This window comes from Ursus americanus, chromosome 13, assembly GCF_024610735.1.
Source record: "Ursus americanus isolate L20-20 chromosome 13, mUrsAme1.1.p, whole genome shotgun sequence".
Classification (NCBI taxonomy): domain Eukaryota; kingdom Metazoa; phylum Chordata; class Mammalia; order Carnivora; family Ursidae; genus Ursus; species Ursus americanus.
Genome location: NC_142139.1, coordinates 4773670 through 5062027, shown reverse-complemented (window position 1 = coordinate 5062027; position 288358 = coordinate 4773670). Strand labels below are relative to the sequence as shown.

The 288358-nt window shown below is 37.2% G+C and overlaps 1 protein-coding gene across 1 annotated transcript; it reads left to right on the top strand.

The window, feature by feature from the left end:
* The first annotated feature begins 47409 nt into the window (after positions 1 to 47409).
* On the top strand, positions 47410 to 287524 carry LOC148109046 (collagen alpha-1(XXV) chain-like). Its single transcript, XM_087866389.1, has 3 exons — positions 47410 to 48409; positions 49497 to 49566; positions 286961 to 287524. Exons 1-3 carry the CDS (start codon positions 48113 to 48115, stop codon positions 287137 to 287139), a joined length of 546 nt encoding a protein of 181 aa, XP_087722515.1. The 5' UTR covers positions 47410 to 48112; the 3' UTR covers positions 287140 to 287524.
* Positions 287525 to 288358: the final 834 nt, after the last annotated feature.

The window sequence follows — 288358 nt, the reverse complement described above, 5'->3', positions numbered from 1 at the left end:
TTTCAGGGTACGAACAGGAAATGGAGCAGGGAGATGAGTGTAGTTTATTCTCCAGAGTCAGTGCCGGCACCACCCATCAATTCTGATTCTACCCATTTAAGCATAAAGCCCGGGACAGAGCCATGATGACACGTTTGCTGAATGAATTCTGCGAGAGCAAACTGAGGATATAGGCTAGAATTTTGTCTATTGGGTAAAGAAAAATTTAGTGTGATTGAAGACTTTAAGTAGCATCTCAGACCATTATTCTTTGATTTTAATGACTTTCGCAAAAGTAACAACAGAAAGAAAACAAATTAAACATGTATATATTTAAAATATATTCTTTAAATAGCTCTTTTTATTACCTACTGCAACAAATCAGGCTATTTAAATACAGGCCATTTTCAACATAGCGCTTTATGGCAATAAAACACTTTGCAAATCAATTTTATTGTTCCTCTCTGCAACCTCAAAAGGTAATAGATATGAGTTGCCTATTTTTACAGATGAAGAAAGTAAGGCACAAGGAGATCTTCAAACTTTCATATAGTGTGTTAATAGAAAAACTGGGATTAGGGCTCGAGCCCTGGAATTTCCCAGCCATAGTTTATTAGGTTATATTCTCTAAAATGTGAATAATTTAAAATGAGACTTTAATTGGCTTTGGTCTGCAGGGGTGGCTATGATTTCTGTTGCTGCAACTTACCAGACCTGAGGTTCATCCTCATGCTTGCCATGCCCCTCCTGCCCATGGTCCCCATCAAGAAGGGCCTTGGAGGGCCAATTTTCCTACCATGTTTCTAAACCCATCCATTCCCTAAAGCTCAGTTGCCTGGATAGACACCAGCCCCAGGGGTGGCTAATCAATAGGTTGGGCTGGAGCTTAAATGAAATGGAACAACTATACTCCTTCTCTCCATAAATTAGAATAATAAAGAACAGGATAATTAGCATGGGAACTGAGAGTTGAAAGTTATGATATAAAGATATTCTGGAAAAGCCGTGGTGGGTTGTGAGTAAACTAAAGTTATAAGAGAGCAAAAATTACTAGTAAGTAGAAGGTTTGGCTTAGAGAACAGATAGGGTGATCAGATAAAAAAGCAAGTAGTTAGAGAAATAAAAATAAAGAAATGTTCAGGAGGAAAAAAATACACCATGAGAAACAGACCATGCAGCAATCAGGAGAGGGGGAAAGGTGGAGAGCGCAGCCAGTTTCCAGGGCTGCCCTGGTGACTGGCAGCTTTCCAGCTTCTCTCTATGTATATATGTATAAGTTCTGCTGCGTGGAACAGGAACTCTGCGTTAGTGACTTAGCCCAAAGGGGGTTTGTAGTCTTCACATAACAGAAGTCTGGAGGCAGGCAGCTTGGGGCTGGAACAGCGGCTCCCCATCAGGGCGTAGGCACCTCCAGCTTTCCTCTTCACCATCCTTGACAGGGAGTTTGCTTCTCAGATTTGCCATCTCAGGGCTTCCAATATCACATCCATTTCCATGGCAGAAGAAGGAATTAATGAAGAGAAATGTGTTTTCCCTATGTAAGTATCAGGAATTTAAAACCTCTTTTGTCTCACTGTCCTGAATAGTAACATGGACTCTTGGCAGCAAAAGGGTAGGAAATATAGCCTTTTTTCTTACTTTATCTTCCTTCCTTGCATTCCTTCCTTCCTTGCATTCCTTCCTTCCTTGCACTCCTTCCTTCTTTCTTTCCTTCCTTCCTTCCTTCCTTCCTTCCTTCCTTCCTTCCTTCCTTCCTCCCTTTTTTCCTATCTTAGTGCATTGCTGCCCAGGACAAAATTGGGAGTCCTGTAAATAAGAAGGTGGTGAGAATTGGGTAAACAACTAGCAGTGTGTGCCTCAGCATCCTTATACTAAGACCCCTACCACTTGGGTAACTTGAGTTAGTCTTGATCAAAATCAAAACCAGCATGGAGGTAAGAGGTGTTTGGTTGGCTCAAGGGAAGGTATTTTGGCCATCAGCCATCACAATTTCTCTGTCTTCCACTTTAAGTGAATATAGCTGGCCTGTCCAGAAGAATGCTATCTTGATTTAAAGCACTTAGAAAAAAACCCAAAACAGGGGTGCCTGGCTGGGTCTGTTGGTAGAGTGTGCAACTCTTGATCTCAGGGTTGTTCGAACCCCAAGTTGTGTGTAGAAATTGCTTAAAAATAAAATCTTAAAAAAAAAAAGAAAAGGAAAAAAACCCCAAACATTAATTGCCAATAACAATACGGATTTGTTAACAAGTCATGCCAAACTAACTCCATGACTTAAATTTTTTAAAAATTAGATTGAAAAAGATAGGAAAATGCTGTACATATAATGTCTTGCTTTTAGCAAGGCTTTTAATAAACTCTCTTGATGTCATTCCAAAAAAGATGGAGAAATTGAACTTGACGGTGGTAGAATATCTGAATTTAAAGCTGGTTAAATATATCTACCTACTATGTTGACAAATGGATTAATGTTAACCTGAGAAGAAGTCTTTTTTTTTTTTTTAAAGATTTTATTTATTTGAGAGAGAGAGAGAGAGCACGAGAAGGGGAGAAGGGTAGAGGGAGAAGCAGGCTTCCTGCTGAGCAGGCAGCCTGATGCAGGACTCGACCCCAGGACCCTGGGATCATGACCTGAGCCAAAGGCAGATTAACCAACTGAGGCACCCAGGCACCCTGACAAGTGTCTTTAGAGAGGAATCAACAGACTCTGCCTTCGACTTTTTCCTGTTCAATATTTCTGGTGGTGGCTGAAGAAAGAGAGACATTCACTGATCCAAAGTTGGAAGGATAGCTGTTGAGACGGGTGATGGAATAACAGAATGAACAGAATGGCCTTAGATTCAAAAGAATCAATCACACAAATATAATGGAGAGAGGATTGGCTTAATAGCAGTGTGTAGGAGAAAAACCAGAAAGGACTACATGTTCAATCCCAGTCAACTGTGATGATGCATGGCTTGCTTGACCCTTTCTCCCTTTATCTAAGTCACTCAGCAAATCCACAATCCAGGTGAAGTCCAACCCCTACCACGCTAAGCTTGTACTTGTGCACCTGAAGGTGGCTGGAAAAAAAAAATACAACTGCCACTGGAGGTCCTCATTTCAAATTCATGACCAAATAGGCCCTTAATGCTGCCAGTCAGAGAACCACATAAATGCTGCTGGGTGCACTGGGATTTTTCCATGTGTCACCCTGCTGAAGGACTATTTCACACATTCTCCTCTCTCCTCCAACCCTCAGCATTTCCTCCCTTGTCCTCCTTTTTGGCTGATGCTTGTGCCTCTTACTTAACTGGGAAAAAGGAAGCAGTCAGAAGAGAGTCTCCGCAGGCTTCCCACCACCACGTCTACCCACCTCTAAGCATCTCCACCAACCTATTTCTGCCAGCAACAGAATTATCGCCAGCATGCGTCTCTATTTGTGCCCTGGATCCCACCTATTCTTGCGTTTAAGGTGGGAAAGTAAGTCCAATCTCTAGTATGTCATCATGGCTGGAAGCAGAGGAAGTGAGACTTTTGTTTCCAGAACATCCTCTGAACCTCTACTGCCTGGGTCATCACTGATCTCCAGGTGGTTACATCTGATTCCTGGTCCTCAGTCTACTTGCCTGTCAGCAGTATTTGGTACGTTTGGTTACTCTCTCCCACTTGAGGCATTCTGTTCCTCTGGCTTTAGGAGCAGCACATTGCCTTACCTTGCTTCCTCTTGGGCTCCTTTTGTGGTTCCCCCTTTCCTCCCTCAATCTCTGAATATTCGAGTACCCCAGGACTCAGTAATTGGATTCATTTTTCACCTAGTCCCCCCTCACTCCTGCCTCATCTCATCCTGCCCCGAGATGTGCCCAAATATATGTCTTCTGCCAAGAATTTCTCCCCAGCTCAAGATACCCACACTCAACTTCCTGCTCTACACTTCCATTCTTAGGTTTAGTTAACAGCTAAAACTCCTCATACTCCAAGTTGATTCTCACTTTTTGTCTCTAAGCTTGCCTAGCCTGCAGCCTTCCTCAGCTCATTGGTAGTGGCTCCACCCTTCTGAGTGTTCAGGCTGAAAAATTGGCAGTATTGACTCCCCTCTTTCTCTCATGCCTCACAACTCATCCATCAGAAAATCGTCTTGACTCTACCCTTAAGGTAGACCCAGAGTCTATCACTTTTCATCTCCTCCACTGCTGCCACCCTGGTCTGAGTCGCCATCCCCTCTCTCTCCCAATACGGCAATAATCTAACATGGTTTCTCCTCAGTATGAGGGGAGGGAATTTAAGTCTTTTCTAGAATTGGGATCCAGAATGATCTATCCAAAATACAACACATCATTGACTCTGTTCCCAATCTTTCAGGGACTCTAGATTTCCCTCAAAGTAAAGCTCTCCCCTGCCACCCAAAGAGTCCAACTGATCTGCCCCTGTTACCTCTAGGATGTCCTCTCTTACTGCCTCCCCTCACTTATTGCACTCCAGCTACGATGACCTCCTTTTGTTCTAGAACCTGCCATGTACATCCCACCTTAGAATCTGTGCACCACAGATCCTGCTGAAACACTCTTTTTCCTGATATATGGACCCAAAGTTAATTCCCTTGCTTCAAGTCTTCACTCAAATATCACCTTCTCAAAGAGGTCTACCCTGATGAAATTAATATAGCATCCTTCCCTCTAAATTACCCTTTCCTCTGAATGTTCACAGTAGGAACATGACAAGTAGTTGTTGAATGAAAGGTAAATAATTGGCTGTTAAGAAACAGAAATTTTTGGCTACTTTAGTAGAATCATAATTTCCAAAGAAGGAAGGTATAGTCTCACTGTGCTCTGGAGTAAAGATAAGAGTTAAAATTCTTGAGGACTTAACTATGTGCTTTATATACGCTATTATACAACATATTCACAGCAGTATTATAAGGTAGTACTCTGCTTTGTCAATGAAGAAAACGGGACACAGAAAGTTTGAATGAATTTTCCCATTTATACAGCTAAGAAATGGCAGAATCAGGATTCAAATTCAGAAGACAATTAATTCCAGAACCCACATTCCTTTTTTTTTTTTAAGATTTTATTTATTTATTTGACAGAGATAGAGACAGCCAGTGAGAGAGGGAACACAAGCAGGAGGAGTGGGAGAGGAAGAAGCAGGCTCCTAGCGGAGGAGCCTGATGTGGGGCTCGATCCCATAACGCCGGGATCACGCCCTGAGCCGAAGGCAGACGCTTAACAACTGTGCCACCCAGGCGCCCCCAGAACCCACATTCTTAACCACTCACTAGTGCTGGAGGGTATCTAGAGCAATGTGCCTGGATTCTAGAAACTATGTCTCATGACAGAAGGCTGAAGGAACTGGCATTTTCCTCAAAAAAGAGAAGACTTGTAGTGACATGACAATTTTCCAGGGTGGGAAGTCATGAGGTAGAAGAAGAACAAAATTTTTATATTGCTACAGAAGAGGAGCTAGAGCTTGCAATCGAGACAATACAGAGAAGCAGGTTTTAGCCGAATACCAAGAAAGAACTTTTTAACTATTAGATTTGTACACAATTAATAGTCCAAGTGATAACTTCTCTATCACAAAAGTTTATGCAGACACTGGATGACCATCTCAGGGATACAATTCTTCAGGTGAAAGTTTAGACTTGTCTTTCCAACTTGCGATTTTGTGATTCACCTGTCCTTTACCTCGTGGTGTCCTTTGATGCCCAGGGCAGTGCAAGGAAGTGACCAATGTAAGGTCAGAACCGCTTCATCAGTGTGGGAAAGAGAAGCAATTTATTCATTCACACCCACCTGCATTCAACAGGCAACTTGGAGATGAGGGAGGGACCATTTCTATTTCCTAAATGTAAAATTTCTTCCTTCCTTCCTTTTTTCTCCTTCCCTTCCTCATTCCCTTCCTTTCTTCCTCCTTCCCTCCCTTTCTTTCTCTTTTTCTCTTTCCCTTCCCCTCTCCTCCTCTCTCTACTCCTCTCTTCCTCGCCTTGCAGTAGATGCCATAAGAACTTTCCTGCTAGCACTAAAGTTGTATTGAGCCCTTGGTGAATTCACTCATCAATGTTAATAATATTTTGGAACTTGGCTTATGGTGGGTTGTGACTTAAAGGACTTGTCCTGAGAAAGAAGATCTCTATATCATTTTTCCAGGGGAGAGAAAGGTTTTGTGGTTTCCCTGAGGGAGGCAGATTTGTTGATCTCTCATCCTTGTTGATTAGGATGGTGATCTCTGTTCTTTTGACACTGCTTATCTGACACCAGTTCTTTTCTATACACATAAAAACCCCCAAGGGCAATTTTTGTGAAGATGGTCCCAAGAATAATTGATGCATTTTCACATTTGTAAAATGCTAATGTAAGAACAAAAAGTTAAACACTTTTGTTAAAAAGTAAGTAAAACAAGAGCCAGTTTAATTCTGCAGGATTTCAGGGCAATCAGAGCACATGGCCATCTGTATCTGTGTATATTTCTCCTAGATATTTCCACCTGCTAATTCTATATTCTCCTACATGGTCAGCTATGAATAATATCCATCTTTGCCTGTTTAGTTAGTTTCTTAGACAATCCTTTTTTATATATATATTGTCTTCTTAGAACATTTCAATTATTTGGCTTGACTTGTTTTTCCTGTGCGTGTGCCCTTTGGATGGCGTTGTGCTAAATTTTAATTTTTTCTTATTTTCATTCAGTAAGTAATTGAAGAGTCAGCATTACACTGTTTGGGGGAATTGTTTGTAGAATAAGAAAACACATTCACAGATTTCCCCATTGCACCTGTATCTTCTCCGTGTCACAGAGGCAGGGATTAGAACTCTACTCTGGGGAGTTTTCACAAACAAGTTGATTCTTATGATGACATCACTAGAATTGACAACAGCCATCACCAAGCCACCTTACCAATGTATATTTGGTATATTTTTAGAGAAGATGGAGTTGTTGATGTGCCAGCTGTCACACGTTTACTTTCTTTTCTCTACTCTCACATTTGATCTATAGGAAATCTACCCACACTCAGATGAAATGGGACTTTATCCTATTAACAAGTGTGCTTTGTGGGGTCTCTTCTAATTTTTCACTTCACTCAAATCTCTTACTGGTCTTGTAGGGCTAATTTTCAAATTTTAGAAGCTGGCAGGAAGTTATTGGAATAGATTTTTGCTGGCTTTTGAAATAGGCTCTGCTGGCTTCTCATCAACCTTAGCTTTTATGATGCTATGAGCATGATCACTGAACAACTACATTTTGTTTAACAGTCTACTTATTGGAGTCTCAAAGTCACATATTTCTATGGTTCCTCGTAATAATTCAAACCAACATTAGAACCCAGATTGCCTGAGAAGGAAAACAAGACAATTTTAATGATGAAATATAATGTTAGGAAAACACACTCATGTGGGAGTTAGGTCTTAATTTCTATTCACGCCCTCACAAAAGGTTCAGATGAGGCTAAGGGTGGAATAATTCTTTTTTAATAAGATATGTTTTTCCATGATGAAATGAAGATTGTTCTTGCCCATTAATTGAAAGGTTCTTCCTCATGGTAGTTTCTCTGGGAGTATCTGTCATCAAAATCGAGAACTCAGATAACTGAGACACAACATTAAAGAAAACACTGGCTGTGTTCTGAGTGGAAGAATCTGGTTTGGCTCTCTACCACAATTGTACCCAGCAGACAATGGATGAGACCCCGATTCCTCTCTCCTACACATCTCCCTTACCCTCCCCGCTCCTCCAGTTTGATCTATTCCCCAAGTCCTACTGATGCCGAATCAATTTCTTGAATGCGTTGCCTTTGCTCCTCTCCACCTCTGCATCCTTGTCCAGGTCATCTTCCCTCCAGCCTGGCTTCCTGCAATGACTTTGAACTGGTCTCTCTGCCTCTAATCCTTGCTCTGCAGTGAGAGAAGAGTAATCTTAGGAAATACAAATCTGACGGTGACACTAGCTTGCTTAAATTCCCTAGATGCTGTCCATTGCTTTCAGGGTACAGTCCAAATTCCTTAATTTGCCTAAAAAAGTCTATTTATATCTGACCACTGTCCATTCTCCAGCGTCACCACTAACCACTCTCCTTCTGCTTGAGTTCTTTACTTCCTAAGACTCACTTCCCATTCTCATAGACCATTTCCTTTGATAGAACCGTTCTGCCTTCACTTTTCATCTGTTGAATTATCCTTCAGGTCTCACCTTAAACGCTGTTTTATCATTATGGCAGGCCCCCTGGTTAGATGCCTTTCTGTATTGTTTTTCTTTAATGTTTGTCCTATCTACTAGACTATAAGCTCCTTGAGGACTAGGGCCATGTTTGTCTTTCTAGCTCTTACTTGCCTACTACCCAACCCAAGTGCCTGATGCGTCAGAGGTGTTCGACAAATATCTGTTAAACCATTGACATAAGTGACTAGCACTCTGCCTGGCATACAGTAAGCATTTGATGATTGGCAGCTATCTGCATCCGTATCTGTACCTATATCTGTATCAATTTGCACATATACACATGTGTGGCCTGGTCGATATTGAAAAACATAGTCCTACTATATATGATAATGTACTTACCATAAACACTGTGATAGGAAGGATACAGTCTATTTATTTATTAAAATTATTGAAAGTGTGTAAATTGGCTCTCCACCCAAACTGGAAAATAATCTTATAAATAAACACATTCCAGTGCTGCTGCGACTTAAATTTGAATGAGCTTTCTGTGCAGTAGAGGTGGTAGAAAAGCACATGTGTAGTGGAATTTTAGTGGCTCGTATTATTTGAACATACACGGAGGTTATGATGGGCAAATGTTTAAGTTATTACTGCTTAACATGGATGTGGGGTACTGAGTGCACCCATTGTAGTTGGGCACAGTGTATAATTTAAAAGCAGATGTGATTTCTTGCCAGGTGGAGTTACATGTTCTGATTTAAGAAGGGATATAATAGGTTTAGGTTTTGTTAAACCTAACCTTTATTACAAAGCTCATCCTGGCTCCCTGGCAGGTTAGAACTTCACGGCATGAAAGGTGAAGGCGGTGGTGAGGTGAGGGGTGATGAGGAGTGGGAAGTGAGGCAGTCACTGAGAGGAACTAACGTTCAGCAGCTGGCTTCCAGTTGCTACTTCCTCTCCAAAGGAAACAGTGGTATGCATGAGGGAAAACAAATTAGGGAGTTAGAAAAATCACAGCCTGTGACATTTGCGTCACTTTCCATGATTGAAATGTTGAGAACTGAAAAGTGACTTTCCTCGCCAATTTCTCATTGATAAGCTCTGTTTCAGGAAGGGCTAAGCTACATGGAGTCAATAAATGTAATTGCTTTCCTTTATTGCTTTCTGATCTCAGTGTCAGCAGAACAGGAAGCACGTGTTCAAGAGGCTCTGTGAGTCTACTGTATATTTTCTCCGAGGCATACCTACCTACTTTGAACCTCTCAGATAGAGAAATATATATTTTCTTCCTTAAAAATTAAAATTAGATAGTTCTCTAAAGATTAATATATATCCAAATTGGATAAATCTCATTATTCAGTCATTCTCTTGCACTCAATCAAAACCTGCTAATTGGGCATCACCTTTAAAGATTTCACTCTGAAGAAGAGTTTAGGGGCTGCACCCTGTTAAGCGTCTGAACCCACAACTCTGCGTCATATTAGTTTTGTGTTAGCAGGTGTGATACGTCTCACTTTAGTCTACCTATTGGCTCTTATTGTTCTCTTTTATTTTAATTATTCCAATGGTATGGAATCCTTATTATATCCTCATAATATGTGGCTTGAGCATCGTTAAGAGATATGAAAAGAATGTCCTTTTGGGAAAGCACTTATGTGTGATCAAAATTAACAAAGTTAGCCTACACAATACCTAACTGGATGACCATTCCCCCTCTCCACTTTTGCTGGCTTCTAAATAAGAGTTATAAATAGCACTAGAAAGTATAGAAATTCTCTTCTGATTTCTCCATTAAGAGGGTTTGGACAGATAACCGTTTACAAAGCTGCTTAAAACACACACAGGGGCGCCTGGGTGGCTCAGTCGGTTAAGCGCTGGCTCTTGATTTGCTCAGGTCATGATCTCAGGGTCAAGCGATCGAGCCCTGTGTGGGGCTCCGTGCTCAGCCCAGAGTCTGCTTAAGATTTTCTCTTCCTCTCCTTCTGCCACGCCACTCCTCCCCCCTGCCCCGCTTGCATGCTTTCTCTCAAAAAAATAAAAATAAAAAATAAAACACATACACATACTTAGCAGCAGCATCTGCTTGCAACAGGGGTAGTCACGGAACAAAGAAAGTATTCCAAAATGTGTGCATGACTTGCTCACTGCACCTCGGCAGCGACCCAGCTGAAACATCAGATCGCCCTGCTCAATGGCATTGCGTGTTGGTTCACACAGGGAGCCAGGTTGATTCTCCAGGCTGATCTGTCATATTTTGATGCTTTACGAATTTTTAGGTAAGCCTACTCTTTATTTTAGACACAAGGTTTGAGATTATGTAAAGTATCTTATATACTACTTCCAAAGAGTTACAGTTTAATTTTTTACATATGTCATAATCATATCCTCCTATCAATGATCTGATGAAAAAGATTTATTTTAAAATGTAATTTAAAAACTGAACCAAAATCCACTAAAGATTTATATATTTTCAAAACATATTAGGTATTAAAATAATGGTATGTTAATATGTACATTCTACAAAAGCACTTTCTTTCCTACTATAGAAAGAAAAAGCCTACACTCATGACATATGTAATTGTACATATTTACCTTTTTACTTATGAGGAATAGACTTAAGTTACTGATACGATGTTTGGATAAATTATAACTGTGAATATCTCTCACCGTTTATCATTTTCTTTTTGGAAAAGTTTCTATTTGAAAAATAAAATCCACACCCAATGATTTGAATAAGAAAATAATTCCTAAGAATACATGTAATGGCTGTTCATAGTTTTGCACAGTTGTTATTTAATTTTATTTAAATATCATAATTTTAAAGGGACCCGTTATCCCGGGACTATGATGCATGCAGGCATGGTGCATAGCTATTCTAGAAAGAGTCAAGGCAAATCCCGTTTTTATGGCTTTAACTTTTAAATCCCAGGAGGACTTTACAGAAAGAGACTGACAAGAGGGACAGGTGGATATTGGCTCCAAGTTGGTGACAAGTTTTCAACCTCAGCTGCATTCTTACAACAGGGGAGTGAAGAGCAGCTGGCAGCCTGGGAGCCACTGTTCTACAGATGGAATTCTTGAGGGAGAGAGAAGAATGTCCTATCTGGCTCCCCATGCTTTGTGAACAAAGAGCACAACGTAGGAGATTGAAGCTACTGTTGGATCTAAACGGGGGAGTTTTCCCTCCCTTACATCTTTTGTGTTACAGTCCCAGCGGTTTATGTTTAGAAAAGAATATAATTTCCCAGTTTATCGTTAGTTATCATTGATTTCTCTGAACTCAGGATGTTCTCGTAAAGGCCCACCCCTCATATTTGTGAAGTCTGGGGCAAGAATATAAAAAAAAGATCCACATATCATATAACTAAATATCTACAAGTTATAAATCAAGTTGACAAACTGTTAAGGAGGAGATGTTCTTTCTCCTAACCTGGACTGTTCTAGCAGAGCCTGGAGGCGTGAAGGGAGCCAGTCCCCTCAGTCCCCTTCTCCTACTATCGCTGCCCCCCACCCCCCACAGCAAGGGGCTTCGTGTGTGTGTGTGTGTGTGTGTACCCCAACTCACATATCCAGGCTCCATCCACACCCCTTTTCTGACAGCTGCCCCTTGGTTACCCTTAGGCCTAGAAACTCTGGAAGCAGGTTGAGGATAATTTGGACAAGGAATTCTGTGGTCCTAGAGGTCAGAAGGGAGTCCAGAAGAAAAAGCTCAGGCTCTGAGGGAGCATACCCCCTTTGCTTGCAACATGGGGACGGGTAGGGCTGGAAGAGGGCCAGAGTGGGGCCCTCCACAGCAAGGGGCTCAGACCCAGACCTTTTACCTGGGTCTAAGGACAATACTTTTCTTTGAAACCTCAAAGTATATAATATCGTTCCTGCTATGGCCAGATAGGGAGGAAGACTTTGTGGTTAACTTCTAAGTTCTCCATTTAATTAAGAATGGTTAAAGCCCATACTTATTACCTGGTGTTTATGACCCATCTGCCCTCAAACTGGGAATAATTTCAGTATGGACAAAGTAAACTCTTTACTGCTGCACATAAAATATAAAACCCAGTGGTTCAACATGGAGACCATTCTTCCCTGCATTTCTATAGGCTTTGGAAGGGTGACTGCAAATGTGGAATGGCCCTTCTGGTTCACTGTATTTGACGGGACTTTGGTCTGAAAGGTAAAAGGCAACCATTATTCTAATTCTATAAATAAGGGGACTTGGAAAAGCCTTTCACTTTATGGTTACTTCACATGCACAATAAACTAGGAAAGGAGCCAGTAGCAGATGTCAGAGTTCACCTGCGCTTAGAACTCAGTGACATACAGGTTGAGATAGACCACAGAGCCAAAAAGATCTGCATGATATCGCCTCTTGGTATATCTAATAGAGATTTAAAAGAAAGAGCAGAGGAAGGAATCCCCATTTGCAATATTCACAGAATCACCCATAAATTAGTGGCATGATGTAGGCAAAAAACCCCACATAGTGTTAGTAGGAAAGCTAATGTTACATAGATTTTTACTTTAAGGCCCAGGGGGACCCAGCCAAGTGGAAAAATAGCTGAGTTATGGTGGAAACCAGTCACCTTGTTAAAACTGAACAACCAGGTGTTTAGGAAAAGAATGGTATGAGAGACTGGTTTCTTTCCTGCCGAACACAACCGTTCACTGTGAACACAGAGAAAAGGAATCTTTGTTACAAGCATAGAGGAAGATAAAAATTTGTGTATTTGGATGTTTTTTAAATACTAACTTCACAAGCCTATTTTGGGTTTCACGACGCAGTCAAGGAGAGCTACGTTTTGAGCTATAATGACGCTCTATTCCCTGTAACTTTGGTTGGAGTATTTGTTTCAGTGTGCAGCCTGCAGCACTTTAAACTGAGATAAATGTGTGTGCAAGTGTAGGATACATTCATTCTTCCTATGTGATTTTTTTTTCCCTAAAGAAAGAAAAAAATGGATACAGATCATTCTCATTCCAAAATAAAAACCTTTGGTGAATGTTATGACAGTGGATGAGAGGTTCAGAGTAAATGATTATAGATTTTGGCTTTTAAAAAATAGTGTAGTGAGGGGCGCCTGGGTGGCTCAGTCAGTTCAGCGTCTGCCTTCGGCTCAGGTCATGATCTCAGGGTCCTGGGATGGAGCCCTGTGTAGGGCTCCCTGCTTAGTGGGGAGTCTGCTTCTCCCTCGCCCTCTGCCTCTCTCCCCTGCTTGTGCATTCACTCTCTCTCTCAAATAAGTAAATAAAAATCTTAAAAAAGCTTAAAAAATAGCGTAGTGACTCTTGAATAAGTGGGTTTGAACTGCACAGGTCCACTTATATGTGGATTTTTTCTGATAAATACAGAACAATCTTGTAAATGTATTTTCCTTAATTTTTAAAAACCTTTTCTCTAACTTACTTTCTTATAGAAGAATAGTGTCTAATACAAATAACGTACAAATGTGTTAATGACTGCCTACGCTATCAGTAAGGCTTCTGGTCAACAGAAGGCTATTAGTAGTTAAATTTTGGGAGAGTCAAAAGTTCTATGGCTTTTCGACTGTGCAGGGGGTTGGTGTCCCTAATTCCCATGTTGTTCAAGGTTCAACTGTTTTACCAAAAATACTACTAATAAAATATGCTCTGAAAAATATAAAGAATATTTACTTAATAAATATAAAATAAATACTCCTGAGTGGCTTACTGTTGCTTTGGGGATAAAAAACCCTGCATGATTTGGCCCTTCTCTGCCTATCCCACCTCTTTCCCCAAATCTCTCCCCTCCCTCTCCCCTAACCACATTGGTTTTCTTTTTGTTTCTTTAACACCATGCTCCTTTCTTTCTCATTCACTATGTCTGATGTTCTTCCTTTTCTTGGCTAACCCCTTCTTCTCAATTTAAATGTTATTTTCCCAGGGACCTTTCTGCACATTACCAGACTGGTTCGGTCTTCTTTTTTTTTTTTTTTTTTTTTTTTTAATGATTTTTTATTATATTATGTTAGTCACCATACAGTACATCCCCGGTTTCCGATGTAAGGCTCGATGATTCATTAGTTGTGTATAACACCCAGTGCACCATGCAATACGTGCCCTCCTTACTACCCATCACCGGTCTATCCCATTCCCCCACCTCCCTCCCCTCTGAAGTCCTCAGTTTGTTTCTCATAGTCCATAGTCTCTCATGTTTCATTCCCCCTTCTGATTACCCCCCCCTTTCTTCATCCCTTTCTTCCCCTACTGATCATCCTAGTTCTTATGTTCCATAGATGAGAGAAATCATATGATAGTTGTCTTTCTCTGCTTGACTTATTTCACTTAGCATTATCTCCTCCAGTGCTGTCCATGTTGTAGCAAATGTTGAGAACTCGTTCTTTCTGATAGCTGAGTAATATTCCATTGTATATATGGACCACAACTTCTTAATCCAGTCATCTGTTGCAGGGCATCTCGGCTCCTTCCACGATTTAGCTATTGTGGACATTGCTGCTATGAACATTGGGGTGCTTATGGCCCTTCTCTTCACTACGTCTGTATCTTTGGGGTAAATACCCAGTAGTGCAATGGCTGGATCATAGGGTAGCTCAATTTTTAACTTTTTAAGGGACCTCCACACTGTTTTCCAGAGTGGCTGTACCAACTTGCATTCCCACCAACAATGTAGGAGGGATCCCCTTTCTCCACATCCTCTCCAACAATTGTTGTTTCTTGCCTTGTCTATTTTTGCCATTCTAACTGGCGTAAGGTGGTATCTCAGTGTGGTTTTGATTTGAATTTCCTTGATGGCTAATGATTTTGAACATTTTTTCATGTGTCTGTTAGCCATTTGTATGTCTTCATTGGAAAAGTGTCTGTTCATATCTTCTGCCCATTTTTTGATTTGTTTATTTGTTTCTCGTGTATTGAGTTTGAGAAGTTCTTTGTAGATCTTGGATACCAGTCCTTTATCTGTAGTGTCATTTGCAAATATATTCTCCCATTCCGTGGGCTGCCTCTTAGTTTTTCTGACTGTTTCCTTGGCTGTGCAGAAACTTTTAATCTTGATGAAGTCCCATAAATTCATTTTATCTTTTGTTTCTCTTGCCTTTGGGGATGTGTCATGAAAAAGGTTGCTTTGTCCGATGTCGTAGAGGTTGTTGCCTATGTTCTCCTCTAGAATTTTGATAGATTCCTGTCTCACATTGAGGTCTTTCATCCATTTGGAGTTTATTTTTGTGTATGGTGTGAGAGAGTGGTCAAGTTTCATTCTTTTGCATGTAGCTGTCCAATTTTCCCAGCACCATTTATTGAAGAGACTGTCTTTTTCCCACCGGATGTTTTTTCCTGCTTTATCAAATACTAGTTGCCCAAAGAGCCGAGGGTCCATTTCTGGGCTCTCTATTCTGTTCCATTGGTCTATGTGTCTGTTTTTGTGCCAGTACCATGCTGTCTTTGTGATCACAGCTTTGTAGTACAGCTCGAAATCCGGCATTGTGATGCCCCCAGCTTTGTTTTTCCTTTTCAACAGTTCCTTGGAGATTCGGGGCCTTTTCTGTTTCCATACAAATTTAAGGACTGTTTGTTCCAGTTCTTTGAAAAATGTCCTTGGTATTTTGATCGGGATAGCATTGAAAGTGTAGATTGCTCTGGGTAGCATGGACATTTTAACTATGTTAATTCTTCCGATCCATGAGCATGGAATATCTTTCCATCTTTTTATGTCTTCCTCAATGTCTTTCAAGAGTGATTTATAGTTTCTAGAATATAGGTCCTTTACGTCTCTGGTTAAGTTAATTCCAAGGTAACGTATGGTTTTTGGTGCTATTGTAAATGGGATGGATTCTCTAATTTCTCTTTCTTCGGTCTCGTTATTCGTGTATAGAAATGCAACTGATTTCTGAGCATTTATTTTGTATCCTGCCACGTTACTGAATTGCTCTATAACTTCTAATAATTTGGGAGTGGCTTCTTTTGGGTTTTCCATATAGAGTATCATATCATCTGCAAAGAGAGACATTTTGACTTCTTCTTTGCCAATTTGAATACCTTTGATCCCTTTTTGTCGTCTGATTGCTGTTGCAAGGACTTCTAGTACTATGTTGAATAATAGTGGCGAGAGTGGGCATCCTTGTCGAGTTCCTGATCTTAAGGGAAAGGCTTCCAGCTTTTCTCCATTGAGAATAATATTTGCAGTAGGCTTTTCATAGATGGCTTTTATGAGATTGAGAAATGTACCTTCTATTCCTACACTCTGAAGGGTTTTAATCAGGAAAGGATGCTGTATTTTGTCAAATGCTTTTTCGGCATCGATTGAGAGGATCATATGGTTCCTGAGTCTTTTCTTGTTGATATGATGTATCACGCTGATTGATTTGCGAATATTGAACCACGCTTGCATCCCAGGTATGAATCCCACTTGATCGTGATGGATAATCCTTTTAATGTACTGTTGGATTCTATTAGCAAGTATCTTGTTGAGGATTTTGGCGTCCATATTCATTAGGGAAATCGGTCTGTAATTCTCCTTTTTGAGGGGGTCTTTGCCTGGTTTGGGGATCAAGGTAATATTGGCCTCACAGAATGAGTTTGGTAGCTTTCCTTCTGTTTCTATTTTTTGAAATAGCTTTAGGAGAATAGGTATTATTTCTTCTTTGAATGTTTGGTAGAATTCCCCAGGAAAACCGTCTGGGCCTGGAGTTTTGTTATTTGGAAGGTTGTTTATCACTGACTCAATTTCTTCATAATTAATTGGCCTGTTTAAGGAATCAATTTCTTCCGGTTTCAATCTTGGTAGTTTATAGGTTTCCAGGAAGGATTCCATCTCTTCCAGATTGCTTAGTTTATTGGCATATAGCTGTTGATAAAAATTTCTAATAATCCTTCCAATTTCAATGGTGCTCGTCGTGACCTCTCCTTTTTCATTCATAATTTTAATAATCTGGGTCCTTTCTCTTTTCTTTTGGATAAGTCTTGCCAGTGTTCTGTCAATTTTATTGATTCTCTCCAAGAACCAGCTTCTAGTCCTGTTGATCTGCTCTACTGTACTTCTGGTTTCTGCTTGATTGATTTCAGCTCTAATTTTGGTCAACTGCTTCCTCGTACGTGGATTAGGCCTGTCCCTCTGTTGCTGTTCCAGCTTCTTGAGGTGGGAATATAAAAACTGCATTTTAGATTTTTCTATTCTTTTGAGTGAGGCTTGGATGGCTATGTATTTCCCCCTTAGGACTGCCTTTGCAGTATCCCATAGGTTTTGGACTGTTGTATTTTCATTCTCATTGGTCTCCATAAATTGTTTAATTTGATTTTTGATTTCCTGGTTTATCGAGTCATTCCTGAGCAGGATGGTTCTTAGTCTCCAAGTGTTTGAGTTTCTTCCAAATTTTTCCTTGTGGTTGAGTTCCAATTTCAGAGCGTTGTGGTCTGAGAATATGCAGGGGATAATTTCAATCTTTTGGTATCGGTTGAGACCTGTTTTGTGTCCCAGAACATGGTCTATTCTTGAGAATGTTCCATGGGCATTAGAATAGAATGAGTATTCTTTGGTTCTGGGGTGTAGTGTTCTATATATATCTATGAGGTCCAACTCGTCGAGTATGGCATTCAAAGCCTTTGATTCTTTGCTTAGTTTTTGCCAGGGTGTTCTGTCTATTTCTGATAGTGGAGTGTTGAGGTCCCCTACTATTAATGTATTTTCATTTATATGTCTCTTTATTCTGGATAAGAGTTGGCTTGTGTATCTTGCTGCTCCCCTGTTGGGGGCATATATATTTATAATTGTCATATCCACTTGTTGAATACTTCCCTTAAGAATAATATAGTGCCCTTCTGCATCTCTAACTATAGTCTGTAGTTTAAAATCCAATTTATCTGATATGAGAATTGCTACCCCAGCTTTCTTTTGAGGACCATTTGCGTGAAAGATGGTACTCCATCCCCTTACTCTCAGTCTGAATGCATCTTTGGGTTTGAAATGAGTCTCTTGTAGACAGCAAATGGATGGGTCATTTCTTTTTATCCAATCTGCAACCCTGTGGCGTTTTATCGGATGGTTCAAACCATTTACATTAAGACTGATTACTGAGAGATATGATTTTAATGTTGCCATGTTGCCAGTAAAGTCTTTTTTTTGTATTGGCTGTGACTTTCTGTTCTGTATCACTCTTGGGGCCTTTTTACTTTTATAGAACCCCCCGTAATATCTCCTGTAGGGCTGGTTTCGTAGTTACAAAATTGGTTAGTGACTGGCGATTCTGAAATGCCTTTATTTCTCCATCAATTCTGAATGACAGCCTTGCTGGATAAAGGATCCTTGGCTGCATGTTTTTCTCTGAAAGAGCTTTAAATATGCTCCCCCAACCCTTTCTCTCATTCCAGGTCTGTGTAGACAGGTCTGACGTAATTCTGATGCTTTTGCCTTGGTACGTGAGAAATTTCTTTGCCCTGGCCGCTTTCAATACTGTATCCTTGCATCTAATATTTGCAAAATGTACTATGACGTGACGTGGCGTAGGTTTGTCGTGGTTGAGCTTGGGAGGGGTCCTCTCTGCCTCTTGGACACGAATGTTTGTTTCCCTTGCTAGATTAGGGAAGTTTTCAGCTACAATTTGTTCAAATATCTCTTCTAGACCTCTGTTTTTCTCCACCCCCTCGGGGATGCCGATGATTCTGACATTGGATCGTTTCATTGAGTCAGTAATCTCCCGTAACCTACATTCGTGGGCGTGGATTTTTTTAAGACCATCTTCTATTTTCATTTTTTCCTCTATTAACCCATCCTCCAATTCACTAACCCTTTCTTCTGCTTCTGCGACCCTGGCTGTCAGAGCCTCTAGTTTTGCCTGCATTTGGCTCATAGAATTTTTAATTTCTGTCAGATTCGCTCTCATTTCTGTCCTTAGGGATTCTATATTCTCAGTAACCTTTTCGTTTATACTTTTTTCAATTCTACTCATCATTTTGACCATCGTTACTCTGAATTCCATTTCTGATAATTTGGTTACATCCATATCCATTATTTCTGTGGCAGAGGCCACAGTCTCACTGTCTTTTCTTTGCTGGGGGGGGCTTCTCCTTCTTGTCATTCTGATGAAGAGAGGTTGCGGGGTTTCCAGAGCCCAAATTATTGACTGGGTCCCAAGCCGTGCCCCTTGTTTTATAGGGATCTTAGGGATGTGGGCTTCTTCTTTAAAGATTTTATTTATTTATTTATGTGGCAGCCAACCAGCGAGAGAGGGAACAGAAGCAGGGGAGTGGGAGAGGAAGAAGCAGGCTCCCAGCGGAGGAGCCCGATGAGGGACTCCTTTCCGGAACGCCGGGATCACGCCCTAAGCCGAAGGCAGGCGCTCAATGACTGCGCCACCCAGGCGCCCGGGTTGTGGGCTTCTTGATTTTTCAGCCTGCCTTCTGGGGGAGGGGCTTGCCGCGCCGATACTCAGGCAGCCATGTTTGGGTAGAGTCTCCGTGTCCCCTGCGAGGGGGGATGGGGATGGGCACTCCCTGAGCCGGTATTTCCAGGCTTTTGTTCTCTGGCGGCTTTCCCTGGCGGTTTGCTGTGCCTCTTCTGAGGGTCAGAGCAGTAGCGGCCGAATCTCAGCCTCTGTCACGGAACAGAAGGATTGCGGCCCGTTCTCTACTAATGTTCTGGCCACTTTAACTCTGTTACTGTTGGTGCTGCTCAACCCTGCAGCGTCCCGGGATGTGCGCCCCACACCCGGCGTCCCAGCCCTCACTTCCAGGGCCGGCGCGTCTCTGTCCTTTGTGTTTCTAATGCCGCCAGCCGCCAGCCGCCCCGCGCGCGCGCGCTCCGGAAGCTCCCGGTCTCAGTCTGGATCCAGTGAGCGCACCGGGATTCCGGGGTTCCGCGAGATGCCTGGTGGCGTGCGTACCCGGCTCACGGTCTCAGTCTGCTGTTTTGCGGGTGCCGACCAGGTCTCAGTCTGCTGATTTGCGGGTGCCGACCACGAGCCACGCCCGCTCTCCCGTGCAAGTGGCTACCGCTTCCCGGCACCCGAACGCGGCAGCTCCCTCCCCCTTCCGTTTATCTTCCGATATCTGTGCACAGTTTCATGGCTCCCCGCTTCGTACCTCAATACTCAGCGCTGGAGATGTTCATTTGTAGAGATCCAGATGCGTCTTCCTGCGTCTCAGGCTGGTTCCGTGGTTGTTTAGGCTGGTCTGGTACCTATCCAGCTCGACTCGGAGGACCGGCTGAAAACGGTGTCTCCTACTCCTCCGCCATCTTAACTCCTCCTTCTGGTTCGGTCTTCTTATCGAACGCTTACATTAAACCCTCTTCCTTTCTTTCTGCGCAGAGATAAAAACTTATATCATGGGAGGATCCTGACCTTTTCTCTGTCAACTGCTAAAGAGTGTGCTAGTCTTTTTATTCCACTTTCCCACCTTCAAGGAAGATACTGGGAGACTGTGGGGGAAAGTGGAAGTGGGGAAGAAATTGGGGAGGTGGGAAACGGAGAATAAATAGGAGGGGACTGATGTGACCTTGGGCTAGGGGATGAGATGTTCTGTGGCTCAGAGGAGTGGGGCAAGTGACAGAGGAGAGGGAATTTGTGGGAGTGTTGCTGAGCGTCCGTATTTCCTTTCCACTGTGACACTAGAATTACCTGTTAGTTCCTAGACTGCTTTCTTTGCAACAATGCAGAGACTGGATCGCATGTGTCTTGGTGTGAACAACACTTCTTAAGGTGTATCATGTTTATATTATACAGTTTGTGTGATTGTTTTTGCTTTTCTTCCCCTGCTCCCAAGACCATGAGGGCAGGGCTCACACCTGTGTTGTTTAGAGCTAATTCCCAGGCTGTAGGACAGGGTCTGGCCCATGACAAACTCTCAGCAAGTGATAACTGAAAGGATGAATGAATAAATGAATTCTGTTCCATTCTGTTTTAGCTTTCTAATCTCTAAATATCACCTGGGTCATTGTGGAAAGCAGTATGGAGTTTCCTCAAAAAGTTAAAAATAGAACTACCCTATGATCCAGCAATTGCACTACTGTGTATTTACCCCCAAAATACAAAAACACTAATTCAAAGGGATACATGCACTCCAATGTTTATAGCAGCATTATCTATAATAGCCAAACAATGGAAGCAGCCCAAGTGTCCACTGACTGATGAATGGATAAAGAAGATATCTATCTATCTATGAGTATTACTCACCAATAAAAAAATGAAACCTTGCCATTTGTAACAACATGGATAGAGCTAGAGAATATAATGCTAAGTGAAATAAGTCACTCAGAGAAAGACAAATATCATATGATTTTACTCATATGTAGAATTTAAGAAACCAAAAAATGAGCAAAGAAAAAAAAAGAGAGCCAGACAAACCAGGAAATGTACTCTTAACTATAGAGAACAAATTGATGGTTATGGGGTGGGGGGGGGGGTGGGGATGGGTGAAATAGGGGACGGGCATGTGAAAACTTGACATGTCTTATTTATAAGAGCTCATTTATAAATAAATAAATAGATAAATATGACCCTTGGCCTCAGTGACAAAATTATGGTCTCCTTAGCCAAAGTTCTCTAGAAGAAGGTATCCTGAGCTGGTTTCCAGATGCCTATAATTAGAAACTTCTAAAATGTTATTTTTGTTTTCCTCACCACATTCCTATGATATTAAGAGGTGCAGGGATTGAACATTCTTGTGATTCTTGTAGTCGAGGTGGAACTCATCAAATACTTATGTTCTTTTTTTTTTTTTTTAAGATTTTATGTATTTATTTGACAGAGAGAGAAAGAGAAAGAGAGCACAAGCAGGCAGAGCAGTAGGCAGGGGAGAGGGACCCCCCCCCATGTAGGGCTCGATCCCAAGATCCCAAGATCCCATGATCCTGAGATCATGACCTGAGCTAAAGGCAGATGCTTAACCGACTGAGCCACCCAAGTGCCCCAACTTATTTATGCTCTTTTCAAAGTGTATTGCAGTATGTCCTGAAATACTCATATCTTAGGATACATATTAGCCAAGAGTACTGAAGAGAAAAATAAAGCCGGGGAGTATATATGATGCTTGCCACTTGCTGAGAACTCACTGCAGGCCTAGTAGTGCATTACTTGTTATACACAGACTACGTCATTTAAACACATAAACGGTATTTTGAGGGAAATAATAGGTCCTGATTTTACCGATAGGGAAATGAAGGCTTTGTAGCTTGTCTAGGACTCCTAAGTTAGGAAATAATGGAGTTGGAGTTCAAACCTAGGTCTGCTAATGCTGGAGCTAATGCCAGGGTGCAACACTTATTTTTTTAATTTTGAGGAATAAGTTACCTAACTTTTTAAGAGTTTATTTAACTTATAATTATAACCATAAGATTGAGTTCACAGTCTTGCTCTACTTTCTTTTTTCCCAGAGGTCACCCCCACTTCTCCTGCCCCCAGTTCACACTGTCAATTCTGGGACTTTTCTACTGTTTACTATATTGCTAGCTAAAGCCAACGTATAATTAACTTCAGAAGATGTCTTAGCGTTAGTTGAGTAACTTGACAGAAGTTTATTTATTTTTTAAAAAATATTTATTTATTTATTTGACAGAGACAGCCAGTGAGAGAGGGAACACAAGCAGGGGGAGTGGGAGAGGAAGAAGCAGGCTCCCAGTGGAGGAGCCCGATGTGGGGCTCGATCCCGGAGCGCTGGGATCACATCCTAACCCAAAGGCAGACGCTTAACAACTGCGCCACCCAGGCGCCCCTGACAGAAGTTTAAAACAACAAAAGACCCCACTTTCATCCAGGTTCTCCCTTCAGTCTATCAGCTACTGCTCTGGATCACGTGTTGATCTTTATTTTCACTAAAATTGCATTTTGTCTTTTGCATTTTCATCTTCTGTTTTATTAGCCTTTTGTGTCTATCTAGACCATCTAGAAAATTTTCTCCCCATGGAAAGGATCACCCCATCTTCCTCCTGAAAACTCATGGAACAAAATATATAAATTGAGGGCAGCCATAAATGGGTCCTAGGGAAAAAATTCCTTATTGTTCTATGCAGACACACAGAGTTAATTCTGTTATTTGTGCTAGTTATGTTCTATAAAGTTACCACAAAAATGGAATTATTGAATACTGAACCTCGGGGAATCATAGGGTTAGGTTCCTGTGACCTCTGGTCACGACATTTTCATCAACCAATCAATACATAACCTTGTTTTGTGCGTGTTTCTGTTTAGACGTGCTTTATTCGATGTGTTGTTGACTCATTAACATTGAACTCATGGCCAACCTCACCGTAGTTCATGCCTGAATAATGCTTTTTTAATACATGCATTTTCTTTTCAAGGCACATAACAGCCTGCTTGCACTTAGGAACTCTAGACAGCATTTCATCCTCATGCTTTGCGGGCATTTTAAACAGTAAAATCACCAACAAAAAGGACAAAAATTGTGAAAATCTAAGTAGACTGAGAAAAGGGACACTTTTGAGAGCCAAAACATGAAAGCAGAGTTTCACTTTGTTTGACTCAGCAGGGAACACGTGTGTCCGGCAACTTAAAATGTTCCCCACTCTGCTTGTCTGTGAATAACTGTGAGAGGCTGTCAGTATTGATTTTGAGATTACAAATGAACTTTGGTGAGCAGGCAAAATTGCAAGTATGGAATCTACAAATGATGAGGATTGATTATATACATACTTACTATTAGTTAATATTTGCTGATCACTTGCCAAAGCCAGTAATTATTTTAAGCTTTTAAAACCAACTCATTTAGTTCTTGTTAAAGCTCTATAAGGTAGGTATTAATATTTTCTCTATTTTATGTGTTACAGAAAGAAATGAACTTTCCTAATCCACAGCTGGTAAGTATCAGAACAGGTAATGGGCCCAGGCAGAGTGGTTCCAGAACCCACAAATTTATCCACAGTGCTACGCTTCCTCCTTCTGGGAAAAGCTACCCAAATAATAATACTTTTTTTTTTCTAAATAATGTTTTTATCATGGATGATTCCTTTATTCATTTAATCAGCAAAATGTTTATTGTGTATTTACTCTCGTCAGTCCTGTGAAAATTTAGCAGGAAAGAACGGCATGGTCTCTGCCCTCACACAATTTATAATTTAGCTTGTAATTAGATCAGGTAATATAAACTGTATAGTTTAGGATTAGTAGCTATATCCTTAGCTAAAAACCAGATTTCAAGTTCTATTTCCAAGGCCAGAGACAATTGCAGTTGGGAAGCTATTAGCAAGCTTCCACATATATAAAAACATTTTCTAAACTGCACAGAGCTTTATAAGAGTAAAGGCATATTATTAAAGAGTTGGATTATAGGTGCTTCTCTTTGATATTGAATCTATTGTCTACTGGTCTTTAGTCTTCTATGACAGTGCTCTTTAAAGTCTAGGGTTTTGCTCTTTAAAGTCTAGGGTTTTTCAGTATGGAGGTTCCTCAAAAAGTTGAAAATAGAACTATCCTACGACCCAGCAATTTCACTACTGGGTATTTACCCCAAAGATACAAAGGTAGTGATCCGAAGGGGCACCTGTACCCCAATGTTTATAGCAGCAATGTCCACAATAGCTTAACTATGGAAAGAACCCAAATGTCCATTGACAGATGAATGGATAAAGATGTGGTATATATACACAACAGAATACTACTCAGCCATGAAAAAATGAAATCTTGCCATTTGCAACGATGTGGATGGAATTAAAGGGTATTATGCTAAGTCCCAACAAGGAATGGTGACTACCCAGAGACTAGCATCCGTGGGAAACTATTACAACCCCAAGGCCTGAGGGGCAAGTGGAGGAAGTGGTTTTACTAGAACTGATGAGTGCTATGGACATGCTGCCAGGACCACTCAACAGGAGCTGTGGCCCTACACAGAGTAATGCAGTCATTGTCAAGCTAGAGCCCGGCCGGGAGGAAGAGGGAAATGGGTATCTCTCTGGAATCCTGGCAATGCTTCCTCTTACAAAATGCATTTGTAAGGTAAAGGAAGAATAGCCAGCACACTGTACAAACGTGATTACTGTCATTTGAATAGACCCATATCTCAGTTACTCTGGCTAATTAATTAATGCTTGTTGACATCAGTATTATGCAGTAACATTCCCAACCTGGTTGCAGCTTAGCTTTCCAAGTGAAAATTTCAGATACATATTTCTAATTTTGGAATATGTTTTATTTTTGTTCTTCTGATTTTGAACTATACTTGTCCCTGGAATTCACCATAGTTTTAGAAAATCTAATGCTAATATATAAACTTTGTTAGAAGTAGAACAAAACTCACCCGATATCCCCAATTTGACTTCTCGGATCTGTCAGTTGGGTGTCTAGCTCTGAACCCTTGTATCACTTCAGGATGTTAACTAGGAGTTGGAATCAGTGATGGATGTCAGTGCCGTTTTAGAAAATTCTTCAAAATCTGCTGTCCTCAGATAGTTCTTTCATCTATTTTTTGCCATCATGTCCTACCTGATGTGATATTCCCATCATTAGATAACCCCTTCTGTACCAGAAAAATGTAGAAGGAAGCCCATGATGCGAACTAGAAGGATACTGAAACCTATTTACCTTCTCTCATTAGCCAAGGATTTGACTTCCTTTCATACTACTGTTTCTTTTGACAATCACAATGAGAAAAAAACCTCTAAGGAATCTCAGACAGGCAACGTTAATGTTTGGGGTAGAGAAAATAAGCATAGGTCTAGGCCAAAATGAGCTGGCAGGGTGAGAGCCCTGGAAGGTTGGAGAAAAGAGGTCTGAGTAAGGATTTTTCACATGAATTATCACATTTTCTTTATTTGATCCTCACCATCATTCAGTCAGTTATCCAGAAATAGATGGTCTTTTTTTAAAAAAGGCTAAAGATTAAAAAAACAAGCAAAACAAAACTGAAGCCCAGATAAGGTTAAGCAACTTACCAAGACAAAATGGCTCAGCAGGCCAGGCCAAGAACACGAAACCCTAGATCTTCCCCATCATTATTGTGTGGCTGAGGGTAGACCACTTTACTATCTGTGGCTCATTTCCTCCTCGTTGTATAAAAGAGTATGAGTAATGCACAGTGAAAAGTTATAGAGATCCCTTTTTAAAAAAGTTTGCATAAAATATCAGTAACCTAGCTTTCTAGTCCTTTGCTTTAAGTCAAGACTCAGCTCAGGCTTACTATCTTTCTCTCACTTACCCTAAGCAAAAACACCGAGGAAGGCAGGAGAAGAATTTGGACAGAGTGACATGGTGGAGGAGAGTTGGAGTTTGGCTTGGAGTGTGCTCACACTCAGCCTCACACTCTTCCAAGAACCTCTGCTCCTTCTGGTGCCTGGACTCTACTAATGGGATGATCCACCATGCCAGTTTGCCTGGGACTAGAGGATTCCCAGGACGTGGGACTTTCAGTGCTATAACCAGCAAAGTCCTGAGCAAACCAGGATGAGCTGATTATTCCCATTCTCCTCTCTCTCTCTCTGTTTTTAAACTAATTTTCAGTTTTCCTTCCATCTTTAGAAAAGATCAATGTTTCTTTATTAAGAACCATGGGTAATAGTTGGCTTAATAATAGACTCATGACCAGTAAGGTGAGATGCTCATAGTTTGAGAAAGTATCAGGAACAGAATATGTCCTAGGAAATAGCAGATCCCACTCCAACCTGAGCTGCCATAGGGTTATAAATTGAAAGGAGGGGCTACAGAAATGCAGGCATTGTTTAAATTATTGTTTATCTTTTTACTGCTCCACAGTCATGTATAATTAAATTCACATAAATTAAATTTCTCTACTGAAAAAGGCATTGGTATGTAGAAGACGATTGATCCAGCAGTCAAAGACCTCAGGGATTATGGAGTGGCTTGGAGGTGAGCAGTTGTTAAAAGCAAGTGTTATATAAGATAGGACCTTTCCAATCACAGTTTTCACTGAGGCTGTAAAGGCTGAGAGTAAAACAGTACATGTCCAGTCATTACCATGTGCCATGGGAGATGCTGGATTGCCCCATCAGGACATGGTACATGATAGAGGTCAAAGAGGCTGCAACAGAAGATTCTTTGGGGGTAGATTTACAGTATGAGTATCTAGTCCTTCCATAGGAGAAGAGAGAGAAGGAAGTGAAGTTAGGAGAGAGAACAAAAGCTGATCATCAAAAGGCTAATGCTAAAAGCCATTGTTTAATTATGCTCCTCCTTCAACTCCAAGACTGAACCTAAAAGCTTTTCTGATTAAGTAAGTACTAAGTACCATACTTCATGCATAATGCTCATCTTTGTATGCAAGGACTCCAGACAGCTTCAGAATGTACCCCAAATTATTTGATTTGATTAATTATTCTAACAAAGCCTTATTTCCATAATAAGTTATACATAATGGAGAATATATTAATAAAAAATGTGTAGATACATTATTGTAGAGTTAAAATTTTCTAACCTTGAAAGTCAGAGAATATAAAGTCATAGTTTTCATGAAATCTATTACCTTCTCACACTTTTTATATCACTACAATATGATGGAAGTCATTTTATTGCATTAATGCAAAATTTAATGTCAAAATAATGAGCTTGCACTGAGTTTTATAGCAGGAAAACTGAGGAAACTGAGTGCTTTATTCTTATTGTATTCATTCTGGCCATACCACCTAAAGTGCCCCAACCTATCCTTCTAGTCAGTTGTGAAAGGAAGGTGGTTGGAAACAGTGAGGAATCAGAGAAAGACAGAGGGGAAGTCAGGTTAAAGTCACCAAGGAGAGGGCCGAATTCTCTTTTCTCACCATAACCATTCACCTTCCAAACTGGAGTTGAGTTTTTAAAAAAGTAAAACTTGGATAGGCTCAATATAAAATTCAACCTTTTCTAAATTAATTTTTATTCTTAACAAATTAATATGTGTACATAGTTAAATGCAAATGATATAATTTATGTAAATGATATAAAATTCCACACAACACTCTCGACTGAGTCCAGAAAAATTCCATTGTGTGATGTAATATGGGGTTGTAGCATTGTTAAGTTAACAAAATGATTAGGGTGATTCTAGCACAGATCACAGGAACCAATCACCAATTCATTCAATTACACTGGAATTCATGTTATTGTGGGGTGTGTCCTCAAGGGGTTTTCCCGTAATCCCAAAATTCACAGTTAAAAGCAGCAATTCTTCTCTCACCCTTTTATATCCTTTAGTCCGGTCCCCAGACATAACCTCTTTCAACGTTTTGAGCTGTTCCTGCTGGTATTGACATTTATATTTTTAGATAATATTCTGGATAAATCAACAGCTTTATATTATTGTGATATCTGAATATTATTCACTAAACCGTTAAGAAATACACTGTGATTTTGATTCCTTTCTCACATAATGTTTTTCATGAACTTTTACTTTTGAAATTTTTATGAAGTTTTTCATATGTTTATTCTCAATCCTTTCCAAATGCACCATCAGAATCTGTCTACATAAATTTGATTTCCCAAATGCTCACATATATCAGGATATTATCTCTTTATAATGTAAAGATTCCACTTACTTCAGCATGGCAAATAATCAACACCGGGTTTATTGTTTACCAAAAAGTGAAAGAGAATAAAACAGAGACCAGTCAGTTTTAGTTTTATTCCACTGAATGTTTGGGGAATGTCTGCTGTTTATGTATACTTTTGCTACTTAGACTAATACCTGTATATTTCTAATTTTTGAAAATAGAATATTTAGTTCTAGACTTGAAAGACCCTTCCTTCCTTCCTTCCTTCCTTCCTTCCTTCCTTCCTTCCTTCCTTCCTTCCATCCTTCCTTCCCTCCTTCCTTCATTCAATTTTTAACAGATATTTTCAACAGATATCATTCAACACTTGATCAACTGTTTTGGATCTACCAAAATGGCAATTTTCTGTGATTCAAATTGTGTTGTACGTCTGGCACTCTGCAGGGCACTTAGTTGTGACAGTCTTATCCAGTCCCTCACTTTACAAATGAGAAAAGAAAACAAAGCTGGCTTGTAAAGACCATCCATAAAGCCATTATAAGAACAATAAAGAACAATACATTTCTACAAGCTAAACAAAAAAGAATTGTTAGCATACGCATTGGAGGTGTAGTTTTACTTCCTACAGATTTATGGTTCCTGGGGCACCATTTATTTTCCTGTTACTTTACTGTTCTAAATTTGAACATGTTGCTGAAGTCCTATGTCATAGGTACTTAAAAAAAACAAACCCTTAAGTGTAAACAAATAAAAACACTGTAAGGTGGGAGAGGCTGAAAACATGCCTATTTATTTTCATGTTAAGGTGGAAAAATCTTTAGCCTCCTGGGTAAAGATTCATTATCTTAATTGACTTCTGGCTAGTCAAGTCTTGAGGAGGATAAAAAAAAAAATCTGTGGGTTAAATGTATTTGCTGGGAACTACGGGACTGGAACGAAAGCAATATGTGAATTTCACTGTGAAACCGGAAAATCTAATACAGTAGTAATGATTTAGTCATGCTGCTTTTTTCCAGGAATGATCAATTAAGGAAATCAGAACTACATTATTTGGAAGCACATTCTGGCAAGAGAAAGTCCAAACTGAGAGTGTGAAGAGAATGGAAAGAAACAAAACTGTTCCATTAAAAAGGTGTTTAAGGGGCTTATTCTCCCTCAGCGTGCATGCATATAAATTCCATTAGTGTTAATAGGACCTAAATGCATGACTCAAGGGGAGAATAGAGTGACTTGTGTGTATGTGGTTAAATGAAGTCTAGGAAAAGTCAATTAAAAGCCACAAATGGTGGTTTAGGAGTCTAATAGACTTACAGATATCTGGAGGAGAGGCATTTAATCTAATCAATGGAATAATGCATTTTTCTTTTGCTACAGACAAAAGTTACTAAAATGGCAAAGAGAAAACGAGCCCAAATTTAGCTCTCGGAATCATTGCTTAAAGTTAAGGGTTGTATTATTGCACTCCAGATGGCAGAACTGACCCTTTCTGAAAGATTTACAATTCACATTCAAATTGGAATATTGAGCTATATAAGGAATTAAAAAACCATTGACCATTTTTTCTAGCTTTCACAATCAGAAAGGAGAGAGAGAGAGAGTCACTTACATAGAGGTAAAATTCTGGCTTTTGGTTATTACAAAAGAGAGAATAATCAAGCCAGATTTTGGAAAAATGCATAATGGTAGGAAACTAGTAGATGGAAATCTCTTAATCAAGAGAGAAATTGTTTCTGGAAGAATAATTTGAGATTACTTTGCTCTAGTCCAATTGAATAATAAAGGTTTTTATCCAGAAGAGATAGAAAACTAAGGACATTTTTCCTTAGAGCAAAAAGTTGGGAGTTACAAATAAAGGTTTTCTTTACGAATATTTATTACTTATGTCTCATAAGCCATAAGTTATTTGAAACCAGGCGTGTCGTAATCCTCTACTTTATTCCTCATAATTCTGTGTATTAAGTAGGTACTCAAACATTTGAGTAAAGGAGAATACATGAGCATGCATGTAGATTTGGAAAAAAAAATAACGTTTTACCTGACGTGTTTTCTTTGAAGTGCTTCATCTGTCCTCTGCTTTTGGAAAAAAATTGAATTTAGCACTGAGAAATGCTTTAGAAGGAAATTGAATACATTAGAATTTATGTGATCTCTTTTCTAGTAAAAGGAACTACATTTAGGAGAAGAATGTGAGTGGATTCTCTTCTGGCTAAGTTTAATAAGAAGCAGATCTTGGAGGGCCTTGATACCATACACTCGCATTTTGCTTTAATCCTTCACTCTGTGATATCTGCAACATTATGGCCCTGAAGTCATGCTTGCTGCAAAGTAGTAAGTCCCAAAGATGGCTATCTCCTTCCCAGTCACTTTATCTTTAGTCATTTTAAAAGGTCCTTTATACTTTAGGATCTAATGCAGCAATATTTTCGAAATAGAAGGTTTGTAAAATTTGCACAGTCACAGGACTAGCACCAGGTGTAAAGACATGTCTATGACTGTTCATGTCAACTAGCTCCAAGTTAGGCAAAATTCAATATGGGAAGTCTAAGAGGACTATATAAGAGTAATGTCACTGCTTTACTGATAGTATATATAAGGTAGTACCTGAAACACAAGGGTGGGTTTAGTTTTAATGTAAATATTAACTAGTGCAGGGATGCTGCTGAGTTGGGGCCGCTGCAAGGGTGCAGGGATAGAGGGTGAGATGGGAAGCTGAAAACTATCTCAATACAACGGAAGGTGGGTGAGCTGTGCAGCATAAATGGAAAAGGAATTAAAAGGGGCTCTGCAACACCGAGTGTTGGGGAGGATATAGAGCCACTCCCTTGCACAACTGCTGAGAGTATACATTGTTGCGACCACTTTGAAAAAGTGTGTGGCCATAGCCATTAAAGCTGAACACTTGCAAATCATATGAACCAGCCTTCTCTTAGGTACATATGCAGCAGAAGTATCTGTTATAGCCAAAAAACTGGATCGAACCCAAATATCCATCAATAGTAAAATGGATAAATAAATTGTGTGATATTCAAGCAAAGAAATACATAAGGTAACAAGAATAAATATGCATACCATATGGAAAAAATATGAATGAATTTCACGAACATAGTATTGAGCAAAGTAGCCAGGGAAAGACAAATCTGTATTGTTTGATTCCATTTATAAAAAGTTAAAAAGAACTGTGTCAATCCAAACTGAGTTTAGATTGTGGTTCTCAAATGGGGAATGGTGAGAGGGAGTTATGACTGTTTCCTGATCTGAGCATGGGACACACAAGAGTGTTCATTTTTTAAAAAGTTATGGAACTGGGATGCCTGGGTGGCTTAGTCAGTTAAGCTTCTGACTTTTGATTTTGGCTCAGGTCATGATCTCAGGGTTGTGAGATCAAGCCCTGCATCAGGCTCTTCACTGGACTAGGAACCTGCTTAAGATTCTCTCTCTCTGGGGTTCCTGGGTGGCTCAGTGGGTTAAGTGGCTGCCTGCAGCTCAGGTCATGATCCCAGTGTCCTGGGATCAAGCCCCATGTCCAGCTCCCTGCTCAGTGGGGTGCCTGATTCTCCCTCTCCCTCTGTCCTTCCCCCTGCTTGTGCGCTGTCAAATAAATAAAATCTTAAAAAAAAAAAAAAAAGATTCTCTCCCTCTCCCTCTGCTTCCCCCCCACTGCTTGCACATACTCGCACACTCTCTCTCTCTCTAAAAAAAAAAGAAAAAAAGAAGAAAAAATCTATGGTTTGTGCAGTATTCTATTTTTGTATTTGTGTTAACCTTCAATAAAAATTCTTCTTTCCTCCTCAAATAAATATAGGTCCTGTGGAAGCTTGGGAACTCAAGCCATAAGGGAAGAACTTTAGGAAGAAAGGGTGATGTAGAGCTTTGAACAGGAAGTAAAGGTGGGAGGGTGGTATGGTCAATGTACCCAGTCTATATCACTTAGGGGAATAGAATTAGTATTTGGGTAAAATCTTAGGTCATGATCAATAACAATATAGACTGACTATTAATATTCAAAAGATAAGGAGACCCAATCTTGAGTCAGAATAGACACAAATATGGATTTCAAATGAATAAGACCAGAGGCTGCGACAAGCTGGAATGCCAGAATTCAGAAAGCAAAACTTTCTGTTGCGGTATGAGCAGTGTGTCTCACAGTGGCTTAGAATGGCCTGCCAAACCCTACTTGGGTTTAAAGTTCTTTTGCCCATGAGTGAGGCCTTGGTAACTTTTTACGGAATATACAGAAAGCTAGAGAAAAAAGTGACGTGACTTACCATTTTACCTATAAATCACTTACTCATATAAGTCATGCCCTATACTTGTAAATTTCCCCCTTTTTTTCTGTGTTCTGACTTCTACATGTAAAACATGGTGTAACGAGTACCCCAGCTTTTATCTGTCCATTTAATTCTAAGTCTCTCATCAATGTAGGAGTATAATTAAGATGGGCAGAGACCCAAAGTAAAATTTGTACTGATTCATGGTCACTACATTGATCCTCCGTAAAGTGAAGCAATAATAAAGCTAATGATTATTGGGTACTTGCTGTACATTAGGCTCTGTCCTTAGCACTTAACATATATCGTCCTATTTAATCCTTACAGCTACCACGAAACTTAGAAAAAAATGTGGCCAGAAATGAGGGGCAGAGTCAGGGTTCAAGGCCAGGTTAGTCTGACTTCAAACTGTATGCTGTTTTGTTCTGTCAACTATATTTAACCATCACACATAAAAATGCTTTGAAATCTCAGTGAATGTACCTGTACGTCTCCCTTAGCTCAGCCCTTACCAAAAAGAGAAGGCCATCCTCACCACCCAGCTAGATCTTTTTTTTCCCCCCAATGATGAAAGTTGAAATATATCCATGGGAAGTACACAGAAGGTGAAAGAGGCAGTGGGAGGTTTTTCTCAGGCAAAGGCTGGGTGATCAGTTGACAAAGATGTCAGCATAACACAGCTCCCACACACCTGAAAGGCGCCCCTTACTGGAACTCCCTCTGCGCTGCCTGTGGCCTTCCTCTCTCCCCACTCCCACATGCAGGGTCCAGTTTCTCTTGCATCCTTCCTCAGTGCAAGCTGTATTCTCTTCTTTTCTTTCCCTCATAGTCTAGGAAAACTAGAGCCCGATGTTTTTCCCTTTTTGAAAGAACCAGGAGTGGTGAATCTTTAAGTGCACCATTACTTCATCTCTGTGGGGACAGGACCAACACACACAGAGGTCATCAACTTAAATACCTCCAGAAAGTCGACAAATCACTGAAAGAGGGTGGTGGCGAGGCCTTGTCATCTCCAGTTTTTACATAGAAAGATAGGGTTAAATGTGTGTGTGGACTAGAAGGCTACTGCTCTCTAACTCCAAGGAGAAGGGCTGGACGCTGCATTTATTCAACGCTTTTCATTAGATGGAGAAAGTGAAACATGCGGAAGGTGAAGGACGGCAGTGGAGGACTGATGGGAAATGCGGTGAGTTGAAGAAATTAAGCTCTCCCTAAGGAAGCTGCTTCTACTTAGCTTCAGTTGATGGCTGCCAGTTGGCAATGAGGACAGTTGCCAGATCTTCTGAGTTTTCAGAGGATGGAAATCCAGATTTTTTAAAATGGGAAATCTCCTATTTTTAAAACACTGTGTGGGCCAAACCAAACACGTTTGTGGGCTGAATTCAGTCTGTGGCCTACCATTTTGAGACCTTTGATTTATAGTCCTCACAAAACATGACATTTCTGTTCCAATTTGTAATCTCCAGGCTTGTTACTTCCAGACTCAGTTCATTTCTGTACTTCACCTTCCTCCTTCACTCCTTTATTATTTACACACATGTCTGATTATACCTTATTCTGATGGTGCCGCTTGCATCTTTTTCAATTTTGTATCTTCTCTAAGGATTACTATAGTGCTTTAAATAGTGTGACACTCAGTAAGGACTGGTTAAACAAATGTTTGTTCAATAATGCATTTTCAAAGCTGGTCAAAGGAAACTTGAAGCTCTACTTGGGGTCCATTTACAGAAACACAATTTGCCAAAAAACAAAGATGTGAAAGCCATCTTGGGATTTCTACCTCCAGCGATATTTGACTACAATTCAGCCCAAATTTCTCATAAAATAAACTAAAATATCTCTACAAAATATAGAAAACATCTTATTAATAGCATCAAAGACTTAACAAGTAAGATAGTGAGGAATTTCTTTGAGAGAACAGGGATAGAATAAGAGCATAAATTGGTGAACTGTGGAGTCTTCTATCCTGGGGGCATTAGCCATGTGTAGGAGGTGACAGGGAAGAGGAGGAAGAGCTCCATAAGCAGGGTAAGACTGGAAAACAAGACGGAGACCTTGGAGACTCACCCGCAGCCCCTTGGCTGGGACTCTCCCCACGTCCTTGCCTCCCCTACATTAGATATGTGGCCTTTCTTGGGAAGTAGCTGAGCAGTGCTTCGGGCTTTGGAGGGACAAGAGTAGAAGCTCAGTAAAAGCTGAGGTCAGAAACCTCATACCAGGGGTGCCTGGGTGGCACAGTGGTTAGGCGTCTGCCTTCGGCTCAGGGCGTGATCCCGGCGTTCTGGGATCGAGCCCCACATCAGGCTCCTCCGCTATGAGCCTGCTTCTTCCTCCCCCACTCCCCCTGCTTGTGTTCCCTCTCTCGCTGGCTGTCTCTATCTCTGTCAAATAAATAAATAAAATCTTTAAAAAAAAAAAAAAAAGAAACCTCATACCATTTGCCCTGGTACAGGCTAGTGATGTGGCTTTCCCCATTCAGCTTCCCTCTTTTGTAACTCACTGATAAGGCTAATCTTAAGTGAAATAATTCTTGAGCCTGTGGTTAATGGAACTGTTAAAGCTCTACAGAGTGTGCTGAACCTTAGCCTGAGGTAGTACCAACCTTAGGATTCGGTCTTCACCTTTTTTTTTTTTTAAAGATTTTATTTATTTATTTGACAGAGAGAGACAGCCGGTGAGAGAGGGAACACAAGCAAGGGGAATAGGAGAGAAGAAGCAGGCTCATAGTGGAGGAGCCTGATGTGGAGCTCGATCCCATAATGCAGGGATCACGCCCTGAGCCGAAGGCAGACGCTTAACCGCTGTGCCACCCAGGCGCCCCCAGTCTTCACCTTTTGAAGGCACCTGTCTGCATCTTTCTCCAGCCAGTTCCTCCCCCCCAGAGTGAGAGGTCTACTGGGCCATATGCCCAACTATGGCTGGTTCTGTACACTCTCCCTTCTTGCAACCATGCTCAGGGTATTGGACGGTGGAATTCCCTACCAAGTTGTGCCAAAGCCCATCTCCCAGGCCCCCAAAGCTTCTTCCTTGGGCACATCCTCCAAAGGGCATAGCTCGTCATTGGGGTGTGCATTTGCATACCTCTCGTCAGAGGTAAGTTGTATGTCTGCATGTGGGGTGGTGGCAGGTGTGGACAGACTTTTGGCGGTGAGGTTAGGTGCCCATAAGACCGCACACAGTGATTATAGTACTCAGAACTGATTATAGTACTCAGAACAGGTAACTAATAAGAAATACTCAGTCATCTAGGAACTTTGTGAAGCTGAAGTTGTGTAAGGTTCCCTGAATTGAACTTGTTACTACGATAACATGAGAGTAGGCAACTCATATTGACAAAACTGTACTTAACATCGGTCTTGTTGTAAGACTTGGATCCCTAAATCAGAGAAAGTTCCTATTCAGGTTCGAGATGTATAATAGTTGTCTGTATAATGGGTGGCCTGGAAAATGGAATAAATGATGTGATTAAAATATATAGCCTGCTTGGATCTTAGCCCACGGCCCATTTCCAGACCCTTCCTGATGTCAAATTCTATCCACTAACTTCCAGGAAGTCATTTAATCATGTTCAGATCCAGACATGTTAGTGACAAGAGTAAGAACATGTACATCATGTTAGCAATGAGCTAACTATCCTCTCTTAATTACAGTAAATGACATCTCAAAAAGTGAGACCTCCAATTTTCTTTGTGATGTCAGCATGCTCCCAGGAAAATTATATGCTTTTCACAAACAAGCACTTTTGCCTTTAATGATCATTATTTAGGGATTTTGGAATTACATGCCAAACATATCATGTTGGGATAACTGAATAAAATTTATTTAAAAAAATTTCCCTCCCAAGATGATAAACTCTAACTACATATTATATTTCAATTTTCATACATGTCTGTGGTAGATATATGAATGAGATGTTAAACTTTGATGATCTTAATGTTCTCATTCTGTTGAATACTTGGTTTAATGGAAAGAGGTTTAATAAAGGCTTTAAAAAACTGAGGTAAAATTCACAGAACACACAACCATTTTGAGCTGTATAGTTCAGTGTCATTTGGGGTATTCACAATGTTGTGCAATCACCACCTCTCTAGTTTCAGAACTTTTTCATCACCCTGGAGAAAACCCCCTATGCCCATGAAATGGTCACTTCTCCTTTTTTCTCATCCCGTCTTCTTAACTACTAATACATGTTTGGTCTCTATGGATTTGCCTATTCTGGATATATTACATTAAGAGTCATATAGTATGAGAACTTTGTGTCTGGCTTCTTTCACTTAACATGATGTTTTTATGGTTCATCTGCTTTGTAGCATGTATCAAGTACTTCATTCCTTTTATGGCTGAATAATATTCCATTGTATGAATATACCATGTTTTATTCATTCATTCATGCATGCATGCATTCATTGATGGGCATTTGGGTTGTTTCCACTTATTGGCTATTAAAAATAATGCTGCTATAAACACACGTGTACAAGTTTTTGTGTAGACACATGTTGGCAATTCTCGTGGGAAGTGCCTAGGAGAATCGCTGGGTCATATGGCAACTCTATGCTGAACTCACTTTTTTTTTTAATGTTTAACTTTTTGAAGAAGTGCCAGAGTCTTCCCAAGTGGATTTACTATTTTGCATTCCCATCAGCAGTGTATGAAGGTTCCAATTTTTCTCTACATCCTTGATGACACTTGTTATTATCTGTAATTTTTATTATAGCCACTCAGTGAGTATGAAGTAGTATCTTGTTGCAGTTTTGATAAATGTTTCCCTAATGGCTAATGATGTTGTGCCATGTATTTATTGGCCATCTGTGTATCTTCATTGGAAAAATGTCTATTCAGATGATCATTTTTAAATTGGGTTATTTATCATTTTATTACTGAGATGTGAGAGTTCTTTGTATTCTCCAAATGCAAACCTCATATCAAATACACAATTTGCAAATACTTTCCCTCATTTTGTGGATTGTCTTTGCATTCTTGATCTTTGAAACACAAAAGTTTTAAATTTTGATGAAGCCAAATTTATCTAGTTTTCTTTTGTTGCTTGTGCTATTGACGTTATATCTAAGAAATCATTGCCCAAATCAAGGTCATGAAGATGTATCCCAATGTTTCTTCTAAAGACTTCATGGATTTAGGGCTTTAATTATTTTGGGTTAATCTTTTTAATACATTATGAAGTAGGGTCCATTTTCATTCTTTTGCATGTAGATATCCAGTTGTTCAAGTCATATTATATCTTTATATTATTTTTGTAAAAATCTGAACTTCTTCTCTAAAATAATTTTTCTGCCAATTTCTTCATTTCTGTCAATGGTACCATCACTCATCCACAAACTGGAAACCTGGAGTTACTCTTCTTTTTTCTTTGAATTGTTTTAGACCTAGGCTCACCAGTCTCTGTCACTGCTCCCTTCAAATTTTAAAAAATGATTTCAATGTCCATGCATATGATTATTCCAATACCCTTGTGTCTCAGTTTTTCATTTAACCTGATGATCTTGTTGTACAGCTTACCTCAGTCATTTGCATCCAAGGTCATATTCTAGATCAGTAGTCCTTGAATAGAATTAGAATTAACTCTCAATTAGACGAGCTAGGGAGATTTTAAGCCATATTAGTGACAGTCCTCCTCCAACCTAATTATATCAAAATCTCCTGGGATATGACCTGAGCATCATTATTTCTAATATGCCACCAGGACTGTGAAACACTGCCCCAGACACTGCCATTACCAATAACTTTGCTACTTACCTTATATCAAGTATTCCACTCTCCACTTGCCACCCCCTAATTTTCCATCTCACTGCTTTAAATGGACTCATTCCAACAAATCTTCTACTGCGATCTACAACCCATTCATTTTAGCATCTTTTCATTGTCCTTCACACCCTTAGTGTCCATACTTCCCTTTGTGGTACTCTGTTGGAGTAATAGACCCCAGTGAATCATGTCTCCAGTATTCATGTCATTGTGAAGTCCCCTCCCCGTGAAATAGTGTTAGCCAGAAGACTTGCTTTAACCACTAACATGTGGTGGAAATGACACTGCTCTTTGAGAAGAAGCCCAGCTATCCTGCTGGAGAGACTACATGAACAGACCACACAAAAAGACTAAGTGCAGGGGGAGAGGCCCTGAGGAAACATGCAGTAGAGCTGAGGAACTCAAGTGACAGTGAGAATCGAGGTTCTAGACAGTTCAAGTGATTTCAGTGTGCAGTCACAATTGAGAACCACTGGTTTACTTGCTGATGGCTCCCAAATATGGATCTCTATTGTACGACAGAATTTTCTGCAAAGCTCTAGAAGGTCCTCTTTGATCTATCTCCCACCCTGTGATCCCTCTAACAATGTTTCTACTTCTCTCCCCTTGCTTACTCTATTCCTGCTACATTGACCTCTTTGCTTTTCCTCAAAGACACTACATATATACCCACTTCAGGGCCTTAGCCGATTCCCCTTTTCTGCAGTACATTTCCTCCAGATGTTCACATTATCCACATGTCTCACTCCATCATCATCTTCTGGTCTTTGGTCAATGCAATGAAATAAGTGCTGTAATTGAGTAAATTTTGCTAGTCTTGCTGAAATGTCAACTAATACAGATTTATTAGAATATGTGAAGATAAGCAAATAATTAAAATGTACAGTGCCTATTGTGGTGAGGATATGAAGCAAGGGAAACTGTTATGTATTGATAGAGGGTATATTAATTGGTACAACAGCTTACCTACCAAAGTTGATATATACATTCTGTGAAGTAGAAATATAGCTCTGGTGGTTTCAAAATATGTCCACAAATTCTTTGATATTCCTCCCTTTAATAGGTGCGGCTTAGTTCTCAGCCATTTGAGGAAGGACTAGACTTAGTGATTCACTTCTAGTGGATAGATATGATGGAAATGACAGTGTGTGACTTCCAAGACTGGTTATAAAAGGCATTGAAGTTTCTTCCTTACCCTCTTTCTTGGATCACTTGCTCTGTGGAGAAGCTCAATGCCATGTCATAGGGCCATCCAAACAACCCTTTGGAGAGACCGAAGTGACAAGGAACTGCAGTCTCCTGAAAAGAGTCAGAAAAAAAATTAAAAGTTCTTGCCATGTGAATGAGCCATGCGAGTGAGCCTTCTTCAAAGAAGATTCTCCAGCCCTAGTCAAGCCTTCAGATGACTACAGCCCCAGCTGACACCCTGACTGCAATTTCATGAGAGACTGAGCAAGAACCACCCAGCTAAGCCATTTCCAAATTCCTCTTATACAGAGACTGTGAAATAATAAAATTATATTGTTTTAAGCTGCTAAATTTGGGGAAAATTTGTTGCACAAGAGAGAACTAATATGATAGCCCAGATTAATTCTTGCACCTGTGTAAAAATAGATGCACAGAAGAATGCTTATAGCAGCGTTACTTGAAATGGAAGGGAAAAAGGAAAAAAAACAGAGACACCCAAAAGTCCACCAACAGAAAAATGGATAAATACGTGTGGTATAATCATACAATGGCATATGTACAGTAGTAAAAATGTTTGAAGAGAGTTACAACTTGAACAGATCCTTCACATACATGTTGAAAAAAATAACACATTTATACAAATACTACATTTATATGAAGTTAAGAAACAGATAAAGCTAAATACTAGATCAATTATGAGTATATATGCATATGATAAAATGAAAGAAATGCAAGGGAAATTAAGCATTATATTCAGGATGTGGTATATTAGTTATCTATCATTTAATAATTATCCCCCAAAGTGGTTTAAAATAATAGACATTTATTATCTCACAGTTTTTGTGGGTTAGGAACTTGGGAGCAGTTTACCTGGGTACTTCTGGTTCTAGATCTTTCATGAAGTTTCATTTAAAACATTGGCTGGCACTTCCATCATCTGAAGGCTTAAAAGGGGCAGAAGGATCCATTTCATCCACATGTTTGGCAAGTTGGCACTAGTTACTGACAAGAAGCTTCAGTTCCTGCCCATATGGGTTATTTCTTAGGCTGTCTGACTATCTTCATGACATGATGACTTACTTTCCTCCGAGGGAGAAAAATACACTCATCCTCTCCTGAGGCCTGCAAATTCACATTGTATAACAGCATCAGCTTGAAGTCAAGGATTTTATTACCTAAATCAGATCCAGGTGTGAATCAGGCTCTTCAGGTGTGGTTCCTTGATGAGGAACCTCAAGTTCCTCTAAGTACAGTTATTTTCCATATAAAGCCCTGTGAACTAAAGAAATATCTACCCAACATATGATAGGGGGACAGGCAGAGAATAACTGCTTTAATCATTCTTATTTACTCAATGTAGGAAAAAAATATCACCAGGAATCACTGGTTCACAGAGTTTCTGTAATTCACCTGGGCACATGTCAGAAGTTCTTTGATTAGGGCTGAGGCTTATTCCTTCCTGGGAATGATTCTCCAAACTTTTGGCTTTGCCTTTTGACACTTTAGTTCTGTGCTCTGAGTTATTTTCTCTTTACCATGAAATATATCCTGTATTTTCAGCTCCACAGTTTTCTTAGCCTGGTTCCTGCCTGTAAAGATTTTAGAGTCCAAAGGCTTCTTCTTCTTTTGTACTGTCTCTCTTCTTTCAGTTCAAGCTGATGTTTTCTCCAGTATCATTTTCTTTAAAGGTTTGTTGGTCACTTATAAATGTTATTGGGATTCATTTCACTGAGATAAGTCATATTCGACTTTGGGTTTATACTGAGACCACTGAGGAATAGCGTCCTCAAACTTTGTATGTGCTGTATTGCTTGATTAAGCAGGTCTCTGAGGTATCACTTTAGATATTTCTGAGATCTTAACAAAAGATAGTATACTCAGCTTTTCTGTTTTTCTGAGAGTTTCTGGATTTGATCTTGTCCAAAAGCTATTTCTTAATATTAGTATCACTTGTCACCTGAAGAGGGTGGAAAATGTCTCAGTCACAACAATTCCTGGCTTCTTTTTAAGAGTCATCCCTTTATTGTATCTATCTCCTTTAAATTTTACTACACACAGTAAGAAGAAACCTGTTGGCATCTTCAGGGTTCTGAATGGAATCTTCTTGGCTAAGCCACACATTTCATTAAGAACATTTTTCTACTTTCCATTTTACCATAGGCAATAGTGTTGCCACGTCCACTACTACATAACGAGAATCTATTTCCTCATTGTTTCCAATGACATTTTTCTCACTCTCCTTTGAGTCCTCATCTGAAGCCTCCTAGAAGGCCATGTGACAACTACTGACAGAGATTTCTAGACTCTCAGACGTTTACTGTTACTCCCTTTAAAATCCTTCCACAAAGGGTTTGCAGATGTTCGGTCTCATGGATCGTGCCAAGCAGTTTTCTAAAGTGCTTGTGCAAATTTCCATTCCAGTTGGCAGTGTGTGAGAGTTCCCGTTGCTCCACATTTGTTATATTTGTTACTGTCTCTTCATTTGGAGATTTACATTATACTTAATATTAGGCATTATAATGCCTTATACATATCATCCCATTTATTCACTGCAAACGAGTAGTGTTATATTTGTTTTATAGATGAGAAAACTGAGGCACAGAAAAGTTTAAGTAATTTGCCCACAGTCACACAGTTGCTCAATAGCAGAGGTGGGTTATGAACCAGGCAATATGGCCTTAGAGTCTGTACTTGCAACCATGATCTGAATCAGTGCTACAAACATGTCCTGTCCACAGAGCATTACAACACAAGGTTGATTTGGGAAATTCAATGAAAAGTTGCTTTGGTTAGAACCAGCAATTAAACTAGCAAATTTTGGGAAAATCTATTATTATCTTGTTTTTTAAGGTTTGAGAAAAAGTTCATCTCCTCCCTCCAAATGAAACAAAACAAAAACAGAACAACAAACAAACATAAAACTGACTCTGCATAGAGGAATGGGATTTTGAAGGGCTTGTATTATCTAGATTATTGGACTCATACAGCTGTAAACCCCTTGCTTAACCAGGCTTGTGTAAATGGGATCAGTTCCTTGATCTGTCTGAAAGGGAATTTTTCAGCCTGTCACTAGAGCCAAATCCCTACTTTTCTGCTCTTCTACTCCTAAAGATATTTATAATTTGTTTGTGATTTATTGAAATTTGCCTGGCTGTGGGAGAACTGCATCTTCTAAATTCACTTCACTGCCTACTCCATTCTATTTGGGAAACGTTGTCTTCTTAAAAGATGTTTCTCTGGGAGCACATTCTCATATGAAGTTTATGAAATAGCATGCTCAATACAACACATAATTTATTCCACCATTTTCTTTATTAAGGTACAAAGCGGGTGGTTGTGGGTGTAGAAGATGGCCACAAATCCCCTCATACGTTTACTTCTGTTAGAGAACTGTGGTGGTGAACTTTGGTTAAAATTGTGGTCTTAGGAACCTAATCAGCCTTAAAAATTAGTGGTGCTAAAAGATATTTTCTAACCAAGTAAAATACTTTTCTGTCATATAATTAATATCTAAAAATAGTATAACATGATTATTCCAGCTATTTTTTTTGGTCAGGGAATCTTTCTAAATACATGATAAGACATTGGAGGGGGCCTGGGTGGTTCAGTTGGTTGAGTGACTGACTCTTGATTTCGGCTCAGGTCATGATCTCGGGGTCATCAGATCAAGTCCTGGGTGGGTCTCCACCCTGGGGGGGGGGAGTCTGCTTGAGATCCTTTCCCTCTGCTACTCCCCACTGCTGGTGGGAACACCTGCCTGCTCTCTCAAATAAATAAATAAATAAATCTTAAAAAAAAATACACATAAGACATCGAAATTTTGAGTACGTGTTAATTCACCTTCATCCTATATATCCTCTACTGATCAGCCTTTTAGAGGCAAATGGGGTGGATGATGCCTCTTCTAAAAAAAAAAAAAAAAATCAACACTTCTACCTACTTAAAAAGCAATTTTCTTCTATCTTCTTCGTTTTTGTTTTCTCCTGGACACCCTCTTTCTCACTTCAACTTCCTGCCATGTTTCTCTGTCAGAAGTCTGTTTGTTTCTTTTTTTCAGGGGCCTGGAGATTGGTAACAGTAGTGCTAGCAGTAATGCTGAGTCCTGGGTCATGATTGTGGCTAGGCTAACACTAGGGAGGAGAGATGAGAACAGCTTTACAACTTGACTGGTTTATTGTTTTTGAGTTGCACCAATGGGAAGCATCAAAGAAATAGAACATATTTTATTCTGTTTAATATGCTTCAATAGAGGGCGTCCTAATTTTATATGTCATGGGAGAAGGCATATATCTCCAATTCTTTCCCAATGGGCATGTCAGTAAAATAGGAATGCATAAACATTTGAGAGACAGGGACTGTTATTATGGGGCCTACTTGGGTTATTGGGCATTATAGAGGTTATAACACTGCTTATGATGCTGTAGCAAATGAAGACTGATTTCTTATGATTGAGATACTATTGGTGTCCTAGTGCTATTGTAACATATTACCACAAACTCAAGGTCTTGAACAACACAAATGTATTAATTATAGTTCTAATGGTCAGAAGTTCTAAAATTGAAGGGTTAGTAAGGCTACATTCCTTGGAGGTTCTAGGGGAGAATTTGTTCCTTGACTTTTTCAGCTTCTAGGGACCATATTCTTTTGCTTCCATCTTTGAAGCTAGTATTCATATCACTCTGACCTCTGCTTCTGTGGTCATATCTCCTCTCTCTATGAGACTCTGTCTCTTTCTTATAAGGACCCTGGTGGTTACGCTGGGTCCTTACACTGGTGGTAGAAGAAAACCTCCCCATCTCAAGATTCTTAACTTAATCACATCTGCAAATCCAAACATTCCCCATTTACAGGTTTTGGAATAGGATGTGGACATTTTTGGGGTCTACTACTCTTCCAATCACATACCTATTCTGCAACAAGCTGCTTGCCTTTTCTTACTACTGATACCAGTCTTAGGCAAATCAGAGTCATCTGGACTGTATCACTTTTAGTGCTATTTTTACTTTTTTGAATCCTTTTCCACATAGGAATCAAAATAACAACTGTGCTCTGATGAATCTATAGAACGATATGGGTTTAGATCCCCAGAACTTTCTTGATCCTTGCTTTCTCTGAGCTTAATGCAGAAAATCTACTGGGTTTTGAAATATTAGTGCTAATGACTGGTACATTTCTGGGGTATTGTGGCCACCAAAGAAATAAAGCAAAACTAATTCTCTAACTAAAGATCCCAAATCCACAAAATTCCAACTCTATCTCTCCGCTAAGATCTGACAGTTCTGAGAGCTTGAATGTACCTTCTAATGGTCAATTTCCATAAAGCATGATATAAGAACACTGCATCATTCAAATTAAATGTGTGACCTACTGTCAACATCAGTCAACACAGAAAATGGCCTTTCCACTGAAATTTCAAAAGGGCAGTGCCTTACCCCAAAGAAAGTTCTTCATTCTCTGTCTCCATACTTTCATTAGAGAAGCTGACATGGAGAGTGTGAGGGGGAAGATGAGCAATGAGGAAGGTGAGATGACAGACACCAGGTGGTGATTTGTAAGACATATTATTTCCATTCTAAGGACAATAGAAAGTATTGAAGGAATTAAGATAGATGAGGAGAGGAGGGCAAGGCAGAAGTCAAGGGTTATTGGTGGTATTTTGGTTTGGGACCACTGGATGGATGGCAACTCCATTTACCGAGATGGGAAACAAAGGAAAAAAGTATGGTTTGCAGGTAAGATGCAGGTTAAATTGAATTGCTTATGAGACATCCAAGTAGAATTAGCAAACAGGCAGCTGGCTATATACGTCTGAGGCTTGGGAGAGAGGTTTGGGCTTGCACTATGGATTTATTACTCATCAGTTTATGGATGGTAATTGAGAGTACCACTGGAGATTGTGTATAAAGTTAGAAGATGGCATAAGATAAAGATGTAAGGAACACCAACATTTAGAGAACAGGCAGAGGAAAACACCTGCAAAGGAGACCAACGAATGGTTAGAGAGATAATTGGAAAATCAGAAAGAGTTGACATATTAAAAATAATTTGTACCCATTCCTTGGGTGCTATTACTTGGAAACATGTTTAATCACAATTTAATGTGACTCGAAATTTTTTTCCTTATGTATAAAATGGGGCCAATGATTCCCTACTGGCTTCACAGGGTTATGAGGTTCAAATGAGAAAATGTATTTGAAAAAAACTTGTAAAGTACGCCAGGGATTCTCAAGCTTAAGTTTGCATCAAAATCATTAGGAGGACTCCCTACAACACAGATCTCTGAGTTTTTGAATCATTAATAGTAGTTTCTGATTTAGTAGGTGTAGGGAGGGGCCCCAGAATTTGAATTTTGCATAAGCTCCCAGTTGATGATGTTGCCAGTCTGGGACAACCCTTTGAGACTACTGTGTAATACAAACTGTAAGGAATTTTGCTTTTGCTTTTATAACACAATTCACTGTTTTCCTTCGATGTTGTGTCTGTTTCATCCCTTACTCCTTTTTCATTTCTGTATTCTCCATCAACAAATGTTGAAACATCTTTACCCTGCTTCATTCCTAGCAATATTCTTTACGTTTGTGAAAGACGAGCTTAGTGCAGTATTTCCTTGATTGTTTACATTAATGAGCATCGACCTGACATTAGCTTGATTAAGAAGGATAAGAAAAATATATGGGGAAGAGGAGATAAGAAGGGACTTTTTTGGAGTAAATGTGAGATACTTTTTTCAAAATCGATTAGATGTTAAAATGCTACTTATTACCTCCTTTCAAAAAATCCCATCAGAAAACTTGCAATATGATCCAGAGGGCGGAGAATCAGGTAAGAGGAAAAATTGACCTCATTCTTCAGTCCTCTCCTAAATCCTGAGACATGCGTGTACCTCCACGGTCCCTTTTTCAATCCCACAAAACAGGGAATCAGGAAAACGCATTAGCACCCTAGTACAGACTAGGAACACCGAGCGGGGAGGAGACTCAGCCCCATCAAGACAGAAGGAAACTGGGGGAGGGGAGAGAAAACTTCCCCTAGTCGGAGACTCTGCAGCGCGGCTGTGGGAAGAGAAGGGAAGTGGGGACATTTACCTCAGGCGTCAGTCAGACACTTCGCCTCAGGGCATGTGGGAAAGTGAGGTTGGAGGGGGAAAGGTTGCACCAGAGCGAGATCGCAATAGCTCCCGCCGCTGCTTTTGAGGGAAGATCTGGAGAGCTAGAGCTTTCTGCTTCACTTCTTCCCTCCTGGAGGCCATTTCTCCACATTTAAGAGGGATAAAGAGGGGGCGCTGGGCCGAGTCAGGATAAACCGGAGTTACCGCCTTCCCCACAGTAGACCCCGCTTCGGCCCCTGGCCCAGGCGGGAGATGTGGCCTTAGGGGACGCTGAAGTTACTGCGTGGAGGGGGAGGGGTCGCCAGGCTCCCCTCCAATCACGGTGGCCGCTTCCGCTATTTGCATATATTATGCTAATATAGACCTCCTGCTCAGCTCCCTCCCGAGCTCTCCGCCCCCTCGGAGGGTCTCCGGCGGAGCCCGCGGGCAGGGCGAAGGTGAATACATTATGCTAATGAGGCGGGCTTCTGCCGGGGCTTTCGAAGGGGGGGACGCAAAGCTGCGGGAGCCCAGGGTTGGAGGCCGGGCGCCGGGAGGGGGTCGGGGGAGGGACGTCGAGCTCCGAGCGCGCGCGCACTCACACACGCTCACACACGAGCATCCCGAAGGGTATTTAAGGCTCGCACACGCGAAGCTGCGGAGATACTTCGGGCAGCCGCGACTTAAGCCTCGCCACTCGAATTTGCTCCTTGGGTTATTTCGTTTTCCTCTCTCTCTTCTCCCTCTTAGCCGTCTCTTTTGCGCTGCGCTCTCGCGGTCTCTCTCAGCCTTTCTGCCTGGAGCTGAATCTAGGTGGCAAACAGGTCGGCGTGCGGAAAAACACTGAATAGGTAGAAATAAGGCAAACTAACAGAGACGCAACAGGTCGGGTGCTCGGTGGCGAGGGCGAGCGGCGGCCCCTCGCTGCGCCTCTCGCTCTGTCCCTTGGACCCTGGGCGGCCGCTCTCGAGGACCCTTTCCGAGGTGTCCGTCCTCTGAGGGTCCAGGAGGGCCAACCGGCAGGGTTTCATTCCGGTTTTTACCTTTTTGCCACCAGTCCGGACTGAGGGTGCTTTTCACTCCCAGCTGGGGGGAGAGAAGAAAGCGGAGAGGATGGTCCACGTCTGCTGGTCTCGGCGCTGAGGAAAGCGGAGCTCCATCTCCGCGCCCCGGCTCGATCTCCGCCAACTAGTTGTGCAGCCACCCAGACTGAACTTTGGAGGAATCGTCCTTTTTCTTTCCTTTCAAGATTCTTGGAAGTGGTAGAGAGTGGGAGGCGAAGCCGAGGCAGCTGATCCCTCCACGATGCTGGTGAAGAAGCATGCAGGGAAAGGTGGGGGTCGGGAGCCAGGCTCCGAGGACCCGAGCCCCGCTGGGCAGCGTTGTGCCTGGACTGTGCCCCCGTGTACGGCCCTGGCGGCCCTTCTGTCAGTGGTGGCCCTGATGTCTTGTCTGTACCTGGGGGTGAAAACCAACGACCTGCAGGCGAGGATCGCTGCTCTCGAATCCGCAAAAGGGGACCCTTCCATCCATCTGCCTCCTGATGGCCTGGATCAGCTCAAAGCAATGGTGCAAGAGAAAGTGGAGCAACTTCTGGCTCAGGTGTGAAAGGCTGGGGTATTTTGCACGTGGATAATATCTTGCACAGGTGTGATTCTGTGTACACGACCAGCCTCTACCCTTACTCTGTGCATACTTGGTGTGGCTGAGTGTGCATATGCTAGGCGACCATCTATGCTCACTGTAGCATATATTTGGATATGCGCATCCTTTGATATCACCCTCTCTGTCTCTATCATCTTCCCTCACTCTTAAGGTTTGCATGCTGAACATAGAGGGAGGACTGGAAGAGGGAAGGGTGGCCAGAATGGCAGGGTGGCATTTTATCTGTTTTTCGTTTTCTAGAGAGACATAAGAATCTTTTCCAACCTTGTGGAGAATATTCCTTCCAGAGGTAACATCTGTTATGTCCTTCATCTGTTATAAGAAGGTTAGGGCCATCGGTGTTATTAATACACAAATGGTAATCACTCTTAGAAGTGAAATAAGCCTATATGTGATTTTAAATTGATCGGTTCACACATTAAATGTTTTCATATTCAATGTTTTAAACAGAAAAAAATTGCAGCTTAATTTTTTATAAAGGATGCAGTGGTAGGGGTGTTTATGAATGCAGAGCCATTGCAGTTGAGAGTTGAAAGGAATCTAGGTTACATTTATCACAACTAGGGGCGGCATTAGACTAGAGTTAGGGGGTTTTCTGGAACTTGCTCTTCCAACAGAGAGGCTGTTTGGCAGTGGTTGCGGCACAACGTGATAAGCAGTTGACCTTCATGTATAAGATAGTGGCTGTTTTAAAATCCCTAGCTTACCTAAAACTACAACGTGTTAAAGTCAGGTTTTTGCATTGACTACATACGCTTGAGCTGAGGGAGAAAGACGAGGGTGGTGGTTGTTGAAGAATGGAGGAAGATATTGTACAAGTCCAGCAGTCTTGATACAGTGTCAGTAGTCATTTCTTTTTTTAGGGCTTGGGTACTGTTACCTTTTGACTAAAGTCCAAGTACATATGTAAATGTTAGTTATGCAGGCTCTCAAATGCTGGTAAATCAAGCATATGGCCAAGAGTTCCTAAAGAACCCATTTCTCTACCATGCTACTGATGATAATACCTCTTCTTTTCCTACAGAAATCCTATGAACATATGGCTAAAATAAGAATCGCGAGAGAAGCACCTTCAGAATGCAACTGCCCAGCAGGTAAAATGGAACTTATTTAACAAGGTTTCCTCCATAGCAGAGCACTTTTAAAACAAAAGTCCTGTATCTGTCAAGTCTACCTGTAATAATAGTAAAGAAAGAATGCAGGCCCAACTTACTTAATAAAATCAACATGTCTCAGTCAAAAGAATGGCAAATAGAGCCCCAAATATTATTTTAAGCAGCATATCAAGGCCTGTTATGGGAAAGCAAAGGAGAGAATCACCAAGGAAAATACAGGCAAGATGGCATACAAAGACAAAGTTCTTAGATTCACAGATTGAAACATATTCTTCATTTTTATTCAGTTTTCATGTCTGTGGTGAAAAGGCCTGCAGAACATGTTAGATTCTGAATTCCCTGGTGACCAATATTGCCTTAGTACAGATTTCCATTTGTTCCCTTTGACATACAGTTATGTTAGTAAATTACCTTAACTTCTACACCTGCTTTTATTCTTTTCTATCAAAAAGGTTCTCTCTCCTATCCTATAGTTAATGATGAGGGCCGAAAGGAAATTAGTTCTTTATCTTGAGCTTCTCGTTACAAGCTATTGCATTCTTGATAACTTCTCAGAAAAGGCTGTTATATTTTTTCATTTTTCTGTGTAGCATTTGGGAACTGTTTTAATGTCAGCATATTAATAGATGGATGGAGAAGAGACACATCAATGAATAAAAACCCCTGTGTAATCATTAAATCTACATTCACAGACCTCTGAGGCTTGGTAGTCAGTCAACTGTAGATCTAACAGTTTAGGAGCCATTGGAATGTGTCCACTGGAAAACATCTAGTAGATTCAACCGATATAAGCCATGAAAATCTCCCCTATGAATCTTGAGATTTTTATTTCAGATAAATGTTGTTAATGCATTTATGAGCATTTTCATTTTTTCCATCAACACTTATAGAAAAATGAATCTGTTACATTTTCTTTAATGTTCAGAAACATGATACCTAAGATACTTATATATGGAAAGGCTAGATCCTGTATTTTTTCATATTCTGAATGTTTTTTTTCTTTTTTTTCATGATAACTTATTTTGACACAGCTAAACCAGGCACTATGTTTAAAAGTTTCAAATGTCAACTCCTGGTTGTATATCATAAAAATTTTATTATTTATGTTCTGCTACATTGTTGACCATAATGGAGCTGTATTTTTTTTTTTTAAAGGAAGCCCTTTAATTGAGAATACATATACATTAGATAACAAGAAAACAAAGAGTTAATGTTTGACATTGTAGGCTTCACTCTTGGTTGTTTTAAGTTGGGAAAGACCTCAGAAGTTAGAAATTCAAGGAAGGCACTTTTCTAGTGCAGGAATTAACTTCCAACAACCTCATCAGCCTGTAGGGATTATTTAAATTCCCAAGACAGTTGGTACAAGACTTCACTGATCATACCACTTAGAGTCCAGAATTTTCTGTATACGGTGTTCTTGTTAGCTATGTGAAAAATACCTAGTGTTAAATTAATAGGATTCTTAGTGAACTTGGTAAAAAGTAGAAAAGTGACAACCACAGCACTGAGTTGTTTTTTGTGTTTAAATCTGCTTTGTGATGTTTGATGTAAGTTAGTTGTTGAGGTCTAATTTGTAATCTGGAGGAAAGCCATTAGAGTTAGAGTTTACCTTATTTTATCTTGGAATATAATTTTGAACCATTTTCTTCTTAACGTATTAGTTTAATAAGACATGGTGATTTTACCACAATAACACATACATAAATGATTAAAGGTGGTTTCCTTGGCTTTTTGTTGGCTCTCACTAATGGCTGCTTTACTTTCTTGCCACCACTAGAGCTCCACATTACATCAGTTTTCACCAGGTTACTTGCAAGGTAAACATTTGAAGGTGCACATTCCAATATGCAGAATCAAACAGGTTTCCTGCTGACAAATCACTGTTATAGGTACACTCATTTCTGCTTGTAGAATAATTAGACATGACCAAAATAAAGGCATTATGTTGAAAATAGTACCCTCAGGGAAAACTAGTTATTTTGAATTATGGTCAGTGAGGTATTGTCTTAGGGAATGAATGGCCTGGCCAAGTGGATTAGAAAGGAGATACGGAGCTTCCCACCTGGTTTGGCTTTAACCCTGGTTTGCAGTGACTAAGAGTTGTCACCCAGACATCTGTTTGTAGGGCAGAGTGAGACAAGTCTGTGACCTCAGCTCAGTTCCTGTGGACAGATGCCCACCCCTTGAAGTTGACACTCTTGTTGACAGTCTCCGTCACAGAGCCAAAGACTGATAGCAAAGGACTAATGCTGTGTTGTTTGTGTTCACTTTAATTGCTTTTGATAGAACTCAGTCCCAGTGAGGTTTACCCAGGTAGGCTACAAGGAAGTCATAGAATTTATAGATTTTTCCTTTTTTTAACACAGGAAGGAACTTTTGTGGGAGAGGGATGAGAAAGACTATTATTGAATGGTTTCTAATTGTAGGGGAAGCACTCTCATTTACTCTTCCCAACAACCTTGAAGTTAAATATTAGTAATCTCATATTTACAGATGAAGAAACTAGACTCAGAGGAGGTGACCGACTTAGCATAGTAAAGGCACGGTCAGGATTCATGCCCACATCTGACAAAATCAAAAGCACAAAGTCCAATGAGCAATAGAGAATGAATACGGATTTTGGACCTGAACAGGATTGGAATCCTGGGACTACTACTAAATAACCGTAGGGCCTTGGTCAAACTTCTCATGTTCAAGGTTCCTCATCTGCAGAAAAGTGGTTCATACTACCTTCCTTAGAGGTTGATAATTTACCAAAATGTGGTTTCTTAGTGGTTATTCATTAGATTATAGCAGTTATTATTCTTTTAAATATATTGTATACTACTTAACTCTAATCTGATCCATGGGGACACATGATATAGGTGGGAAAACTGAGCCCTGAAATGTATATAGCTTGTTCAAAACCCAATAGCTAGTTAATGGCAGGTTTTGGTTGAGAATACTATGCTTAATTAAGCAAATATATCTGTAGCTCATTCATGCAGATAATCAAATGAGTCAATATCTCTTAGTGCCACATCGATGGAGATTCATTCTTTGCACATATCTATATTAGTCTACTAACTTATTTTTACCAAATTTGAAAGAAAAATTTTTGACCTTGTAGGTAAACCATGATTGAGGTAGATAGAATTTGTGCTTAAAAGAGTATGAAGTTATGTCTTTACAGTTTTGATACCAAATGTTTTCTAAAAGAAGTGGTTCAACTGTCTGACTCATTTTCACACTTATTTTTAAACAGCTTTATTGAAATATGATTTATGATATTTACCCATTTTAAGTCTGAATTTAAAAAAATTTAAAATAAATTTATGGAATTGGGCAACCATCACCATAATCTAATTTTAAATTACCTTCGTCGCTCCCTGAAAATTTACATTTCCTTTTTTCATGTGCTCAGGGGAAGCTCTATTTTTTGAATCTTTGCTTTAAAGAAACACTAAAATAAAATTTAAAAAGCCATACAAAGTGAAGCTCTACTTAGCATGATATTTGAGTTAGTAGTAGCTGAACCATAGAAATTCAGCTGGCCTCTGAGGCTTGGCCTCTGTAAAACTTGACACTCATAAGAGAGAATAAATTGGCTGTTTGCTATGGCTGTAGAATCCTGTGTTGGGTTTTGTTCTTGGAGTCCTTCATAAAGTACGTACAAACCAGGCATATTTATAGGAGGGTCTCTATGTTCCAACTGGTAAGGAACACTGGGAGCCAGGCAACCAACCAAAAGATGTTTAGATCAGAAATGTTTCTGTACCCTACTCATCGGTAGTGTTGTTTGCCCAGGATATTAGATACAAGAACCTCTGTGTCGTAATGGACAGAAAATGTGGATGGACAATAAAGAATCGAGTTATAATCTTGGCTTTGTCATTAACACGTTATACAATCTTGGGCAAGTGATTTCCAAGAATGACTTTTATAGACTATTTTCATAGCCCCAAAATAGGAGTGTTGCACTAGAACGATTTTCAAGTGCATATGTTGCCCCCCTAGGTATAAAGAGCCTGCTGTGTGCCAAGTGTTACAGTAGATACTGGGAATATGCTGACAAACCAGACACGTTGTCTGCCCTCATGGAGCTTACATTTCAATGAGGGTAATAGACAGGGATTTATTTGTAAATGACATGAATTTATGGTCATGACAAGTGCAACCTAGAAAAAGAACTGTGTGCTTTGGGGCACATGCCCACAATTTTTTCAGGTTGTAAATCCTAAGGACTTTTTTGTTCTGTTCTTTTTTGGGGTGAGGGATAGGTGGGTGGAGAAATTCACAGGAGAAATCATAATATAAGAAAATATGGCTTTTGATTACAAATAAAAGCTCTAGCAATGGATAAAAAGCTGCTCTGCAGCTTTTGGCTTTCCAAGAACTTATGGTCAGATGAAGGTACACTGATACCTGATTTACCTATACTGATACCCAACTGAAGCAAAAAAGTGACTTGAATATATAAAATCTTGTGGTAAATAGGATGGTGATTTATTCTACCTTTTTTTCTGAAAACAGTGAGATTTGGGTTGAATAAGAGTCAAAACTTCCTGCTTGGTGGTATTGAACAGTGCCCCTGGACCTGGCTCCTCTCCATTCACTGATGATGATGAAATGGAGCACAGCTAGTCATCTGCTTGGGGAATTTAGCTAGAGATAATAAAGATAGACTGTATGACTTTTGAGGTCCCTATACACCCTGCAAGTCTATGAAAATGATTGTATACAAAAGAAGAATAAATGTAGGCAAATAAAAGTACCTCTGATTCATATATGTAAGTGATACAGCCTCCGGTGGCCTTGAGGCATCTTCTCAATTTTTGGTAGAAATAAATGTTAAGTGTAGCTTTAAGGTTGTACACCCTTTCCCATCATATGAGAAGACCTTTATATTACCTTGCTAACAGAAATTTACTTTATCATATAAAACTTGTATATCCTACTAACATGGTTTTTCACTTATGCTGTACATTTTTCCTAACCAGCTGCACAATGAATGGAAAGAGTGCATCAAGTAAGGGTATAATAATGTGTAGATTTTCAATTATGTAAGGCAAAGAATAGTCAGAAATGATTTGCAGAAAGAAAACAAATTAAAATGCTATAAATGCTATTTAAATGAGAATAGCAGGCTCTCCTCTTCTCTGGTAAGGCCAGACAATACAACGTGAAATCCAAGCACCTCAAAGCATTCATGTTAAATGGCTTTAGTCCTAATGGGGACAACAGTTTGGGTGTAACACTTTTAGTTGGTCCAGTAATGACAGCTGGCAAAATGCCCTGTCACCCAAAGGACCAGGGACAAATTGCCTCTTGAAGTAGTGTTCTTGGTTCTTAGCTTCTCTTCTGTTTTCTCTTGTCTAAAAGTTACTAAAAAGCGAGTTCTTCAGATCTTCTTTTCTCTGACTTAGCTGGATAATTCTGTTTTCCCATGAGCTGGGAATTACTTAAGGAAAGGGCATACATTCTGCATAGGGGTTAATTCTTTCTAGCTCATCTGATGAATGTATAGATAGAACGAGCCTTGCTGGGCCATTATAACCTTTTGCACTTCTGATTGGTTTCTAACTGCAAAATCAATTACATGGCATTTAAAAAAACACTATTTGAATGTCAAAATAAGGTCTAGGAATGAAGAAGGAAGGCATCTTCTCAGACAAAATTAGGTAAATGGAGAGCTGGTGGGGAAACATGCCAGAATGAGGACTGTTTTTCCTTTCGGGGAGGGGGCATTTCCTGCTTCAGGGGGTACCTCACTAGACACTCATCAAAATAACATCAATCTTTGTTATCTTGAGAGGAAACCATCCAAAACCTATTAAGAAAAAGTGTTTTTATTTCATCCTACCACTTTATATACACCGCTTGGTGATTTGATGGAAGCTGAGAATGTGAAAACAATGCATGAGTTGGTCTGGGCTGCAGGCTGGAGCCCTGTATGTGATGGCTAAACCCAGAAGCATCCCCACTCTCCCTGATTTGCCAATATGGGTGAAGTTCCATGCCGTGGTTTAGTGAATCATAATTGTTAACACATTTACCCCCAATGTGTGTTAACAATGATGGTGGCATACACGCATATTGAATTCTTAGGTATGTGTTGTTTCATTTAGATGTGTTCAGCACTGTTGCAGTTAAAAAATATTTTAAATTGACTTTTGAAAAGGAGGAATGCAGGAGAGTGGGAAGCAGAAGTAAGTGGAATCACTTACAAATTAAAATTGAGCACTTTTCATTGATATCATACATTCTTTCAAAGGACTATTCTGTAAGTCATTTAAATATAGGATTCCTTTAAGAAATGCCACCAGATGGCAGGCACCTTCCCTTTGTGACCACAAGGAGGAGGAACTGAGCTGAATAGTGGGACTTCTGTCAGTTCCTTCCCGGTTAAATTCCTAGCTGATTTCTTGACTTCTGTTTGCAATGGAAAAGATTAATGGAGGAAGCAAGCAATTTCTTCTATCTCTGTTTGAAGACTAGATTATCCTACGAGCTTTAAGATATTTAAAACAATCTAGTAAATTTCACACTTGTATTAGTCGAAAGTTTGGTTATTTAGTAGTTAAATTCACAGGTATGAACTTGAGGCCAGTATTCCAATAGCTAGAATAAATGAACTCAATATAATTGAATTTACCAGTTGGGGACTTTGTGCTCATCTTTCGTAATTTTTCAGAATCAAGAATCATTTGGAATCACTATCATGATTTTTTTTTTTTTAAAGATTTTATTTATTTATTCGACAGATATAGAGACAGCCAGCGAGAGAGGGAACACAAGCAGGGGGAGTGGGAGAGGAAGAAGCAAGCTCATAGTGGAGGAGCCTGATGTGGGGCTTGATCCCATAATGCCGGGATCACGCCCTGAGCCGAAGGCAGACGCCTAACCGCTGTGCCACCCAGGCGCCCCCACTATCATGATTTTGACATCATTTCATCTGTAGTGTCCATTTCAACTTCAGTTACCATATGATAGTTGAAATGTGTTCCTTATTTTTCTCATACTGTATTCCTTAGCCTGATTGCTTAGTCTGATTGTCAGGAATGCCAAAAACTGTGTCTGTTCATTTGGATATTAATAATTCAGATTTGAGAAACTCTGGGCTTCTGGCTTATATACGCAAAGTTTTTATTCTTATATTTGAAATGTGGTCAGCACATATTTAAATACAATTTTCACATTTAGGCTAAGTGGCAGAGTAAAGCGGATGAATTGTAGCCAGCTCTAGTTTGCGCATTATGGTAATATTGAGAATTTTACTGGTTGGTTGTGGCAGGGGTAGAGTCTATTTTTTCTTTCTTTACCAAAGAGTTCACATGTAAGAGGAGGAAAAGGGGAGGAGGAAAACGCCACCTATATCCCGTAATCTCTTGGAATCATATAGCTTTACTTTCATTTTTAGCAAGCCTGGTATTTTAGAGTTCTTATTATAATGTAAAGGGAGTCAGAAGAATTCTCCATTATAGTTCTTTCTCCAGCATTCTGTTCGGCTTCTTGTAACAGTGAAAGGGAGAGAAAGATCTCTTAGGAGTCCCTCCTTCAAGTCTGTTACAGGGCCAGAACTGTGTTCTTATTTTTGATCCTTAAGATGCTAGAATGAAATATCTAGCCTGGAAAATTCATGCAGTTCTTTCCCAGCATTCCTGTATCTTAGGTCAGTTCTGGCAGCTGTCAAAGGTAAGTTGTTTGTATAACCCTTCTAGGAATTATGAAACTCCAAATTTTGTCTCAGGGGCTCTCGAATCCAGCCGGCGTTATTTAGAGGTACATGATATGATCGTAAGGTAAACATTTCCACAAAGCACGCAAAAAACCAACCTTTTGACTTTAAAGTCATGCTAGAAATTCTGGCAAACTCTAGGGCTAAGTGAACTTTGAAATACGAAAAATCTTTTTTTACTGAAAGAATTAGGGCTCAAGGTTCGAGCAGATGAAGCTAGAATGGAAACACGCTTCTTAAATAACTGCCTTTCTGGGGATGGTTATCAATCTGGCTGGGGGGTCAGATGAGTGAAGTGGGTCAAAGATCAGGTGACTCCTGTGGGCAGATCCTGACCCGGACTGCTAAGTGGTCTCACGGTATAATTATATTCTACTTCCTGAGGGAGTGGGTTGGGAGTCCATAACTACGAATGTCATTTTTGAGCTCCATGGTCAGGCTTCTGGTTTGTATCTGTGTATCTCTAGGGCTTATTGCAGAGTTCTCTACAGAAGATTCTCTATAAAAGTTCATAATGGTTATAATGGAGATTTGTCAAATTGACCTGGTTGAGGACTTTTATTGTGCTTTATCTCGTTACATACACTAATATTCTTATCCCCATGGCTTTTTAACATTTTCTCTGAGGACTTTGTAAGCCACAATGTATTAAAGCTAATATAAATCCTGGAAATCAAGTAGTTCAGGTGTTTTCCAATGTTTCTTAAAGAGGCTGAACTGTTTAATCTTATGAAGAAACTCAGTAAATGAAATCAGGTACAATGTTAGCTACACTGATTGACCTCAGAGGTCTGAGGGGACAGTGGCCAGCACCCTACGTGCTCTTTCTTTCTGCTTCCCAGCCCCCTCCCCCATGGTAGTATCTAAAGAACCTCAGGACTCCATAGGATACTGAGAGAAAATCACCGGAAATCCAATCGCCAGTGTGATCTCAGCTCCCGTGTCTAAGGATACCATATACTTGTTAACACAGAACTCACCTCCAAAATTCTGTAACTGGAAACATTACTAGGAATGATAGAGGCAAAGTTATCTGTTAAAAATGAATAGAATCGAGAAATGACTATTAATGTAATATTATCTCTTTCATGGGTTGTAGCTGTCCAGCAAAGGGGGTGTAATACTGGTAGGAGCACTGGGAAGCTGGGGAGGTGCACAGTATGACTGAGCGTGACATTGTTCATCAGAAAATCAGTATCCCACCTCATCCATTTTCTTGAAGTTACTCATTTTTTTAAGCCTTCAAGTCACAATATTATTCTTGTTTATAAGTTTTCTGTGCTTTTCCAAATTTCTTTCTTTGTATTTTTATTCTTTAATTCTAGATATTAATATGGGGCCTTATCACCAAGTTAAGGCACTCCATTACCTTTTAAATATATATATATTTAAAGCAGTTGATTTTTTTTTTTTAAGATTTTATTTATTTGACAGAGAGAGACAGCCAGAGAGAGAGGGAATACAAGCAGGGGGAGTGGGAGAGGAAGAAGCAGGCTTCCAGCAGAGGACCCTGATGTGGGGCTTGATCCCGGAACGCTGGATCTGTCAAAGGCAGATGCTTAACGACTGCACCACCCAGGCGCCCCTAAAGCAGTTGATTTTTTAACTAATGGTTAATACTTAGTTTATAAAGTAGTAAATGAAAAATAACTATTCCGCAAGTAGTATATTTTGAGAGAGTTGTTAAAGATGCTTCTAAGATCTTTGAGGTTTTTTTACTTGATTGGATTTTTGTGTGTTAAACTGATAATGTTTACATATTAAAATTGAAATTTACAGTATAATGAGAATATGTGAATTGGACGTTTATGTTTAAATAATAAAAGGGAAAAACTTTAGGAATTAACAACAATATTTTATCCAATAGTGAATGATATGTACAGTACATTTCACAGAGAAAGTGTAAATCTGGCTGCAATCATATTGTAACAAGTATTGCAAAAGGCAATTTGAAAAGCAATACTCTACCTCCCATTGAAATGAATGTCCACTGTCATCAGCAATGCTATTTACCATTTGAATAGCTAGTTGTGGACAGTAGTTTGGCCAAATGCAACACTTTCCTCAATTGTCTTATTGGACAGATAATAGAATGACACAGCAACTGTACAAGTGATTGAGCTTTGGTGAGCAATTTATTTTCTCTTTAATATATAGTCTCAACCTATAGACTTTGGGGAAGTCCTTGAAGAGATAAATGACTTTTCTTTTTTTAACTTAACTTTAGTTACTTTACCTTCTAAGAGAGGACAATTAGCAGTAAAGCAGCAAAGATAGGAAGGCTGACCAGGTACTAAAAGCTGGAGAGATCATGTATACCAACCCAAACTCTCATAAGCTAGAAAAAAGAGGTTTAACTGAACAAATTGTATGGCCTACATTTACTTCCCAAGTCCTACCGTTATGCTGACAACTTCCCAGGAGTTTAAGAAGCAAGACGGACAGTGGTGGCTTAGTACCACCATACATGTTATGCATCTGGAAGTGTTTAATAAAGGAAAAACTCGAGCATTGAAAAAGTACATCCATAAAGAAACCAGGGCTTTTATATTCTTATATATAGTTTCCTTCTGTGCAAAGTTATTTAATGCTCTAAATTTCAGCTTCTTCTGAGGTTACTTTCCTGATATTGGCTTGGTTCTACAATCAAGTTCTATATGAGGAATGCTATGACTTGGTGGTAAAATTTATGTTACCATTTTTATAATATAAAAAAGAAATCAATTTATTTTTATGTCAAAACCATCCTTGAATTGAGAGGTCTGAAGTATACTTCCTGTTTTCTGTGTGTGAGCCCATAACACATGAGACTCAAAATGTGTTTTATTCTTTTAAGCCTTTCATGTGTTTGAGCAGAAAACCTTTTCTTCCAGTATCAGTCCTCAAGAAGGAAACCCAGGTAGAGGGATTTTCTAATCAGTCACACTTTATCCCTTGTATTATGCATCATTCATCATTTTTCTCCTCATTTTCAATTTGTTACAAGTTTCCACTTTTAACTGTGCCAGTAGCATTCACGTAGCTTTCACAGTTATAGGTTGTGATGAGATGAATAATGTTCATTGAACTCCTGAAAACCAAAAGCAAACACAGCAAACACACCTGTAGAGACATGATGCTCTGTCAGGTTCTCAATGAACAAGCATTGGCCTGATGGGATCTGTGGTTGACAAACAGAGTAGACAGGATTGTCGTTGGGATACAGCTATGTTTCTATGAAACTACAAACAATGAGTATCTTCCATGTTCCTAAACGAGAACTCCCGTTCGAGTCAAGTATTGCTCTATAGCGGGGTGCCTAAGAGATTTCTCTGCTTTCTCTGCTTTCAGTACTCTGCTTTCTATCTTCCTTCCCTCCCTTACCTTCTCTAGCACGAATAAAAACTCTATTTTGCCCCCATTCTGTTGGTGACACTCTACTAGGCTTACAGACCCCCTCTAATCTGTTCTGTCAGGGGCATTATCACCCTTGGGTCTCAAAACCTCTTTGCCTTTCCTGGGCAAGAGCTATTCTTATGATGAAATCCAGCAGCGTAACTGAGGAAATAATCAATGGTAAAGGTCAATATTTCTCCCAAAATTCCAAAAGGAACTGTTTTCTCAAAAATTACTGTTAAGATAATTTTCAAAAAAGGTAAAATCATGCCTTTCATACAGGTATAAAACAAACGGGTTAAAGATTTGACTTAAATCATGCGGTGCCTGGGTGGCTCGGTCGTTAAGAAACTGCCTTCGGCTCAGGGCATGATCCCGGCGTTCTGGGATCGAGCCCCACATCAGGCTCCTCAGCTGGGAGCCTGCTTCTTCCTCTCCCACTCCCCCTGCTTGTGTTCCATCTCTTGCTGCCTGTCTCTCTCTCTCTGTCAAATAAATAAATAAAATCTTTAAAAAGAAAGATTTGACTTAAATCATTAAAGAAGTAACTGATAAGATGTTTTAACTAGTTCAAAGGAGAATTTAAAACCAGACACATTTATAGTTCTAGAATACTGGAATTGTTGTATAAATGGAGGCAAAACTGGACTTTTTCCACAGTAAGGGAGGGATGTCAATGGCACTTAGAAAGAATATGCATGCCTATGACAAGAGTTATTTTGCTTTGCAATTAGATATCTACAACTTACAGTTTTAAATAGCTCTGAAAGAATCAGAATTAGATAAGTGGGAAAGGCATGCTCTAGGTAATGCACAGTTTTCCACTGAAGCACATATTTCCCCCTGCATTACTAAAGCAACTTCGTAGGAAAAAAAATTCTTTAAGTAAGTAAATTTTTTCTTTTTCTTTTTTGATTACTCTTCAGTGTAGTAATGGTTGTTTATTAACCTGTCTCTGTCCTTGTTGTTATCTTATGGGTTATGCAGTAGTTAATTTTCTTAGTGTTGCTAAGATTCGTTATTTAAAGGACAGATCCTTTCACTGTAGCTTTATATACTGTATGCACTAGCCCCATGAGGGTTGTGCTGATGGCTAGGCCTACAGGACTGGCGCGAGTTGCATGAGTGGACTTTAAATTCATAACACTGAATATTTGTTTAAGGTAATAGACCACTTTGGAAGACTCAGCTTCTTGTATTTCACTATCAGGGAGTACTTTCATTAATGTTAAAGAAAGTTGCCGACCTTACCTTTGTGTTTTGGGATACTGTATCCAGGCAATTATATTACTTATATAGGCTTATCCGCTGTGAGCACGTGGTTGCCTCGGGGATTATGTGCTGCTATTCTGGCCATTTTGGCTTTGTCTTCAAATATGTGCTAGTTTGGCTTTTCCTTGGGTACGCCCATCATATTCATGTATTACTGCTTCAAACGACTCGTCTTTAGTCCACACTCTAAGCTATTTTTGTTTATTCCTCTCCGGTTGCCTGTCCCATTGGCCCCTGCCTCTTTGATCTCCCACGACCTCTACTGCTACCAACTCACAGGTTTACTTTATTCACTAGCATCCAAAACAGGTCAGCCTCAGCGGCCCAAGGATATGCATGCTTTTCTGTGCTCCCACCTGTTTCAGCTGCTAACACCTTTTGGCTCAGCCCACTGAGATTTTGTCAGAAGAATATCTGAAGCTAGATAATGGCCATTCCTATACATTCTAGAAAGAATATTTTAGAATGGCAGCCGGAAATGGGAGGGGATACATTGAAACCACATGGTTATTGGTGGTTTTTGTAGAGTGATATTTACCTTCATTCAGAAGCCGCTTATGTTCTGGCAGTCTCATATTATCAGGTAGGGGAGAGAGTTAATTATAAATATTAAATTTTTAGATATTAGTATCTAAAAATTATATATCATGGGTGGTAACTGATTTCTGGTATTACCTAACTTCAGTCAGCTCTGGCAAAGGTGAAAGGATCATGTATAGTAGTCTTTTGAAAGTCTTTTTGTTCACTTAACTGATAAAGTATTTACGATTAAGTTTACATGATAAAGTGATTTACTATGGGCAAGACCCTGTGCGGTGAACCTTACTATTTAAAGAAATAGTAGGCTGCAAAGCTCTGGTGGAGGAGTAATGGTGTCAGTTATGCAGACTGAAGACCGAAAGAGAAGCTACAAAAGTAGAGCTTGTAGCCAACTGTATCTAATTTTAATGGATTTAAATTACAATGATAATTGTTATTTGAACTCATAATTCCAGTTCATTTACTTTCACAATTTCAAAAATAGCAACATGTTATTAGAGAAGATGGTGTTTGAATTTATTTTACTTTCTTCTAAGAAAATTGAGAAGTTCTCCAATAAATATTACGATACTTTGCAGAAATGCTAACGCCACTTCAATTAGATGGTTTTTCTGAAGAAAAATGATCTCTGTCAGTTGTTAGGTCAAGTGCAACATTTTTAACCTCTCCCCAGGCTACCTTTCATGGCAGTTGTTTTTAAGAAGGCTTGTAGGCTCTCTTGAACATCAGTTCAGATTTGATGACCATGTTTTCTAGCAAAGACAGAATCTCTGGGTCTTGGGTAGATTCCCTTGGGTTATAAAGAATAGAGATCCATTCAGGTGGCCTTAAGCAATAGTGGTGCAGGGATTGTCAATTTTGTCACTGTTGACATTTTAGGCTGGATAATCCTTTTTTTTTTTTAAAAGATTTTATGTATTTATTTATTAGGGAGAGGGCAAAAGAACGAGAGAGCACGTGTGCATGAGCAGGGGGGAGGGGAAAGGGAGCGGAAGAAGCAGACTCCCTGCTGATCAGGGCTCAATCCCAGGACCCTGAGATCATGACCTGAGCCAAAGGTAGATGCTTAACCGACTGAGCCACCCAGGAGCCCCTGGGCTGGATAATTCTTTATTGTGTGAGGATCTTCTGTGCATTGTCAGATGTTAACCAGCATTCTTGGCCTTTTCACATTAGATGCCAGTTGCACCCCTCTGTTTCTACAACCAGAGCCATCTCTAACATTACCAAATGTCCCCTAGGGGTCACCCCAGTTGAGAACCTTTCTTTTAAAGATATCCCATGAATAAGGAAGGCAAGAATAGCAAGATCTCTGCCGGCTCCCCTAGAAGAACAGGAAATGCAGTGTGATCCGAACTTTCAGGATATGTTATTTCCCCTCAGCAGGAGGCATTCAGTGCTGTGCTCTCTGGGTTTAAGAATATCTCTCTGCTTCTGCTACGTTTGTCAAGGCTGCTTTCCTCTGTTGTCTTTGTGCTGCTGCTTGTTTGTTGCCTTCTGGTCAAGGTATTGCTCAAGATTGACCCCTTTCTTTGTGTTTGATTACACCATTGTTGTTATTATCAAAATAATACATATGCCAAGAAATGCAAACATTTGAATTAAAAGTGGTACACAGTATCTCATCTCTCTCCAGATGAGTCTAGTGTTATTTGTTGCTTATCTTTCCTACACAGATTGATTCACATCGTTGTTTTTAAAGTCAGTAGAGTAACTCTTTTGTATTAATGCACCACAATTTATTATTCAATGAGAAAGCAGATCACTTTTCCTGTTCAGATGCTGCTTCTTATTTCTGGTTCTCCTGTTTCATGAGGAAGATTTCTTCGATTTCTACTTCTATTCGACACATCTTCAAATGGTATTTGTGAGAGCGTTATAAATAATTCTTAACTAAATGTATTATTGATGTAGTGTGCTGATGACAAATCTTTAACAACTGCTCTCAAAAAAAGTCCTGATTTGTAGCAATTGCAGATTTTTGTGTGTAAATATCCTACCAAGGTTGATTTCAAGTTAAACAAAGTGACCTTAGGAAGTGATAGGTTTGAGTGTTTATTAACTTTGTTTTAATACAATTTATTTTGTTGTAAGTTCATAAAATTAAAATTATACTAATGACTGCATTGAACAATGGGCTTGCAAAATCCTGAAAATTGAACAATTAGCTCTCCTGACTCAGCTTCTAGCACCCACTGACTTTGATAGTTGCGTTTCCATAGAGAGTATATTGCATTGTTTTTAGTAATGTTGTCTCCAAATGGTAATGTTGTCTCTGATGGTATTCAGTTTTGGGAGGGTCTTTAAAGGTTAGCTAGACCTACGTTGCATCTGATGCTTGAATTCCCTCAGTGCCATTCTGGCTAATTATTTATTCAATTTGTAATTATCTCTTGAATAAACCATTCAGTCTTCATACTGGCTTGTTAAAAAGCATCATCTTTTCGTTAGGTTGAAATTTATCTCCTTATGAGCACCCATCATGTGATTTTGTACACCATCAGCATCCTCGTGCCACATCATAAAAAATAAATTGAATACCTCTGTACTATGACAAGTCTTCAAATGCTGGAAATCATTTACTATATTTCCTATTGATGCTTTTATTTTGTGGAATCAATGTCTTATCTCATTCAGGTGTTTCAGTTTGTCAACTTCATTCTTAAAGTGTTGAATATTGATTTGAATAAAAGCTCTGATAGGTCCTGACTGGCAAATAAAAGAGAGGGTGAGGGATGAAAATTTCCCTACTTCTAGATACTATACTGCTAACTCAGGCAGCCTGAAAATTACAGGAATTTTCTTGCTGGTCCCATAATCGTATTTACCAACACTGAGTTTAACGTTGATGAAAACCCGAAGTATTTTTTATGTTTGCTGCTGTTAAGTCCTGTCTTCCTTTTATTGTACAGGTCCTTTTTGTTTGTTTTTGGAAGAAGAAGGCAAATCAAGACTTTATATTTATTTTCACTAAATTTTCATAAAACCTAGCTCCAGTCTTATCAGGATTTGTTAGGATAATGATTTTCAAAAATAAATTTCCAACTCCTCTTGGCTTAATATGACTTAGGAATTTGATGAGCTGACTAGCAGTGTTTTTCTTGATTCTGTGCTGAAATGTCTGAACATGAAAAAGTTCATAAAGAGCCCAGTGACTTTCTAGTAGTCTTTCACTTTTGGTTGCCGTCAATCTATTTCTGAGCACCTTTGAATTGTCTTTCTACCAGTGATCCATCCACTCAGGGGTCTTTACTGTATTGCAGTTTGTCCAGCTGTATTCCTGAGAACACCATTTCTTTTTCATGTTAACACATTTTCTGAGGAAGAACGTTTTCAAGACAAATTAGAGACACACTGGGTTAAACAAATAAAAGCAGATTTCTTCACTGTAGGGTTTTTATATTGTGACTCTCTAAAATGGGGAATATGATGTGTCATGTTTTCTAAACTTGTTTGGTCATGGAACACTTTTTTCCTTTTAGAAAAAATAACATGGCTAAGAGCAAATTGTTCTATGGGTTGACGTAGAAGGGTTAAAATACAGAGAAGCTGTTTGGAGGTTTTTAGAACTTCAGCTAAGATTGTCCAATGTTAATTAGGAAAGTGGTTTCCAACTTGCAGGAGTCGAGTTTGAGGAGTAAGTAGAAAGGAGATGGAGGAGAGGAAGGAGAAACAAAACCTGGTGTAATTGGGGAGACTCCAAGTAGGACTTAAGTCTAAAGCTGGAAGGCGAACTCAAATGCCAGGCAAGTAATCCTTATGTGAGGTTTGTTAGACTCAGATATTCTATCGTCAGCCTGGGGTGTTAAGACCCAGCTAAAAGCATTTAAATATGTTATTAAAAAGCACTTTGCCAAACAAAGCAAATCACTGTGTGTCATTTAGTCTGGTCTAAGGGCTGAACTTCATGGTAGCCGCGACCTGGCTCAGCCACACACAGAGATGCTCTTTTCATTTTTGGAGAAAAATTGAAGAACTTTTATTTTATTAAACTTCCTCCTTTTCAATACAATTACCCTGTCTCATTAATTCTGTTTAGTTTTCTTTGTGATACATTTCAGGCTATGCAGACTACTATTATTATGATATTTTTCCTTCCTTAAAAAAATAATCTTTATCCCCCCCCAAAAATTGTGATCTTTATCCTTTGTTTCTTTGATGATCCACTATGGATAGAGCAGTAATAATAGAACTTAAATAGTAACTGGACATGAGTAGTAACAAAATATTTAAGGTATATCAAAGCCTTTTATGTAAAGTCTGTATCAAGTAACTTAATAATACACAACTCAGATGAATATTCTCAAGACTGTAAAGGTAAATTTAGAACACAGCAAACTTAAAAAAGCTTTTCTTTTAGAAGTAGAAAAAATAGTTTCTGATAAAGGTAGTATACATTCATTGTGAACCATGTTAAATCTCTGTATGATATTCATGTGGATTTCCCATAATTTAATACTTTCTCTCTTTTTATGTCTCAAGATTACTTTCAGGGCTTTTATAAATAACTTTGCAGTGAATAATCTAATATAGGTCTTTGTGTGCATTGCTGTAATAACCTATAAGTAGAATTAGTGAGTCAAAGGTTATGAACATTTGCGCAGCCCATAATGCATATAGTCAAACTGCACATTAGAAAGTGGATCCAGGGGCGCCTGGGTGGCACAGCAGTTAAGCGTCTGCCTTTGGCTCAGGGCGTGATCCCGGCGTCCTGGGATCGAGCCCCACATCAGGTTCCTCTGCTCTGAGCCTGCTTCTTCCTCTCCCACTCCCCCTGCTTGTGTTCCCTCTCTCGCTGGCTGTCTCTATCTCTGTCAAATAAATAAATAAAATCTTAAAAAAAAAAAAAAAAAGAAAGTGGATCCTAGTGCTGATTTGCTCGTACCCTCACTGATGTTATAGAGAGCTCTTGATGGGGGTGTGACAGAAGGACAGTATAAGAAATTAGCAAATGATATTTAAGAATATTTTAAACTGCTCTTCATTCTATAAATAGTTAAGTGAAATCTTTTCAGAATTCCTTCTAAAGTCTGTTCATTTTTTCACTCTTTAGCTCAAATCAGTAATGTTTTGGTGGGTACGGTCTTAACAATCTTTTTTTTTTTTTTTTTCCTTTTTCCTTTCATTGAATGAACCAACTTTTGGGTTTTTTTTTTTCCCCACTTTTTGCTCCTGGTTCAATTTTTGTGCTGTAGAGGGAAAAAATATGGTAGTCTTCTAAGTACAAAAGCGTATTCTAATTATAATAATCATTCTTGAAACACTTTTTCTCTTCTTGAAGTTTTGTTCTGAAGGCTTTGCAGAAACTTTGGTTTCTGTTGCTCTTATTCTTTGGGGAGCTGGATTTAAAACCCAGTCAGAAATCCATCAACATCCTACTGTATTTTTTGGAGTAGCTGAAGAATTGCTTAGCTTGAACTTTAGTGTTCATATAACAGCACAATTTCAATGAGAGATGAACTAGTTTTAAAAACATGAAGCAAAATTGATTTAACTATGTACGACTTGTTAGTTTCCCTATTAGGTTGGTTTTCCGCTGCCTGCAGGATGACATATTGACATAACCCATAAGCTCAGCGAGGTGAATCTATGATTATGTTAATGACAGTGGATTTGGCTGTAACTTAGAAAGAACAGTTCCTGTTCTAAGGGTTTTCAAGGAGGTGAAGTGTTTCCAAGGAGGGAAGTTTAGTAGCGTGATTAGCAAATTGCTAATATTGCTGTAAAATAAAGCTATCGTCTTAAAAACAAAACACCCTCTGGAGCTCTCTTTACTTTAGTGGTGCTCCTTATTAAGTAGCTGGATATAATCTTTTAAAGCAGTTTCTTTTTTGGGGGAAAGAACCAGATTATAACCATTTTATAACCATTTATGAACTTGGAAGTGCCTTTTCCTGTTCTTGAATGCTATTGAGGTTCCTGCTTGTAAAATACGGTTTTGAGCAGCTTACTAGTGGTAAACCACCATTAACTTGTCCCTTTAGGTCACAACCAGCTCATAACCACATGCCTTCTAGAATGGACCACCTGTCCACCTCTACATTCTAAAATCCACTCGAGAGGTAGAGTGTTAGTCATTCCTTGCAAAATTAGAGTTTCTACTGTTTGATTCAAAAGAGACCTACAGTGTCAAAATAACTGCTCTTCCCATCCCTCCAACTTTTTAAAGTATCTTATTTATTTGGAATCTAGATGTCTTATCATTTTTGGAAAAGAGAAAAATTTTAAAAATATAATAAGTCGATGTCAGGAATTTGTTCAAGATACCAATTTTCAGAGCATGACAAAGTCAATTCATAGCAACCTCTGATACCAGATAAAGTTTGGGTTCTTTGAGTTCTTGTGACTAGTATTTTTCCAGTCTTTCTTATTGTTGAACATAGCTGTTGCTTTCACATCATACCAATCTTTCTTAGAAAATGTATCAACTACTTTCTTCTTGGAGTGGAGCCAAGGCAAATGCTGCCTTTTTTGTAAGGTGCTTGTTCTTGGTAACAACCACGGTGCTGCTCAGAGAGCCAAAAGAGTGTGTTTCCTTTAAGATTCAGTTAAAATTTTTGGCATGAATATTTTATAGATGATACCGTCTTATTTTTTGTTGCTTTAAGAGCTGAATAGAATTTCATTGAATGGATGTGTAATTAAAAAAAATACTCTCAGTGGATGGACATCTGGGTTGTTTCTCATCTTAAAACCTCTTTTAAAATATATACTTTGGTGAAGACAGGGGAATACTCAAATCTGCTCATGTTTTCATCTTCTTTGATCAGTCCTATTGAAGTGCTGAATATTTTTATGTTTTCTTTCATCCTATGGCAAAGCCAGAAAGCTAGCATTCACTTGTGTGAAAAAACCAATTTCAGACCAAGGCAAATACTTGAATCTCAGTATGATTTTTGTTAAAGCCGTTAGAAGGATGATGATCAAGTGTTGAAGTGTTTTTGCACTGGCTCTGGTCTGAAGACTTCTGTGAAAATATGCTTGCTCTGAAATCGGGGGTTGGAGATCAGCTTGTGGAAGAACTCTAGGAGCCCTAGCTTCCTCATGAGATGATATAAAGTCTTTATTACCTCCTGGAACCTGCCTCATCTTTCAGGACCCTTAGGATCATTAGTTTGGGATTTCCTTATAAGAGCAGACTGTTCATGTCTGTCCTCATTATTGTAGGATTTTCGGAACTGGTCTGGTCTGAAGAAAACGTGTTTTTGTTTTTTTTTTTTTAAAGATTTTCTTTATTTATTCGACAGAGAGAGAGACAGCCAGCGAGAGAGGGAACACAAGCAGGGGGAGTGGGAGAGGAAGAAGCAGGCTCACAGTGGAGGAGCCTGATGTGGGGCTTGATCCCATAACGCCGGGATCACGCCCTGAGCCGAAGGCAGACGCTTAACCGCTGTGCCACCCAGGCGCCCCAGAAAACGTGTTTTATAAAGTATCTTTGTATGGTTATTTGCTTTTATACGTTTTATGCTTTTTAAGAACTCACCGTTCGTTTCTAGTTATGAGAGAGGTACATTTTTTAAAAAATCAGAAAATTACCTTCTTGATAGCTGATCACGACATCAGTTGGATTCCTTGAACCTTGACTATGAAAATCATATTGCTGTAATTAAGGCAGAACTTGAAATTGAATATTAAGCCAGTTGTAGCAAGTTGGGGAATTAGTTTACTTTCTTAAGAAAATCATTTGTTGAGAGAGTTCTTCAAAAGAAGTGAACATCGTGTCCAAGTCACCAAATTCTTCATGAATAGAATTGAAACTGAAAGGTGTTCCGTGGGAACAATATGCTTATTTTAACTACATCATTAACAGAAGGCAGTTTCTCACAGTTGGGCAGACCTAAGTACTCAGTGTAGCATATTGTAAATTTTCAAGAAATGTGTGTCTCTTGATTTGGTAGCATGTATATTTAGTTCTTCAGAATATTGTAGGAGCTGGCAAATGACCATTCAGCTCTACAAACGTAATTTCATAGGAAAAACATAAAAAATATTTCCCAAGGAATTATAAGCCTAAATTGAACAAAAATTAGTATTTTAAGGCATCCAGCCCTTTTATTTGATGAAACTGCCAAATATTTCTTATTTTAATATACTATTTCAACATGTAAGAGATATGAATAGACAGAGGATATAATCATTGAACATTTATAGAACATTTAAACATGTTTACATGTGGTCTGACCAGGAAGTAAATTATACTGGGTTTGAAATTATATAAGTCAAGTTCTGTTACTGTGCTGCAAAGAGGTGGCCTGAGTTGATGTGCTGATTCAATTCAAGTTCATTACCATAATAGAACAATACTCCAGTTCTAGAAATAAGAAAGTATTCACATGCAAGTCATGGTGTAACATAAGAGTAATAAAATGTTTTACTTGGGCCACAAAGCAGAATCCCATGCATGGTGATGCTGTGTCATCTAAGTTCTCTGAAAGATTTCCAGGTATTTGCTATTGAGTAAAATTTCTCTTTGATCTACACACTAATATTTTCAACAGAGACTCCTATTTGTTGTTTGAAGTGTATGAAAAAACAAACTTTTTTGGGACATTTAAAAAACAATATTTACAGGCAAAAAGAATCCAGATTAGTTGCTAGATACTTTGAGAAGAGAAATTTTTCAAAATTCTGTTTTAAAGCAGAAGAAATCAAGTCAGAATGTTTTGTTTCCCTTTCCCCCCTTGCTTCACTCTTGTCTTTCAATTCAGCTAATTACCGAAGCAACTGCTTATAATCATGGGCCCTTTAAGAAAAGCTCTAAATTAGTACAAATGTGTGGATGGTGAGGAACTTTCTATAGAAGTTTCTGTCTGGTTAAGTACGTTGGTCGTTGAGACAACAGAGGTCCTATCTCACTGAAGTTTCCAGTCATGGCTCTCAGAAGATGGAGGGATACTGGGGGGAAAGCTAAGGGACATCTATGCCACAGAACAGTATTGTGCCTGGGACAAAGTTAGGTGGGAGTCTAATATGTGATGTACAGAACCATGCACGCAGTATTGTATTTAGATTTAAAGAAAATATTGACAAACTAGAGCACTTCTAGAGGATGGCAATGAGGGTAAAAAGCATCTGAAATTTGTCTTGTAGGAATAACAGCAGAGGAAAATGGGAACATTTAGCTTGAAAAGGTAGGAGCTAGAGATGGTGGTAGCGATGTGAATGACAGGGAACAAATTTCTGTCTTCCAGTGCTTCACCCCACCCAACAACATGATTGTTTAAAAATGGCTTTGTTTTGGTGTGGTTGGCTCCTCTTCATTGGGAGAGTTCAAGAATTACAGTAGAAGTAATTATTAAATGCCTGTTATGTGTCAAACACTATGTTAGGTGTACAAAATAATGTGACATAATCTTTATCCTTGAGAGCTTATCATCTGGTACGAGGAAACACATATGTCATAAGCATCATTAAATGTTATCTGTTCTAGGAGAGCAGTATATATGGAGAACAGTGAGCTAGGGAGGACTTTATAGAAGGAATTAACTTTGAGTTTAACATTGAACAATGCATAGGTGTTTGCCAGTGGAGGGAGGTTGAGAGGGAAAAAAAAATGCTCACATATGTCCTGTCAAAGACTTTGTAGGAAGGCTTTTATCTTTGGCATCAGGTTGGTGGGTAGATAACCCTTTGGGCCTGTTATAATTCTCTAACTCTACCCGGTGATTGCCTTCTAAAATAACTTTACAGAGAGAGAAACCTAATATTGCACTCTGTTCTTAATTTCGCCTGGGGTTGAATAGAAATTGTCATTTCTATTAATATTTCTTGTATAAAGAGTGAAGGAGACGGAATCATTAAAACTCTTTGGGAGAATGCCTGTTGGCATTAAAGAGCACTTGTTTCCTAGAGAAGACAGATCCCCTCTCCAGTCCTCTTTTCTTCTCCCTCGGGCGTCCCTGCATATTCTATAGTTGACTACATTCACTGTTCTTTATTCTGTGTGGCAAGATGTTACAAAGAGGGTCACTCATATTTTTGTGTCTTGCTTTGTGCCCGGACACACTAATCTTTTTGTTAAGCCATGGTTGGTCACCTCAGACTAAACCCAATGAAACCTCTCTGGATAAGTGGCTTGAGATGAACTTTTTGTGACAGACAGCCATCAGTTCAAAGCCTGGGCAGTGTCAGGGTTGAAGGAAACTATAATGGTCCATGAGAAGAGGCTCACAGGGGGTCCTTTTTCAGGGCAAAAGGACAGATGGTTTTCTCAACTTGAGATCATACACAATATACAATAGTTCCAGTACTTGCTTTCCAACCATGCTATTGGCGTGCTTTCTTCATGATGGGAACATACACTTTTTATAAACCCAGTGGGGGGACATTTACTCATTGCTACTGTTCTTTTCAGCTGTTTTTTTGGGAGGCTAAAACTGTCCCTTTGTAGAATGACAAAAAGGGGATTTAGTAAAACATTAGCTCCATAGAAAGGGCCATTGTATATATATGTACCTTCTGTGTAAAAACTAATTTTGTATGTTAAACACAATCAAAGGAAAGTTGAACAACCAATAACTCTGGGTCTCAATTATTTGTGGTAGGAGATATCAGTGGCTTTTCCTGTGGTAACACATACTGAAATTTTTCATAGAGAAAGTTAATTGTCTGTGCATTATGTGAAAAGATGAACAGTATAATGTTCCTAGACAATTTGTAAGTATTATAACCATATGTTCTGCACCAAGCTACTTAAATATCCATTAGATTAGTTTTACTTGCTGAGTTTAGTAATTATTTTCTGGTTATATACAGAGTATGATTTTTTTCAATAATATTTTCAAGAACCTCAAGCACTTAATGTAACTCTAAAAAGAAATAGTTTTATATATTTCTCTGAATTCTTAACCTATTTGTTTTAACAAAAATTAATTGGTAAGATAACTTGTAGCATTTTTAATGGATTGCTTCTTTCCACTAGGTCATTTTGGCATATTTCTCACAGATTCAATAATATTAATATAAAATATTAGATGAAAGAATCTTTATATGTATTCATTGTATGGAAGACAATTTTCTGCTTTCCATAGTTGTCAACTAATCTATGGAAATGATTTCTCCTTCTGTAAACCAGACTAAAGCTAAAAAGAGTAGCTGTTAATTTATTAGAATCTTATTAAATAATGTTTTTCTTTTGATCTCTTTTTGTTATATCCAAAATTGGAAATCTGAGATGAAAGTAATGGCTACATAGTGAATTAGGGCATTTTTAATGAGAGATTCAGAAAAACAGATTTTGAATTGAATTTTGATTATTAAGATTTTTTAAAATAGAAAAATAGAACAATTGATTGACAGGAAATAAAAAATGCTTTGAAAAATTTGGAATCATGTAATGTATAGAAGAAACATAATACATGATGATTGATTATTCAGTTGATGGTACTGACTATATGTGCTGTGAATTCAGAGGAAAGAGGATTCAGATCTGTATGTCAGATAATCCTGCTTTTCACTACATATAGAAGAAGTGCTCTTTAAAAATCCTTTAGTTTATTTATTTATGTGTGTGTGTGTGTATAATTATAGTTTTTAAGCTTATAATTGATCTCACATTACTTATGTTAATTGATCTCTATAGCAACCTGGACAGCGGGTATGACAGGCATTACTATCATAATTTGCGTATAAGAATATTGAGACCCTGTGGTAATGCCACTTGCCCAAGATAGAGGTGTTAGCCTTTTCTTTTTTCTGATCCTTAGAATGGGTCTTCTGCTGATGTACGGAGTGATTGTTGATACTCTGAGAAAGGTGGTCTGTAGTACTTTCAATAATGTTGGAAACTATTGGGCAAGCATAATTGCTTGCAACCAACTAATTATATCTATTCAGAAGTAATAGTCATATAAAAACACTATTTTGAAATCTTGGCATCTTATTATCTTCTGGCAAGAAAGAAATACAGAGGTAAACATTAATTTTCTGTGTATTATCGATTATTCAACAGCCTAATTTACTGTTGTAGTTCGGTGCCAGTTGGGTCCACAGGACTATATGTGTGGCTCTTAGCTGAGTTTCTACTTTGTGTCCTTGTCTGGAATGTTCTTTGCTCTTGTTCTCTGCCTGGCAAATGCCCATCTGATCTTCAAGACCCACACAAATGTCAGTCCAGATGATAAACCTCCTCCACATCTTCTAGGCATAGTTAGAAGCTACATGAAGACTTGATATATCATTCTCACAATAATAACCTCTTTGCATCTCAATTATTTATTTCTGGGCCTATCTAGCCTACCCAGCATCTCCCTTATAGTTACATACTCAGTATGCATTTGATGGAAAACCTCTGCTTTCTCATAATTAGCTCTGTTTCTATATCTTTTAACTAATGGAGTTGGATTAAATGATTTCCAAAGTAAGTGGCCTTACACGGTCAAATTTGGCTTTTATATGGCTTTTAAGTTGCTTTAAAATTGGCCATGTAAGGGCCATAACAATTTGGTGCATTTTAATAATGGCATGTAGAAAGTGGTAGTTTATTTGCATACTATTGCACATATTAATGAAAAACTTCATTCCCTCACATAGTTTTATTGTGTTACAGATGAAAAGAGACTTCTTGATTCTTAACTGTTCAAAAATTTACAAAAACACATTACATGACAACTTGATTTGAAATTTTCTGTAAAAAGCATTTACAATGAAAATATTGAATTTTGAAAAGATCTGGGATTCTTTTCCCTGTTAATTCTTTGAAAAAGTTTAGCATGAATGCTATAAAAGTTCTATAATCTCTCCCAAGTTCTCAACCCTATCTTAAAATTTGAAGTAAAAAGGAACTTATCAGCATGAAAAATAACTATGGTGTCCAGGGTCGAAGTTTTTTCTATAAAGAACTCCCTTGAAAGGTGCTGGTCAGATTTCTCTTCTGCATAGTTCATAGCATGTAACTGGTACTCAATAATATTTAATATAATGAATTACAGCGGCTTTGAAAATGTAGGCCTCTGAAGACCAAATCCAAGATGGTAGATAGGATTTTCACATTACTGTGAGAACAAGGTAGAAGTTGACATAGTTGGTCTCCTGGGGGTGCTTCATCACATAAGTGAAAGAACTATATTCACCTAATTTATTTTAGCAAAGGAAAGACTATTCTGTTTAATAGCCACTTTTTAGGGCTGAAGAGAAAAGAAGACCAGGAGAAATAATATCATTTTCAGCTAGGTGAAATAGAATTTAGTATACTGTAAATTTGGCATTTTCTCTCCCAACTTCCTTTAACAGCCAACATTATTTTTTTTGCTTTCATTAAAATTGTTTTAGCTTTGCTTTTCTACATTATTAGGAATTTTGAATTTAAGTGTTTTTGAGTAAAAATAATAGAAAGAAAAATAATACCGTATTCTAAGTGCAAAAAAAAAAAGTTGGTTATTTTTCACTGAGGCAGCAGTGGTGTAGTCAAGTGGGAAGAACTCAGGCTTGGAACCAGAGAGAACTGGTTCTAATTCTGGCTTTGCTGCTTACCAAGTGTTTGGCTTTAGGCAAATTATTTAAATCCTTCTAGCTTCAGTTTTCTCATCCATAAAATAGAAATATTAATATCCATGAAGAATTAGAAACAATGTACAGTAGGCATCTAGCATAATGCTGGCACATCGGAAGATGTTTAGTAAATAGAATATAATAATTGTGCTGCCTAAGTCTTAGATAATTATGGTCTTTAAATTCTAGTTTTTTTTTTTTTTAAGATTTTATTTACTTATTTGTCAGAGAGAGAGAGAGAGAGGGCATGCACCCACAAGCAGGGGGAGCAGCAGGCAGAGGGAGAAGCAGACTCCCTGCTGAGCAAGGAGCCTGATGTGGGATTTGATCCCAGGACCCTGGGATCATGACCTGAGCAGAAGGCAGACACTTAACCAACTGAGCCACCGAGGGGTCCCTAAATTCTGGGTTTTTTTGAAGGAATTTTATGTCATAGATTTTCAGTGCCTAACATAGAGCCTGACACATGGCAGCATCTCAATAAATATTTATTGAGTAAATGAACTAGTATAATTTTGTGCAAAAAGTGCTAGATCACATATACATTAGTGTCATGTAGTATAAATGTGAAATAGGGATGGATATTTAAGGAAAAACTCGATGGGTTTTAGGGTGGAGAAGCACCCTAAAATCCCTGAGCCGTCATGAAGCAGTGCTGGGTTGTATCCTTCAAGGGAGGGCTCCAGGAGAGGGACCTGCCTGCCCCTCAAGGTTTTACATATCTACGTGGATGGGTTGAGAGGCAGCAACAGTGAGGTGACTGTGAAGGAGGGAACCAAGAGAAGCCACCTGGTTGAGGAGGTGATCTCCTTTAGAAGGTGGGAGTCTGCAGGTCTCCAAGGTCAGGTAGCTTGTCCTCCTGTTGACCCCACTCACACCTGTGGGGTCAGATTTTTGCTAAGGCTTGGGACATCTGGATTCGACCCCCTGAGCAGTGGAAGTAGTCCTATTTAGCAAATACCCTTTATGGTTCATACATAATTAGGTTATCATATTGGTCTGTAATCTTTTGCTGTTTCATAAACAATAGGACTAAATCTTTGTATGTCTTTGGTTCCGTATCTTTCAATTTAGAATATTTTGTTATTTTTGAATGGGTTACACAGGTTCAGTGTACAAGAATAAAAAGAGAAAAGAAGTCTTTCCTACCTCTTCCCTAAGCTAAACTGTTCATCTATCACAGTAACCTATTCCTTGTGTATCTTTCCAGAGGTGTTCTATGCCTGAAGTATGCATGTTCCATATGCTTTATAAACTTGGACAGTGGTCACCACTTTCTGACTTCATTAACAGCAGTAATTTACAACATAAAAGTATATAAGCATTGTGATTAAATGTACACGCATACATCGTATTTAACAGTGTAGGAAAAGAAAAAAAGGCATGAAAAGGAAATGCTCAAGTAATTGTAGACATCTTCTGGTCACTCAGATCTCCCATGCATCTAGTATTACCTGTGGTGAGAATAATCATGTTTTGTTAAAATAATGTAATATATTGCAGGTACTCACACTTGTTTAAAAAATGTTCAAATGTGAGTTTTAGTGTGATGACTTACATGCAGTCCAGATTTTATGGTAAATTATAGTTTTAGATTTCTCTCCCTAAATAATCTCTTCCACAATGCACAATTTTTCCATACTGATGAAATGATCCTGATGCGTGGGTGTCATATGTAAGAAAAGATCATGTGGGCTTAATCCAAACTTCAGATAAATCAGATTTGATTAAAGTTTTTAAAAATTGTTTTATACTGTGTTATCCATTAAGGAGATGTACAAAGCCATACTGACTAAAGAAAAACATGAAGTTAAAATCTATTGTTTAATTACTGTGCTCAAAACTTGCAATGGAATTTTGTTTAGTTTGACCAGGGACATTGAACATTTTTTTAAAAAATTGAGTTATTTTATGGTTTCTTTGATTTTTTTTTTTTTTTTAGATCCCTGGATCTTTATAAATACAGTTGAATAGGAAAGAACATTTAATGTTTTGAATGTGAAAATGGTTTTGTTTACTATGAGTTTGGAAAGCTTTTATTCAAAAAACAGGTAAATAGGGGATTTAACCTGAGTGAGAATTTGTTCTCGTATTTGTCACCAGTAGGGCTAGATGAATAGGGTTTTCTGACAGTATATTTGGAAAGGTGACTAAATTGACCATTTTAAACAACAAACCCACCAAAAAACTCTGTAGATTTTTCCCATCTGGTTTTAAGAGCTGTAGCTCAGCATTTGGGTTCATTAGTTTCTCCACTATGTGATTTAGGATGATCTCAGATTCAAGTGATGCAGCTTAATCTAATTAAGACATAATGCAGAATAAGCTTGGAGTACAATAGTGAAGGCTCTCAGAGGACTCCCAAAAGGCTGACAGGACAAAAGTCATGGGTTGACTTTATAATGATAATTGCTACTTGGTTTTTGCTTGGAAGAAAGATGTAATTCAACTGTACAGAAAGAGATTTGTATCCACATTTTTTATGTCTTTTTATCCCCTTTGGTTGGGAGTAATCTTTATCCTCTCTTCCCACAGTGAATACTTTTTCTAAGTTGGTAGACTTGCGTATAAACATTACAAATTTGACAAAGTCATGCTGACTGGTTAGGATGCAACAATTTACTTATGAAAGCCAACCTTAGGTTATTCATAACGTTTTCTCCTGGCCTTCTCATATTGATTAGTTTAGTGTCAATCACATCAACAGTCTATAAAGTACATTTTGGGATCAATGGAGCATTTTTAGGGTACTGGAAGTTGTGCTGAAGACATCACATTGATACTGGCATTCTTTCTTCAAACCACTTCATTGTATGTACAGGTTTCGGAGGTCATTCATCTTCATTTCATTTCCAGAGAATAATTGTAGCTTGTCCCATTTCCTCAGCTGCTCATCCATAGCCTTCCAAGCATATAATAAAAGTAGTAGCTGATATTTATTATACCATGTACCAATCATAGTTTTAACTCTTTTTCATGTATTATATCAGTTAATCTGCATAATGACCCATTATTCCAATTTTATAGATGGGATAAGAGCCCCAAAGAGGTTAAATAACTTTTACATATCACATAACTTTTAAAGTGATGGTTAGTTCTGTCTGATTCTGGAGTCCAAGGTTTTAGCTCTTAACTAGTACACCTACTACTCTTGAAGGGAAGACCCTATTAAAAAAAAGCTTTAGCCAGGGAAATGTTTGGAGGTAGGAGCACCGAGGACAGGTAGGGAATAGAAAAGTACTTGGAAGAAGAGAATAACTGTAGAAAAGCATTATGTTACTATGAAAAGAAAGTGCTATATTCACGGATGGCTGGGTTGTAGTTTCTGTTGTTTTAAACACATGTGACCAGTACAATTTGATACATCACTTAATTGTTTTCTTAATTTTCTTTCTTTCTTTTTTTTTTTTTAAAGATTTTATTTATTTATTTGACAGAGACAACCAGTGAGAGAGGGAACACAAGCAGGGGGAGTGGGAGAGGAAGAAGCAGGCTCCCAGCGTTGGAGCCTGATGTGGGGCTCGATCCCAGAACGCCGAGATCACGCCCTGAGCCGAAGGCAGATGCTTAACGGCTGCGCCACCCAGGCGCCTCTCTTCCTTAATTTTCTTATAGATTGACTTTCTCACTGCTTATCTTCTTAATGTTGCCTCTTTTTTAATAGCCTTTTTGTAGGTAGATAATCAGAAAGAGAAGATGGATTATTCTGAAACTAAAATTTAGGAAGGGCTGGTGGTATGTAACACAGGGCTAAACAGTGGCTATTTTGGAGAAGAATCCCAAAATTGGCATTCTGAAATTGTTTTATCTTCAATTCTTTGTATGGTTCAAACGACATAAAAACACAAACACTTCTTGCTCCTCTTACTATGTTCTGTTATCACATCAAGAAAATACGTGCCAGAATAGGCATTTATTGCCTTAATTATAAGCTCATTTTCATTTGAAAAGTATAAGGAAAATTTCACTATTAATTGAAAAGAAACAGTAAAGAGAAAGCATAGTTACTTTCTTCACAGAAAGCACTGCTGTTTAAATTGTTCCTTGGTTTTCAGCTCAGAGTATTTATTGCAGATATGATCATTAGTCCAAAGTTTTAGTCCATGCTGGATACTTACTAGCGTCTCAGTTCTCTAGCTTCAATAAATAGGTTAATAGATTAGAGTAGGGGAGTTGAACTGATATAGCTCATGGTTTGCTGTGAAAATTTGAGGATTTTCTAATTAAATACTGGATGATCAGTGAGCTTTGTGCAGCTTACTAAATCATGAATTTTTCCATCTTAGTGACATGGTTAAAATTGGAAATGTCAAAAATGTCTGACCAAGATCGTGATTCATGGACTTGAACCTGAACTCACTTTCAATTTTCTTTATTAAAAAAAGACGTTATAGGTAGATTAACTAGAAATTATGGTGTATACCTATTAACCTGTTTTTTTAGCAAGACTGTTTCTAAGTTGGAAAACATTTACTTCCTTCAACATCGGTGCCGTTGGTTTCTATACAATATAATAAACTTAATGAGTTACACAACATCAGAGGCAAAACCTGCATGGTCCAAAATAGCAGAAGTCAGGACTCATTATTGTGAATGGGTGGGATTGCTGAACATGTTTGTGAACCTGGTGGCACCAATAATACCATATGTTGCTGGATTTCATTTGAAATCTCCTTAGAGGGATTTGATCAGTAGGCCTGACGTCTATTTGGACATCTCAAAGTCAAAATGGCTCAGACAGAATTTATCGCTTCCTTTCCCCCATCCAATTTGCTTTTCCCTCTGCACTTCTCTCGATGAATGGTGGTCATGGTCCACATCAGTCACTCAAGAATTATCCTTGACTCCCCCTGCACTCCCTATAATTTTCATTCACCAACTCCTATCTATTCTCCTCCTAAATTTCTCAGGTCTGTCTACTTTTCTCTGCTCCTTCTGCTGCTACCTAGTCCTGCCCATGCGTATCTTTCCTTGGCTGACGGTAACAACCTATTGACTGCTTTCCCCTAATACATTATTGCTCTTCTCTATTCTATTTTGCACACCATAGCCAGAGTGCTCCTTCTAAAGTGAAATCTGGTAAATCCTAAAACAAATCCAAAAATGTGTGCATGGCTAACAGGAACTTTGACGGGGCTTTATCTATTGTAATATTTTCTCTTCTCTCCTGTTGTGTGCTCTTTTCAACCTCTGGGCCTTAATCTTTGCTATCATGGGAGACTCTTCGCCCTTCTCAGCCTTCAGTTACAGCTTAAATTTCTCCCTTTTCCTGAAGCTTAAGTTCTCTGCTTATTTGCTTCTGTCTGAATTCCACAGAACTCAGTACTTAAAAAATTTGCATTTATAATTCCTTTTTGCTATTTCTTGTTAGACGGTTTGTCCTTTCTATTCTATTAGATTCTAAGGTACATGTGGGAAGGGACTCTTTTTTGCCCATCTTTGTACGCCCAGAGTTTTTCATGGTGGTTGGCCCATAGAGAACATGTAGTAAATACTTATTTAATAAATAAATGATTGTTTGTTTTTTTTTTCTTTTTTTTTGGTAGAGCACAGTATCTCTTATGTTACTGTGCAAAATATATTCCCAAGGTAGCATGAAAGAAGAGAATTTAGAAAATGTGAGTAGTAAAGTGCACAAGGCTCAGTGATAGAAAATGAGTTAGTTGTATAGTATAAAATTCCAGTGGCAGAGAGGGCTATTTGTTTATTTATTTATTTTAGAGAGAGGGAGAGGATGCGTGCACACATAAGCGGTGGTGGAGCAGAGGGAGAGAGAGAATCCCAAGCAGACTCCACGCCCAGCATGGAGCATGACCTGGGGCTCAGTCTCATCACCCTGAGATCATGACCTGAGCTGAAACCAAGAGTTGGTCACTTAATTAACTGAGCCACCCAGGCACCCCAGATAGGGCTTTGTTTTAAACAGTGTTTAAATTATCAATCTGTCCATCAACCTCATACCAATTTTCAGTGGAACAGAATCTGTAGTTTTCCACAGTAATGGATTATAGGAGCCAAGAAACTTCAAATTAGACAGTTGTTTCTAACATCTAACCTAAATTTCTCTTTACGATAATATAAACTCGTTTCTGATCTTCCTTAGGTAAAATTAAATCTATACACATACTTAGGCTATTACCAAATTTTTCCTGTTTTTCTCCAATATCTAAGGGGTTTTTCCTTCCTTTCATATCAATCTTATTTTCTTATCTTTTAATTATTTCTATTACTAGTATTTGAACCTTTCTGGCTATGCCACACATTAAGTCATAAATGGGAATATTTAAAACCCAACAAGTACTGAATGCAATGAAAGGATTACTACCCTTGAAAGGTTAATTATTGTGTTCTTTTGAAATTTACCTCCAGCCAATCTCCATATGATACACTGTAAGGGATTTCATAATGTGCAATTAAAATAAATTATTCCCCTCAGCCTGAAAGGTTTTGATGGACAAATTGCCAGAAAAATCCTTCCTTCTAATAAAATATGATTTTGCATAAAGTTTTAGAATCACTTTGATCCATAAGGATGTTAATATATATGCCTATTTCAGTGTTTTGTCCAGATTGGGCCTAATTATGACTCTTTCGTCAAAGAAACTTTACAGAAAGTAATATGTACTTTGCAAATTGTTGGACACTCTTTTTCTTTTTTTTAATTAATAACTTTTGTTAGTGAATGAGAGGAATGTCTCTTTCAGGCTTGCAGTGGTTATAAATAGAGAGTATGATGTAGTTATTATATAGCATAATCTTTTTTAATAGGTAAAGTTGGTTATGGTTAATATGGGAGAGTTTTAGTTAGAGCTTGCATTATATCATACATTTAAGAATATAGTAGGTAAAAACATGGGAGATGAGGAAATGCTCTGAACATACACAGGTCAGAAATCAAGATCAGGCTTACCGTAAGGTATGTTATCTGTCTTACCACTCTTTCGTACACTGACAAACAGTGCCCTACGGGACCAGAAGGCAAATAACATGGGCCAAGGACATTTTAAATTGCTAGATATCAAAATATTAGATGACATACTATTGTTGCCTCATTGACAATTTGCTATGAGAACACCTTGACAGATGCCCAAGTGGGAAAATGCTGCCTGTTAGAAGGGAACATAATTAATTTCTTTATATTTAAAAGCTGATTTCATTTCAAGAAGTATTATTTAGCACTTACAATGTGTATAAGCATTAAGCTGTGTACTATAATGATTGTTATTAAAAATTTTTTTCTGATGAGAACTTTTGAAATCTATTCTCTTAGTGACCTTCAAATATATAATATAGTGTTGTTAACTGTAGTCACCATCTGGTTTTACATTTTTGCTAGTTTGCCCAATGGCTCAACCACAGATGATCCTCAGATCCTACTTTGACATACTCTGCTTTATTTTCCCCATTCCCACCCCCTTAATGAAGCATTCCTGACAGATCCTGCCCTTACTGATTTCTTCCCTCGACTCTAGACTTGTGTATTGACCTCTGATGTGGTCCTGAACAGTTTTTCTTCCTCCAATGTTGTTTATTTCATGAGGTTGTAGCTCGGTTCTGCACTAGATTGAACACTCTTGGGAGGAAACCCATGTCTTAAACAATGGTGTAGTAATATTTATAAAAATTAAATAGTATTAGCATGAAGAATGTTATTTTTGACCTTAAGAATTAAAAATAATTAAATCTCAAAGAAATTTAACTTTGAAATGCTATAATTTGAAATAAGTCTGCTTAAACATTTTTGTGGTTTTTCATTACCTCCTAGTTTTCATAGGAAATTTCCCTTGGTTGCTTTATTTTTAAAATGATTATAGTAATAGCAGTAATTTGTATCATTCTTTATAATTTATAGTTTCAATTTAGATAAAGAAATGAATTGGCTAGTACTTACTGCTTGAACAAAATTTTGAAAATCTTTTTCTTTTAGTTTTGATTTTTTCCTCCCTTGATTATGAAGGTAATATGCTCTTAAATGTAAGAATATATAGAAGAGAAAGTTTCATCTACCCAAAGCAATAACTGTTAATGTTTTAACATGTTTCCTTTTTGAAAAAATGTTCAATGTTTTCATGTAGTTGAGATCATAAGCTGGAGACACTATTTTGTTCTTTCACTTAACATTATTCAGTAAATATTTCCCATGTTATTAAAAATCTTTATAAACATCATTGTCAGTATTTACATGGTAAAGATTTATATAATACTTCTACCTATTTCATATACATTTTTTCCTTAGACATCTAAAAAATAGCATAGTTCAAGGTAAAACTTTTTGGAGGAGATAACTAATGTTCAAAGCCATATTTGTTCTTTGTATATGTAGAAATATTTTTTCCTGTTTAAGTTGCAAAAGCTTTACTCCTTCCCCATTTTACCTCTTATAACTGGATCGACTGTTTTCCTTGTTCACTTAGCTATGTAGCTCTCTCCAAATTAAGGAATCCACTTATTACGAAAATCTCTCTTCTCTTGTCCCCTGTTGCTCAGTATTTGCTGAATAAAGAGATATTTCAAAGAGTTTACAATACAATACCCAGCAGTTCAAAGAAAACGTCTTTTAAAATATTGATGTCAATAATGCAGGCAGCTTTGCATAAGAAACTGGGTTAAAATAAGGAGGATTTTCTTGACAGTTTTCACTTTGTACCTGGTGCAGTTGCATCTTGAATCAGAAATTGAAATTCTAGCTCTCCAAGAACAAAATTCAGAAAGAGTTCATTCATCTCTTCTTAATCACACAGTAGATCTTTATTTATTTTCAAGACTGTCCCTGCAGTGCTTGCAATGCATGAATGATGATAGGGCCACCTCTCACTGTTTTGCTTGTGTCTTTTCCTTTCCGTTTTTCTTTTGTTGTTTTAAACTAGCATTGCTTTAATGGGATTGAATGGAGAAAGATGCCAGAGATAGCTATAAAAAATGGAAATAGATAGTAGCTCCCTGCCTGCGCACACATCAAAGATTATTTACATGAATGTAAATACTCAGTAGTATAAACATGAATATGAGTCTCATATTTTAATCGATGCTTTTGGTAATTCTAACTGCAATCCTTGGGGGTTGTCCAAAACCATGGGGAAGACTCTGCTCTTGTAGTTTAACATGGAATTCTTAGTGCATCAGAATGAGAGCAATGCCTATGTGGCTGAAATTAATCAACAGAACCTTTGGGCTTTCTATATTAAATCAAAATGAAGATGTGGGAAAGGAAAATGCCATTAGTGTCAGGGAGAGAATTGTAGTTCCTGTCTACAGAATTTTCCTTTTAGTCACTATGGCAATGAACCCCATTTTTCTAGTAATTAAGAAGTATCAATGGTATATTTGGAAGAAATAGATGATAGTTTGCAGCAACTGACAGTGTAAATGAAAACGGATTTTTTTGAAATTGGAATTCTTAAAGCGAAATAGGATTTACTCTCTAGACACTTGACCAATTTTTCTCATTGTGAAAATTAGTTTGTTTTCTTTTACGATCATTTTACTGGAACTGCTTATACATGGGTAACCACACAGATATCTGTAGGAATCTACTCTTTCTAAGGAACTGTGTTAGGGAATGCTGAATTTACTTGGAAGGTTTATGTCCCCATCCCTCCCTACAAGGGCTTTAACCAGGGAACTAAAACATAAGCATTAATGTATTTGAAAGTGATTTGTAAGCTTTAAAATAAATGAAAATATAGCAGGTTATATTGTGATTTAGAATTTTGGTAACAATGAATTAGTGTATCAGAGATAAAGATAAAAGTACAAATGGAATTCGAAATTGGTGGAACATGTTTGGTTGGAAAATTCAGAGAAGGTGTCTATAAAAAGGTAGTGATTGGACTGGATTTTTAATATTATATTTAAGTATATGATAATTTGAGAATGGGATGATCCTTCAGATAGAAACAATAGCAAAAACATATGCTCGGAGTTATAGTTTAGAGGCTGTATAGTATAGTGCTTAAAGCATAACTCTAGGGCCGGATTATATACATTCAAGTTTTGATGTTTTTACTGCTATTATATTTAATTAATAAATTTACGTTGGGGTATTGTACAGTATTTGGCTGAAAAGGTAATAAAAACAATTTTATTATTATTAATAATAAAATGACAGTAATGGTGGTTAATATTTAGTGACAAATGTATTGAGCGCTTACTGAGGAGTACAGCCACTATTTCAAGTGTTTTACACTTATTTACTTGGCGCTTAATTCACACTTAATTCAAAATATTCTCAAAATAATTTTATGAGATAAGTACTAGTATTTATCGCAGTTTTACAGACAATGAACTGAGGTACACATACACGAACTTGCCCAAGGCCAAACAGCTAGTGTAATGGTCATAGAGCTCATAAGGTTAATGAGGGCCAAATTGGGAAGCTATTTATTAGTTTTCTCACTCTTTAAAACGTTTTTTATATTTCCAGTTTTTTTGAGATACAGTTGGCATATAATTTTAAGGCGTACAGCATAATGGGAAGCAGTTAAATATAAGAATGCATATGGGTAATGGAAAAGACTATAAGGATGAATATTGTATGGTTAATGGAAAACTGTTTTGATTTCCGCACAGAAGAATCCTATTGTCAGACAGTGTTTTAGGGAGATTAAGCTAGAAAATATAAAGGACACTGATTGGAAACTGTGAGACCAAGGTAACTGCAGCTTTTGAAATTATAAGGGTCTGAAGTTGGGGGAGAGTAGAGGGATGGAAAGGAAGATTCAGTTGGACTCTGTTCCTAATTGGTGAGGGAGAAGAAGGCGTCAATGATGATTTGCAGGTGTTTCACTTAGGGTAATGGTGATATCATTAACAGGTATTCAGTCTGCCCTCATATATAGCCAATTCCGAATGCTTAACATTTCAGCCAACTTTTGAAATTCTCCTTCCTTCTTTATATTGGTGACTTTTGTTAAATCTTCATTCTCCTCTTACCTAATTCCTCCTCAGAGTTTTTTCCGATGGTGCACAGTCTTCAAGTCTCAATCTGGAACTCATTACGTTGTCTTTCACATGCCCACTTCATTATAGAGTGTATATGCTGTCCAGTTACCTTTAATCTGGAGGCAGCATAACCTCATGGAGGGAGACGGGGCTGGGCCCGAATCCCAACAACACATTATTAGCTGTGGAATAACAATGTCTTTGATCCTAGTTTGCTCATTTATAAACGAGAATAATACCTACCTTATGGAGTTATGAGCATGAAATGTGTCTAGGGGAAAGGCTCAAACACAGTAGTCTCTTACCAAGTTATGTTTGCTCCTTTTGTTCTCTTTCCTCCTATTCAAATACTTCCCTTCAGTTCAGGTTGCTTCCCTGAAGGGGGCTCTTCCTACATTAAGAGGAATAGTCATGATTTTCTTTTGCTTACCAGATGTGAAACTGTACATTACCATCTTTCATGGATAAATAACACAGTGATTGTCTTTCTCTTTTAAACATGGAATGAGTTAATACTCTACAAATATAAGATATGAACTACAAAGAGATGTAATAATATATGGGTTTTATGCGAAATTACACTTCAGACTGGGGGTGAAAATTTATCTTCAAATTGGATTCTTAAGTGCAATATGAAGACAAGCTGTGGGAACATGATATATGAAATATAAAATTTTCCAAACCCCTTACATATCTAGAAATTTTATTTGTACAGATGTTATGAATGATACAATGATTGATCTTTTATGTAGCAATTAGAATAGGAATTTCATTTGATTAAACAGATGCTATTGTCAAGAGAATGTATCTCAGCAAAATACTGACTTACACAGAATGATAATAAGCACCTTTTTTATAGATAGATGAGCCTAGATAATAATTGCTATGGGGAAGTGGTCAATGTGGTTAAGTTAGCTAAGTTTAATCGTTAGGGATTTGGATATGACCCACAGGAGTCTTTCCCTTGACTCACCTAACTTTCTTGGACTCCAATATGTCAAGAGTAAAATATTAAAAATAATCTCAGAACAGAGAGTGGGAAGAGGCTTTTGGTTTGATCCAGGATAGCCACTTTATTTTAGAGAGGAAGAAACAAGGCCTAAAGATTGAACAGGAGTTACCCAAAACTCCCAATAATGATAGTGGCAAGTCCAACGTCAAACAGAGCTCTCTCAGTTCCCAGGATTCTCACCACTTTGCCGCAAAAGCCCCTGGCTATTAACACTACTTCATCCAAACACTGGTATAGGAATGAGGCTTCTGTGAAATTGGAAAAAAATAGTTAATAGGACGTGGAACTAAAACTTCTTCAATCATTATCACTGATTGCTCTTTCTACTCCATTTCTCTTTTAAAACAAATTTAAAAATCTTTGAGATCCCAGAAATTCAAGAACATCTCAAGTATTCACAGGAAGTGAGTACTTCCAGAGTTTGCATCACATTGGCACCCTGAGCACCGGTGCTCTGCTGAGGACATGGGCTCCAGTTTGAGAAGGTGCCTCAAAGGTCACTGACGGACAAGCTAGTTGTAGTTGTAAGCATTCACCCAAGGTGAATTTGATCTGAAGAAAATTAATTTAGCTATCAACATATATCCTGAATGAAAAAAACCCTTACCGTTTAACAGTTGATCAGATTTTATTTTATTTCGGAAAATTATTGGAAATCGAGCACCAAAAGGCCACTTTAAAACAATATGGTAAACTCCTTTGCTTTCCTGTCTAGGTTGAATCTATACAAATACCACACACGCGCGCACACACACTAGCGTGTGCACACCTACATGCAGACACAGACACACACACACACATACACACACACAGCAATTCTTAAAATGTTCATATCTGTGTATAGTTTCTCTATGTGGCTCCTTTCCAAAGGCTTCAAGTTCACATGAGGGAAGGTGAGACTAGCACTGATGAACAGACAATGTGGGAACTTGGTGTGCTCCGTTCTAAAGCCCAGTTGTGAATTCTGAACTGTCACTTGAAATCTATACAATAGTCATTTTACTTAACTAAGTAAAGACATAAAAGTAGAATGGAACAGAAAACTTTGTTGTGTCTAAAACTCAAAGCGAGTTTTGTAGGAGTGTGTAATAGGTGTAGTATTCATTGTGAGGTAAATGTGTATGAAATTGTCAGAAAGCATCAATATTTTGAAGTTACGAAGTGTTTTAATGAGACGAATTTACTTGTTGCTATTTTGATTTTTCATTAGCTTCTCACTTGTACTTTCCTGGTTTAGGGGAAAACCAGAAAAAGGGTAAAGAGGTTTTTAAAACAATCTAGTACATAATGATAAAGATTTGAATAAATGAGTGAGCAGTGGTTCTCCTTTGGGAAGGGATGGAGTTGAGGGAAGGGAGAGGGCTACACGGAAGGACTCTACAGTTAGCTCTTCTCAACCACAAATACTCAATCTCTTTCCCATTCTGAGACCCTCTGCCTGGGGGAGAACCAAAGCTTTGGAGCAGTGAGTTAAAATAAATTTGGAAAACACTCAAACCACGAAGCCTGTGAGATTTGCACCAAATTTTCAACTTCATTGGAGTCTGGGTTTGTTTTAGCAATGTGGTACTTTTTTGGTTTGATGATTTAAGTTTTATTTTTAAATTAAACTGTAGTATGAGAGGAATTTACTCTTGAAATATGAGTTTAAATACTGCAAGGATACTATTTTAGAGCAAAATAGTTTTTTTTTTAAATTATGACTAAGCTTAGAATTCTTGAAAAATTACAAAAGTAGTATTCTTATTGCTCCAAGTGACAGAACCCTCCTGTCAAGTAAAAATTTCATTGAGAAGAGGTATCTTCTCACCCAAACAGAATACTTATTTTTTAAATAGTTTGACTGTCAGATTTCACATCATAGAAAAAGACAGCATTTTCTTGGTCCAGTGACTCCATAATTTATCCCTAACAGATTATCTATAACCTATTTTTTTTCCAATTTCACAGAAGCCTATTTTGTAAGCATTTTTATTTACGTCAGTGCTTTTTGAAACTAAGAATTCTGTGAAAGCAGTTAACACCGTGCCTGGTGTATGGTAGATCAAGAAATGCTAATTTTCTTTTTTCCCTTTTCTTTCTTCTCAAGAGATATCCAAAAATATCCAGAATTCATTTTAAGGAATTAATATATTTATTGGTTGGAAAGCCTGTCAAAAAGTTAGAAAAATCTCTCTGCTGGGCATTGCATTTAATTTTCAAGCATATTGATCAAAACATGGTAATGAGCAAGCTTATTAAAGGAATTTCATTCAATTCAGCTCAGTTTAACCAAAATTTATTTACTATCCACTATAAACAAGGTACTTGTATAGACTTTGAATGGGATAAAAAGATGAGTACATTGTTCTTGTGTTCAAGGAGTTTATAATCCAGGGTTGGTGAAAATGAGGGGGGCATATATTTAAAATATTATATATATGCACATGTACACAAATGTATGTACATGTATATACATACAGATTCATATATAGACATATAAACACACACACGTATAGATAGCATCCTGTAGAATCCAGGTTTCCAAACCTGTACGTCATTATTCTTTCCACTATACCACACCACTCTACTACTGGGTGCTTGACTCCTCAAGAAAAAGTGGGTTTAAATTTCCACCTCCCATTTACTTAGTTGGTGTAGCCTGTAAGTCCTTTGGAATAATTCCAAAACTTTAAACTTTCTTTCACAAATTAGAGCATTTGAAGGACATATGCATGAATTAGCAAACTGTATGAATTATAAATTACTTATAACTAAGCATAAATTTAAAAAACTGTTTCACGTACATAATATAACCCAGTTTCCTTGGTAACAGATGTTTTGTTGATGGGGAAAGTAGAAATCTTATTTGGCCTGCTTTAATGATTGTGTAAGCTTCAAGTATAATTAATGTTCTAAAATACTGAAAAATAGTTCACCTAGAAAGTTTAAGTAGGTCATGAATATTTACTTTAGTACTTTTTTCTCTTTAATTAACCTTTTCTTTAATAGATGCAAAGGTGAACCTAAATTTCATTTTGATCAAAGTATGATAGATTCACTATTATTGGCATTGGAGTTATTACTAGATTACACTCAAATATATAATCTTTTTTGTTTATTTTGTTTCTCCATTTAGATTTTAAAATTGTTTTCAGTGTAGGGAATAAGAAAATGTTTTCTCCCAAGCATCTAATCTGTGTTGGACCAAGGTGGACAACAGATAGTTCATTAATATATTCATTATGCCCTGAGGAATATGAAGATGATGGTATATTAAGCTGACATGAATCTTGGCTTCAAGTTACTTATAGCCTATTAGGAGATGACACATGTAAATAATTATAACGGGAGATATCATGTTCCATAAAAGAGGTCCAAATAGAGTGCTGTGAGAATTTAGAGAAAAGAGTTGTTACTTTTACCTGGGAAACTTTAGGAAACTTTTCTAGGGGACCTGGTCTTTGAGCTAGACTCTTAAAGGTCAGGCTAGATTTGAACAAAAGGAAGATATTTCTAGATACTTTCCATCATATATAGGAATTAGTCAAGGTGGCTAAAATATCTAGTTCTTGCTACAAAGTCTGACACCTAGTAGGTGTTCAATAGATGTATGCATAATAAGTGCACGAACCTCGTAGTTAATTGTTTGCCACTAGCCAGCTATCTTCCTGATAGAAGAGTAATCAGAAATTTTTTACCCAGGTGCTGACTTGAGCAGTGCTTCTGCACTTATCAAGGGCTTTAAGTGCTTAGTTTTCCCACATTCACCCTTCATAAACATTAGCCATCATGCTTTGTCCCAGAAAAATGATGCAGCTGCTTGGTGGCTGTTTCACCCAACCCTCACTAATCAGCTGTTCCCCAGAGAGCTGGACTGATATCTGACAAACAGATGACCGTCTGCAGGGAATGAGAGGAGGAGTAGCCCAGCAGCTGGGGGTTTGGGGGGGTGGGACTGGTGCTCTGGCTTGGGCTTATTGCATTGCATGGGTGGAGATTGAGGGCTACTTCTTTTTTTTTTTTCTTAATTTTATTTATTTATTTATTTATTTATTTATTTATTTATTTATTTGACGCAGAGACAGAGATAGCACGCGTGAGTTGGAGGGAGAGAGAGAGAGCACGCGAGCGCAAGCAGGGGGAGTGACAGGCAGAGGCAGAGGGAGAAACAGGCTTCACGCTGAGCAAGGAGCCAGACTCGGGACTTGATCCCAGGACCCTGGGGTCATGATCTGGGCTAAAGGCAGATGCTTAACTGACTGAGCCACCCAGGCGCCCGAGGGATACTTATTTTCAAACCAGTTATGAGGCTAGAGAGATTCTGATAATTTTTTGTGGGACAGCTCTGAAATGCTGCTTTCCTGGAGGCAGGTATAGGGCAGAACCTCATACAGTGCCATTCGAGATTCATGCGCCTTTACTGTTGCTAATTGAAAGAGTAGGTGGCGCGAGGGACTTGTTCGACACAACTGCTCAGATAACCAAGGAAGATTTCAACCTCCATGTAGTATCAAGACATATGCTGGACACACAAGTTGAATAGATACATGTTTAATGATAGAAATGATGAGAGTCTGAGAAAGGGAAATATTAATCATCTTTTTTTTTTTAAGATTTTATTTATTTATTTGACAGAGATAGACAGCCAGCGAGAGAGGGAACACAAGCAGGGGGAGTGGGAGAGGAAGAAGCAGGCTCATAGCGGAAGAGCTTGATGTGGGGCTCGATCCCATAATGCCGGGATCACGCCCTGAGCCGAAGGCAGACGCTTAACGACTGTGCCACCCAGGCACCCCTAATCATCTTTTGATTAATCATAACTTTGATCAAGCTAGATGAAGAATAAAAGGTTTCAGATTACCCTGGCTGAGGACTAGGGAATAATAGTATTTATAATCATAACAGTAAATTTATATAGAGTTGTGTGGCAGGCAAGACATTCTCACATATTACCTTGACCAGGGAACCTTCTCGGTTCTTGTTCTTTTCAACCCTTTTGACACTTGACTCTGTTGACTGTATTGTCTTCTGTCAACGTTCTTTCCCTTGGCTTCTGTGACAATCAACTCTTGGGTCTCTTTTTTCTCTGATCTCTCCCTTCTAGATCCTCTGCTTTCTTATGCTGGGTGAGGGTACCTCATGGTTTGTTACTTGGATCTCATCTCTTAGGTCTTTATATTCTTTCCCTTAGTGTCATATGTTCAGATGAATCCCATATCTTTGCTTTCAGTTCCGATCTTTTGAGTTGAAGCCCACATTTTTACCTACCTGGTGGTTATCCTGCAAAATGCCTTAGTTTCCCCTCATATTTAGTACGTCTAAGATCAACTTCATCTGCCGAATCTGCTCCTCCCTGCTAGCCACCTGCTGGCTTTTTGTGATTGACAATATCCAGGTCTTCCTTTCCTGTGATTTTCCTATTCATTCATTTTGAAGTCCCTGAAATTGTACCTGAACAGCATTACATCTGCCCTTTGATAGTCTTTGAGTTGGTTGTAATTGCTATCTGCTTTGCTACTGGAAAACATTAATTGAATTCACTTCATCTTTCCTTACCTGACTTCCAGAGCCTTCCATGATTGGTCTCCTTACTATCTTTTCAGGCTTATCTCTCTCTCTCTCTTTTAGAGATTTTATTTATTTATTTGAAGAGAAAGAGAGTGTGTGTGCACGTACGAGTGGCGGTAGGGGCAGAGGGAGAGGGAGAAACAGACTCCCCATTGAGCAGGGAGTCCGACGTGGGGCTCAATCCCAGGACCCTGGGATCATGACCTGAGCCGAAGGCAGACACTTAACCAATTGAGCTACCCAGGCACCCTTGGGTTTATCTCTCTTCACTTGCTTTCCCCTGTGGGAAATATTTTCATTTTGTGTATTAGTTATACTTTTTCAGCAAAATATTTTTTGTTATTTAATAGAATATGACTACAGGATCATCTATTAAAAAGCAATAGTAGCTGTCAGGCCCAGCCTCTCCATACCTTCCCTCCCCATGGGCAAAGTTCTTAAGATAAAGCTTCTCTTTTTCTTTGAGACTGAATCCTTATTTTGTGCTGTAGTTTTGGTAAATTATCATGTGTTGTGTCTTTATCTGATACCTTCTGTTGGTAACCATCACTGTGCTCTAGTTTCTCAGTCCCTGTAGTCAGGGTTAACATAGTAGTTGTTCATTTAATATTTGTGCAGTGATTGGATGAATGGGACCAGCTCTTGAACTCTAGTCAGACCTACTGCTTGCTGATTGGCTTCCCTGAAGGTCTGAGTTTTTCCTGCCTTTGCCCATCGCGGTGCTGCACACATATGGTAGGACACCTCTGTTATTTCAGGCTGGGCCTCCATCGTTGCTGGCTTCTCTGGGGTGGCCTTTTGATAGATTCTTTGACCTTCAAAATAAACTTTCTTTGCACTCCTTCATACCAGTTAATTATCTCGTGCATACCAGTTCCGACCTAGAGGGCCAAGTCCCTGGAGACCTTGCAGGCTTCTGTGTTCGGCTATCACAAACTGAATCATGTTGCTCTATGACAGGGTTGTCTATATTTCCTGGTTTGCCTAGGAAAATTCTAGTTTCCACCTGCTCTTATGGTTTAATTATTAATAGAACTCTCTTCATTTTCAACGGTATCTCAGTTGGGATGATAAATTATATAATATGTTCATCTAACCTCTTCCTAAGATATGATAGTAACTGAACTTTTATATTTTGTCTTATCTGTGTCCGTATTAATGTCATATTGAGAAACGGTGAAGTTCAATTTTTTAAATCAGGTAACAAAGTATCTAGTTAATTAAGTGATTTTGAGCTTGTAGCTATTTTGAATAGAGATTATAAAATATAAAAAATGGACAAATCACAATGCAAAAAAAGTTTCTCAAGGCTCACACAATTTCTGTGCATTGTATTATCATAGGCTTAAGAATTTCTGGGAAGCCAGTTTTAGAAGATTTGTTTCATGCCCTTCCTCAAATACTCTGTAAAGCAACACATTGCCTTAGACACTTAATTTTGAGTGCCTATAATTGTATATGTTTAGTTATGTAAGCTCTTTTGGGGACCGTAAAGCAAGTGCTACAGTTATTGAATCACTAAAGTGAGAAATGATAGCAATTCTAAAAATATTGCATCTGTGGTATTTTTTTCAAAAACAGTGATGGCATGTCTTTCATGAGCAGTGTAGCAGAAAATGAGGAGACCCTGGTAATTATTCTCAGGGTTGCTTTCTGTGAATTAAGGTTTAAATGCCTTGAATTGCAGATACTTCAATTCCTTTTCATTCATTTTGTAAAGTCCTCTAAAATTGTTGCAAATTACTGCAATAGAAAGGGAACAGTGTGATCATATGAGTACATTTAAATGAAAAATAATCATAGGAAGGCCTACAAGGTGACACAGCACTTTCTCTGATACATTTGGTGAACTTTACAGATTTTATTATCCCGTTTCTCTTAGTATTTCATTGGGTAGTAAGATACTGGAAAAAGGAAAAAAACATAGTTTACAGTATAGAAACTGCTTTTCCATTGTGCATGTCTTTCTTAGTTTGACCTAGGGAGTTAAATGTCTACATTTGGGCTAGTTTTCACGATGAAGAAAAAAATCTGCTTCTGTTTGTTTTCTTCTTATATCCTTCTGCTTATTCCAAGCCGGGTAAAGTGACTATTGTTTTTGTATGCTTGTAAAACCAACAAAGGGGGATTTACTGTAGTCCAGGGCTGCTTTGTGTAACACTTGAGAATCCTTTATATGGGAAAGAGTGTCTATCTTCCAGACCTGTTTCGATTTTGACTTGTAACTTTGCTGCCCCCAGTACCTTTTTACATATGTAATTGTGTATTAAAATAGATGTAAGAGAATCTGACTCAAAATCCTAGATTTTAAGGGTGCCTGGGGGGCTCAGTCTGTTAAACATCTGACTCTTGATTTCAGCTCAGGTCATGATCTCAGGGTTGTGAGATTGAGCCCTGCATCTGGCTCCAAGATTCTCTCCCTCCCTCTTCCTCTGCCCTTCCCCCCACTCTCTCTCTCAAAAATAAAATAAAAAATAAAATAAAATCCTAGATTTCATAGGTAGAGAAGGGGCATGAGGGGATTTATCCTCATACCTTCCATCAGCACTACAACTACCAACTCTAGGAAGATGACCATCTACATCAGATGGGAGGACTTTTGGAGAGGATAGTCCGTCCCAGTATGAAACAGCCTCATTTTGGGAGAAATCTTTCTTAGGTCTAACCTAAGTCCATCATACTTACTATTTCCTTTGGTTCTGTCTTCATTGTAGGTAGAGAGCAACTGGTCACTGGAATAACTGACCAAATACCTTAAGAATGTTATTAAATCATCCATCAGTTTTCCCTTTACCAGGCTCAATAATCTCAGTTCTTTAATCTTTCCCCTACATATTTCTTTCCAACCCTTTAATCATCTTTGTGGCTCTTCTCCATCTTAGTAGAGTTAAATTTGAACCGTACAAATTTGGTACAGGTTTTAAAAAACTGTTACTTTTAAAATAAAGAGTAACTATCTGATCCTGCAAAGCTATTGGCAGGGTTACAGCTGCACCCAGAGGCCCCTTTCATCCCAGAAGCTGAGTTGGTTCTTAGACATTCCAAGTTTACAGAACGATTTCTTCCACGTGTGTTGATGGCATGGAAACTCATGGGGTCAAAAGGAGATGAAGGCTTAATTTTAAGTCCGTACTCCTTCTAGTTCCTATGTTCTCCTCCTACCTTGAAAAATTTCATTTAGTTTATGAATATAACTATTAGTGGAAAGAATATTTTAAGTAGATTGTTAATATTGAGAAATTAAAGTTTTTAAAGATACTGAAAACTACTTAGAGAAAAATTTTTTCAATTTAATAAAAAAAATACAAGTACATGTGCTAAGTTAATAATGAGTAACTATTTTGCGTAAAGAACTCCTCAGACTTTGGAAATAAAAGCATTAAGAAAGCTTCAGTAAAATAAAAAAGCCAATTACTTCCATTTATTCTTATAAAAGTGTGAGTACCTAAATGCAAAAATGTCAACATCAAGTTTTACATAGAATGTGAGTTTTTTTTTTTTTAAAGATTTTATTTATTTATTTGACAGAGATAGAGACAGCCAGTGAGAGAGGGAACACAAGCAGGGGGAGTGGGAGAGGAAGAAGCAGGCTCATAGCGGAGGAGCCTGATGTGGGGCTCGATCCCATAACGCCGGGATCACGCCCTGAGCCGAAGGCAGACGCTTAACCGCTGTGCCACCCAGGCGCCCCAGAATGTGAGTTTTAAGTAGCAGGGAGGAATCACTGAAACAAAGTATGCAACTTCTGGTCTACTGGGATAATACCATAAGTCCTGTCCAATTCAGGCTTCATTTTATGAACACTAGTATTGGCTAGTCTCCCAGACGATAAAACTACCATTCTTAATTTGACCTTCAACCTCATCCCCTCACCTCTTGACAAACTTTGACAAATTGTGTGTTGGTGTGTGTGTTTATTGCAGGGAGTGAAGTGGAGTGCATATGGGTTAAGGACATTCATTATTCCAATGTTAGGGTTTGCCTTCCAAAAAAAAAAGAGGCTAAGGATTTTCAAGCAGAATAGACTATTAGGAAAATTGTTGGTGGAATTGAGTTCTTGTTACACAAATGATATAAAGCTGAGGAAACGTGTCTGTGAAACACAGCAGCTATCGGACTATTGGTAGGAAAAACTGGGTGACAAGCACACAAGTGTGTGCAAAACAAGCAGTATTGCGCTTTGTAAAGGCTGTGGACACTGGTGTCACAGTTAGAGAATGCAGCCTATATGAAAGATGGAGCCCATCAGCCATTAATATTCTAGACTCATGCTTCCTGGTCTTTGTAGACAGCTCCCATTACAAGCTTGACACAACTCAAGGACACAAAGTGAAAAAAAGATAAGACTTGATATGGTGTCTGTCAACTCTTTTTTTAAAAAAAGTGCAAAGAAGTATATTGTACTTGTAATAAAAGAGACTTATGAACACATCAGGAATCTGTACAAATGAATTAAAGTCACGGAGGTAGTTGTCTGGGGGTGAGATTGGGGTTACTAGGTTCCACTAACTCTACTTCAACAACAAATTCTAAATGTTTCCTGTGTTGTAAATTAGAAACTACTTGTTTTTAATTAAGACCATCTGTAAGCTCAGAAGGACTTGGGAACTAAAGGAGTGCCAAGGTGAAAACTGGTGGTGTTTATATGAGTCATTTCTTCCTCAGGCCAAATATTTTTTGTTAGACAAATATTTCATAGATTTGAGTTAGCACATGACCTGTTTCCTCTAAAGGTCTCCCATTAAGTGGCTAACAGGTGATTTAATGATGGTGTATTCAGAAACCATCTAGAAAACAAGACCACCCTCCCTGTATATATGACTTAAGACAGTTTTTAGCAATAGATCTTGAAGATTATGACAATGTATGTTATTTTAGGGATTGACAAAGGGAAAGTAGAGTAACATGGCACTCCAGAAAATGCAAACCACAGAGATCACATTTTGGAAAGAGGGAATTGAAGCAAGAAGTCAAAGAATGTTGGCAAAACTCAAAAGGAGTAGCTTCAGCATAGAGCAAGACCGATTTAGTTCCAATAGGTGTTACAGGTTTCTTGAATATGAGAATTGAAAGACATCTTAGAGATGGTGTAGCTGAAGCCTTTAAATTTATAGATGAAAAACAAAAAGACTTTTGATCTGCAGGAAAGTCTCCCTTTCTTTTGCTTATTTTTCTTTTTTTTTTTTTAAATTTTATTTATTTATTTGACAGAGATAGAGACAGCCAGCGAGAGAGGGAACACAAGCAGGGGGAGTGGAAGAGGAAGAAGCAGGCTCATAGTGGAGGAGCCTGGTGTGGGGCTCGACCCCATAACGCCGGGATCACGCCCTGAGCCGAAGGCAGACGCTTAACCGCTGTGCCACCCAGGCGCCCCCTCTTTTGCTTATTTTTCTAATGAAAGGCTGGGGGGATGAATACTAAGGTAGTAAACACTTATTCAAAAAGCAAATGTGGGAGGCATTGTGTACTGTTTTGGAAGAATTAATCTCCACTCAGATTAGCAAATAATAGCAAATTGACTTTAAGGAAAGCAAATGAGTACTCAAGGAATTATTTTTTCACACTCTGCTTGTTTCAGAAAGGATTTATAATTTAATATAAGATAAAAACATGTGTAAGTGATCTCAAGGTAGTAGCAGTGGTTGAACTTAATAGACTGCCAAACTACTATGCAGACAACTTACGTATGTTATTTAATTCTTGCTGTGACCTTATAAAGTGCTGTTATTGTTGTCCTCCCTATTTAACAGCTTAGAACACTGAAGCACAGAGAGGTTAAATCACTAGCTCAAGCGACAATGCCAGGTCTGTTTACAGAGTCAGTTCATGGCTATGACATATGTATCCCTCTGATTATACGAGTCAAAATACTAACATATAGTAAGAAAGATGTATAGAGCCTTGTATGTGGAATTCAAAGATTAGAGAAAAATGACTATTGTCAAGGTGGAGGGCAGGGTTGAAGGTAGGTCTGCTACCTACCAGATGGTGGCCCTTGTAATGGCCTTTGAGGGAAGTAAATTTTAGACAGATATTAATGAGAAGTATGTTCGTCAAAAGTTTAAGGGTGCTGTATTTTCATTTGGCAGTGATGGGATGGATTCAAGAATAGTTGGTTCATAAATTGCCATTACACCATTCTCTTACTAGTATACATTCTGTGCATTAATATGAGTGGAAATTTACCTATTTTGACTTTAATGATCCTTTGGGTAACTCCCTTGTTTATTCATATTTTTATTTCTCTTTTTACTGTCCTAATTGGAGGTTTATACCCTTGTAAATTTTGCATTTGAAAAGTTCCATCCGAGTGAACCCTAATTCCCCCCCCAAATATGTTGAATTCTGAGAGAGAATTCTCCAAAATGCCTGAGGCATGAGATATTTTATTCATCTCCACTGATGGGTGAATTTCCCTTGCTTTCTGTTTCCCTGGCTGTGCTGTTTATTTGAGCACTCATGTCTCAGCACTTATTGTTTGTAATGTGTAGATCATTGTAGAAATGTTTTTATATCTCTTTTCTAGTATCCATGAAGGAGAGCAAAGAACTGCTACTGGGTGCTGGGGTAATAGCTAGCATTTTTACAAACAGGGTATATTGTAAATTATATCCCTTGTACATAATTGATTCAGATCACACTCGCTTAGCTTTTTAGCATGCTCAGCTGACCAACTGGTAGTATAGTTGCTAGTTAAAAATTTTTATTTATCAGACTTTATTTTACATGTTTCTAAAATACTTTGAAGCTTTTCCTTCACTTTTAATGATTGTTCTACATAATTTAAAACTATAATGATGTTCCTAGAAAGTTTTCCTTTTACAATAAAAACTTTTTAGAGGAGCAAAAAGAGCCCACTGCAGTCTAGCTATCTTCCATATCAGTTTCTGTTGAGAACTAAATACAATAAAAGAGATAATATCCAATATTTATAGCTTTTTAATATGGTTTATAAATCGATTTTAGAAAATGTAAATATCATTAGAGAGAACTATTAAGTCAAAAAATGTTCTAAAAATCTTTAAAGTGGTGTGGGGCAATAAATAACAAGGGATTTTAAAAAAATAATTATTTGGAGGAGAATCAGAATTAAAATGTTGTTTTTGGATTAAGATAACTTTTTCAATATAAACAGTATTTAGCAATCAACTGTTTTTTTGTGCCAAGCTTATAGACTTAACATGATTTATTCATTTCCTAAAGTATTGAATGGGAAAAGTGGCCATTTATGGTTGTACCCATAAGGTTTATGAGAGTTTTTAAGAATGAACTGGGGAAGTTACAGGTGTTTGGAGAAAGACTTGAATTTTATCCAATTGAGGACTAATATTCTCTGCCAGGCATCTCCGCTTCTGATGTCTGGCAAACCAGAAAATTTAAAATAACTCTTATTTAGAGAAAATTTATCTTAGCTTCTTATTAAACGTATCTTGCTTTATTCAGCAGATACATTTAAAAATTTTATTTGTTTTTTTAATTCCAGTATAATTAATGTGCAGTGTTATATTAGCTTCAGGTATACCCAACAGATGTACTCTTGAAACACTTCGTGTAACATAAAGTTTTATAAATTAGATGTTTTTGATACATATTGCAACTTCTAATTTAAGTGATATAACAAAAGTGAAGAAATATTTGGCAAAATAAATCATTTCTCCAACCATTATCCAAATTTTTGTACCTTGGTGATTTTTTTTTTGAGCTCTTGTTATTTTGCAATAGGATATAGCATTTTATCTTCAAGTAATTTTATGAAAGATACAAATGTAGTAACTACAAAGTGTAAGCAATATACAGAAATCAGTGTTACATTAAGCCAAAACTGCACTCAGCCTTGTGCCTAATCACCATAGGATGTGTCGATTGTGCCGCAGAGAAAGTGTACACCTAGAGCTTACTGCCTAATCTTGCCAAATATGAGGTTATACTTAGACATAACTCTGCCATAAATAAATGATAAACACTTTTCCCACAGAGAAGATTACATCTGAACCTAACTGGAAAATCCGTGCCACACAAGAGGTTACTCAAGACCTCATTGCACAATCTGTGCCATAGATTGGGTTTCACCGCTCCCTTATTGTTTATTTGTTTCATGATTTTACTAAATGACTTCTGTAAGGTCTGTACTTTGTCATAGGCTGCCACTGAAGTGCTCAGCTAGCTTAGCGGTCAGCTAATGATCTGGCAGAGATTTCCCCAAATACCTTGAACCAGTAAGTATCCCTTTATTTTGAGGCAGATTTCTCTCGTGGTCTAAGGTGGCTGCCCTCGGCAAGTGGAACAACATATTTCCTGGTTTTCATCAAAGGACACTGTGGGGTGCAGGGCAGGAGAGAGAGGGAGGGAGAACTATCTTCTCTGAGCAAACCAAATTGAGGTAGACCAGCTCTTCTCTGAACTTAATGTTAATTGCTGGCAAGGGGGAGGAGATTATCATAGTTGGCTTGATTTGAACATTTGGAGGAGGAATGGATGTTGAAGAGTCAACCACACTGTAGGCAGGGTTACTTCCGGAGAATAACTAGATGAGGGGAAGGCACAGTCTTGAAGGAGAAAAACCACTCAGAAAGGGAAGACTGGCGACAATGATTGAGTATTCTTGCTCACACCTTGTCTTCAGCGTTCGCCTTCACCTTTATTCATGTAAAATGCATTTTGGTATAGAAAGAATATTTACTTTAGTCACACTATGGAATAATTAAAAATATTGTCTATATAGGAGGTTTCTACTCACTTCCCCGCCCCCCCCCCCGTAACATAGTAAGGCTTTGAATGAAGTTACTTAGAGAAATTGTGTGGGGCTTATGGATGCATCATTTTTTTCTTAAAGATTTTTATTTATTTATTTGAGAGAGAGAGAGAGAGAACGGGAGAGAGCAGGAGCGGCAGGGGGAGGTCAGAGAGAAGCAGACTCCTTGCTGAGCAGGGAGCCTGATGTGGGGCTCAATCCCAGGACCTCAAGATCGTGACCTGAGCCAAAGGCAGATGCTTAATGAGCTGAGCCACCCAGGTGTCCCTTATGAATGCATCACTGAGAAAAAGTTTGTAAGGGCTAAGTAAGTAGGAAATCAGAATATGTTTGAAAATGAGCAGTATTCTGTTGCATTTCTGTTACTCAGGTTGGGGAGCTTGTTAAGCGTGCATTGTTACGTTTGGAACCAGTAGTATGACCTGCAGAGCATGGGATTGTTCAGTAGCTGGAAAAGGGTGACAGAAGTGTACTTATCAAGTGGCACTAAGTATGGCACATTATGTTCTTTGGCCCCTAGAAGCTTATAATTACCCTCTGCAGAACACTGCAGCATGACTAATGGAGCTTCACGTTCTATGTAGTAATGTCAGTTGGCTCATTTATTCGTCATTCTTCACAATATCTTGGTGAAGTGGATCAGTATTATTATAATCATTGTCTGTCTCCTACTTGATGGATAAATTGAATCTCAACAATATAAACCACATTACTATAGATCACACACATAGTTGATATTCTAAGTTTTTGAATTAGTTCTTCCAGTGTTTGCTCAATGCTCAGTGAGCTTCCTTCAATAAACGGACTTAAATATGATGTCTTCCAATAGTCGGGAAAAGAAAAAAAATTCACATGCTATCTTTTATTTTTCTCTGTTTCCTGATGTTCATAAGGTGAGATAGTTTTGGATTAGTTGAACCAGAATGAATATGGCAGTCAGGGTACTATACAAAGAAACCCAAATGTAATTAATATGCAGGGACAAAGAAAGAACAAGAGAAAGAGAACGTGGATTTAGCAGTCTCAAAATAAAATTATAAGTAATACATTTATTAAGTACTTAATTATGAGAGTGATTATATTTTCATTAGGCAGCACATTCCCCAGTCTTGCTAAGTGAATCGGAACACTATACAGCTGATTAGCCTTCAAAAGCTCTGCCTCCCTTAAAGAAATAAAAACATCCCCAGGTCCTCCAATTCATAATATGTAGGGTAAAGCCATATTTGGTAGGAAGGAAGAAGGCAAAATTCATTAAGTACCCAAAAGATAGTTGTTGCTAATGTTTGGCCTAATTCCAACATTTGGACTTCCTCTTTTCCACTGCACATAGCAATTATCACTTTTTAATGTGGCTTTGAAATTTTAGAACAGAATCCTTGTGAAGGGGATCAAACATTCTTGAACTGTTTTCAGAACATTCTTTTCATGGAGCCGTGGAACCAGCTGCTCTTCTGCCTTACTCAGTTAGCATTTTGTCGTTGATGCTTTTAATAATGTGTGTACAATAAAACAGAATTTTAGACATTGATCCCATTGTAGCTATTTTAAGGAGGCAATTATAGCAAAATGAGACACTGATTTATAATATATTGTTACTCTGGTCTAGACCACATTACCTGATTTTTCACTGAGGCTACCTATGGATATTTCTTAAAAAAAAATTCTATAGATGTGACTGAAGAACAGTTTAAAGGTTTTTGTTTTTGTTTTTTGTTTTTTTTTGGTAGTAAAAGAGAATTCAGTCTTACATAAGGGAATTATCATGGGCAAGGTTCTTGATGTCTTTCCTGATAGCTACTCAAGTGCTTAGAAATGATGACACAGCTATTAGGATAATTTAGTCTGAAAGACTATCTGTTGAAGACAAAGTTTTATTGACTCTCTATGTTCAAAAAGTGAATCAAAATTTCAGCCGGAATTATAGTAGGATTGCTTAACATCTGTGCTTTTTTATTCAATATCTAAAGTCATCTTGTAATTTTTATTGACTGAAACAGTAATACTTAACTATCTTGCTTCTTTTTCTGTGCACCATGTTAGAAAATCAGTTGCGTATGATGAATTCTGAGTATTTTGTGCCAAAGACCCAAAGAGAAAAATCGTCAGCATGGATTATGATATGTTCTCTTGCTCATGGTGTGGCTTATTGACAAAGTATTGGTGTTTGTACTTATGAGTTGAAGGTGTATTTTTTTCTTTTTGTTCACATACTCTACAAATTAATTGTATATAAAACTGGATGACCTCAGAAATCAACAGCAATCATATTTAGATATTTGGTAACATCTGGTAACCTAAGATACTGAGGTGATGATTTCAGAATTCTTTGACATTATCCCCTGCCAAAGAGCTATCATGTATCGAACAATCATATGTAACTAAGTTTTACGTTAGATGCTGTTTATATTTTAACCTGTTTAGTTTTTACAACACAACCATTTGGTGTAAGGATTTAGTTTCCTTATTTTGCACATGAGGAAACAAGATCAGCAAGTTTCTAACTTGCCTAAGATTGCACTTTAAGTAACTGGCAGAGCTGAGGTTTAAACCAGGTCTGTCCAAATTGCAAGGGAACTCTTTTCCATTCTGTCATGTTGCCTTTCAGCAATAAAGAGACATCTCTCTCAATAAACACTGATAAATCTGGTTAGAAAATCACACTTGGTTTGGATGATCAGGATGGAATTCATAGTAGATTACAAAAATAAAGTAAGAATAGCTACAGTGATCATCCAACTAGACCTCTTTCATCGCATCCTTGACCACACACCTCATGTCATGTAAAAAGACCCACTGTCTCCCAGCAGTTGTCTTTCCTGGATTTCTCTGTGAATTTTTGCCGTCTTTGATATATAATATCACACACCACAAATAAGAATGTGGTGCAGCTTGAGATTGGCTTAAGCTGAGCTGCTAGTCACTAAAGTCTTATATGTAAGATGAGGAAGTTGAACTGAATAATAGCTAAATTTTGGAAATTCTATATTGTAGAATTCCAAGATGTATACATTAGTTTGTCACTTAAGACTTGACTATGAGTTTTTAGTAGTCTTGAATATGGAAATGTAACCAGTATGTAGTAATAGTTGTTATACTGAGGAATTCTCGCTGGCTTGTGAGAGTGAATAATTTTACTGATTAACTTAATTTTTATCAACATCAAGTTTGTATTTTCAGTAATAGAAATATATTTCTATATCATCTAACCTCAATTTCTTCTCTGTGCTACTGATTTAAGCAGTGTGTTTGAATGTATTTTTTCCACTTTTAAACTTTTTTTGATTAAGTGCTTTTGAAATGGAACCCTTGGATTGGCATACTGAGATTGGCAAAGATTGTAAGCAAAGTTGCTCTCCTTTTTGACAATTTAAACAGCTTGTGTGTGGCTATTAACATATATTGGCAAATTTTATAGCATCTTCTGGGCACTTAAACACTTAAATGTTAAGTACATGTATAATTAATACTATATTAGAAATTTTTGATGAAATACAACTGTTGATTGTCCTGAGGCAGGAAATCATTGAAAATGTTGCAAGTAACACTATTTATGGTATAATAATATATTTTGTTTCAGTATTATATTACTGAAAAAGAACCTTAGAAAATGCTACTGTGTGTATATCAAACCTAAGGACTTTTACCTTGATAGTAAAAATAGAGTAAATCCTCATTATTCACAGATTTCGTATTTACATTTCATCTACTTGCAGAAATTTATTTGTAACCCCAAATCAATACCTGTATCACTTTTGCAGTCATTAGTGGACATGCACGTAGTGATAACAAATTTGAGTCATCCCACGCCCCCATTTCCAACTGACATCCAACAGGGTGATTCTTGACCTTCTCGGTTCAGCTCTTAAACTGCAAATAAGCATCCTTTTTGCAGTCCACTTAGTGTCAATTTTTTGGGTATTTTTGTTCATTTTCTTTGTTGTTTCACTGTCAATAGGGCCCCCAAGAATAGTGTTGAAGTGCTGTGTAGTATTCCTAAGCATAAGAAGGCAGGGACATGCTCTTTGGAGAAATTACGTTAGACAAGCTTTGTTCAGTCATGAGTAACAGTGCTGTTACCTGTGTTTAATGTTAATGAATTAGAAATGCCTATTAAATAAAATATCTTTAAACAGAAACATACATAAGACAGGGATATGTATTGAACAGTTGGCCAAAATGATGTGATCAGAGGCTCACAGGAACCTAACCGTGTATTTACCTTACGAGCAATGGCTCAGATTCACTAATTTAGTGCTTGTAGGAACATTATAGAACTTAATGACTGTGAATAACAAGAATAGATTATAGTTGGAGTTACAAGAAAATGCCTTCAAAATAATTAGGAAGACTTTTCAAATGTAGCTATTTAAAAGTCAATTTTTCTTAGAGGAGGGTGGCAACCCCACAACTTAAAACTATTTTATGTTTTTGCCAGATGCCTCTCCTGGGATTTTCCTTAAGATGTCAGTTTTGCTATTTGCAATTTTGTCATTCTCACTTTCAAATTTTACTACTTCTTTACACCTATACTATAAATTACTGTATAGTTGAAAATGAAAAATTACAGTGTGGGAAGATTTAGGCTGGGAATAAAGAAGCATTTCCTGATAATTTATGGACTAAAGCATCTTTAAAAAAAAGATTTTATTTATTTATTTGAGAAAGAGAGAGCAAAGAAAGTGAGAGATAGCAGAGAGCATGAGCAGAGGGTAGGAGCAAAGGGAGAGGGAGAAGCAGTTTTCCCACTGAACAGGGAGCCTGAAGCAGGGCTCGATCCCAGGACTCTGGGATCATGACCTGAGTCGAAGGCAGACGCCCAACCATCTGAGCCACATGAGCACCCTGACTTAAAGCATCTTTAAGAAAATATAATGAAATATCACTCATTCAGAAATTAATTCTTGATCTATTTGTGTTGGTTTATGTGTAATATCAACTGAAGGCAAGAAGACAGCTTCTGTGGCCCGTTTAACCTCCTGATACAACACCCATGTACCCACATTCTCATATATACACAATCACGCATTAGGATTTTTTTTAAGTTCTAATCAATTTTTATTTAATTAAAGATTTTTATTTAATTAGTGAAACTAATCACATTTCTTTCCAGAGGTATAGAAGACAGAGTTACTGAGACAATAAAGTGAATTCATAGAGAATCTTTTTAGTCAGGAAGTTCTTTAAAACAATTCAAAACAAAACCCAAAAAACAACAATGCAGCTTTTCCATTCAGCAATATAGATTTACTTCATTTTGATCCCAGGACTGACAGCCTCCTTTGGGAATATGTCTGGTTTATAGCTGCGAAGACAGCGTGACCTTTTAAAACTCTCTTGGGTCACTGAGGAAATAGTTGACTAGGTGTGTAAAATAAGAATTCTAAATTCTACATTTAGCATTAATATAAAGGGAGATGGAATTAAAAAGATAACATTAAAATATTTATGTAATAATCACTAAACTGATTATTAAATAGTTTAATATTAATTATTTGGAACATTAATTCTTATAAATATTTAGTAGTAGGCCCAAAACTTAAAAAGCTGAGTGTTTAGTTTATCAACTTTCTCTGAAAACCAGCATTGTAAAAAATATATTTGTTTCAAATGTTACAAAGTATTAGAATTTAGGTTAAAGAATAAATAGTTATTTGGAATACTATGCTTGAATTATAAAACATGGTAATCAGTATAATTATAAAACAGTAAAATTACAAAAACATGATGGAATGGTTGATTTTATTTTTAAATTTTGTAAGTTTCTCTTGAAGCACTTATGCTTATTATACCAAGGTTTACACCCACTTTATCCACCCCCCCCTTTTTTCAGGGTTATAATAGCAGCAACATTGGCCCATGATTGTCCTTACTTTTTTTTTTTTTTGCTTACAAAGTTCTTAAAATTTATAATGCTGAAGAAGACTGACATAAAAGGAATATTAAGATAGTTATTGAATAATAACATTTTTACCTTTCAGATATGATCAAGAGCCCATATATTTAGTAGGTTGATCAGTGAAAGGGAGGCTAAGACAGCTAGGTGTTTGATAACATTGGCTTGGAGCCCTTTATACAGAAGGTAAAAGTGGGTCTCATAACTGTTAACAGCATTGCAGTGCCCTCAATCTGATACTCAAAATCAGTATTGCTTAAAATGATAGAAGTTTTAAAGGAGTTATTTTGTATTTATGTCTGAATTGCCTTCTAACTCCACTTTCTTGTTGTAACAGGTATGAATATATGTTTTTGAGGGTAAAAATGAAGCACTTAAATAATGAGTTTTAAGGACAGCAGAAGCCTCCTGGGTTCAGAGCTATTTCTGCATACTCTTGTAACATTAACCGTGATTTCATCTGTTAGCATTTCAGACAAGTTTAGTGATTTGATGTGATCCGTACAGATAAAGATTTTGAAAGTTGGGTTGACACAGAACTCATCAGAAAAATTTACATTAATTTACATTCTCTTCTCTTCTACCCTATTGTAAAATAACAAGAGCTCAAAAAAAAGAAAAACCACCAAGATACAAAAACTTGGATAATGATTGGAGAAATGATTTATTTTGCCAAAGATTTCTTCATTTTTGTAATATCACTTAAATTGGAAGTTGCAATATATATCTCTTATGTCATACCTTTATTTTCATTTACACCTGTCTATCATTCTTGATGAGCTGAAAAGGAAATAATACATTCTAGTACCAAAAAAAAAAAAATTTGAAACTGTGTCAGCTTTCATTGAAAAGTTATTCACACAGAGAGTAATTCAGGTTTTTTTTTTCCCCTCTAGAATTTTGTCGGTTATTCACCTGAATTACTTAGTATTTGACGTAGATAAGACATTGTGCTCAGTTAGGAGACTCTTGCTTCCTCGGAACTTTTGGCTCTAAAGACCGACCCTCATATTCATTTTGTATGTTATTCAGTCTTGGTTCTATATTCCAGACATAAATTTTCTGGAAAAATATTCACATATGCCAGTAAGATACTTGTCTATTTTATATTGTTTTCAGAGGAATTATGAATGAAGAAAACTCATAAACAATATGACACCAAAAACAATGAAATAACAATATTACAGAAAATAAATCATATGTTTGGTTACTAAAAAAGAGAGAAAATTGTTTCCATGTGTCTAAAGGAATTTGAATTTAGTTTCCAGAATTTAGATTTCAATAAAGTACTTTTGAAACTTTTTTGAACTTTTTTCTATTATTGTAATCTTAGTGATGTTATCCCAGTAGGGTTTTGTTTGGTCATAATAGCAAAACACATTTCTGTATACTTATGAAAAAAATCTCTACTTATTATAGATAGTCTAGGCATATATTAAAAATGTTACTGCTGTGCTTGATACATGGTACAATTTATTCAGTCTTTAAATCTTCATTAAAAAGTAACATTAAAATTCTCTGCATTCCATTGAGGGAATCACAGAATGCCTGGCAAAAAACCTTTTAGATAGTCTTTGTGTCTAGTTTGAGTTACTTTTGTTCCTAACAATCTGTTGTGTAGAGTTATTTCTGAATATCTCATCAGTTGATATAAACCACAAGTACCTAAAGTGAACTGGATGTCTGCTTAATCTCAAGGAATCCTCAGGTTCAGAAATATGGGTTCACTGAAGAGCAAAATCAGTTAATCTTTAAAATAAAATGTAATGAACCAATAAAAGAGCTACAGTTCAAGTGGCTGACATCATACTAAATGTCTTCCAGAAAACAGATTTTCTCATAGTATGATTTTGATGAATTTTTCCCGTATAGAACACACAAAGACTCGATTGAGAATTTAAATGACTGGTGGCTATGATATGAGTCTGTTGCCTTATTAGATTAGAAGTAAGGCTATAAATGATGGATGGTATCTTCTAGCCTACTTTCAAATTAGAAAATAAAAAATACATATAGATTTCCCACTGCATTATTGAACACAGATACAAATAAACATGACTCGGTTTTCAGGAGATTATAATAGTATGGAAACAATAAACATAAGATCATTTTTTTTCTAACACGACTTTTTGTTTAGTAGTGTACCAAAAGAAGTTGATTTACTGGAAGCTAATTGACATTTTTGTAATTTTGTATTTTCATATAGAAGGTGATCTCAAGAAGAAACTAAAATTATAGCTATAGCTTGGACTTCAAGGAATTAACATTTTCCTCAGGCTAAGCAAAAGTAAACTATGCAAAGTCACAGGAGATTGCTTGTACTCGAATGTGTAATTTCCTCTTCAGCTCATCAAAAAGGACAGACAGGTGTAAATGGAAATAAAGCCATGCTATAGGAGAAGTAAAAAAATAACTAGAAACTTTTTTTTAAAAAAGATTTTATTTATTTGACAGAGATAGAGACAGCCATCGAGAGAGGGAACACAAGCAGGGGGAGTGGGAGAGGAAGAAGCAGGCTCCCAGCAGAAGAGCCTGATGTGGGGCTCGATCCCAGAACACTGGGATCACGCCCTGAGCTGAAGGCAGACACTTAATGACTGAGCCACCCAGGCTCCCCCAAAATAACTAAAAACTTATACCCAGCTTTAGGTTTCCTTTTGGGAGAGTGGCATAGAGGGTGGTGGTGTGGGAGCCTGGGGGATAAGCATGGTAGATAGAGTGGGAAGAAGGGCAGATAACATGGAATGGAGATTGAGATTAAAAGCTGGTAATTAAAAGTTTTAAATGATTTTTTTCTCACACTTTCTTTGACCCTTAAAAACAAAACAAAACAAAACTCATTCTCTTTGTGACCGTTGACAGTAACTGCCTCACAGTACAGGTTTCTGAGAAATGAGAAACAGTATGAATTAGAGGTTAGTACACTGGGCTAGAAATAAAGGAACCCAGAAATCTAGTCATGTGTAATCAGTCTTTTATGGCTTCCGTTTTATCACCTATAAAACAAAAATTTTATAGATTATCTGTGCAGTTCCTTCTAGTTCTATCTTATTGTGATTTGACAATTCTATAAATAAGGGCTTTGGGACAGGTGTACTTGCTTTCTCACTTGCAGGGTTCCAGCTGAGAGTCATAAACAACTTGCCCAGGAAAAGTTTATATTAAGTCATTAATCTAAATTTAAGCTTGTTTGCTCCTGACTAATTTCTAGAATTTATAACTGGCCAGTGGGATTCCCCCTAGAGCTAAACTGACGTGTTGAGACCTGTCGGATTACAGAAGTCTTTTTAAATTAATTTAATTTTTATTATTATGTTCAGTTTGCCAGCATATAGTACATCATTAGTTTTTGATGAAGCATTCAATGATTTATTGGTTGTGTATAACACCCAGTGCTCATCACAACATGTGCCCTCTTTAATACCCATCACTTGGTTACCCCCACCCCCCTCCCTTCTGTAACACTCAGTTTAGTTCCTGGTGTCCAGAGTCTCTCACGGTTTGTTTCCCTCTCTGATTTCTTCCTATTCAGTTTTCCCTTTCTTCCCCTGTGGTCCTCTGTGCTATTCCTTATGTTCCACATATGAGCAAAACCATATGATAATTGTCTTTCTCTGCTTGACTTACTTCACTTAGCATAACCCCCTCCAGCTCCATCCATGTCAATGCAAATGGTGGGTATTCATCCTTTCTGATGACTGAGTAATAGTCCATTGCATATATGAACCACATCTTCTTTATCCATTCATCTGTTGAAGGGCATCTCAGCTCCTTCCACAGTCTTGCTTACAGAAGTCTTATAAGGCATCTAGGGTGTTGTGGAGGTATTCTAGCTCAACCTATTTTGGTAATGAATATTATAAAGGAGGAAGAATGATTACTTTGGTCTTAAATCCAAATCTATTTTAGATTTTAATTGTAGAGATCCATATAACCCCTGTAGACAATGGAATATTACTCAGCTGTCAAAAGAACAAAATCTTGTCATTTGCAACAACGGGGATGGAACTAGAGTGTATTATGCAAAGTGAAACAAGTCAGTCAGAAAAAGACAAATACTATATGGTTTCACTCAAAAGTGGAATTTTAGAAACAAAACAGATGAATATAGGGGGAGGGGGAAAAAAGACAGGGAGGCAAACCATAAGGGACTCTTAACTATAGAGAACAACCTGAGGGTTGCTGGAGGTTAGGAGGATAGGGGGATGGGCTAAATGGGTGATGGGCATTAAGGAGGGCACTTGATGTGATGAGCACTGGGTGTTTTATGTAAGTGATGAATCACTAAATTCTATTCCTGTAACTAATATTACACTATATGTTAACTAACTTGAATTTAAATAAAAACTTGAAACAAAACAAAAAACTCCCATTTTCACAGACTGAAATTTGGTCTTTTGCTAGATGAGTACAAGGCTTATATATTTGGAATATGTGTTTAAAGAGGTGAATTTTTGGGGCGCCTGGGTGGCGCAGCGGTTAACGTCTGCCTTCAGCTCAGGGCGTGATCCCGGCGTTATGGGATCGAGCCCCACGTCAGGCTCCTCCGCCACGAGCCTGCTTCTTCCTCTCCCACTCCCCCTGCTTGTGTTCCCTCTCTCGCTGGCTGTCTCTATCTCTGTCAAATAAATAAATAAAATCTTAAAAAAAAAAAAAAAGAGGTGAATTTTTTTTTCAAGTGAAGAAAGTGAAAATTAGTGATGTGTATTAGGATCAAAACAATTAAAGTTTGAAAGCAATTTATTGGGTGAGAATATGTATCCAACATTTTCCTGAAGTTAGGAGAGTTATGGTGGTTTCTGGCATGAGAGCTGAGAATATAGACTGTATGGTTTGAACAAGACATGGCAGAGTGACAAATTATATCAAAATCTGAAATGGGTGGGAGCAAAATCTAGACAGAGGCTGGATTGTCCTGAGTTTGGATAAAGTTTAGAACCTTCACGGGGCTTTCTTGGTTAGCTGCCATGAAGAGAAAGTTTAGTTCAAAAGCCAAAAAGCCAAAAAAACAAAAGTAGCAATTGATTCTACAGAGCTTTCGTATTTAGTAACACTTTCCACTATAGTACAATAATAAACAATGTCTCCTAATCTACAAAGTATCGTGGAGCCTCAAAATCAAATTTTGTCAAACAGAACAACCCCTATTACAGGATTTATCCTAAAAATGAGTGTCATCTTCATCATTACTGGCAACTGGGAAATGATCGTACTGTAAAACTTTTAGTTGATCTATGGTATTACTCTCAATTATCTGTATGAATAAGCCAACTTTGGGAAAAACACATACCTCCAAAAGGAAGACATGAATATAGACTAGTGCAAAAGTGTGTAGGCTCTGGAGCCAGGTCACCTGATCATAAATTTGGCTCCACCATTTACTAGCTGTGGGAATGTAGACAGATTACATGTGATTTCACATGACTAAATTCCTGGCTTAGATACTATGTATAATCAAGTTGACATCCTTGAAACCATTGTATTACACATTTCAAAGCATCAGTGTTTCTATTTGCTAAATTAAGATAATATATCTTTCTCTTAGGGTTATTTTGAGACTTAAAAAACTAATCCATAAAAAAGGCTTACATGTGTGTCTAGCACATAAGTGCTTAAAAATATTAGATGTCATATTATTATATAAATATTGCACTAAGTTTATATAGCCAAAGGAACAAATAGAATTAGCCTTAAAATATGGTCAAAGAAAATATAAATCTCATTTCAAAGAAATGTAGAGGACTGATTGTTAAAATCATTTTATGTACAAGCCATACGAAATATTACTGTTTTCTATCCTGGTGGCAAAGTATAGCAAGGAAGGCTGCGTCCAAGCACAAGAGAGAACTCCACATCACTTGTGGTTACATTGCTTGAAAGAAAACAGAGTTCTTTTGCTAGTGAGCATCTTCTCATGTACTTATTGGCTATATGTATAATGTCTTTGGGGAAATGTGTATTCAGATCCTTTGTCTACTTTAAGATTAGATTTTTTTAGTTGTTGAATTTTAAACGTTTTTAAAATTCTAAATACAAGTTCCTTATGAGATGCATGATTTGCAAATATTTTCTCCCATTCTGTGGGTTGTCTTCATTTTCCAATGATGTTCTTTGAAATGTAAATTTTTAATTTTGATGTCTACTTTAGCTATTTTTTCTTTTGTCTTTTGTGCCTTTGGTGTCATATTTAAAAAAAAAAAACATTGCCTAATCTAAGGTCATGAAGATTTGCTTCTGTTTTTTTTCTTTTAAAATATTTGTAGTTTTACTTCTTACATTTAGGTCTGTGAGTTGTTTTGAATTAATTTTTGTATGTGGTGTGAGGTAGGGTTCAACTTCTTTTTTTTGCATGTGGATATCCAGTTGTCCCTGCTCCATTTATTGAAAAGACTATCTTTTCCCTATTGAATTGTTTCGGCATTCTTTTTTTTTTTTTTTTTTTAAAGATTTTATTTATTTATTTGTCAGAGAGGGAGAAAGCAGAAGCAAGGGGAGCAGCACAGGGAAGGGGAAACAGGCTCCCCACTGAGCAGGGAGCCAGATGCAGGATTCAATCCCAGGACTCTGGGATCATGATCTGAGCTGAAGGTAGATGCTTAACCGACTGAGCCACTCAGGCATCCCTGGTTTTGACATTCTTATCAAAAAGCAGTCGACTGTAAATTTAAGTCCCATATCCTTTTCAAAATCTGGACTTTATCTAATTTGTTCCTGTTGAATGGAAAACTGGGTGTGATTTTTCTTAAAGATATTATATAATAAATTCTCTTTTTTTCCATTCAGTTGATAAATCATTATCATGGGCAGTTTTTGTTACTATGCCAATTTTTTTTTTGTGTCACCTGAAACTTTTATTTCTAGAGGTCAATAATTTTTGTTCTTCAATACATTACTAAATTAATCTTCTGTTTAGATGTTACTTATTACATTCAGAGGAAAAATATTAATTTGGATGGAAGTTGTGGCTAACAAAAGAATTTGAGTTACCAGTCCATTATATTCTAGTTCTTTAATTCATTTGTGGTAAACTAAACTAGAATTTCCACAAATATCATACTCATTTGAAGCAGTGTAGTTTTTGTTAGTTTAAATTCCTAAATTTTTTTTTTTCCTTTACTTGTAAGCTTTCCATCTAGTGTATTCTTTTTTTCTTGGCTAACATCTCAGTTACATAGATTATACTCTAACCTCACTCTTAAAGTCCTAGGCTTTTTATATTGAAGAATTAACATATTAGGATAAAGTATTTGCTTGTATAGGATTAGATAATTAAAATGTTGAATTTTGTAAAAAACAAATAAGAATAAACAATCCCTTTTAACAAATAGCAGCAATAAACACCTAAAATATACCAAATTAAGATAACAATCAACAGATATTTTTAGTAACCTGAGAGAGATTGGGAGAACTTTCACAGCTCTTAGATGAAAATTCATTTAAAGATTTAATATAATTTACAAAAGAGAGTTAAAATTTTAAGAAATTCCCCTGTTGTCTTTTTTGTAATCCTCAATACACTCAAATTACAGATTATTATTATTCCCTAAAATTTCATTTTTATGAGACATTGTCTTATCTAGATTCTGCAAAGGCTATAAAAAACCAGCAACATCTGTTTGATTGTCAGTTGCCAAAATTTTGATATCACCTTTGCAGTTGCCCACCTTTCCCTCCCATCTTTTAAGCTGGTATTACCAAGATCATAGTGTCAATTACAACTTCTAACTAAACCTCTAATAAAATATATATATATATTTTAATTTAAATTCAAGTTAGTTAGCATATAGTGTAGTATTGGTTTCAGGAATAGAATTTAGTGATTCATCACATACATATAACAGTGGGTTCTCATCCCAACAAGTGCTCTCTTTAATACCCATCACCCATTTAGCTCAGCCTCCCACACACCTCCCCTCCAGCAACCCTCAGTTTGTTCTCTTAACTATAGAGTCTCTTAAGGTTTGCCTCCCCCTCTGTTTTTATTTTATTTTTCCTTTCCCTTCCCCTATGTTCATCCATTTTGTTTCTTAAATTCCACATACGAGTGAAGTCATATGCTATTTGTCTTTCTCTGACTGACTTATTTCACTTAGCATAATATACTCTAGCTCCATCCACACTGGAGCAAATGGCAAGATTCCATCCTTTTTGATGGCTGACTAATATTCCTGTGTGTGTGTGTGTGTGTGTATGTGTGTGTGTGTATTCCATTATATATGTATATATGTGTATATTCCATTATAGATAATATATAAAATGTTCCATTATATATATGTGTATATATATATATCATATATTTCATATATACCACATCTTCTTTATCCATTCATCAGTCGATGGACATTTGGACTCTTTCCATAATTTGGCTATTCTTGATAATGATGCTATAAACATTGGGGTGCATGTGCCTTTTCAAATTAGCACTTTTGTATCCTTTGGATAAATACCTAGTAGCACAATTGCTGGGTTGTAGGGTAGCTCTATTTTTAACTTTTTGAGGAACCTCCATACTGTTTCCTAGAGTGGCTGCACCAGTTTGTATTCCCACCAACAGTGCAAGAGGGTTCCCCTTTCTCCCCATCCTTGCCAACATCTTTTGTTTTCTGAGCTGTTAAAAACCTCTAATATTTTCATGTCTCGATATGCTAATGCTATTGGCAAAATTTCCACCAGGCATTCTGGAGATTTTGTGTAGATTTAGCAAAAATGAAAGGGAAATGTGAAATGAAGTTAAAATAGCTTTCTTCCTTTTAGAGATGTCAGTGAAAAATCTAAATAAAAGAGAATTTGCATACTCCTCTACTCCTGTGTTAGTAATGCCTTAGAAATATTAGATTATTTTAGATTTTATTTAAGTGATTAAAATTCATTTCCCCAGACACCCTTTATGAATTTGAAGAAGCTGGTGATAAAAGTATTCTCAAGGACCTCATCAGCTGGAGTTAAGTGGACCCAGCGAACTATCTCTCTAGTTTTTTGTCGCAGTCTTGATTTTCTCTTCATCAGCTTATTTAATTCTCTGTGTAATAGCTAAGGGAGTGGCTTGAACATATATCCAGCCCATGTTTGTACCTTATGACATAAAGTAGTGATATTCCTGGAAATTGCAAATTAAATTTTTGTGAGTAGAATAATTTGAAATAAATCAGTTGAGATTACCACTCAGAGATTATCATTATAAAATTAATCATCTTTTTAAACCTAACAACCTCCTGTTTTGTCTAAGGGTATATTTTAGCTTTTTTTTTTTTTTTAATTGAAAGCAGGGACCAACTATTTTTATTGGCTCAGTAGTTTGAAAAATAATACTTGACTTTATTAGAATGGAAAAAGCTTTTTAATGGTTTAAGTGAAAATAACTTTAATAAAATATAAAATATCTCCAAGTAATGAAAATTAGCAGAATAATAAAATTATTAGCATTAGTATTAGTAACAGAATAATAAAATTATTAGTAATACTATTAGTAATAGTTTCTTAGGGCCATTGTAACAAAATACCATGAACTGTGTGGCTTAGTACAACAGAAATGTATTCTCTCACGGTTGTTGATGGTAGAAGTCAGAAGTCAAAATGTTGGCAGTACCATGCTGAATCCTCTGAAGCCTCTAGGGGAGGATTGTTCCTTGCTTCTTCCAGCTTTTAGCCCCAGGTGTTCCTTGGCTTGTGGCAGCATAACTCCAGTCTCCGCCTTTATCCTTATATGGCTGTTCTCTCTGTAGGTGTCTGTTTCTTCTCTTCTCAAAGGACAACAGTCATATTGGATTAGGACTCACTCTAATCCAGTATGACCTTGTCTTAACTTGATTATATTTACAAATGCCTAATTTCCAAATAAAATCACATTCACAGGAACCAGTGATTAAGACTTGAACAATTCTTTTTTGAGGGACACAATTCAATCCAAAACAACCAGGTATTACCTTTAATTTCTTAAGCTCTTTCATGGCAGACTACTGAGTTATTTTCTGATATCTTTGGATTTTGTTTGCTTGATCAATCCATCCGTCCATCCATCCATCCATCCATCCACCCATCCATCCGCCCATCCAGCAAATGGAATGAGATCTGCTCTGTGGCAGGCATTATCATCGATGTTGGGAATACAGGATAGAGTAAAAGGAAATCTGTGCCCTCATGCACTTACATTCTAGTAGCAGTTGATAGACAATTAAGACATCAAATGTATAAGACATCTTTGATAATAACTTCTAAAAAGACAAAGCATAGAAAATGGATCAAGAGATGGGGGTAGATAGGCATGGCATGTGTATGGGAGCTACATTTTGGATAGGATGATCAGTACTAGATATCTACTCTGCTAAACAAATATATCTGAAACTGTTGCTACATATCAGTAACCCAATGTGTTGATTCACTTATGTAGTATATTAAAAAGATCTTTCTAGAAATAATCCCTTAAATCAAAGGAGTGGTGCAAATACCGATTTGATTTTAGAAGGTAGAAAGGACAGCTTTGAGGAATGTCTCTTGCTATATTCATTCAACTCATATGTGCTAAATGTATTCCGTGTGCCAAGAACTGTGTTAGACACAGGCATGCAAAATTGTGAGCAAAAAAAGGCAGCTTCTGCCCTCAAGAACTGTGTGTTTTAGGGCTACCTCTGAAAATCCTGATGTAATGCGGAAACAAAGAATCAGCATAACAAAGAACAGCAGGTAAGAAGAACCAGCCCCTGATTGTTATATGGGAAAGAGTCAATTTGAATCTGACACTACTTACATCCTTTCTGCTCATCTCTAGATAAAATTGAATATAATCTCAGTAGCTGTTTAAAGACATTTCCTAAATATTCATACCCTATTGACTAAAGGTCATGTATCAAAATAGGGAGATAAGTATATTTTTAATATGAGTGTTGATGGCTGGCCCCAGATAAACTATATTGTTTTCCTTGACTTTAATATGTGAAGGGTTATTTTTACAGAAATATTATGGTGGAAAATATTGTAAGCTGCACAGCCCCAGATGTGGATTATGAAAGCTGGTATAGACCGAATTTTATTTGATGATTTGTTTATTGACTTTTAGAATATAAAATAAAAAGAAATTATGTACTTTCATTTAGGAAAACAAATCTTCATTTTGTAGAGGACAAATCAAAGTTTGCTGAGCAGCTCACCTAAAAAAGGACCCAAGTTGTTACCCTGATTTCCTGTAGACTGCGTATATCTGCCAGCTATTGTTTTACTAAGATGAATGAATTGCTGCCAAAGGATTTAAAAGCTCTTTTAGAACTATAAAATTCCTTAGTGTACAGAAATAAAAATTGCTGAGCTAAATATTCATCAAAAGGCAATGCATCAAGCTAAAGGGAAAAATCTCCAGACACACAGGCAGATTGTACATTTAGATTTTCTTGTATATCATGTTAAAACAAAAATTATGAAATGCATCTGTTACTAGTCCGTAAACCAGATTAAACCAGAATGGGACCCCACAAGATGTTTCTTACTAGCATTGTGCCAGCCATGCTATGATGGCATGGCATACACTAAAGCACTTAGTAAGGCTCCTGTCTGGCATCTTTGACAAACTCACATCTCCCGGTTTTGATGCTCTCCAGCTTTACTGAAGCTGAGGACAGATGCTTCCCTTTTGTGGTGTGTTTTATCTGACGCTGATACTTTCTGTCCACTTGGCGCTTCTCCAGCATGTAACTTGTTATACAGATTTTTTTATATCTAAGCTGAGACTGTCAAAGTCCTGTTGTTAAGAAAGAAAATATATACTTTTTAGTAATTACAAAACTACTGTTTATTGGTTTTTCTAACAAAGTTGATAATCTAGGACTTTTCTTAGTCTTACTGATCTTTCACAGAAACAATGTAGCTTTTTGCGGCCACTCCCAGTTTCCTATGGATTATGTATATGAAATATTAATTATAAAGTCAGGGAATGATACTGTCTATATTCTTCCTAGAATTTTTTGGTTTGCTACAGTAGAATCTCATTTTAATGCTGCTGTATGAACCAGCCTAATTGGTATTATGAAATTTTCAATGTATTTTGCTGTTACTTTTATTTTTTGTTTTTCTGCTTGGGATTAGGTTGGTTAAAATGAACCATTTATGAGACCAAGGAAACAGGTTTGACCCCTTTGAGTCCAAAGTTGTATTGTCTTTCATGACTGCACACTGTCCCTTTAATCACAGATCAGCAATCTCACCAATATGTATTATTGATTACAGAGAGAATCCAGGAAAGGATGACAATGTCTTGAGGCTAATTTATCCTGACTATGGGACATCAGATTCTGATGTGCGACAGTAGGGTCACTGTCAGGCATGAAGATTATTGTATAAAGGACACTATTTTTTTCCTATGTGATAGAATGTCATGTTATGGCAGAGTTCATAAAATAAGAGATGATGGGCTCTCATGTTAAATAAGACTCATTATCTTTAATTTGTGTGGGAACAAGGGCAGCATTAAAGTAGGTTTACAGTTTGGACAACTTAGGTTAAGACATTGTTCTGGTTACCTATTTTTATGTAATAAGATATTCCCAAAATAGCAACCATTATTTCATTTGCTCATAAATCTGCAGTTTTTACCAAGCATGTCCTTGTTCCATGTGGAGTCAACTAGAATAGTTCAACCAGGGCTTCAGGATTCATTTCTAAGGTGACTTACAGGTCTGGCAAGTTGGTGCTGACTGTTGGCTGGGAGTTTAACTGGGGCTGTTGATCAGGGTTCTCAGTTTCTTTCTACATGGGCCTCCCCACTGAGCTGTTTGGGCTTCCTCAATAGCATGGCAAGTGGATTCTAAGAGCAAGTATTCCAGAAGACAGAAGACTCTTTCTCAGTTGTTTCAAAGTATTTTTTAGTATACATCTCTATTAGTACTTTCAAAAAGAAAGTATTTCTTCTATTTAAATGGTGAAGAATGTTAAATAGAGACTCTCTCATGAATTCTTTTTTTTTTTTCTTGAGAGAGAGAAAGGGAAAGAGAGAGAGAGAGAAAGCATGAGCCGTGAGGGGGAGGGGCAGAGGGAGAGAGAGAGAGAATCTTAAGCAGGCTCCACGCCCAGCCTAGAGCCCAACACAGGGCTTGATCCCATGACCCCGTGATCATGACCTGAGCTGAAATCAAGAGTCAGACACTTAACTGACAGAGCGATCCAAGCGCTCTTTATGTCACTAATTCTTATACTGTATTATTTTTGCAGCAGAGAACAGATAACTCCTTCCTTCCATCTCTTTTAATGAAAGTTTTTGAGCATACACCCGTTATGCTCAGAGTACTAATATTTTATTTACTTAATAAAAATAGAAATTAAAAAAATAAAAGATGAAAACTTAAGATGTCACAATATTTTAGCCTCATGTGCTTGGGTTTGTGCACCTTATTTTAGGGAACTCTAGAGTACTATTTTTCTCCTTCTTTGACTTCCCACTTTCCTCTTATCTGTTTGTGTCAGATAGTCTGAGAGTAATCCCTTTTCTTCTAATATAAGCATTCTCCTCTTCATGTCAAGAAGTGGAGTCCAGTTCCCCTGTCCTTTAATCTAGGTTGGCCTTGGTGATTTCTTGACCAATTGAGTGCGGCAGAAATGATGTTGTGGGGCTTCTGAGACTGGATTCTAGGAAGGCTTGCAACCTGCCTGAAGGCCTTTTGGAATGCTGGCTTGTAGGATGATCGCTTTGGGAACTCAGCCTCCATGTTGTGAGAATGCCAAGTCATAGGCGTCTGTGGAGGTGCTCTAGTTGCCAGCCCAGCTGAACACTCTGCTGAGAGCCAACATCAGCTGCCAGCCAGGTGAGTGAGACTTTTTGGATGTCCAGTCCAGTCAAGCCTTCAAATGACTATAGTCCCAGCCATCACCTGTAGTCACAAAAGAGAACCACCCAGCTGAGCCTCCAGAACCATGAGCAAAATAATAAATTATTCTCCTAAGTCACTAAGTTTTTGAGTCATTTGTTATGCAGTGATAGTAACCAGAACACCATTTCTCCTTGTTCTCTTACTAGGTCTTCTAATTATTAATGCCCTTCTATGAGTCGTGACTAGAGAATCCTCACTAAAAACATTGAAATTTGTGTATTATTTTATAGACAGAGGAACTGAGGCTCTGAGAGGTTAATTATATCTCTTAAAGGGCAAACAGGAAAATAAAGGTCCTAGAATTCAAAATGCAAGTCTTTGGGATACAAAAGCCCATATTCTTTCTACCATAGCATTCTTCAGGTCAAGCTGCATGCCATTGTGAAATAATATTAGATATTATTCAACATGGTTGCCTGGGATGTTAAATAGAAGTTCCAGTTGGATTTTTGGGTTCCTCAGGGCTTAGAAAGAGATAAAACAAACCACCAGACTAGAAACATATTTGGCAGGATCAGGGACCCCCAGCAATGGGTGTGAATCCCAAAACCCCCATAGACACCCTGCAAAAGAAAGATCTTTTAACCACCTTCCATGTCCATAGAGCGGACCATACAGTCAGCTATGACAATGCCAGTTAAGTAACATTCTGCTACCGATATCTCTTCTTTCTTTGCAATTATGATCACCCATTTCTCAGTCAAACCACCACCTTGGGAGGGTCAGAATAAGCAGCGAGAAAGGATAGGGGGTGATCTAGAAAGAGAGAAGTCCCTCTTACCCCCTTCCCAGGTGGTAGGGTTTATTTAGGTATGGGTGAACTAGCTAGATTATGAGGTGATGTTGGCAGCCTTAATTATAATACTGGACTAACTTTCTAGGTATCAGATTGAGATATTTTTCAACTTAAAGAAAATATAGGCATTTTTATTTTCTTTGGATGATATAGGGTCATCCAAAAGGTCATGATTATCTGAATTTCTATCTGGGGCAGGGGAAGAGCTTGATCCACTGTGATAATTCTAAAGAGACAGAGGGAAACAAAACAAGTTCATATTGCTATTTGATGCTGTTGAACTAAGCTGGTCCAAGTCACCTGTCATCCTAAGGTATCTTGCAGCTGGATGACACTGCGGTATTTTATCACCTGCACAGAAACCTAAAAGAGAGAGCTACTATTTTGAACATGGTTAGACTATGGTTTCTTTTGGAATAGAAGTGAATTTTAAAATTTTAAGCAAAAGAAGATCTTTTGGTATAAACAGAGAACTCAGAAAATCTATACCCTTTTATTAAAATTGTGAAAATGTTAGTATAAAATGTTACAGCTATTCAATATAAAATGGAGTCTTCTGATGACCATATTATGTGACTTGCAATTTGTTTTGATAGCTCTATTATTAGGGGGCTTTCAGCTCTTTGAGTGATTTTTTTGCGGCTTCTTTCTTTTATGTTGCACCCTCCCTTTTCCTTTCTGAAATTGGTCCGTCTTTGAACTATAATAAAATTAATATCTAACAGGGAATACATTATATTTTAATATTTATTCTTGAGAACAAGTGTTTCTGTTGAGAGATTAGTATTAGCAAAGAGTGGGCAATCATATAACCTTTCCAGTGAGATAGATATGTTACATAGAAATTCTCAGAGCTTGCTTAGAAAGATAACAAATGTGTTTTATTTACCAAAGGTTGTTGAAAGAAAACAAAAGGAATGGATTAATGTTGTTATTGATAACATTTCCTGTTCTATTTTTTGGGTTTGTAGATGAAGTATCTTCCCCAAAGACGTCAAAATAATACATATCTGGAAAGAAATACAGCTTATTAGTTAATCTTCTTTGTTTTATTTTACATTTTAATTCTGCCTTTATTTTTATTGAGTAAAATATTCTTATCGATTTGGATGAGATTTTATTTCTGGAGTTTACTGGGTTGTCTAGTCAAATACGAGCATATCAGGACCTCTCATTTTTTTTCTGGCATAATCTCCTATCAGCTGTTTGGTATAATAAAAATAACGTCTTTACCATTCAGTATCATTATGTGATTAGCTTCACCTGCTTTTGGAAACAGAAATAGATACTAGCTTATTCTGAATATGTATGGAGCAGCATACAATCATTGCTTTCAGGCCAACGTTTGTGGCCTAGAACTCTCACTTAGGCTATTAAGTTTACTTGAAAATATTAATAAAAACTCATCTTGCTTTAATAACAGATATCTAGTGGAAGAGGATTTGTTTAAAACATTCTCTGTCATAGGAATGGAAGAAATACTGACTCTAATCAACAGTACAATGATAAAATACTTCATTCAATTAACTGTTGTTCATCATATGCCATGTATTTTCTCAGGATAGTGCTAACAGTAGGAGGTAGATAAGTAGTCTGGTTTATGTTTGTGTGCATAAACGAGAAGAGAGAAGATGGAGAGGGAAATGATCTTGCTCAGATCCGTATGAGATGGTTCTGTCTTGTCTGTAGCTTAGTATGAAAGAAATCCAATATGGTTCGATGAAGGAAAGCTATGTGGACTCCTGTATATGTATATGTACCTTCTTCTCGCCAAGATGGAAACAAAAATATTTCAGTTATCACTTTTCTCCATAATATGATTCTTTGTAGTGTCTTCAATGAAAGCAATAGTTTTTACAAAACAGTATATTAGGGTTTTTGAAAAAATTCTAAAATCACTACACTGATTACTTTTTGAGAAAATGTCCATTTTTAAACTACCTGAATGAGATCTAAAAATGTACGTTTTTCCTATGGACAATATTTTCTTTCTTGGAAAAAAATGTTTTGCCTGCAGGGGTCTGCAGCTTCTACTGGGGAGAGGTAGAGGGTACAGCCTCAGGGTGTGGAATAGTGCCTGCTAAAAAGAAATGCCTTGGTGTATGTTTGTTGAATGAATGTGTGCTGACCAAAAGAACGTAGTATGCTAAGTGATTTCATTATTTTTGGTGTATGCGTTGCCTGTGTAAAGAAGAGTGACAGTTAGCTAATAAGAGCTGGAGGAACCCATTTCTCTAGTCAAAGCAGTTTTGCCCAGATCACGGTCGTTACTTATATTTCAGTTGTTCTAATGATATAATTTTCATTTTATTGCATGGTATATTCTAATTAGCTGAGGACAAACAGAAAGGGTATATGGGTGCCGCTTTCTATAATGCTCTCTTATACCCCAAAACACCTTGTTTATGACCAGGAAAAGTGGTGATTATAAGGGGCCTGCTTTGGAAAGATGAGCCAGGGCCTTCTGATGATTTTGGGAGGAGTTTAAGAATGTGTGAGCCGCTGGTGTCATGGTGTCGTGTTGAAAACCAGCCCTTTCATAGAGCACGCTCTACTGCTGTTACTGGTAACACGTGTAGGTAGTACTAATCTGCAAAACAGAACCCTACATGTCCAGTTGGACGAATCGTAAATTAAATATTCACTTTCATTTGTTTTTAGCTTTTTCAACACACTGAATATTCTTTAACACACAATAATGAGTATGGTTAGTGATCACTAAGTCATTGTAAGTAAGATTAGGACAAACCTTGAATTATGGTGCAATGTTTAGTGCTTATTTCAAAACAACAGTTCACCATTTATTTCTGTTTTCTTCCACATTATCTAAATGGATAAGCTGCTGTATCCTCACCATTTTCTTAAGGAAAAAACTGTGCCATGGAAAATTAGAATTTTGAGAAATTTTGATGAAACGTGACATTTACCACCTGAGCTGTATCCTATGTGCTTTGTCAGTGACAGAGGCCTTGGGGACAAGCCATCAGGAGTGAGAACAGAACTGTATCGAGGACCTCAATGATCCTCTCCAATCCACTCAGACTCTGATATTAGCTTACATCACTATGACCATGCTCCAGGAAGACTGCCAAGATGTTACAGCCTTCCCCTCCAGCCCCCACAGCTAATTGATGATCTGATATGGGATGCCTTGACTCAGCCATATCACGTATACACACAGTGGGGTCCAGAGGCAGCTGGCATACTCATTGCTGATTTCTTTGTTTGGCAACTTCCTAAAGCAGCATGGGGCACACAGAAACACTTGGCACTTCACCAAGAAGCAAAGAAGTCTGTTAGTGAACCCCTTGTGAGGGTAAATAGGATGTTAACTAGGGTCACTGATTGGTTGGGTATTAGGTTAAGGGATGTAATTTATGGGTTGGATTGATAAAATTCTGGCTTTTCTTGTGTGCAATCATAAATTTTACTTCCAGATTCTCTGCAGAAATTAGGTACCTAAAGCAGATTTCCGCACACAACTAAGGAGAATCAAAAAAAGAACCCCATTTGGTCAAGTTTGAGGCAAATTTCAGCTGATTGGACCAGTCCTTGGGGGTGGCTGATGTATTACAGCAGACGGTAGACATGAGGGAGTCGTCAGCCTGCCACCGGGGCTTTCCTTTTCCCACTTATCCCCCTCCCTGCTTCTTGCCAAATCTGCTTTGCATTTGAAGTTGATTGAAATGGGTCTCACTGTTAACCTGTCAACGGAAACCTCTGTGATTTAGAGGGCTTTTTGTTCATTTCATTGGTACAAGAAATTGAAGTGAGAAATCTGGATCCTTTTAGAACATTGGAGATGACCAAACACAACAGCATCTGGACTTACCCTCAATTAATGGAAAAGTGTTGTCAGGTGCAGGGGATGAATTTTTTTTAGAAAGGTGGCCCTTTGGTGCCAGAAGTTTGTTGTGGGTAATGACCTCTCTGGAGCTGTTCAGAAAGTCCCTGGAAAACATTATAAAGAATTATACCATCTTGGATTTAGATGCATTTATTCTTCTTAAAAGCACAAAATGCTTTCGTATATAGGTTATTTCATTTATCTTCATAAGATCAGCATGAAATAGTTTGTGGCAGGTATAATTATCCCCTTTTATGGAGGAAGAAATGGGGTGCCAAAGGAAACTAAAAAGGGACAGAATGCTTATGCTTTGTAGTGTTTTTCTTTCCAAATAGATGAAAATACTCAATAGATATCTAAACTTACTATTTTTAAACTTTTATTATGTGAGAAGATATTAATTATGGGTGAGTGGTGTACAGAAGGATATTAACCATTTTGTGCCATAACTTTAGGGAAAAGCAATAGGTTGCTATCTGTTAAATCACTTTTCCTATATATTAAATCTATTTTTGGTGAATTGAAAGGACTATGAATGAAAATAAATTTGTCTGAAAAATGGGTTAAAATAATCTTGTTCTTGGTCCTTGAACACTGGAAACTTAGCTTGCTTGCAGTAATGAAATAAAACCAGATGTTATTTTCCAGGGCAGAAAGCAGTCTGACATGAGCACCTTGGTCATGGGATATAGAGGTTGAGCCAAATTTAAAGCATTGTTACTATATTACATCAGAGACGCTGTGAAGAAAAACGATGAAAAATTATGGAAAGTGAATTGGACTCTTTAGGAAAAAGGTGTTTGGTAAAATAAATATGTTGTCGAGAGCCCCTGAACGTTATTTGAGGAAAGTGTTAGGTGGAACTTTATTAGATAGGATGCAGGTTTTTCTAAGGCAATAGAGAATCTAAAAATAGAATGACAATCGAGATAGACATTTTTATTCTCTTTTGTAGGTCTGGTTAAGTGGTCTGGGAGGTCTGCCAGCTTGGCAGTTATCAGGAACCCAGGATCCTTCTGTCTGCAACCTTTCATTTTATGGTTCTTATTTCCCCATATCATGTCCGTATTCTAATCAGTGGGAAGTGTGGAAAACCTGCTCCTTGCTTTTGAGTTCACAAGCCGGAAGTCGTGCAGCTCCATGGACCACGGCCATGTCTAGCTTCAGGAGGGGCTGGGACATGTAGTCTTCAGCCAGGTAGCCATATGCCCAGCTAAAATGTGAAGAGCTGATGCCTAAAGCAAGGTGGGTGAGAATGGATACAGTGAGGGAAAACCGGCAGTCTCCAGCACAGAAACATGGGGTGGCAGAGTTTTAATTTATTTTAAGATATATCAACTTTATGATTGTTTTAGCACTAAATGCTACTCAACATATATTCTAGACAACATTGCTGATGAGTACATGTTCTCTGAGAGATTTTCCTTGATTCAATTGAGACTAATGATGTAACTAAATCGTTAAGATAATGAATTACGTATTTCTTATATTAAAGGGGCAAATACAAGTTCAGTACTTTTTTGCCATGCTCCTTAATACTTTGCATTGAGTAATCTTAATTGCTTTGGACTAATTAAGAAATTAAGAAATTACTTACACACACATACATAAGATAGTTAAGTCTGGAGGAAGTATTAAGAATTTACTTAGTTATCTACTCTATTACAAAATCAAATTTGTCAGTAATGGTACAATCAGAAGTACCAGTTAGCTGCAAAAGAAGGTAATGAACAAATTCTTATTGGGATAGGGTACCAGGAGTTGTTTTTAGGGGTTGTAGGTATATATTTTTCTTCTTTTGTCTCTTATTTTGTAGGTATTACTCCACCTTTTAAAAATAAATTTCTTTCAACATACCTTAGGAAATTTCATCACCTGTAGGATAGAACTTATGAAAGTACTAAATCTCTTTCCATTTGATGTCAAAAAAGAAGCTCAAGTTGTAAAGCAAAACTGATAACCAACAAGTGCCAGTAAATTATGCTAATATAGGAATATAGCTTAAAAAGTCATGGAATGTGTGATAAAATAGTTTTTTTTCCCTGCCCCATTCTCTCTCCACTCTTAATTTCTATTCCATAGAAGTAACCACTTGAAACTATTTAGATGTTATTTCTGTTATTTATCTCCCTATTTCTAAGTAATATGCTTGCAGGACTATTTTTTATTTTAAAAAGTCTACACACATTTTCCATTGATATCTAGCCTTTTAAGATGAAGATTTTATTCTCTTATCTCTGCAACTGCTCACCCCACAATACACATATATATTTCCCTCCTACCCTTTAAATATAGCTGTCTTATTTTTTGTGGTTCAATCACTATTCAATGATTATTTTATAATGATTACATAGAAATTTGTCACAAGTGAGTTATATAGTGTTCTATGATTACATTTCCCCCTTGGAATTAAATATTGCTTTAGTTTTGTTTACTTCTTTCTATACTTTTTATGATTCACTTCACCTTAAGATACTTTGCCAAAGCTATCAGATTCATGTCACTGTGGTAAAAAAACAAAACAAAACAAAACAAAACAAAAACCAAAAAAAACCTCAGACTACCTATAGGATTCTTTTTTGTGTGTTTTCTTGGTGACACTTTTCTTAGAGCTTTCAATCCTCCCTTCTGGACTGGTGTTTTCTATGCCAGAGAAATTGTTGTCCTGAATCTTCCCCTCAGCCTCATCTTATGCATTCTCCATGCTCCTTCTCCCTCTTCCTGGATCTCATTTCCTCTTCCTTGGGTGACTGTCTGGGTTTAGCAGACTACCTCAGCCATCAGTTCAGAGAAAGAGTATATGGGAAGTGAATTTTTGAGACTTTTTTGTCTGAAGATGTCCTTATTCAGTTGCCATGTTTGCTTTTTAGTTTAGTTATGAAAGAATTCTAAGTTGAAAATCATTTTAGCTCAAAATGTTGAAGGCATGGCCGCATTTGTCTTCCAGTTTCCGTTATTATAGCTGAGAATTCTAATGCATTTCTGATTCTCTATACTTTACATACGTTCTGTTTTTCTATCTGTAATTTTATGAAGCTTCTCTTCATCCACAATTTTCTGAAATTTTAGTATGAAATGCTTTTGTGTGAGTCTTAGTCAGTCACTAAGATGGATACTTGTGGTGGGGGGCACTTTTCAATCTATAATTTCCTAGTTCTGAGATTTTTGGTGGGAGGGCTTATTATTTATTTAATTATTCCTGCCCCTCTTCTGCCATTATTCATATTTTCTTTCTCTCTCTCATCCTCCTCTGTCTCTCATATATAGGTATATAAATATTTAATCTCTCATATGGATACTTAATCTCTCTCTCTCTATATATATACACATTTACATACACACAGATATAAAAATATAGGTATAGATACATATAATGTATTTTACAAATATTTTATCTCAGTCATTGGTTTGTTTTCTCATTCTCTTAACAGTGTCTTTTGAAGAGCAGAGGTTTTTAATTTTAATATTGATGAAGTCCAATTTATCAATTTTTTTTCATGAACTGTGCTTTTGATATTTTATCTGAAAAGTCATTGTCAAATCAAAGGTCACATATATTTTCTCCTATGTTATTTTCTAGGAGTTTTATAGTTTTGTCTTTTATATTTAGGTCTATGATCTATTTTGAATTAATTTTTGTGAAAAGTATAAAGTTTGTGTCTAGATTCTTTTTTTTTTTTTGCATGTGGATGTCCAGTTGTACCAATACCATTTGTTGAAAGGCTACCTTTACTCCATTGTACTGCCTTTGTTTCTCTATTAAAGATCAGTTGACAATATTTGTGTGGGTCTATTTCTGGGATCCCCTTTCTGTTCCATAGATCTGTCTGTTTTTTCACCAATACCAGTCTTCATTACTGTGGCTTTATAATAAGTCTTAAAGTTGGGTAGTGTCAATCCTCCAGATTTGTTTTTTCTCAATATTATGTTGGCTGTTCTGGTCTTTTGCCTTTCCATGTAAACTTTACAATTGCTTTGTCAAAAGCCACAAAATATGTTTTTTTGGGGGTGGGCAGGGGCAGAAGGAGAGAGAGAGAGAATCTTAAGCAGGGCAGAGCCCGGCATGGGACTTGATCTCACACCGCTGAGATCATGACCTGAGCTGAAATCAAGAGTTGGATGCTTAGCCAATTGAGCCACTCAGGCCCCTACTTGCTGGGGTATTGACTGGGATTACAGTGAGTCTATAGATAAGTTGGGAAGAACTTGATATCTTAACAGTATTGAGTTTTCCTATTCATGAATGTGGAATATCTCTCCATTTATTTAGTTCTTTGATTTAGCGTTTTGTAGTTTTCCTCATATAGATCTTATACATATGCTGTTAGATTTATGTCTACTTTTTTTGTTGTTGTTGCTATTTTTGGCAAATATAAATGGTGTTCGTTTTAAATTTCTAATTGCAATTGTTTATTGCTGGTACATAGGAAAGCAGTTGTGTTTGTGTATTAACCTTATGTCTTGCAACTTTGCTATATTATTAGTACCAGGAGTTGTTTGTTTGCTTTGGTCAATTTTGGGGGATTTTCTACATTAAGAATTTTGCCACCTGTGAAAAAGACATTTTTGTCTCTTTCTTTTCAATCTATATAATTCTTATTATCTTTTTTTGGTCTTGCTGCATTAACTAGGACTTCCAGTATAATGCTGAATAGGAATGATAAGAGGGCACATCCTTGTCTTGTTCTTAATGTTAGAGAGAAAGCTTCTAGTTTCTCACCATTAAGTATGATGTTAGCTGTTTGTGTTATGTAGATATTCTTTTTCAAACTGAGGAAGTTTCCCTCTATTCCTAGTTTTCTGGGAGTTTTTATGATTTTGTCAGATGCTTCTTCTGTATCTGTTGATATGATGACACGAATTTTATTCCTGAGCCTGTTGATGTAATGGATTATACTAACTGATTTTTTAATATTGAGCCAGTCTCGAATAGCTGGGATAAATCCCAGTTGGTTGTGGCATATAATTCTTTTTCTGCTTTATTGGATTCAATTTTTCTGTTATGTGTAACTCTGTTCTTTATGATGAATTATTAAGCCAAGTCATACCAACAAAAAATGTAGCCTTTTTTCGTAGTAGTCTTGTGTTAAATTAATACTAAATACAGACAGGATTCAAAAACTGATTGAATGTGGTTAATGAGGGAAAGGAAATTATTGAAGATCACTCTACACTGTTGAGACTTGTTGAGAATATTAATGGCGAAAGACAAGACAAGATGAGAAATAGTAAAAATATAATATTTTTGTGAAGATATTAAAAAAATACTTATTTTTGTGGCTCCAGCATTATGGCCAGGAGGAAATATATATCAAGTAACTGAATAAGCAGGAAACAAGTTGAAGGTAGAGAGTTTTGGGAATCATATGTGTATTAATAACTGTTGAAGCTGTGCAAGTGGATGATATTGTTAAGGGAGAGATGGAAAAGAAATGAAAGATCTGAAAGGACCCTAGGGAATACTTACACATAGAGAAATAGAAGAGAAATAAGAACCAGCAAAGGAGACTGAGAGGGCACATGTTAGGGGAGAACTAAAATGATATAATATCACAGAAGGAAAAGGAGTAATTGTAAGAATCAGGGATGGTAATCAACCTTGAATATGAAAGAAAAATTTAAAAATGGGGGCAAGCAAAGAGCCATGGATTGGATAGTTAGAAGCTTATTGGTAGAATTTTTTTCCTTAAAGTATAAGGAGTGGAAGCCAGCATGCATAAAGTAAAATGGGAAGTGGAGGCCATGATGAGTCTATGCTTTCAGAAATATTGGCAGTGAAGAGAAGAGAGAAGAGAAGTGAACTCAAAGACATAGCAAGGTTAAAGGAGGTATCTCACCAACAGTGAGGCATTTAGCTTGTCTGACTACGTTTGAAAGGAGCCACTGGAGAGAGATGTTGAAGCTGCAAGACAGAAAGGGACTCATAGGTAGAATGAGGTTACTGTTCAAAAATTGCTGCCTCAAAATAGGTCAACATTTATGTGATTGGTTACCAAATGATTTAGATGCCTTTTAGAGAGTTTTATACTAGTTTAATATATAAAGGTGTGTATCAGTTACTTTAGGCTGGGTTGCTCCACAATAACCCATATTCCTCAAATCTCAGCAGCTTATAATAACTAAGGTGTATTTCTTGCTGACACTCCATGTATATTATAATACCATGTCAGCTGGGGGGTTTGCTGCAGTTTATTAGTATTCTGGGATCCTGGCTAATAGAACAGTTCTCTTTCGGAGCATTGCCAGGCACCTTGTAGAGGGTTAAGACGTTGAATTATAGAGTGGCTTTTAAAGCTTCCAACTGCAAGTGACTTTGCAGTCATATTTCATTGGCCAAATCAAGTCACATGACAATGCTGCCTTCCCAAGGGTGGGGAAGTACAATCTTAACACATGCAGCAAGGAGATCTAATGAGAGTATTTGCAAACATTCCTTAATGGCTACAACAAGGAGTATACTGACTTGTACTATTATATTGAATTATAGTTATCAAAAATTTCTATAAAAAGTTGGGTATTAGACTTTTCTTCAGGAAAATAATCCTATATTACAGCATTTTTTCTAGGGGGGAAATATGAATTATAGCTGATTTACATTTATAATGCCATTTTTAGAAATGTAATTTCAACTATGTACCAGAAGTTCATGATATGCTGGTAGAAATGTGAAAGAAATACATTGGATTTACCAATTATCACTTTACATTTAAAGGTAGACATAATGAAATTTGTTAAATAAAATTATTAACAAACATTTTTCCTAGAACTAGTTGACTAACAACACTTTTCATTTTTTAAAAAGTCTGAAAAAAATTTTGAAACAATGTAAGGTGCTGTTAGGGAATAAAATAGAAGGTGAATCAAAGATCTGAACTTGGCCACACTAATCAAATTCCTGGGGTACAGAGTTAAGCTCCCTCTAACTGTACAGTCATCACAGTGTAAAACATTCTCAGTTATCCCAGGAGGATACATTTCTTTTGAATAAGTGACCACATATGTTTGGTTTAGCATAGATTCAGTCACCAACTGCAATTTATAAATGCTGTACAGGGAAGTATTTAGCGTTCAAAGCATGAGCTATCCTTTATGATCCTAGTTTCAAGTACCAGCATAATCTCATGAATTTGACAGATTCTTCACAAATGCACATATTAGAAGTCTTCAAGTAGGCATCCTAGACATTTGTAGCATTATTAAGGTTATTTAAATTGTAAACCATCTTAAGTGTGGGCATGGCAGGAGTAGTAATTTTATGGATTATGAAACATTTTTCTCATCAAGGCTGAAACAGATTTATCTGTAATACTTTTCTGTGTCTGTTAAAGGGTGAGGCTCCACTGGTAACACAGAATGCAGTTAGGGTGTTATTACTGCTGGGTGATATCTCTTTCCTTGATGTCCTCTGCAGTCTTTCAAGAGTCTCTCTGTAGGACCTCATTGTTCAATGGATTTTACCTAGTTATCAGTGAATTTAAGAGGAATAAGAGTGTTTCTCTACAGTACTAATAGAGTTCCTTGGAACATTTAAAAAGAGTGAAATCAGATGTCAAGAAGTCTGCTAGAGAGATAAAAGGTAATTTGTCTTCAACATTGTTTTTCTCTTGATTAGTGCATAATATTAACAGCTACACATAAGTCTTTTTGTGTGTGTGGACAGGTAGAGTCTGATATAGTTAATAAAGTAGACTTTATGGCTAAGGAAGCTGAGAAGAGTTATTTCTGAAGAAGGCCTTCAGGCCAGTGTTGTTTTGGGTTAGAATCTACAAAAGAAGTAAGCATTGGTCAGAACCCCAAACTCATCTTTGAAACAACTGGGGTAAGGTAAATAAATAAATAAAATCTTAAAAAAAAAAAAAACTCTGGCACCTATCAGTATTTGCATATTAATAATCAGAATGTCTCAGCAATGGTTTCTGTGCTGCTTGGGAGCACCATGGCTTTCTTGTTAAATTCACTATGTAAATAGTGGTTTTGATGTGTAAGATATGGAAGATGGAGTACCCTTGTCTGTTCTTACTTCTACATGCACAGAAGAATGCTTTGAAATGGTTTCACTTTACCCATGGGCTGTACTAAATTTTTATAAATGATAGACTCCATATTTCTGAGGACAATTTTTAAAAAACCCAACAACCTTCTTCTGAAAGATTTGAAGTGTAGAGTGCTGTCATATTCATTGTAGAATCCTGGTAGAATGAAATCAAAGATACATGATTTGTGTCTGTGTTTATAGCTATATTAGGGTTAACACATTTAATATACAAAATATATGTATAATATATATGTATGTATATACACACATATGCGTACATATAATACATATTTTTTTATACATTCCAAGCTATGAGAGAAATTTTTGTTTGTTTAGATAGCTAACTTTAAAGATTTTATTTATTTATTTATTTGAGAGAGAGAATGAGAAAGAGAGAAGCACAAGTGGGAGGAGGGGCAGAGGGAGAAGCAGACTCCCTGCTGAGTAGGGAGCCTGACAAGGGGCTCGATCCCAGGACCCTGGGATCATGACCTGAGCCTAAGGCAGACACTTAACCAACTGAGCCACCCAGGCACCCCTAGATAGCTAACTTTAAATAGGCATCCAGACTGAGTGCATATCTTCAAATATTACTTTGGACTTAAAGAGCAAAGAAAGCTGCCTGAGTGAGTTTCCTTTTGACATTACAATAGTGATTTGCAGAGGTCTCATCTCTTGTAATGGAGGTACATTATCTTCTCTGGTGGATCCTGGCAGCCTGTGTACAATACACATAGCACATCTTTGTTAGGCATGGAGCACGAGTCCAAACTGTTACACTAGGAAAGATACAAATTTATTTCTGAATTATCTCTTCACTTCTGTTGCTATTTCAGAGACAGGGCAGAGGGTGACACAGGGCTCTCTTTAAATATGAAATTAAAAAGAATAGCTGGAAGTTTCTATGCTGGGAATCAAGTATACAATACCACATTCACTTCCTTTATAGAATACAAGAAAATGAAAAACATATGGGGTGACTTGTTGAGTTGATTTTTGTTCTGTACTCTATTCTTATAATGGATTTGTTTTCAGAATTAAACATTCTGTGTGCTTCTTGGTGGATGAATGTGGGTTTGAAAACAGCACAGCATGTGGGACCCAGCAAAACATGAATTTCATATATTTTCCTTGGCTTCTGTATGTCGTGATCTGTTCAATATGACAGTCTGGGAAATAGTAAATTTTAACTAGGTCTTAAGGCTAAGTCATGAACTTCATTTTGGTCAGGATAAGAAGTCTGGTAATGAGAAGTGGACTGATGTTCTACTTGGTTCTTCTATTTATGTGATTCATATTATCGGGTTTTAGTTTCTCACTGTTGAGATTGCAGCACCTTATTACATGTCCAGGCACATCCTCACATCCTGCAACATTATTTTTTTCACTCCAGTGAAATGCCTGTTCTATTCTATCAGATGAACACAGCGTTAAGATCTATTAAGATAAGTATATGTAAAGTTGTGTCAACTATTGCTTTAATAATGCTGTGTAACAAGCAGTCACACTGTGTCAATGACATAAGACAAAAAACACTAAACTCCTGTGTCTGGGGATCAGATGGAGGCCAGCAGATCTAGATTAGGCTCATGTAGGGTAACTGGCTGGGACTACTCTGCTTCACACACCTCTCTTCCTCCTCCTGGGGCAGTAGGCTAGGCCTTGCATGCACTCCTTATGGCAATGGTAGAAGTGTAAGAGGGCCAGCTTAGTCATGCCTGTGCGTGCCCATGTTTTAAAGGGGGGAGAGTCACATTACACCCACCAGTGTCTTTTGGTCAAAATATGTCACATTCAAGGTCAAGGAGCAGAGAAATATCATGCTTTTTACTGGGGGAATTGTAAAGTACATGGATATAGGGAGTGGCAAAGAATTGAGGCCATTAACACAATGTATCACAAGGGTTATTACTTATTTTCATTGTATTAATGAGAACAGAGCATATAGATGGAATGGATTGATGGAACCAAAGGAAGCAGTTTATAAAGTAATGCATCCCAATCGTTTGCTTGATTGAATATATAATTGCATGTTATATGTATTTTTCTCCTTCTCTTGCTCCCTCTACGTGCTCCACAGAGTAAAGATGACATCTTCTTTATTCACCATTTATTCTTAGGGTCTAGAATAGTTCTTGGCATGAAAGCTCAGCTTATATTACTGCAAGGAATCAGTGAATTTTATCTAAAGCTAGGCTTCTTCCAAAATCAATTGAGATAATATAGTGATTGATTTTTACATTGAGATATAATTGACATATAACACTGTATTAGTTTTAGGTGTACAACATAATGATTTGACAAATTGTGAAATGATTACCACAATAGATTTAGTTAAATTCCATTACCACACATTGTTACAATTTTTTTTTCTTGTGATGAAAAGTTTTAAGATCTCTTCTCTTAGCAACTTTCAAATACACAATACAGTGCTGTTAACTCTAATCACAATACTGTACATTATATCCCTAGGGCTTATTTATCTTATAACTGGAAGTTTGTACTTTTTGATGACCTTCACCCATTGCGTCCACCTCCTGCTTCTGGCACCTATCTATCTATGAGTTTGGTTAGTTTTAGATTCCACATATAAGTGAGATCAAGCAGATCTCTGTCTGACTTATTTCACTTAGAATAATGCCCTCAGGGGTGCCTGGGTGGCTCAGTTGTCAAGCGTCTGCCTTCGCCTCAGGATGTGATCCCAGAACGCTGGGATCGAGCCCCGCATCAGGCTCCTCCGCTATGAGCCTGCTTCTTCCTCTCCCACTCCCCCTGCTTGTGTTCCCTCTCTCGCTGGCTGTCTCTCTCTCTGTCATGTAAATAAATAAAATCTGTAAAAAAAAAAAAAAAAAAAAAAAGAATAATGCCCTGAAGTCCATTCATGTTGTCTCAAATAGCAAGATTTTCTTCTGTTTTATGGCTGAATAATATTCCATTGTGTATATGTATGTATATACACACACCATGTTTTCTTCATTCATTAATCTATCAACAGATACTTATATTGTTTCCATGTCTTGGTTATTGTAAATAATGCTGCAATGAACAAGGAGTCGGGGAACAGATATCTTTTTGAGATAGTGATTTTGTTTTCTTTGGATAAATACCCAGAAGTAGAATTGCTGGATCATATAGTAGTTTAATTTTTAATTTTTTGAGGAATCTCTGTACTGTTTTCCACAGCAGCTACGCCAGTTTGCATTCCCACCAACAGAGCATGGGGGTTCCTGTTTCTCCACATCCTCACCAACACTTGTTGCTTCTTGAGTTTTTGATTTTAGCCATTCTAATGAGTGTGAGGGAACATCTCATTGTGGTTTCAGTTTGCATTTCCCAGTTATGTGTGATGTTGAACATCTCTTCATCTGTCTGCTGGCCATCTGGATATCTTCTTTGGAAAAATGTCTATTCACATCCTCTGCCCATTTTTAATTGGTTTATTTGTTTGTTCCCTACCGGGTTTTATGAGATTTCTACATTTTTGGATATTAACTTCTTACCACATATATGATTTGTAAACATTTTCTACCACCCAGCAAGTTGCCTTTTCATTTTTTTTTTTTTTGATGGTTTTCTTTACTGTGCAGAAGCTTTTAGTTTGATGTAGTCCCACTTTATTTTTGCTTTTGTTGCCTTTGCTTTTGGTGTCAAATCCAAAAAATCATTGCCAGGACTGATGTCAGGGAGCTTACCACCTGTTTTCTTCTAGGAGTTTAATGATTTCAGGTCTTTTGTTCAAGTCTTCAATCCATTTTGGGTTGAATTTTGTGTATGGTGTAATTTAAGGTCTAGTTTCAATCTTTTGTGTCTGGCTATCCAGTTTTCTCAACAGCATTTATTGAAGAGACTGTCTTTTCCCCATTGTATATTCTTGGCTCCTATGTCATAAATTAATGACCATGTATATGTGGGGACATTTCTGGCTTCTCTGCTCTGTTCCACTGGTATATATATATATATATATATATATATATATATATATATATATATATATATATTCAAGATTTTATTTATTCATGAGAGAGAGAGAGAGAGAGAGAGAGAGAGAGGCAAAGGCAGAGGGAGAAGCAGGCTCCCTGCAGAGCAGGGAGCCCCACGCGGGACTCAATCCCAGGACCCTGGGATCATGACCTGAGCCGAAGGCAGCTGCTTAACCGACATGTAGACACCCTATATGTTTGTTTTTATGCCAATATCATGCTGTCTTGATTGCCAGGGGTTTATAATATAGCTTGAAATCAAGAAGTATGATACCTCCAGCTTTGTTCTCATTTCTCAAGATTGCTTCTGCTATTTGGAGTCTTTTGTAGTTCCAAACAAATTTTAGGATTGCTTGTTCTATTTATGTGAAAACATCATTGGACTTTTGATAAGGATTTCATTGGATCTGTGGATTGCTTTGGGTAGTATGGATATTTTAACAATATTAATTGTTCGAATCCATGAACCCTAGCTATCTTTTGTGTCTTTTTCAGTTTCTTTCATCGTTGTCTTATCATTGTCAGTGAACAGGTTTTTTACCTCTTCAAATTTATTCTTAGATATTTCTTCTTTTGATTAGCACCTTGTGGGATATGACATCGTAAAAGCCATAACCTCTGACCTCAAAGAGAGGAAATAAAATACGTGTGGAAATATTCATTTTTTTTACATTGTTTTTTGCAACTGCAACCCTCTTTTTACAGTTTACAGAAACATTTGGCAGGATGAGGAGTTGTGGCTTGATTGCTAGCAAAATCGTTCTTTTTCTCAAATATTTGAGATCTTGTCATTGAAGGAGTTTGATAATTAAATTAGAGATAGCTAAAATACTTTATAGTGCTTAAAACAAATTGTTTGACATAGTCTAATTGTTTAAGAAAAAGAATGATATTAATCAAAGATGTTGTTCATCAGTTACTATCTTTAGTCTTCAAATCTTTGTTCTTTCTCTTTTCAGTAGTTTCTTCTTCTAGATGTAAAAAAGGCTCAAGTTGATTATATCCTAAATGTTTGACTTTCTGGCTTCCTAGGGCCATCCCATGTCTCTTCCTTACATTACCAGACTTCTGGAAGTTAAGTATATTTATAGGCTGTTTCTACTTCCTTACCTTTCATCCACCTCATCTTTTACTTTCTTATTGCAGACTCTGACTCCACTTCCGCCCCTGCTCACTGAGGATCAGGTTTCTAATCTAAATCCTTTTTTTAAGGTGTGTCATCCCTGCTTCTCTGTTGTGGTTGCCAAAAATTACTGTCCCTTGGATCATTTTTCCATTCTGCACATAAATTTATTAACCACTTATTGTGTTCTCAATATTATGCAAGCTTCCTGGAGTAAACAGGTGCATAGAACACAATGCCTGGCATCTAAGTGTTTGCATTTAAAACTAGTTTATTTGGGGCATCACAGCTTTGTGAGAATAACAACATGAAACTTAAGTATTTTTTCCAGTCACTACCTACAATGTCCTATTAAATTTTTTTTCTAATTTCTCAAGGATAACATGGAAAGATATCATAATTTTCTGGTTACTTTCATTTATTAAAAATCTAGTTCAGTTTAAAAACTTTAATCTCAAACTTGATTTAAAGCTTATCTCCTCTCCTCTGTCTATAGATGACTTGACCAGTTGCTCCCAGGACCTGAACTGGGAGGGAGGCTGTCATCTGCTTTTTATTCCTTATCCCACTTCTTCACTTCTGGGTGGTGGTGGGAGAGTGTGGCCTGAACTTCACCAGCTCCACCCTTCCCTCTCTTGAGGTGGGGAAACAGCTCTTATCCTCACTTTGTTGGTATCACTGTTTTTCTGACCAGTACTGACTGATACTTGTTTCTGTCGATGTGGCTAAGGTTCAGACATTGGCTGTCTTCTGGGGGCAGGTATGAATTTATTTCACTGCCCCGCTTTGAGATGAGGGATCCAGATAAATCAACCTCTTGCATTCCTTAACAGTTCTCACCATCACAGCTCCTTGATGTTAGGTCCCTAGTGTTTCATGTTGGTACTCTCACAAGTTGTGACTGCCCAATAAGCTAGTTTTTTGTGCAAATCCTTGTATGCCAGGCATTGTGTTCCATGCACCTGTTTATTCTAGGAAGCTTGCATAATGTTGAGGACATAATAAGTGGTTAGTAAATTTATATGCAGAATGAAAAAAGGTTCTAGGGATGAAGTTCCCTCATCCAGTAAGTAGTTCTCTGATGTGGGAACCAGCAGTTTGCCTCAAGCCTAGCCACTTGATTCAGTGTCCACTAGACCGCAGGAAACTCACACTTCCTTTTCCACCGTGGATGGTGTGAGGTCCAGCTGCCTCACTGGGTACCTGTCTCTTCCTATCATCATACTTTAGGTACCTTCTGTTTTGTTTGGACAGGCACAGGTAAGGATGATGGTCAAGTCCACTGCCCAAGTAGATAACTAATTGAAGAACAGAACAGGCTTTTTTCCTGTGTGTCATTCCAGCCTCATCCTGTGGTACACTGAATAGAGGTGGGTAGGGAAGTAACCTCTTCCTTTCACCGCAAACATGTCACTCCCTAACAAGGCGGTGACTCAGCTCTTTCACTCACCCTCATTCATAGTTTTCAGTTTGTCTAGGACATGTATGCTGGGGGCGTATCTGTTGGGGTAAAGCAGGGCTGGTTCTACAGCTTCTGAGTAAGAAGCTGGGGAAGCCATCTAAGCCCTGGTTGTGGCAGCTGTTCTTCAATTAGAACATACTTAGTGCCTCTTGGGGCTCAACTGAGAGTCTCACAGGAGCACTGAAGAACTCCCACTCAGCATCTAGTTACCCAGTAACAAGTGAACAAAGGCAGTGAAATACGTCAGGTCTTTGACAGAAGTTTGAACATCAGAACAAAGAATGAAGTAGAAGTGGTGATTAAGCCACTTCTGTACTTTGAGGCCATAAAACCTGAAGACTCAGTGTTTGTTGACCACTCCTTTCCCTCAATCTCTGACCCTTCATTTTGTCAGTGAGACTTAGGTCCTCCTCTAAGTTATGTCTCGATTTTTTATTCTCATTCTTCATAGCCATACTGAAAACCTTCTCTGTTCCTATAGCCTCAACTTCCACTTACATCAGGAAGACTCCAAAATTTAGCTCTTTCCTCTTCTTTTGCTACATTTGCAATTACTTTAATTTATGCTTTTGTAAGGATGTCTTGTCAGAATTCAAACTTAATGTTTTCCAAATTGAATTATCGTTTTTCCTCAAACCAGCTTCTTCCAGTTTCCTAAATGTCTACTATTTCTTATTTCCTGGCTGTCCAAACTCACATCTTCTGAACTTTTACCCCTCTCCCTTACCTCTGTCTAGTTGTTTCCCACAGCTCTAAATTAGTCTTTTCCCAAATCTCTCAGATCTATTTCTTCCTCTATTAGTTTGCTAAAACTGCCATAATAAAGTACCTCAGATTTGGTGTCCTGAACAACAGAAATTTATTTTCTCACAATTTTGGAGGCTAGCAGTCTGAGATCAAGATGTTGTTAGGATTGGTTCCTTCTGCACCCTCTTTCCTTTGCTTATATGGCCATCTTCTCTTTGTTTTTACATGGTCTTCCCTCTGTGTCTGGTTCCATATTTCCTCCTTTTATAAGGACACCATTCATGTTGAGTTAGGGCCTAGCCTAATGACTTTATTTTCATTAATTGTCTCTTTAAGACCTAATCTCCAAATATAACAACATTCAGAAATACTGAGGGTTAGGATTTCAACAAATGAATTTGGGGGGAGTGCAATTCAGCCTATAACACTACCCATTCCTACTGTAACCTTTAGTCAACTTATTAGAGCTGACCCTTGAAGGACATGTGATTGAACTGCAAGAGTCCACTTATACATGAATTTTTTTGAAACATACTGTACAGTATGGTAAATGTATTTTCTCTTCCTTATGATTTTCTTCATATTTTCTTTTCTTTAGCTTACTTTACTGTTAGTACAGTATATAATACATATAACATACAAAATAAGTTCATGTTATTGGTAAGGCTTCTGGTCAACAGTAGGCTATCAGTTAAGTTTCTGGGGAGTAAAAAGGTATGTGCTGATTTTTGACTGGTCTGGGGGTGGTACCTCTAACTCTCATGCTGTTCAAGGGTCAACCGTACTTCTGTTTTGGTTATTGCAAAGTCTGTTGTACTACCTAACCCCCAAAGTTTGCTGACTATTTTTTCACTGTGATCACTAGATTAATCTGTCTAAAGCAAAGATTTTGTTTTCTTCTGTGACACCTTGATCACTTAGACTGACGTATTTGGCCATCCACCATGGGGCCGTGTCTGTCTATCCAGGTTTGGCTCCCAACGTTTCTTAACATACCCTCTGTTTAGTCAAACTAAATTACTGTTGTGTCCCAAGCAGATTATGCATTTCCCTTGGCTGTTCCTATCCAGTTCTAATCCTACCTGCCCCTCAAGCCTCAGCTTAAATGGCTACTAAACTTATGTAGCTCTCCTTGACGCGCTGTTGGAACGAATTCCTCTTCGACCGTGACTTGTGTTACACTTAGTTTTATTTCTCTTAGAAGCTGCTTCATTTTCCCTTGATAACAGTAATTTATATGACTCTTACTTACCTTTGGAACCAGAGATTGAGTGTTGTGTTACCCACAGTGCTTTCTTATAGTTTGTAGAATATAAACTCACTTAGATGTTTTTTCTGTAATATCTTATTTAGAGATTCAATAATTTGTGGTATAATTTTTAAAAAACAGAATATTGCTGCAGGTGCTCATAGTTCTTATTGCTATCAACATTCAGTGAATGATTTAAACAATGACATCCATTTTTTGGACAACAAATATTGGATCTATTAACCCCAAATGTGTGAAGACTGAGAGTTGAATGCATTTCTTATGGAAAACAGAGGAGTCCTCAAGGCTGAAGGTGGTTGGTCCGAGTGAGAGGTTTTCAGAAATGTGGCTAAATGCGAGCGGCCTACTAGCCCTCAATCTTTTTGAGCAGCTGCTGAGCTCTCTGTGTTTCGTGTGTTCCTTTCTTGTGGGTGACAAGTACCAAATCTCTAAGGCATGCAAGGGAATGAAAATGAGAGTTTGGGGTTCATGGCCTCAGCTGTTTGAATTTGTCACCCTGGTCAAATAGCACAAATTCTCTCCTCCCTCCTGCATTGTCCTTCTTGGTTTCCCACAAGAATGTATTTTCCCTAACCTGATGGGCAAATGCATTATTTATTTCATCACTGAATTTACTGTGAAACCAATTGATTTCCTAATGTGTGGAACCAATGTAAACAAAACCAAGAATCATGGTTTGCGGCTCATTTAAAACACTATTTTCTGTGTACTAAGCAGGCAAGCTGTCTGCTTTGGGATAGTGATCTGGTGGATATTAGCAACCTTGCGGGAAAATGCTGAAACCATTTGCTATTTTCCCTTAAAATTAACACCTTAAAATTTCCCTTAAAATTAAACTACCATAATCCAGAAGGATGATATGCTTTATGCAACAGATATGAAATAATTTTAGAACTCATAAATTAAGGCCATTCTCAAATTCTTACTTTGAATATTTTTCTTCCTAATGTGAAACAACAGATGAAAGAGGCCTCTCTGTAGCTCTAAATGTTGGGTTTGATGTGTGTACCCAGTTTTATTAGTTAGCATTACAATCTACAGACTCATAAAAGGAAAAGGCATGTAAAACTTCATCCCTTAAAACATTTCCATTGTACCCACTCATATTGTTAAGTTTGCTAATATCGCACATGACTTTCTCTTAGAACCTGGCCAAACTGTTGCCCTACTTACAATTTCAGTCTTTCATCTGCTCTTGCCACAGTTGCATTGTTTATGTTCCATAGAGAATCAGGTGATTCCCCCCTTTGGAACTGCCTAGATCCTGAGGTTGTGCATATATATTTTTGCTGTATGTGTGTAGCTGTGTGTCTTCTTCCTTCTCTTCCTCCTTCCTTTCTTCTTTCTCTATTTAAATGTTTATTAAATGTTTTCCTTATTCTTATGGTTAAAATATTTGCCATTATGTTTCTTGGTATTGGTCTCTTTCCGGAAATTTTGCCTGAAATATGATGAGCTCATTTGAATGTCTGTGATTTCTTCCAGTCTAAGAAAGTTTTTCTTTGATTATATCTTCTATTATTGTTTCTGTTCTTATTGCTTTGGTGAAATACCACAATAATTGACTGTCTTTCCATTCTTTTGTCTACAAACATGTCATCTCTCTCTCTTTTTTCTGTTTGTTTTCTTTTGCATTAATAGAGAACATCTCAAGTTTTTCTTTCATATCACTGATAATATTTCATTAAGCATTCTTTTGCTTCTTTATTGCCTTTAGGCTCAACTTATTATTATTTTTATTTATTTATTTATTTGACAGAGAGACAGCCAGGGAGAGAGAGAGGGAACACAAACAGGGGGAGTGGGAGAGGAAGAAGCAAGCCTCCCGTGGAGGAGCCAGATGTGGGGCTCGATCCCAGAACCCCGGGATCATGCCCTGAGCCAAAGGCAGACACTTAATGACTAAGCCACCCAGGCGCCCCTAGGCTCAATTTATTTTATCCCTGCTTTACTAGTTCTTCGTAACATGAAATTTAAAAATACCATTAAAAAATACCGTGAATAAAATGAAAGGCAAGGACAAATATTGGGCAGGGGCAAAATGCCACTAATACTTATAAATTTAATGTAAAAAAGCTCTTTCAACTGAAAAGAATATCAAAACCTATCTTATTTTATTTCATTTGTTTTTAAAGATTTATTTATTTTAGAGAGAGAGAGAGAGAGCATGAGCAGGGGGAGGGGCAGAGGGAGAGGGAAAGAGAATCCGTAAGCAGACTCCCCTCTGAACGTGGAGCCTATTTCAGGGCTTGATCCTAGGACCCTGAGATCATGACCTGAGTGAAAACCAAGAGTTGGATGCTTAACCAACTACACCACCCAGGTGCCCCTCAAAACCTATTTTAAGAAACCTACAGTCCTGGGGCACCTGGGTGGCACAGTCTGTTGAGCATCCGACTCCTAATTTTGGCTCAGGTCACGATCTCAGAGTATGAGATCAAGCCCTGTGTCGGGCTCTGTGCTCAGTGAGAAGTCTGCTTAAGATTCTCTCTTCCTCTCCCTCTGCCCCTGCCCCCAAAATAAATAAATAAATCTTAAAAAACAAAACAAAGCAAAACCAAAAACAAACCTAGAGCCCTTCCCTCCTATATAGGGAAAAACCCAGCCCTTCCTCCTGTGTTTCTATCCTGTGTGTCTCCTTTATTACTCATACAGAACACTTCATTGCTGACATTTCTGATCACTAAATGTATGGGGTTTTTCCCCTACCAAATAATTCTCCTTGACACCAGTTGGACGTCTTACAATTTAACTCAATTCTGACACTATCTACCTGGAGGTAGTATCAGATCCCAGAGGTTAAGGGCTCAGTCCTACAAAACTGCTGTCACCCCACTTCAGATACCAATTGCAAGTCCAGGTTGTCACCCTTGCTTCTGACCGATTGGCTCTAAATGTGAAGTTCCCATGACCCCTCTTCAGGTTGTTTTAAATTGCTAGAGCAGCTCACAGGATAGAGGGAAACACTTTACTTATGTTTACTAGTTTATTAAAGGTTATGATAAAGGATACAGATGAATAGCCAGATAAAGATATACAAAGGGTCAGGTCTAGGAAGTTCCTGAATACAGCACCTTCTGTCCTCATGGGATTGGGGTGTGTTAACCTAATACATGTATGTGTTCAACCTGGAAGCTCTTCTAAACAGATATTATGGGAACTTTGGAGACATTATCACATCGGCCTGGTGATCATTAATTCTGTTTTCGGCCCTTCTGCCTTCTCAAGAGAATGGGGGATGAGACTGAAAATCTCAAGCTTCTAATTATGGGTTGGTTTTTCTGGTGACAAGCTTTCATCCAGGAGCTATCCTGGAGCCCACCCAGAGTTGTTTCATTAGAACAAAATACATTCCTATCACCCAGGAAAGTGCAAGGGTTTCAGGAGCCCTGTGTCAGGACCCTGTAGGAGTCAAAGACCAAATATAGAACAAAAGATACTTCTAGTATGTCACTTAGGAAATTTCAAGGGTTTTAGGAGCCTGTGCCATGAACCAGGGACAGAGACCAATATTTATTCTATTATTTCACAACACCCTAAGAAAAAAATCTAGCAGAGGCAGTTGCAAGCTATTCATGGAGGATGACAAATTGACAAATACAAGTCAAGTGTTCAACCTAATTAGTAAAAACTTTAAACCAACATAATACTTTTAAATATGAAATTTCAAGATTAAATGTAGACACAATGCTGAAGTAGATTTAGTAAAGTAGATGGATAATTATAAACTTTTCCGATAGGAGAGCAAACTTCAAACTTCTTAAAATCAGTTTGTTAATTTGTATTAAGAATCTTAAAACGGAGAAAATTCATTGACCCAGCAATCTTACTTGTGAGAATTTACCTTAAATAGATAAACGAAAAAATATTATGAAAATTGAAAGCGTGAGGATGCTCATTATGCTTTAAAATTGGGAAACATAAAAACCTAAATATCTGATGTTAAGAGAATCATACATAATAGAATGCATACGTGTTGTAATATTATGCATCTTTTTAAAAACCCTGTTTTAAAATTGAATTTAGTGATACAGGGAAAACATTCCTTTTATTCATTTTAATGTTAACTGAAAAAAAAGAATAAAAATTATGCATGATTATCATTAACTTTCTTCCTCTCTTTACACACACATACATACACATAAAAGCAAGCAAACTCATGCATACTTGCCTTCAACTATTTAGTTTATCCTATGATCTTTTAATCACACCCTATTCTCTTCTGGATTTCTTTTCTTTCATGGAAGACATGCTGTCTTACATCCTATGGAGGGTTTCCTGTGGTTAATAATGTTTTGATGTCTCTCATTCTATAGGTTGATGGTCTCCTTGCTTTGTTTTGCAGTGCCTATTTCCTTAGGTTGCACATTTGATTTTTCTTTGCTCAGTTGTGAGATGAGAGATCAACCTATAATTGACGATTGCCAATGAGTTGCCTTTGTCCCCATTGTCAGACCACATGGGTGCAATTCCATTCTCAAATCTGCAACTCCCTGGAAGTTTGATACATATATCTTCTTGCCCAATTTTTCATGTCTAATTGGTTTTCATCTAGTATAGCTCAGCTGGGCTGAAATACTGTCTTCTTTTATATTTTTCTCCCAGCCCACATTTCTCTGATACTGTGCATAAAAGGAATCACGAAAAACTGCAATATGGAGTCCATTGCTTTCAGAGAGCTTCCTATGTCTGCCTCACTTATAGGATGCAATATACCACCACTTGTTCTCCACCTCTTGTTCCCAAACTTGTTGCCCAGTTATTTCTAGCTCGGTCTCCATGGAAGGGGAGTTATTGAGCAGAGAACAAGATAGGACTGGCTTGAGAAGCAGCTGAGGAAAAGGGTAGCTGGCCAATTTTATGTTTGTTGTAGCCCTTGTGTTTGTAAACCAAAGAACAGATGGTACATGAGGAACATGGGCTCCATAGACCCACATTAGAGTTGACACTGCAGTAATGATCTATTGATTGATTCCTGATTAGTTTCATTGGCTTTGTAATTAGTGGCAAATTATTCCAGAGTCTAATTATAGGTTTCCCATTATTCTCATTTTTAATTATGTGACTTTTCTCCTTTTGGTAGGGTGTCTCCATAGGTGCTTTATTATGAATTTGGAAAAGATTGCTTCAGGGCCTGTTTAAAAACATAAAAAGATTTTTTAAAAATCCTTAAACCATTTTTTCTTCAGTTGATATACATTCTTTGCCATGGCATGGGAGAGAAGACATCATATCTCTTGCTTGGGTAAGCAGTCCAGCTGATTTTAATAAAATGACCACATTTCTTCACTGCAGTGATTTTGCCATGTTATATCACTGCAATCAAATGTAGCTGCCAACCGCAGAGGGTGGAAAAAACACGATTACATGGAATTGTACTGTTGCTTCATTTTGAAGCTATGCCGCGATGCGTGAGTTTATAATGCTAATAACTGTAGCTCTTACAGTGCACCAGGTACTGTCTGAAACATTTTGTGTATATTAACTCATTTAATTCTTTCACCAACTTTATGAGGTAAGTAGTCTTTTCAAAGTCTAGCAGACGAGGAAACTGAGGCACAGAGAAGTCAGCTAACTTGCCCCAAGTTTTATAGCTGGTGTCAGAGGTAGAATTTGTAATCAGGCAGTATAACTCCATTATCTATGCTTTTAATCATCATGTTAGAAAACCAGAAGCTAAATGACTGAACTTTTATCCTAAAATCCCAAACTCAAGTATTTTTGAATGTCATCAATTCAAGTACAAGTGAAGATACCTGGAGAAGTCTCTGAGAAGAAGAAAGAATGGAAAAGTTCATAAAATCTCTTATCTATCCACAGAGAGAACGCACACACACACACAGAAATGCACTCTGTATACATTAACGTTAAAAATGATAGTATCCCACTACAATGATTTCTGTAGTTTCTCTTTTCTTTCAAGTATTTATTTTGAAAGTGGTTTTAAAATCATTACCTTCTTTGGTATATAGAAATAACAGCAACGATTTCCCAATATGATAGCTTTAAGAGCTTCCCGCTGAAACAATGATAAAATTGCACTGGCTCATTCTTCATTTTCTCATACCACTTTCCACAGACCATCAATAGTTTGAATTTGTGAGATGGATGAACAGTTTTGAGTCTAGTTTTTGGCCAGAGAAGAGAGCAAATCATACATCGATGTTGAATTCATGACCTTGGATCGCCTCAGAAACATTCTCTAATCAAATCAGCTCCTGGGAGCAGATTATTTACATCTGGAAGGCAAGCATTATGTAAATGCTTCTTCTTCCCACATTTCTTTAGAGGGACTCAGAATTATCCCCAGTTGAGGAAGTCTACATTTTATTATCTCATGGGTGTAGTAACCATGTCTCATTTGTCAGACTATGGAATGAGCTACCCTTCTGGAGGGGACCACTTGAAAGGGCTATCACAGAAGGGCTTGCATTGTCTTTGATGAGCTTTTTTGCATTTTCAAAAATTCCTGAATCTACTAGAACAGTCTTAGGATGCTTTTTAAAAGATTATGTTGGGATGTTTTTATAGGCATCCTACAATAATATAAAAGATGAGGACTGGAATGAATTCACAAGCAAAATGAACTTTAAAACCAGAGATCCTTTTTTTCCTGAAAATTTCTACCATTTAGATCAAGTGTTTCTTCAAGGTTTTTAACCTTAAAAAGCCAAAGAACTAACAGATATCTGAGAAAAGAGGAAAGTGGGATAAATAATACAAAAATGATCAGGAAATGAAAAGAGATTAGAAAAAGTTTTGTTTTCATGCATATAAGATAATGGAGTATTAGAACTGAGATCTCTCAGTTTACAGAGAAGACAGAATTGTAAAGAACTCAAGTGGTTTCTCTAAAGTGAGCAAGTGGGCCATGGGAAGGAGACTATAGTGTGGTTCTCTTTGGTTCCACCAGGTCACAGTCACTTGAAGGTCAGGAGAGCAATCAAGGTCCTGGTGAGACAGATGCCTTTTTGCCATTCTTCTCGATATATATTTGGTAGATGGTGGCAAATGGCAGAAAGACCTTGCCTGCTTGGGCTGCCATAACAAAACGCCATAGACAGGGTGGTTTAAACACAGATACTAATTTTCTCATGGTTCTGAACGCTAGAAGTTCCAGATCGAGATCTGGGAAGGCTGGTTTCTGGTAAGAGCTCTCTTCCTAGCTTACAGATAGCCACCTTTTTGCTGTGTCCTTGCATTGTGAAGGCATAGTGAGCTCTCTGGCATCTCCTTTCTTTCTTTCTTTCTTTTTTCTTTCTTTCTTTCTATCTTTCTTTTTTAAAAACTTTTAAAAATTTTTAGAAGATTTTATTTATTTATTTGAGAGAGAGAGAGAGAAAGTGAGAGAACATGAGCAGGGTGAAGGGCAGAGAGAGAGAGGCAGACTCCCTGTCGAGCAGGGAGCCCAATGTGGGACTTGATCCCAGGACTCCAGGATCACGACCTGAGCTGAAGGCAGACGCTTAACTGACTGAGCCACCCAGGCGCGCTTCTTCTTCTTCTTCTTTTTTTTTTTTTTTAAAAGATTTTATTTATTTATTTGAAAAGAGAGAGAGAGAGAGAAAGTGAGCACAAGCAGGAGGAGTTGTGGGCAGAGGGAGAGGGAGAAGCAGGCTCCCCGCTGAGTCGGAAGCCCGATGTGGGGCTCCATCCTAGGACCCCAAGTTCATGACCTGAGCCAAAGGCAGATGCTTAATGACTGAGCCACCCAGACATCCGTCCGGTATCTCCTCTCACGAAAACACTAATACTAGCAGATTAGGGCCTCACCCTTATGACTTCATTTAACCTTATTTACTTCCTTAGAAGCTACATCTCCAAATATAGCTACACTGGGGCTTCAGCATATGAATTTTGGGGGGCACAAACATCCAGTCCACAACAAACAGGTAGTATCCTCTAATAAAGAGAATGGAGAGCACTACAGAAACTCTACATCCAAAAAAAAAAAAAAAATGGGCAAGAGAGGCTTGAAGAGCAGAAGAAACAGGTTCAGAGTTAGGCAGATCTGGATTTGAACCTGTGGCTCCTTCACTTAGTACTTATGTGACTATGGATAAGCTATTTAATCTTTCTGAGCCTTGGTTTTTTCTTGTGTAAAATGAGGATGATAATGCTTCAGGACTATTGTATAAAGCACCCAGCATAATGTTGTTCATATGGTAAAGTACTCAATATATGAAAGTGATTATTATTAGCCCATAAATTCAGTATAGCTCAGGACTCCATTTGCCTTGTCCAAGTAAAATGATCATAAGCAAATGCTTCCTAGTCTTTGGCTGTCTTATGATATGAATAATCTTAGGAGAAGTAAAGCTATTATTATAAAGTATATAATTAGGGAAGAAGCTAAGCTACATATATCTTTTTTTAATGCTTTTATAAATGACTTTCTTCAACATTAACAAAATTCTGACGACTTACAACACTTTATTTTTCTCTACAAATCTTTGAATGTCAAAATCCCAAGCCAGTTTATACCAGTGAAGATTCCAACAACTCATCTTATTATGGGGGCCCCAGAGACCAGAATCAGGACCAAGAGATGGGATTCCCCAGGAGAAAGTTTAATCTCAACTACAGAAAAAACGGTAGAACAATTTGAGCTGTCTGAATAAGGAAAGCGTTTTCTCATGAGGTGGTGAGTTCCTCCTCTCTGAGCCAGGATCACTTGGCATGAATACTGTGGTAGGGGTTTCAAGAAATGGACAGGAAGCTGCTCTATGTGACCTCTCAGAGATCTCTTCCACCCCGAAATTCTGTGATTATAGAATGTCACTTTCAGGAAATCTCTCACTTTAAAAGAGGATGTACACATGGAAATTACCTCAGTGTCTGGCTTATGACTTAGAAAATAGAACTCTGTGTGCCTGTTCAGGCAGCCCTGGAACTTGAAGTTCTTTCAGATTGTACCTTAAGTCTTAGGGCTACTGACCATGACTTTGGAGCTAAATATAGTCTAGAAAGTACCATTGTGTATCCGACCCTAGGAGCCAGTGCGGCAGTGTCTCGCTTCTTACCTTGGTGTCTAACACTTCATTAGGCTCTGGACATGATCCTTTTGTTAAATGCCAGCACAAGCATTTCATTACAGAATCAGGAAATGATGACGAGATAAATGTTAAAAAGAATGTTTCCAAGGAAGATATTAATGGAGTGTTAATGCATCTGACTCTCTTCCCGCAGTAAAATCCTCTAGAGGTTTTGGATTTATGGGAATGACAGTTAATCCATGCCAATAGAATCCTTAACTTCATTTAGCAACAAAGTAAATATGAATATTAATTAAAATATCTGGTTTAGCACTTCCTTGTAAGCAAAATTCCTTGAAAACTTCTATCTGGAACAAAGCCATATGCTTGCTCAGGGATGGAAACTTAGAGCCAAGAAAACTAATATGTGCTTTTCCTAGCTCTGAAGTACAAGACAATAATAACATTGTATTCTCCAAGCTGAAGAATTTTAGACAGCAGCATTTTCTTCATGAAGTGGGCTTCAAAGGAGACTTGTGAAAGAACCTTTGAAAGAGTTTCCGGAGCTCAATCATTTTTTAAAGCTGCTGTATGTTTCAAAGGTATTAGTAGTATGGGCTTCATAATACTTTAAGTTTAAAAATCAGTCTATTCTTTATCATTTCACCTTGGACACTGTAAATCACAAGGCTATTCTGAGTATTTTAACCGTCTTATTAAAATCCAGCCAAGGGAATGTGCAGATGGACACATGTGCTGTGTCCTCCTTGAAAACTTGGCTTTTAGGTTTTGCATTTGTTTGTAATGACAAAGAACGCTTTAAAGTACATCGCATTTTCTTCACATTCAAGTTTCAAATGTTTCCAAGATGCCCTAGAGGATCTGAAAGGCCTCGTTATAGTTCTTGATTAATATAAAGATAAAAAGCTGCCTGCTTTATCTCCAAATCATCTTTAAAATGACCTTTTATATTTGAAATCACTTGGGGTAGGGGAAAAAGAAAGAGAAAAGCACAGAAAAGTAAGTCTTGTAAAATGAAATACAAGTCTTTGCATTTCTCCCACTAATCACAAAACAAATGCTTCGTTCTTTGCTGCTCGGGCTTGAGATGTGGTTGATGAACAGAAATCAATGAACTAGAGTTTTCTGTACCCCGTTTGGTATAGTTACAAACTTTGCATCATCAGTTTTCCCCTCTCACCTTGCCTTTCATTTTCTTCTCTTTTCCTCCTTTCTAGATTTGTGACAGGTGAGTATGGGGGCAAAGGAACAGAATCCTTGATATTGTATAATCAAAATGCTGGTGCAAATGGAGAACAACCTGGTTGTGTTCATGCATTTTACAACCTCCTTTATTATGTTTGTAGCTGTGGGTGGGTGGGTGGGTGGGGGGTGGGGATCGTCTCCCTCTGTTACCATATTACTTCGGTTAATAGTCCTACAAGATTAATACATGATACTTTTAATAACTGAATGTAATGAAAGTAACAAGGCCAATCCTTGTTTTAAATATTCCTGACACGAAGGTAAAAAGGTTGTGGTATAATGAACACTGAAGTGGGGACAAGAAGGATTTTGATTAAAGCTAGGCTGGTTCTGTTTTTTTGTGTTGTGACCTCTATTGTTCCCAGAAAAGCAGCTTGAAGCTTGAAGGGCAAATAGGAAGTCTTTTCTATATTATAATACTAAACGTTTTCAGACTCCAAGTTGGCAATTTATCTTAACACCTGCTGGGGCAGCCAGCCATCGGGGCTCTGAATCTCCCTCTAATTCTAATGGGCTTATGGTGTGTGTGACTTTAGTCATTGAGTATAAAGTGAGAGAACTCTAAACGTCTGTAATTCCAATTTTGTTTCATAGGCAAATTTTAGATAAATTTGATGTAGTGCTATCTAAATGAATTTTTCTTTTCAGCCAATACCTGGACATTCTTGGTGCTTTCTACCTAGGTAGTGCTATTGGGAGGATAGATAGCTAGAAACTATTCACCAGGGAAGTGCCCACATTTTTACCATGTTTGTCAAATATGTTATTTTGAAGCACTTAGATTGGTTTTTTAAAATGGAAACTAGCTTATTCAAACACTATATTATATAGTCAGGATCAATGTGATCATACTATAGTTTACCCTTTACTTAGCATCGAACAGAACGTACCCTTGTGCCCATACTTCTTCCTCTGTACTTTGTACAAACAATTTAAGACAATAACTCATAGCCTTGAAAGTAACTGGTCTCCTTTCAAGAGATAGATAGCAATAACTTTAGTAGATAAAAATATAACCTAATACCTTTACATAGGAAGTAAATCTGTGCCAATTCATTTCATCCATATTTCATTTGGGTAAATGATGTTTTGCTGAATTACTAAACTTAATTGCAGGATAAAATCAAATTGTCACCATTTGGAATTGGGAGCACTGTGCATGGAACTCTGGTCTGTGAAGCCCCTGAAATTGAATGTGAAATGATGTTATATGAATTTTCTGGGGAGAGGGTCCACGACTTTTATCAATTTCTCAAAGACGTTCTGTCTCCCATCCCCACCCTTGAACACATACAAAATTCAAGAATCAGAGGATTAAGGAGAAGGAGCTTGTAAAATTTGGTGGGCTGGTGAAAAGCTTTAAGGATTTATTTCCAAGTTTGCTGTTATTTAATGACCTAGAGCTCAGTGAGTAAGTGCTCCTTGGTGTCCAGAAGGTACTTCCCTCAATGCAGACCTTCTTCAAGGTCTTTATGGAAACTTGCATTGCACAAAGTTAGTGTTAAGAATTACGACATCACATGTTCAATTTTCTTTCTTTCTGAAAAAAACACATCTTTAGAAATGTTATAGATGTGTGTATATCAACATATTATTTTGGTAACATATTTCAAATATTTAAAAATTAGGCAACCAACATTTTATTTCTCATTGAAAATTTAAGTAACTTGCAAAAACTGCTTTTGTTTTCCAAAACTGCAGGCTTTTATGACATTATTTCAAAGGGATCTTCAAACGTTAAAAATGTACATTTGAAGCTTGTCTTATAAACTCCTTAATGGAAACCTTAATATAAGAGGTTTTCAAAAAAAAAATCCTTGAATCCTCGAAACCTTCTGTGTAACCATCACCACTGCCATTTGTTCAGGCACTGTTGTATGTTTTGTGTATTAATTCATTTAATTACAATAATCCTGTGTAGTAGGCACTACTATTAACCCAATTTTATAGATCAGAAAACTGAAGCAAAGAGAGGTTAGGTAATTTGCCCAACATGCACTCTCTAAATAATTTAAATGAGTGAATGAGCAAATAGTTAAATTTCACTATCCTTCCATTTTCTTTTTATATCTGGTCATCACAGCTGGAGTATTAAAAGGCTTAATGCTTAAGCATTTAACTCCTTATCTGGGCTTCAAAGTCAAACTTACTTCAGAATTCAGTTTTGTATCTTTTTTAAAAAAATATTTTATTTATTTCTTTGAGAGAGAGAGAGCACAAGGGGGGTAGGGGAGGGGGTGGGAGGAGGGGCCAGGGGAGAGAGAGAAGATGAGAGAGAGGCACATTCAGGGGGGCCTGGACCCTGACATCCTGAGATCACAACCTGAGAGGAAGGCAGACTGAGTCATGAAGGCGCCCCTCAGTTTCGTATCTTGAGGCCACTTTGGCAGTATTGCCAAAGGTCTTATGTTACGGTCATGTGTGTGTATTTACTAATTAACTTGAGGCTATAAGCCATTTATCTACATTTTAATCTTCCTAAGTTTCCATTTTCTAAAGAAGTTCTGAGAGTAAGATATCGAATACTTGAGCTAAAATAAAGGCCTCACTCTAACAAGGTATGTTTCTATCTTAACATATTTATGCTTCTAATGATAGACACACACGCACGTGCGTGCGCACACGCACACCCCGAGAGCAGAGAGTTAATTTTTTACCAGAACTGCATGGTGCTTAGTGCATTGCAGCATCCGTTTGACAAAAGCCTTAGAACACAAGAATTAAAATATGCAAATCTCTTCATAATGGGCTGATTTTACAGTCATGGCTCATGGAAAATCCCTATTGATTGCAGATGCAAAGCATTTAGTCATTGAGTTTTAATTGTTAATTAAATAACAAACACGCAGAACTTTCTAAACGTCTATTGAAAAATAAAGCAGTATTCTGATAAAGTCTTCTAGTAAGTTCCCAAGTTTCCAAACTCTACAGAAGACTGCATTAACAGAAATACAACTTCAAAAAACGTCAAACTTGGTTTTGCAGAAAATATGAAAAAAAATAGGCTTATAACACAGAAAGTAATCCATAGGACAGGGGTTTGTTAAATGCTTTTGTGACTGTTTATTTCAAATAATGAGATTCATAAAACAAATTGAGAGAAATGACAGCATCTTCCCCTGGGAGCTACCTTTCTCTACCCTCTCAGGCAAGGTTTCTAACAGGGAGTTTAGTTTCTGAGATTCAGAGAAGTTGAAGTGAGGAGCAAGTGTTTAGGATCACAAACGCATATCAGAAGTCTCAGATGACTGTGGAGTCCCAGGATGGGATGGACGCGCATAGTTGCACCGCACAGGGCTTTGAAATCAGCAGCTCTTGTGGGAGCTGCCCGAACAGTTGTTGCGTCAGGTGCAGCGGGGGGAGGTGAGGACAGTGAAGGCAGGTTGCTTGGAAGGCTCTCTGTGACTCAATAGAGGATGTGCTGCTTTTGCCAGTTTGGAGGAATCTCAGAGATGTTGATTTAATAGAGAGGGACACAGGTGGTGATTGTCACCTTGAAGGTCCTCCAACTGTCCTTGGTTGCAGATGATTGCTGTGCCTTCAGACTAGGAGGTGAGGATGTAATTTCTTGAATTCTTATCTGTGGTAACCAGTAGGAACATTTTAGACAGCTCTTCCCTCCCCCCTTTTTTTAAAATGCAAGTTTAACATTGCTTAAATGAGTATTTTCCTCAATGTTACTTCTCAAATAAGTAATATAGGATACTATTAATATAGGATACTATTAATATCCTGCGAAGGCCTATTGTTACAGAAAAACTCTTACATACAGTATTCCATTAGACTTGAAGCTTAAAGGTTGGCTAGGTATTATGAAATCTGTTTTTCAAATGAAAAACTGAGGCTTAGAGACATGGCAGTTTGTCCTCAGCCTCATCAGAGCTAGCAAATTCAAGGTCAAACGTAAATCTGAATCATTTGGCTCCGCATTTAGTTCTGTGCTCTTTCTACCATACTAGGCTCTTCTAGATGGAAAGTTTTGGTTATTATTTTTTTCCCCTTAACTCCCCAATATTCAGGCTAAAGGAACATGTGTGGTTTTTTTTGGTTTTGTTTTGTTTCGTTTTTTGTTTTTAAGATTTTATTTATTTATTTGAGAGAGAGAGAGAGAGAAAGCCTGAGCATGAACTGGAGTGGGGTGGGGGGGGCAGAGGGACAAGCAGACTCCCCTCCAAGTGAGGAGCCCCATGGGTGGGGCTCGAGATCCCAGGACCCCTGAGCCTAACCAGTTTAGCCACCCAAATACCCCCTAAAGGAACATGTTTTTAATTAATTAATTAATTAATTAATTTTTAAAAGATTTTATTTATTTATTTGACAGAGAGAGAGAGAGACAGTGAGAGAGGGAACACAAACAGGGGGAGTGGGAGAGGAAGAAGCAGGCTCCCAGCAGAGGAGCCAAATGTGGGGCTCGATCCCAGGACCCTGGGATCCCGCCCTGGGCTGAAGGCAGACACTTAATGACTGAGCCACCCAGTCACCCCTAAAGGAACATGTTTTTAAAAACAACTCTGGGCCTGTAGTTAATAAAACTTTATCTACCACATTGAGGTAGTTGAGGAAGTTTTTGAGTTTCCATTCCTTAGAAGACAGGTACTTGACAGCTCCCCCTTTTAAGGAATGTTTCAGATATTTGAATTTGTTATACCTTATTTGAATCATTGGCATAAAAAGGAGGGAACATAAGCTGCCAGAATGGTAAAAAGAAACTTCTTTAAATAGATAACCGAATGAGGGCAAAAAATTAAAGTCAGTTCCCCAGAAATTGCTAGTTATCAGTCCTTACGTAAGCCTACTATAGTGGACTGAGAGGTATTTTACTTGCATTTAATTCCTTACGCTTTGTAAAGTACTACTACATATGAAATACTACTCATTTCTTTACAAAGCCGTGGTTTGTGATGGCTTAGGCCGGCTTTGCCCTCACTGTCTTCCCACAAGATTAACATGTCTCTGCTCTTTTGCATTATTTATATAGTTAATTTTGATAACAGGCAGTTTGCAGTCACTGATGTTTGCTGTGGAGGCACCCACAGAAGCGGAGTCAACCCGGGCTATAATTGCACAGTGAATCACATTATCTGACAAATCATGTTCCGAAGTTTTAAATTATTCAAAAACGTTTTTGTTGTGAGCTCTGGCACATCCTCATTAGCATGGAGTTGGTCAGCCAGGCTGAATCAATCATGCAGGGAGAACTCCTGTCCTGCCAGGCTTGTCACCTCCTGTTAACTCACAAGATAAACTTGGCCTGGAACTCATCTTGGCTGGGGAGAGTGTAGGCTGTATTGATAGCAGATGGTGCCCACTACATTTGGCCTAAAGTTGCAGCATCAAAATGGTGGAAAAGGGAGGGGGCCGGGGAGGGTGCTAGGAGGAAATTTGTGGGAATAAAAGTTTTATAGTCTGCTTTGGAATAAAATAAGAACGCCCTGGAATAAAATAAGAACGTCCGTTTAACGTTTTTGAGTATAGATTTTTTTTATCAACAGTCCCCAAGAGCAGTGATGGTGGTTCTGCAGGCCGTTGTTCAGGTTTTGTTTACATGACTTTTTTTTTTTTTTAAGATTTTATTTTTAAGTAACCTCTACAGCCAATCTCTAACTCACAGCCCTGAGATCAAGAGTCATGTGCTCTACCAACTGAGCCAGCCAGGCGTCCCTACGCTACATTTTTAACCTTAACATTTTCTTCCTCAGTCTCAGTCACTCTACAGACAATGAAATTGAGGCTCTGAGAGGAATGCGTCCAAGTGACACAGCTAGGCAGTGACAGATGGGACTTCTGATCTAGGCCAGTACAGGCTCTTCTACATCCATCTCTTGTCATCGCAGAAGAGAACGTTATTTTCCAATTTAGAAATTTGGTTTTGTTGGTCTCCATATTTGATTCTGCTGTCTGCCCCAGATCAGGAAATCCATACACAGGATTGGTTTCCTGGGGCCATTGTAATAAATTACCTCAAAATTGGTAGCTTAAAATCAAACTTTGTTCTCTCATCGTTCTGGAGGCCAGCAGTCCAAAGTCAAGGTGTCAGCAGGGCATGCTCCCCCCTGCACTCTAAGGGAAAATCCTCTTACCTCTTCCAGCTCTTGCTAGGTCCAGGGTTTTCTTGGCTTGTGATAGCATAACTCCTATCTCTGCCTCCCTCTTCACTTGACCTTCTCCTCTCTTGCCTGTGTCTTCTCCTCTTATCATAAGGACATTTGAATTGGGTTTAGGGCCTGCCTGGCTAATCCAGGATGATCTTGTCTTGAGACTCTTCATTAATTACATCTGCAAAGATCCTGTTTTTTCCAAAGTCTCATTCACAGGTACTGGGTTTAGGACTTGGATGTATCTTTTGATACAGTTCAACCCACTATACCATTCTTAAGCCATCTTAATTCCGCCACACTCGCTCTTTATAGGAACTTTCTCATTTTCACTTTTTTTTTTTTTAACTCCAGTCTCTATTTATTGATCCTTTCTAGTCCCTGAGAGAAGCATTAATTATCAGCGCTTTCCCTGGATCCTCTAATAAGACAAGTCCCCTCTCTAGATTCAGTGTGAATTCCTTAAGGGCAGGGGCTGTATATTTCATCAATATAGCTTCAGTAGATGGCCCTGGTAGGTGTCCAATGAATGTTTCTTGATTAGTTGAATGACGGTGTGATAATTAGTAGAACTTCTCAAACATTTTATGACCTGTTGTACTATTCTCTAATGCAGTTACATCAAACAGTATCTTCAATATAGGAGTTGACTCATACTGGAAAAGACATTTGATAGATCATGAAATACAAGCTAAAAATATTTTAAAATTAGGAAATACTGAGACTGTGGGCCTCCTATAATAATTTATTAGGTGGAACTGGACATCTGTAGGTCTTCATTAGACAGGATTTGACCTGTATTTTAGCTCTACCATGGCATTTTGTGTGGCCTTAGATATATTTATTGAATGCTAGAAGTTCAATAAGTACAGAAGTATTTTATTCTCAGAAAAATTGAGACTAATTATTTGTAAAAAATTAAATATCTTGGGATAAGTAAATAAATAAATCCTTATGTTTTGTGACTACTTGGGCTGCTTAACTTTATGTACGAGCAGGAAAATATTTAATCTTAAAAAGTATGAGGAGAAAAACGTCACAATTGTGTGTTATGTATGAAGAACTTTTTATGATATAATCACCATTGTGTGTTTTTAAGATATAATCACTATTGTGTGTTATGTTTCCAAGATATAATCACAATTACGTGTTATGTTTGAAGAACTCACATTGGAGTACTGTATAGTTCACCAATCTTGTGGCTTAGATAAGGCTTACCTGTGCCTACACTCATATAAACTAGTTAAAGTTGGTTAATAATGATTACTTCATGGGATAGTCATTGAGTGGTAAAGATCTATTCTCAGGACCCCAATTTTCAAATTAAAGTATATTAGCTGCATAAAAGCCCAGGTTTGAGTTTGGTACAGACTATTTGCTTTGTAATGCTAGAAACTTTATGTCGTTTTTCATGTCTTTGACCAGGAGTAGAAGACCCTGGAAGCTTTTATATCCTTTTCTGTCAATAGAGTTTACCACTCAACTAAAACGATAGTCTGTATGAATGAAAGGCAAGTATGTGGTTTTGCATTAGAACAACCAATTAAGTTGCTGTTTTAATTGCCTCCTTTTCACCCCATTGGTGAAGGAAGGATTCTTGCCTTAGAGTTTTAGGGATGGCCGAACACACAACACCTAACACTGAACAGATGAGATCAAGAGCAGTTTCCTTGTCACATATTTTCATAGCTGGAGGAGGATACCACAGGCCATGCAGGACCACACAGGGATTGCATAATCAAAGACCGTGAGAGGCAGGGCTAATAGTATCAAGAAGGTGGGGTGCCCCTGGTTCTCATGGGAGGATGTGATTGGCTTGCTTGGAAAATTCTGTGGATTGAGATTTAACTGAAACCACTGTTCAGGGATAAGTAGGAACTATGCCTGGTCCTCTTGATAGAAAGGGGTTGTTTGGCTAGGGGGCTGTATCTGTGGGAGCAGAGTGGGGAGGGGAACTTGCAAATAGGCCCTTTGAGGCCCTCTCATTTTTACCAGATGTCAAGGCAACACAGAATGTTGGGCCTTAATTTTAGTCCTCATACAACACTTGTTACTTATGATTCATAGGCTTTTTAAAATGTTTTTAGGTACAGAGTTGTATTCATTTCTCATAAACTTCAGAGACTTAGAAGGTGAAAAGTTTTTACTTGTAGTCTATAGACAGAATTTAGAAAGTGGCCTAAAGATCATGTTTTGCATGTTCTAAGCACTTCTTCCACACTTTTTAATCCTTATAAAATTAGAAAATATAATAATACAGTATATATAAGAATTATATCTGACAATAATTATATTTTTTGAGTTTGAATGACTTATTTTAAACTTACTACAATTATTAATATATTTTATAACAAACTGAGTTCTTTGTGAGAATTTCTATAATTAAATTTCTTTTACATTGGTATTTTTGCCAGTTCAGACTTGCCATTTGGTGGCTCGTAGAGAAGCTCACAGAGGACACTCACGGGGAAACCATCACTTCAAATTTCTTATTAAGAAAGAGTGTAACTGCATGCCCTCCTATGCAGTCAAATTACATACTCCTTTAATGCAATTTCCTGGTAAATTCAAAATAATATTCCCACAATATATTAGTTAGATAGGACCATAACTAAAAGACATGTATCAAAAAATATCTTAAGATCTCAATGCGTGGTTTCTATCATGTTTCCATCATGTTCAATTTTAAGAACCCCAGCAACTTCTAGTAGCATTTTCTTAAGGAACAAGCTTTACTATGTTGAAAGCTACTACATAGAATGTTCATCTATCCTAAGATGTTTAATTTTTTAATTTTTTCCTAAAATGTTTTAAATGCTTAAATATGAAATTTTAAGTATTTGCATAATATTTTATATTTGTTGATTGTTGACCCATCATGTTTACTGTTTAGCCCATAATGATCTCTCCGTGACCTAAGTTTGATTTATTTTCCTATTCTACTTATATGTAGTGAGTGCTTGATAGAAAGAGATGTGGCTGGTTTAAAGGTCCACAAAACATCGTATTGCTACTTTCAGCCTTAAGAGATCCTACGATGCTGTTTACTCAACTGAACTGCATTAAAGACACTTTTGAATTTTGGCCTCAGAGAGGGATTCTGGAGTTTAGTGTCCTAATAGAACAAATAGGAGTCCAGTCATTAGTTGGAGAATTTAAATAGTTTGTGGCAAAGTGGTATAATCAAAATGGATTATAATCAAGATGGATTATGGTCCTGCCGGCAGGACACTTAGACCACAGGAGGCAAGAAGGATCAGATTGTGGTCAGGAAGTGAATTTGTAGAAAGGCTTAAATCAATTAAATTCATCTTCAGGTCCCAACTTAAACATTACTGCCTCAGGGATGCCTTTCTTAACCCCTACTTCCATCCCTTGGGGTTGTGTCCTTGCCAAGTACCTCATTCTTTCTCTATTCTTTTTTTTTTTAATCACATTTTATTATATTTGCACGCTTAAATATCTATTTCCCTTGCTAGACTATGAACTTTATGAGGGCAAAGACTGTAATTGTGTGGTTTACTGTTTTTTATCCCCATCCTTTAGCACAGTGCCTTGCACAATAAATATTTGCTGAACAGTGGATGAGAGAAAAGCAAAGAGAAGTATGTGTACCAGAGAATGCTTGAAGTGAGCTCAGTAAGCATATCTCTTACATAGTCTCAGGCTTCCAGAGCTGGTGGTTCAGGTGACCCTGAAGGACATAGAAGTCCTTAAAATGCCTGGAGCTATTATGGCAGGTCCTAATTCCTTGAGGGGAAACTGTATTTTCATTAACCTTACATAATTACCATTTTGTGATCCTCTTAGCAAATTACAAGTATATAATACAGTATTGTTAACTATTGTCACCATGCTGTACATTGGGTCTCTGGAATCATCTTGTATAACTGAAATTTTATACCCTTCGACCATCATCTCCCCATTCCCTCTCCCCTCAGCTCCTGGCACTACCGAGTTCTCACTGGATATAAGTATTCAAACACCTAACAAGATGTATGCATTGCATAGCCTGCACTGCACTGTCGTAAATTCAGCTCTGTACTTGCACTAGACAAAAGAGCTCGTGAAAGCTGCTTACTAGAGGGATCTGGTAGGGATTTCCTACTTCGAGAACTATACTTTTTAGCATATAAACAAAATTTTATTTGTAATTTTCATTAGGGAATTGTCTCTTCTCCCTTATGAATAAAATATCAATAAAAAATATATATACTGTTTCATTTCCTCCTTACTTGCATTTTGTTCTATGGAAAATAAAGTACGAATTCATGATCTGAACTAATAAGTTCAGATTAGTTTTAGACATATTTTCTTTCAAACTTATGTTCATAGCTAGAAATACCAAATTCTTAATTTTAATATTTATTGATTTGTATAATTAATGTAGAAGTTAATTCACCTATTATATATAATACGCTTTTATTTGCATGAATACATGAAATAACATAGTTTTTAAGGAAGTCAGGAAATTTTAAATATTGAGTTATGTAACTCTTGTGGTTAATTAGACAATACCAGCATAATGATATGCTGCAAAGAGACATGTTATGTAATAATAAAATATAAAATGTTTTGATTTGCCTGTACTGTTCCTTGCCCTTTTGGAAATAAAAAACAATATTTGTATGATTTCAGGTAAACATGTATATATAAATCCAAATAAATTAGTTGAAGAAAAGGTTCACTTCATTATAGTATGATGGACATAGTTTGTTGTATAAATTAATTTGGACTACTTAGTCTTAATTAAGGTCTCTAGAGCCATGATGAAGTCTGATTAGCTTAGCCAAAATGGTTCAACTCAGTCTAAGTATGCATTTAGAAAATTCATTTCTTCAGCTGTCATTGAATACTTATACTAACATCAAGAGGGTGAGAGCTCTAGATGCAGATGTAGATAGAGATACACACACGAGTCGCTAATCAGGATATGCCTTTGCTGTCAGAGTATGAAGCCTACAGCGAGTGGAGGGGAAGGGAATATAGGCCAATATGAGTAACTATCATAACAGAGGTGAACAAATTCCTGTGATAATGTGGCTAACCATTCCTCACTAAATTTAGACAAGGCTGGGTTAGGGAGGTTTCCTGGTAAAGAATAGAGGGAAAGGAAATTTTTAACAAGGTATAGGACAGGATTTACTAAGAAGCTCATATGGGCCAAAGTGAGGCTTTATATGTGGCTGGACACACTGAGTGGGTGAAGTGAGATAGTAGCTGAGGCTGGAGAGTTAGCTGGAGAATACATTTGTAGAAGGACATTTTATGCCAAGTTAAACAATTAAAATGTATTCTGTAGAGAGTGGGAAGCATGTGGAGGCTTTTAACTAGGAGGATGATGTTATCAGATTTTTAGCATGCGTGGAGGAGGGAGAAGGAGGGGAGGGTAGACTAGAGACACGTGCAGGAGTGCAGGTGAGAGATGCCAAGAACGATGCTTAGCCACCAGGTGTGCAGATGGAGAATGGCAAATTTGGACATTCCAGTGAATACTTGTCAAGAGATTATAAAGCGATTTTAAGAAATTTAGTTTAAAAAATATTTGACTCTCTTTATTTTTTTAAAAATGTCAAAACTTTTATTCACATCTCTCTAATGAGTGAGCTTAACTTCATGAGTGGATCTATTCAGTTCCCATAATCTGTTTCTATTTTCATCCATGAAGTCTATCAACCAGCTTCAATCAATATTTTTCAAACAAAGGCAACTGGGCTTTGCTATTGGCTGAATTAACGTAGGGCTGTGTAATCTTTTTCCACCAGAGCTTTACCTCCAAATACCGTGTTTGGGTCTAATTGGCTTGAAAATCTTATTTTTCCATTATCACCTTCTGGGACTGTCAAAATTTGTCAGTGAGCCTGTGACAAATACCTTACTTATATACAAAAAGTAGATTTAATGGATTATTTTACTAAAAATCAGGGATTGAAGTATTTCCTGGTGTGTAATGTGTAATGACTGAGATATGATATTGATTACTAAAAGTGATGCTGAAATAGGAACAAGGCTTGTTAATAGTATTGTTGTTTTAGCAATAATAATAACCCAAAACAAAAATCTATATGTGGCTTTTTGATAAAAATTAGTTTTCATAAAACTAGGTCTATAACTAAGATGTTTTGATGTACATGGATAGGGATTTTACAAATGTCAAGACATATCATGTTTTGAAATCTACCCATAAATAAGTTTTCTCAAGTCTTGTTTATACATTTAGACAAAGTATGCTCACTATTATCATGTATAACACAATATTCATCCAAGTTATAATTACAAGGCAATAAAATCACCTTTTTTTTAAATTAAAAAGAGGTCTTAACACTACAAATATGACTCAAAAAAGCTTAGTGAAAAATGTTGTTAGTTGTGCCACGGTTTCTATTACTGATGGTGTTTCACACATCCTTAGTAGCATACCCCTATTAAGAACAATCGGAGGGGTGCCTGGGTGGCGCAGTCGTTGAGCGTCTGCCTTCGGCTCAGGGCGTGATCCCAGTGTTCTGGGATCGAGCCCCACATCAGGCTCCTCCGCTATGAGCCTGCTTCTTCCTCTCCCACTCCCCTGCTTGTGTTCCCTCTATTGCTGGCTGTCTCTGTCAAATAGATAAATAAAATCTTAAAAAAAAAAAAAAAAGAACAATTGGAAAAGCCAGAAAAAATACAACTCAAAAGTCTGAAGGCACCACAAAGCTCCTGAGACAACCAGGAATTGAGGAGCCAAGGTCTTGGAGGTTTCTGTTGGAGGGAAGGCAACCAGGAAGAGATGAGCATACTTCTATGACCCGTTCTTTACCTTGGGTTTTGACTGATTCTTGGCATTGGGGGAATGGTGAAAATTTGAGTACGAGATCTAGGCCAGGGAGCAAAAAGGCCAGCAGAGTGCCGTCAGTCTCAGAATAATGGAGAGACAAAAATTGGAGTTCAGGGTCTCCAAGGCAGCCTGGAATTGAGAGGCTAAGTTCCTGGAGAAACAGGAATGGTAAAAAAGGGAGGGCAATCTTCACAGTTTTCTCAAGTCCTTTACCAGATTCTGTAGCAGCGAGACAAGAGGTTAAGAAGATAAGCTGTGGCACGCTGGAAAATCAGAGTTTTCAGCAGTTTTGCAAGGCTTAGGAAATAAATACCGTAGTTCAGAACCCACCAAGGAGCTGGGAATCCTAGTAAACACCTCATCATCTCTGGAGGCCTGACCCCGGGAGGAAGGGTAGGCCAGAGTTCGAAGCAGTCATACCAGAACAGCAGCGTGACTCCAGCAACGCCATCCCTGATAAAAATAAAAGGTCCCCTGGCATAACACAAGTCTTAATATATATTTAAAAATGTGTAAGTCTTATGTATTTTTTCAAGATATCTTTTTCTTTTTTTTTTTTAATTTGAGCTGACACACAATGGAACATTAGCTTTCAGGTATACAACGTAGTGATTTACAGCTTTATATGTTATGTTGTGTTCGCCACGAATATAGCTACCATCTGTCCCACTACATCGCTGTTATAATATCATTCACTGTATCCCTTCTGCTCTGCCTTTTATTCCCGTGCCTTATTCATTGATAACTGGAAACCCGTATCTCCCACTCCCCCTCACCCATTTTGCCTAACTGCCCACCCTCAACTCCTTTGGCAACCATAAGTTTTGATTCTCTTTAGAATGGTTAATATTTCATTTGTTTTATAAGCTTGTGAAGCTTTCTAACTCACATTTGTAGTAGTTTGAATCACAGCTTGGTTTAGTTTAGTCTGGTTCCAGATAAACTTTTGGCACAGCTTTGAAATAGCCTCCCCTGCAAGGAGACTTTAATATGATATATAACCACTCCTGAGAGTCATATATGTCAGCAAGAACTGGAACTTCATAGGTATATTTTGAGTTTAGCAAAGGATATAATATAAATAATAATATAAATTTGTGACTCTTTCCTGACTGAGGATTGTTTATGTATATGTTTGCATGTGAAACGATGCAATAAAATGTGTTGGGATGATATGATAATTATTACCTTTTTGTTAGTTTAAGGGAGAACTGTAACTTCTAGAGAAACCATAAAGTAAGAGAAATACGTTGCATTTCCAAAGTGAATGAGCAAAAACTCCCACTCTTTTTCTGGTACTTGCTTTTAATCTCTTATATTTATTTGGTAGTATTTCTTCGGTCCATGGTGGTGAGAGTGCTGTAGTAAATTCATTCACATCTTCAGCATTTTAAAGTCAGAAGAGAAAGCAAGAATGTGAAGGAACAGTTCAGAGGGATATCACTGAAATTTCATATAACCCTGAAAACAGTCCTAGCCAAGGGACTGTCAGAGTCCATGTAGTGATTCCTCAAAATGCAGACTCTCCTTCAAAAGAAATGATGAGCCATTATGGGAGAGTTAATTCTCAGTTCTTAGTTCATCATTCTTTTTTAGGATCCTCAGAAATGGCCACATAAAAGCTCAACTCATTACTGTTATCCATGTTATCTCTGCCAAATTTATTGGATGAAGGTATTAAGGGTTTATGAATGGAAGCCAAGAAGAACAACTTTGACTCAGTTGTTTCTCTCATTTCAGAAATCATTAGTCAATCTACCTTCCGTCCCCACTATCTGAAATCATTGATAAGTTGTTACATTACTATAGATGATCTGCTTCTGTTCTTTGCTCCATTATATCTAGTAACTTCTTTTCTTTTACTTTTGTTTGTTCAGTGATGGTCTTTTCTACTAGACTGTAAGAGACTATACTTATCTGGTTGATATATTCAGAACTTAACACACTGCCCATCCAAGCTAATGCACATTCAATACATCTCAAAAGAAGGGGAGGAGGAGGTTGGGAAGGAGAGAGGAAAGAAGGGAGCTGGTCTTAGTAGAGAACAGGGTAAAATCTCATCACTTCAATTACGGTTCCAAATGTAATGATATTGACGTTACTCTTAAAATGTGGAAAACGATATAATGATATATTTTAAGAACAATGGCTGGCACAATAAATATTTGTTTTTCTTGAATGCTCCCCAAATTGTTCTTTATCTCTTCAATAAGTCAGAGACAAAAAGACTTTATTTTGTGCTATCTAGGTGGAATTAGTGATTGAATATAGAGAGGAGTTATGGGGTATAACTCAGAAAGAACTTGGCTCAAATCTTGATGTGTCCCTTGCCTCACTTTGCAGCCATATATTGCCTAGGATTTGCACACATGTTATCCTGAATGGGACTCTTGAGACAGAAAGATGAGTTTTATAAAATGTACTTCTGGTTCTATTTCGAGGATTATTTAAACCTACTTAAGATGTTATACAAATTCCTATAGGGTTTCCCCCCCCCCCTTACAAACTTTTGTCTAATAAAGTTCTCATTTTCCTTCCATTTTATAAGATTCATGAATAGCGTATTTGTTTAAAAAATTACTTAAAAAGACCTCATTGAGCATATCCATTCTCTAGAAATCTGATTTAAATTAATTTTCCAATTTTAGAGGCATATTATTTCAAACATCTATAAATAACTTTCTTCTTACAGATTTCCCAATCGCTAGGTGGAACCAAAGAAAACTGTCAGATATATCAAATCCTGTAGAAATATCTAATATCATGCAACAAGTAAAAAAAAAAAAAAAGGAATTCAGACTTCTTGAAAAAGCCATTAGTCACAAGCTATAATGTGCATATTTGATTCATATTCAATGACTGCATTATTTGGCACTACTTTCCAGAGACAAAAACATTGGCAAAGTGAAACATTTAGAACCTTAATAAGACTTGTGTTCTCACAGTGCCAGAAAATCTTTTTGTTGTAAGTATGTTTCACTGTAACTATGAATTGACACAGATCAGTAGAGGGCAAAGCCCAGTTCACAAATATTTTGATGTTTAGGCCCTAGGAAGAAATGGCGCCTGTTCCAACTCTGAATGCAGAACGAAATAAACAGCGGAGTCACAGCACCTCTGGAAGATGGCTTAATTGTTTTTATTTGTGAGCTGAAAGTAACAGGGAAGATTAGAATTCTACACACCAGATTTGTTAGAAAGCTGATTCAGTTGAATTCCCAGCCAAAATGAAAGCAGGAAAATGACACTTATTTGGTTGAGGACATAAAGGGAAAGAAGGAAAAGTGACAGAATGAGGAGTTAGATTGGCAGAAAGGAGCTAATGAGTCCCAGCTGTATTTAAAAGAAAAGCTTTAAGGTTTTTTAAGCGTAAGTAGTGATGGAAGGAAGGAGATTGGGATAATTGATCTAACAGACATGCCAAATGAAATACATTTGTTGTTTGGTGGGGGATCTGGAATACGCCAGCGAATACCTGTAGCTCATCTTGTAAATTGTAACTAAAAATACACACACTTTCACACACTCATACATAACTCCTTTTGAATAGACTGCACTGATTTGTACTATGTGCATGACTCTTATTAAATAGAAAATCTGAACTAATTTCATCTTTTGTGCAAGTTTTTTAAAAAGTAAAAATGACAATCTAAACTAAATAAGCCATCTTTTTAAAGCAAGGGCTCAAGAAATATGTATTTTTTAATGTGGAAATTCCAGAAGTTTTCAGATGCTGAAGATGCTTCAGCTCAAGGAACATTTATATTGAACACCTTTTTATGTACAAATCCTCTTCTAGAAACAAACTTTCTGTAAACACAATATTTATATTACATTTACTTTATTTAAAAAGTTCCTAATGCCTTAGAAATAGCATAAGCTTAATGTAAATTATTTTTCTCACGAGTTTACACCATCATGACCACTAATCTGATAATTTTTTTTAACAATGTAGAATATCCAAAATTCCCTTTAAAGATCTTTAAAACTTACATCTCTGCACTAATTTTAATTTTTCTCCATGTTTTCTTGGTTTTCTTTTTTTCACATTCATAGTTTAAAATAGAGATGATCCCAATAACCAATTTTGGGTTTCAACTGTTGTTAGATACAGTTGAGAACTTTTTTCATATTCAGCCTAATGCATAGGGACTGTGTGACCACTTTACATGTTCTGCTTCAAAGTCATTAAAATTTTATTTCAAAAATTTAAAAATTTCTTAGCTATTGAAGTTAATGCCCAAACTTATTGTGCATACTTAAATTCTTGTTTTCATTAACCCAGGAATATATCATCTAGTTTATAAGCAGATGGTGTTACATAACTATCATCATATCAACATATCATCATATGTTGTTTTTCCACTTGGAGGTAATGGGTTTTATTGCAAATATTTGAAAGATGCCTTTCTGAGTTTAAGTATAGAGACTAAAACCACATAATGAAGTGGAGCTAAAAGGTTCAGGGATCATATTTCTCTGAGATATCCAACCAGGCTTAGTAATAAGCAAAGTACTAAAAAGCAGGAAGATGCTGATATATCAAACTAGACTTAATTCTGATTATTGAGATAGAGACTGGGCTGAGAGTTTCATATTGTAAATTAATATCATAAACCAAATTGTGGAAATGCTTAAAATATTTAAGAAGACAAAAGCATCCTCATAAAACATAGAACCATTTAGAGAAATTGGCTTGCCTAATTTTATTCTGTCTTATCCGTTCATTAAAACATGATCCCTGAAGACCTGTTGAATAGATGAATGGATGAGGTGAATAACCCTTGCTAAATAAATGATTAAGTAAATGTTAATAACCTAGTTTGAATTACTGATCTGAAATTGTATTCCACTAGTCAGGATTGGCTCACTGTTTTAACCAACAATCCCCCAAATCTAGTCTCTTAACATAAAAATGTATATTTCTTGTGGAGGTCAAAGTGGGGGATGGAGGTGTGAAGTGGAGAGATTGCCTTTGTTCAATGTGTTCATTCAGGGATCCAGGCTCTTTTCATTGTGTCTCTGGGTTAACATCCCTTCAGGGCCTTGTCTTCCTCTCTTATCAAGCAATGTATAGGAAAAGAGAAAAGTCATTGAGGATTTGCAGAGATGGCTTTCTGCACAAGCTGGGTGTAAAAGCGGTCCATTTTACTTTTGCCCACGTTCCATTGCGTGCCTAAGAAAAAAGGAAAACAATGTTTGGTGAATACATAGCATCCTCTTCCATAAGCATTTCCTAAGAAAACATTTTGCAATTCATAATTTTCGCTAATTAAAACTGAGCCATACCACTTGTTAATCTATACTACTTAGGTTTTACTACTTGGATTAGGTGATTACTTAGCAGAAGTGTTGAAGCAATTTGCAATTCTGTGATCATCAACATAGACCAATTTCACATTGGCTCTAAGCTGAAGGGTCAGGAAATCCCCATGAATTATTTATTTTACTTTTGTAATTAGAAATGACTCTTTGGTGTATTGCAACAGATCAGAACCAGAAACTGGCAGGATTTGATGAGCAGAGGCACAGGTGGCTTCTCGTAATGAACTCGATATGAGGAATTTGGAGCAGTTCAAGAAGTGAGCTGGCTTCCAGGTGCTCTTGTTCCCAAAGTCAGAACTCACTTACCTGCCAAAGAAGTAAAGCCTCATTCATCAGAAAACACCTTTAGCCATTTATGCTGTGTAGGCTTCCAAAGGCTGCTGTGCAACACTCCTAGCAGAATTTCCTGCTGAGGGGAAATGGTTGATCTTTTGCAATTAGTCTCCTTCAATTTCCCCATTGCTTCTCTTCTGTATGTTGCTAGCCCACCTCTTTTTCACCCTCAGTTCCTTCAAATCCCATCTTGCATATCCTCTAGTCATATAAAACAAAAAAGTCTGGAAAATTGATTGCTACATGGCTGCAGCAAAGGCCAGAGTCTGGTGGAAACAATTTTGGGCTGATGAGCTGGCAACTTAAAATCTGTGCCGCCAGCTTAATGTCTAAACCTTGCTGGGTTTGCTCAAATAGACTGGAAATCAATACAGCTTGGGTTGCCTTTCACTTGCTAGATAGGATAGCTTTTGTCTTAGCCCGGGATGCCCAGGAAACCGCTGAATGAGAAGCTTACTTGTTAGCACTTTCACGGGGAGTGCAAACCCAGGGAAGCAGAAGTGAGGGGAAAAGTGGAACAAGGCGGGAAGGGTGGAAGATAGGTAAATAAATATAAGGGGTGTGTTCCCACACCCCAGCTGTGTGGCCACAGCTTTCTAGCAAGCTCTCCAAAGATGGCTCAGTCTCATAGGCTGTTATCAGAGAGGGCATATGAACTACTGCATGTCAGAATGGTCTCTCTAACTTTTAATGTAGTTAAAATTCCTATGAGTTAGAATTCACCACTCCTCTCCTCCCCCACTCCCTGAGAGCAGAGTGTTAACTTCTCTGCCCCTTCAGGTTGTGTCACTTACATCTCCAGGCAACTGCTAAGATACCAGTTCTTTAAGAGTTCACTCCAGACACTGCCTTGCCGGCCACCACATCTGAGTGGAGGTGTCATCTGTAGTAGGGGTCTGGCTCCCAAACCTCAGGAATTGGTGCTGCTGAGGCTGCTCTGGCCAGGAAGTAGTGTTCAGATGGGGGGGGGGGGGATGACACATCAACTGAGTTTAGTTAACTTTGATTCTTTCCATCTAATTATTTTTTACCCATACTCATTCGGATTTCTGTATCTTCCATACTATCTAGTCCAACTCATTTTAAAGTGGTTTCCTTGACTGTAGATATTCTTCACTGCAATCCAAACTCTTCATGCATTGAACTTACATTGTGGTTAGGAAGACCAGCAAAAGTCAAGCAAACAAATAAATATGATGATTTCATGAAGTAATAAGTGCATGTAGGAAATAAAACTGGGTCATGTATAGTAATTGGTTAAGTGTCCTGAGAATCCATACAGCTTGGCGGTTAGAGGCTTTTACCAAATCTTTCCCTTCTCTGCATTGCCTTGCTAATTTCAACAAATTAATTTCTGTTACAATCTAATATGGTCTTTCTGCTCCAGAAACTTAAAACTGTTTAAAATCCTCTGAATTTGATTTGCTAATTTCTATTTTGGGGTCTGTGCTTATACCAGTCCTTGAATAGCAATGGCCTCCATCTCAGGCCCCTGGGAGGTGCAGTGGGCTAAGGGTCCAGCTCTTGGCTTCAGCTCAGGTCATGATCTCAGGGTTGTGAGATCAAGCCCCACTTTGGGCTCCATGCACAGTGTGGAGTCTGCTAAAATTTCTCTCTCCCTCTCCCTCTCCCTCTCCCTCTCCCTCTGCCCTTCCCTGTACTCCCTCCCCCGCCCCAAATAAACAAATAAATCTTAAAAAGAAGTGGCCTCCACCTCTTCCTAGTTAATTTTTCTCCTGTTCCTCCTTCAAAATCTGATTAAAAACTCACCTTCTACAAAGACTTTCCTGATATAGTTTTCCCTGTTATATCTTCAGTTGCCTGTTTTTATTTCATTTTCATTATACCACATTAATCTGAACTGAATTCTATATTATCTTATTCATTACATTATGGTAAAGGAATCAATCCAACAATTATAAATATCTATGCACCCAACATAGGAACACCTATATAACTATATAAAACAACTATATAACTATATAAAACTATATAAAACAAATATTAACAGACATGAAGGGAGAAATTGACAGTAATACAATAATAGTAAGAGACTTTAACACCCCACTTAGATCAATGAATACATCATCCAGACAGGAAATCAATAAAGAAATGGTGAATTTGAATGATACATCAGATAGATAGACTTAACAGATATAAACAGAATATTTTACCCCAAAACAGCAGAACACATTCTTTTTAAGTGTGTGTGGAGCATTTTCCAGGATAGATCACATAATAGGTCACAAAACAAATCTCAATAAATTTTATTAAGAAAATTGAAATCATATCAACCAGTTTTTCTAATCACAATGGTATGAAATTAGAAATCAATTACAAGAAAAAACCACAAACATGTGGAGGCTAAATGACATGTTACGGAATAACCAGTAGGTCAATGAAGAAATCAAAGAGGAAATCAAGAAATACTTGGAGACAAATGAAAATGAAAATACAACAGTTCAATATCTTTGGGACACAGCAAAAATAATTTTGTAAGAGGGGAGTTTATAGCAATATAGGTCTATCTCAAGAAACAAGAAGCATCTCAAACAGTCTAACCTTACACCTGAAGAAACTAGAGAAAGAAGAACAAAGGCCAAAGTTAATAGAAGGAAGGAAATAATAAAGAACAGAGCAGAGATAAATGAAATAAAGACTAAAAAAAAAACAGTAGAGAAGGTCAATGAGATTAAGAACTTGTTCTTTGAAAACATAAACAAAATTGATAAATCTTTAGTCAGACTCATCAAGAAAAATAAAAAAATCAAATAAATAGAATCAGAAATGAAAGAGGTGAGGTTACAACTGTCACCACAAAAATACAAAGGATTATAAGAGATTAGTATAAAAAATTATATACCAACAAACTGTACAGCCTGGAAGAAATGGATAAATTCCTAGAAACAGTCTTCTGAGACTGAATCAGGAAGAAATGGAAAATCAGGGGTGCCTGGGTGGCTCAGTCGTTAAGCTTCTGCCTTCAGCTCAGCTCATGATCCCAGGGTCTTGGGATCGAGCCCTGCATCAGACTCCCTGCTTGGTGGGAAGCCTGCTTCTCCCTCTCCCACGCCCCCTGCTTGTGTTCCCTCTCTCGCTGTCTTTCTCTGTCAAATAAATAAATAAAAATCTTTAAAAAAATGGAAGAAATGGAAAATCTGAACAGACCAATTACTTGTAATGAAATTGAATTGGTAATAAAAAAACTCCCAACAAACAAAGGTCTAGCACCAGATGTCTTCATGGTAAATAATATCAAACATTTACAGAAGCATTAATACCTATCCTTCTCAAACTATTTCAAAAATAGAAGAAGGAATGCTTCCAAATTCATTCTATAAATTCAGCATTACCCTGATACCAAAATCAGACAGAGACACTGCAAAAAAAAGGAAAATTATAGATCAATATATTTGGTGAACATAGGTGTAAAAATCCTCAACAAAAAATTAGCAAGCCAAATTAAAAAATGCATTAAATCAATCATTCAGTATCATCAAGTGGGATTTATTCCAGGAATGCAAAGATGGTTCAATATATGCAAATCAATCAACATGATACATCACATTAACAAAAGGAAGGATAAAAACCATATGACCATCTTAATAGATGCATTTAACAAAATTCAACATCCATTCATGTTAAAAACTCTGGACAAAGTGGGTATAGAAGAACTAAAAAGCTTTTGCACAGCAAAGGAAACCATCAAGATGAAAAGGCAACCTACTAAATGGGAGAAGAAACATGCAAATGATATATCTGTAAGTAACTAATGTCCAAAATATATAAAGAACATACAACTCAACCCAGAAAAACAAATAATCTGATTAAAAGAAGGGCAGAAGACCTGAATAGATATTTTTCCAAAGAAGACATATAGACACATGAAAAGATACTCAATATCACTAATCGTTACAGAAATGAAAAATCAAAACCACAATGAGATATCATCTCACACCAGTCAGACTGGCTAGTATCACAAAGACAAGAAAAAACAAGTGTTGGCAAGGATGTGGAGAAAAGGAAACCCTTGTGTGCTGTTGGTGGGGATGTAAAGTGGTATCTCCACTGTGGAAAACAGTAAGGAGGTTCCTCAAAAATATAAAACTAGAAGTGCATCCGATCCAGTAATTCCATTACTGGGTATTTACCCAAAGAAAACAAAAGCACTAATTTGGAAAGATATGTGCACCCCTCTGTTTACTGCAGCATTATTTATAATAGCCAAGATATGGAAGCAACTTAAGTGTCCATCAACTGATGAATGAATAAAGAAGTTTTGGTATACATACACAATGGAATATTACTCAGCCGTAAAAAGATGAGCTCTTAGCATTTACTACAACACGGATGAACCTAGGGTACTGTGCTAAGTGAAATATGCCAGACAGAGAAAGACAAATACCATACGGTTTCACTTGCATGTGGAATCTAAAAATAGAACAAATGAACAAACAATGACAAAAAAGAGAGAAGCAGACATAAATATAGAGAACATACTAGTGGTTGCCAAAGGAGTGGGGTGAGAGGATGGCTGAAATGGGCAAAAGGGAAAAAAAGATTTCAAGTCTCTTTTAATATTGTTTATTCAATTTTGCCTTCTTGGCCCCATAAGCAGAGCCTTGGATGAAAGTATTGGCGTGACTGGCAGAGATCACCCATGAAATTTCAGGGCTCTGCAGAGAGAAGATTGACTAAATGTTACCTGTTACCCGAGACTTTGATTGAACTACTTCTTCATACCTTAAGCTAGTTAGCACAAGATACCTGGCTCAGTGAACTCAGGCACTTCCCCTCCTAATCCTCTCATCTATAAAATAAGAACATTTTATAAGTGAACACCAACTTCTTGTCTAGTGTCAGTATAACTTCAAACTACTAATATTAATGTAGTGATTGGAATGATGTACCTGTTTTTGTTTTTCTAAAATGTTTAAGGAAATAGACCATAACTTCTAGAATTTAAGTGTGAGAAAGAAATGCTTTATTGTACCAAAGAAAAGATTTGGCTTTCAGAATTTGGAGTGCAGGAGAAGCAGTAGGTCTGGATATAAATGTAAATTCTATTATCTCTTCCTTAACAGTTCAGATTCAATGTTAAGGGTTCAGGAAGCTTATACTTAATCAATCCAGGTAATGTCATTATAGGTATACTATAATATTACTTGATGTAGATATTCGGGGGTAAAGGAAGAAAGGTTGATTTATGAGATTATAAGGCAAATCAGTAATAAGAACTGGTTTGGTTCTGTATCAACTAGAACATCGTGGGCACTGCTCTGTGCATGGTAGAACGCTTAGCAGAATCCTCGGCCTTCACGCGCTAGATGCCAACAGCACCCTCCAGTTGTGAGAATCAGTGTTTCTAGAGGTTGTCAGATGTCTCCTGGAGCAAAATGATCTTGAGAAACCACTGAACTAGAACATGCTCTACTTGAAATCCATATAAAGATGTTGAAATATGCACAGTATTATAAATATTTCTTGTATTGATTATGTAAAATATCCAGTCTCACAATATTCAAATTTATAAAAACTGATTTATTGGTGGGATAGAAAGTAAGCCAATTACACAGTATCTAGGATGATAAAAGGACTTGGGGTATCCTTACTTTAAAACTTCATTTTTTGAATTTGAAAAACAGTGAATCCTAATGAGAATTTTTAGTCCTTTCCTCACTTACAGGTCAGGCCAACAGGTCACTGGCTGTCCTTTAGGGTCAGTGATCGGGTCATACAGATCTTCCTGCTGACCTCTGGCTCACTGACTGTCTGTTAGGCCAACAATAAGCCACTCTTGTAGTAATTAGAGCAAATGTGCTAAACTGTGCAGATGGACAGAGCCTGGTCACAAGAGAACGTTTAGGTGGTAGTGGCTTATCCATGATAGATTGAAGTAGGGCTAACTTAGATATAAAAATGTAAAGTAAGCGTAAGTCCCCTTTGCTTTTCTTTACCTTGAATTTAAAGACAATTTGGCTTCTATATCTTTAAAATGGAATAACAGAAACTTGTGATAATATTTATTACTTTGGGTTAATTATGGCCAATTTCCAAGACAATGTGACTTTCTTCAAATAGTTTGCTCTATTTATAAACGTAACAAAATTTTTGACATCGTTTTGCTCTTCAAACATTACTAAAAATGAACTGAAGAGGTGTTTTTTTCTTCTCTTCAACTTTACACAAATTGTTAATTTTTAGAGAGCTTGGATATGAGCAATGGAATTATATTTTTACTCAGATCTTTATGTATTTATGGATGCATCTTGACACTGTTAAAAAAAACCAATATGCATGTCTGTAATAGAAATAAGTTAGAAAAAGCAACATGGATTTTGGCCCTTATGTTTAAACTGTAGTCATGATTTTGTTACACTATTCCTACCCAAGCATGATGCCTTTTATGGTGTTTTTATTTATATATTCTCAGAGAAATTCGTTTAGTTAACTACAGTTTTTTTATAATAATTTTTTATTATGTTATGTTAGTCACCATACAGTATATCCTAGTTTTTGATGTAGTGTTCCATGATTCATTATTTTAGTTAGCTACAGATTTTTGTTACTTTACACTTTGGCCTTTTTGAAAGTGCATGATTTCAAATATTTATTTTTTTTCTATTTACATGTTGGTAATCAGTTTTATTTCCTTGCTACCTATCTCTTTGTTCTGATTGCTTTGTTATTTTATGTAGATTATTCTGTTTGTTTCTGATGTGACAAGCCTACTTACTTTCATACCTTCGATCCTGTCAGCTCATGAATATTTCTTCTGTTGCTGAGGAATCCACTCCTACACTTGCAAAATGCCAGAAATGTTGGTAATGCACCAAACCCGCTGTCATTCCAACCCCAAATCCAGGACCCTATCTTGTGAGTTTAGAATATCTAAGAGTAGGGCTTTTTCCTGATTGTTTCCTTCACAATGAATGTTTTCCATAGCTCTTTCTCTTTTAATCATCTATTCTGTCCTGCACACCCTGCTTCACAGTGTCCAGTTACTTAATGGTCAGACACTGTAGTTCTTTGGAGGAAAGCCTGAGGGGAGCTAGTGTAGTGGAGGCAAAGCGAAGGATGGTGGGATACTGCTGGTGGTGAGGCAATGGGGAACAGAGGGTTCTCTCGTGTTCTCATGCACGCCTCCATTATGAGGAAAAGTGAGAACTGACTCTTCGTAGAAATTATCTTTTTATTTCCTTAAAAATTATTACCAGACTAGCATTGAAAACATTTTGTGAGATGGTAGTAAGAGCCATGTGAGTAATAGATTCCATCGAATCTGTGACAGCAACCTGAGATTTAATTAAAGCTTCATATACTGGGGAATACTCTTTACAACGTTCTTGCCATTTTCTTTTTTAATCTAGGATATGTCTTTTATTTTCCTCTATTTCTTTCCTGTTCATTATCTTCTCTATTTTGGAGTACTACGAGAAATTTTAGCATGTTTAACTAATACAGAGAGATTTTTACTTGATATTTAGTAACATTGCAAGTCTGTTTTTATGGGTCATTCCACTTACTACAGAGTTGCTTCCCCCCTCTTCTGCTTCATTGAAGTATAACTGACAAATAAAATTGTAAAATAATTGAAGTGTACATCGTGATGATTTGATATACATATACATTGTGAAAGGAGTCCCCCGTTCTAGTTAATTAAACAGCCAATTACAGAATTGCTTTTAGTCATATAACAAAATGCGTAACATATCAATACATAATTACGTAACAGTAGACTCAGAAGAGTGTCATTGGTAGACAAAGTCTAAGCAAAGCAATATTTGGGTTTATTATAAGAAACTCCTATGTTAACTTTGGGTGTTAATAGGCAAAGCAAGTAGGCGACTAGGGGTAGGCGTGGCAAGGAATGTTTTCATCATTTAGCCATTTGTTCTTTTTGAATTTTGAACCAGGTGACTATATAACATATTAGAAATAGTGTTAAAACTTTAGAACTTGGAGTATTCTCTTTAGAATTCTCAGCCTCGTTCCCTATAAATCCTTCCATAAATCATTGAAGCACAACACCTTGCACATACTTCTATTAATCCACTGATTACATTTAATTCCAGTAATTGTTCATATTTCTGTCTCCTTTACAGATAGTTTTGAGAGTAGGGCCATGACTCATTCTTCTTTTTATCTCTAGATCCCAGATTTGCTCTTAGAATGTTGTCAGTACTTAAATATATATTTGTTTAATGAATGAATAAACATCTTATTTAATTATCTTTTATATTTATGTCTCCTTTGCATTATTTTCATTGTGCTGTATATTCAACATGTTCTAAATAAAAGACTATACAGTATAGAAGACTGCAGCTTTTTGACGCTATTTCCTAGAAACGTTTAGTGGGGATAGTTGGAGGCATTATTGAGAAATGCTTTATCTGTTTTTTTTTTTCATGAACTTTAAAATATTGCCATTCATAGGAAGGTACACAGATTGGTAAATAACAGAGATAGTTCCCCCCCTGCACTTCCCCCTCCCTCTGCCAACTTTAAAGCATTTTGATAAACTAAGACAAAACTATTTTTCTTTCTTTCTTTTGTTCTTAAGTGGTCATGATTTTCCATAGGTTGGATACCACAAGGCATTTAAGGTAAACATATGCATTGAAAAAAAATCAAAGAACAAGTTTTATAGGAGCATATAGGGAAAGTGGTGCACAATTTAATTTATTTTTTCTTTAGTCCAACAGGTGGTTTGTCAACATCCATGTAATTTTATATAGAAGTATTCAGAGGCTTTAGCACTGGAGATGATGGCATGCCAGTTATGTGCATGCTTTGATCCTGTGTGTGCTTTGGTGTCGGGCACGGCACAGCACTCCACGCAGGGCTCGGCAGCAGGGGCTGCAGGGCTGTGTGCTTAGTGCCAGGGGGATGGTTTCTCGCGGCTGAGACTGCGCCTCCTGGGCAGGAATTGGCAGCTGTACTTGTAAAAGTGGTATTTTTTATATACTAGATGGTTGTCTTGTTACCAATAGACTTCAAAATTCTTACAACACAGGATTGGTGATTTTAAAAATAAATATGAAACAAAATTGCTACAATGGTTTTATTTCAGTTTGGTTGATTATGACTAAGACTATATATCAAGAGCAGCAATAGTAGAAAAATGCTTTTGAATTTATTACTGTCTTTCTTTAGGGAAGTTAAAACACATTGTACATATTGTCTTCAGGGTTCCCTTGAGGAGTTATGAAATAGTACAGGTGAATATATTGGAGAAACCCCACAGGAAGCACTAGAACTTATTTTGTTGACTAAATTATGGAAGAGTTTGACTGTCTGCACTGGACTCTGGAGGTCACCTGCCAAGGATAGTTTCCTCAGCTGAGTTAATTGAAAATTGTTATGGTCTTACTGGAGTGTGCTCTTTGGATTTTGGTTGTCTTAACTCATATTTTTAAATTGAGACTTGAGCTTAAAGACATGATATTTCTAAAATCCCAGTAATTTTTGTTAAGTAAAAATTTATTTCGTGAACCTTCATCTCAATTTCCTTATCAATGGAAAATGTCTATTGAATACACAGTTCTACTCTTCTGATCACTTGGCCCTTCCTGGGAATGCATTGTAAGTTCTTCCAGTTCAGGAGCTATATGTAAGGCCATCAGCTGTCACTTAAGAACTTGACTGTAGGTGCATGATCTTGCACTAGACCTTGTGCACTTGTTTGCTACAATGCTTTTGCTTTTGTCAAGCTTAGGTTGAAAATGAAAGAGGCACTCCAGATGTTAGAATCCACGTGCAAATTCACGTTACGTTTAGAACAGTGCCTCTTGACTGCTGGGTCACAGACTCCTTTGAGAATCTAATGAAAGCTATGGTACCTATATGCAGGAATAAGTACACATGTACAATTTTTGACTGTAATCTTAGGAGGTTAAAAGACTTGGTGGAGTGTGAGAAAGAACCTTTGATCTGTGGTTCACTGGTAACAAGAACTGGGTGAAATAGAATGAAGTTTTGCTTTGTTTCATGATATTTTCTTGTTTCTTTGTGATTTACATTTGAAATCCTAAATTATTCTTTTCCCCCATACTCCTTACTCTCTTAAATACCCAACCAGGCTCTAGTTTTTGTATCTCAACAGGTAAGTTTGCTTTGCAGTTGATACAGTAGCAACGTAGTATAGATTTGAGGAATTGTCAGTGATGGCAACTTTCTATAGGAAGCCAGATTTAAAATCTTACAGATGAGTACTCTTCATTGCTTGCCGTTAGACCACTAAGAATTAAACATTTTTAACTAGCTAATTTTGCTAGACCGTGACATATAGATTGAATGGTACTCCTCAATTTTTATAAGCACACTAGTAAGCATGGGAAAAAAAAAAAAGCAAGCCAGTATTTTAGTTGTCCTCGTTTTAGTCTGGGGAGGCCTACTTCAAAAACCGGGTCTCAAAGGTCCTTAGCTTTTATCTAGAACAGACAACGTGCTTGAGAAAGTTCCTTTAGCTTTTTGTTTCAGTTGACATTGACACACTGGGTCAGACTTGTCCCAAAGCACCATGTCTAAACGGCTTCCTTTATGTGTTTCTAATTGGGATTCTTTCTCAGGAGGGTCAAATTAGAGCTCCTGTGGTTGGAGCTACAACACTGGCAGTTGACAGCATCCGCTCAATTCTGCATCTTGAGACATGCAAGACAGCCACTTAGAGTTTGTTCCTACAGACTTTTGACAAATGGCCCTACTCTGATTGCGTACCTCATAGACTTTTTTTGTTTTTCTTCTGGATCAGTGCCAAAACCATCGTTTTTCCTCAAGCACCTTATTTCTGCTTTGTTCTTTTTGCTTTTGCCTTTTTTTTTGCCATGATTCAGTTCGTTCAAAAGCATTTGCTAACCTCCTTGTTTGTGTATCATACCTAGCATACTTACATAATGGTGTCTGGCTTAATCAACCTCCAGAATTTGTTAACCTCTTAGGAAATTTCATACTGCTTAAGTAAACAAAATAGAACTTTGAACACCTGAATTATTGTGTTGGTCTGTTGATGAAGATAATGTACAGTAGACTAGAGAGTGATAATTTATACTGCATATTATAAGAACCAAATATAATTGATTAGCAAAGATAAGATGTGATCTAAGACTCTTTCAAAAGATCCGTTGATTATCTACCATGTACCAAGTTTTTTTTTTAAAGATATGCTTAAGGCATTAATTTTAATCTTATTTCTATAGCATTTTGCTGCACAGATTTCTTAGGATTCCATTTTGGGGAACTTTGAAACAAGAAGCCTTTGTAAAGATTTTAAATTGCTCCATACATCTGAGTTTAGTAACTGGAATTTAAGTAACTTACAGTGTCCTTTTAGAATCCACTTGTTTTAAAGCCTGAGAAATAATTTATGATGGCAAAAATAGGGGTGATAAATTGGACAGTGAAGTATGTGTTGCTATTTCCCAGCAGCCTGAGGCATAGCAGAGGAGGTCAGACAACTTAAGTCTGTTTCTCTTTCTTGGGTTCTGTAGTGTTCTTGTAGAAGAAGGAGAGGAATTGTTTCTGAACAGTGGATGTAAGGGTGCCAAGTGACTCTTATCTTTAAGTACTGCAAAGTTTGATTAGCATTCTGCTCCCTTGACCAGAGTTATTTAAAAAGGGAAAATTTAGTATTATGGATATACTTAACATCATAAACATCTTCCTTGTCTTGCTTTGAAATACTTTGATATCAGAGCTTCCTTTGTGGTCAGAAAGATCTAAGTATACTGGGGGTGGGGGTGGGGAATAGAGACTCAGAGAGGGTATAATAGGATTATCTCACTGTGTGCCCCCCCCACCCCCCCCCCCCACTAGCTAAGGATACATTTGCCAGGCCCTTCTCTCTTGTCCATTAAAGAAAGAAGACAGAGTATCTAAATATTAGAAAGGATTTCTCCTGATTTAAGTGTCAAGAGGAGGGAAGTTAAATTAAAAGAAGAGGAATTTTCTGTATACCTTGGTTTGACACAATTTGGGATTTTAATTCCTCAGGGAAGATGTTTTTCATTTTCTGCTCATGATTTCAATTTCCCATTGCTTTTTTGCATCTGTTTACTAATGACAATCCTAAATGTTTTCTTTCCCACTCATGTTTAGTGTTGTTTTCATGTTGTTGCTGATGAGAGAACCGCCTCAGGTGTGGAGATGAACAGCTGGCCTGCTGGGGTCTCTATTAAGTGTCCACAGTCATGCTCTCACAGTTATACCACACAGTCCCTTACCTTGTCCACACCCACCTTCCCCTCAGCAGTTCCCTCTCCCCTGGGGCTTTGGAAACAACTACAATGGGTAATTATGCATGTGTGGGAGAGGGAGGGGGAAAGAGGAACTGAAAGAGAGAGAGAAATTTTAAGAAACATAAACTGGACAGCAGTTGGGTTGGAGTTGTAATTAACACACAGAAAGTGCATACGTGATTAATAGAACTCTCGAGAGAGTTCTCAAGTGGCTAAGGACTTCAAGAAGTGATCTTAGGTAATATTGTATATAAGCTGTATAAGACAGATGGTTGTTTTTGTCTGTGCTGTCTTCTTAAAGAGTCCCATATGTAGAAATTCCTCATTTCCCTGGGTAACCTTTCATTGCTACCTACACATAAAATATATTTAACCTAGATTTAATTTAATGATGATAGTCAAAGCCCCTGCAATATTCCTAGTTTGCAAATTGATTATTTAAAAAATTTTCTTGCTACTGCTCTACATTTCCATTTGTATAAGTCTATTGGTTTCTGATTGCTTAGGGGCAGGGTCATGTGTTGGTCGTCAGACTCAGGCAGGCAGATCTCCCTCAAACACTGTATGAGCTACTCAGCAAACTACGGATTCCCTGTGTTTCAGATTCCTCATCTGAAAAGAGGCATGATAACACTGACCTTACAGGGTTGTAGTAAACATTAATTGAGCTAACTGTGTATGGTGCTTGGTATACAATGAGCCACTTAATAAAAAGCTAGTTTTTGCTTGATCTTAAATTTTTGTAAGTTATGTAGAGCCTACAACCTTGCGTACAGAAGACAGTCAGTGGAAATGTATTAATTAAATAATTATTGGTTGGTAAGCATAATCATGTATAAATTCTACTGAAGTAATTTTAACTCCTTTTTCTATTATTTTCAAATATTTTGTGTCTTCATGAAAGTCACCCAAGGAGGATGTTGTTGGTGACTATTAAGGTTTGTTAAGGCAAGTGGTAAAATATGTGGTTTTTCTTTAGAGGCACACACATTTTACAGTAAAAAGGAGCAGAGCTATCTTTTGTCAAATGTCTCCTTTTGGCTTAGAATTTAGCTACCCTAGTGTTATTACTCTTGTTTTCTTTGTTTTTGTTTTGTAAACAAACACAGGTCTTTTAAAAAATGTATAGAGTACTTTTTAAGTGCCAAAAGTACTTGCATTTTTTCACTGTAGTAAAATATACATAACAAAATTTGCCATTTAACCATGTGTAAGTGTAGAGTTGTGTAGCATTGAGTTCATCTACATTGTTGTGCAGCCCTCCCCACTGACCGCCCCATCACCACCATTCGCCTCCAGAACTTTTCATTTTCCCTCAACCGAAACTTGGTATGTATTAACAATAACTCCCCATTCCCTGCTTCTCCTCCCCAGGTCCCTGGCAACCGCCATTCCACTTCTGTCCGTCTGAATTTTTTACTCTAGGTGTCTCATGTAAGTGGGATCATACAATATTGGCCCTTTTGTGATGGCCTTTTTCACCTAGCATGTCTTTAAGGTTCATCCATATTGCAGTATGTGTCGGAATTTCCTTCTTTTGTAAGGCTGAATCATATTCTATTGTCTGTATATACCGTGTTTTGCTTTTTCAGTCATCCATCAGTGGACACTTGAGTTGCTTCTACCTTTTGTTATGATGACTAATACTATTTGTTTTGTTTTTTAATGGCATAATTAGGCACCATTTACATATATACATTCCATATCACTAGCAGTGAAATACTAGTACTTTTACATTTAATGTTATCAGGAGAGAAACAATTTTAAGGAAAAATGTGCAAATTTGATTTGAATGTAGGGTACCGTGTCTTTCATAGCTGCTAAATATGAATTTTCCCATACTAGCTATAATTAAATATATGCTGATGAGTTTGTGTAACATAAATTAATCGGAATTCAAGTATAATTTTTGAACTCTGCAATTGTATTTTACTAAGTTAAATTTTGTTCCATTTGTGTTTCTTTACAGTAGATATTGAGGATTTTTAATCTTCTTTGTGTTCATTATTGAGGTTTTTTTTCTAAGTTATACAAAAAACTTGAAATTGAGTCCTTCAAAAAAAAAAAAAAAAGAAATTGAGTCCTTTTTCTTCTTTTAGTACGAGCAAATTCCACTTCCTTTTAATTAAAAAGTCAAGTTTTCTCTTGGAAATTACTTGTCCATATAGAGAATTGGTAAGCTTGAAATTGCAGTTCTTCTAAACACATACATTTCATCTAGGAACATCATTAGAGAATACTGGACTAGATCTAGTCAAGCACCCAATTAAGTGGAGTTTAGCAACTAGCCTTAAATTCATAGAATTGTAATGAATACCTTCTTATGCCAGCTAAGTTCACTTTATTCACTGGATAGTAACCATTTCTTTAAGTCTTGGCCTATATTGCCTGAGTAATCAGACTAGATAAAAGTTTAGTCATCTATCCAGGGCATGTTTAGAAACATGAAAGATCCTATTTCTAAGAATTGATGAGAGATTAGCCAGCTTTGGAGCAATTGAAAGATAAGACAGAAAATGGTGATTCATATATCCCAAGAGTGTGAGATTTTATTTCCAATATTCTAGGATTTCTAGGTAGAAATTGGAGGGCTTCTTAGAACCAGCAGATACTAACTAAAGAATTTTCGATCTTGCTCCTGGACTTTAAATTTTGTTTTTTAGGAAAATGAAGAACTTAAAGATCAGGCTACTGGAAATATCTATCTATCTAACACAGGTTATTTCTTCACTAAGGAATTTTAATAGAACTGTAATGCTAAGACTCTAATGGACATAAAGTAATTCATTATTCTGTGATTATTCTGTAGTTAATGTCAGTTACATTATTATGGGAAAGTTGTTGACGACAATATCAGCTAAACCTAGCATGTCTTAGAAAAGACACTAAATGGTCAGCGATTCTAGAAGATTCTTTATAGTTAGGAAGACATCATTCTTTAGAGCATTTATTAATGTGTGGGTAAATGTGAATGGAATAGCAGTGACATCTATTGACATTCATACATTTTTAAAATTGAGGTGAAGTTCACATAAGATTAACCATTTTAATGCATATAATTCAGTGGTATTCTGTACATTCACAACGTTGTGAAAACCATACTTTTTTTTTTTTTACTAAGTGCTGAATAATATTAATATCTATGGTATTCTAAGAAACTACTTTTGCAAAGTTAGAGAGCTTTTAAAAAATTTCAGATTTTGGGGCATCTGGGTGGCTCAGTTGGTTAAGCATCTGCCTTCAGCTCAGGTCATGATCCCAGCATCCTGGGATTGAGCCCCACATTGGGCTCCCTGCTCACTGGGGAGTCTGCTTCTCCCTCTTCCTGCTCTTGTGTTCTAGCTCACTTTCTCTCTCTCCCCCTCTCAAATAAATAAATAAAACCTTAAAAAAAATTCAGATTTCTGTTTTTGCAGGTCCTACCTAATTAATTTTCAACCAACCAAAGCAGAAGTAAGGAAAACAGAGATTGATACCTAATAATAATTTCCTTTTGCATTTGCAGAGCTGATACAATAAAAAATATTAAATTAATAAATGAATAGAGAACGTAATTTACTTTTTCAAAGCTTCCAGTCAAGAGAGATAATCTCAAGAGTAAATAGCTTCTTTCACAAAATTCAGTGACAATTAAATATGTAGATTATCTTGGGATCTAAAATTGATCACTCATGGCAAAATAGTAAAGAATGTCAATATATATATATAATATATATCAGTGTTCAAATTTGTCAGTAGACATGAAGGTCCCAGTGTCAAGTTTTAGTTCTCATAGAGACAGTTGTTCTCACGCTTTAACTATAGATGTAATTTTCTTATTTCATGTAACTATTAATTATATTAATAGTAATTTTTTGAAACACACTGTTAAGACAAGATAGCTGCAAGAAAATTTTCACTACACCTCTATATTTCTCCTCTATCCCCCCACCCTCAGCCTGAAATAGAACTTGCTATGTAACATCCCTGGGGGTTATCCAAAGTATAAATTCCCATTTTCTTGCAGTCTAGAAATTATGACCATAGTTTTTACTCATCTTGTAAGAACGCTTAGGAGGTATTACTCGATCAACTAGACAGGAGAGAACTGCCAAAGACCTTAGAAACTTAAGAAGCCTAATAGTTTCTCTTTTTAAGAATTGCAATGGGGCTAGACAGCTTGTAGAAAAATCATAGAAAAATAGATCAGAATGTGATCATTCATAGTATTGCAATGGCCTATGTGTGGCTTTACTTCCTGTATCTCAAAGTAATAGCAGCTGATTTGTTTGAAGTAGCTTAGATAAATTAGAGACTCTGTGTGTGTGTGTTTACATCACACGTTCATTACATGTTCATATAAAATTACTTCCAGCAGACTATCAATCCAGACATTTCCATTAAGTATAAAAACCAGAAATGACTTCTTGGTCATTTGTATGTGTCGACATTATCATCCATCTGATCCTGTAGAACAGCCAGCTATTATATGCTTTCCATCATTTTTTCATAAATATGTATATCCAATTAAAAATCTTAATTATTTAAGAAAGAAGTTGAAAATAAAATAAAATACAGGTAGCACGGAGCCAGATGTTTCACAATGATCTCAATTCAGCATCCATATAGATGTCTGATTTTCTGTGCTTTGTAGATTTACTTATACTAAGCAACCCCTAACCTTAATGACATAGCATATATATTATCCTTATGCTTCCAATCAGAACTGTGTATGTTGCCAATGTCATAATTCTTAGGTTGTAAGTTCCCATGGGTAGAGATTATATTTTATTAATATTATTTAAAATCACTTTAGTGCGCGGCACTGTCGTTCACTTCAGTAGGTTCAATCAATATTCACTGATGAACGTTTAAGAATAGTGTAGTTTTCCATGTATTTCAATATTCAATTGCTGAAATTTAAAATACATTAAATTGTTCAGTATTATTCAACTTTTCTTTAATGATGGCAACCGATCCTGTAGGAAATCATTTCTGAAATGGCTCTTGAGCAGTCTATTGGCAACTAATGGATTCATTGCCAAAGTGATTTGATTCCACAAATGTTTATAGAATACTTACTATATACAAGCACTTTGCTGGAAAGCAGGGCTACAAAAATAAGTACACAGCTCACAACTTAAGGAGTGTATGTCGAGATTGAAGACATTTCAGAGAGGCAGATATGATAATACAAAAAATGTGCTGTAATAATAAATTGTGGAGAAACAATCCATAGATTTATTTTGTGTGTTTTTGAAAAAAACTTCAAAGAAGAGGTGAAGATGTGTGAAGATATGTAAGATAGAGAAGGGGGAGAAGAGAAGTGGGAGGGAAGAAGTTTCCAAAAGAATGAGAAGCATTAGCCAAGTCTTGGAGGCATGGATATTCGTGAAATGGTGAGAAGACAGGTGCAGCTGCTCCCCCAAATGTGGGTGGAGCAGGGGCAAGGAGGAGACTGGTCAGAGGCTACAGCCAGAGCACGAGAAGTCATTGAATACCATGTTAAAGTGTGGTGACAAGGAGCTACCAAAGCTTGGGAAGTGAGGGAGTGACAAGATCAAAACTGAGAAACAATGATTGCACCCGTGTGGAGGATGCACTGGAACGGAGCAAGCCTGGTGGCAGGGAGATACATGATGAGCCCTGGGAAAGAGCAGGGCAATATCAAGAGAGCCCAGGTCACAGAGCAGGAAATGTTCTGTGAGTGGTGATAGGCGAACAGCCATCCAAGAGAGTTTCAATTTTTCTACCTTGGGCACCTGGTGAGATGGTAGAATAGATATTTGTTTTGGATAAATTGATTTTGAAGTTTTTTTGGTAAAGGGAAGAACAAACTATTTTTGCACGTCAAGTAATACTTGGAATTAATTGCAACATACATATGCATAAGATCGACCTTTGCTAATGTCTTAAAATATTGTTATTAAATCCAATTTCTTCAAGTTTAAATCCTTTATGTGGAAAATTGTGTAGCTTGGGTTAAGAATTAAACAATCACTAAGATTTGCTAAAGTTCTAAATTCTGTGACGATAAATTTCTGTTGATCTAGTTTATTTGAACTGAAACATTCCCATAGTAGAACAGTAATAGTAAGACAGTGGTATGAAGTTCAAGTTCTTATACTTTATCTCTACCATATTTATTTTCATTTTAATGTATACTTCCTAGACCCTTTTAAAACTGCCTAGGAAGTGTGGAAGCTTGCCCTAATAACCAGTTTAAAAAGACTTAGTCATTCCTGATCTCTGTTAAAGAAAAAGTTTTTCATGATGCTGTTAGCAGACTTTATCCAGGGGGACTGCCAAGATATCCATAGGGACCACTGCAATGGAGTTTTGCAGTGGGAGAGTGAGATTGGACTCAACTCCAAAGACAGCAAGGAAAGGTGGGGATTTGTAGCCAGGGAGCAGGATGGGGATTCTTGCTGAGGAGGGGGGCCAGAGTGATCACACACTCCTGGTGGGTCAGATTTTGAGAGTCATCGGATAGAGTATGGGGGATTCTGGCTAAACCAACTTACCATGATTCTTGCTAAAATTGAACAACGCAGAGACGAACATGAAAGCCAAAGGTTGAGGCCTCATTGAAAAAGAGCTCAGAGGAGCCTAAAGTTTGGTCATGGAGAGAATTTTGTCACCTCTTAGCTCAGAGATCCTGCCATTTTCCACAGTAAAAACAATTTCTTCTCTTGTCCTGGGTAACCATTCAAGCAACTCATTGACAGAAGCAACATATTCTCCTTTTAAGATTGATTTTTGAATATACAAAAAGAAATGTGCTACTGTATTTTCAAAGGATTGTCAGTACAGACCCAAAATATGATGAATTAAAAAAAAAAGCCAAATACCTGATTACAAATAGTTTCTGCAAGTACACATTTGAAAAGCAATTTCTCCTTCATTAATTTTCCTGACCCAGGGTTCAGAGAAGTGAGCAGTTCCTGTGGGGTCATGTGCAGGCTTACAGTGAGCAAAGCAAAGCCTCTGTTTCTAGTGCGAGTGGGTCTTTGATGAGAAAGCCCAGAGCCTCATGTCACGTCTCCTTAGGTTGGAAAAGAGGACTGGCTTTCACTGATTTAGTGTTAATCTGTGAATATGTTTGCAATTTAGAGGTCTGCATCTAAATTCTGTTAATCACTGGACATTTTAAATTGAGTAACAAGCTGAGATGGAAGCTTGAATTGCAATTAGGAAAAGGCAGGTGAGGAATGCAAATGTCGCCAAGGGTCTGTAAGTGCTGGATATTTTACCCCTTCTCCTGCCTTGGCCTGAATGAATAAGAGAATCCTGTGGTTCTCTCTAGGTCCACCCAGTTTTGGGTTTTACACAGTTTTTGTGGTCCTCATTCCCGTCTGTGTCAGGCTCCTGTGAAGTGATTTATTTCCAGTGTATAAACAGGTTTGGTCTGAAGATGTTAGCAGATTTCAGGGACATGTTGACTCAACCGTCTTAAGCCCAGTAGTTACGCAAGTATAAAATTTGGAGGTCATTAATTGAAATGAAATAATGGGAAATGAGAAAAGGAAACTCCATATTCTGCAAGAGTGGAAACCCACTTCTCTGTCTTTAAGGGAAATCGCTGCAGGGGGACATGGACTACATCACCGCTGCCTCTTGACAGGTTCACCTTGGAGAGACACAAATTAAATCCTTTCAGTTGCTGTTTTGAAGCTAAAAGTGTTTGACCAGTTCAGCCCCTGAATGGTGTTTAAGGAATAAAGAGAAAAGAGCAGGAAGTTCTAATTGGCAAATTACTCCTTGTTATTTAGTTTGGCTTCCAAGTTGGACATTCCAATAATGAGGAGCTTTGTGGGACTTGCCCTTGAGCAGAACCAGGGGGCTTTTTGTTCAATTACTATTTAATGCGAAGATATTCAAGAAACATATTGTAACATTTAAGCCATCACTTCCTATTAAACGAATATTGTTGTAAAATGATTTTTAAAATTTCTCTCCATGGATGCTCTTACGATTCTGAACCACCTAAGTGAAGTGTAAATTGCAAGATGTAAATGAATTTTTCTTGTTCTGTGGTATTTATGGAGGTGTTATTACTTATTGACAGTTTCTCGAAATGTTAGAATATATATGTTTACCTAACACTTGTCTTAACTTCTTCATTATGGTTATTCTAATCCTGATTAGAAAAAAAAAAAGATTTTTAAAAAGTCATTCTAAACTGAATTTACAGCAAGGTGAATATTTCCTTTTGATATTAATATTTTCATATGGTATGGAAGAATTTATTTGTTTACTTAATAAGTTACAGAAGATGTTTCTGACATTAATTTTGACCTGTGCACTTAAATTGGAAAAATATGGGTTTTAATTTGCAAAATTACCTTATAGTCTAATTAATATTATGTGAGCATGGATAGTTATTTCACATTTGGAGATATATCAAAGTGGTTAAAAGGAAAAGTATTTTTTGCTTTCTATCTCAATAGTACCTCTGAACTTCAATATTTGATCTTCTCAAAAGTTATAAAAGGAATGAAGTAAAGAAATGGAGTTTTGATCAGTGAAAGGCATTTTTAAGGATAAAGGATTAGGTATAGTTTTTCATTAAACTTCATAGAATGTGGCTACATAATTTAAATAAATAAACACTAAGATTTTAGTTGAAAACTTCTGTCTACTTTTATTGCATAGTTAGGGTCATTGGATTTAGAGGAAAAAGAGACCTTTCCTTTCTTCATTATTGGAACTTCCCAGATTCACTTAACAGTTTGTTATTTGGCTAAAGGGTTTTACAACATCAATATTACTTGAAATAATCATGCAGTTGAAATGACTGTGAATTAATTACCAGTTTCCTTTTTACAATGAAATGTCTCACACAGGAATAATTCGTATAATGCGTTTGGAAATGCTAATGGGTCCTGAGGTACTAATCTTGCCTTGTTTCTGAATACTTACAAAATGTATCTCCCCGAGCGGGCCATGGACTTATCCTATGTTGTGAACTGCTACTCAGAGTGTCAAACTGGCAAATGGAATAGTTTTCCGATGAGATGTGAGTCTGAAATTTTTTTCCCAAATGTGCTTGGCTTCATAATAAAAAAGAATAGAATTGTTTTTATTTTTCCCCTCGTGCTTTTTTTTTTTTTCAAGTAAGCTCTAGGCCCAATGTGGGACTTGAACCAACAACCCCGAAATCAAGAGTCCCAAGCTCTACTGACTAAGCCAGCCTGGCGCCCCTCTCCTAGTATTTTAATTTCATTAAATTGGAGTGTATATTTGAAAACAATGATAATAATCAAGAGTGCTTCAACACTGTGGCTCCTTCTTTGAGATGATGCACGTGGGACAAATTTACTCATTGATTTATGGGTTCAGCTCTTTTAATTTAATGAAAGTTTTACTAAGCACTCCACAGATATTTTTTGAGAGCCTAAATCTGGAGTATTGTACTCAATTGGGAGATGATGGAGGAAGAGGCAGGAGGCATGTCACTGCGGTGTATGTGTGACTTGCGTAGCAATCACGCTGTTCCTTATAATCTGGTGGGGTATAATGTAATTAGCCAACCCTTTTAAGAGTAGTTTGGGAATGGTTTAGAACAGCACCAGACTCCAGGTGGGGAAATGGTTAGGAAGGTATCACCAGTGTTCTAGGTTGGAGATGGTAGAGCTTTAATTATGGCAGTGAGCCAGTGGATCTGAAGAGGAAAGGAGAGATAGTACAGTTTTTAAGAGATTAATCAGGTTAATTGTTGACTGATTTGAAGAGTGAGGTGGAAGTTTTTCTATAGGATATTGAACTTCAGAACTAGAATTTTGTAGCAGAAATTGTGATTTGCTTAAAGGTTTATTTTCATTGATGGTTCTAGATTATTCTTTCAAGCTTGCTATGACAGTTTTACTGAATGTTGAAAATTGTGAATATGGACATGTTTAATGTTCTCTCCTGCTTAAAACCCTTCAATAAATTCTTATTCCTTTAGGTTAGTGCTCAATCTAATTCTTTAACATGGTAAATTAGCTACCTATTGCTGTGGTAGAAAATTACCCCAAAGCTTAGTGGCTGGAAACACTACACGTTTATTATCTCGGTTTCTGTGGGTCAGGTGTGCAGGAGTGTGTGGCACTGACTCCTGGTCTCTCATAAAGCTTCAGTCAAGGTGTCAAACAGGGCTATCGTCATCTCACTGTGGAACTTGGGTAAAAATTCTAAGCTCACTCATGTAAGTCTCAGAGGCCATGTAGCCTCTCCAAAGGACTGCCTCACAACATGGCACGTGGCTTCCCCCAGAATGACTGATCCAGAGGGAGAGGGAACATCCAAGACAGAAGCCACAACCTTTCTGTAACTTAATTGTGGAACAAACAGCCTATCACTTTGGCTGTATACTGTTCATTAGTAGTTAGGCAATAATTCAGCCCATACTCCAGGGCTGAAGACTACACAGGCAAGGGAACTTTGTGGCCTTCTCAGAGGCTGCCTGCTACATACAGTTCACATTGTCCGGACCCAGGCCACCAGCTCTCCAGCTTCATGCTTTGCCAGGTTTCCATTCACACTAGACGCCAGCCAAATCAAATTTCTTTCAGTTCTTGAAATGCTCCACTCTCTTGCCTCCAGACCTTTCCTCTTCACTTGGCTAACTTACGTGTCCCATAGATTTCAGCTTAAGTATCACTCCCTGGGGAGGCATTTTCTGTCTATTCTTTCTCATTTCCCCAAATTAGAGTAAGAACTTTTGCTTATTCCACAATTTTAGATATATCAGACTTTCAGTTTATCTCTTTTTGGGACGCCTGGCTGGCTCAGTTGGTGGAGCGTGCAACTCTTGATCTCAGTGTCATGAGTTTGAACCCCACATTGGGTGTAGAAATTATTTAAAAGAAAGATTATTGGGGTACTTGGGTGGCTTAGTCAGTTAAGCGACTGACTCTTGATTTTGGCTCAGGTTGTGGTCTCAGGGTCATGACACTGAGCCCCGCATGGGGCTCTGTACTCAGCTAGGAGTCTACTTGAGATCTTTTCCCTCTCCCTCCCTCTCTGCCCCTCCTTGTCCTAACTCCTGGGTGTGCATGCACGCAAACTCTCTCCCTCTTTAAAATAAATTAATCTTTGAAAAAAAAAGATTATTACTTTTTAAATTGTGTACCTTTTCTGCCAGTTGTAAAGTCTAACACTAGGGCTTCTGCTTGATGCAATACTATACACTTATTAATATTTGTTGAATAAGTGGCTAAATGAATATCAATATGCATAAGATATGGTCAATATCACCAACAAGCTTGTGGTCTCATGCATACGGATCTATCAGGCAGCCATTACTTGTAACTGCCTCAGACTACATTTTATTGAGCCAGGTCTCAAATTTGTTACTTTGAAAAAAAAAGCCAGATTTCAGTTTTATATAACTTTATTCTTTTCCCCGTCATGCTTATGACTAAATAGGTGGACCTATGTTGCAGACTGAATTTGGAGTTTAGAGAATAAGATTAAGATTAAGAAAAAAAGCTCTATTTAAGTGAAGCTGCAATTCTTTGGTATGAACCAGTCCTTGTTTTGAGTTAAACTGTCCTCACTTGTTTTGACAGTTGATACTCAATTACATTAAGAAGGATCAAAAGAACTGAGTTTGAGCACGGTATATTTTCTTTCCATCTAGATGGCTTCTTATGTGGCATTAAAATATTTGTTTTGGAAAAGTGGATAAAATTGTCTGTATTTCTTGGCTTGACTGTTGGGGCAACTTTATGTGATTGTGCAGTTTTTTAAAATTAAAAATGAGAAGAACAAATTATTATTATTGAAGCATAGTTGACATTTAATGTTATATTAGTTTCAGGTGTACAACATAGTGATTCAACAATTTCATACAATACTCTGTTGACCAAGGCAAGTGTAGTTACCATCTGTCACCATAAAACATTATTACAATATTATTGACTATAATCTCTGCACTGTACTTTTCACCTCCATATCTTATTTTATTATTTTTATTTTTATTTATTTTTATTTTTAATTCCAGTGTAGTTAAAATACAGTGTTATATTAGTTTCAGGTGTATTATGTAGTGATTCAACAATTCTATAGTCAGTGCTCATAATGATAAGTCTACTCTTTAATCACCATCCCCTATTTCATACATCCCCTCACCCACCTCCGGTCTGGTAATCATCAGTTTGTTTCTATAGTTAAGAGTCTGATTCTTGGTTTCTCTCTCTTTTTTTTGTCCATTTATTTTGTTTCTAAAATTCCACATATGAGTGAGATCATATAATATTTGTCTTTGTCTGACTGACTTGTTTCACTTAGCATTATACTGTCTAGATCCATCCCTGTTGTTGCAAATAGCAAGATTTCATTCTCTTTTATGGCTCAGAAACATTCTATTGTGTATATATATATATATCACTTCTTTATTCATTCATCTATTGATGGGCACTTGGGTTGCTTCTGTAATTTGTCTATTGTAAATAATACTTCAATAAACATAGGGGTGCATATATATAACTTTTCAAATTACTGTTTTTGTATTCTTTGGATAAATACCCAGCGGTGGACTTACTGGACCATATGGTATACCTATTTTTAAGTTTTTGAGGAACCTCCATACTGTTTTCCACGGTGGCTGCACCAGTTTTCATTCCCACCAACAGTGCACAAGTGTTCTTCTTTCTCCACATTCTCACCAACACTTGTTTCTTGTATTTTTTGTTTTGGACATTCTGACAGGTGTGAAGTGATTTCACATTGTGGTTCTGATTTGCATTACCCTGATGATGAGTAATATTGAGCATCTTCTCATGTGTCTGTTGGTCATCTCTATGTCTTCTTTGGGGAAATATCTATTTATGTCTTCCCTTTTTAAATTGGATTATTTGAGTTTTTTGTTGTTGAGGTGTATAAATTCTTTATATATTTTGGATACTAACACTTTATCAGATGGCATTTGCAAATATCTTCTCCCATTCAGTAGGTTGTCTTTTAGTTTTGTTGATGGTTTTCTTTGCTGTGCAAAAGCTTTTTGGTTTGATCTAGTCCCAACAGTTTATTTTTGCTTTTATTTCCCTTTCCTCAGGAGTCATATCTAGAACAATGTTGCTAAGGCTGATGTCTGAGAGATTGCTTCCTATGTTTTCTTTTAGGAGTTTTATGGTTTCAGATTTCACATTTAAATCTTTAATCTGTCTTGAGTTTATTTTTGTGTATGGTGTAAGAAAGTGGTCCAATTTCATTCTTTTGCATGTATCTGTCTGGTTTCCCCAGCATCGTTTGTTGAAGAGAATATCTTTTCTCCATTGTATATTCTTGCCCCCTTCATTATAGATTAATTGACCATAACTGCATGAGTTTATTTCTGGGCTCTCTGTTCTGTTCCATTGATCTATGTGTCTGTTTTTGTGCAAGTACCATACTGTTTTGATTACTACAGCTTCATAGTATGTCTTAAAATCTGGGATTGTGATACTCCTGGCTTTGTTCTCCTTTCTCAAGATTGCTTTGGCTATTCATGGTCTTTTGTGTTTTATACAAATTCTAGGATTATTTGTTCTAGTTCTGTCAAAAATGCTGTTAGTATATATATTTTTTAAAGATTTTATTTATTTATGTGACAGAGAGACAGCCAGCGAGAGAGGGAACAGAGCAGGGGAATGGGAGAGGAAGAAGCAGGCTCCCAGCGGAGGAGCCTGATGTGGGACTCGATCCCGGAACACGGGGATCACGCCCTAAGCCGAGGCAGACGCTCAATGACTGAGCCACCCAGGCGCCCCTGCTGTTAGTATTTTGATAGGGATTGCATTGAATATGTAGATTGCTTTGGGTGGTATGGACATTTTAAACAATATTAATTCTTCCAATCCATGAGGATGGTATATCTTTTCATTTGAGAAGAACAAATTCTTTTTAGTGAGTAAACACAATGAAGCAGTGCAGCAAGAACAAATTAATCAAAGAAAGTCTGTTTTCACTTTAGTCATTTCCTCAATTCCTACTCAATTCAATTTAACCTGTCTTGCACCTACATGTCTTCTTGCAAAACTATCCAATACCACCTTACTGCCAAAAGCAGAGGGCTCCCAGTGCTTATTTAATTGAACTTTTGTATTGCACTTCACTCCTGACCACCACATCTTTTTAAAAACTCTCTCTACCAGGGGGTTTCAGGATATCACTCTCCTGGTTGTGTTTCTCCATCTCTTACTCTTTCTGCTCCTTCTTCACATTTTTTGTTGTTGTTGTTGTTGTTGTTGTTGTTTTTTGTTTGGTAATTTCTTCTCAGCTGTCTTCTTGAGCTCCTTTTTGCCCAGCCCTTAAAGAGCATGCTACATGTTCTATTTTGACCCTCCATTTATTCTTCGTCTGTAAGAGTTTTTTACTTGCATTTATCTACTGTCTGTGTTCTGATGACTTCAGATCTCCAACTCAGACTTCTCCATTTCTACCTTCTGTTTACCTTTCTGCCTAGATGTTCTGCAAGCATCTCAGACTCAAAATTTGATTCTTTCCTGTACCTTGTTGCCTATCTCAGTTGATGGCTGTATCATCACACAATGATTCTAGATTCCTTCTTTTCCATCATCCAAATGCAATTATTTATTTTTCAAGTCTGGATGATCTTACCTTCTACATATGTGGTTCCCAACCTTCTTCTTCCCTGGACACCTGAGAGCTATGACACACTTATAAACATCATTAATAACAGGTCACAATGTCAGTGATTCTCACTGAAGGAGGGGAGTGCACTCCTTAGGAGAAATCCTTAGAGCAGGTGAAGGGGCCAGGCCTCTACATGGTTATAAGAGATTCCTGAAATTGAGAATTGCCACCCTAAGCATTGTGGGAATCAGATTCTCTTTTGCTTACAGATGTTACTGTTTTGGTTCAAATCTTTATCAATTCTCTGCCTGACAACTGGAATACTACTTCAACTTCAGTCTAGTCTACCTTTTACACAGTTGCCAGAGTAATTATCTAATATAAAAACCTATCATCTCCTACTTAACACTTTTAAAAGCTCCCACTACCCATAAGAAAACAAAAAGCAGGTTCTGTGATCTGGCCTCTGTCTCTCTTTCCAACTCTCTGCCTTTCATGTAATCCACAGCCATGTGGAATGTGTCATTTCTGAGCATCCCCTTCTTTTTCTCATCTTTGTTCTTCCCTTTGTCTGAGGTGCTCCTTCCTTTGTTCTTTATTTGGCTGACAGTCGCTCATCATTTAATACTCATTTCTTACAAAAAACATTTTGTCCTCTCTTCCCTTTCCCCACTGTCCTCCCAAGATATATTCAATGTGTGCACATAGAATTTTGTGAAAATCAAAATCATTGCACTTGCTGTAACTCACTGTTATCATCTGTTTTTTCAAATTTTCATTCCATTGAATGAGAGTTTTTTGAGGTTGAAGACCATATCTTATTCATCTTTATCTCTAATGTCTATATAGTATCTCTATATGTTCATAAATGTTTGTTGAAGGAAAGGGTGGATTAATAGATTTAAGCATTTTACCCATTCCTTCACCTAAATATGTGTTGTATATATTGTGTTCCTGCTGCATGCCAACTACCATTCTGCACTCTGAGTACTATAGTAATGAGTTTTTAAAAAAGGTAATAAATCCCTACCCCCATAGAGCTTACATTATTTTGCTAATACAGGTTAATATAATAACCATTGATGGTTACATGAACATTTTGATAAGGAAGAGGGGCTTTCCTGATAAAGACTGAAAAAGTTAGACCCTTTATTGGTGAATAATTGAATCTCTGCTCATTATTTTCTTAATTTGTACTATGATATTTCTTCCTTAAACATTTCTTCTTGGGCAAGTACTTATTAGGTGGGGTTGTGAAAAAAATGTAAGTCATAATAGTAAATATTAGATAGCATTAGACAATAGGGAAAAGTAGTACTAAAATAGGACCTAGTGTTTCAGTTAAATTTTTACTACTCTTGCACCATAGGAACAAACCTTCCTTTAATATCATATAACTACAAAATGTATTATTTCTTCAGAAATTGCATAAAGAAAATTGTAAAATTTGTTTCCTTACTGATATTTCATATTAAATATCATCTTAAGAAAGAGAAGAATTCTCTTATCTTTGAAAGTAGGAATGTAGAAATTTCTCCTTTTACTTTAAAAAATAGATTCTATGATTAAATTAATGTTGTGATATAATTCATTAAAATGTTGAATCAAATTACCAAACAGCTTTTTGAGATTTTATTTAAAGTCTTTTTACATATTGTCAAGAAATAAAGTGGGTAAAAGCAAATCTGAAATAATACCCTTATTTCATATTTACCAATCATAACCAATCCTGTAGTATTTGGTTCCAAGAAAAGTGTTATATATATATATATATATATATATATAGAGAGAGAGAGAGAGAGAGAGAGAGAGAGAGAGAGATGCACATATATGACTCTAGTTAATTTAAATTCTAGTGGCTTTCTCTCTGAGATGCTTGAGTGAGCACCAACCAGTCTTTCTCTGTGACACTGTCTATTGATGCATTTGTGACTAGCCATCCTTCTACCCTTGTTCTTTTTTCTTTTTTAAATCTGATATCTTAAGTTTTAATCTTAATTTTATTTTTTAAGGATTTATTTGTTTGAGAGAGAGAAAGCATGAGCTGGGAGGAGGGGCAGAGGTAGAGGGAGAGAAGCAGACTCCCTGATGAGAGCAAAGGCTCAATCCCAGAACCCTGAGTTCATGACCTGAGCCAAAATCAAGAGTCAGATGCCTAACTGACTTAACCACCCAGTTGGAGCTCCCCAGGTGCTCCCCCTTAATCTTAATTTTAATCACTGGCACTTTTCAGCACCATGAGTCTCCATATTTGGTTATGATGAATTTAATTAGTGACCTTCATCTCTATCAAAGGATAATGCTCCTGTCTATCTGACTCCATGATAGCTTGACAGCTAGGGGAGAACAGCAAGCATCACTGTCTGTCTTCTGTTAGGTGGTGTCATTGGCAAGTGTGCTGACATTGTCCAGCAGTGCCACTGTTTCCCATCTGGCCCTGTAGGGTGTCTGGTTGTGCACTGTCACCATTCACATCTACTGGCTGAGTTCCTGGTAGAGGTGGAGGTGAAGGAAGACTGGCTTCTGTGATGGATTTGGCTTGGTTATGTGCTGCCCTACTTTTCCATGTGCACCCTACTCTTCCTCTCCCCAATACAGGTTATATCTAGATAGTGATGCATAAGAGGAAAAATGTTACTGCCCTGGTTGGTGGTATATTGATAACGTATCTTTCGTTTCCCTGTACCATACTCACGGACTCCTCTCGTCTTTTTTCTTTGTATGTTTTCATTGAATATTTGTAAAATATGTGGTATTAAAAAATAAAACATGGGGAGTTAAGATGGCGGAGGAGTAGGGGACCCCTTTTTCAGCCGGTCCCCTGAGTCGAGCTGGATAGGTACCAGACCAGCCTAAATAACCACGGAATCAGCCTGAGACGCAGGATGATGCATCTGGATCTCTACAAATGAACATCTCCAGCGCTGAGTATTGAGGTACGAAGAGGGAAGCTGTAAACCGTGCATGGATATCGGAAGATAAACGGAAGGGGGAGGGAGCCGCCGCGTTTGGGCGCCGGGAAGCGGCAGCCACCTGCACGGGGGAGCGGGCGGACTCACAGAGGGCCCCCCCCCCCCCCCCCCCCCCCCCGAGAGAGCGGACTGAGACCGGTGAGCCGTGAACGCAAACGCGTGCGCCACCAGGCATCTCCCGGAACACCGGAATCCCGGTGTGCTCACGGGATCCAGACTGAGACCGGGAACTCCCGGAGCGCGCGCGGGGCGGCTGGCGGCTGGCGGGCCACCTGCACGGGGGAGCGGGCGGACTCGCGGTCGGCACCCGCGAAACAGCAGACTGAGACCCTGAACCGGGTGCGCGCGCCACCAGGCTTCTCACGAAACTCCGGAATCGAGGTGTGCTCACCGGGCATAGACTGAGACCGGGAGACCCGGGAGCCTGCGGGGCGGCCGGTGGCTGGCGGCATTAGAAACACAAAGGACAGAGACTCGCAGGCCTGTGGCTGGCGGCATTAGAAACACAAAGGACAGAGACGCGCCGGCCCTGGAAGTGAGGGCAGGGACGCCGGGTGTGGGGCGCACATCCCGGGACGCTGCAGGGTTGAGCAGCACCAACAGTAACAGAGTTAAAGTGGCCAGAACATCAGTGGAGAACGGGCCGCAATCCCTCTGTTCTGCGACAATGCAGCCTCTGCTGCTCTGACTCTCAGAAGAGGCATAGCCGACCGCCAGGGAAAGCCGCCAGAGAACAAAAGCCTGGAAATACCGACTCAGAGAGTGCCCATCCCCATCCTCCCTCGCAGGGGACATGGAGACTCTACCCAAACAGGGTTGCCTGAGTATCGGCGCGGCAGGCCCCTCCCCCAGAACACAGAAGGCAGGCTGAAAAATCAAGAAGCCCACAACCCAGGCGCCTGGGTGGCGCAGTCATTGAGCTCCTGTCTCCGGCTTAGGGCGTGATCCCAGTGTTCTGGAAAGGAGTCCCTCATCGGGCTCCTCCGCTGGGAGCCTGCTTCTTCCTCTCTCACTCCCCTGCTTCTGTTTCGTTCTTGCTGACTGTATGTCTCCCTCTCTCGGATAAGTAAATAAATAAAATCTTTAAAGAAGAAGCCCACATCTCTAAGATCCCTATAAAACAAGGGGCACGGCCTGGGACCCAGTCAATAATTTTGGGCTCTGGAAATCCCGCAACCTCTCTTCATCAGAATGACAAGAAGGAGAAGCCCCCCCCCAGCAAAGAAAAGACAGTGAGTCAGTGGCCTCTGCCACAGAAGTAACAGATATGGATGTAACCAAATTATCAGAAATGGAATTCAGAGTAACAATGGTCAAGATAATGAGTAGACTTGAGAAAAGTATTCAGGAAAATATTACTGAGAATATAGAATCCCTAAGGGCGGAAATGAGAGTGAATTTGACAGAAATTAAAAATTCTATGAGCCAAATGCAGGCAAAACTAGAGGCTCTGATGGTCAAGGTCACGGAAGCGGAGGAAAGGGTTAGTGAATTGGAGGATGGGTTAATAGAGGAAAAAATAAAAATAGAAGATGGTCTTAAAAAAATCCATGCCCACGAATGTTGGCTACGGGAGATTACTGACTCAACGAAACGATCCAATGTTAGAATCATCGGCATCCCCGAGGGGGTGGAGAAAAACAGAGGCCTAGAAGAGATATTTGAACAAATTGTAGCTGAAAACTTCCCTAATCTAGCAAGGGAAACAAAAATTCGTGTCCAAGAGGCAGAGAGGACCCCTCCCAAGCTCAACCATGACAGACCTACACCACGTCACGTCATAGTACAATTCGCAAATATGAGATCCAAGGATACAGTACTGAAAGCGGCCAGGGCAAAGAAATTTCTCACGTACCAAGGCAAAGGCATCAGAATTACATCAGACCTGTCTACACAGACCTGGAATGAGAGAAAGGGTTGGGGGAGCATTTTTAAAGCTCTTTCAGAGAAAAACATGCAGCCAAGGATCCTTTATCCAGCAAGGCTGTCATTCAGATTTGATGGAGAAATAAAGACATTTCAGAATCGACAGTCACTAGCCAATTTCGTAACCACGAAACCAGCCCTACAGGAGGTATTACGGGGGGTTCTATAAAAGTAAAAAGTGTGATACAAAACAGAAAGTCACAGCCAATACAAACAAAGACTTTACTGACAACATGGCAGAATTAAAAGCATATCTCTCAGTACTCAGCCTGAACATTAATGGTTTAAATTCTGGCTTCAAACGCCACAGGGTTGCAGATTGGATAAAAAGAAATGACCCATCCATTTGCTGTCTACAAGAGACTCATTTCGAACCCAAAGATGCATTCAGACTGAGAGTAAGGGGATGGAGTACCATCTTTCACACAAATGGACCTCAAAAGAAAGCTGGGGTAGCAATTCTCATATCAGATAAATTGGATTTTAAACTACAGACTATAGTTAGAGATGCAGAAGGGCACTATATTATTCTTAAAGGAAGTATTCAACAAGTGGATATGACAATTATAAATATATATGCCCCCAACAGGGGAGCAGCAAGATACACAAGCCAACTCTTAACCAGAATAAAGAGACATATAGATAAAAATACATTAATAGTAGGGGACCTCAACACTCCACTCTCAGAAATAGACAGAACACCCTGGCAAAAACTAAGCAAAGAATCAAAGGCTTTGAATGCCATACTCGACGAGTTGGACCTCTTAGATATATATAGAACACTACACCCCAGAACCAAAGAATACTCATTCTACTCTAATGCCCATGGAACATTTTCAAGAATAGACCATGTTCTGGGACACAAAACAGGTCTCAGCCGATACCAAAAGATTGAAATTATCCCCTGCATATTCTCAGACCACAACGCTCTGAAATTGGAACTCAACCACAAGGAAAAATTTGGAAGAAACTCAAACACTTGGAGACTAAGAACCATCCTGCTCAGGAATGACTCGATAAACCAGGAAATCAAAAATCAAATTAAACAATTTATGGAGACCAATGAGAATGAAAATACAACAGTCCAAAACCTATGGGATACTGCAAAGGCAGTCCTAAGGGGGAAATACATAGCCATCCAAGCCTTACTCAAAAGAATAGAAACATCTAAAATGCAGTTTTTATATTCTCACCTCAAGAAGCTGGAACAGCAACAGAGGGACAGGCCTAATCCACGCACAAGGAAGCAGTTGACCAAAATTAAAGCTGAAATCAATCAAGCAGAAACCAGAAGTACAGTAGAGCAGATCAACAGGACTAGAAGCTGGTTCTTGGAGAGAATCAATAAAATTGACAGACCACTGGCAAGACTCATCCAAAAGAAAAGAGAAAAGACCCAGATTATTAAAATTATGAATGAAAAAGGAGAGGTCACGACGAACACCATTGAAATTGGAAGGATTATTAGAAATTTTTATCAACAGCTATATGCCAATAAACTAAGCAATCTGGAAGAGATGGAATCCTTCCTGGAAACCTATAAACTACCAAGATTGAAACAGGAAGAAATTGATTTCTTAAACAGGCCAATTAATTATGAAGAAATTGAGTCAGTGATAAACAACCTTCCAAATAACAAAACTCCAGGCCCGGACGGTTTTCCTGGGGAATTCTACCAAACATTCAAAGAAGAAATAATACCTATTCTCCTAAAGCTATTTCAAAAAATAGAAACAGAAGGAAAGCTACCAAACTCATTCTATGAGGCCAATATTACCTTGATCCCCAAACCAGGCAAAGACCCCCTCAAAAAGGAGAATTACAGACCGATTTCCCTAATGAATATGGACACCAAAATCCTCAACAAGATACTTGCTAATAGAATCCAACAGTTCATTAAAAGGATTATCCACCACGATCAAGTGGGATTCATACCTGGGATGCAAGCGTGGTTCAATATTCGCAAATCAATCAGCGTGATACATCATATCAACAAGAAAAGACTCAAGAACCATATGATCCTCTCAATCGATGCCGAAAAAGCATTTGACAAAATACAGCATCCTTTCCTGATTAAAACCCTTCAGAGTGTAGGAATAGAAGGTACATTTCTCAATCTCATAAAAGCCATCTATGAAAAGCCTACTGCAAATATTATTCTCAATGGGGAAAAGCTGGAAGCCTTTCCCTTAAGATCAGGAACACGACAAGGATGCCCACTCTCGCCACTATTATTCAACATAGTACTAGAAGTCCTTGCAACAGCAATCAGACAACAAAAAGGGATCAAAGGTATTCAAATCGGCAAAGAAGAAGTCAAAATGTCTCTCTTCACAGACGACATGATACTCTATATGGAAAACCCAAAAGAAGCCACTCCCAAACTATTAGAAGTTATAGAGCAATTCAGTAACGTGGCGGGATACAAAATCAATGCTCAGAAATCAGTTGCATTTCTGTACACGAATAACGAGAACGAAGAAAGAGAAATCAGGGAATCCATCCCATTTATAATAGCACCAAAAACCATACGTTACCTTGGAATTAACTTAACCAGAGACGTAAAGGACCTTTATTCTAGAAACTATAAATCACTCTTAAAAGACATTGAGGAAGACATAAAAAGATGGAAAGATATTCCATGCTCATGGATCGGAAGAATTAACATAGTTAAAATGTCCATGCTACCCAGAGCAATCTACACTTTCAATGCTATCCCGATCAAAATACCGAGAACGTTTTTCAAAGAACTGGAACAAATAGTCCTTAAATTTGTATGGAACCAGAAAAGACCCCGAATCTCCAAGGAACTGTTGAAAAGGAAAAACAAAGCTGGGGGCATCACAATGCCGGATTTCGAGCTGTACTACAAAGCTGTGATCACAAAGACAGCATGGTACTGGCACAAAAACAGACACATAGACCAATGGAACAGAATAGAGAGCCCAGAAATGGACCCTCAGCTCTTTGGGCAACTAATATTTGATAAAGCAGGAAAAAACATCCGGTGGGAAAAAGACAGTCTCTTCAATAAATGGTGCTGGGAAAATTGGACAGCTACATGCAAAAGAATGAAACTTGACCACTATCTCACACCATACACAAAAATAAACTCCAAATGGATGAAAGACCTCGATGTGAGACAGGAATCCATCAAAATTCTAGAGGAGAACATAGGCAGCAACCTCTACGACATCGGACAAAGCAACCTTTTTCATGACACATCCCCAAAGGCAAGAGAAACAAAAGATAAAATGAATTTATGGGACTTCATCAAGATTAAAAGTTTCTGCACATCCAAGGAAACAGTCAGAAAAACTAAGAGGCAGCCCACGGAATGGGAGAATATATTTGCAAATGACACTACAGATAAAGGACTGGTATCCAAGATCTACAAAGAACTTCTCAAACTCAATACACGAGAAACAAATAAACAAATCAAAAAATGGGCAGAAGATATGAACAGACACTTTTCCAATGAAGACATACAAATGGCTAACAGACACATGAAAAAAATGTTCAAAATCATTAGCCATCAAGGAAATTCAAATCAAAACCACACTGAGATACCACCTTACGCCAGTTAGAATGGCAAAAATAGACAAGGCAAGAAACAACAATTGTTGGAGAGGATGTGGAGAAAGGGGATCCCTCCTACATTGTTGGTGGGAATGCAAGTTGGTACAGCCACTCTGGAAAACCGTGTGGAGGTCCCTTAAAAAGTTAAAAATTGAGCTACCCTATGATCCAGCCATTGCACTACTGGGTGTTTACCCCAAAGATACAGACGTAGTGAAGAGAAGGGCCATATGCACCCCAATGTTCATAGCAGCAATGTCCACAATAGCTAAATCGTGGAAGGAGCCGAGATGCCCTGCAACAGATGACTGGATTAAGAAGTTGTGGTCCATATATACAATGGAATATTACTCAGCAATCAGAAAGAATGAGTTCTCAACATTTGCTACAACATGGACGGCACTGGAGGAGATAATGCTTAGTGAAATAAGTCAAGCAGAGAAAGACAACTATCATATGATTTCTCTCATCTATGGAACATAAGAACTAGAATGATCAGTAGGGGAAGAAAGGGATAAAGAAAGGGGGGGTAATCAGAAGGGGGAATGAAACATGAGAGACTATGGACTATGAGAAACAAACTGAGGGCTACAGAGGGGAGGGGGGTGGGGGAATGGGATAGACCGGTGATGGGTAGTAAGGAGGGCACATATTGCATGGTGCACTGGGTGTTATACACAACTAATGAATCATCGAGCCTTACATCGAAAACCGGGGATGTACTGTATGGTGGCTAACATAATATAATAAAAAATCATTATTAAAATTAAAAAAAAATAAAATAAAACATGTACCTTACCAAACACAATTTCATTAAGTCAGGCAGTGAATACAGCAGTGTATTTACAACTTTACTCAGAATAATCTTACTTTCAATCATCTTTTACATTTCGGGCACTTCATTATCTACAGTAGTGCTGTCTGATGGAAATACAATGTTCTGCACATATGCAATTTAAAGTTTTCTTTTTAAAAATTGTTGTTATTGTTTTATTGTTACTGTTATTGTTTATTTATTTATTTTTGTAGTTCCAAGTTAGTTAATTCCACTTAACATACAGTGTAATATTAGCTTCAGGTGTAGAATTTAGTCATTCATCACTTACCTAAAACACCTGGTGCTCATCAAAAATGCAATTTAAAATTTTCTAATAGCTACAGTTAAAAAAGTAAAAAGAAACAGGTGAAATTAATTTTAATAATATATTTTATTAAATGCAATGTATCCAAAATATTCTTTTCAACAATCAAGAAAAACATTACTAATGAGATTTTTTAATTCTTTTTTTATATTAAGTCTTCAAAATTAGCAGAGCCACCTCTTATTTATCTCTTTTTTTAAGTATAGGTGACACACAATGTTACATTAGTTTCAGGTAAAAAACATACTGATTTGGTATGTCCTCTTAAGAGCTTGTCATATAGGTTAAATGTGATTGTCTAAATCAGATCTTATTTCCAAATAATTGAAATAAAATTGTTAGAAATATGAACTTTCATTCACTACCATTATGCTGAAACTCATTCCTAGTAGATATTGTGCTTTGACATATTAAGTAATGATGATATGAAACTATTATTAACAAGATATTTAAAATTATTTGTTATTTCTTTTTCATATAATTTCTTTAAAAATAACTTTTTGGTATATGAATTACAAACCAATGGTTCAGTAATACATAATTTATAAATAAATGTATATTATGAGTTCAGGTTCAAAATTGAAAGGGATACATGATCAAAAATGTTTGATGATCAGGGCACCTGGGTGGCTCAGTCGGTTAAGCATCTGCCTTTGGCTCAGGTCATGATCCCAGGGTCCATCAGGCTCCCTGCTCAGCGGGGAGTCTACTTCTCCTTCTGCTGCTCCCCCTGCTTGTGCTCTCTCTTTCACTATTTTTCTCTCTCTGTCAAATAGATGATGACCACTGGCATACAGGATAAAGTCCAAATAGTTCAGATTAGTTTTTAAGGTTCTTTTTCCTTGCCTATATATTAACCCCATTGTGAAGCTACCAGCATTTCCCCCATGCTTCTTCTAAGTTAAGTCCACCAATAAATGCCAGATATTCCTTCTTGTTTGCTTGCACCCCACATACTTAATTTCTCATGTCTATAATTTTGCTTAAACTTATTTTCATGTTTGCTTCTCTCCTTCAACTTTTCAGCTATAGAAGTAATGTTCATCCTTTAGGATTCAGCACAAATTCTACCTCCCGGATATCATACCTGAATGATCACTCCATCTTATATTTCTGTCTTTCTAGCCTGAATTCTTATATTATTTTTCTGTGTTGTTTATTTTGACCTCTACTTACAGACTGTCTTTTACTTTTATTTATCTTTACTATTATTATTACTATTATTTTTAGTCTATGCTCTGTTTTCTCAACTAAATTTTAAATATCTTGAAAGCAGGGACTTCCTATATATTTTGTGTGACCTTTTAGTGCCTATTATAGTGTAGAGAACTACATAATATTATATAAATAAATACTAGCTGATACAAAATTAAGATTTAAATACTCTCTTTTTTTTTTTTTTTAACTTTAATCGTCCTCATCAGTAGGGCCTATCTTAGTCTCTATGGTCTTGAGGGATTTTATTGATTAATATGTATATGTTTTGTGGAAAAATGAGTTTAATAATTAATTGCTTGCATTTTCTCTTATCTCAGAACTCCATACTTCTTTTACTCTTAGACAACTTTGTCTTTGCAAAAGAGAGGGACAATTAAGACTTAATATGCTTGGCCAAGTCTACATAATCTCTCATAACTTGTTATTTTGGTATGACAATCCAGCAAGAATGGAAATATAGTGTGGTTTAGTGGTAGAAATGCTGTTACATTGTATAGGGGAAAAGATAGCATTTGACATCTGTCAAGGGAATGGGACCAATTTCACAAATCAAAGTTTCAGTGTCATCACATTGTATAATCACCATTTAATTCACATTTTACCTATGTTAATCATAAATTGTCTTCCCTGAACACTCCTGTGTTATCTCTCTAGAACATTTATTCTTTTTAGTCTTGAAGAAAATGAGAAGTTATTTTATAATATATGTTACATTTGCACATTGTAATTGGGATTTGAGTGAAAATTACAGAAAAATTGTAGAAATTATTGACAAGATACAACTAAACGGGGGTTGGGGAGTTATTGTTTAATGGGTGTGGAGTTTCAGTTTTGCAAAATGAAAGGAGTTCTGGAGTTGGATGATGGTGATGTTTACACAAACAGGTGAAGGTACTTAGTACAACTGAACTGTATACTTCAAAGTAGTTAAGGGGGTAAGATTTATGTGTATTTTGCCACAATTAAAAACAAAACAAGAAGAGGGAGAAAAAAGAATATAACTAAATAAAGATATGCTTTATTTCACTTACTCTCAAACTTGGTTGTACATCAAAATCACCTGAAGAACTTTCATGAAATGTACATCTCCAGGCCTCCCTTGGACCTATTGAATCATACTCTTCAGCCTTGGAGCCTGTGTTTTGTGATCTCCCAGTTTGGAAGTCCCCTGTTCCCCCTACTCCCAGTTTTTGACACATTGTTACAGCACATGATTCTTACCGTGATTTTACAAGTTCTAAAAGGAATACTGGTCTGGGGCAGAGAAGTCGGAAGGGACCTTGGACACGAGCTTCTCAGATTCTCTTTTCTTCAGAAGAGACTTGGGTGACTGGATAGCAGACAGACCCCAGAAATCACCATTGTAAGGTTTCTTCAATGTACCATGGGCCCTTGTTTTAGTCTAGCATGAATGTAGTCCTATTTTAGGATGCCCAGCAAGGTAGCAGTCTCATCATGATCAGTTCCCAGGACTAGCTTAACTCTCAAGCTTAACTGCAATGCTAAGTGCCCACCATGATTTATTGGCAGAGATATTCCTTGGAAAGGTAGGGACTCAATTGCTAAAATAGAATATAGCTGTGTATAGATGCCAGAAGAGGCATTTCAGGGAATAATTTTGCCATTTCTCATTATTTTGGACAATTTCAATACTATATAAGGTTTCTTTTTTCCATAGGGTTTAAAATGACTTAAATTGAGTAACACATAGATTATGAGTGTTTCCATACCTACCCTTTTGTTTACACAAGTGTTTGGGGATTGCGTTTAAGCTTGTGGTGCATACAGACAAGATCAATATACACTGTTCCCCACTCACATGCTGATTATGGCCACCATACATCACCACACTTCACAGTCAATAATATATTTTTACTAACCAGATCCATGTTGTACATAGGTACCTGATATAAATATACAATATCTCAAATAAAAGGAACTAACGTTTACTGTTTACTAAGTACTACATGATTTTTAGTCTATTTAATTCTCATACCAGCCCTCTGAGGTTGATTTTACTCTCCTATTTTAGTCTGTGTTACTGAGGAAGAATCTAAGGCTCAGAGAGTAACTTCTCTGAGGTCACCCAACTAAAAAATGGTGGAACTGTGTTTATGTGCCACATGTGTCTGAATCCAAAATCAATGATTTTTCTATTTTCGCATACTGTTTCAACTAGAATTTACTTATGCATCAATAACCAATCCTCTCTTTGAATATTGGAAGGAATAACTGACCAAATTATGACCAAACAATGCTGAGGTTTCATTATGCTTCATAATTGTTTAATTCGAGCAGCACATACTAAGGAATGAAGGTATGGTCCTAGTACTCAAACATATCAGAACACTTGAGGGTATTTAATGGCTAGGAAATAATACGCTGTGTGAGTACAGTGTTCTGCCCGTTCATGAGTGATTCCTATTCAGTATTTGGAAGCTTTTCATCTCTTTCTCCATTTCTGTTATGCTCTCACTTAATTCTTTAATGAATGAAAAAATGAGTTGGGAAAGTGAGAATGCAAAAGGGAAGTGAAAAGAGAAGTGTCCTGTGAGGTTGCCTCCCATAGCTTTTAAAATGAAAGTTAACAGGTCATCTTATCTACTTTTTGGAATAAATGCAATAGACATTGTGTTAGACTGTAGCAGATGGATGGTACAGTTTAGTTTCTTTTGTCCTGAAAACACGTAGAGCTGCTACACTTTGGAACATCATCAAAATGTGCACTGGTTTGCGTTTACACTACATTCTAACATCATTATTGTGCTTTGTTTTTACTGTCAGCGCAGGACATGGTGATATGGTAATGAAATATTCTTGAATTCTTTTCTCAAATCAGAGCAGACCAGGTTAGGAAATGTTGTTTTACCCTCTTGTTTTTCCAGGAATGAATTTAAGATGTTGAATCTCATTGCATATATATCCTGGTTCCTTGAAAGTCTTGATTTAAAAGAAGGTATATACAAAATGAAATAAATTGGCCTCTAAAGAATCAATTGGTCTTCTATCAGAAAGAATGTCAACATTTATAAAGAAAGTATGTTTTTCATTTGGATGCTTTTCTATACTTGTTTACCAGAAGACTTTTGAAAGAATTTTGGATTTTTAAAATACCTCTTTTCATTTCAATTAACGAAGTAATGAAATTCGCACATGCTTATATTTTTTCTAAAAATGAATACTACTGCATAACAAAGCACATAGGAAATAATTACAGAGTTCAGTGAATGAGAACAAAACTTGTATTGGAATATGAATTGGAGTCATTATGTGCATCTTGTTCCATTTTTTGTTTCCTCCAAAAGAGGAACCGTTAATATGCAGTATTTTTAAAGTCACAAAATATTGCTTATGAATAATCTTAACAGAAAAATGGCAAACGATTTTATTTGATGTTGAAATCATGTACAATGACTTGTTCTTTCTATGTTTATATCTACTATCAGTTGCAATTTTCATCTTATCTGCCTTCTGGGGCTTCAAAAGTGGGACAACTGAAACCTATTTTTTCTACCAGAGTCATTCCATCTCCATTTTACTCTTTAATGGAAGCAGATTATTGATTTCGAGTGCTGAAAATTGATGGTGATAACAACAAAAATAATTATGCGTAAATACTTTACTAACAACTACCAACCTTCTCAGACAATGATCGTGGGCACAAAAACCTTAGGGCTAATAATTTCATAGAGAAATGAAGTAAAAAATGGACAGTTTTATACTCCGTAAGTTCTTCATTTAAGAAGATGTATTGAAATTGCCTATTTAGTCTCAATTTTTGAAGATGCATTCAGGGCAGCTTTAGACTGAGCATGAAAATATACCTATTGAGAGAAATCGGCTGTTCAGTACCCTTCCAGCTGTACTTAGCAAAAAGTTCCTGTAATTTAGAAGTGTTACTTCCTGAGAATGCTATTTTCCCCTTCACTGGGGATAAATCTGTGTATTGAATGGACTACCTAGATGGCAGCAACTGCTTTGAAAAAATTCTTGTAATCATTAGTGATGTAATTACCATGATGGTTTTTCCCTGAGGGATAGCACTCTGCTACCTGCCATCCCTCCACACATGCATTGTAGGAATAAAGTTTAAATTTATACATCCCTTTGACAGCTATTAGGAAAGCAGTTTCCCATCTGTAGACATAGCTTCTATTGGAAAGAATGGTCTTGTTAGGTGGAATTAAGTCCAGAATACTTCTGCTTAATTTGTTGTTGTTATTCTAGGAGAAAAAATTGTTTTTTTTTTTAAATTCTGTAAGTATTAAGCAAATATGATAAATAAATAGGCTACTCCAAGCTTTCAGGACACTTGGCCAAGAATCAAATGCAGTTAATTTATTTAATACAATTAAATATATTCACCAAGAAATTCCCAGTTATAGTAAAAGGGGGAATAAAAATAATATTTTTAATCTTTTGCTATGTGTTTCTATCCAAATATGATAATGAAGTAGTAGAACTAGATTATTTGGCTATATAAGTCTGTGTTTTGCTTCTTTGATATAGGTAGAAATCCTCCTCTCTTGGAATTAGGACAATAAAGTAGAGAAGGACCATTTCACATTTATTGTTGTTAATTCCTGTAGAAGGAAAATTTTATTATTTTCAACTGTTAACATACCTTTTTAATAAAGATATGATAGGGGCGCCTGGGTGGCTCAGTTGTTTGAGTGTCCAACTCTTGGTTTCAGCACATTGGGCTCCACGTTTGGCAGGGAGTCTGCTTGAGATTCTCTCCCTCTCCTTTTGCCCCTCCCCCTGGTCGCTTGCTCTCTTTCTCTCAAATAAATAAATCTTTAAAAAGATACGGTAACCATTCACTCTCCACCAGCAATAAAAGATTGGACTCAGGAAGGAAAATAAAACATTTCAATTTTTTTGTCCATCTTTGTGAACTCATGTTCTCTTATGTGAAATTTTCTTTCAAAAAAATCTTTTAGAGGGGCGCCTGGATGGCGCAGTTGTTAAGCGTCTGCCTTTGGCTCAGGGCGTGATCCCAGCGTTATGGGATCGAGCCCCACATCATGCTTCTCTGCTGGGAGCCTGCTTCTTCCTCTCCAACTCCCCCTGCTTGTGTTCCCTCTCTCACTGGCTGTTTCTGTCAAATAAATAAATAAAATCTTAAAAAAAAAATCTTTTAGAACAGAAAATACAATAAAAAGTTTGTGAATCATTAAGGAGAAATTGTAGCCAGAATGGAAAATTTCTCAAAATCGTATATTTTAAACTTTTATTTTAGAAGATAATAATTTAGATAAAAATTTAGAAGATAGATAATAATTTGTAGCCTCCACTGAGTACTCTGCCCACATAATTACATGCTGTAATTTAACATTGCATTTTAGGACATTAATTAAAACTGTCAATTTAAGTCAGGATAAAATGCTGAGAAATATATGAGGGGGATAGAAGCTGAGTATCTTACTACATAAAATTAAACACTGATTAAATAGGAAGCAGAGATTGTAAAAAAATACCATCTTGCACAAAGTAAAATGCTGATTTGATATGTTCTAAAGTCATTGTCAGTGCCTGAAACAGCATGATAAAAATGATCATAGAAAATGTTTTCCCTCTTATATTTCTAGTTTTGCATTTTGTGAATTTCATTTCATTTCTTTCTCCTCCCTCCCTCCCTCCCTCCCTCCCTCCCTCCCTCCCTTCCTTCCTTCCTTCCTTCCTTCCTTCCTTTTTTTCTTCATGAATCAAAAACACTCCGAACTTTTAATGTAAAGTCATCAGTATAAAATCTGGTACTGGAGAGAATGGGTTGAAGTAGCGTGTGGATTTTATATATCTATCCCTCAACTTGTATAAACTTGCCTTGCTGTCTGTTTGCATTTGTGTGTCAGAGGCAGTGAGCAAGGATCAGGAGATGTGGGGGTTTCAAGATGAAGGTGCAATCCTAGGGAGACAGAAGTAATCCATGATGGCTTTAGGGCCCCGGCCCATGTCCAAGAACAATAGCTGGCCCCAACAAGTACCTTAGAGTAATTATCATGATTCTTTACACAAATGTGGAAATAATTTCAGTTTTCAATTCCAATATCATCAATAGAATATTTTTTTCTTCGTAATTGTGAAATGGCTTATTTCTTAATCTTTGGCCTCCAAATAAACATATTACTACATACATATATTATTTGGGAGAAGTTTAATATACTTTACTTTTGAATTTCCATGTATTTATTGATTTATCCAGGCACTATTTTTGTCACAATTTAATCATAGCAACTTAATCATTTATTCACCCATTCAACAAACATTATTAATATGGGTTAGGAACTTATTTCTTGGTTTAATATGGATCAGATTGTGAAAGTAATGAAAAATAGGTTTTCATTTAGAAGGATATATTTAATAGAATGATACAATTTTGCTTTATTTTTTAAAAAAATATTTATTTATTCATTTACTTATTTATTTAGAGAGCATGGGGAGGGTAGAAGGAGAGGGAGTGAGAGAATCTCCAACACACTGTCCACTGAACATCAAGCCGGCAGTGGGACTCTGTCTCATGACCCTGAGATCATGACCTGAGCCAAAATCAAGAGTCTGATACTTAATTGAGCCACGCAGGAATCCCTGATTTTGCTTTATTAAGCAAAGACCTCTAGTTATAAATTTTTATAGCAAAGAGTGTGATTTGGGGCACTAAATCTGATAACCACTAATACTAGATCCTTATTTTTCTAGCTGCTCTTCATTTTTTAAAGAGGGAAGACATCCTTATTAAAGTTCTTGTTAGCAGAGAAAGGTTGGCTTAACACCCTAAACATCAATTATTATACTCTGCTCCATACTTGAAAGGTACTGAATGAATATGATTGGGATCTTTGGGAAGAAGTTTCACAACTCTTAAATAGTGGGCTTAATTATAAGAATATTGGATTCTTCTTGCATGGCCTTAGAGGCCCTGCAATGGTTAAATTTTAGTTTCTTTTATTGAATAATCTAATTGCAGAGAACTAACTACATTGCCTGTGTATAGTGAACATGGGTAGAGATGAACAGCATATGGTGAAGTCTTTTAGAAATCTTTGCTGTCCTTTTGCTTTTCTACTCTACCCTCTTTCCTTGGAATTGCCTTATTTTAGAGGACTGTCAAAGTATATGAATAATTCAAGAAGTATATATCTCCATGTTCATGGTTAATATTTTTCCTGGAAAGTCATTGCTCAGTAGATTTAGTATATGCTTTTTGGTATATCTACAAATCATACATGTATTTCTTTTTATTTTCCTACCCCTTATACACTCATAGCCCCAAATCGTTCTTGATTAGAATTATGAACACTTTCCCTTAGAAAGTTCGTTGGGAATTTTTCACTTCAATCCTGTAATCAGAGTTACTATAGATTGTAACTTACATATTATAAGAAACGTCTTCCTTTCCTAATTCCCATAGCATGTAGAGCACATCTCATTCTGTCTACTTTTGCCACTGAATTTATGTTTTTTTTAAATTGACAGCTTTAATTTTTAGAGCAGTTTTTGCTTCACAGCAAAATTAAGTGGAAAATTCAGGGGTTTCCCATATACCCCTGTTCACCCTTCCACCATTCCCCCTACACACAACTTCCCCCACTATGGATATCATGCACTACAGTGGTACATCTGGTGCAATTGATGGACCTACACTGACACGTTATCATCACCCACAGTCCATAGTTGATGTTAGGGCTCACTTTTGGTGGTGTACATTTTATGGGTTTTGACAAGTGTATAATGACATGTAACCACCATTGTAGTATCATACAGAATAGTTTCATTGCCCTAAAAACTCCTCTGTACTCTGCCTATTCATCCCTCTTAAGTCCTGGAAATCACTATTTTTTCACTTTCTACGTAGTTTTGCCTTTTCCCAAATGTCATGTAGTTGGAATCATATGTAGCCTTTCAGATTGGCTTCTTTTATTTAGTAGTATGCGTTTAAGATTTCTCCATGTGTTTTCATGGCTTGACCACTCATTTCTTTTTATTCCTGAATAGTATTCTGTTGTCTAGGTGTACCACAATTTTTCATTTCACTTACTGAAGGACATCTTGGATGTTTCTAAGTTTTGACAGTTATGAACACAGCAACTATAAACACTTGTGTGCAGGTTTTTTGTGGACATAAGTTTTCACCTTCATTTGGATAAATGCCAAGGAGTGAGATTGCTGGATCATACAGCAAGAGTATTTAGTTTTGTAAGAAACTGTGAAACTTTATTCCAAAGTGGCCGTACCATTTTGCATTCCCATCAGCACTGAATGAGAGTTACTGATGCCCCACTCCTCATCTGCATTAGTGTTGTCAGTGTTTTGAATGCTGGCTCTTCTAATAGGTAGTATCTCACTGTTGTTTTAATTTGCAATTGTCTATTGACATATAATTTCATATGCATACTTACCATCTGTATATCATTGGTGAGGTATCTGTTCAGGTCTTTGGCCCACTTTTAAATTGGATTGTTCATTTTCTGATTGTTGCTTTTAAGAATTCTTTGTATGTTTTGTATAATAGCCCTTTACTAGAGCTCCCAACCTGTGGCTTGCTTTCTCATTCTCTTGATAGTATCTTTTGCAGGGCAGGGTTTTTAATTTTAATGAGGTCCAGCTTATCAATTATTTCTTTCATCGATTGTGCCTTTGGTATTCAATTTAAAAGTCATTACCATACCTGAGGTCGTCTCGGTTTTCTCCTCTGTTATCTTCTAGGACTTTTATAGTTTTGCATTTTACATTTAAGTCTGTGATCCATTTTGAGTTAATTTTAGTGAAGTGTAAGGTCTGGGTTTAGATTCTTTTTTTTTTTTTTTTTTGCATGTGTATGTCCAGTATCATTTGTTGGAAAGACAATCTTTCCTCCATTGATTGCCTTTGCTCCTTTGTCAAAGATGAATGCTATTTATTTATTTATTTAATCTAATTTTGCTTTTCAGTTTTGTCAGTTTCTAATGACATATTCTCAAGCTCAGAGATGTTTTTTCCTCAGCCACGTCTAGTCTACTAATGAGCCCATCAAAGGCATTCTTCATTTCTGTTATAGCATTTTTTGATCTCTACCATTTCTTTTTTTTTTTTTTAAAGATTTTATTTATTTATTTATTTGACAGAGAGACAGCCAGAGAGAGAGGGAACACAAGCAGGGGGAGTGGGAGAGGAAGAAGCAGGCTCAGTGGAGGAGCCTGATGCGGGGCTCGACCCGTATCGCCGGGATCACGCCCTGAGCCGAAGGCAGACGCTTAACGACTGAGCCACACAGGCGCCCCTCTACCATTTCTTTTTGATTCTTTCTTAAAATTTCTGTCTCTCTGATTACATTATCCATTTGTTCTTACATGTTGTGTGTTTTTGCTAATAAATACCTCAGCATATTAAGTACAGTTCTTATAAAATTCTTAGTCTGATAATCCCAGCATTTCTGCCATATCTGACTCTGGCTCCACTGCTTGTTCATTCTTTTCAAACTGTGTTTTTTGCCTTTTAGTATGCCTTGTAATTTTCTGTTGCAAGGTGGACATGATGTTCTGGGATGGAGGAAGTGTGGTAAATACGCCTTTAGCAATGTAGTGATAAGGTGTGGGGGGAGGGGAAACATTCCATAGTCCTATGATTAGGTCTCAGTCTTTGGTGAGCCTCTGCTCTGGACTATGAATTTCATCAAAGCTTCTAAGATTTTTTTTCCCCCTCTAAGGTGTGGCAGGATGGCTAAAGTGGGCTGGGCTTGGGTATTCCCCGCAACCCATGCCAGTTAGGTCCTGATATAAACTCAACAGATTTTGCTCTGGTAAAATTGTTTCTCCTGAGGACAGGCCTTTGTTAAGAACAGAATTCTCTGGCATGTTTAAAAATGGTTCCTTTTCTCTCTCCCTGCCAGAAGCATTGAGAGGATGTTTTTCCAATATTCATTATGAGGACCTGGTAGAGCTCCTAGAGGTAAAACTCACAGAAGTATGGGCTCCCCCATATGATTGGGTCCCTCTGGAGTTTTTAATTCTCAGACTTTTCCACACTGAGCCTCCAGCAATTCATCAATTACAGTTTTGATTTCTCCACCCTGGCATTAGTTCCGGTAGTGGTTTCTGCTTGTGGGGTCCTGCTTTGGTAAGTCGTGAAAGTTGTGATTCTCTGTATCTGCCTGTCTGTCCTTCCAACTTTGGGGGCAGCAGTTTACCCTGGAACCTTACTTCTCTCAAAGATTTAAGAAGAGTCGTTGATTGTTCAGTTTGTTCAGCTTTTTAGTTGTTGTTAGGACAAAGTGGTGACTTCTAGGTTCCTTGTATGCTAAACTGAAACTGAAAGTTACTTGTATTTCTTGAAAGCACAGATTTTGTCTAATTCATTGTTATATTTTATATATCTTCTTAAATAACTTACAGTGCCTTCTACATAGTTGGTTTTTAGTAAATGCTTTCAAATGAATGACAGTGTGTCTACACTTTCGTGCTTTTTTTTTAATGATCTGTTTCTACTGTTGAAATTCTCTTTCTGTTGTTTTTTTTCCCCCTTTCATCTGGTTAAAGTGTGACATATTCATTATTGCATGTCTGGACACTGAATCTACCACAATTGAAATATGTAACTGGAATTTGTCTCAGCCTCTACCATGGAAACTATATCTTATCTGTTTTATACGTAAAGGTCACATTCTCTAAGATGCGCGGTAAACAGTGGGAGTGTGTGCTGTTGAGACGTCATCTTGGCAGCAGCTTTTCCACATTTTATGCTCCTTTTGTAGATCTAAGCACTGCTGGAGCTGCCTCTCACACTGATACATTAGGAGCTAGAATTCAGAAACTGTTGACTCTTGATGAACTGCCCTTATCCTGACCTCAGTAGGGGGAGTTATGTAAGAAAAGACACAATTTTTGTAATTGCCTAATACTTCAGTCCTTTCCCCACTAGACCCCCCCTCACGTCTCCACACAACTTTCTAAAATTATTATCAACCTTACCCAAAGAATGGGAATGACTGATAGAACATAGAGGAAGATAGATATAAAACTGACGTTATGACTCTTTCTCTAGTTGAAATTTAAAAAGCTAAAAAAAATAAGTCCTGTCTACTTCATTTTCTTTTTTTCTTTCTCTTTTTCTTTCTTTCTTTTTCTTTCTTTCTTTCTTTCTTTCTTTCTTTCTTTCTTTCTTTCTTTCTTTCTTTCTTTCTTTCTTTCTTTCTTTCTTTCTTTCTTTTTTTCTTTTACATCTAGTTACTTTCCTAGCTTTACTCTGTGACTTGAAGGCTACCCTTTGACTTTTGACAAAATCCTACATTTTGAGTTTCTGTCTGTCCCCACCCAGTCCCATCCCATAGAGTTTGGATCTCTTAGAATTCATTTTTCTTTCTATACAAGAAAGTCTTTAAGATGCACGACTCCTACAGCAGTTCCCACAGCCTGAAATATTCAGTTCCGCATGAGAGAGGGAATATTAGGTGAAGCGGTAAAGCTCTAGAGAAAGGTCTAGGTGGGTTTTTTAAATTCAATTCTGTATCCTTTTTAGGTCTCCTTGCTAATGCAAAGTATTGCTCTGCCCCTTTATTTTTCATTACAGTCAAGTGGACAATTATTGGATCAAACACACACTTATCTCCACACATACCTACACACAGGGACACCACTTCCCAAATGTAAAAGTGATTTTGATTAAAGAGCAGTAGAGATCCATACCAAACAAATATAGTTCCCCAAATGTAGTCTAAATTGCAGATTCCCTTGCCCACAACCTTCATACTACCATTTTGTACCCAGAGGTCAATATTGCATAAAGAATGGGTCCATTATCATGTTCTTTTCTGCCACATGGTGGCTGCTTCCTGGCTCTTTTGGCATGGTCTTGAAATTACACTTTTCTGTAGTTTATGCCATCTCAAATTTTGAGTTAACATGTTATGTACAATAATTGATGGAAATGGAAAGGAGAAAAATAAGATTTTTTTTTTTCTGTTCAAATAAATCCCCCAGAAGTAGGGGTGGGGGTATTCTTCAGTTGCTGTTTAAACTCTACTGCATAAGATGATTTATAAGGAAATTTCTGATATATAATTTTATGATTCTAAGTAATATTACAAGTATGTTATGCCTTATTTTGACTCTTATTTAAACATATGAATTTGATTTTGGACCAAAACCATTTCAGTGCATTTTGTTTCTATTTTACAAGTATTTCATTGGATGCCTATATTCATAAATTTTTAATAATATCCTGCTTCCTACTGTTCTAGCAATTAGTGGTCTAGCTGTCTAATTTGACTGCAGTTTGATTTTTGCCTGAACAAATATTTTATTGAAGCTGTTTTTCACTCTGCTGGTTATTTTCTTGTGCCTTAAGTACATAGCCACTCCTTTCTTCAGAAGACCAAAACATTGGGTGGTCCTGATGACGTAGCACTACCACAATTTGAATTCAAGAGTAATTTTAGTATCCAGATTGCCACTTATAGTTGCTACCAGTACTGCACATGCCTTGTATAAAGAAAAGACCCTATTATCTAGCATTGGCAACCTCACACTCGAATACCTGCCAAAAATGAAATTCCTATGTGTCATATTGATATTCTTGGTAAATGTGTTTGAGTCCTGTGCTCTAGCCTTTCAGAGGTATTTTGAGTTACCAGGGTACAGACTTCTTTATGTCCTCATGAGTTTCACACACTGCTCCTTCAACCTAGATGTCACATTCCACCTCTCAAACTCACTCTCCATCACCTTCTACCTGGATGACTCCTTGTCTTTCAGAACTCAGCTCAGTTGTCATACCCTTAAGGAAGCTTTTTTTGATCCTATTCTCTCCTTCAAGTCTGGATTGAATGTCCATCCTACATTCAGACTTATACATAATTATTGTCTTTGCAAGTATACAGTTTTGTTAATCTGTATCCTAAATTGTGAACCTTTTGATCTTGGGAGCTATGCCATTTATTTCCATATTTCCAGTACATAGTATTTGGACAATTGATGTTTAATGAATGGATCTGAATATGACTTGAAGATACTTATTTGAGTATTCATTCTAGTTTTTCTATTGTATCTGGATGATGTATGTAGAGCTTACTGTTATACCAGTTTACTCAGATCCTATAGGAAGGATTTTTTATTTCTTAATATATTTAGATCTTATTCTAGAACAATTATCGTTGTTATTTTTATTTTTTGTGAGGAATGGAAATTTACAATTATTGAACATCTATTATATGCTAGACCTTCTACTACGTTCTTAATATATTTTCTCATTTAATGCTTATGATGGTTCTTTAAGATTGGTTTTTATCATCTTCATTATACAACTGAGAAACTAGACACTAAGGGATAGTAAGTAATTTGCCCAATTGCATATCTTGTAAGTGGCTGAGCCAGTGTTTGAATTCTAGGTCTATCTATTATTTAGAGCTCCTATTTTTTGTACGCTGTATGTATGTAGTATTTATTTAGATGTATTTAGAATGCCTAGGAAGTGCTTATGAAAGGTTACTATAAGAACATTTTCATTTATGGAAATAGCATTAAAAGAGTGATTCATAGAATAGTTAGCTCTGTCACCAACACTTATGTATTGCCCAACTGACCATGAATAGCTGTTTAGTTTTAAATATGTTTGGCTTTAAACATATTCATTAAACAACAATAAAGTGAGCATTTTCAAAAAATATTGGGAGACAGTCTCCTAGATACTTTCAGAATTACAGCAAATTAATAATAACACTTAAACTAAAACCAAAATTACATTTGTTATCACACACATACACAAAATCCATACATGCTAAACCATGAAGACAGAATTTTGTGTTAAAAAAGTCTCTCGTGTTACTAGAGGATCACTTTGGAATTCCCTAAAAACGTGATATTATAGCTCTGCACAGTGTCCAGGATACAGGGTCTGGTTTGCACATTTGTGACAAATCTCTTCCCAAAGCTGCAAAACAATTTGTTTCTGTCATCAGGGGGTTAAAGAAGCAGTTTTCTTCCTGTGCTGTTGGGAGACTTTTTTTTTTTTTCCCTAAGAGATCAGGGAAATACATCAGAGGAGCAGATTATTCACATTTGGCCCAGTGCTACTAAAACAGTTGTTTGTTTTTTCTCTCTCCGGTGTGGAAGCCTTTCCTATTCTCCACTTATCAAAGAAATGGAAGAACTGCTCCCATGTACTGCCACTACTGCTGATTCAGTTCTTTGGTTTTCCCCATATCAATCAGATTTTAACTTAACTGTACAGGGGTCTTTAGTTCAAAGCTCAGCTGAGTTTGGTGGTCCTTCTCCAAGTCTTTGTGGACATTTGCCAATTTTTCAAAACTGTTAGAGTTCAACAGACTTTTGCATTCTTGGCAAGATTCCACCTCTAAGAGATCTGGGATAAGAACAGAAAGAATGTTATATAGAGAATAAAAAAACCTTTGTGGAAGTGATGGAGTAGTTTATATCATACACTTATTCATTTTTCTCTGCTCTGTAATAATATGAATTTTTCAGGTTACATACATAAAATGTACTTTCTTTGGAATGACTCTCATTTTTCTTTCCTTTTTTGAGGATAAGTTTTCTTAATAAGAAATATTTGTGTATTAGTTATACTTAAAATTTGGTATAGACTGAGGAAGGATATTCCAGGGATAAGGAATAAAATTTGCCTTTTTATAGGTAGCATAGCAAGATGGAAAAATTGTTTTTTTTTTTTTAAAGATTTTATTTATTTGAGAGAGAGAGAGAGCATGAGCAAGGGCAGAGGGACAGGGAGAAGCAGACTCTCCGCTGAGAAGGGAGCCCCAACATGGGGCTCCATCCCAGGACCCTGAGATCATGACCTGAGCTGAAGGCAGATGCTTAACTAACTGAGCCACCCAGACGCCCCAGAAATATTAGTTTTTATAATTTATTCATCCATTTAGGTAACCTTTGAAGACATCAAGTAAGGAAAAAATTCTTAAAGCTTCATACATTAAATGTATTAATAGTAGTAATAATGACAATAATAATTTATTGAATGTTTAATATTTATAAGTAGGAACTATTGTCAGTGTTTTGTATAGATTGTTTTATTTAATCTTCACAAGAGTCCTATGAGGATTAGTTAAACTTTTATTTATTTTTTATAAAAGAGGAAATTGAAACAGAAATCAAGAAATTTTTCTAAGTTCACACAACATTTCAGTTAATATGCTTTTAATAACAAGTAAAAGAAACCAAAACAATAAGGACATTTATTATTTTACCTAACAAGAAGAAGTCTAAAGGTAGGTCTGCTCCGGGGTTGGTTAACTCAGTGACAGCACTGAAGACCTATTTTCTTTTCATCTTTCTATTTTGCTGTCCTTAGTAAATTGTCTTGTCCTCCCAGATCAGCTGCCCTCTAAAGTGGTTGCCATGTTTTCAGACATCATGGACAGAAAACTTTGGCACTAGACAGAAAAAAAAGGGAAAGTCCTTTTCTGAGCTCTCTTCTTAAGAAAGAGGAATCCCTTGCCAGAAATTCTACAGGCAGTTTTCTACTGGTGTCTCATTGGCCCGAATCACATCATATATTCAGGTTTAAACCAATCACCAGGAAAGGAGAAAACCACCACCAAACTGGCTTAATTCAACAAAGATCCACTCCCTGGAGAAGGAGACGGGTTCAACCTCTCCTAGAAATAGACTCTCAGAAGGTGAACAGAATGGGACTTTCCTTTGTGAAGGAAAATTGAGGGGGGGAGTGGGGAGCATATGATTGTTGGAAGGGTGGCCAGCGATGTCTGCCACGTATAGTTAATGAGTTGTGATCTGATTTTCAGACATCGCTGGCCACCCTTCCAAGAATCATATGCTCCCCACTCCCCCCCTCAATTTTCCTTCACAAAGGAAAGTCCCATTCTGTTCACCTTCTGAGACAGACTGTCTCTTCTTAGCCTATGCTCTTAGCCAACTTGCTTTGAGAAGTTTGGTGTTAGGTTCTAATGCAGCTTTCTCTAATTTTTTATAAAATCATATATTCTAAAAAGCAAATGTGTAATTTTCAAACAAAAAAGAATTTAGGTTACAGAAAATTCATTCCACAATTCACCATATTTACTATGAACAGATAAGCTTTAGCTTGGGAAAGATATGTGTGCTTCGATGTATCCTAAGAAAAATAGACTGTAGTTACTGTTTTTAATCCCATTGACTTCTCATGAGAAGGAGTATCACTACAGAATAGGAGGAGTCTCAGATCTTAATTAAATATTCCGAAAGTCTTCCAGAACAGAGTTTATTGCTCCTGTTTATTCATAATAAAATGGAAATATAGTGAGATAATTTAATTTGTATTACTAAATCAGTTCAGTCATTCATTTACTATTTCTTTAATTCACTCAATAATATTTATTTAGTGCAAATAAAATAAGAAGATAAAGCAAAGGGTCTAAGAGGAAAAAAGGCAAACAGAAACTGGAGGGAATAACCAGAAGCCTGGGGAAACCATAATCTTAGTTTCAAATATTAAATATTTAGAGATTCTTCAAATGTACTAGAATATGAATTTCTTTAGTTTTAGGAGAATAGCCACTGGAAAAAAATGATATTGCACATGATTTTTTTTCAATTATTATGTGATTAAGCATTAAACATCTACTTAATTAAGCAATAGTTAAGCAGTTAAGCAATAAGAAGGCTGTATAAAGAAGTTTATGCAAAGCTTAAGAGATATAGGCCTCCAGTTATGAAATGAGGAAGTCACTGGAATAAAAGCCACAACATAAGGAGTCCAGTCAATGATACTGTAATAGTGGTGTAGCGGGACAGGTGGTAGCTGACTTGAGGTGAACATAGCATAATCCATAAACTTATCAAATCACTAACTTGTACACCTGAACTAATATAACATTGTGTGTCAACTATACTCAAATTAAAAAAAAATTGATAACATTGAGAAGGTCAGTAAGATTTCACGAGGCGTGTAACGTTCCAGCTGCAACCTACAGGATAAGAAGAATTTTGCCAGATGATCTAGCCATTGCCCAACTTGCTGGGGTGAATGTAGACTGGAAGTACTGGGCTGCTCCCATCATAGTATCACGAGAGAAATCCAGATGAAGGATGCCAAAGCCAAGACAAAGAGGGCACATTGCTGTTTAATATGTACTGGTCCAGGTAAACATAAACAAGTTGTGATATAAGAGGTGAAGTGGTGGGTTGTGGGCTAAAGAATTTGTGAAGCTAAGAATAACCATAGATAGATGACTAAATATAAAAGGGCAACCAGGAAGCTACATTGGCACTTCAAATTCCGAGCAAGCTAAGGGCAACTGAAAAGTGACCATGGCATAGAGTCAGTCCAGGTTTCATTTTCCTGGACTAGATTGTGAATCACACTTGTAAAGCTGTCAATTCCTGCTGGATGCAGAGAGTGGGAGGCCAGACATTTCATACAGAATGAACAGTAGTTACAAACACTGAAGAAACACAATTTATGGCTCAATGAAGATTCCACGTGTAGATGTACAAGGAGAGGTTAGAGAAAAATATGGAACAGTGGCCAGGGAAAGATTTTGAAGGGGGTAGTGTAGCATGGGGAGTTTTGAACTGATCCTGTAGATGAGGAATCCTCGAGGGGTAAGTGTTTCCAGCTTTGACTTTTAGGAAGATCACTTTGTTTCTGGTTTGGAGGAAAATTTCAGGGAGATGGGAGCGGAGTCATGGAGACCAGGTAGGATGCTCTTGCAGTGGTGCAGACGAGAGCAGCTAGAGGGCTAAGCTGAGACAGGGTAGTCGACGTGGGAAGGGGAATGGGAAATAGATGTTGTCCAAACACTATAGATTTGGGAGACCTAATAGATGTGTGAGGTGACACAGAGGTAATGGTCCAGGATAAATCTCCACTTTCTTGGGGGACAGTGGTACCACACTACTCTTGATTGAAATTAGAAGATTTATCATTTGGCAGGATAAATGAGGGGAGTGTGAGTTTGGTGCAAGGAAGGGGATGAATGAAGGAATAATCTAAAACATTCAGTTTTGTGCACCTTATACTTGAGACATTTGGAGAGTTTGGCCATGTGAAATTGCTAAAAGTGACCTGGAGGTCAGGAATGATGTGTGAGTTAAAGCTACAGATTTGGGAGGCATGAATATTTAGGATGAGCCTTAGAGGTAGGTATATACTCCCACAAGAAAAAACATTAATAGAGAAGAGTATAAATGATACAAACTTTGAGAAACTCCAGGGATGGTGAGCACGAGTGGAGTCATGAAGTCTATAAAGAACAGAATGGGATTATGGAAACCAAGAATAAAGAAATTTCAAGGAGACTGCAAAAATATAAGCACTGCAGAGAGTAGGTAAGTAAGGCGTTCTGGAGAAGTACCAGCTAAAATTCAACCTTGGGTGACGGATCAAAAAACACTTACTTGGTACCTTTTGGGGAGTACCTACTTACTTCCAGCCTGTGCTTCAGAGTGTGAGGAAGCATGGCCCCTAGTTAGTATAAAAAGAAGCAAGAAGAAGAACAATTTTATGTTTTAAGAAATCATCTTAATGAGGGCTAGAGGAAAGGAGAGGGGTTATTAATAATGCAACAAACACAAAGGTCCAAAGCTAAAGGGTGAAAATGGTTTTTGGTCAACAGAAAATAAGTAGCACATAGCTATAAGTCAGCAAGAACAGAGAAGATGAAAAATGCTGCTGGTGCTCCCTCGAATCTCTGGGCGCTCCTGTGACAGAGTTTGCAGTGCCTCCGGCCTTTGTGGTGGGCGTCCTGGGCATTCTCAAGAGCACAAGCTCATCTCTGAATGGTGGAGTAAGGGATTTCCTCTAATTTGTACTTTAAAGGAAGCAATGTGGTATGGTTGGAAGGACAAGAAATAGAGATATACATGACAAGGTATACGTGGATATAATGTTGATCTTTAACACTTTTGATGATCAATAGCTATCACCCTCTTCTACCCTGAAGGATGATAAATTCACACAAAGGTATAAGAGAAGAGCTCTTTTGAGCAATGATTTCTCCTTTGAATCTATAGCACATGCTCACTCTATCTTCTCATATTATTCAAAGCGTGTCTATATCAGAAATAATTATTTGGACTTTTTAATACTAGATGTATATATTTAAATGTTTCTATAATTTATGCAAATGCATGTATTTTGTGGATTAGACTGTACATAGAAATAAATACAACCTAAACACAGTATTTGATTTCTTATGTCCACAGATAATCGGTGGCATTTTTAAACTTAACATGTACAATTTTAGAAAGAGGCTTCCTGGGGCGCCTGAGTGGCTCTGTCAGTTGAGCGGCCAACTCTTGATTTTGGCTCAGGTCATGATCTCAGGGTCCTGGGGTCGAGCCCTGCATTGGGTTCTGAAGTCAGTGGGAAGTCTGCTTGAGATTTCTCTCTCTCTCTCTCTCTGCCCCTCCCCCAACTCATGCATGTGCGTGTGCTCCCTCTCTCTAAAATACAAAAATAAAACCTATTTTTTTAAAGATTGTATTTATTTATTTGCCAGAGAGAGAGAGTATGCACAGCAGGGGGAGCAGTAGGCTCCCCGCTGAGCAAAGACTCCGAAGCAGGGTTCATCCAAGGACCCTGGGATCATGACCTGAGCTGCAGGCAGCTGCTTAACCAACTGAGCCACTCAGCGTCCAAAATAAAATCTTTGAAAAAACAAAAATAAAATAAAAATAAAAAGAGACTTCCTACCATATGCTATAAATAATTATCTATATTCTCACTTAAGATATAGGGTTTATGACAATTGACCATGTGCATAAATAGGTTTTTATGATAGGTAGTAAGTTTATGCTGATACCATTCAGATATTTTATTAAAAAGCAAAAGAATGGGAAGAGTTGATCACTTAGTATTCAAAGTTAAATGGGATGTTAAAAAAATATATTGTTATATATGGATCCCTTCCTCTGCTCAATAGTAAATTGTGTATCCAGGAGGCACCCATAGTGAGAAAAAGAGCAAAGAACTTGGATTTATTTTCAAGTATGTTTTTTGTTTTAGTAAGTCATTAGGAGTCATATCAGGGGTCCTCTTTTGTTTCTTATATTTGTTAGTCTGACTTTAGAGTTGTCAGCATTATTCTCTGAATAGGGGTTGGTATCTCTCTTTTCTTTCTCTGTTTATTTTAGGTGAAATTTTGTGATGAAAGAGGTGGGATATCTGACCCTCATCTCTTCCATGTTGCTCTGGTTTTTTTCTTCTCCCCATGACCAATATTTCTAAGTTTCACTTGTCAATGGTGAAAAAAAAAATTCTATTATTTCACTAAATGACAAATGGTTGGTTTTCGTTTCTCAGTAGAAATAAATGAAACATTTTATATTACCTCAAGGGAACTATAATGCATGTTACTCACTTTTGAATTGTTATGCTGAGGTATAAACTTTAAAATGTCTAGTCATCTTTGAGGATGAAATGGGGAAAAATCTGTAAATACAGACTGTGTGGAAAATAACTCTTGAAGACCTCATTATGGTATATGGAAACCTAGAAAAAAAAATCTGTCCTTGGGTAGTTCATGGAGGCAAGGAAAAGAGTGTTTTTAGTAACTGCCTTACATTTTTTTTAATATCACTTTTTGTCTAAATTGTTTCATCGAGATTTATGATAGACACTGAATTTATCTTAGGATTTATACTAAACTGCCTTTAAAAAACACTTTTGTTGGACTATTTATTAAATTTCAAATGGATACTGATAATTATCACATGTGTATTGTCCCAAAGTACTCATTGGACTGAAATTTTGCCCCATTTTGGTGAGAACTTTTAATTCTTGATCTTATATACTTTAATATATTTTGTCCACTGTTAATAAGACATTTTAGTCGTATCTTTCCCACATGGCATTCCTTATTTGATTTTCTGTAGCTTCTGAGATAGCTGAATACCTACCTCTTCAAGGTATTCATGTGTCATGAATAATATTGTAAGGAGTTTTGATTAAAAAACAACAGTCTTGGGGCGCCTGGGTGGCACAGCGGTTTGGCGTCTGCCTTCAGCTCAGGGCGTGATCCCGGCGATCTGGGATCGAGCCCCACATCAGGCTCTTCTGCTATGAGCCTGCTTCTTCCTCTCCCACTCCCCCTGCTTGTGTTCCCTCTCTCGCTGGCTGTCTCTATCTCTGTCGAGTAAATAAATAAAATCTTTAAAAAAAAAAACAAAAAAACAACAGTCTTCATGACAAGTCTCTCCTCAAACGGGTGTAATTTCAGAATTTCCTGAATTATTTTTTTGGACAAATTTTAAGATAAAGAAAACACCCTTTGTACTCTTGAAGTAAATATAAATGTAGATTTGTTGATTTTAGGTAGGTGTAGTTTGTGGAAATTTGAGGAATGAAGAGGAAATGAAGTAGAAATTTCACTGTCCATCTTAATCAAAAACTTAAGAAGATGTCCTATGTCACTGTAACAATAATCTCTAATGAGAAATTGTGGGATGGGATTGGGGAGACAAAGACGAAAGATAAAATATAATTCATTTCTATGTTAAAAATTTGTTTTTTTATGTAGAGGTTAAGAATGTTCCCTCTTTTATGTTCTCATCCCGTTTGTAAGAGAGAGATCAACTCATACTAAAAATGTAGCAAGTGCAAGCAGTTCATCACCAAATGTAACAGAAGAGCGTGACTGACATCCTTAGCAATAACATGTTCTTGAGTAGAATTAGTAATTAGGATTATTATAGAGCAAAGTAGTTTTGACAGAAAATTTTACCACTTCTAGAATTAACCATATTCAATAAATGGAAATAAAATTGATAGGTTTTTTTGAGGGAAACTGAAGCATATTTGAAAGGAAAAGCTGCTGCTTGGTACATTAAAGTTTGCTGAAGAGGATTTGGGGTTTTATTTAATATCTTTACCTTCTGTTTCCTTGGGAGAACCTGCCTTAAGGACAAGTACCAGAGCTCTTCCTAAGGTCATTTTACAGTCTTTAAAACAAAGAAAATGGCATATTTCCAAGGAGTGGAGACATTTCATAGCTTTCCATTTCACCTTTTCATAGCACTCCATTTTTCCCTTCTGTTACATGTTATGAAATTATCACAAATGAAATTATTTCATGACTTTCAATTATTTTATCATTTAGTTTGGATAAAATGAGAGAGCACAATTTTTTTTAGAACTTTTTTTTTTATCACAGACTATTACAAACAAATGTAAAAGTATTGAGAATAGCCAAATGAAATTCATTTATCCTCAACCAGCCTAAACAATGATCAATATTTAGGTGTTTATCCCTACCTACTTTCTACCACCACCAGGATTATTTTGAAAAAAAAATTCAAGGTAAAACATCATTTCATATACAGATGTTTCTATTTATCTCTAAGAGTTTAGGAATCCTTCTTTGCCATATGATAATACCATTATCACACCTAATAAACGGCAATAATTTCTTAATATTATTAAATATCCAAACAGTATTTTCATTTCCTTGAGTTGTAAATTTTTAGCATTTCTTTTGTTTGAATCAGGACCCAAACTTCTTATAATTGGTTGACATTTCCCTTAAGTTTTCTCTCATCAATAGGCTGCCTCTCTCTCTCTCTCTCTCTCTTTTTTTCTTTGTTGCTGTTCATGAAAAAATTAAGTAATTGTCCTGGAGTTTCCCACAGTCTGGATTTTGTTACTGCATTCCCAAAGGTGTCTTTTAATGTGTCCCTCTGTTCCCTGTATTTCCTTCAAATTGGTAGTTAGAGCTAGAGGTCTGATCAGAATAAAGTTCATGTTTTGGCAAGACTATGTCATAATGGGAGTTTTGGGCTTCTGTTAGGAGATAAATAATGTCTGATTTTTGCTCTCTCTCTCTCTCTCATTATCTGACTTGGATGAACATTCATTGGCATGTTAATTCATTAGGGGTTACAGAAAAAAGTGATTTTCTAATTTGAGTATTTCTTTTTCATTTATTAGTTGAAATATTTCTATAAAGAGAAACTTCCCATCATCATCTGTTAAAGTTACATGGAGCTAGAATTCCTATAGCAAAGGAAGGATCGGTGCATAATTCTTTCCCTTTATTTGTCTGTGTTCAACATAATGAATTGGTTTCCTAGCATCTGCCCAAAATGATCAATATGTGTGTTTGTTCTACTACCAGAAAAAATAATGAATTTAATGTATCAATACTTTGTAGTTATCATCCTTATTAGTACTTAAATTGCCCTTTTATCTAGGTTGGCTCTTAGCCCTTTGAACTCTGGTAGCCTTGATAGCTTCCTTGTTACATAGTATGACAAAATATTTCAGGTTCATCTTGCTCATTTCCTACCCCAGACCTAAGTTCTGACATTATTCCAAGGAATCCTGGTTCCTTTTTATGTGAAACGGTATTTTAATGCCACAATTCTCGTTATTTGTTTTGTTTTGCTTTTTGAACAATTACTTTGAAATTTTCACTAATTTAAGAGGGAGTAGATATGGCTTATGTATGCAAATAAAATATTAGTGCTTTATAGGTAGGCTTATACGACTTCCTTTGTGATCCTAAAAGTTAAATGGGTAATTAATTTTTATTTTAACAATGGAACAATTGACCAGCGCAGAAGATAAAAGTATTTGGTAATGGTGCCAAAAGACTATAAACTGCAAAGTCCCTTAAGTTCGTCTAGAGAGTTTACATTTTAATATGGACATTTGATTTGTGAAACTATCATTTAGAAACTATAATTGGCTGCTAAGAAGAAGAAGGAGATTTCTATGAAAATAATTTTTTTCTAGAAAATCATTTATTTCATCTAAATTTCAAAATTTTTTGCATAAAATATTTCATATCATTTTCTTATATCTGAAGTTATATCCCTCTTTTCATTCTTAACATTATTTTTGTGTCTTATTTCTTTTCTTTTGTTTGTTTCAAGTTTTTATTTAAATTCTAGTTAGTTAACATATAGTGTAATATTCGTTTCAGAAGTAGAATTTAGTGATTCATCACTTTCTTATAACATCGAGTGCTCGTGACAGCAAGAGCCCTCCTTAATACCCATCACACATTTAGCTCACCCCCCACTCACTTCCCCTCCAGCAACCCTCAGTTTGTTCTCTATAATTAAGAGTCTCTTATGGTTTGCCTCCTTCTCTTTTTCTCCCCCTTTCCCCTATGGTCATTTGTTTAGTTTCTTAAATTCCATGTATAACTGAAATCACATGGTATTTGTCTTTCTCTGACTTATTTTGCTTAGCATAATACACTCTAGCTCCATCCATGTCATTGCAAATGGCAAGATTTCATTCTTTTTGATGACTGAGTAATATCCATTACACACACACACATACACACACACACACACACACACACACACACACGTCACACCTTGTATCCATTCATCAATCAATGGACATATTTGGGCTCTTTCCATAATTTGGCTATTGTTGATAATGCTGTTATAAACATAGGAGTGCTGTGCCCCTTTGAATCAGTATTTTTTTATCCTTTGGATAAATACCTAGTAGTGTAATTGATGGGTCACAGGGTAGTTCTGTTTTTAACTTTTCTGAGGAACCTCGATACTGTTTTCTAGAGTGGCTGTACCAACTTGCATTCCCACCAACAGTGTAAGAGGGTTCCCCTTTCTCCACATCCTTGCCAACATCTGTTATATCTGAAAACAAATATTTTTTTATCATGGTCTCTTATTTGTTTTGCATAGTGATGCATGAACTTAATTGAGGTTGATGGAATTAGATCTCTTTGTAGCAACCCTCTAAATACAAGAATGAGTGTTTCAGAACATCAGTGTATTTTATGACTCTTAATTAAAGTTCTTTGTGTTAAGTTTTTTGTTTTTTGAATGGTAGTGCCATCTCAAACCAATGAGATGACTTCATTATTTATATGACTTATAAGTATCTACTTAAATACATAGCAAAATGGTAGGTTGAACCCAAACATGGTAATTACATAAAATGTAAATAGTCTGAACACTTCAGTTAAAAGGCAGATATTATCATATTGGATAAACAGCAAGACTCAGCCGTAAGAGCATCCACTATATATATAAAGAAAGCTGGAATGACCATTACTATCAGATAAAGTAGATTTTCAAACAAGGAAGAGTACCAGGGATACAGAAGGATATTTCATGATGATGATAAGGTCAATTCATCAAAAGGACACAACAATCCTAAGTGTATATGCAACTAAAACAGAACTTCTAAATATATGAAGTAAAAATTGATAGACCTGCAAAAAGAAAATAGAAAAATTCTACAATGTTAGTTAAAGATTTCCACACTTTTTTTTTCTTTCAGAAATTGATGGAATAAGTAGGCAGAAAATCAGTAAGGAAATAGAAGACCCGAAAACCACTTTCAACTAACGATTTTATAGATATTCGTAGAACATTCCATTCCACAGAGGAATATTCTCAAGTGTACGCTCACCAACTACATTATATTTTGAGCCATTAAACAAGGTTCAATAAACTAAAGAGGATTGAAATCATATAGAGTATATTTTTTGACCATTAATGAATTTAATCAGAGATCAATAAAAGATATATGAAAATTAGGTAACACTTCTAAATTACACAAAAGTTAAGAAAAATTTAACAAGGCAATTAAACACGTTTCTCTACCTGTGTAAATGATTATTTATACATTTATAGTTTTATGTATCACATTTTACATATAAATACACATATGCATGCATTTATAGTTGAAGTTTCATACATGTTTGAACTTATTTGAAATGAATGGAATTAGAATAGTTGAACATGACTGATTGATTTCTATAGGGCAAACGTGATAATTATGCTGCAGCTCTGTATGATAGAAATTGTTCCTCACAAAGAATTTAATTCCCAAGAGGCACAAAATATCACAAAAATATAAATGCCATACATTTCATGTTACTCTTTAAGCTTTGTATAAAAATAATAGCCTGGATAATGTGTAATGGGTTATTTATTTATAGAATGAAGTTCGCTGAACCCCTGGTTGTGGGTTTTCATAGGAGATGAGAAAGAACATTTCAGCAGTGGCTCAATTAGTTCAGGGTGGATGAAGGGGAAATCTAAGAGAAGCATTGGAAGGGTCTTAGTTTTGTGAGAGAGACAGCCAAATGTCAGCCTGAAGAGTCTGCTTTCCGAGCTGGGTAGAGTATGTCATGAAAGAGATAATAAACATATGGAATAAATTATTGAGGAAGGCAATCAGAGGAGAGCATAGACGAGTTCAAGAGACACCTAGACTTGTTTCTGCAGAAAGGGAATTGGTAAGTATTATGGGAAAGCAGGAGGGTTTTACTAGCTTCTGCAAGCAAAGTGGTTATACTGAAAAAGATGGGGTTTTTTCTTCTGTACACTTTTTACATTTCTACATATTTTGAAATCTCTATCTTAAGGATTATCCTGCCCAATCACATGGTTCTTTTACGAAAATTTCTTTCCAACTTTTTCTTCCAAGCGGTCAGATAAGCTGAGGCTTGGGGCATCAAGAACCATTAACTGTAGATGATTTAGCAGACTCTCCTGCTACTGACGGCAGCTTTTCTTCACCTATCTAGTCCTCTTATACCTCTAAGCATGGAGGATTTGGCTTTACCTGTCCATTCCTCCTCAACCTCTACCCTTCAGTTGCTATCATGGCTACATCACATAGTGTTGGACAAATCTGTTGAATAACAGTGGTTCTTCCTGACTCCCTTTGAATTCTATTTTGAAGTATATTCAAGTTGTCTAGGGCAAATCTGTGATGTAAACAATATGCCCTGAGCGTACTTTAAAAGGGAAATTATAAATTGTCACCTATTTCTTTTATATTTCACTTAGATCTTCATTTAAGGCCCCTTCGAAGTGGCCACTTTTATATTTCCCTGCAATACTGACTCAGAATTCTGGGACCAGAAATAGCTATTAATAAATTTTTATTGAACTGTCAGAGAAGGGGCACCTGGGTGGCTCAGTCGGTTAAGTGTCTGCCTTCAGCTCAGGTCATGATCCTGGAGTCCTTGGGATCCAGCTCCTTTGGCTCCCTGCTCAGCGGGGAGCCTGCTTCTCCCTCTCCTTCTGCCACTCCCCCTGCTTGTGCTCTCTGTCTGTCTGCCAAATAAATAAATAAGCAAATAAATAAATAAAATCTTTAAAAAATTGTCAAAGAAAACCAACCTAAGTGTGAATGAGGTAATTTTTCATAGCTATCACTGTGTGGTCTTCTAACCTTCGTTCTGAAGTCTGATTAGGTGGTGGTTGAATTTGGGAGTATTTCACTGTCGTTGGGATTGCAGTGTGTAGTATACAACACCCTTCTCCAGTATCACACCCCAAACTCTGTGCCCATCAAACAAATCTTTCCAGGGTTATTTGTATAGGAATTCACTATTAGCAGTAATTATTATTAGTTAACATTTTTTTTGCTGGAGAAGATAAACTTGGTGTTAAAAGTGTTAAAGGGATTTTTACACATATTTTTGTTCTTTAGGTTTAGAAACTCTATAGCGGAGGGACACCTGGGTGGAGCAGTCGTTAAGTGTCTGCCTTCGGCTTAGGGCATGATCCCAGAATGCTGGGATCAAGCCCCACATCAGGCTCCTCCGCTAAGAGCCTGCATCTTCCTCTCCCACTCCCCGTGCTTGTGTTCCTTCTCTCGCTGGCTGTCGCTCTCTGTCAAATAAATAAATAAAATCTTAAAAAAAAAAAGAAAAAAGAAAGAAAAGAAACTCTATAGGGGAAAAACAAATATTTCGATTTTTTCTTTTCCTGGTCGAAAACTTAGATAATATGAATAAGGTTAACAAATAGAAAAATAACAGTTCTCCTTATTTCAGTTGCTCAAAGAGAGCTACTATAAACTTGTGAGCCTGTGTTTCTAGTCTTTTTCTTTTTACAAAAGTAGGCTTATATTGTATGTAGTTTTTGTAATTGGCTTTGATTTATTTAGCAATATTTTGATAACATTTTTCATATTATTAACTGGCATTCTATTTTGTAATTTTTAAAGAGAGCTAGTATTCTTTGAATAATTTATTGAATGATGTTTCACTGTTCAATATTTAGTGTTTTCTCCTTTTTTATGACTGCATGTTTTATTGTGAGAAGTCCTGTAGACAAATCCTCAAGTATATCCAAATTATTTCCTTAGGTTGAAATACTAAAAATAATATATCAAAGGATATGCACAAGTTGCTAAACTGCCCTTCAGAAAACTTGCAGCACTTTTTACCCAAATAATGTATGAATGTGCCCAATTTCCTGTGCATTTATGTTACCATTTTAAATCTGCCAGTTTAATAAGAAAAAATAGTACTCTTTATTTTTTAAATTTGATCAAAGGATAGTTACCCAAATATTAACAGTTCAAATCTTTTTTTTTAAAATATGTCTATTGGGGGGTGCCTGAGTGGCTCAATTGGTTAAGTTCTGCCTTTGGATCAGGTCATGATCTCAGGGTCCTGGGATCGAGCCCTGTGTTGGGCTCCCTCCTCAGTGGGGAGTCAGCTTCCCTCTCCTTCTGTCACTCTCCCTGCTTGTCCTCTCTCTAATAAATAAATAAAATATTAAAAAAATAAAATATGTCTACTGGTTTTTCAGTTTTTAAAAAATAAACTGTTCATTTCTTTGTTTACTTTTCTATTTATGATTTCATCAGAACTTTTTATATATTAATTATATTTTTTTCTCCCAGTTGTTGACTTTTCAGATTTATTTACAGTGTTCTTAGGTATGTAGAATATATAGCTTTCATGTGTTCAAATTATCATTCTTTTTCTTTCTGATTTTTTAATCTTTGAGGGAACGTATTTTTAACAGGCTCCCCATCTGGAGCACCTGGGTGACTCAGTCAGTTAAGTGTCCAGCTCTTGGTTTTGGCTCAGGTCATGATCTCAGGGTCATGAGATCAAGCCTTGCATTGGGCTCCACGCTCGGCAAGAAGTCTTCTTGAGATTCTCTCCCTCTCCCTCTGCCCTTTCCCCTGCTTGTGCACATGCTCTCTTTCAAATAAATAAAGTAAATCTTTAAAGATTCACCATCCTGTTTTATGTCTGATATTCAATTGTTGATTTCATAAGTATTTATTAAATACCCACTTTATATCTTCTCCCATTTTTTTTTAAAGATTTTATTTATTTATTTTGACAGAGACAGCCAGCGAGAGAGGGAACACAAGCAGGGGGAGGGGGAGAGGAAGAAGTAGGCTCCTATCTGAGAAGCCTGATGTGGGGCTTGATCCCAGAACGCCGGGATCACGCCCTGAGCCAAAGGCAGACGCCTAACGACTGTGCCACCCAGGCGCCCCTCTTCTCCCGTTCTTAATATGATAGATACGATACTGAGCAAGATGCATGTTTCTGTTGAAGAGAGTTGCCTTTTCAGAACCTTTGGCCATTGAAACTTGTCCCTTCTCCTGATCTAGAAATAAGTCATCACTGATGCCAGAACTGTTTCCTGATGGCACAGGACACATTAGAGGTGAAGAGCAATTAGGACATGGGGTTTAGTATCTCATTATTTTATTTCCCTTATGCCCTGAAAGGTATTTGTGGCAATTTCCCAGTCTTTTAAAATAAAAGTTCTTGAATTGCGAGGTGGGCAATGTGTAAGAAATGATTGGAAAGCATTTAGAAATTGAGGTGGGCAGATCTTATGGGTGGGGTTGGAGGTTCAAGACTGAAGGTTGACTTAAACATGTAGTCAATATGCTCTGATGGATTATATTTGATAAGGAAACATGCATGAGAGAAAACCAAAGTGGGAATCTTAACAGTGGTGGGTGTTAAAAATTCTGTGGTACGATCGGAAAAGAGGAGTTATAATTGTATACTGCAAGATTTTGATGAAAAGAATAATGACTTTAGAGTTGACTGGGGGAACTTTGAAACAATATTTGAAGATGAGGGTGGCTGCATGTAACCTAAATCTAATTAACCTTACTTTCTTTGTGAACAGTCTTTACCCTCATAGATGGGATTATATAAGCTGCATTGTCCCCCAAAGGATTCCTTTGTTAAACTTGCACATTTCCTTTATGCTGTCATAATTTCTTGAATTTTTTCCTCACCATTTCTTTATGACATTACACAGAAAATATTCCATTTGTAATATAGCCGAAGCATCACTTTCATGGAAATTAAATATAAATTTTGGTAAAAATAGAATACTGTATTTTTGCTACATTTTCTCTTTTACATAACATTAACTATATGTTTGCTTCTTGTCTAGAAATTCAGATCCTCCAGTCGGAAATCTGTTTATTGCTGGCTTTTCCAAATTAGCTTGACATAACCTTCATGTTAATGTGGATTTCTAGTTCCTTACTTGTTAAAATCTACCTTTTCCCAAACAAAGCCGTCATTCCTCTACCTACCTATAAAGTTCTACAGAAGATTTAGGTTGGTAGTTTTGACTTTACTACATTTTCCCTGCTGTACATAAAGCCTCTTAAAGGAAAACATCTTGTTAAACATATTTGGATCACTAGGAAATAGTGTAAAATAATAATAGAGTTAACATTCATTGTGCATTTGCTGTGAGCCATGTATGCCCTAAATGCTTTACGTGGATTACCTCCTTTGGAGTAGTTTGTTATCACACCCATTTTACAGATAAGTAGACAGGGTTTTCATAGGTCGAGGAACCCATCCAACATCACACAACTGGTGAAGTGCTGGAGCCAGAAATGAGTCATGACAGTCTGATTTCAAAATCCGTATTTTTAATCACTACCCAATACGGCCTCTAAATTATTTCATTTGGTTTTCTAATCCTTCAGATTTTGCATTTGACAGTGATTATATAAATGTCCTGTGCTCTAAGTAGACTGGGAGGAAGGGATCATTTTGTTTTTTATCTTTTTATGAATTATATTTCTTTCTATCGGGTGAAATTATCTGACCTAGACAGTATAGTTATTTAAATTAGTAAAGAAAACTAATGTAAATAAAGAAGACAGTTGAAAACTTTAATGGTTAAAGATCAAACTTTCATTTTATGTTTTTCTGAGAATAAGAAGGTTTAGTGATCATTCAGAGAGTGAAAATGATTCATAATATCAAAGATACTTGAATTATACTTAAATTGCATCTATCATATGGAAAAATATTTGTTCAACTAAATATGACAGGTTACTTTATCTTCTTTTGGAAAGCCTTACATCTGCATAGATTATTATGGGGCTCTGCACTTAAAGCAAGTGTTGGTATCATGAACAGAAGTGTGCACTTGTCCAGAGGTGTGGATTCTCAGCCCCAGTCTCCCTGTGTTTCAGAGCACCTCTGCTTAGCCATCACATTCTGCATCAGATTACCCAAGGCCTTCTTCTGGCTCACAAAGGCTTCTCTGTAAGACAGCTTGTGTTTTAGGAACTAGGCATCAGCTTAAGCAATTTAGTGTTTCTATGTTTGCTTAAAGAAAAGCAACACGCCATAAATCGAGAACATTTTCAGGAAGTATCTGATGTTGATGTAGGATCACAAAAGTGCCGTCTAGAGCAACAAAAAGACCTTCATGCATGCACATTCATATAGTGATAGAAAGACGTAGTTTACTGAAGTAGAGACCTTCACAAAATTGATATACCATCTGTCCCTAGTGAATGTGATCACTTCATCATTTCAAATGATTGTTATTTACATCTTAAAAAGCGAAATTCGTTGTTTACCTAAGGTAATATAATTTCAGTTAACATGGTTCATCTGTCAGCAATTGCTCCTGATGTAGGAAAGACGATAGGGTTCAAAGTCGAAGGCCAAGAAAGAATTCTTGAGATATCTTTGGTGCAAAAAGATGATTTTATTAAAGCATGGGGACAGGATCCATGGGCAGAAAGAGCTACAATGAGGTCATGAGGAGTGGCTCACTATATACTTTCAGGTTGGGAGGGGGTTAGGGATAGCATGTGTCTCTAAGGAATTTTGGAAGCAAGGTTTCCAGGACCTTGAGAGGGCTAGCTATTGTTGGGAAACAGTCATTTATTACCATCTAATAAAACCTTAGTCATGAGACCCTTCAGATGTATATCGGTGGGCCATATGCTTGGGGGATTATTGCCAACAGGTATCTTGGGGGGTTTAGAGATAAAGGAAGTTTCCAAAGGAATTTTTATATGTTAAAGTAGACTCACCGGATCCCGGGGGTGGAGGGGGTGGTTCAGACTAGGACTGCCTTTTGCACTTAGCAAAGTATTAACATCGAGGCAGTTGAGTCCCTAGAGGAATGTCACTCCGCCTCTTTCAAGGACTTGTCAATGGGCTCTAGGTAGTAAGGAAATTTAGTAATTTTTCTTCTCCCTTTGTTTCCCACATTGCTCCCATAATCAGATAGGAGAAAGAGCTGTTTGTTAGGAGTTCTGCAGCTTTGACAGGCCTGTTTATTGGTTGGTGTGTTTATATGAAATTACAAATAGAAGAAGCTGAACTTGTAAAAAATTTCTCTTAGGTGAAGGAGTTGGCAAATGGAATTTAAACCTATAGCACTTTTAATAATAATAATAATAATAATAATAATAATAATAACAAAACAAGTCTCTTGATAGTGAACTGCAGAAGTTTCATTCTCTGCTGAGAAAGTGATGATAATAGGGCAGAGTGTTTACGGCCAACACCCTATTCTAATGTGCATGAAGAAAGTGTGCATTACATGCTGAGTGATGAGGGCAACGTCCATTTGACTCTCCTGACACCAGTTTGCGGTTCTTCATAGCTTTATTCCAGTTCCACTCATTTACACTCTGTTTCTTTCTTTTTTTTTTTTTTTAAAGATTTTATTTATTTATTCGACAGAGATAGAGACAGCCAGCGAGAGAGGGAACACAAGCAGGGGGAGTGGGAGAGGAAGAAGCAGGCTCATAGCAGAAGAGCCTGATGTGGGGCTCGATCCCAGATCGCCGAGATCACGCCCTGAGCCGAAGGCAGACGCTTAACCGCTGTGCCACCCAGGCGCCCCTACACTCTGTTTCTATATCCGAAACCTCCATTCAGTTAATGCATTTATCTTCAACTTCTGTATAAATCTGGATCTTGGGTATGCAAATAACAAATTTCTAGTTTTGGTAAACAAATTCTGTTGCTCCTTTACATAATTCTGAGCATGTGGTCGTGTCCCCGAGGGGTTGCCAGGATGTGGCAGCTTGGTCTCCTTTCTCATTTTCTAGATAAGAGCCTATAAGTAGTAAGAAGGTAACTATCAAGTCCAGCTAGGCCTTGTTTTCCAAACACTCTGGTCTCCTACCCCATCGTGGTTCATTTTATTGCTGTCTTACTCAGAATAATCTTTTCAAACGGTTTTCAGAAGGGCAGCTGATTTTCACAGTCTGGGAGGGTTTGGTTCAGGATCCTCCAAGCTTTCCCAAGAGGGGCATGAGCCGCAGTGTCTTTGTATGATCTCCTGGTATGAAGCCCTTGAGCCCAGACATATTGGCCGCACATGTGCTACTCTCCAGCAGCATGTGGGAAGAAGATAAGTCAGGGAGAACCCACAGTCCTCTATCCATTTCCTCATGTTTTGGTTTTGCATTGCTATGCCCTCTTCCAATAAAGAATAATGGGGTGAGTTTCCTTTGTTCCCCAAAGTATGTCTGAGCACCAAATTTTCACTCTTCCTAAGTTAAAAAAAAACCCCGCCATGTATTTTTAGGGGAGAAATACATGTATCATCTACTTTGTTCTGATGGAAGCGGAGTCCTCAGAAAGTGTGTCTTTGGTGTTTTGACAGATGTAGAATGGGATGGATTCTCAGTGCACATGAGAATCATTAATGAGTTAGTATCAATATAGTAATAATATGTCTACTCACTGTCATCTGAAGAAGTAGGATTTGAGGAGCATCAGAAATTTTAATTCATCATGTTGAATATTTAACTCGTTTTGTCACATGTGCCAATTTCTAGTATATTGCAACAATATTCAAGCTGAAAACAGTTTTATTTAAGATAATGTTTTGCCATATTAACAATGAATGGTTCGTTATATAAGAGTAAAATAAAGTAAATGGTATTCTTTAAAAACTTGAAAAAGTTAGACAAAGACAGAAATATGGCCAAGGATTCAAATGCATGATTAGTATAGGTTTTAGCTGATTTGTTGTCTAATTTGTTAGAAGCCTCTGCTTTACCTTCTGTGGTTTTTGAAAAACATGTTTTCAAATGTTGTCTTTGTAACTTATCAGATGACTTAAAGGAAGGCTTATTTTGACTTTCAGGGGAGGATTTGCAAACTAATCATCAACAACCCACATTTCCACTGATGAGTGTCTGAAATCCTAAAGTATTCAGACATGTGGCATGAAGTATGCTGCCAAAATGTAGTATCCTAATGCTGTGTGATGTAAATGATTTGATTGAGTTGACAGTCAGCTACCAAACATAAGAAGCTTATGTCAAGTACCAGGTATGAATATGAATCAAGCTAAGTCCGAAAGAAAGTTGTAGTGACATGTAAAGGAATAGAAGATTCCACATTATCTTGGGTAATCATTTTTAAAACTTAAAAAAAAGGAAGAAAAGTTAAAAAAAAATCATGGTACAAAGTGAACTTGAATGTTCAAGAGGGTTATGGTGATGTATTTAATGGCTGGCTCTCTTATGATGGAGTTCAGTGTTAGGGCCAAGCAAATGTAATGGAAATGAGGAAAATTAAATTCAAGAGTTTGCCTTGTGAAACCTCAGTTCTTCTGGCAGGATCTGAATGAGGACTTGTTTGACTAGTCGGCCCTAAATATTATCTCTTATCCAACATGTGCCTGTGGTTTGGATGAATTTCCTCTGCACTTTTATGCAACTGTCAATGGAGAAAGGAAGGGATCACTATCCCTCTCTGAAAGGATATTTTACACTTGTAGAAAGGTTTACAAAACCCTGGAAGACAGACTTTAGTCATCATTCACTCGTTCATTATTTCATTCATTTATTGTTTCATTTATTCAACATATATTTTTTAAATCACTTTCAGGCATTATGTGAATTTGATTTGAGACATATTATAAAAAATAAGGCCTTTAAAATTATGGCTTTTTTGATTTGTTATGAATGTTTTCCAATAAAGTTATTTAAGTAGTTAAAACATTTTTGCAGTGAGGAATACTGAAAAAAATCAGGAAGAGTTGTGATAGATTTAGAAAATGTTGAAGTCTTTTGTTGATAATCTTGAAGTAACCAAAATGTTATCATCTAGATTACATTAAGAATTAGTGCAAAAACATGCTTTAAAAATTTTGGGCCCCGGTAGGATTTGCCTTAGATATTATTTTACAGGATTGTCGTTAGTTCTGGAAATTTTTCTTAGTCCTTAGACCACAGCATTTTATTTTAAACCTATCTTTTGGCCGTGTGTATTTTTTTAGAGGAAAGATTTAATTAGTTGAGATGTCAAAGAATTTTTAGCTGTAATTCACAAAATGATTGAGAACTCCATCTTAGACTGATGAGGGGAAGGGGAATGTGAATTTAGTTTTAGTTTGACTTTTTCAAAGCATTATTAAAATCATGTCTGATAGTTCCCTTTTAATTTATCATCCAAGCTCCCATGTGCCTGGAAGAACTCCTAAGTCTAAGATTTCTGGTTTTGTTCAGCCCAGAGTAGGAAATTTGACCAATGTTCAGTGTAACTTTCCAGTGAGGATAAAAAATGTGTCTGTAGTTTAAATGAATTGTAAAGTGGTTGTCAGAGTTCTTTTTTTTTTTTTTTCCTGATAATAGTTCATTTAACCTTCCAGCCTCTGAACTTAGGGTATGTCATTCCCATCCTATAGATGAGAAGTCTGAGGCTCCGATTCAAACCAAATCTGCTCATGCCAAGTTGTTTGCTCTTTTTCATTGCAACTTAGCTACTTCCAAGAAATCTTGGGGCTTAAAAAATGCCATACATATAGGAGGCACTAGAATGGTCTTAGAAACATTGTTGTTTACCTATATAGTTATCACCACACTTTTGTTTTTGATTGAGTAAGGAGATCACGTTTTAGCAGTTTTGTTTTATCCATCATTTAGTACAAGTACCTTAAAATACAAGTTAGCTTCTAAAAGAGTGAGAGAGTGAGAGATTGAACCTTGAGGATTGCCCCAAAAGAAGTCTATTCTCGTCTGAAAGTAATATTTATTCCACTCTGTGTGGGGGCCGTGTGGGGGTGGTAGGTTGTGTGTGCACACGTCCGCCTATATACATTTTACTTCTTTTCAGGCTGTGTGCCTCTGTCTCAGATCTCATCATGGACCAGTGCTAGTCACTTGTCCAATGGCTAATTTCCCTTGGTCATGAATAGCTTCCTTTATTGCATTAGAGGCCTATAAATTTTTCGTGATCCCAAGCTGAGTTTTAACCAGTCACCTCAAGGTGAAAAGCTCAGTGTCGCATTACTGTTTCCATTGCCCCTGACCAACATGTCATAAATGTTTGAAGAGTCCGCAGCTCTTTCAGTGTCGGGCTTCGTTCTAATCTGAGGTATACAGCGTGGGCTCACATCTCAGTGAATCTTGGAAAACTTCTCCTGCACTTGTGTGTTCATGCAGAGCAGCCAGACTCTTCAGAATAAGTGGTGATGTGTCCTGGCCTATTTCAGATTAAAATGGATTCCCTCTGAGTCTGGTGTTAAGGACAACAGCATTGCACAGGGCTTTTTTCACCCAAAGAGTTATTAGTTAGCCATGTGAGCCAGTACTAGTAAGCAGGAAAGGGAAGAATTGTCCTGGAAATGCTTTGGCTGACTTCTAAAGGGGCTCTTAGGAAGTGATGGATGCTTTTTAGCACTCTGTTGTGAACTCTGTGTTAAGCGTTGTGGATATGGGTAAAAATATAGGACAGACACACATACACACACAAAGACAATTTGGATTAAAATAACTTTTTAAGCAATAATACTGGACATCTCAGAAAGAAATGCGTGATAATAGAGAATTAAATCGTAGAGACATTTGCTGTGGGGTTTTGAGAGCAGGTGGGGGTACTTTGCACTGATGAAGACTTCTCAGTGAAATTAGTTGGAGCTGCATTTTAGAGATGGGATCTGGAGGGACAAAAGGAAGAGGGTGGGTCTTCGGGAGAAAACCAGAAAAAGAGAAAGCCTTTTAGAGGAGTAGGGAAGGGTCTAACATAGTTAAGGGGTTACAGGAAGGAGAATCAAAGCAACAAAGTAGAAATTAAGGCTGTGGGCCAGATTATAGAAGCCCTTAGATGTCAGGCTGCAGACCTGACTTTATGCCAAAGCATTTCAAAAAATGCTGCCTCCAATTTCTTATTCAACTATTTACATGATTCTTTGTTTTCCGAGGATGTTGCCAAATTTGTATTTTGCCCTTCACAGTGAGGAAGAAAAAGAAGGAAATCAGCAAATGTAGATTCTGTTCTTGTACATAAAAAATCAGACTTTGCTGAAGAGAGAACTCTTTTCAGACCATTTCATTAAAAAAAAAAGTATCTTTGTTCAATCCAGGCTGTGAATATTAGCAACCTTGATTTAACTTGGGTGATGTACATTCATCTTTTAAAGACATCAATCACTAATGCTGAGTCCAAAAGACAGTTTTTGCCCTTGTTACATCATACCATGTGACTCACTATAGTTCTCAATGATGTTAATTCAGAAAATAAACTTTTAAGTGGAATTTAAAACTGATATGTCCTACTTGGCATTCTGACCAAGAGTAAGTGTATGAAACCTAAGGAGGAAAGAAGGTTTTGTTTTTTTAAAAATAGAACTTGCTTATAAGTATATTATCTTTAATAAGACATTCAGACATAACATAACTACATTTCAGCACTTGCAAGCAATTTGTTTAGTTCTGGTTTCTATAAGTTCTCGAACTGTATATTTTAAATTTCATTTCTGAAAACAATTTCAGGGTTTCCTAACAGCTTCTTGAATTTTTGATAAATGCAATGAAATGACTGATGACAGATATCTTCCTCTATGTTTAATTAAGATGCAAAGTCATTTACCGAAGGGAAAAATTATTAGGTGAAAGTATAGAAGAAAAATAAAGAAAACCTGTTAACAGGGAAATAGTAGAAGATGAAGACTCAGCTTAAACCTTCATGAATAAAAATTATCAAAGATGTGTATTATAGAAGAGATTGTGTGAAATCATCAGCTCTCTATGCTTTTTCTAGTTTCAATGTATGAATTTAAACTTAAACTATATTTAGCAAAAAAGCAATTTGCTTCAAAAATAACTTCACTCTATTCTAAAGTAGAAACATTTTATATTTATAGATACACTTTATTCTGAAAAAGAAATGTTTTACATATATATAATAAATGTTGTAAGTTCAAACCTCATGCAGATACAGTGCTTCATAATTATGTCAGTTCCACTGAATCTTTGAGAAAACATTACCTATTCAGCAATTTGGTTCTAAAACGTATTCAAATAAGTCATATTAACTGTCCTAAATGCCTCAAATAGATCTGACCTCATTGTTTACCTACAATCATTTGTATAAGACTGGGGTGAAGTTTACCTTTGCATTTTTTGGATAAAAGAACAGAATAAATAAAATCAGTACAATTATGTATAAAAACTTACTTCCAAGCACTTTTGAATTTTCCACTTTGTAGAAAGGAAGAGAAGCCAACGTTTAGTATAAAGAAGTGTTGCCATGTTCCTTCCTTAGGTCCAGTGAGGTAGGCATTCTAGTGAAGAAATTGAAGATCAGAGATGAAACTGACCTGTGCAGCGCAAATGAATTAAAGTTGTTTCATTGTAACAACTTTTCCTTCCTGGATTTTTGTAATAGGCAGGACTCTGTTATCTTTTACTATTGAATTTTGCCTCGGGGAAGGGTGAGGTCAGTCTGATATTCTTTTTCCCTCTTAGTAATGACCTGATCTTGCTGCCAGGATGATTCAATGATTCTTTATCTATAGCTTTTTAAGGTTATGTCTCCACTTTGATTGTTCTGTGTCAGTTTTTCCTGGGACATAACGACCCTTTTAATTCAGGGCTTTTTTTGTTTAAGACGTCCTTGAACTTCCACTTCCAGGTTTCACACTGTGTCCAGCCCCCATCTTCAGGTGCCAGTCAGGTACAGGCACAGCTCCCATGTCAGTCCTCTCTGCAACTTTGTGTCAATAAAGAGTTGTTAAGTTTCTCGAGACCAAGTTGAATCGGACAAGGTCCCTGCTCTCTTGAGTTTACAGATTTGTGAAGGAAGCAGACAGATAAATCACCCATTTTACTACAGTAGGATTCTTGTGATAATAGAGATATCCAGTGGGTTCACTGAAAGAACAAATATCTAAATCCATTCCTGGAAAACCCAGGAAGGTGTTTTTTTTTTAAACCTATTGATAGTCACTGTTATTTTTATAGTAGACTTAATTTTCATATCTTCAATGCATTTTAGATAAAAGAGAAGGGGATTCTAGTCCTGGATCTGTCCCCAAGTTCTAAAGTGATGAATTAAATCTATCTAAATTTGCTCATCTTTCCCATGGGGATAAGTGCTTGGTCTATTCTTATTTGTGGGATTATAGCAAAATTAAAATGAGGCATTTTTTATAAAAGATTTTATTTATTTGACAGAGAGAAAGAGAGAGAGCACAAGCAGGGGGAGCGGCAGGGAGAGGTAGAGGGAGAAGCTGAGCAGGGAGCCCTCCCGGGGCTGGATCCTAGGACCCTGGGATCATAACCTGAGCCTAAGGCAGGTGTTTGGCCAACTGAGCCACCCAGGCGCCCCAAAATGAGGTGCTTTAAAAATTGAGTAGCACTCCTAAAATATACCTTAATTTTTTCTTTCTTTCTCTTTCTTTCTTTCTTTCTTTCTTTCTTTCTTTCTTTCTTTCTTTCTTTCAGATTTTATTTATTTTTTTGAGGGAGAAAAAGAGAAAGAGAGAGTACAAGCAGGAGGAGGGGCAGAGAGAGGCAGCCCGATCATGACCTGAGCCGAAGGCAGATGCTTAACGGACTGAGCCACCCAGGAATTCCACCTTGATGCTTTCTTATCATTAGATTCATTATTATTTCTGTCTCTAGTGGATAGGAGAGACTGGGTTGGCATCCAATTTGTGACCTCTGTAGATAATGAATATGAAATTTAGCATAGAGCCTGGAACATTATGGATAATAAATATGAGCTATTACAAAATGCACTAAAAGTAGTAGTGTTTTCATGAAATGGTGGAATTATTCACCACTGATGCCCTTTGCCTTGATCCCCCCCGTAGACTCTGACGATGCAAAGTGTTCTCATTTATACAGTTTGAGGGCTGTATTTTTGGATCAATAAAATTGGAAAAGTGAAGTTGGTCTTGTTTAACAATTTCTTCATTATGAATTATATTTAAGATGAGATCTTTATTAGCAGGCTTGGGATTGTCTTATATATAAAGATTGAAAGCAATCCAGCCCTCTTACTGCTAGAAAGTTTAAAAATGTATGGTTTCATGCGGACTTTCAAAATTTGAGCTGGTTCTTGCAACCTGTATGTGATAAGGATCCACTGTCTTGAACCTCAATTCGGGTTGGCCACAGTTGTTATCGGAACCTTAAATTGTGCCCCCATGTCTGACCCTTGCTGTGGAGCCATAATTATTTCAATGCTTAAGAAATTCCAAATTATTTTTGTAATCTAATGATATTAGAAATGTAGGCTCATGAAGCTGAGAAAATAAATGACGTTTTCAGTTTGCTTTTGTTTGCATTTAACTCTCCTCTGGAACCTTCAACCTAAATTTATACCTAGGCAGATTAGGAAAAAAATATTTTTTAATGAAGGATGCATACCTATTACCTATATTTGAAACTTAGAGAATGAGGAGGTTACAAATTCAAAAGCAGAGTCACCGATATTACCATTATGATAATTATGGACTACATAAAATATCTGTGACACCAGCTACATTCCTTATATATGTCATTGCCCCAAATGCCTTTTATAGATGTTTTTATGAGTTAGTATCTAAGATAAAAGGTTTTCGTTTAAAGGTATCTTCTCTAGTTTATAAATCATCTTCTCTTTGTATCTGCGCAATAATGTTTTGATGAACACCTGTTTAGAGCCCTGCATAAGATGCTTTTCAGCTATTAAACTCAACTGAGACAGCCCCTCAACTGTGTTAACTAACCCTCCCTAGTGTCAGACAAGATCGCTAAGATTCAAATTTACAAAACATTTATCTCATACTAAAATGAGCAATGTAAAATATGCCTTTCTATGTATGCTGTTTATTTTTAAAACGTAATTTTAAGTTTCAAATATGTTTTTTTGTAAAAATGTATTTTCAATGAAAAAAGGGAAACTTAGAGTCTATTCATTACCCAGAAGCTTTAGGGTATTAAATATCTCCTCCACTAACATTTTGGATGCCAGTCAATTTGTGTGTTGTTTTTAAAATATAATGATATGAATAGTGTATAGAATGAAGCTTAAATAATAATCAGAGAACAGGGCCTATCTCAGTCCACTGCAGCTATTTGACCCAATATTTAACTGTTATGGGAATCCTAATTATTCAAGAAAAAATACAGGTGAGACATACTATGCAGAGAGCAATAAATTTTTGAGGAATATAAATCCTAATGTGCATACCTGAATGTCTGCACTTAATAAGAGAGCTTATTAAAATAAAGAAGGTGGAAGAAAAGTACCATGCCTTCCTGGAGGCGTAACAACCAGCTCAGTCTGTAATGTATACAATCCTGAACGTGAAGGTGTCAAGAAGAGCAGAGGACCGTAGAATGTGAAACAGGGATCTGGAACGTTATAGATGAGTCTATTTTCTGCTGTGTGCATTAGTTAGAGTCCACTTCTGTCTTTCAGGCAAGGGTGGTGCATGGCTCACTTCAGAGAAGGCCATTAGACTTCAAGGCATGGGTTAGGCAGTTTTGTTTCTATGTCTGGTGCTATTTCTGCGGCTGGAGGGAGTGCGGGAGAGGGCAATTGGAAGGCAAGGGTCAGGGGAGAGGTAATGTGGTTAAATTTACGTTATAGGGGCAGAACCCTTTATTTGCTCTGCCTGGTCAAAAGCTTTATATGAACCTAAAGGTCCTAAGGTACTTGCTATCCACAGGACTTACGACTATTGACGTTGAACTTAATCATTCTGTATATGCTGTTCCCTCCAAAGAAAGTTTTTGGGCTTTGTTTTTGCTAAAATAAAAAATAATGCCACAGCATGGATATGAACAGTGGCATTATTGAGGGCTTGGTTTCAGCCATGGCTCTTGGATGACTTGAATGCTGTGTCTCCACTAGCTTCTTGGACCATTTTGCCCACACACAGGGTGGTTGATAGGCAGGTTCATATTCAGCCCTCATTACCCTCACACTCCTGTCTTGTATAGGAGGGATACCCCACAGGCTAGGTGACAGCAGGTGTCCTGTTATTCACTGTCTGTCAGACCCTTTTCTGGTTCTTCCTCCCCCAACCTCACCCTGCTGAACCATATAATACAGCACCCTGTGTCAGAGGTCCTATCAGTGAACTTATTTGTGGTACTTTCATTTAATTAACAGGTGTTATCAGAACAGTTTTGGATTTACAGTACAATTGTGCATATAGTATAGAGTTTCCTTATCCACTGCCACTTCAGTTTCCCCTATTATTAACAACTTGCATTATTAGCATGATACATTTTTTACAACTAATGAATAATATGGATTCAGGAATATTAACCAGAGTCCGTACTTTCCTCACATTTCCTTAGTTTATACCTAATGTGTATTTTCTGTTCCAGGACTCCATCCAGGATACCATGGTACATTTAGTCATTGTGTCTCCTAAGGCTTTTTTTTTTTTTTTTTCTGTGACAATTTCTCAGAATTGTCTTGTTTTTGGTAACTTTGTTTTGAAGATTACTTATTTACCAGGTACTTTGTAGAATGTCCATCAGTTGTGATTTTTCTGATGTTTTTCATAATTAGACTGGGATTATGGATTTCAGGGAAGAAGACTATAAAGTACCATTTTCATCACAACATATCAAGGGCACTTATCAGCTACATGACTTATGACTGTTGATCTTGACCTTAATCACCTAGCTGGTAGTACTGCTTGGTTGCATACTCCCTATTTGTGGTATTTTGATAATGCTTTGGGTACTTCAAGGGACATTCAACTAACTCCATTAAAGGTGTGTAATGGGACCCTGCTGCATTGAAAATGCAGCTTTACTAGATTGTTATGAGTAAGAGGGGACTCTTCCCAGAAGAGTTAACAAGAATATTATTTGAATAGCCAGGTGCAGGTAGTGAATAATTATTAATAGTCAAGAAATAATTTCAATGGTCACTCATAGGGCATGGTATAACATTGGTTTCTTATTTAGAAACATTTAAAAGCTCTATTTGTTATAAAGACAGAATCAAGAGCGCCAATTACAGAACAGCCCACACAGGTTTTCTGTTTATTTTTCAATATTTTTATGTTATATGGTTCGAACCTAAAATAAAGATCTCACCACAAATCATTCTCAAAGGTTAGGAGAAAGGTTATCTGGAGTCCAGTCATTTAAAGGCTGATCTCCTACTATTCTCCCAACTTTATCATCATTATTAGACAAATTGGCATCTATTCCTTCAGTTTTATGGATGTGGAGAGTCAAACACGCAACATATGTTTTAATTTACCAAATAAGATTCCTTTTTTCTTTTGGTAACAGAATGTTTTCAAGTCGAACATTCAGGATCCTTTGGCTAGTATGTTAATTATGCATTATTCATAGTGAAAGGTTCAAATTTGTTATGCTGCAACTGTTCAGTCCTTGACAAATGACTCTGATAGGTCACACCCATTTTTAAGTAAATAAAGAACCGCAGGAACTGAATTTCTTCTAAAAAATGTGTAGTACTGGGAGCTTCTTTGGCAAGTTACCATTTGCCCTTTTACTTTAAGTCTAGAAAACTCAAGTGCTTTCCAACAAAGCTAGTAATATTTTTAGGGAGAGGGTCCTCCTGGGGCTTCCTTAGTAGCTTCCACTCCCATTACTCCTTTGGCTTCTTCTACTCTCTGCATTTAATAAAGTTTATAGTAACTTCTACCTCATCCTTATAAAGTATACTAGATGTGTTTTCAGGGTAAAAGACTCTAATACGCTATCATTTATTCTCTTAGCAAATACTTATTGAGCATTTTTATGTGCTAGGCAGTGTTCTTGGTGCTAGCCGTGCAAAGATGAGCATAGTCACTTGGAGCATGCACAAAGATGATTTAGTAGGTTGGTCCTGCTGAAATGCCGAATGCCCAAGGGGGAAGAGAACGAGATAAAGTTGGAAAAGTGGTAGATATTGCACAGGATCCTGGGCACTAGACTCAGGGTTTTGCATTCTATCCCTTGATGGTTTTTTGTCCAGTGGAAACATAAACTCAGACATGTCCTCAAGGAAGATGAACTTAAGAGCAATATGCATATTTTATCGGGGAGGGGAAGGAAGGTTGAGGTTCACTTGGACTTTTACAATTGTCCAGGTGGATGGAATTGAAGACCTAAATTGAGGTGAAGTAAGTGGAAGCAGAAGAAAGCTTTGGTGCAAGATAAATTGCAGAATAAACAAGGGCCAAAGAGAGTAGTTAAAGTTTACAAGACCGGAGCCCGAGGCACAAGGAGTACAGTGTGGCTACTAACAGAAATGAGATCCAAGGGCTCTATCTGAGGGAAGATCAGCTCTGTTTCAAAAATTTGTATTTGAGGAGTTTGAAGGTTTTCTAGGTAAACGTATAAAACAATTAGAAATGCAGGCTTGCATCTGTATAGGGCCCAGGACTAGGTCAACTAGAGGTGATGGAGCCCAGGATGCAGAGGACGAGAGTATAAACAGAGAAGAAAATGGGATAGGGACCAGCACATGGAGAACGGCACTGTGTTATCAAAGAGGACTGAGAAGCAGTGGTCGGAGAGGAGTGGAATGAGAACCAGGAGAATCTGGTGTCACAGAAGCCAGAAAGAGAAGCACCAAATGCTGCTGTGAAGTCTAAGAATGGGGACGACGAAAAAAGAAAAAGGTCACTGAGTTTGGAAAGTTCTTGGTGGATTTTGAAAGAGTTCTTTTAAAACTATGGGGATAAAAACCAAAATGCAAGAAAGAATAGGGCACATATGAAACTGTTACTGTGATTACTATTTGAGAAAACAGAGGAGCACTAAACACTATGTCCCAGAAAACAAAATAAAGCAAACTGAAATGAAACAATCTGAAAACCAACCAGGTCGGTCTCAGGTGTGAAAACTGCTGATTTCTATAAAGTGAGAGATTGGTATTGCATTATAAATGAATCATGCTGGGCCTCCAGAACATAATGGAATACAGGCTTGGATATGAGGCATAAATGTGGTTCTTGGTATAAGCATTGTTTGTGTAACAACCTACCAGAATAAATTCTCAAGGAATTCGGTTTAATGTAAAAAGTGGTTTCGGCTCCCCTGTAGTGTTACAGAGGTTGTGTGATGTGAAAATACAAATGCTTCAACCATCTGGGTCACCAGGAATTATCAGATCTTAAAAATATACAGTGGAAAATGTGTTTTTTCTTCTTCATATTGCTGATTATAAATAAAAATGAATATAATTTATTTATTTTTCTTTCACTTACAATTATTTTTTTCTTTCAACAAACATTAGTTAATGAAGTCCCTTCCAAACTCCGTACCGGGCACTGAGGATTCAGAGGTGAATAAATAAGACCTGTCCCTTGCCCTCAAGGAACTTTCAATCTTGTAGTGAGGACAGATGAAACAAGTGAACACGGTAATCTGGTGTAGCCTCTAAGACGAATGTACATGATTTCAAGAGGATGACAAACAAAGGGGGTTTGTTCTACTCGTGGGTATAGGGTCATCAGGAAAAAGCTTTGGAAAGTTTGTGACCCTTATGATAAATCCGGAAATATGGGTAAGTGATGTTCTTTCTTAAAAAAAAGTACACGTAGTCTTTTTTCTTTAATTTGCATAGTTTCTCTCTCTCTCTCAAATAAATAAATAAATAAAATCTTTGAAAAAATAAAAAGAAAAAATCTTTTAAAAAATTTAAATAGCTTTTCCGTTGCTTACTTTAAGAGAATAGATGATAGAGGGAAAAGATGGAGGGGAAACTTCCATGAAAAACTGGGGAGATGAAAGTTATTCTTTTTTTGTCCCCTTATTTTGTATCTTTAGGCAAGGTTATCACAGAAACCTGTTTACTCTGCATACAGGTACTGCATAGAAGTATTTTATTTTAGTAGGATAATTCTTGGCATTGTGTATTTTGGTCATACTGAATATGTAATTAAGAAGAAATGAAGCACTCTGGAATGTGGAGAGTGGTGCAAATTGTTATTATACTCCCTTTAGAAGTTGTTTTTAGACTTCATTATTTAGACTTTCTTTTTTAGCTTGTTAATCATATTTTTTGACTTTTAGAAGCAATAACTAAAGAAACTAATTTATATTAGTAAGTCAAATAGATGACTATTATGGAGTTAACAATATCAAAAACTCCAAGATTGGGCTTCTTAGGCAAATACTTGGATTTGTTTCTCCAAAGGTCCTGAAAAAGATGAATGCTTCTTTGTTTGGAAGTCCCATTAAATTTTCATTACAATATCAGATTTTAAAAACTGCTTGCTTCCTTTAGAATACTTTATTTTAGAAATCTCTGTTAGACTTGTTTTATATACTACAGTTTTTATAAACTTCCTTCTCTCATTGTATTGTATTTTTCATCCAATAATATTTCATGAGAGATTCTTTTCTTTAGAGAAAAAATTATTTTGTTGAAAATATCAATCCTGAAAACATGGTACAGTTAGATCTGGGTTCATTCCTAATGCTTACTAAATATTATAAGAGTAAGAAATGAAAACAAATGGATTTAATTTTCTATCTTTCAAATCTAAAGACATTTACTCATATTTTTTCTTTTTTTCTGAGTAGATGATCCAGAACATATTTATTTGATATGAGGCAAAAACTCTGGATGATAAAGTATTGAAAGCTAAGCCATAACGGTGTAGTAGATTGGAAGGACATTGTGCATTTTTCCTATTATACATCAAACATGTATTTATCAGTTCATATGTATGAGGCAGAGGAGATAAGACGGTATTTTGGGAAAAATATGGAACATACCTGAAGTGGTTTTGAGTCCTCCCAGCTGTAGCACTTATTAGTATTGTGACTTTGGGCAAATTACTTCATCTCTGGGAAGCTTGTCTTTACCCGTTCAGTGTGGATACTACTACTCCACTCAGAGATTTTTGAGCATCAAATGAGGTAAAGATAGGCTTCAAGCACAATGAATGGCCTATAGTTAGTGCTCAGTAATTTAAGGGATTTGATTGCAATAATTGAAGTGAAAGGTAAAAGCTGAAAAAAGAGCACTTTGAGGATGAGAAAGAAGGGATATATTTGAGAAATATTCATAAAACCTAAGAGGTAAAATTTAGTGGTAGCAGAATTATGAAAGAATAATAGTAGATAGGAGGCAGGTGGGCCTGAGCTGTCTAAAGTATAAAATGTAGGAATGCCCTCTGATACGCATTGGAACTCTGGGTTTAACATCTTTTGAGAATTACACAAGAAAATGGCTGCTTACTACCATTTTTAAGGCAATTTTAATGAATTACATATTTAAAATTTAATCTTAAAAATTAGGTACAATTAGGAGCACTTGGGTGGCTCAGTTGGTTAAGCATCTGCCTTCAGCTCAGGTCTTGATCCTGGGGTCCTGGAATCAAGCCCCACGTTCAGCTCCCTGCTCAGCCAGGAGTCTGCTTCTCCCTCTGCCCCTCTGCCAGCTCGTGCGCTCGCGCGTGCTCTCTCTCTCAAATAAATAAATAAATAAATAAAATATTTTAAAAAATTAGGTACACTTAGATGAGAAAGAAGAGTTTTGGGGAAAGAGCTGGTCGGTTTTTGCAGTAGAACATGTTTGTGTAAGGATATCATAGACTTACGGAGTCTCAGAAGTGATTTATCCCTTGCTTCTTGTATATAAACTTCACCCTTTTTTTTCAATTAGGATGAATTCTCTCGGGTAAATATTATATTACTGTACTTGTATTTATCATATTTTAAAAATCTACAGAGAATCAGTTTAGTATAGTACTTAGGAGCTGAGCCTCCGGAATCCGACTACCTGGGTTCATTTCTCAGCTCCACTACTACCTAAGAAATTAAGAAGTTATTTAACTTCCCTATGCCTCAATTTTCTTATCTGTAAAATGGGGATAATAGTGATATCGGTCACATAAAGTTCAGGTGAGGATGAAATGAGTAGCATTTGCAGTAGAGCAGTGGCTGTTGCTACATGTGAATTGTGGTGATGGTGATGATTATGACGGGCAAACAGCAGCTGGCCAGGTCCAGTTTCCTCGAGTTAAGCAAGCACTCACCTGCTGCGAGTGTAAACAGCTGTATACTGGTGGGAAAGAAAGCCAATGGACTCACTTCTCATTTCTACCCTGTTTGTGATCTGGGTTTGAATTCCATATCATTGGCTGCTATTCCACATTGCCCCTGTTGTCTTAGTTATTTCAGGAGATGTGATCAAGTTCTCAAAACTGCTCCCTTTAACTCACTTCAATTCTTGGAAATGTAAAATAAGACTTTTTGCAGGAGCATTGGAAGCATGTGACATAAAAATTTGCATGTCAGCTCCAAAATTCAGAAAACTCTACTTTAAATAAATAAAAATATTTTTTCTTCTTATTTTTTGCAGTGGGAAGACAAGGACTTTTTCAAGCTACTGCCCCCAATAAGACAGAATTAACTCCCTTTACTATGTGTACTTTTTCGCTCTCTGGACTTGAATTTTTTATGGCTCTTAACCTCTATGGATAAGGGCAGTGTGTTGTTTTTCAGCTTTTCATCCCCAGTGCTCAGCATAGTACCTAGCCCAGAAAGTGCCAACGTTTTTTGTTGTTGAAGGAATGAATTTATGAACCAATCCAAAAGAATTGCCCAAATAATTATAAAGTTTTCAGTTATACTAAACTCCATCCTATACAATTTAAGTGGGTTAATAGTGAATAATGGAGAATATTCTTCAATAGAACAATGAGAGCATTCAACTGAGTAGTGGGGGAATCTGTCTGGACACCAAGAACAAATGAAAACAAATGAAAATCTTAGGTAGAAGAAAATCCACCTAAAAAATTGCGAGGCTTTGCTTTAGTTCAATCTGAGCTCAGAATTATTATGAAACGATATTTCAGAATGATCTGTCTTAACACCATTCTTTCATTTACTTCCTGAAAACACACACATACACACACACTAACCTAGATCATCAATCTGTGTCCAGGAACATCAGCAGAAACTAGAAGATTCCTCTGACCAGGCTCTGTACGTTTGCCAGTGAAAACATGCATGTTTTTCTTCTAGTCTTTAGCATCTGGTGTGCCATGTAGTAAGCAGATTTCAGAAGCTCTGTAGGCTGCTCTTCCCCCGACACTCACATTGAAAATCGTCCCAAGGAGCCAGCATGTTGCAGCTCTGAACACACCACGAAGGTGTTCAGGATTTGTGACAAGGGCAGGTAGGAAGAACACCTCTAGGACTCCAGTGTGAAGTCACACGTGAGGCTGAGTTGCAGGCACTTTACAGTGTTGCTGCTTCCATCACAACCATCCACACTATGCTTCTGCCTTCTAGTCTTCCCCTGAGCATTTTAACATGCCACCTAGAAATAATTCTCTCACATGTGATTAGCCCTACTGCCACATTTGAATGGGTTTATGGCAAATGGTGTCTTCCCCCCCCGCCGCACAGAATGCACTGAAGTCTTGATCTATTTTGTTTCAATAAATGTGTATTTAATCTGATGCTAGAAAGCTATGAAAAGCAGCTTTATGACAAAAACTTTTTAAAAATGTGCTTTATTTATGTTTTTTTTTTATTTTTTATTTTTTAAGAAAAGCGTCCTTGACAGTTCTGATGATAGAAATGCTTCATGTCTTTTATTTTATTTTGTTCGGTTAGAAAATGTAGATTTGAGGGGCACCTGGGTGGCTCAGTCATTAAGCATCTGCCTTTGGCTCAGGGCATGATCCCGGTGTTCTGGGATCGAGCCCCGCAACAGGCTCCTCCACCGGGAGCCTGCTTCTTCCTCTCCCACTCCCCCTGCTTGTGTTCCCTCTCTCGCTGGCTGTCTCTATCTCTGTCAAATAAATAAATAAAATCTTTTAAAAAAATGCAGATTTGAGAATGTATGGCAATATATGATAAATAGCTAACCTCCAAAATGACCTAAAGTAATGCTAAAATTTCCCAAACCAGCACAACTGATTTAATTACACTATGATAAAGCTCTAAAGAATCTTAATAAATATTAGAGGCTACTTTTAAATAATATAGAGATCCCTGATTCTTGTTTAAAAAATGAAGCAAAACAAAAACTTCCAAATCATTGTAGGAAATGAGTTATGGATAATATTATCCCAGGGTTTCTTTGAGTTCTGGAGGGTATAGGAAAATTTGGAGAAAATTAGTTTAACAGAGAAACTCAAACATTGCAAAAAGCTTCTTAAGAGACAAACGAGTCAAGAGGCCCTCTGGACAGACTCAGGTAATGGTGACCTTGCAGGATGAGTCAAGAAGAGACAAGAGAACGCTCCCACCACCATTTACTATGCAGACACCATGGCCATCTCTCTCCCTCCCAGAACTACCCTTTATGGGTGATGGCCAAAGTGTTGAATATATAGCTACCAAACTACTCTAACTGTGTATTCAGTCACCGAAAGTATAGTGAGTGGGGAGACTACCCTTGTCAGGGTTATAAATGACTTCCTTACATTGCAGATTTCGCTCTCTCCCGCAGTCTTATCCTTCAGCACTTGATCTCAGGGCAGCTTTCAACACCATTGATTATGATATAGTTTGAAAATGCTTGAGGGAGTTTGCCTTTTTGTCTGTTTCCGTTTTAAAATGGTTTCATTCTTACCCTTCAGACAGTTGACATCACGTATCAATGGCCGCCCATTGTTCTGGGGCTGAAGTGCCTGGGGCTCGTGTTCAGTGGGGTTCTAATATGGGGCCTATGGCTATTCAAAATCCTCAAACTGTCCTTAGACCTACACAGCTAGACGCAATAGTGGCTGTCAGTGTTAGCTGGACCGTTTAAAGATTATGCTGCTGCCTTTGTTCCTTGGTGGGAAAGGGGGGAAGAGGCAAGAGGTGGGAAGCTAGTTTTGTTTTTAATGGAATTATGGAAATATAGATCTGGAAAGAAGTTCCACAAGCTGATAGTTGATCCCATGCTCCCTAGAGCAATGGCCTGGCCTTGTGCTTGAGTAAACACACACACACACCCCCCAACTTAAAATGGTTTGACTTAAACAATTTTTTGACATTGCAATGGTGGGAAAATGATACACCGTTTTAGTAGAAACGGTACTTCAAATTTTGATTTGAATCTTTCCCCAGGGCTAGCAATATGCAGTGTGATACTCTGTTGAGATATTGGGCAGGGGCAATGAGCCATGGGTCTCGGTCCGCCGATGGATCATGAGGGTCAACAACTGATACACATAGAACCATTCTGCACCCACGTAACCATTCTGTCCTTCACTTTCAGTACAGTATTCAAAAAATTGCATGAGATATTGAGTACTTTATTATAAAATAGGTTTTATGTTAGATGATGTTGCCCAACTGTAGGCTACTGTAAGTGTTCCGAGCATGTTTCGGGAAGGCTAGGCTAAGCTGGGATGTTCAGCAGCGTAGGTGCACTAAATGCATTTCCTACTTAGGACATCTTCAGTTTATGTTGGATTTATCAGGACATTACCCCGCCCTAAGTAGAGGGATATTGATTTCCCAGTCTTTCATTCTCTACTAGATTTCTGTTCTAAAATCTTATTGTTTTAAAATTTTTCCTTATATGACTTTATTTTATTTTATTTATTTTTTTAAATAATATTTTTTATTATATTATGTTAGTCACCATACAGTACCTCTTTAGTTTTTGATGCAGTGTTCCATGATTCATTACTTGCGTATAACACCCAGTGCTCCATGCAATATGTGCCCTCCTTACTACCCATCACCAGCCTATCCCATTCCCCCACCCCTCTCCCCTCTGAAGGCCTCAGTTTGTTTCCCAGAGTCCATAGTCTCTCATGCTTCACTCCCCCTTCTGATTACCCCCCCTTTCTTCTTCCCTTTCTTCTCCTACCGATCTTCCTACTTCTTATGTTCCATAAATGAGTGAAACCATATGATAATTGTCTTTCTCTACTTGGCTTATTTCGCTTAGCATTATGTGACTTTAATACTTCCTAATTTGATTTTCTATTTTCATTTAGCCCATGTTCATTTATCAAACTGTTCACTTACTACGTGGCAATGTACCACTTAGTTTACCTGATGACGTACCTTTTTTTTTTTTTTTTGACGATTTACTTTAAGCACAACAATAGGGATCACTGCAAGACCCTTTGCTCTACTTATTAGCGTAACAAGTATTCTTATTGGGAAGGATGCACAAAATATTGTTGTTTTCTCAATTAGGAGTCTACGGAACACCAGGGTGAGGCAAGTAATAAGCACTCAGAAAATGCTAAATTGATTAGTAAGTGAATATGTTACTAAGGTTAATAAAGGTTGACAGTGGGTCAAGAGAGTAAGTTCTACTTAAAGGGGGAGTTACAATTTTACTGTGAAGTACAAAACAGGTATTGCTTACATAGTTTAAAACACCTGAAAAATTATATCTGTGTGACCCTTCTATCTAGAGAATTCTTCTGAATGCTTACAATATAGAAATATTTATTTTGAATGTTTAAACATTTAAATTTTATATTGCCAGAATTCCCAAGAAGCATATGATGTTTTGGCATTTTTGTGGGCTTTCAAGGGAACATATAAGATCATGCAGATTGTTGATCTGACTAAGTCTAAACGGATTATTTGGAGAGTAAAATATGCACAGAAAATGAAATACATGTTGGGGTGCCTGGGTGGCTCAGTCGTTAAGCGTCTGCCTTCGGCTCAGGGCGTGATCCTGGCGTTCTGGGATCAAGCCCCACATCGGGCTCCTCCACTGGGAGCCCGCTTCTTCCTCTCCCACTCCCCCTGCTTGTGTTCCCTCTCTCGCTGGCTGTTTCTCTCTCTGTCAAATAAATAAATAAAATCTTTAAAAAAAAAGAAAAAAAGAAAATGAAATACATGTTAAAATTATCAATGAATTTTTATTACATATTGTGTTAACTATTTGTCCTTTGGGGCTGTATTTTTTCAATATTAACGAAAGTCTTTGAGGGAAAATATAAAAGTGCATGCTCATGAGAAGATATAACACGTGAAAAGTGGGGTTTTAATCCTCTTTTATTTTTGTTTATTTTGTCACTTTATCCTTTTCAGATCACCTAATACCAATTCTTATGACCGATTCCTCCTTCAAACATGATTCTGGTCATGTGTTGGAGTTAGTCCCAAGCTTATGGAATAACTTAAAATTTAGTTTTTATCTGTTAGTATGTACACCTAGTTTTAAAATGTTTCCCATTTTAAAGTATGTATAGACTACTAATCTAGTAATTAAGTATTTTGTTACAATAGAATAGAAAGTGCCTATAAATTACTTGAAAATTTAATTTTAAAGAACAAACTAGAGACTAATTAGCGATATTCTGTCCTGGTTATTGAGTCTGCCACCATAGGTACTAACAATGCAGTAAATGTTGGTGTTTTCTGGATTTTGACTTGATATTTGACTATCACATTCCCTTCATAAAAGTGTGAAATGATGTTGCTATCTGGGGAATGTTCCCTTTAGAGGACCTGACTACATCTGTTACTGAGAAACTCAATCACCTATTTTGGCAAAGTTGCATTTTCTTTGTCTTTTTTGTTAAGGATACGTAAAAGAAAACCTCACCTTTATTATTTGGTCTTAAAGGAACTATTTTAAGTAGGAATGTATGAATCGGGGTCACCGATTTTTTAAAGTCACATGCATACTCCTTGCAGCCTTATTAAGAAAGAAAGATTGTGCTAGTAAAGCCTAATGCTACTAGGCCTGAGTAATATCAATGGCATTCTAGCAACTTTGTAAAATTTGCTAAAACAAGTTCAGTGTTCTTAAAAATGAAAGTTTTGTGATTTTCTTGAACTTTAAGTCTCCATTGAATGCCTAAATGATGGTATTATTATAGCATGAATCATTTAATCATATTCTCATAATTAATCATACACAGAACTCCCTTTGGATCTTATGTTAATTTCATTAAACTAAGTCATGTCATCAGGAATCCATTTGCCTTTGAATTAGATTTGGATGCAGTTTACGTAGCTTGAGAGAACTCTTCGGATTTTATACTTTAGCTAACCCTGTTTAACATTTTCTATTATTTGGCACACCTATGTTGTACACTCTGTTTTCTATGACAGTAATAGTAATTTTCCAGAGTAGTTGCTTATTTCCTCATTGAAGCAAAATAAGCCAGTAATACTGTATTATGGGGCTTTGGCCGGGGTTGGGGGGGGGAGGGGAGACTAGAATTGGCCTTATTTTCTGGAGCCACTTTATGAGGGGGTGCCGGTGTGGCTCAGTTGGTTAAGCATCTGCCTTCAGGTCAGGTCATGATCCCAGGGTCTGGGATTGAGTGCAGCCATCAGGTTCCCCGCTCAGCGAGGAGCCTGCTTCTCCCTCTCCTCTGCCACTTCCCCTACTTGTGCACTCTCTGTCTCTCTTCCTGTCAAATAAATAAATAAATAAAATCTTAAAAAAAGATATTATCTATGAGAAGATATTTGTAAAAATTGAGCGTTGCCACCCTTGACAGAAAGCAACCAGGAGAGGTATGATAGTGTCTTAAAGTATGTAAGTTAATGCCGGAATGAGTACAAGAACATGGATTATTGGTAGGCTACAAAAACAGATCAGGCTGCAATATTCCAAAGGATATATTTTGTTGTGGTTTAGAGCTAAACCTTAAATATCTAAAATCAACAATCAAATGCTATATTATAAAGCCAAAATTTCAGGGGACATTTATTAAAGATCTTTTTTTCTTTTTGAATAAATATATACCAAATAGAGAAGCCAGCTCAAAGAATGAAAATGAGTTCTTATAAACTCTCTGGTCTAATAGATCTCAATGTCTTCATGATGCACATGATGGAGGTTCTCTCTAGAAGCATTTCCAAACCCTAGAGGGATTTTAATAGAAGATTCGTAGCAGAAATTATGTTCAGGAGTTAAAAAGTGTTTAAGGTGTTTGTTTATTCTGATATAGGAAGCTTAGGGCTTGGTTTCTCTGCTTCCTATACCACCCTTCTCCCACTCACCTCACACACACACACACACACACACACACACACACACACACACACACACAGAGTTTATCAGAGGTTCTCTGAGATAGCCCAGATTGTATGTATAATAGTATAGTGATCCCATCTGGAAAATGTGGTGAATAACGGTAATTTGTCCACAGAATAAAGCTCCAACCTGATAAAACTGGATTGCAGGTACCAGCCAGAACACAGTGAAGGAATGGAATAAGCCTACACCATGTTGCAGAGTCAGGGCTGCTCATGTTGGGGGTTGGAATGGGATGGTGCTGAGCAGTGTAAAGTTTTATGTGGGCCCCCTATAGAGTTATGTAACTGATTTAGCACATCTGGGCAAGAAATAGCTTGGCAACTATCACACTGATTGCAACATTTATTATTGAGAAATAAGACATGTTGGTGAGGTTGGGGGTCTGTAGTGGTCATGATGCTTGTCATTTCAGAGTAATCAAAAGGTTTTAAAAAGAAGACAGAAGACTTGCAGAAGGTTTTGCAAGCTGAGAATGTGGGTGGATCTGCAATACAGACTTCAGGGAGGACAGAAACGGTGAAATCACTATCAACCACCAGATTTAAGAGGCTCATATTGATCCTATAATTACAGGAAGAGCAAAGTTTCAAAATATAGGATCTTTATAAAATGACTGGATTATGCTTCACACTAGAAATAACACTTCAGTGATAATAATAACCTTAACTACCAATTTTGAAAATAACAAAGAACTCTCCTTGTTTCACTCTCTCTCAAAGCTCACTCATACGAAAGACATAAACTGAGTTTATAGAAGAGGAGATAAAACTATTAAATACAAAACGTGCACCCTAATCTGTAAAGAAAGAAAAATGTGTGAAATTAAGGTCACATCTTTCATCTGTTAACTTAAAAATTTCAAAATTAATGAGATAATCTAGTGCTGCCATAGATGTGGAGACTAGAACTATCACATGTTTCTGGTCAACTTCCGCAAAAAAAATCTTTGACTCCGTTAGCTTAAGAGTCGTATTTCCGAGACTCTAGCCCAAGGAAATAGTCCCTGTTAAGAAAACAAAATAAAACAAAACACCCATCTTGGTCTGTTTAGGCTGTTATAACAAAATACTATAGACCAGGTAGCTTATAAACAACAGAAATTTATTTTTCACTTCAGGAGACTAGAAGTGCAAGGTCATGGCACCAGCATGGTCAAGTTTGGGTAAAGGCCTTCTTCTGGACTGCAGACTGCCCACCTCTCACTGTGTCCTCATGTGGTAGAAGGGGCAAGGGATCTCTCTGGACCCTCTTCTATAAAGTCACTAATTTCATTCATGAAGATTCTTTCCTCATGACCTAATCATGTCCCAAAGGCCCCACCTCTCTAATACCACAACCTTGTGGGTTAGGATTTCAACAAATGGATTTAGGGGGATGCAAACCTTCAGAACATAGCAAAACATATGTACAAAGATGTTCATCATGATATTGTTAGCAGTAGTCAAAATGGGTGGGCAACCAAAATGTTCAGCAGGATCAAGGATTATGTCATTTACTCTAAAATGAAATACCTACTTAAGCAAATATGGTCATGAAAATACACCAGAAAGAAATAATCATTGTGTTAGGAAGCAGAGAGTTTTTAAAAATTTTCTTAATTTCCTAATTTCATATCATATGATTATCTTGTTCTTTTTAAATTGCATCTTATAAAACTTAGCTACTTAAGGTAAGTAGCATTATGCCGACCTTATAAATGAATAGAGTTTTCAAATGTTTAAGAATGAGCAACTTCCACATCTCCTAGACAATCCTAGTTCTCTTGTTTTTCCCCCAGAAAAGAAAATAAAGCCATAGATAGAGTATTTCATTTACAAAGAGCCTAAAAAGTACGCTTGTTTGGGTTTGCCAAATGCCCTGATCTATCCATCCATCCTTCTTTCTGTCCTCCTTCCTACCTTTCCTCCCTCCCTCCCTTTTCAGTCTGGCTGTCAAAAATGATAGATCTGTTGCATGTGCACCAGGCCCTTAGACTAAATATCCTACTTACCCGTTACTGGTGTTTTTTCATTGCATTTATCTTTTCATCCAAATATAATGCTCCAAATGTTGTGTTGAGTTTGGGGAGCCTTTAATATGTCATTAGAAAGACCTTGATAAAAGAAAAGGGCAGGTGTCCCACCTGTGAAAAAGCAATAATAGAGGGGATTAGTTTACCAAGTCCAGCATGGGGCTTACTGCACTGGCCAGCTTCCAAGCTACTGAAGATATGCACAGCTGGCCTTGGAGGAGCCACCGAAAGCAACGGCACGTGCCCTAGTAGACTTCTGGGTATTTCATGGAATAGGACCTAAACTTAGAAAACAGGTTTTTGGTCTTAGATTATTGTTGGAATCTTTGACATTCCTTTGGCGCATCGGGCTATAGAATACACCGTATTGCTTACCTAATGAAGACGCTATCCCAATATCTTTGGTTTTACTTGAGATCTGACTCTCCTTTCAATTTCCTAAGACATACTTTGTGTTGTATTAGGTTGAGAAAATTTTTGCCTCACTAATCCCTTTTCTTCCGTGTTTTCCTCCTATTCCATTCGCTTCTTTCCCTCTTAAATTATTACCATAATCTTGGCCTCAAAAAATCAGCATAAGCCAAAGTCAGTCTCACGAGGGAGATATTACTTTCATGTGTGGCCTAAACATAGCACATAAACTACTCCCTGGAAAAGAAAACAAAAATCGTTCACCAGGAGATGGAGGATGTATTCTTCTGTAAAGAATTTTTTTTTTTCCAGTTTGCTTCCTGATATCCTAAATGGTTCCCAATGTGATGAAACAAAATTTGGGTTCCCGTCTGGCACCATAGCATTAAAAAAAAATTCAGTGACTCCAATTTTAAAATGCTGTGAAGAGAAAACATTTTCAGGACTTCCCCCCGAAAGTCAGAGTTAGATGACGAGGCTGCCCATTAAAGTGGGGGAGGGGCCGGAGCCAGTGGCGGGACAGTGGAGACTCTCAGGAATCGTACCCATCCAAAAAGTACGGACATTTGAAGAACATGAGTTCTAAAGATGATTTCTATAGTGAGTCAGATGAAAGAGGTTTTTAAAGAATTTTTTATACTTTTCTTCTCATAGGATGGTCTCTTATAAACCTTATTATACTTCCTGGAAAGTTGCAAGAGTAAGATAAAAAGCACAACTACCTCCAAAGTGTTCTCTCTTGGGATTTTTACTTCTCTATTGCTGTCTTGTTACATGAAAGCCAAAGAAAATTTAAAGGCCACATGTGTCTACAGGAAAAGATAAGAAATCACAAATACTGTGCAAGAATGAGAATAATTTTATCTGTAAATGTTATACTACCAAAGTGACAAGATGAAATTTGATTTTTATGGCTCATTCATTCATAGATTTACCAAACATCTATTAATACAGTATTATTCTCCTGGGCACTGGGGCTCCATGATGAATTAGATTGGTTCCCTGTCCTCAGGTGCTTGAGAATAGCAGATGGAAACTGAATTGTACGGGGAGAATTGTGATACAATGTGATAAATGCTATAATGATGATGGAGGTGGGCAGGGTGGTATTCAAAATACTGACCAAATAGTACGGTGCACACGCCAACAAATCTGAATAGATACCAACCCCAGATATCAACCCCAACTCTGTTGAGAGTTTGAGAGATCTGCTGTGGGGCCTGGTCTTTCTCCCTTTAATAGCCATTGTGTGTGGAGTTGCAGGAGGGCTTTAAGGAAGAAGTTAGGATGGTAGGGTATTAAAAGGAGAGGTACTTTGGCGGGGAGATACCTTCAAAACTGGCTAATTACCAGTGTGGTAGCGCTGATGTGTACCAGCTGCGAATCAGCTCTGGATTTGGAGTGTTACAATTCATTTAAAGATGAATGTCCAGATATTTCCATCACTGTTAATCTAGATTGCTGTCTATTTTAAATTCATTGAGTACATTTCTGCAGCTGTCACTAAGCTTTGGTTCAGATGATGTATGTATCACCCTAGGGCAGGTGGGCCATATAAAGACTTTGATGGGACTCTACTCAGCTTGAGGTTCTGGATTTAAATGACTGATAGCATGTGTGGGTTCACCAAAGATATTACTATTACAAAAGAGTACTTATGTACCACCTTTAATCTGACCATATTGCATTTCATCATTGGTTGCTGCAGTGAAATGAAAAACCTTGCCATACAGTGAATACTTTAATCTGTCGGCATGAAGAAGGCCTTGTCAGTCTTGGCTCAAAAATCTGGGCTTAATGACTAAACTGGAGACAGTTTTTAAATAAAAATAAAGGTTATTCAGTTGTTATCCTTGTATGATTTCTTTTAAGTTAATATTAGATATTTTTGGTTATTTCAGTCAATAGCATCGAAGTAAGGAATAAGTTTGGGATGGAATTTATTCTTTAAACACACACATACACACTGATAAAGCACAAAAAGGTATTTACCAGCCATTTGGCATTTTGGGGGTTACTATGTGAATATTTTACAGCACAACAAATACAACAAAATGTTTCTGTCAGGCAATCTATACTCTTCTGTAGTGTAGAATTTATCTGGTTAGATTATAATTGACACAATGGAACAAAGACTGGCTATTGATTTATTACAACGTGTGATGTAACTGAGTGGAAGTGTTCCTACTTCTGAACATTTCTTCGCGCGGGAGGTGGAGTGTGTAGCAAGATCAAACAACTGTGCTTCACGATTGTGTGTACTCAGGCAGGATGGTTAGGACTCCAGGGGGATTTGTGTGCCTGCATCATGCCCTGGGCACTTCCCCTCCTCAATCCCTGCGGAATTTCTCAGCTGCAGCCATCAGTCCGAGGGGTTAGATGAGCCTGAAAGAAGCAGACCACATTGCTTTCATTCATTACCGCTGCCTCCTTCTTGCCGCAGTTCTGAATAGCCAAACAATCACGGGCTCAGCCTGACCTCCCTGCCACTGTATGCGATACTCCCTTGCGCTGCTCTACCTTCTGCCTCCTCAAGGCAGGACCTCCGTGCCTGATACGGAAAAATATGGCGGCCGCTGCTATCATTGTATCCACTTAATGATACACCTGCCTATTTGACGTGAAATCAGTTGACTTAACTTGTATTCTTGTATTTACCTTGGTGTACTTAGTGGTACCACAACTTTTGTATGATATTAAAGAGCAGGTGTGGCCATTAATTAGGAAATGAATTATTTTCATCTGTTTCTCCTAGAAGCATCTTGTTGGAAGGAGGTGTAGTACAATCTCTTCATATTACAGATAAGAAGTCTAAGATTCTGCAAAACTTAATTCTGCGAAACTTAGTGACCACAAGGCATTGGAGGTCTTTGGTTCTCAGTCTACTTATCCCACTGTCTTTTTATTTCAAGGATGATTCAAATCAATATTCCACTGATGAAAATCCTGAATTAACTCATGGTATGTAAGTGGAAATATTGGAAAGAATTTCATAGGCTTTAAAGGCAATCAATTGAAAGATACAAATAATGCTTCCAGGTTTAACCTGTTTTGTGATTTGTTATATAGTCTATAATATCCTCATCAAGTTATTAGCCATTTTACTTTGGTAGAACTTTGTAATTACCTCTGTAAAACTGACCTGAATGGTATAGATGTCCAAATACAAGAGCAATGTTTTCCAGATTTGGGGGCTTACAACTTCATTGTAAAGGTCTTTGCATCACATCTTGAAAGAAGAAATGCAGGCTGCAGGGAATCTGATTCATATTAACATGCCAATATTCTGATACTGTTTCCAAGGTTGACATCTGACTATTATGTTATGATAGAAGGACATTTTGTTTAATCTACACAACAAATATAAGTAGTACCACCTATTTTTTAGTCTATAAGACTCAAATCTGTGAAGCTGTCTTTGATATTCAACCTCTCTTATTCTTTCCGTACATCAAATTGAGCCTTCCTGCTTGATTTTACTTTTGTTTTAAAAAGCATTTCATTTATTTATTTGAGAGAGAGATAGAGAGAGCATGTGCACTTTCATGAGTGGGGGAGGGGTAGAAGGAGAGGGAGAGAGAGAATCTCAAGCAGACTCTGGGATGGGGAGCCTGATGTGGGGCTTGATCTCATGACCCTGAGACCATGACCTGAACTGAAATCAAGAGTTGGATGCTTAACCGACTGAGTGACACAGGTGCCCCCATGCTTGATTCTTCTTATCAAAATTACTTTTTGTATCTAATTTTTGTCTCACTGCCACTATACTCTTTATTACTTTATGCCTTAGTTCTTGTAAGAGACTCCATTTGACTTTGCTAACTCCTGAAAGGTTAATCCTCCCAAAATACCTTCTTCTTGTCATTATTTCCTAACTTCATCTCTTGCCACTTGAGGCTTTCTATAATCTAGACCCACCTTACTTATCTAACCTTATTTTAAACAAAAAATCATATTCCAGTGAAGGTAGTCTCATGGTTAGCCACACTGGACATAACTAGCTGGGTTTATTCATGCCTATTCTATATCCTGCCTTATCCTCTATTTTTTTTTTTTTTTGTCTACTCTTTTAAGTCAAGCTAAGTTTTACCTCTCTGAGAAGCTTTTTTCCCAATTCTCTTTTTCGAGCTTCTGCGGTATAACCAATGCCATGTACAGTATAACACTGTATTATATACTGATTAATATTGTTCTTTAATTGTTTTTGTTTTAGACCTTAGGTCTCTAACAAGATCATGAGATCTTTTCAGGAAGAAACCATACATACACACTGTTGATAGCATAAGGAATTCTTGTCTGTTCTTTGACTTAAAATATTTTAAAAGTCAACAACTTTTTTAGATATGCCTACCTTTATCTCAGCATAAAATATTCAGAGAACAATAAAAATCAATCAGATATCTAGGGGATTTATTTCATTTATAGGAATCCTTTTTTATGCTGTTAAAAACTAACTTCAAAGCTTACCAGTAGAACTTAAGAACTTCTTTATAATGATTATGAAATGAAGAGGTTGAATATGAAGAATGATTAATGATATATGACCTGATTAAGTCATACATATTCATAAATATGCATGTGGAGGGGGTATAGGTAGTGTCGAAATGGATTAAGGTCCTAATTTCATCATTTTTGTTCACACTCAAATATGGAAATAGAGAACCATTAAAAATGAAAATGTATTCTACTGAACATTTTACATAAAGCTCTTTGTGTAAGAAATTTATTTTATTGATATTGTACACTTATCTTATTCAAGACATAATCTTTTGTGTTTTGAAAGACACATAGTGGGCCCACTTGTTGGCACATGAAAAATATGAGTCGTTTTACTAAAGAGCATAAAATAGAATTCATGGTACTGATTCCATTTCTGAGCATCATGGTTCCATCTGTATTTACCACAGTTAATATTTCCCTTGGAAGTTTTCCCTCTAATGTTACCTGGTATCATAATAAAATGCCAGGTTTAAAAACTGTTCTGTTTTATGTAAAGCTGTTATGAGAGCACGTTGCAAAATAAAAGTACTCAAATTCTACTTTGAAATTGCTCTCTCCCTCATAACCTAAGTTATAACTTTTGAACTTTCACCCCTGATAGTTAGTTCCAGAGCTCCTGCTCTACTCTATCAGAGGTCTTTCATAAGTTCTTTAAAGTTGATTGGCATATGTAGTTGGGTCTTAGACATTTTACTTATTGGCCTCTGACACACATCTGAACGTTGGCATGCTTTGAGGTTCCCATCTTGGTTAGAACAAAAGATGTCAGATAAAAAGCCAATATGATTTTAGTGGATGTTTTCCCTATTGTTTAAAGCCATAAGAATGTGTGTCTTCCAAAAAGGCTTTCTTTTTTTTTTTTTTTAAGTTTGTATTAGTTCCTATACAACATAGAAAAAAACCTCAATTTGCAAAGTTGAAATTGTATTCTTGGATTGGCCCTTCTGCAGTTTCATTGGAAAATGTTTGCTTGCTGTGGGATGGATATAGCAGCCTTGAAGTGCCAGAATTATTGTGAAATCATATGGGGAAACATTTTATTCATAGAAGTCTACTCATAATGTTTTTGTATTCTAGGGAATTTGCCTGTCAGGATGAATCTGAGGTTTAACTGTAAGGAAACAACTGTGTTTGTTTTGAAGGAGGCAGTGAAACTCTGTGGGGTGGTTAGGAGATTTCAAGTATCTTTTTTTTTAAATTTTTTATAATGTTATGTTATTCACCATACAGTACATCAAGTATCTTTTTAATGGCCAACTGGGACTGGATTCTCTGGTGAAGATCACCTATGTTAGCGTTTCTATGGAAGGCCAGCCATTATCCTAACCTGTACTACATTTTGTTCTCAGTTAGTTTAACAAGATGCTTTGGCATTCTGTAGAGCACTTTTCATATGCATGACATTTCCAATACATCATAGCACTGAGCAAATTAGTTCCTTACACAGGCAAATAGCAGCTCCTCCCTAAACTGTAATTTTAAGTATGAAATGCCATTCCTATTCCTATTTAGGAAACTGAGAGTAATGGTAAAAAAAAAAAAAGAAAGAATTGTGTACTTTTGCTTCACAGCCATGTTAAAATGTTTATTAAGCTGGTAGTGATACTGCAAGAAGGCAGAATTTATATTGCAACACAATTAGTTTTGGGGGATGTTGGAAAAAAGACTGGACAGAAAAATGGGCCAAATACGTGGCAAAGGAGAAAGGATTGTCACTATTATATCGTCTTCTTGAAATTAAATTTAAGTGAGGAGAGGACAAGAATTAGAAAGAGCAGGGATTAAGCATGGGGAATTGGGGTTGAGAAATAGTGGGACTGGGTTTCCTAGTGGGAAAACCTTGTCTGTTGGGCAGTAAGTACTTCCTCCCTTATTTCTGTGGAAGTTTATTGATAAACGGAATCATATGATGAAAATATATTAAAAGAATTACCTTTGTCCTTGTATGCAGATGGTTCTGAGAGAGACCTCAAAGGGAATTGAGACCTAAAAAGCAAAGATCTAAACTCTCTGAGGTAGATATTATCTACATTTTGTAGATAATGAACTGGGTTTTTTAAGGTTAGTCTGTTCAGAGTCACACAGCCCATGTGTTGCAGAATAAGGTTCAAACATGTATCCCTATGGCTGGTTTCAAAAATTCTACTCTGCTGGGTTTTTGTTTGCTTTTTTAACCAGAAGAAATACTACAAAACTGTTATTGTTATTTTAGCTTTTCGTTTTTAAGTCATCCATTTAACTAATATTAAATTATGTTCCAGGTACAGAGAACACGATAGTGAAAAAGGCACTATCCCTCATTTTTAAAGACCAATACTTTTTTATTTGTCTCATTCTCAATATTTATATGTAACAGGCTTGTTAAAACTGGTATGCATGCTATAGTTAACAATACTGTATTGTACACTTAAAGTTCTCTGTAAAGAGGGTAGATCTCACATTAAGTGTTCTTACCATCAATAAAAAAAGAAAAAACTGGCATACATGGTATAAGAGTATATTAACCGAGCATGTATATAAATATGTGCTAATCACATCCACCTAAATTACCCCATGAGTATTTTCAGTGTATGAAGAGAGAAGAGTTCCTTTTTAGCTTTATAAAATAAAAGTTTATTAACTTTTGGCAAGTAATTTCTCATGATTATTTTACATTTAGAATGGGAAGCTAAAAATAAGCCTATAAACTAGAATTGTAAACAGAGACCTTCAGGAATACTTATGAACCAATTCTTTCCAACTTCACTTAAAGCTTCTGTTTTCCTTAATGGCAGCTCTGTGTGTTTGTATCAGAAAATGGAGTGATCCATATGGTGTGCTTAGTAAGCAGGCAAGTCTTTAGTTTTGGAACTGACAATTTAGGAGTCAGACTGGGTATAAATCCCTAATCTACCACTTACTAGATTTGTGACAGTTAACCTCTTTATAGTAGTATTGCTTTCCACAATTATATGGAGATCACTCAGCTAGTGTAGATAAATGAAACGATGCATGGGTGGCACTTAGTCTGCTGCCAGACAGAAGATGAGCACTTGTAAATACTGACCATCGTCATTATCCCTTTCTTTATGTCTGAGTACTTGTATTTCCCCCATGACACTGTGGGACCATCAGTTGGCTGAGTTGCACAGTTGGACCCTTGCCCTCTCACGTCTGCTCTGGTTGCCTTCATGCTCCTTTCATCAGATCTGGACTTCCACGCCGCCCCTTCCCCCTGAAGTACTTCTATTCCTATCCTGATGGCTTCCTCTTGACTTTTTGTTTACTGTTTTCCATCACTAATTTTCAGTGTTAAGCCAGTTCTCTTATGATCGTTTTTCCCATTGGTGACTAACTTTAGCAATGGGCATGCTAAATAATTCATTTAGCACCAACTGAAAGAAATGTGGGCCATTGACATGTGTGTAATGGTGATATGTGGTGCTGCTGTGTTTAATTCATCCATCATCTCTTTGGCAAAAGCTTGTGATTTTGCAAAGCCCTTAATGAAAAATCCCAGTTACCATTAGCCCACCTTTCCCCACATTTTCCATTGTTTCAATCTCTGATAAATTAAGAGTTAACATTATTTATTGAATATATAATGAACTACATTCAACCATTGATCTTTTTTTTTTCTATTACTTTAAAGATTCTCTTTACCTTAAAGATCTGTTCACTGCTCTGTATTCCATTAGAAACATGGAATCTAGAGAGCTCATTTAAATTTTTCTGCAAGCTTGGGAACTAAACTTTTTTTTCATGTTGATATATGACATTGTATATGTAATAACCACTTGTTATATAGCATGTAATCTCACAAAGAAACACATCTTTCTTCGTTCCCAACCCCTTCTCTCTGACATCTTGCAGCCCCTTACCCTGTAAGTAGAAATAGAAAAGGTTGTCATGACAAATCCCCTGTAGGATCATGGAGTAAAACTTCTAGTACCATAATAATGAAACACTTAATGTGTGGGAGACGAATGATAGAAATAACAACTGTGCCACATCAGACCTCATTAAAGTCAATGAACTGTAACATGGGACTATTTGTAGTCTAGAACAGCTTCTATTGACTATTGTACTATATTTATTATCTAAATATTGAAAACAGCAATAAAGACACTCCTCATTTGCTGGAATTCCATTTCTGGAAACAAAGCCTCAACATAAAGCCCAGAAAAGATTCCATTGCACTTGGTTTGGAAATCCTTTCCTTTAATTGTGTAAGTGCAGTTGATTTCCAGTATGTTCTTGCGAGTGTCCCCAGTTGTCTCATAAATATGGTCATTTTTCCTTAGTTATAAAATTTACAAATATCAATTAATTCTTGGGTAAACTTAAAGTGCTTCTTTTAAACCAAGCTCAAGCTAGAACTGAACTTACATTGAGATAATTGGGAAGAAGGTTCAGAAGTCAGTTTTGGCCCATTGGACCCCCTCAATGAGGCATACAAACTCAACCAATTTAAAAAAATGCCAATGATATAGTAATGTTGAGAATTACATTCACCACAATTCTGATGTAGTTTACTTATATTTATTTAAAACATTTAAATAGCAATTGTTAAAATGTCCATTTTAACGTTGAAAAAAATGTAGAAAGAGAGAAAACAAAAGTCTTGTTCTCAATGCATTTCATGAGAAAATAAAAACATACTTTGCCAGAGGGGCATTTCTGCACATATTTTATGTTTCATAAGTTTTACTTGAAATCATTACCAGGAAAAACTTGCTGGTGTAAAAGCTAGAAAGTAAGCAGATTTCTGAAAGGAATATTCATAAGATTACTTTAAGGATTTGATCTTTTTGTGTGATTTTTAAAATCTCCTCTAGAAATTTGACAAAACCATTCTAATTACTAACCTTAGGAGTTTGGTACCTTATAGATATCCCTAGCCTTATTGAAATTATGATATAGTCTGGTTAGGGCTCAAAAATAAAAATTGTTGTTTATAACTAAAATGCCAATGAGCTGTTTTTGCTAACAAACTATTAATTTTTCTATTTTTTATTACTGGAATAACTCATAAGAATAGAATCCCCTGAAACATTTGTTAATGCGTCTCTTGTGTTGTTAAAAAAAAAAAAAAAGGAAACATACTTTTACAACTTTTCAGTTGAATTCATTGCCTTTAAAATAAATAATGTATATCTGAATAACACTCTGTAGAGGGTTATGGAGCTTGGCTATTATAAACTTAAATTATTACCTATCATTTATTATGATTAACTTTCTTTTGTAAACTGACATTCCATGGGGATTAGAAACTTGAGGAAATTTGAAACAAAAACACACACTTTTAAAAGATATTTAAAACAAACAAGCTTGTGTTACATATAGTGCAGTGCCCGCTGATCTAAATTATCTTGGGAAATAAATCTCCTGAATAAAAAAGTTATTTCTTCTAAAAATTAACACCGTATGAAATAATATTGGCATGCACCAAATAACGCATAGGCAGTATTCCTTTAAAGGTTCATTGAGTGCTAAGTCCTATGCCAGTTTTAGAGGTACAAGGATGAACAAGGGAATTTGTACCCTCAAGAGCTTACAGTCTACTGGGAGACTAGAACAAGTAATAATAGTACATCTGCCTAAGTAGCCATGTTATAAAAGATGAAGCAGGCCATTGAAAAAATGAAGCAGTTTGGAAAGTTGGCGCTGGTTGTGTCCAGTCTTGCAATGTATGGAGCATGAGATCAGAAGTGAGAAGTGGCGTGCTGAGTCAGAGAGCACTGAGCTTGGAATCAGGAAGCTGGTGTCTGCTGTGTGGGACCCTCAGCAGGTTGTTTTCACCTCTCTTGGCTCCAATCTTACATTTGCAGAAATATGAATCATAGATTTATAAGCTTGTTTTAGCCGATGAGCTTTTACTGCAAATGGTTGCAATTCAATATGGCAAGTTGGAGCTGCTCATATAGTTGGGTATAAAGCACAGTGTGAAAACCTTTGGGCTGTACGACCTCTTGGGTATGTTGTAGTATAGACATTTTATGAGTATAGAGAAAATACATTTTAGCTAATATTGTACTTCTACCAAGCATTTGCCGTTTAAGCCTTTTACTTCTAATTGTGGAGTGAAAGGCTTTGGTCTATGTTGAAAGAATTTCAGGCATTAAGCAAGCAAGCAGGTGGGAGGGCTTTGGGAAAGGCTCTGAAATTAATCTGTGCCTACTTGCAAGGTTAATCTAGAAGGTCTGAATGAAGGTAAACCTGATTTAGTCTTCTCAAAGGAGCTGGAGGATGGGGGAGGATGGCTCAGGAAGGCTGATCTGCCGTCTCCGCTGTGCCCAGACAGGTTCCTCCCTCCCTCGAGAGCCATCTGCAGCTGTTGGAGACCTATTCCTGGGATCGGTTGCAGGGGAGGGGCATCCTAGGCTTGCACACATTTCTCCTGTAGGCCCCCTACACCAGCATGCATGGGCACACGGGGCTTCAACATCTGCTCCCTGTTTCCTACTTACCCTTTCTCTCCCTGACCACCAGCTTAGTCTCCTCCTCTTTCCTTTGTCTTAACATTTCTTCTTTTCTGCCTCCAGAAAGAGCTCTGGATAAGAGTATTTGATTTTTTGAATATTTACTGTTGTTTGTGGTATTTTTACATAATTTTCTCTGACATCCTTAGAAGAGTCTCTTTGCCTCTGGAGATGAAACCTCTGACTAAAAAATAAATCAGCTTCTTATTAAGATGTGTCAAATTGTTTAATTTGAATTTTGAAGTCTTACTACTTTTACTGATGAATATGGCAGTAATATAGCATGGGAATAGTTTATAAGCTTCAATGAATTTATGAGAAATAAAGGAAACAGTCACTTAACATATGTATATAGCACTTTACCGTTTTCATCCTCACAATTATTATATAGATGGGGTAGAATTAGTATTATTTAACCGATCTTTTAGTAGACTAAAATCAAAGAGGGTAATTGGAAGCTCAATTTACACAGTAGTGAAAACCTATAAGTCTTTTAACTTTGTGTTCTATGTTCTTTCTTTATACTAACTTGCCCCTTTGAATATTTTAATTGGAAGGTAATGTTAATTTCTCACCATCTTATTCATATACACACTCAGCTTTTCTTAAATACTCAAATGCATTATTACTATTGCCTAATATAACAAGAAAATATAAATAAAGCAGAAGATAGAGATAGTATTTATTGAGCTCCTAGTTTGTGCCATTACATATGTTCATTACCTTTTTCATAGTTCAGTCAGGAATTAGTTCTCAAATGACCCATGTCATTAGAGACCATTAGTGACCATTAGGTTATTCTCATAACAAGATAGCAGATTTCTCCCTATTCTCAGGTTTTTATGACATCACACCTATGCATGATTACTCAGGGAATGAGCCTTCCATTTGTTTCTTTTTAAAAAATCCACTTCCCATTCATCTTTTGAAGGACATCTTGGCTCTTTTCCATAGTTTGGCTATTGTGAACATTGCTGCTATGAACATTGGGGTGCAGGTGCCCCTTCTTTTCATTACATCTGTATCTTTGGGGTAAATACCCAGTAGTGCAGTTGCTGGGTGGTAGGGTAACTCTATTTTTAACATCTTGAGGAACCTCCATACTGTTTTCCAGAGTGGCTGTACCAGCTTGCATTCCCACCAATAGTCTAAGTGTGTTCCCCTTTCTCCACATCTTTGCCAACACACTTGTTTCCTCTCTTGTTAATTTTCCCATGCTAACTGGTGTAAAGTGGTATCTCATTGTGGTTTTGATTTGATTTGGGAAGTGAAGTGGAGCGTTTTTTCATGTGTCTGTTAGCCATTTGTATGTCTTGGAGAGAAAGACGATTATCATATAGTTTCCTTCATATGTGGAACATAAGGAATAGTGCAGAGGACAATAGGGGAAGGGAAGGAAAATTGAAGGGGAAGAAATCATAGAGGGAGATACACCATATGAGACTCTTGACTCCGGTAAACAAACCGAGGGTTGCGAAAGGGGAGGTAGGTGGGGGTCTGGGGTAATTTGGTGATGGGTATTAAGGAGGGCACATGATGTGATGGGCACTGCGTGTTATACGTAACTAATGAATCATTGAACATTATATCAAAAACCAATGATGTACCATACTTTGGCTAATTGAATTAAAAAACATCTACTTCCCTGAGGTATAATTGACATGTAAAAAACTGTACAATTTTAATCTGTCAACTCAGTGAATGTCGGGATAAGTATACATCTGTGAGACCATCACCATGATCAAGGCCATAGATATATCCATTACCTCTCAAAGTTTCCTTGCACTCTATTATTACTATTTTGTGGTAAGAATGCTTGACATAAGACCTACTCTCTTAGGAAACTTTACATATACAGTACACTGTTGTTAGCTATAGGCACTGTGCTGTATGGTAGATCTCCAGAACTTATCTTCCATAACAGTAACTTTGTACCTTTGACTGTCATGTTCCCATTTCCCTCTCCTCCCAGGCCCTGGCAATAACTATTGCTTCTGTTAGTTTGACTATTTTAGATTCCACATGTAAATTAGATTATACAGTATTTGTCTTTCTGTATCTGGCTTATTTAACATAGAATAATGCCCTCTAGGTCTATCCATATTATTACAAATGGCAGGAGGGTTTTTTTTCTTTTTTAAGGCTGAATAATATTCCATTGCATGTATATGCCACATTTGCTTTAACCATTTGGCTGTTGGTGGACATTTAGGTTGTTTCCATATCTTTGTTGTTGTGAATAGTGCTGCAATAAACATAGCGGTAGATATTTCTTTTTGAGATCCTGATTTCAGTTCCTTTGGATTAATCCCCAGAAGTGGGATTGCTGGTTCATAGGTTAGTTCCAGCCTTAATTTTCTGAGGAATCTCCATACTATTTTCCACAGTGGCTGCACTGATTTACATTCCCATCAATAGTGCACAAGGCTTTTTTTCCTCCATACCATCACTAATGCTTATCATGTTTTTTTTTATTTGTTTGTTTTTTAATAATAATCATCCTAGTAGGTGTTAGGTGATATCTCATTGTGGTTTTTATTTGCATTCCTCTGATGGTCCGTGATGTTGAACACTTTTTCATATACCTTTTGTCCTTTTGTAGGTCATCTTTGGAGAAATGTCTATGTAGGGTCTTTGCCCATTTTTTAAATTGGGTGGTTTATTGTTTTGCTATTGAATTGTAAGAATTCCTTATATTTTATGGGTATTAACCCCTTATCAGATATATGGTTTGCCAATATTTTCTCCCATTCCATAGACTGAGTTTTAATTTTGTTGATCATTTCCTTTGCTGTACAAAAACTTTTTAGTTTAATTGAATCCCACTTGTTTATTTTTTGCTTCTGTTGCTTGTGCTTTTGGTGTCATACCCAAAAAAATCATCACCAAGACCAATGTCAAGGAGCTTTTTCACCATGTTTTCTTCTAGGAGTTTATAGTTTCAGTTCTTATGTTTAAATCTTTAATCCATTTTGATTTGATTTCTTCCCTTTGTTTCTATACACATTATTTCTTTTGCCCCCAAAACAGAGACAGCCAGAAACGTGTGTTGAAATACAAAACAAGAGGTAAAAACAAAACAAAACAAAATCCCCAGCTCATTATGAGTTCTGAAACTTTTCTCAAACACTTCCTGTTTGTTTAACTGTAAATGTTTATAGGTGGTGAAATGTTTTTAAAAGACAAGTAAAGTAAAAAGTAAAAGTAAAAGACAAGACTAGTAAAAAATCTCTTCTCTGAGTACCCAGAAAGGTTATGTTTAAGCTCAGCCATGACATACTAGTAGAAGTGGAGTAGAATTGACAGGTTTTGGTAATTTATCTGATAAACCAGATAAGGGTATTCAGACATATGCCATAACCACCCACACCCAAAGACCATGGGAAGGCCCATATATAAGCATGTGTTTACTTCTTGGCACATATCTCACCTTAGAATAGAGCCTTGTGACGGGTGGGTATGCCATTAGTAAAGAGTAGAGTGCTCCAACAATATTAATTTGGGGCCAAAAGAATTAGCTTGGCTTAAGACACCTTGCTATGATGTGATTTGATGATCTGGCTCTGTCTCAAGTTGGGTTTGTTGACGCAGGTCTTTAAAGCATTACCATCATGGCTAATTTTTATTAATGTCTATCTTAGGCTGACAGTTTGCATTGTCTTTCAAGCAAAAACTCTGAAACATGAACAGTACCAATTGTCATGAATTTTCTTATTAAAAAGAGCAATCTGGTTTTATAGCCTCCCTCTGTTTTCCATAACTCATTCTTCATTTCATGAATTCTCTGCTTGTAAATTTTCACTTCCTCTGTTGCTGATAGCTTCCCATTCATATTCTTGAACCAGTTTCTTTTGCAGAGTCATGTCTTTCTGCTGATAGAATTCACTGAGAATTTCTGCTTCAAGGATCTGGCCAAATTCAGTGAATAAGAGTCAGGTTTTAGCTTCTATATTTGTTCTTAGAGCTCATGCCTGGCCAACACTTCATCACTCAGTTTGGAATGGAAACGGTCACTATCTTTCTCCACTATTATTAACGTCAGTTTTGTCTGGGCAACATCTATTATTTGTCTTTTCTGATTTTTCATTTTCTCACTGTAGTGATCTGCCAGCTGTCTATTGTTAAATTCATCCCATCCTATCATTTTTAAAAATTATTTTTACCCTTAAATTCACAAGCAATATCAAATTGTCTTATCTGCGCAGTAGACTTTTTCAAAATTTCTATTTATTCTCTTTTAAGCAAGATCTGTATCTATGTCCTTCTGAGAGTTTTATGTAATTTATTACTTCACTAAGCCCAGTATAATGCTCACTCCACTCTTCTGTTTTATAGTAACTGTAACATACTCTTATCAAATCTAGTATTTTCTTTGTAAATCCCATAGAGTTTGGATTCTCATTTTATCATAACTTAGTTTAGCTTCATTTTCTCTCTCACATATTATGAAATTCTTTGTAAAACCTTGTGACTTTCAATAGGTATGTTTTGCCAAATATCTTTTCCATTTCCTTAGATTCTGTTCTTTCTCAATTCTCGATATAGCAGATGTATTTCCTACAGCATTTGGTATATATATTTTTAAAGATTTATTTATTTATTTTAGAGAGAGAGAAAGAGAGTGCACACAAGTGGGGGGAGGGGCAGAGGGAGAGAGAGAATCTTTAAGCAGACTTCCTGCTGAGTGCAGAGCCCAGTGTGGGGCTCGATCTCAGGACCCTCAGATCATGACCTGAGCTGAAATGAAGAGTTGGATGCTCAACTGACTGAGCCACTCAGGAGCCTTTGGTTTATTTTTTTAAGCCTCTGATTGAGTATTTAAGACAGACGTGTTCAGAAACATTCTTTGTTTCTTGATTCCTTCAAAAGATATCATTGCTTTTTTTTAATCATTTTTTAAAAATTTAATATTTAAATTATTTTTATAGTTTATTTCAAACTAGTTTTAAACATTAATGCAATTTATTTTTATTGATAGATTCTACTGTTTAAAAGGAACATTCTTCAGGGGAAAATGAGAAACTAATTCCAATAAGCAAATAATAATTAGAGATTTCTGAGATTGTTATGAAAATCAGGACTAGGCTCTTCTGACATCTTTTTCGTGGGTGAGACAGCAGCCAGTCTAAGTACCTTCCACTGTAGTTTTCCCTCTGGTAGTTATTAACATTTTCTCATTATTCTTGAACATTATTAAGTGTAAGTGTGATTTATTTTTATTGCCATTGGGGGTATAAGTTCAATCTCAGTACTCTTATATTCAGTTCTGGAAAATTCTCATCTATTATCTCTTAAACAAGGGCTTCTCTATCATTTCTTTGGGGTTCTCTTATTGATATAAGTAAAATTTTGCTTCTTGACATAATAGGTACGTAGGTAGGTAGTAGATAGATATCTGAATAGATAGCGTCTTAGTCTGTTTGGGCTGCTATGACAAAATACCACAGACTGCATGCTTTGTAAATAGCAGAAATATGTTTCCCACAGTTCTGGAGGCGGGAAGTCTAAAATGAAGGTGGTGGTATGGACACCTTCTGGTGAGAGCCTCCTTCCTGGTTCGTAGCTGGTGTCTTCTCACTATATCCTCACAGAGTGGAAGGGACTGGGGGTCTTTGTGGGATCTCTTTTATAAGGTACTAATCCCATTCATAAGGGCCCCAGCATCATGACTTAATTGCCTCCCAAAGGCCACACCTTCTAATACCACCATTTTTAGAAGTTAGGATTTCAATATATGAACCTTGGGAGCACACAAGCATTCCGAGCAGGATGGATAGATGATAGATGATAGATAGATAGATGATAGATAGATAAGATCAATACTAGATTTGTCTCTGGGCTGCATTCTGCATCTTCTACATCAATTCTGTCTTTGCCATATCCAGGCTAGCATTTGAATGGTTTGTTCTTCTTTTTTTTTAATTTCAATGACTATTTTTCTTTTTATTATCTTCAAGGTTTCTAAAGGGTTCTTTCAAATACATTTTTTTCCTTATTTATCTTTAAAATCCCTTGCTCTTTAATGGATGTTACTTCTTCATTTATCTCTTAAAGTACATTAACATAGCAAGTTATATCTGATTTTTTTAAAGATTTTATTTATTTGTTTATTTGAGAGAGAGAGAGGGTGTGTGTGTATGCAGGGTAAGGGGCAATGGGAGAGGGAGAGGGAAAGAATCCCAAGCAGACTTGCATTGAGAGTGGAGCCCACGACTCAGGGCTCAATCCCATGACCCTGAGATCATAACCTGAGCCGAAATCAAGAGTCAGACGCTTAATGGACTGAGCTACCCAGGCGCCCCTGTCCGATGGGTTTAAAAAAAATTAGTTTTACCTGGAAAGAATTCACGATCCTATTGTTGAGTACTGCCTTTCTTAACTTTAGATTTCTTCATATGTTTTGGAATTTTGCTTTATGTACCCATTATGAGTACGAGGTATTTTCTTTCTTTTGCTGTAGTTTCTCACTATGACTACCTTTCTCTTCTCTGCACTCACCCTTTCTTACCTAGCCCTTTTATGTTTGTCTTTACCTGACATTGTCAGCCTTCTAGACCAGATTGGTCCTAAACTAACATTTCTGGACTTCTGTCCCAGATTTATGTTGTAGATATCATAGAGTGAGGCATCCAACCAGCAGATGCTTACTTCATTTTGTGATTGAGAGATTATGTCTGTATTCTTCAGCCTGTAAGCCAGAGACCTGGGTTTTTTTCAGCTTGTCTTCAGCATTTCTAAGACACTGGCTTTAAGAAGTGACTCTGACTCTGGTTAGAGAACTTTCGAGTATTTATTCTCCAGAAATAGTACTTGTGGCCATCATTCCTATGTCTAGAACTGGAGCCCAGCAGGCATGGCTTTATCTCTGCTTTCCACTTTGCATTTCTGGTCCATTTCCAGCCTGTGGACATGCCCATTTCTTTTTTGAATACAAATTAGTCTAAAAAATTTTTCTCTTTTTATAATTGACCTTATGTTTTGAGTAGAAGGAACAAATCAGAGCTTAAACTCATGGTGTCATCTTCACAACATACTACTAATGAATTTTTTTTATGTATTATTTGAAACTTTTCAGGTTCTTGGCCTCTTCAGGGCAGATATACATCTTATACATAGCCTATATCCCCTACTATGCAGACCACAGACATCATAAATATATAGTTGTTCCTAACTACTTCTTAGTTTAAGTGATTTTGTATAGAAAAGAAATTCTGATTCCTAATCTTAAGGACACTGTATATATCAGAATATGTCAATACATTTCTGAGCATGTGTGTTTGAGTGTGTGTGAACAAGTATGTTTTTCATACCTATTGGGGTCCTACTGAGTTTATTTACCTATTTATGTGATTCTCCTTCTGCTCTCAGTTTGGCTAAGACTATCCTGAATGGGATCCAAGAAATTTTTCTTTATTCAAAAGAAAGAAAGAAAGAAAGAAAGAAAGAAAGAAAGAAAGAAAGAAAGAAAGAAAGAAAGAAAGAAAGAAAGAAAGATCTTTATTCCAGAATAGAGAGAAATCTGAAATTTTGAATGACAATTTTGGACTCTGCTGTAAAAATTCTTCTAACATTTTCAATCAATTTTATTGCTTGATTGTTTTTAACCTCTTAAAAAACACAGATGGCCAGACTTATTCTGTGTAAGGGCTTGAGGGGAAACTAACTGGCCCACTGATGCTTCTATTCTCATGATAGTGTTCCCATGTGGAAGTTGGTAGCTCAGGATCACGTCAAGAGCCGGCTGGCTGCTAAGGGCTGTGCTGCTTGTGTCTTGAACTTTCTAGAGTTTGGAAGTCATCAGTCCAACTTAGCAGCTCATTCTTTAAAACCAGGAGGGTCTGTATTTTCCTTGGCCTCTTTCTTCCAGCAAATATTATAAGACCTTAATTCTCATTGTGGGCTAATTATTCTCTTCTATTTGCCTGAACCATAATTCAGTGGGAACTATTCCTACTCAAGGAAATGAGGGCAGAAATTATATAATTGAGAATAATGGCTTGAAAGCCATGTATGTCTAGAATCCTGTGTTAAGGCTGATACATACTAGCTTGGTGGTCTTTATAGTCAATTCACTGGAAAAAAAAAAGTTTTTTGTTCCACTGTCAAAGTGAGATCATCATAAAGATTAAATATTTACTGACTGACAATAATGAGCTAGCTCCTTAGAAAAATGAGACCTATAGTTAGTACCTAAACACATTCCAATGAAAAGACTATGATTTTAACTCAGCTGGTTCTCAATTAGAGAAATTCTAATATATGAAAATTCATATTTAATAAAATAGAAATATTATAAGGATTATTTCCATTATAAATATATACATTTAATTAACTGCCAACTAAATATTTTTAAGGGAATCACGATGGACCTGACTGAAGAGAAACTATAGTCATTTGTACTTAGTGCTTTTAATTATTAATATACTCCAACCTTTAGAAAAGAAATTTTCCTAAGAAACATGAAATCTCAACAGCACCAATTTGCAATTAAAGTCTTTCCTTTTTGCTGTTATCCAGGCAGGATAAATAAAAATTCTAAATGTTTAGGGTTCTTAAGTAATGCTAGATCATTAGACATCTGGCATAGGTTTTATAATTAAATGAAGCTTAAGAATTATGCTGATAGGATAATGTTGGCCTTTATAAATGTCTGGTCCCGTCCTTGAAGTTGTTAGTTAAAAACAGTGATAAAATATGTAGAAATTATTTACTAGCCGATTTTGGAACAAGAAACAAAATATTAAGCCATGTTCAAAAAATTATTCTTTGTATTTTAGGCCCTCCAGGGAAACGAGGTAAGAGGGGCCGAAGAGGAGAATCTGGTAAGTCTCTCTTTCAGCTGCTCTTTGTCATTCATGTTTTGGTTAGATTCCTGTGTCTGTTCTTCCTAATTAATGATTATATTGTCTTGTTGGATGTTGCGCGTAAATGCGTGTGTTTACATCTTCTCTGCTAGACCTAGAATTTTTTAAATCTTCCTATTTCCATCAAACTGTAGGTAGAAGTTGGAAAATATTGTTAATTTGTTATGTCTGATAACCCCTGGCACCCAATTTTGGGTTATTTACTGCGTAAGGTTAAGTTTGTCTTTCCGCCTCCAGTAGAGGGTATCGTAGCTGCATGCAGTGTGGCGATGCACCCATGCTTCCGTCTCCATAGATAGCAAATGCAGGATCTTTATGAAAGCATCTGCTTTGGGACACCGGGGCACATGTCTTGGAAAGCTTTATCGATATTTTATCCAACTGGTACAATTTTGTCATGCTTTTACTCTCCTTCATTTCAAAATTTGGAATTTTTATTCCTCTTGTATAACCCTAGAATTGATGACAGCAGCCTCAGTAATCAATCCAGCATTTTCATCTTGTAGTTGAGGAAATAGAGGCCCCGGATTAGTCAGGTGGCCAAGGCCATGCAATATTTTGTGAGTAGAATTTGAAACAGGACCAATTGTCCTGACGCCCATTTCAGTGAGCTTTTGCTTTCAGGCCAGCTCGCTATGTGTTTCTACCTCTTACCTTGCAAGAAAGAATTGATGGCCTGATAAGACTTCACATGGTCATTTACATTTTTGGAGTCTAAGACTTTGTAAAACAAGCAAGACAGTAAGTGCACACACTCATTTGGATATTTGGTTTCAAAAAAATTTTTTTTATTTGAGTTTTTTTCTTCACTTTGAAAGGTAATTTAAGGTTTGATTCTAGTGTGCTAAGAAATGCTCTTTTCCAATATTTCTTAATAAGTATTTATCAGTGTTAAAAACAACCAATTTCTAAGTGTTGAAATAGTAAAAATACCAACCTACGAAAAAAAGCAGCAGATCAATTTGTTGTGTTTTTGGTTTTTTGTCTCATTTCCTCTTCCTTTTGAAAAAAAAATGTCGAAGTAAAAGGGATTTATGAAAATTCAGTAACTTGGGCAGTATACCTGCTTAATTTCTTTAAGAGTGTTATTAAAATTTATCTTTAAGTTTCATTTAATCTAAATAATTGGATGGTTGTATAGGTATCCCTTTCACATATAAAGTTTTATATTAGAAGAATGGTTTATAAATGTGTTTTAAGGCATAAGAAATAATGAAACATTAGTGGAGTCAATCAGTGAATTTATTTTTGTCAAGAGAAATAAAAAGGATTGGGGGAAAAGTAAAAATGTTTCATAGAAAAATTAAAATG

Coding starts and splice junctions, on each gene's coding strand:
- LOC148109046 (XM_087866389.1), top strand. CDS start 48,113: ATGCTGGTGAAGAAGCATGCAGGGAAAGGTGGGGGTCGGGAGCCAGGC. Junction 48,410..49,496: donor TGGAGCAACTTCTGGCTCAG/GTGTGAAAGGCT, acceptor CTTTTCCTACAG/AAATCCTATGAACATATGGC. Junction 49,567..286,960: donor AGAATGCAACTGCCCAGCAG/GTAAAATGGAAC, acceptor TTTGTATTTTAG/GCCCTCCAGGGAAACGAGGT.